The sequence below is a fragment of the Scyliorhinus canicula genome, chromosome 26 (genome assembly GCF_902713615.1).
Source record: "Scyliorhinus canicula chromosome 26, sScyCan1.1, whole genome shotgun sequence".
NCBI classification, from domain to species: Eukaryota; Metazoa; Chordata; class Chondrichthyes; order Carcharhiniformes; family Scyliorhinidae; genus Scyliorhinus; species Scyliorhinus canicula.
In genome coordinates, this window is record NC_052171.1 from 15,613,527 (window position 1) to 15,901,884 (window position 288,358).

Consider the following 288,358-nt stretch of genomic DNA (forward strand, 5'->3'; position numbering starts at 1 on the left):
GTTAAAACTTGAGAGAGGTCTGAATCTTTCACATGGTATCAATGCCAATTAGGCACATTAATTGGTGGGAGCGGGGGTGCTGTGTCCCTCGTTGTGGAACCACTGTGAAGCCATCAGGAAACGTGTTGCCCGCCAAAAGCAAAACACTTTGGCTGGAATTCTCTGGTCGTTGGGATTCATTTTTACCTGCTGCCTATGCACCCCTGCCAGTGGGCAGGGTTGGGCATTGACAAGCGACGGCGGATAGAATCGCACGGCGGAGGAACACGTTGCTGGGACACTAAATAATCCCACCTTTGGGCGCAATCTAACCCCCTGGGGACAGAATCCTGTAATGAGTGCGCTTAGCCAGGTCTTTCCTGGCACTTGCAGCAACGGGAAACACCATTCTATCTCCCGAGCCTCAGCGGCGAACTCCCTGTTGAGGCTGCACTCGGTCCCGTTTCACCCGCGCAGGGCACCCGGTCCCAATCCCCGGCGTGGCAAGCCGGGTAGATCCCGGAAAAGTGATCTCGCAGCCGTGCCACGCTGCCTTTCCGGTGTAACACAGCCGATAGATCGTGCCCTTTGTCTCCAACAGGTACTTGAAGAATGCCAATTGGGTGCGATATCAGCAGATATTAAATCTCTTGAAATGGCTCAGCACTTTCAGCAGAGGACTGGTATTTGGCAAACAGTGACACAGGTATGTGGCCGAGTGATACGCCGTCCAGTAATGTATTTAGACCTTGTTTCGAGGATGGCTGGACAATCGGATATCCAAAACATCTGATGCATTCTCCAGTGACCGATGAGAGCTACCATAAGCCTTGAGATTCTCTACCACCATTTGGTTTGATTTCATGGAAGAAGAAAGCACTGCTGCCACGTGGAGTGATTCTTAGAGCAAACATTTGCAGGATTAGAAAACATTTACCTTCAGATATCAGAGCCCTTGTGGAGCAAAGCATCCAAGGCACCTGGCAAGGTGTAGGACCGGGGCAAAAAAATTGACATCGAACCAAAGAAGAGGACATATCCCACGGTGGCAGCTGATGGAATTGAGATTCAATTTCCAAACCTCGAACCGAAAGTCAGTCTAAGTAATGGTGGCCCTGACAACTATCATCAATTGTCACAAAAGCCCATCTGGTTCGCTAATGTCCTTCAGGGAAGGAAATCTGCCGCCCTTACCCGGTCTGGCCCTTTTAGTTATTGGGTTGGAGGAGGCTGGAGACGCCAGGTGAACTCCTGGAGGAATTTGACCGAAAGGATGAGAATTTGATGCTTGAGGCATTGATGGACCAGGAACCAATATGGTCCACCGAGCATAAGGTTGAAAGGAAGGAGAGATTGAAACATGAGTGACGATGAGTGGAGCACTTCCCAGCATTGTGAGCAACTAATAAACACAGCTTTATTTAAAAACTCAGCTTGCTTTGAATGTCATTTTGTTCGGAATGGTTTGAGATGAGATGGTTTGAGCAAGATTTAGGATGTATAGGATGGGGAAGGAAACTGCAGTGGATGGGTACAATCGAAATGTGGAGCTTTTTCAAGGAACAGCTACTGCGTGTCCTTGATAAGTATGTACCTGGCAGGCAGGGAGGAAGTTGTCGAGCAAGGGAACCGTGGTTTACTAAGGAAGTTGAAGCACTTGTCAAGAGGAAGAAGAAGGTTTATGTTAAGATGGGACATGAAGGCTCAGTTAGGGCACTTGAGAGTTACAAGTTAGCCAGGAAGGACCTAAAGGGAGAGTTAAGAAGAGCGAGGAGAGGACACGAAAAGTCGTTGGCGGATAGGATTAAGGAAAACCCTAAGGCTTTCTATAGGTATATCAGGACCAAAAGAATGACTAGAGTAAGATTAGGGCCAATCAAGGATAGTAGTGGAAAATTGTGTGTGGAATCAGAGGAGATAGGGGAAGTGCTAAATGGATATTTTTCGTCAGTGTTTACACTGGAGAAAGACAATGTTGTTGAGGAGAATACTCAGGTTCAGTCGACCAGGCTAGATGGAATTGAGGTTCACAAGGAGGAGGTGTTAGCAATTTTGGAAAGTGTAAAAATAGATAAGTCCCCTGGGCCAGATGGGATTTATCCTGGGATCCTCTGGGAAGCTAAGGAGGAGATTGCAGAGCCTTTGTCCTTGATCTTTATGTCGTCTTTGTCGACAGGAATAGTGCCGGAAGACTGGAGGATAGCAAATGTTGTCCCCTTGTTCAAGAAGGGGAGTAGAGACAACCCTGGTAATTATAGACCTGTGAGCCTTACTTCGGTTGTGGGTAGAATGTTGGAAAAGGTTATAAGAGATAGTGTTTATAATCATCTTGAAAATAACAAGTTGATTAACGATAGTCAACACGGTTTTGTGAAGGGTAGGTCATGCCTCACAAACCTTATTGAGTTTTTTGAGAAGGTGACCAAACAGGTGGATGATGGCAAAGTGGTTGATGTGGTGTATATGGATTTCAGTAAGGCGTTTGATAAGGTTCCACACGGTAGGCTATTGCAGAAAATAAGGAAGTATGGGATTGAAGGTGATTTAGCGGTTTGGATCAGTATTTGGCTAGCTGAAAGAAGACAGAGGGTGGTGGTTGATGACCTGGAAGAGGGTGTAGAAGGATGGGTTAGTAAATTTGCAGATGACACGAAGGTTGGTGGAGTTGTGGATAGTGCTGAAGGATGTTATAGGATACAGAGGGACATAGATAAGCTGCAGAGCTGGGCTGAGAGGTGGCAGATGGAGTTTAATGCGGAAAAGTGTGAGGTGGTTCACTTTGGAAGGAGTAACAGAGTACTGGGTTAATGGCAAGATTCTTGGTAGTGTAGATGAACAGAGAGATCTCGGCATCCAGGTACATAAATCCCTGAAAGTTGCCACCCAGGTTAATAGGGCTGTTAAGAAGGCATATGGTGTGCTAGCCTTTATCAGTAGGGGGATTGAGTTTCGGAGCCACAAGGTCATGCTGCAGCTGTACATAACTCTGCAGCCGCTCCTGGAATACTGCGTGCAGTTCTGGTCACCACATTAGAGGAAGGATTTGGAAGCTTTGGAAAGGGTTCAGAGGAGATTAACGAGGATGTTGTCTGGTATGGAGGGAAGGTCTTACGAGGAAAGGCTCAGGGACTTGAGGTTGTTTTCGTTAGAGAGGAGAAGGCTGAGAGGTGACTTAATAGAGACATATAAGATAGTCAGAGGGTTAGATAGGGTGGACAGTGAGAGTCTCTTTCCTCGGATGGTGATGACCAACACGAGGGGACATAGCTTTAAATTGAGGGGTAGTAGATATAGGACAGATGTCAGAGGCAGTTTCTTTACTCAGAGAGTAGTAGGGGTGTGGAACGCCCTGCCTGCAACAGTAGTAGACTCGCCAAATTTAAGGGCATTTAAGTGGTCACTGGATAGACATATGGATGAAAATGGAATAGTGTAGGTCAGATAGGTTTCAGATGGTTTCACAGGTCGGCGCAACATCGAGGGCCGAAGGGCCCGTACTGCGCTGTAATGTTCTATATTCTATGAGGGAAATAATGTTTTACAGGTGCAATGCTGATGTCAGCGACAGTGTTACCTGACGGGCATCCAAGGGCACAGCATTAATGCAGGATTGCAGCTAAAATTGGTCTGCTCCCTCAGGTTTTATCCAATTTTTACTGCGTTTGTGATACCGTGAAATGATTAATCAATAAAATGAAAATAATTAACTGTTTCTATCTTTAAAAATCAATCGCGTTTCACACTGTTAACACCCACAATCAGATTGAAAATACAAACATTTAAAAAGATCGCTTTGAATATATGGACAGGGAGTGCAGTGTGGGTGGGCGGGGGGTGATCAGACACTTTGTCGGATGAAGCAGCAGGGAGACGTGGCTTGTGTCGCTGTTCTGCGGAGTGGGGCCTGATAGAATTGGCATCTACGCTCCACATATATCGGGGTGCCCTTGTTAAAGGATGCCTGATCGCACAGACAAAGTACAGGCCACCCCGCCTGCCACGGACATTGGGAACCCCGGCAGACAAGGGAAATACCCCCAACCCTTGAAGACATAAGACCATAAGACATAGGAGCAGAATTAGGCCACTCGGCCCATCGAGTCTGCTCCGCCATTCAATCATGGCTGATGTTTTTCTCATCCCCATTCTCCTGCCTTCTCCCAATAACCCCTGATCCCCTTATTAATCAAGAACCTCTCTATCTCTGTCTTAAAGACACTCAGTGATTTGGCCTCCACAGCCTTCTGCGGCAAAGAGTTCCACAGATTCACCACCCTCTGGGTGAAGAAATTTCTCCTAATCTCTGTTTTAAAGGATCGTCCCTTTAATCTGAGATGGTGCCCTCTGCTTCTAGTTTCTCCTACAAGAGGAAACAACCTACGTCCACTCTATCCAGGCCTCGCAGTATCTTGTAAGTTTTAATAAGATCCCCTCTCATCCTTCTAAACTCCAACGAGTACAGACCCAGAGTCCTCAAACATTCTGCAACCCCCCCACCTCACCAGTCAATGTTCGCATCTCCTCCGCGACACCAGACAAGCATCAGGGTGACCCGGCCCCCTCACCCCCACCATCAGAATGGGAACCGCTCCTCAGTGGGGTTTCCTAAAGGCCCTTCCCCCCTGGCCTCACCCCTGGCTTTGCCACCATGGGACTGCCAAGGAGGCTATACTCACCTCCTCGCCCCCGGTGTGGTCATCAGAACAAGTTTGTGTTTTTTTGGAAACCAGTATTGATTCCCACCACTGTGACACGAGGGGCACAGATAGTGTAGACAGAAATAAACTTTTAACCTTGGTGGATGAATCAGTGACCAGGGGGCATAGATTTAAGATAAAGGGCATGTTTAGGAGGAGGTTTAGAGGGGATGTGAGGAAAAATCTTTTCACCCAGAGGGTGGTGTGAGTCTGGAACTCACCGCCTGAAAGGGTGGTGGAGGCAGAGACCCTCATAACATTTAATGAATGCCAAGTCTTCCAAGGTTATGGGCCAAGTGCTGGAAAATGGAATTAGAATACTTGGGTGGTTGTTTTTGACCAGAGCAAATGTGATGGGCCGAAGGGCCTTTTCTGTGCTGTCGATCTCCACGACTCCATATTTGCTGCATCCCTAATTGATGATTCGCACATCAACATCCTTTGACGCGGTCAACCCACACCATCCTTCTCCAATGCCTCCACTCCTTTGTTAGGGCCCTATGCTCCGCTCTGTGGACAGACCCCCGTCCCTCTCCTTCGAGATACAGGACCAGCTCCCACATGTGCGCTGATGACACACAGGTCAATCGGTCACCCTCTCCTAACCCCTGCTCTGTCTCTGTGCTGTTGAACAGCTCTCCCACTTTCTCCCTCAGATGAGCCAGAATCTCCCTCAGTTAAACACCGGATAAAACTCCCCCAGAGGAGAGCTGGATAAATGGACGGATGCCGCGCATGCCCAAATAAAATTCTCAGGGTGAATGAAAAGGCACGTCATTTAGTTACCCCACACCTCTTGTCTATTTCGACCCTCTTAAAGATTATGATCACTGGATTTCATAAACTTTTCTCAGGCATAGAGGAGAAAGTGCAAAATTACAAATAGAAAGTGGCTTTACACCCTTGAGAAGGGAGAGGGTTGAGCTGCGAAGATAAGCCCGAGGTACCGGGGCCCACCATTGCTGTCCTTAAGGGGATTTACAATGCCTGTGTATTTTGGGTTGGAGCCCAACACGACAGAAGGGGATCAAATTAAACTTTTCACTGACGATGGGGACTGGCGGTGATGCCAGTTCTGACAAGTCGCTGGTAAAGGGGTCAGGCTATAGACAACAGAAGGACGTTCAACCCAACAGCTCAATGCCAGTATTGATGCTCCACAGGATACGCCCCTCCCCATCCTTCGGGAGCAAGTGGAGAAACCGCTGGGATCTTTAAAGAGCATTGTGAGAAAAGCTGTTGGTACGCTAAATCACAAAGAAATGCCAACGCGACATGAAAATGAAATGAAAAATGAAAATCGCTTATTGTCACGAGTAGGCTTCAAATGAAGTTAAAAGCCCCTAGTTGCCACATTCCGGTGCCTGTTCGGGGAGGCTGTTACGGGAATCGAACCATGCTGCTGACTTGCCTTGGTCTGCTTTCAAAGTGAGCTAAACAGCCCCTGTGAAAGAAACCATTGAGTGGTTAATGTCTGGAATGCACTGCCTACGAGTGTGCTGCCGGAGTGATGGTGCAGACACGATGGGCTGAATGGCCTCCTTCTGGTCTGTGATGATGTTGCGACTCTGGTGTGGGCGTTTTGACTGGTTACAGTAAAATATTTAAATTTATTGCAGTAAAATGTACTTTGATGCATCAACTCTTGTTAATTGCCGACTGGGGGCTTTTCACAGTAGTTTCATTGCAGTGTTAATGTAAGCCTACTTGTGACAACAATAAAGATTATTATTCTCTCTTTAACATTTACTCTTGTCCTCATCAAAACAGTTGCTTAATTGCAAACACAATACTTCAGGGAGCTGGGGGTAACTAATATGTCAACACATCGTGCAAGAGTACTCGAGGGACCATTTGATACTGTTTCTGGGGGGTAGGTGACATGGAATTTGGATGGCGGCTTGTGGTTAAGAACTTGGATATGTGTTCAACGTGGTAAAATCTCTAAATATGCTGTGTGTGTGTCTGCCTCCTGTCTATCACCTTACACACATTGACCAGTAGCTCTTGGTGAGCGATACTCCAATGGGTTGTGAATATCAGTAAATTGAGGTGACAAATACTGCCGATTGAGGCTCACAAATGATCAGAACGATGATAGACGTATTTTACCGGGAAATTGACAAGCACTGTGGTCAGCTTTTGGAGATGAGTCATGGCTGGCAATTTGATGAGAAAGGTGTTGACAGTTTTTTCCCCCCATTCATTGCATGTAGCCATCCGTCATCCGATACGACCGTCCAATGCATTTATTAAGTTTGGATTATATATGAGTGCTTTAAGAAGCTCGGGGACCTCCCTCCCGAGACAGGAGCCATCTGCAACAACTCTGAGGGAGAGAGAGAGAGAGAGAGAGGTGGCAATTTGTCACGAGTAATCAGGTGTTGCGGGTACTTGCTCAGGGGCCCTTGAGTTGGTGCAGAATCTCGCACCCTTGTTTTCGTCCACAATCAGTCATTTTTCTTTTGCAACACTGAAATGAAAATGAAATGAAAATCACCGATTGTCACGAGTAGGCTTCAATGAAGTTACTGTGAAAAGCCCCTAGTCGCCACATTCCGGCGCCTGTCCGGGGAGGCTGGTACGGGAATCGAACCGTGCGGCTGGCCTGCTTGGTCTGCTTTAAAAGCCAGTGATTTAGCTCAGTGAGCTAAACCAGCCCCTCTGTGCATTCTTAATACCCACGTGGTGGACACAAGTGGTCTTTGCCAGTCATAGAACATAGAACATAGAACAGTACAGCACAGAACAGGCCCTTCGGCCCTCGATGTTGTGCCGAGCAATTATCACCCTACTGAAACCCACGTATCCACCCTATACCCATAACCCAACAACCCCCCACTTAACCTTACTTTTTAGGACACTACGGGCAATTTAGCATGGCCAATCCACCTAATCCGCACATCTTTGGACTGTGGGAGGAAACCGGAGCACCCGGAGGAAACCCACGCACACACGGGGAGGACGTGCAGACTCCACACAGACAGTGACCCAGCCGGGAATCGAACCTGGGACCCTGTGTAGCCACCTAAGATGGACACTGGGCTAACAAAATGGAGAACTGCTAAGGCTGTAGGGAGAAAACAGTCTTAGCCAGGACAAGCAGTCTGCAAAGGCTAATTAGCATTCTGCACGTATCGAAACTAGTTTATGGCCAGGTGAAAGATCTCAACCAAAGGTGTAAATAGCAAAACGCTTTGCATAGTAATGAGGCGATCCAGATCTGGGCCCACACAATAGCAACATTTGAGTTTGAATGGATACTTTGAGTGGACGCCCAGACGAAACGGCACCAGAAGTATCCATCACAAAAGGCCCTAGAGACCGCCCCACCCATCGAGAAGAGACCCTCAGATTGGGGGATTTGTAAGGTATCGATTGGGAAATGACCCAATCGATACATGGCAGGTCGAGGCCCGCCCCGAAAAGGCACGGACATTGGGGGACCTATAAAGGTAAACCCCGCACATGGTTCTGTCTGTTTTTGCTCCGGCCTCGCTGTCTGTTGTTGCTCCGGCTTGCTGTTTTGACTCCGACTCCAGCCTCCAGATCCTGTCTTTCATCACCGGCCGTTGAGCACCAGCCATCGTTCAGTAAGTGCCAAAACGACGCTCGCTACGTGAACCCGGCATTGCTTATACATTATTCGACTATTAGAGAACAGAAGGTGCAGCCCAGAAAGGAACAAAGGCCTTGTCCCCTGACCTTGCTGGTTCCTACTTAGATAAGTATTTAGTCGTTTTATAGTAGAAATAAGTATTAGTCTTTAGCGTATGCATGCGTATTTATTATATTTGTATAATAAATATTAATCGTTTGAACTTACTAATCGGTGTATAGTTTTATTACTTTGAACCTGACCTTGAAATACTTGTGAGGTGTCTAAATATGGCACCTGGCGACTCCGAGCTGAAAATACACACACAGAGCTGTAGTAGTGTTAAGCAGACGGCCTTTAAACGGAGGCGTGTTAATACACTCCAATAAACGCGTAATACACTCAAGTAAAACATGCAACACCTGGAGCTGTGAAGCATTTATGCTAACCACCATGCTACCGTGCTGCCCCGTTTGTTAGCTCTCTCTTCCCCATGTTTTTTGCAGCTCATGAGAACTTTGTGGATCTTAGTAAATGGACATGAATGTCTGTAGAGTACACCCCCACCCCCACCCCTTGCCTCTCCTGCCGACTGCATATTTACGCACATTGGTTTTTCATGCTGCACAATGGTACATAATTCAAAAACTCGGAAGAGTTGCTGCCCACGGATTTTTTTTTCAATGCCGGAATCGCTAATCATTCATGTCACCTCGCTGTCATCAATACACGGCTCTGCAGCTGATAGATTTGCAGATCAAGGTTTCCAATCTGTTGGTGTTATTGATCAGGTCTGCATTCGCATCCATGTCGTGGCACAAGTCAATAAATTAGGATTTTTTGTTTGCCCCCTCGGCTGGGGAAGCAGAATGGATGGTGGAGCACTCTGGAAAATCCTCAGCTCGTACAAACAGCAAGGACAAGTGGGGGGAATCTGATTGGAATTTCTGATTCCTTTTCAGGCTCTGATTGTCTGAATGGAATGGGAATGTTCTCAGGTAAGGTTTGTAGTGATCCTCGCCTGAGTGTGTACAGAAGGGGCTGATGGGAAATGGAAGTACCACCAAGGGGCAGCACGGAGACATATAAGAGTGACGCCGAAGGCCCGCCCTCGCTCACTTTGGCTGGAGAGACAGGGGAGCAGGACAGGACGGAAGTTGAGCTCTGGGCTGCAAGTGGTTAAGCCTAGTTGCAGAGCATAGAAAAGCAGTATCTTTACAAGTGCCATTCTGTAAGTAAAAGCTAACGAAGTAATTTATTGTGGAGCACAATAAACCATCCTTCAACTGCTGAACGACTTCCAGCATTCTTTTAAGAAATATAACAAGGTTGAGGGCTGAACTTAAGGGACCATGACCGGGGAGCACTGAAACCATCTTTGATGCTGTTTAACGTCTGCTTCCTTGCGAGTTGGGCAGCAATGGCAAAAAGGAGGAAATTAATTGGCATTTCACTTCAAGAAAGCAGAGTCGGTCTGCCAGAGTGTGGTTTTATTTGGGGGCTGTTGCCAACCTTGCTTTGGAAGCAGATGCCACCATCCACAATCCACTCCAACCTACCACCACCCTGGGTCCCCACCAGCGCCACTCCCATTCTCACAGACTACAGGGGTACACAGTGGGGAAGCTGACTGGTGGTGATTTACCCTGAGGGTCACCACACCCCGGGAAAGGGGTGAGATTGAGAAGGCGGGGACCTTTGTGAATGACCTCAGCCAGCCCGGGAATTGAACCCATGCTGCTGGTCTCGCTCTGCATCGCGAACCAGCTGTCCAGCCAACTGAGCTAAACCGGCACTGTTTGTGCACCAGGATAAACAGGAGGTCATTCTTGCCAGCCCACCCCAAGCCAGGGTGTTTCACCACCCACACCTCTGAGATTGGACAACAAACCACCAGCACCACCACCCCGACCACTTTGGTGACCTCCTTCTCACTTTGATCTTCTCCCTCTACCCTCCATCACTGACCCCTTCCCCAGTCTCAACCTCTCTGACCTCAAAGCATTACCCTACTCCGTACTCCGCTCCACTGACACCTATGCTCCCTCGTGTCTTCCCGATAACCCTTGAGGGTTCGAAGACCCGCCAGTCCAGTTGGCAATGTTTGTCCATTTGATCAGGGCAGCAGACTTCACGTGTGTCAACTTTCTTTCAGCTGTGGCACGTGACATGAAAAACGCCTTGAAAATATCTCACTCCGAAAACTCTTCAACCAGCCTCTGTAGAAAAAGTTGTCAGCAAAGATGTTCATTAAGGTGTCAAATTGCTGAATCTAGCTGCTGATAAAGGCAAAGTGGTTCTGAGTAACTCTGCTTCAATCTATAAAAGCTGAACGCCCACAAGCAATTTACAATCCATTCAGCTTAACTGTCTCAGAAAGCCAGTGAATAGCTCCAGTGGGTCAGTTCAAGCAATGCGCAAGGGAGGGTTTTGAACCATCGCTTTTCCCTTCCATTGAGCAAGCAGTAAATTTTGTCATCAATTGAAACGGTGAAAGTTGGAAGGGTGGCGAGGCACCCTGATGATGTGCGGGTACGAAGAGGTGAGGAGGCCCCTTGCCCAGCGGATTGATTTTCCCAGCTCGCTGGACAAGTGTAACGCAGCAAGGACTGTTTGCTGCTGGTGCCCATTGAGCAGCTTGTCATGCCAGCGCTATCTTGCGAGGAGACTGTTGCGCACACAGGCAGCAGGCACAGTTGGTTGCTCTGTCAGAGAGGCTGCCATCCACGATGGCTGCGCTCCAATTTTAAATTTAATTGCTGCTTAACAAGCCAGCAGCCTCAAAGTTGTCGATGTCGGTGTGATGGTGCTGCTGCTCTGGCATTACCCATCTGGGCTTCGTTTCACAAAATAAAGAATGGTACTTTAGCTGTTCCAGGTCTTTGCCCCGCATGTGGGGGGGTTTAAATTAATTCAGCAGGGGCATGGGAACCTGGATTGTAGTTTTGGGGTACGGGAGATTGAGAGTATAGAGGTCAGGAGCACAGATTTGACTTTGCAGGAGGGTGCCAGTGTTCAGGTAGGTGGTTTGAAGTGTGTCTACTTCAATGCCAGGAGTATACGAAATAAGGTAGGGGAACTGGCAGCATGGGTTGGTACCTGGGACTTCGATGTTGTAGCCATTTCAGAGACATGGATAGAGCAGGGACAGGAATGGTTGTTGCAGGTTCCGGGGTTTAGGTGTTTTAGTAAGCTCAGAGAAGGGGGCAAAAGAGGGGGAGGTGTGGCGCTGCTAGTCAAGGACAGTATTACGGTGGCGGAAAGGATACTAGATGGGGACTCTTCTTCCGAGGTAGTATGGGCTGAGGTTAGAAACAGGAAAGGAGAGGTCACCCTGTTGGGAGTTTTCTATAGGCCACCTAATAGTTCTAGGGATGTAGAGGAAAGGATGGCGAAGATGATTCTGGAAAAGAGCGAAAGTAACAGGGTAGTTGTTATGGGAGACTTTAACTTTCCAAATATTGACTGGAAAAGATATAGTTCGAGTACATTAGATGGGTCGTTCTTTGTACAAAGTGTGCAGGAGGGTTTCCTGACACAATATGTTGACAGGCCAACAAGAGGCGAGGCCACATTGGATTTGGTTTTGGGTAATGAACCAGGCCAGGTGTTAGATCTGGAGGTAGGTGAGCACTTTGGAAACAGTGACCACAATTCGGTGACCTTTACGTTAGTGATGGAAAGGGATCAGTATACCCCGCAGGGCAAGAGTTATAGCTGGGGGAAGGGCAATTATGATGCCATTAGACATGACTTAGGTTGTGTAGGTTGGAGAAATAGGCTGCAAGGGTTGGGCACACTGGATATGTGGAGCTTGTTCAAGGAACAGCTATTGCATGTTCTTGATAAGTACGTACCAGTCAGGCAGGGAGGAAGGGGTCGAGCGAGGGAACCGTGGTTTACCAAAGAAGTGGAATCTCTTGTTAAGAGGAAGAAGGAGGCCTATGTGAAGATGAGGCGTGAAGTTTCAGTTGGGGCGCTTGATAGTTACAAGGAAGCGAGGAAGGATCTAAAGATCTAAAGAAGGATAAGACGAGCAAGGAGGGGACATGAGAAGTCTTTGGCAGGTAGGATCAAGGAAAACCCAAAAGCTTTCTATAGGTATGTCAGGAATAAAAGAATGACTAGGGTAAGAGTAGGGCCAGTCAAGGACAGTGGTGGGAAGTTGTGTGCGGAGGCTGAGGAGATAAGCGAGATACTAAATGAATACTTTTCGTCAGTATTCACTCAGGAAAAAGATAATGTTGTGGAGGAGAATGCTGAGACCCAGGCTATTAGAATAGATGGCATTGAGGTGTGTAGGGAAGAAGTGTTGGCAATTCTGGACAAGGTGAAAATAGATAAGTCCCCAGGGCCTGATGGGATTTATCCTAGGATTCTCTGGGAAGCCAGGGAAGAGATTGCTGAACCTTTGGCTTTGATTTTTATGTCATCATTGGCGACAGAAATAGTGCCAGAGGACTGGAGGATAGCAAATGTGGTCCCTTTGTTCAAGAAGGGGAGTAGAAATTTTGAGAAGGTGACTGAACAGGTAGACGAGGGTAGAGCAGTTGATGTGGTGTATATGGATTTCAGTAAAGCGTTTGATAAGGTTCCCCACGGTCTATTGCAGAAAATACGGAGGCTGGGGATTGAGGGTGATTTAGAGATGTGGATCAGAAATTGGCTAGTTGAAAGAAGACAGAGGGTGGTGGTTGATGGCAAATGTTCAGAATGGAGTTCAGTTACGAGTGGCGTACCACAAGGATCTGTTCTGGGGCCGTTGCTGTTTGTCATTTTTATAAATGACCTAGAGAAGGGCACAGAACTGGTATGGCCGCATTTGGAGTATTGGGTACAGTTCTGGTCGCCTCATTATAGGAAGGACGTGGAAGCTTTGGAACGGGTGCAGAGGAGATTTACCAGGATGTTGCCTGGTATGGAGGGAAAATCTTATGAGGAAAGGCTGATGGACTTGAGGTTGTTTTCGTTAGAGAGAAGAAGGTTAAGAGGTGACTTAATAGAGGCATACAAAATGATCAGAGGTTTAGATAGGGTGGACAGTGAGAGCCTTCTCCCGCGGATGGAGGTGGCTAGCACGAGGGAACATAGCCTTAAATTGAGGGGTAATAGATATAGGACAGACGTCAGAGGTAGGTTTTTTACGCAAAGAGTGGTGAGGCCGTGGAATGCCCTACCTGCAACAGTAGTGAACTCGCCAACATTGAGGGCATTTAAAAGTTTATTGGATAAGCATATGGATGATAAGGGCATAGTGTAGGTTAGATGGCCTTTAGTTTTTGACTTCCCATGTCGGTGCAACATCGAGGGCCGAAGGGCCTTTACTGCGCTGTATCGTTCTATGTTCTATGTTCTACGTGTGTGACCCCTGAACCGACAGTGACAGTGACGACTTGCTTCTGTTGAGTGAGGGACTGTCTGCAGCACCAATAGCCCCACTCTATTGCGGGAATTCAGGAAAAGGGAATGTCAATAGAGGATGCTGGAAATACTCAGCAGGCCTGGTGGCATCTGTGGAAGGAGGAATTGAGCTTTTCTCCGATATCTGGATGCATCGTATTGTAGGTGAATGCACAGCAAGATCCCAGAAACACCAGGCGAACGTGCATCGAGAGAGAATTGCTGCTCAGCTTACTGGGATAATGTGCTGCATGATCATTACCATCCAGCTGAAGAGCACACTAGAATTCAGGCCCTGGGACAACGCAGCATACACCCCCCCCCCCCCCCTCCCCCCGTTCTCCCCCTGTCTGCAAGAATTGTATATTGTACAATGGATGTTGGCAATATAACATCAGGATGAATGCAAGGTAAATCTCACTCCTGTCTGTGCTGGGAAAAGCCATCTGTTTTATCACACGCACAGAGAGAATACATGTCAACCTTTGTCCTTTAGTCCACCTGTTACGCTATTCAGAAACATTCTCCTCTTCCTTTTGGACTCTGCTTCGGTCAAGGCACTGGCTAAAATTGGTGTTTCACCAATAGGACCAAGAGGAGCCATTCGGCCCTTCAAACCTGCCCGCCATCCTTTATGATTGTGGCTGACCATCCAACTCAATATCATGATCCTGCCTCCCCCCCCCCCCCCCCCCCCCCCCCCCAATACCTTTGATTCCCATCGCCCCAAGTGCTAGACCCTAACTGCACCTGGAAACATGCCTCAACTTCATCCGCTCTCTGGCTGAAGAAATTCCTCCTCCTCTCTGTCCTGAACGGTCTATCCTGTTTCCTGTTGAGATATTCCGGAAAACCTGGCTGAAATTTGCAGCATCTTTGTGCGGGCATCCACACCAAAGTAAGATAAATTGGTGTTTACAAAAACAGGACATTTCATGATCTTGCGCTGATCCAAAGTCCTTTTCCAGCTAATTAAATGCCTCTGACGTGCAGTGACTGTTGTCATGTAGGAAATATGTCTGCTATTATCGTGCACAGCAAGCTCCCACAAAAAGCATATGACCAAATACTCTGTTTCAGTGATGCTGTATGTACCAGCATTAAGTAATTGACAGTTAAACCCATATATAGTCATGTGAAGCAACTGACAGTGACCGCTGTTGCTTATCTTGACATATTTCTTCTCATCGGGTACATTGTGCTGCACAAAGCTCTAAACAGAGCTTATCTCACTGCTCTATTTCCTCATGCTCTTGGCCATAATCTCAAGGGCCACATCACTAAAGCAGGTTTTCCTGTACACCGTAGGTTCTCCTGCCGATGAACGCGCTCTGGAGGCACATTATTTATGGCACTCATTTGCCTCTTACAAGCGTTTAATGGGTGATGCAGCAACACCATTGAAGGTTTCTTTCAGATTCCATTAATTGTGAATGCACGGCAGCTTCAATAACGGGCAGGTGAGCAAAGCTGAGTGTATCCCCCAAGCAATCTGGCGCGAAAGCTGGTGGTGAAAAAATGGACCCACCAGTTGATGCACTGGGTCAGTCACGCCTCTTGTGTCAGACTGTTTAAATGATGAGAATGACCCAACGCAGCGATCAATTTGTTTGTCCCTTCCCCCCTGGTGCCATTAGAAATGAGATAATGTGACTGGGTCAGGTGAGGTCTAAGAACCTGGGTATTGTGACATTTTGAGAAATGTTCAGAACTGTAATGTTAATGTTGCGTCTGAATCGGCCACGAGAGGAAGGCATACACAAAGCTACATAAAGCATTGATGCTAAGCCTTCTGGGAGGGTGTTGAGATGAAGGCGAGAGGCAGACTGTGGGAAAGATAGTGTGAGTGAGAGCAGATCATAGTTATTGGATTAGTTTAGAGATTAGTGATAGATGAGTGTCGAATGTATGATTATTGTCAATTGTTTATTATATAATTAAGTAGTTCCTGAGGGAGCGTTGCATTGTCGAAGGTGCCTTAATGTCAAATGAAAGGTTCAGCTGAGGCCTTGCCTAACAGTGGGAGTGGCTCAAATGGGGAAGCAGGGGGCCTTTGACCTTTTTTTTCATGAAGCATCATTTTATAAAAAAGATTAACTAATAATTCACCTCATTTCAATTGGTTGGACTTCACCCTGAGCTGTACTTGCAAACACAGTAGCCGTCGTACCTCAGAATAATTTACCTTTGGTGAAGTACTTTGTGGGAGATCTGATGAGGAGCTACACTAATGGTGATATTCACTTGGTTAAAAGTAAGGGGACAAGGAGCAAGATTCTTCTCTGTCAAACACTGGACTTAATTCTTTGGGCCTAAAAGATAACAAGAATAAATTAGTTAGCCGGAACAAAATCGATCTAAAAGACGAGTTCAATGAACTTGCAGGGCAACAGGGCTATAACAGGGCAGTGGGACTGGTTGGGTTGACTCCAGAGAGCCAGCATGGATTCTGTGGGCCAAATGGCCGGTAATGATTGAATGACTAATGACGTAATGTGAATGGTCTGATGAGTCTTGGTGTCATTCTGGTAAACCTATGTTGCATTCCCTCCAAGGCAACAAGCATTTCAAAGGTTTCCCTTGTAGTGATGCATGGACACATCAACGTATATAGTTGTCTATCAGTGCACATAGTTATCAGTACAACCTCCGACCAGCAGGTGGCAATAGAGATGCAACATGTGACTCGAGACGCCCTCCAGTTGGTAGTAAGTCGTACATGAAGATAGTCGCACTTCGAGTAGCTCCAGGAGAATTCATTGAATTCATTTCGTAGCCATCATCTGTATTATAGTTCGCTATTTTTCCCCGTATTTGTTAATAAATAATCTTTCTCATTATTCAACGACATGTTCTGTGTACATCATTACAATGGTTATATCACAGAACATAACAGCCCTGAACTAAGACCTACCCTCGATCGGAAAAATACCCCCCTTGTGGAAGGACATTGCTTCTGCCTTTTAGGCCAACTGGAGCTTCAGATTAAACCAATTGAATGAGATGGAACAGGAAATTTGGCCATAAATGTCAGCTGTCAAAATGAAAAATAGAAGCGATTTGCTTGAGGTGATCGGAGGCTCATTCTTGTTTTCCAACACCTGCTGTTACTTTGGAAATCCACAGGTGACTCTTAACTTTCCAGCTCGGGTTAATGCGAACCGCCTATATGTATTGAACAGTAATTTCGGACACACAATAATTGGGATTTTTTTTTCAATGACCCAATCTGGTGACCAAGTGTGAGTTGTAATAAACCTCTCAGATATATGAAATAAGCAGGTGTGGCCAAAGAATCTCAGTGTGCCAAATTTGTAGAGAAACGGGTGAAGCCTGTATGCTTTTTGTTGGACCTCAACTGAGCAATCTTTCATCTTGAAATGATAGGTTTTAGGGTTCTTGAGATTCCCCATGCTTTAATTCAGAAGCTGAAGTCAAAATCCCCATCAGTGATTTGTTGGTTGCATAAAATTCGGGTTGAATGCAAATAGGTGGGGGGGGCTACTGATTGTATAACAGCTGAAGCACATGTGAAGAGACATTTCGGGACACTGGTGATGGGCTGCTCAGTTAGTAGATACGTTTATGATATTTGCCTTTGCAAAGATGTCTAAAACCTAAGTAAAGATTGACGTCTGGTCTTGGTCTCCTCCTTCGCCAACTGGCCGTCAGACGTTTAAGACTTAATACCTGTCCCAGAGAACGATTTGACAATTTGATGGCACGTCCTGACGTCCAAGGCAGATCACACACGTCTCACACTCTTGACATGGTGTTGGGGCTGAGGGAGGTAGACTGTCGCTGTTATTGCATGCGTGCAAATTTTTCCAAGGAGGAAGTACATTCCCAGAGCTGCTGCGGGGTTACTTACCCGACACTACAAGGTCCATCTCTCTAACACTGAGACATTCATGGTATGTTGACGAGATTTAAAAATATTAACCTGTTGTTTACATTTCAGCTCACACAAATGCCCTTCCATGTTGCGCGAGGATTATTTTTGAACTGCAACTACAACAGAAAAATACAAAATATTTGGTGCCAGCAGCACTCCATGAACATCAAAGCAAGGGAAGACTGGTTAATTTAATCTTTGGAATATTAGTTGAGAAAGATATTGCCTGGCACAACATCAAACCTTCCCTGCTCCCTCTTCAAGTTCCGCAGTGAAAGAAGGAAAAACAGAAAACCTTGCGGTGATATCGTACCGTCCATGCCTCAAAGTGTTTGAGAGCCAATAACATGCTTCTGAAGTGCAGTTACTGTTGTAGTGCATGAAATGGGGCAGGGAATTTGCGCTGAGCAAGGTCTCACAAAAAACATTCAAGTAAAAGGCCAGGTAATGTCTTTGGGTTGTTGGTTGAGGGATACCTACCAGCCAGAACACCAGGGATAATTCTTTGCTTCTTTGCAGCAATATAGTGAGGTCTGAGAGAGCAGATGGGGCCTCGGTTTTTAATGAAGGCTTCCGACGGGGCAACACAGCACTTTCAGCCAAACTGTCGAGCTCAAAACCCTGGAGTGAGAGTGATGCTCGAAGAAGCAATGTTTCAGTTACGTGGGTGGATTGGCAAGGGGCTCTTGGGAGAAGAAAAGGTCAAGGGGGAGATTTGGTGAGAGATGCTCAAAATCATGCAGGGTCTGGACAAGACAGGGTCAGGAATGAGACGACCAAACTTTCCCACATGTTACTGCATCTGCCACACATGTGCCCACTCACCCAGCCTGACCAAATCACGCTGAAGCATCTCTGCATTGTCTCACCCTCCGACCCAGCTTTTTGTCATCTGCAAATTTGGAGATATTATATTTAGATCCCTCATCTAAATCATGAATATATATTGTGAATAGCTGGGGTTCTAGCACCAATCCCTGCGGTACCCCACTAGTCACTGCCAGCTATTTGAAAAAGACCTATTTACTCCGGCTCTTTGCTGTTTCCTATGCATCTCAATACACTACCCACCAATCCCATGCACTTTGTTTTACACGCTAATCTCATTATGATTGGGAGCCTTCTGAAAGTCAAAAAAAACACTGGCTCCCATCGTCAACTCCACCAGTTACATCCTCGAAGAATCCCAGTAGATTTGTCAAGCATGATTTCCCTTTTGTATATCCATGCTGGCTCTGTCCGATCCTGCCACTGTTTTCCAAGCGCTCCCTTATTAAATCTTTTGCAATGAGCTCGAACATTTTCCCCACTACCGACGTCAGGCTGACTGGTCTATAATCCCCTGTTCCCCCCCCCCTCCCCGCCCCATCTCACTTTTTAAATACTGGGGCTACATTCGCCACCCTCCAATCTGCAGGGACTCTTCCAGAGTCGGCAGAATCTTGGAGGATGACCACCGATGCGTCCACTATTTCTCAGCCCACAAAGGGAACGACCCGAAAGCAAACAAGATTCCGGGCTGTAGGAAAAACTCAGGAGGGACGGGACGAGCTGAGCTGCCCTGACGGAGAGCCGGCATTCCCACGACGGGCCGAATGGACACTGCCTCATTCTGCGCTGCAGCCATCCTTTAATTCTAAGAGCCAGAGTGGGCACACCGTGGAGATCTTCTGTGCCAAAGTCAGCCACTGGACAAGGCACTGAGATGGCAGCTTTGAAAGGGAAGAGGACGGAGGCTTTAAGGGCTGTGGAGAAAGAACAGGGTTGTAGGTCTCACCAGATAGTTCTACCCAAAGCCGGCACAGGTCGAATGGTCAAAACAGCCTCCTCCTGCTCGGGGCCCGGAGAATTGCCAGGGGGGCCATTGCCAACGTCCCCTGACTGGCACGGCGTGAACCCTGCCCCCGCCCGAAAACCGGCGCCGGAGAATTCGGTAGCCGGTGTTGGAGCGGCGGGGTGGGATTCACACTGCCCCCCCAGGTGATTCTCAGACCCGGCCGGGGGGGAGGGGGTCGGAGAATCCCGCCCCTAGTCTCCCCCGAAGGAGAGGTATCCAACTCCATCCACCCTATCAAGTCCCCCAAGGGTCTTGTTTGTTTCAATAAGAGTTAGAAAGAGACAGGAAGAAACTGCTCCCACTCCCAAAGGGATCAAGAACGAGAGAGGGCACAGATTTCAAGCAATTTACAAAAGAAGCAAATGTGATGTGAGAAAAAAACCTTTGCACACAACGGGTGGTCCGTATTGCGCTGCCTGGATGTGTGGTGGTGGTGGCAAGTTCAAGAGAGGGATTTGAACGAGTATTACTACTTGAATAACTGTGCGCAGGGTACGAGGAATTGGAGGGGTTTGATGCTCGTTTGGTGAGCCAGTGCAGACATGATCGGCCAAATGACCTCTTTCTGCATCAAAACAATTCTGCGACTCTGTAAAGATTCACCCTCACTCTTCTAAACTCCCATGGGTAGAGGCTCCACCTGTCCAAACTGTCCTTGGCAAATCCGCGACCTCTCCCACCTAGAAGGACAAGGGCAGCACCACCACGGGTGGTAGCACCAGCATTGCCAAATTCCGCAACCTACACACCAGTTTGGGCGGGATTTAACACGCAAAAAACCGAGTCCTGCTTTGGCTGCGTATAGCAGGGTCTTTCTTGGCGCCTGTAGTGCCGTGAACGACCCTGCCATCAAACGGGACTCTCATTTGTTCTGGATTGGGTTGGGAATTCCCAGTCAAGGCCGTACACTGACCAGCTCAGCTCGCCAGAGCAGGAAGAGACGGGGGCACCGATCTCTCTCTCCACCTCAGGCACCCCACCCCGGTCTCCGGACACCCCCATTGCTCCCTCCCTTCCCAGCACTGTGGGTGCTCCAACAGCACATAGACGTCAGCAGTTCAGGAAGGCGGCACGCCAACACCTTCTCGTGGGCAATAAATGCTGATCTAACCAGCAATGCCCACAACCCGTGAATAAAGAATTAAAACATTACCAAACTGCACCGCCGATCCCAGGGATCAGTCGCGTGAACCTTCTCTGAACTGTTTCTCTGACAAATATGTTGTTTCTTGTATAGGTGTGTACAGCACCCATGATGCAGCCTCACCGAACCGGCAAGGAAAAGCCTGTTTGGGGTATCCAAAACACATTTCCCACTTCTGTCCTTTCTATTGAAATCACGATCAACTCAATTATCTCCAACTCCAAACTTTCCCGGGACCTTGACCATAAATATGTTGCGTTGTCAAGATTGTAAACAGGACATGGGAACACTCTGTAAATCATTGATCGGACATTGCCATGGTTGGTTGGGCTTCAGAAGCCTATGGCAGGAAAGAACAGAAGGAGGCAAGGATTTTTACCATTTTCTGAGGCCCTGTGGCTGAATTAATTAGCATAGTGTGAGCCTTGGAGCCACTTGAGACCTTGGCACGGATCTCCGACCCCCCGCCGGGTCGGAGAATCCCCGGAGGGAGGCGCGAATCCTGCCCGATGCCGGCTGCCCTATTCTCCGGCGCCGTTTTGAGGGGACCGGTGGGATTCCCACCACGCTGGTTGGGGGCCGTTGACAGTGGCCCCTCCAGCGATTCTCCAGGCCCCGATGGGCCGAGTGGCCGTCCAGTTTTGGCCAGTCCCGCCGGGCGTGAATTACTCACCTCACGCACGTCGGGAACTGGCAGGTAACTGTGCTTGGGGGAGCGCTGGGGGATCCGAACCCCGGGAGGGCCTGGCCTGCGATCGGGGCTGACCGATCCTACGGGCAGGGTTGTTTCCGTGGGGGTCTTCTTTCCTCTGTGCCTGGCCCCTGTCAAGCTCCACCGTATTGCCCGGGGACTGGCGTGGAGAAGAGAACCTCCTGCACATGCACGGAAAAACGCCGGCCGGTCTGCGCATGCGTGGAAATACACCGGCCGTTCCGCGCATGCGCAAACTCACGCTGGCCCTTTGGCGACGGCTAGAGCGGTGGCAACCCCTCTGCCATCAACCTAGCCCATGAAAAGTTGGAGAATTGCTCACTTTCAGGGGCTGTTGACGCTGGAGTGGTTGGCGCTGGTTTTTCCACCGGCGTGGGGACTTAGTCCCCGGAAGGGAGAATCCCCCCTTATGTTGGTCTGAATGTCCTGTTTTCAATGGGGAACGTCTCATTCTATTGATAGCTTTGGGTCTGACATCTTTCCTTGGAAATGGTCTTTGAGGAGGTTTGATGAGTAGTTTCAGAGCAGAACTGCACCCAAGGTACAACTCCCATCAAGAAGGCCAAACTGGAAAAACCCTCCCACACTGGTCTTCAATGCCAATTCCAGCTGGACAAATGAATGGGAATGATTGGACTTGGAAAAACAAAGTACCTGGCCTCCAGCCCAACCTAACAGCTGCCCAATTTCAGCCTTCCAAGGAAAGAGTGGTCCCTCAACAGGTTCAGGACTGGCCATGGCCCCTGCTTGGCCAAAGTCCACAGATGGGGCATTAGTGTCTGTGGGAGGAGCAAACTATGCACCACAACACGGAAGAATATCCAATCCACAGACTGAGTGAACGCCTATCCGCACTCAACACAGCACAGCAGCACCCGGAGTAACTGCTTAGCTTAGTGACTTGGCATTCGTTAAATAAAATGGAACTAATCATAGAGCTTTCACTCCATTGTAAAGTCTGCTTATCCCAGGCACAAATATCCAGGGCCTTCTGTAACAATTTTAGCACACTTTTTAATGCTTTTATTTTTCTCATTCAGCAGGTACCTACGTGGAACACAAAAATAAATCAAAACTATATTCTGCAGCAGCAGTGGTCGCAATAAATAATGGTGACTGCACTCTCAACGCCCTTGTTTGGCTTTGAAGGCATGCTGAGTTTGTGAAAGTTGCCACGTAAATGCTACCTTGGCCCTAAATCCTCTGGTCCCACCCGCTGTGGGAAATGTTGCAGGCGTGACGGATACTCTGGCGGACCAACAAAAGGTCACTGACCGCGGAGGCGGGGAATTTCTATTTCCAGGGTGGGGCAGGACTGGAAAATCCCACCCTTTTTCTTTCCTCCATTGTGCATTGCCTCTCCCTCCACAATATTCCTTGTATTAATAATAATGATAATTATTATTATTGTCACAAGTAGGCTTACATTAACACTGCAATGAAGTTACTGTGAAAATGGTACACTGAGGGAGAATTCAGAATGTCCACTCAAGTAACAAACATGTCTTTTGGGACTTGTGGGAGGAAAGCGGAGCACCCGGAGGAAACCCACGCAGACACAGGGAGAACGTGCAGACTCCACACAGACAGTTACCCAAGGCGGATTCGAACCGGGTCCCTGGTGCTCTGAAACAACAGTGCACTGTTACCGTGCATATTCCACGTACAGGCAAGCAAATGGTATGTTAGTCTTTATTACAAAGGGACGTAGAATGGAAAAGTGAAGAACCTTTACTGCAGTGGACCGGGTGAGACCACACTTGGAGTACCATGCACAATTTTAGTCTCCTTAACCTCAGGAAGGATGGACCTGCCTTGGAGATGGTGGGGGTGGTTAGCGGGCGAAACAACAAAGACTCATCAGACTGATTCCTGGGAGACTGGGGTTGTCCTATGAGGAGAGACTGAGCAGATAAAGCCTATAATCGTAATATTGAAGAATGGGAGGTGATCTCATTGAAACCTATAAAATTCTGAGGAGGGCTTGATAGGGTAGATGCTGTAGATATTTCCCCTGGCTGAAGAGTCGACAACTCGGTGTGGGGGGGGGGGGGGGAGGTCACAGAGTAAGAGGAGAAATATCTTGAGGATCTTCGGAATTATTCAACTGATAGGACTGTGGATGCTCAGTCATTGAGTATGTCCAAAGCGGAGATACCAAGCAATGTGGGGATAGGGCAGGAATATGAACCATGACCAACGTGAATGGCACAGCAGGCTCGAAGGGCTAAATGGCCCTCCCCTGGTCCTGAATCTTCTGTTCTAATTCAAGTGAGGATTATGGACTATGAATTCTTCATTTTACCGTGTGCCGTTTTCAAACCTGACGGCACTCTTTGATTTTCCACGAAGGTCCCGGGAACGAGCCATTCCGGAGTTGGGAATGATGGGCGGGATGGTGGCTTGAAATATAGAAGGGCAGGGAATGGGAAGCTGCCTCAATGTGTGCAAGATGGAAAGCTTCGAACAACACACATTTTTGTTTCAGCAAAGCTCAAGTTCTGCCCGACCAGACGACTGTGTGAAGAGAAGGTTAGGCTGATAGGGTTTACATGAGGAAGGGTAGGAGGAAGCCCACATGGAGCAAAATGAATGAGTTGGAATAAATAGCCTGTTCCTGCGCACATATTCTGCCAAACTTCGATCCTGGAGGACTGTGAAATGGAATGTGGAGCCACGCTCAGAAGATCCACTGAATGGGATTCCAGAGGCGGGATTGTCCGAGCCTCCGTGGCGAAATCGCGATCGGCGCGGGGGCAGAGAATGGGTGTTGACATTGAAAAACCGGTGCGGTCCCCGGAGATTCACCGCAAACCGCACGCGGTCTCCGTAGCGCAGGTGGGGGGCCATTAACAGAGGCCCCCCCCCTCCCTCCCCGCACGATTCACCGAAGAAAACTGCCCGTGTTCCCGACGGCGTGGCGACTCAGCCCGCAGCTGCCCTCATGGGGGCATCCTTCACCGGGGAGGGTCTTGGGGACCACCAGGCTAGCGATACGGGGCCACCGATCCACTGGCACGGGGAGGGGGGACCTATATTTTTGGGGCCCGCTCTGCTGTGCACGTCCGCATGTCGCGAGGGGCAGCCGCCATGCGCATGCGTGCACTCAACTGGAAGTGTCGTGCCCCGTATTGACAGGCACAGGTACGTGGAGTACTCCCGAGCTCTGCTAGCCCCTTGAGGCAGGAGAATCACTCTGCACTTTCTTCTGGAAAGTCCAGAGTGAAACACCGGCGTGTGGACGCTGGATTGGGGTCATCGCCCAATTGTTGGAGAATCCCACCCGAGGTCTCTGAGGAGGATGCAACGCCATGCTGGTGTAATTTTCTCTACTGAGCTGCCGACAACAACTCAACGTTATATATTCCGTCCATCTGCTTCTTCAGCTACACCGCTCTACGTTGAAATCAAATCGGAAAATGCTGCGCGACGTGGCAAGTCTGTCAGAGTCCGTGGAGAGAGAGACAAGAGTTAACAATTCAAAGCCACATGACCCTTCAGCTTTTCATGTTTTAAATGTCCTTTACGTGAAAAGGGTTGTCCTCACACCCAGTCCCAAATTTGTCCTTCACCAGTTTCCACTGGTGGTCCCCCAACAAGCCAAGTTACCGCAGGTGCTGGCAAAGCGGAATAGAAACGCAGCAGGTCTGGCAGCATCTGCGGAGAGAGAGAGAGAGAGCAACGGAGTTGATTCTAACTCCATGCGAGAGAATGGGTGTCGAGTGAGATAAAATGCTGCCCCAGGTTTCAGGTCAGTGACCTACTGCCAGAACCAGAGATAACTGGGAGATGTCACAGGTTTCAAGCAAGCATGGAATCCCAGGGAAGGGATGAAAAGAACATAAGGCAAGGAGAGATTAAATGGCAAATGGAATGATGGGACAAGTGAAGGAAAAAAAGATGGAGGATGTGTAAATGGCAACAGATCAAGCCGTGCTGTAAGACACTTTGGGAACCTATTTATCTTTGTCTTAAAGATCCTCAGTGACTTGCCCCCCACAGCCTTCTGCGGCAAAGAGTTCCACAGATTCACCACCCTCTGGCTGAAGAAATTCCTCCTCATCTCTGTTTTAAAGGATCGTCCATTCAGTCTGAGGCTGTGGCCTCGGGTTCTCGTTTCTCCTACTGGTGGAAACATCCTCTCCACGTCCACTCTATCAAGGCCTCACAGTATTCTGTACCTTTCAATGAGATCCCCCCCTCATCCTTCTAAACTCCCACTGAGTCGTCAACCGTTCCTCATATGACAAGCTCTTCATTCCAGGGGATCATTCTTGTGAACCTTCTCTGGACCCTTTCGAAGGCCAGCACATCTTTTGTTAGATACAGGGCCCAAAACTGCTCACAATATTCCAAATGGGGCCTGACCAGAGCCTTATACAGCCTCAATTGTACATCCATGTTCTTGTATTCTAGCCCTCTCGACATGAATGCTAACATTGCATTTGCCTTAACTGCCGACTAAACCTGCACGTTAACGTTAAGAGAATCTTGAACTCGGACTCCCAAGACTTGTTTGTGCTTCTGATTTCCAAAGCTTTTTCCCATTTAGATAATAGTCTATGCCTCTTCTGTGTTACCTCGCACTTTTCCATCATTAAACCCTTCATTACTTGTATTACCATTCTCTTCTGCCTTGCACCATCATCCCTTTAGTCATTTAATCCCTCCTGCCCTCAGCCTCATGGCCTATCTATCTCTGTCTTCCCTCCAATCCATTCCCTGTATTGGCTCCTCCTCAAAAAACACAAATAACAGGGCAGCAAGGTGGCGCAGTGGTTAGCACTGGGACTGCGGCACAGAGGAACCGGGTTCGAATCCCGGCCCTAAGTCACTGTCCGTGTGGAGTTTGCACATTCTCCCCGTGTCTGCCTGGGTCTCGCTCCCACAATCCAAAGATGTGCAGGTTAGGTGGATTGTTCGTGCTAAATTGCCCCTTAATTAGAAAAAACTAATTGGGTACTCTAAATTTATTTTTAAAAAACACAAATAACTTGGCCCAGTTCTGCTGCAAAGCCACCGAGCTGAAACCCCAATCTGCTTGCCCCTTCACAGGCACAGTCAGTTCTGCTGAGTACATCCAGCACTTTCTGTTCATGTATTTGGTCTTTGTCAACAATCCCGAAACGTTGAAATTCCATTTCGGAAAGTAAATGCAAAAGATTTCAGAGACCAAACAAAAACACAGTTCTTTCCCGACAGGAGCAACACAGACGTCTGATCCAGCAATAAATTTCAGTAGATAATGGGCCTGGTGAACCAAATCTCATGTACTGTAACCATTCTCTGAAAACCTTCTCTTTAACACATCAGATAGCCCCTCTGTGTGGGAGGTGAACATGGGGAAAGAGCGGCCCTTGACAGTGCGGGGTGTGACATTGTTAATGGGTTAAAATCAAACCTTTGTCTGGTCTTACAAACTGTAAAATAGTTCAGTCGGAAAGCAATTTTGACACATGCAGAAATACCCAAACCAGGAGTCTTCGTCAGGCACCTTTAAAATGACACTGTCCACCATGATCAGATAAAATCTCCGATCCCCCACCCCCCCCGCATCATTACACTCAAGTTGACCACTTGCGCACTCGCAATGGACACATCGGATAGATGCGTCCTGGACAGGCTTGGCAATTTTCAGGGTATCCAACTTCATTGGCAACTCTCAAGATGTCCATCGAGCTTTTTAACCGAAATCGACGATATTCCAAACAACCCTCACCATTCCGACCCAAGAGTCCTTGCATCCTTTCATCTCCTGTCAATGGAGAAGTACAATTCGGGGAAAGCACGACCATTAAAATATTTGACCCATCCATTACAGTTTTTAGTTTATTTTCTTAAGAACATCATAAGCAGAGTCTTATATTTACATCATCAAATATCAAAGCACATAAAATCAGGAGAACGTCAGAACTCTGAAGTTTAGATGTTTGAGTTTCAATGGCCACAGGCTGTCCAGAGCTATATATTATTTTAAAAACTCATCAAGGGGCCACTTAAATGTTTGTCTCAATCCTTCTTTGTCTTTTTGTTCTTCCAGACTCGAACTGGTCGCCTCAAGGTCCATCACCTGCAAGAGGATATCGTTCTATGGTGAATGAGGTGCTTCGAGATGTATATTGGGAATAGCCGAGCGAGCCACTGTGCTAATGACGTTCCGACTCACACCCGGATCCACGTTGCCCGCCTCTGGTTCTTCCTGTAGAGGGGTCTCGTACCGCTTGTGTATGTGAAGAGTCTGATGTGCTTTGCAGTACCCAACCAGAGGCTGATCATAGTTGTAAAAGGCTGTGATGTTCATGGGCAGCGGAGTCTGTCAGGTGGAGAAAATAGAAGAGAATGTTAGAGTTATCGCAATTGACCTTCTGAGCAGAGATGAGGCCATGTTTGCAAAAGTAAGATGCTTCAAACGACTTCAGAGCAATGTCTATGAGCAAGGAAGGAGAGCCAGGGAATGATAGAGAGCAAAAGGGGCCCTTTTGGCTCCTAATCCCTGTGCCAGCTCTTTGGTGGAGCACCTCAAATCATCGCACTTCCCCGAGAAATATGCTATCGGGAACATCTACGGCATTCCGACAGCGTTTTGAATAAAGGAGGTATGTTGGTAGTAATGTGTTGATACAATGGCAAAATTCTGCAACCAGTTGGCACTAACCTAAACTGAGGAGAGAAGAGGATGAACAAATGGTCTTGAATTAACAATTTACAGTTGGTTAATGTCTCGCCAAGGGAGATTGATATTGCTGGAAAATTGAATTTTCTAAGTCGCAGTAGAGCATGCTAATGTTGAAATTGTGTTGCAATGGCATAACTAACAGAGTAGGCTCACCACTCCCAGAAGACAGAGGGTCCGATTTAATGGGGAAGTGATATGGGCCAGGGCTTAGAAAACTCCAAAGTATATCATGGAGTTCACATGACCTACAATTGTTTATAGATTTTGGTTATGAGGAACACAATGTTCTACTTTTCAAATGTTATTCAACAGAGGGCTTAAATACTTTTAAACAAAACAAAGTTTATTCTACAAATTCAGTTAACATTTTATGAACACCCACAATAAGCATTTTTCTCAACTACAAATACCCCACACAGCTACAGTACTCTATATTTAACCATTAATAACTTCCCTTGATTGCTTCACTCAAGTCACAACATCCATAAACCAGATAAAAACCCTTTTACCCAAAACAGTAGGTTTGACTGCTTTCCAGAAAAAAAGTTATCACTTTTAAATTATCAAGTGATCTGGACACCTTTTAAGATGCAGAGAAAGAGAGTTTCCAAGATCCTCAGAGTCTGAATACAGCAGCCAAAAGTCGAAACCGAAATCTAAACTCAGAACCACACAACAGCTTCCAGCTCAAAAACGAAAGTAAAAACCAGTTCCACAGCCCAGCTCCACCCACACAATGACATCACTCAAGATATGTGAGAACACACACATTTCTTAAAGGGACATTCCCCTGACAGGGAGAAACAGAGTCCCGTTTTGGGTTCGTGTAGCGAGGTATTTCAGCGCTTGCAGCGCCGAGAACGACCCCGCTATTAAACGGGACCCTTTCTTTTGGCCTCGGTTTCTCAATGCAGGAGGAGAAATTATGCCCCGATCCCTCTCTCTCCCCCCCCCCATGCCACGGCCTTCAGATCCCCCTCTCTGCCCCAACTTACCTATTAGGGGCCCTCAGGCACCCCCAACACCCCACCTCTTGAGGGGAAAACCAGAGTACCCGGGTGGCACTGCCAGGGTAACACCCTGCCCAGAGCCCAACCACCCGGAGGCTTCAATAGCCTCGGAACCCCCCCCCCCCTCCCCACGGGCCAGGTGCTGTTATGCCTGGTCCACCTTTATTTAGACTTGTACTAAACGCAGCCAAAGCGAAGTCTCTGAGGTGCGGGTGATCGATCCCAAGCCTCGGGAACATCGGGGGCGAACTGCTCGCTTAAATATGTAAATCTAGATCCCTCCCACTGAGGCCGTGATCCAGATCGTGCCGTTGATCTGGTGAGGCGTTCCGAGCATTGCAAACGGGAGATTTAACAGCCTTGTTGCATCACAGAGTTGGTCTCAGAGATGATAACCTGTAACTAGTGGCGTGCTCCAGGATGAGTTCTGGGGCCACAATTATTCACAATGTATATTATTGACTTGGACAAGTGAAGTGAATGCTATTGCCAAGTTTGCGGGTGACACAAGAATAGGTGGGAAGGTAGGTGGTGAGGATGACGCAGAGTGTTTACAGAGGGATACAGACAGATTAAGTGAGTGGGCAAAAACTTGGCAGCTGGAATATAATGTAGGAAAATGTTAAGTTATGCACTTTGGGAGAAAGAATAAAGGAGCTAAATATTATTGAAATGGAGAAAGATAGCAGAAAGCTGCAGCATAGAGGAATCTGGGGGCCCTCGGGCATAAATCACAAAAAGCAGGTTCAGCAGGTAATTGAGAAGGCAAGTGGAATATTGGCCCTTATTTCGAAAGGAATAGAGTACAAAAATGGGGAAATCTTGCTCAAACTATACAAGGCACAAGTTAGACTACACCCGGAATACTGGGAATAGTGTTCGTCAAGTAAAGGTATACTTGGATTGGAGATTGCCCAGAAAAGGTTCACTCGGTTGATCCTGGGTTTCGAAGTATTTTCTTGTGAGGAGAGGTTGAATAGGTTGGGCTGCATGCTCATTGGAGTACAGAAGAATGAGAGACGACCTTATTGGGACATAGAACATAGAACATAGAACGATACAGCTCAGTACAGGCCCTTCGGCCCACGATGTTGCACCGACATGGGAAGTCAAAAACTAAAGGCCATCTAACCTACACTATGCCATTATCATTCATATGCTTATCCAATAAACTTTTAAATGCCCTCAATGTTGGCGAGTTCACTACTGTTGCAGGTAGGGCATTCCACGGCCTCACCACTCTTTGCGTAAAAAACCTACCTCTGACGTCTGTCCTATATCTATTACCCCTCAATTTAAGGCTATGTCCCCTCGTGCTAGCCACCTCCATCCGCGGGAGAAGGCTCTCACTGTCCACCCTATCTAACCCTCTGATCATTTTGTATGTCTCTATTAAGTCACCTCTTAACCTTCTTCTCTCTAACGAAAACAACCTCAAGTCCATCAGCCTTTCCTCATAAGATTTTCCCTCCATACCAGGCAACATCCTGGTAAATCTCCTCTGCACCCGTTCCAAAGCTTCCACCTCCTTCCTATAATGAGGCGACCAGAACTGTACGCAATACTCCAAATGCGGCCGTACCAGAGTTTTGTACAGCTGCAACATGACCTCATGGCTCCGTAACTCAATCCCTCTACCAATAAAGGCCAACACACCATAAGCCTTCTTCACAACCCTATCAACCTGGGTGGCAACTTTCAGGGATCGATGTACATGGACACCGAGATCCCTCTGCTCATCCACACTGCTAAGAATTTTACCATTAGCCAAATATTCCGCATTCCTGTTATTCTTTACAAAGTGAATCACCTCACACTTCTCTACATTAAACTCCATTTGCCACCTCTTAGCCCAGCTCTGCAGCTTATCTATGTCCCTCTGTAACCTGCAACATCCTTCCACACTGTCTACAACTCCACCGACTTTAGTGTCGTCTTCAAATCTACTCACCCAACCTTCTGTGCCCTCCTCTAGGTCATTTATAAAAATGACAAACAGCAACGGCCCCAGAACAGATCCTTATGGTACGCCACTCGTAACTGAACTCCATTCTGAACATTTGCCATCAACCACCACCCTCTGTCTTCTTTCAACTAGCCAATTTCTGATCCACATCTCTAAATCACCCTCAATCCCCAGCCTCCGTATTTTCTGCAATAGACCGTGGGGAACCTTATCAAACGCTTTACTGAAATCCATATACACCACATCAACTGCTCTACCCTCGTCTACCTGTTCAGTCACCTTCTCAAAGAACTCGATAAGGTTTGTGAGGCATGACCTACCCTTCACAAAACCATGCTGACTATCCCTAATCATATTATTCCTATCTAGATGATTATAAATCGTATCTCTTATAATCCTCTCCAAGACTTTACCCACAACAGACGTGAGGCTCACCGGCCTATAGTTACTGGGGTTATCTCTACTCCCCTTCTTGAACAAAGGGACCACATTTGCTATCCTCCAGTCCTCTGGCACTATTCCTGTAGCCAATGATGACATAAAAATCAAAGCCAAAGGCTCAGCAATCTCTTCCCTGGCTTCCCAGAGAATCCTAGGATAAGTCCCATCAGGCCCCGGGGACTTATCTATTTTCACCTTGTCCAGAATTGCCAACACTTCTTCCCTACGCACCTCAATGCCATCTATTCTAATAGCCTGGGTCTCAGCATTCTCCTCCACAACATTATCTTTTTCCTGAGTGAATACTGACAAAAAGTATTCATTTAGTATCTCGCTTATCTCCTCAGCCTCCACACACAACTTCCCACCACTGTCCTTGACTGGCCCTACTCTTACCCTAGTCATTCTTTTATTCCTGAAGTGTTCTCCAGGGGTTTGATATGCTGAGAGGTTGTTTCCCTTTGTGGGACAGTCTCGGACCAGGGGACATAATCACAGACTAAGAGGTCACCCATTTAAGGCAGAGATGAGGAGGAATTTCTTCCCTCAGAGGGTAGTGAATCTGTGGAATTCATTGCTGCCGAGAGCTGTAGAGATTGGGTCGTTAAATACGTTCAATACACAATTATTGAAATTAATAAAGCATGAAGGAAGACTTGAATTTGTCTCGCAACTCCCACCATGCCTTCTGGATGCCCTGAAGCAAAGTACAGCTGCTGAAGTACTTTGTTGTCACTGCTGTATCGTAGGAACGGCGGCAGCCAATCTTTGCACAGAGATTCTCCCCCCCCCCCCCCCCCCCCCACTCCCCCCCCCCCCCCCCCCCCTCCATGTTATCCAATACCTATCCATCACTGTCGCTCCAGGCATGAAATGACAAGAAGAAAATTTTAGTGAAGGACGACAACAGGAATAGATAAAAAGAGGCCAGGTGGATAAGCATCAGCCCCCAACCATACCACTATGCTTCCTTCACCACAATGTGCTTGAGCTCTGATTGAAAAAATATTCAATTTTTAAATATCTCTCTCAGAATCACTGAATTACACTTCAATAACAATATACTCCTTCAGCGTAATCTGGCAATTAATGATGTTTTATGAGCTATTAATCTTTTATTGCTAATCTAAGCATTCATGTGTATCATCTAGTGTCTGTCATCTTTAATTAGACATGCCAACTGATTTTTCAATTAAAATCTAATTGACGTTTGAGTTTTAATTGCGTTTTTACTTTGCGTTCCAGTTTAACGATAGCAGGAAAAAAAGGACCAGACCTTGTCGTATTCAAAGACAGAACCCACATGATGTTAACCACTTTGGTGTTCTTACCGATCTCTTTTTTTTTAAAAGAGGAAGGCAATTTCCTCTGTCGCCTCGTCCACCTCTATCTCAGTAACCTGCTCCATCCTTACTAATCTCTGGGATTGTTCCTCCAGTTCTGGTCCCTTGGGCATCCCTGGTTTTAATTGCTTCACTTCTGGTGGCCGTGCCTTACGCCGGCAAGATCCTAAGCTCTGGAATTGCCTCCTGAAATCTCTCTGCTTGTCCACCTCGCTTTCCTCCCTGAGGAAGCCCCTCAAAACCTGCCTCTTCCCGACCGAGGTCATGGGTTATCTTCGTTGATGTCTCCTCATCTGGTCCGATGTCGAATTTTGTTGGATAATGGTCCTGTGAAGTGCTATGGGCGCCATGTAGAAGCAGGTCATTGTGGTTTGGCAGAAACAGGTCTTGTGCGTAAAGTGGGTGGTATTTAATCGACTGCTTGTTGTGTGTTCCTGTTCAGTATTCAGGTCTATTTCAGTCGGTACTGTTGGAACGGGAATTGGCAATTTGGATGGATGATAGTGTGTTTGCCTCTATTTTAAGGAGTTGGACTATGCCAAAGAATAGAAATTCCCACAGTGCAGAAGGAGGCCATTCGGCCCATCGAGTCTGCACCGACTCTCTGAAAGAGCACCCTACCCCTTACCCCACCGAAACTGCACATCTTTGGACACCAAGGGGCAATTTAGCGTGGCCAATCTGCCCAACCTGCACATCTTTGGACTGTGGTAGGAAACCGGAGCATCCAGAGGAAATCCAGGCAGACAAGGGGAGAAAGTGCAAATTCCACACAGTCACCCAAGGTCGGAATTAAACCGGGGCCCCATGCACTGTGAGGCAGCAGTGCTAACCACTGTGTTGCCCTGAAGAGAAGTCTTGTTGCATTAAATATGTAGCTTTGGTGAGGCCACAGCTGGATTACTTTGTGCCACTTCAACCGCCTCACCAAAGCAGAAGATATACTTGGCTTGAAAGAGAGGGGGGGTCGACGGAGTTTCACAAAATTGTCCCTGTGACGTTAGGATTATCAGATGAAGAGCGATGGACTGGAGTGGACCTACATTCCCTCGAGTTTAGGAGAGGGAGTGGTGCTCTCATTGAGGCAAAACATCCTTCGCACTGATCTTGTCGAGCTGTCCGAGAGGCCGTTTTTCCTGGTTTGAGGATCTTCAGCTCGCGGGTCATGGTCTCAGGATAAGCCATTTTGGGCAGAGATGAGGAAAAATGTCTTTACTCAGTGGTTTGTGAATCTCTGGAATTCTCTATCCCAGAGCTGGAGTCGTTGAATATATTATTTCGGCAATCAATACACTTTTGGATATTCAGGGAAATGGGGAACCGGGATTGGGTGGGTAAGTAGATTTGGTGGAGAAGATCCCTCATGGTCTTCTAATTGGCAGAGCAGAATCAAGGGCCTGTATTGTCTGCACCTCACACTTCTTATGCTCTCCTGTTTGGGGCAGCAGGGTAGCATGGTGGTAGCATACATGCTTCACAGCTCCAGGGTCCCAGGTTCGATTCCCGGCTGGGTCACTGTCTGTCCTCCCCCTGTGTGTGTGTGTTTCCTCCGGGTGCTCCGGTTTCCTCCCACAGTCCAAAGATGTGCGGGTTAGGTGGATTGGCCATGCTAAATTGCCCGTAGTGTCCTAATAAAAGTAAGGTTAATGGGGGGGTTGTTGGGTTACGGGTATAGGGTGGATATGTGGGTTTGAGTAGGGTGATCATGGCTCGGCACAACATTGAGGGCCGAAGGGCCTGTTCTGTGCTGTACTGTTCTATGTTCTATGTTCTGTTCCAAGTGTTTACATCGTGCTCTCTGAAATTATGTGATTGATTTGACTTCAATTACCACTTGTGTATGTCTTTCCTGCTCCAATGGCCCTTTGCTTGAAGTATGTCTCCGAACCTCCCACTTTATTCTAGGTAGCGCTAACATTGAGCAAACGCCCCTTTGGCAGTGATGAACCTTTCAGTGGATAACTATCTCTTCTGAAGAAGCGATATATTCAATCTGGTATGTTAACCTTGTTTGCCTCTGCACAGATTCTGCCAGACCTGCTGAGTATTTCCACGCTCTCTGCTTCCATCAGTGAGAATAACCTTTCATTATTTATTCCCCCAAACCCTTTCATCATTTTCAACACTGCATGAAATTCTCCTCTTAACTTTCTCTGCCGCAGAATCTGTGGGTTTTTCAAAATATCACTGCGAGCACATTCTCTGATCTCCGATTTCATCGCATCCCATCTAATTGGTCTTTTTCTGTACCTCAGATATCATAGAATCCCGACAGCGCAGAAGGAGGCCATTCAGCCCATCGTGTCTGCACTGACCCTCCGAAGGAACACCCCACGTCGGCCCAATTCCCCACCCCAATCCCTGTAACCTTGGGCATGGGCAAATTAGCATGGCTGAATCGCCTAACCTGCACATCTTTGGACTGTGGGAGGAAACCAGACCACCCGGAGGAAACCCACGCAGACAAGGAGAGAACATGTGAACTCCTGCACAGTCACCCAAGGCCGGAATTGATCCGGGGTTCCTGGCGTGTGATGCAGCAATGCTAACGATTGCGCCACAGTGAAGCTCTCTCTGAAGTAAGATTATTGCAATGGGCTATGATGCTTCAATATCTAACAATGAGGGAACAGAAAAATTGAGATGAAATAAAACTTGGAAGAAGGAAATAAAGTAGCAATAATTTCACTTGGAAGATAAGTGCTAAATGTTTCCTCTTTTCAAACCAGAATTGCTCCAACCAGGGGACAAGATCCTGCTTATTATCTCTGATGTTGTACAGCACGGCATGCTGGGACTGGAGTCTTACGGCCTTAGCAGGGTTCCGAGACTTGGCCACAAAGCTTCAAGTAGTCCAGCGTTGCTAGGCACATGGTGATAAGCCACTTTTACTTCCTGTGTCAGCAACATTCGCAGTACATTGCACGGCAGGACTGAAAAGGTTAGAGAGGCAGAAACATATACTTTTTTAATGGTTAAAAAAAGAAAATTTCCCATCAAGGGTCAATTTAGCGTGGCCAATCCAACTGCCCCGCACACCTTTGGGTTGTGGGGGTGAAACCCACGCAAACATGGGGAGAATGTGCAAACGTCACATGGACAGTGACCTGGGGCTGGGATCAAATCCGCGTCCTCAGCGCTGAGAGGCAGCAGTGCTAACCACTGTGTCGCCCTATTTTTAAATTTTAAGTAAATATTACTTTGATCCTTTTGGCATGGCTGTGGGATTTACAGTGCGCTCCATGGGACTTCTTGCTTCCCAATTGAAAAAAAGGTCAATGAATCACACCTGATCCTTGGAGACATGTGAATGTGATCTATCGGTGAAGACGCTCGATTTCAATTAGCCACCAGTCAGTACGTTAAGCTGAGTGTGACAGCACTCCAAAACCGGTCACATTCTCCGCAAGTGTATCTCAGTAATTGGTTCAGGAATAAAAGAAATGCTCGCTCAGGAATGTGGTGAACGCTGAAATAATTCAATTAAATAAAATCTCCCTGGAACATGTTTGAAACATTGCACAAAGGTAAATTTGAGCCAACAAATTGAGCAGAGCTTCGGGTAAATCCACCAGGAGAGCCTGCGACTTCAGGTCACTCATGCCAAGGGGCCGGTTTAGCTCAGTGGGCTAAACAGCTGGTTTGTGATGCACAACAAGGCCAGCAGCGCGGGTTCAATTCTCGTTAATGGCTGACCCGAACAGGCGCCGGAATGTGAGGACTAGGGGCTTTTCACAGTAACTTCATACTTGTGACAATAAAAGGTTATTATTATTATGATCCTGTTTTTGCAAGAACAGTGATGGGTAGAGTCGAACAAAGCTTGCTCAGTTCCTGCTTGGGCATCTGCAGGTGCACCGACCTCGGAGACGAGAAGAGCACCAGGAGGGAGAGACATGCGGTCCCTGCCGTCCTTGTAGTAAATCGTTCTTCAGTAAAGAGTCGCTAATCATCTGTGTTATGCTGATAGCTAGATTAGCCTCATATTGTCTTATTACTGTATGGGTTTTCACGTGGGTTTTCGTGCTGATATTAAATGTAAATATTCTAATTGCTAACACTCATCGGAGCGAGTGGGTGTCAGAAAGGTGCACACTTTTTTTCATCCTAATTTGAGTATTTTTTTCCCGAATCAAAACAAACAGGTTAAATTTTAAATACTCTAATTATCACTTATGTTCTGTTGTTAGTAATTAAAATGTTTCTCACAGTTTTGAGACACCCAGGTACCAGTTGAGAAAACACCGAATTCATACAGTGGTTGGTCACACCTGAAGCGTGCTGGGTTTGGGATTCTGCCCCCCCCCTTCCCCCTGTTATCCCCAGACAGGTGCCCTGCTCTTAACTGGAGACCCACTGGTGAGCTAACCCTCAGATGCCCCACCTGTAAGCTGTGGGAAACATCACACTTTCTTCCACACTCTGCCAATGACCCAAAGACCCTTTGTCAACAGTGACTCCAGATAAGGCTAGGAAATTAGGCTGGGTGGATTGGCCATGTTAAATTGCCCTTAGTGTCCAAAATTGCCCTTAGTGTTGGGTGGGGTTACTGGGTTTTGGGGATAGGGTGGAGGTGTGGGTCTTGGTAGGGTGCTCTTTCCAAGAGCCAGTGCAGACTCGATGGGCCGAAAGGCCTCCTTCTGCACTGTAAATTCTATGAAATTCTATGAAATAAGGACGCCTCCACCCACCAAACCTCAGCAACCTAACTCTGTGCTATCAAATTCCTTGGACCACGGAAGTGCAAGACTATCTGTATTAATGCCTTGGGTCTCCAGTTCCCCCTCCCCTCTATTGCTAAATGGCAGGTCACGCCCCCTCAGCTGGTTCATTCTGTTTTACTGCCTTGCTGCATTCTCCCAGTGCTTAACAATTCTATGGGATAATAGTTACATTTACAGATCAAGACATTTATGTAAGTAAAGTTAATCAATTAACATACAATAATTTATAATTCTTCCACAGGATAATGGACATTGTTGTGAAATTCGATCGCCAAAGTACCAGCAGAAATATACGAGAATATTATTCACTAAAAATAGAAATTAACTGTTTCAGTCAATTTAAATAACCAGGTCTGATATAAACAAGGCAACTTTTCTGAAATTATGAATTCTCCAATTCAGGGCATGAGGTCTACTCGTATAACTGGGACAGCAGTTGGGGTTTACAATGACGTGAGTCATGTGAGATCTGGAGATAAAATATCCTGTGCGGGTTAGGTGGATTGGCCATGCTAAATTGCCCGTAGTGTAAGGTTAATGGGGGGATTGTTGGGTTACGGGTATACGGGTTACGTGGGTTTAAGTAGGGTGATCATTGCTGGGCACAACATCGAGGGCCGAAGGGCCTGTTCTGTGCTGTACTGTTCTATGTTCTATGTTCTATGTTCTAAGATAGTCCCCTGATCCAATGAAATCCACTTGGAAAGTCAGGGGAGCTCAGTCTTTCAATGGTTCAGTGGGGAAGGGAACGCGCCATGGCCTCGTGTTAAAAACTATCATCCTTGATTTTAAATCTCTGCACAATCTCGCACTTCCCGGCAGGGTTAGCTGGTGAGATCTTCCAGTGGAGGGTGCGAACAAGGGAAAACCCTCACGGTAGCATGGTGGTTATCATCAATGCTTCACAGCTCCAGGGTCCCAGGTTCGATTCCCGGCTGGGTCACTGTCTGTGTGGAGTCTGCACGTCCTCCCCATGTGTGCGTGGGTTTCCTCCGGGTGCTCCGGTTTCCTCCCACAGTCCAAAGATGTGCGGGTTAGGTGGATTGGCCATGCTAAATTGCCCGTAGTGTAAGGTTAATGGGGGGATTGTTGGTTTACGGGTATACGGGTTACGTGGGTTTAAGTAGGGTGATCATTGATCGGCACAACATCGAGGGCCGAAGGGCCTGTTCTGTGCTGTACTGTTCTATGTTCTATGACTGGGGGGGGGGGGGGGGGGGGCGGCGCAAAATCTTGCCCTTTCAGTGTTGTTGACTTACAGGAAGCCTTGGAGCCTCTGACTAGGACCTCAAACACATGGGGGTTCATGCGATTGATAACTCTCCTGTGATGCGAGTTGGAAAGAACTCAGGCATGTGCGTGTTACTGTTGAAAGGATCATAATTGCCTGTTACGCTCTCAGCATCAAACAGCCTGCTGTAGTTTGGTAACTAGGCTTGTCTGTGATGGGTATGTCTGTGAAGGTGTTGCAATTGGGTCGCCACCTGCTCGGGCACTCAAAGAGTAGACACTCCTCCCTCTGAGTCAGAAGGCTGTGGAGTCAAGTCCCGCTTCGTGTACATGAGTGCACGAATCTAGGCTGACACTCAAATGCAACACTGAGGGAATGATGCGCTGCCATGATTTGGACGAGGCCCTGAACTCAGCATCCGTCTGTCTTGTAGGGCGGACCGAAAGAATGCTACTTCGAAGAAGGTGCAGCAGGGTCACCCCTCTTGCCCTGGCAAAAATGTAGCCCTCAATCAAATGAGACAACTTGTCTGCCCATCCTCACATTGCTGCTGTTTGTGGGAACTTGCTGTGTGTGTGAATTGGTTGTTGCGTTTCCTCCAACACAGTGGTAACGACCCTGGGAAATTACTTCATTGGCTGGAAAGTGCTTGGGTATGTCCTGAGGTCATGAAAGGCGCTTTGTCAATGCACGTCTTCCTTTCTGTTGCAACCCACCTGATTATATTCATCAGCAAGTACCTGAATGGGTATTTCGCCCGACATCAGTTTTGGTCATTTCGTCATTTATTTCATAGAACATAGAACATAGAACAGTACAGCACAGAACAGGCCCTTCGGCCCTCAATGTTGTGCCGAGCCATGATCACCCTACTCAAACCCACGTATCCACCCTATACCCGTAACCCAACAACCCCCCCCTTAACCTTACTTTTATTAGCACACTACGGGCAATTTATCATGGCCAATCCACCTAATCCGCACATCTTTGGACTGTGGGAGGAAACCGGAGCACCCGGAGGAAACCCACGCACACAGGGGGAGGACGTGCAGACTCCACACAGACAGTGACCCAGCCGGGAATCGAACCTGGGACCCTGGAGCTGTGAAGCATTTATGCTAACCACCATGCTACCCTGCTGCCCCTAATCATCTACGCCCCCGGTCCCCAACTGCGCAGGTGACCTAGCTATGAAGACCTTTACTGATTCTGCTGGATTCTTTACCAATCAGAATTCAGTCTTAGTTACTCTTAAGTTAGACTGAGTTAATATAAGTTGCCTGTTGTTAACTTTTGTCTCCACTGGGACCTGCCTGCGGTGAGAATGGTGAAGGAAGTAATTATTAACTTTGCACATCAAACACAGGGCAGCTAATTTGTCGAGATCTCGCAGCATTGATTGGGCTGTGATGTTTCAGGGAGCTGGAACCACTCCACCACAAGATGGAATTTCAACACATGTACAGAATAATATAAAAATACACAGGCTCAAGGAAAACATCAACCATGAAATCTCTCTTGACATCAAACGTGTTTATCAAACCAGGCAAATAATTGACTTCAGGCCACGACGCGAACACAGTGACCTGGTTATTGCTTGCATGTTAACTACTTAAACATTCCAGGCTGAAAAAAAATACCATTGGATGTCAGGGGAACTTTGCTGGCTGGCTGCCTTAACATCGATTCCCAGCAACTTTACAATTAACCGACTTGCCCTTGTCACAAAAAACAGAAATGTTGGGCGGGGTGGCAGAGCGGGGGGGGGGGGGGGGAGTGGAAATCTAATTCAGATAATTCTATTTCACGCCGTGAAGAATGATGGTTGTTTTGGGGCGAAGAATTGCACTGTTACTTGTGTGAACGTTACCCGGTGGGAGCTTACGTTACATAGGTTACACGCTGGAGAAACAGAATTGCAGTGGGGCACAAGGGGGCCATTTGGCCTATCGGCTGGGAGTTTTTTTGCTGCCTCCCCCCCCCCCGCCCCCCACCCCGCGCGAAAAGGTTTTTTCTCATGTCACATTTGCTTCTTTTGTCAATCACTTTAAATATGCGCCCTCTTGCTCTTTGGCCCTTTTTACAGTGGGAACAGTTTCTCCCCGTCTACTCTGTCCAGCCTCCTCATGATTTTGAACATCTCTATCAAATCTCCTCTTTGCCTTCTTCTCTCCAAGGAGAAACGTCCCAACCTCTGCAACCTATCCTCATAACTGAAGTTTCTCATCCCTAGAACCATTCTTCTGCACACTCTCTCCGAATCATTCACAGCCTTCCTGTCGTGGTGTTCAGAAGTGTGCGCAATATGCCAACTGAGGTCCAATTAGTGTCTCGTACAAGTCCAGCACATCCTCCTTGTGATCCCTAGAAAAGAGACTGCATTCCTGAAGGACAATGAGCTCTCTGGAAACAATCTGCAAGATGTGATATTTCCTGGACTTCACAGCAGAGCTTACTGCATTTGGAGCCGGTGATGTCCCCACCAGCAAGCGGCTCCACCAGCAAGCGGCCCTATTGTGTAGAGGAGGACGAGGGATAAGAGGTGCTAAATAAGGGCCATTCAGCTGGATGCGCCCAGGAGATAAATCGGTTAACAGCACAACACAACCGGTGAGTTGGAATTCCAGTGACTGGAAAGAAAAGGGGATACAAGGCCGTTCAAGGCAGGAGAACCAAGAGCGAGAGAGAGAGAGACAGAGAGACCAGGATCAACTCTCCAGTTAGACTTGATGAAGGAGACCCCTGCCCCAGGCCTGATGAACCTGAGGACAGATGGGTAACAGATGCGCGAGAAAAGGTTAAGTTTATGCAATGATGGTATTTCGCCAGTAAATAAAGCATCGTGATTGTCAAAACTGAAATTTGTGTCTTGGGGTAATTACCCGACACCACTGATGAACGCGTGGGACATGATTCCGGACACAGGCTCTGGGTCTACATGCCCTAATTAATAAAGCTCAGGATACTCCATGCTTTATCAATTGCTCTCTCCACCAGTCCACCTCCACCTTTAATGATCTTTGCACATATCCACCCAGCTCCCTCTGCTCCTGCACCCGTTTCAGAATTTAACCCCTTATTTTATATTGCCCACTTTCACCCAACCTGAGCCTTCTGCAGTCTTGCCTCAACTAAATCTATCCATGGTTTAACTCTCCACTGCATTCTCCCTCATAGGCAAATCCAGCCTCCCGTTAAGGGCAAGCATTGCGTGTGAAATAATGGATTGGAGAAGCGAGTTGCAAGCACAGACGACCGACAAATCAGGTGCTTCATTGTCCATCCTTGACTTACTTTATCACTTCAGAGGATAGGGAGGGGTGAACAATGTTTGAAGTGAAGCAAGCAAGTCTCTCTTGGAGTTTACCTGCTCCTCCACAAACTTTACCACTCCTCATTAAAGTACTTGAAAGGCTACAAGCTGTGGCACTTATGCAAAGAATTAGTGAGGCTAGTTCATTTTGATGTCAGTGATGAAGTAATTATTTTAATGACTGGCAAATAACCTCTCTGGCACTGAAAATCGATCTTTGCAAATTTAGAGAAATATTCCTTCAGATGGTGGTTATTGTTGACATTTAAAAAGAAATAACTGCTGATGTGTTTTTTTTTAAAACCTGCCTATTCTCTCTCTTAATCCCATCTTTCTAACCTTCTCTTTCCCATCTTTCTAACCTTCTCTTTCCCATCTTTCTAACCTTCTCTTTCCCATCTTCCGAACCTTCTTTTCATCTTACTTTCTGGACATGGTTTTACATCGACTTAAAAGTTCAAATTTATACCTTTCGGTTCCGACTCTCGGAGTGAGAATTCTTCAATCTCATTGGCTGAGGAAATATGCCGCTGCAGCATAAATTTTTCAAGTATTTTATTCCAACTTTCAGCATTTTAACATTTTACAAAACAGAGCAAAAACAATTGCACCCCCCAATGCAATAAACCCTGCGCCAATGCCCCCCCCCCCAAACCCCCAACAATTGATGGTAGCTAGCTCTCTGAAATGTGAAATAAACAAACCCCATCTCTTGCAGAACCCCTCAATTTCACCCTTCGGGCACGTTTCACTTTCTCAAGGTGTAAGAACTTAGTGAGATGCCCCCCCCCCTCCCCCCCCCCGCCCCTCCCCCGGCCACGCCCAGGCACAGGGTGGAGAAACTGACCTCCGTCCCAACAGAACCCGGCTGCGAACGATCAATGAGGTGCTGCTGCATTTAAACACACGACAGATCCCCCAGGAAGGAGCTGCCCTCATGAAACCGAGATTTCTTTTTCAAATGGACCTGCAATAATCAGTCACACTAATCGAGGAAGAAGGCCTTCCTGGTGCCCTGGCCAATATTTATCCATTGACAGATCTCACTCACTGCGGTTGACTGGTCGTTCTCACATTGCTGTTTATGGCAGCGAGCTGGGTAAAATCTGCTGTGGGGGTTTTATACATTACAGCAGCGACCAGGCTAACCAGTAGGTGAACATGGCTGTCAAGTGCATCGCGATGCCCCGAGGTTGTGGACAGTGTTGTATGAATGCAAATCTTTCCTTCACCTGCCTCTGCGGCTGAATGGCCCCTTTCTGGGGATTCAATGCAACCCAGTAAGCACGTCAACGCTCACTGTCCAGGAGGAACACGTGCGAAGTGAGTTTCGGACCGAGGAGCTGTCAGGAGAAAATAGGGACGCAATGAATCACGGACTTGAATTCTGTGTAGTTGGGAGGCTCCCTAAAAGAGCAGAGAATAATAAGTCATGCTAATAGGAAGAGTAGATAACATTTCAGTTGCTGGGTGCTGCACTTATAAGTTTGAAAGGTTACACTTTGCATTCATTTGTGCACCCACGGACTGAATTATTTTGATTGAGTGTGTGTAACTGTGGCTGGTTTCCAAGGCAACTAAAACACTGGTGCTGCTAATGTTGAATTGCTCATCAGCCAATTTATCTTTCGCTGAATCTCCACCCCCGCCTTTCTACCCCCCCCCCCCCCCCCCGGGACGGGTGAAAGCAGCCCAGGTTACCTTGCAGTGAATGCTGTGCTGTGGTTTGCCTGCATTCTATCTGCGTTTTGTTAATTGGCCTCCTTCAAGAAATGGGAGCAATTTCCTGAGATGCACAGGGCTGACACTGATGAATAGTGAATCAAGTGCCTTGTTCTCGTAAATATTGACCGTGTGTTGCCATCAAAGGCACTGCAAGAAGGGCACAACACCTTCGACCCTGCATTAATTTATTAATATCATCGAAGGAGATAATATTTCCTGACCTTGACTCCATAATGGACTTCTCACTGGCACGGTTTGCTGTTATTCAGATGATTCTCTCCATCCCTGACCTCCTGCCTGTTGAAAATTTGGTGGAAGTTGATATCCCTCCAAAATTGAAATTAAGGATACGTTTGTCTGAGTATTGCTGAAGAAAGACGCATGTTATCAAAACCTTCCATGTTGCAAGCACCATGACAATTCGCAAGAGCACGAGATGAATAGAGGACAACACTTTATTGCGGAGTGCAGGTTGGTTGGCAAGTTGGCTATGATTGGTTGAGACCTTACCATGGAGAATGCACCAGTTGATTGATAACTGATAGTTAACTCCCAAGCTTTGGTTTGATGAGATCGCTCTTTCCTTTCACCAACTCCTGTTTCAACCACAATTGAATTGCAAGTCCTGTTGCAAGCCCTGTTGCTCAGAAGGGAAGGGAGACGAGGAACAGAGCACTTGTCATTGGGGACTCCATAGTTAGAGGAACAGACAGGAGGTTCTGTGGGAACGAAAGAGACTCACGGTTGGTGTGTTGCCTCCCAGGTGCCAGGGTTCGTGATGTCTCTGATCGTGTTTTTGGGATCCTTAAGGGGGAGGGGGAGCAGCCCCAAGTCGTGGTCCACATAGGTACCAACAACATAGGTAGGAAGAGAGATGGGGATTTGAGTCAGAAATTCAGGGAGCTAGGGTGGAAGCTGAGAGCTAGAACAAACAGAGTTGTTATCTCTGGGTTGTTACCCGTTGCACGTGCTAGCGAAGTGAGAAATAAGGAGAGAGAGGAGTTGAGCACGTGGCTACAGGGATGGTGCAGGAGGGAGGGTTTTGGTTTCCTGAATAATTGGGGCTCATTCTGGGGTAGGTGGGACCTCTACAAACAGGATGGTCTTCACCTGAACCAGAGGGGTACCAATATCCTGGGGGGGAGATTTGCTAGTGCTCTTCGGGGGGTTTAAACTAATTCAGCAGGGGGATGGGAACCTAAATTGTAGTCCCAGTGTACAGGATGTTGAGAGTAGTGAGGTCAGGGATAGGGTTAAAAGTTCGAAAGAGGGCACCGGCAAGCAAGATGCTGGTATGAAGTGTGTCTACATCAATGCCAGGAGCATCCGGAATAAGGTGGGTGAGCTTGCAGCATGGGTTGGTACCTGGGATCTCGATGTTGTGGCGATTTCGGAGACATGGGTAGAGCAGGGACAGGAATAGTTGTTGCAGGTTCCAGGACTTAGATGTTTCTGTAAGAACAGAGAAGATGGTAAAAGAGGAGGGGGGGGGGGGTGGGTGTGGCATTGTTAATCAAGGAAAGTATTACGGCGGCAGAAAGGACGTTTGAGGACTCATCTACTGAGGTAGTATGGGCCGAGGTTAGGAACAGGTGAGGAGAGGTCATCCTGTTGGGAGTTGTCAATAGACCTCCAAATAGTTCCAGAGATGTAGAGGAAAGGATAGCAAAGATGATTCTCGACAGGAGCAAGAGTAACAGGGTAGTTGTTATGGGGGACTTTAACTTTCCAAATATTGACTGGAAATCCTATAGTTCGAGTACTATAGATGAGTCAGTTTTTGTGCAGTGTGTGCAGGAGGGTTTTCTGACACAGTATGTAGACAGGCCAACAAGGGGCGATGCCACATTGGATTTGCTACTGGGTAATGAACCCGGCCAGGTGTTAGATTTAGATGTAGGTGAGCACTTTGGTGATAGTGATCACAATTCGGTTATGTTTACTTTAGCGATGGGCAGGGATAGGTATATACCACAAGGCAAGAATTATAGCTGGGGGAAAGGCAATTATGATGCTATTCGGCAAGATTTAGGATGTATAGGATGGGGAAGGAAACTGCAGGGGATGGGTTCAATTGAAATGTGGAGATTTTTCAAGGAACAGCTACTGCGTGTTCTTGATAAGTATGTACCTGTCAGGCAGGGAGGAAGTTGTCGAGCAAGGGAACCGTGGTTTACTAAGGAAGTTGAAGCACTTGCCAAGAGGAAGAAGAAGGCTTATGTTAGGATGAGACATGAAGGCTCAGTTAGGGCACTTGAGAGTTACAAGTTAGCCAGGAAGGACCTAAAGGGAGAGTTAAGAAGAGCGAGGAGAGGACACGAAAAGTCATTGGCGGATAGGATCAAGGAAAACCCTAAGGCTTTCTATAGGTATAACAGGAACAAAAGAATGACTAGAGTAAGATTAGGGCCAATCAAGGATAGTAGTGGAAAGTTGTGTGTGGAATCAGAGGAGATAGGGGAAGCGTTAAATGGATATTTTTCATCAGTGTTTACACTGGAGAAAGACAATGTTGTCGAGGAGAATACTCAGGCACAGTCGACCAGGCTAGATGGGATTGAGGTTCACAAGGAGGAGGTGTTAGCAATTTTGGAAGGTGTAAAAATAGATAAGTCCCCTGGGCCAGATGGGATTTTCCTAGGATTCTCTGGGAAGCCAGGGAGGAGATTGCAGAGCCTTTGTCCTTGATCTTTATGTCGTCTTTGTTGACAGGAATAGTGCCGGAAGACTGGAGGATAGCAAATGTTGTCCCCTTGTTCAAGAAGGGGAGTAGAGACAACCCTAGTAATTATAGACCTGTGAGCCTTACTTCGGTTGTGGGTAAAATGTTGGAAAAGGTTATAAGAGATAGGGTTTATAATCATCTTGAAAAGAACAAGTTGATTAGCAATACTCAACACGGTTTTGTGAAGGGTAGGTCATGCCTCACAAACCTTATTGAGTTTTTTGAGAAGGTGACCAAACAGGTGGATGAGGGTAAAGTGGTTGATGTGGTGTATATGGATTTCAGTAAGGCGTTTGATAAGGTTCCCACGGTAGGCTATTGCAGAAAATACGGAAGTATGGGATTGAAGGTGATTTAGCGGTTTGGATCAGTAATTGGCTAGCTGAAAGAAGACAGAGAGTGGTGGTTGATGGCAAATGTTCATCCTGGAGTTCAGTTACTAGTGGTGTACCGCAAGGATCTGTTTTGGGGCCACTGCTGTTTGTCATTTTTATAAATGACCTGGAAGAGGGTGTAGAAGGATGGGTTAGTAAATTTGAAGATGACACGAATGTCGGTGGAGTTGTGGATAGTGCTGTAGGATGTTATAGGTTACAGAGGGACATAGATAAGCTGCAGAGCTGTGCTGAGAGGTGGCAGATGGAGTTTAATGCGGTAAAGTGTGAGGTGGTTCACTTTGGAAGGAGTAACAGGAATGCAGAGTACTGGGCTAATGGCAAGATTCTTGGTAGTGTAGATGAACAGAGAGATCTCGGCATCCAGGTACATAAATCCCTGAAAGTTGCCACCCAGGTTAATAGGGCTGTTAAGAAGGCATATGGTGTGCTTGCCTTTATCAGTAGGGGGATTGAGTTTCGGAGTCACAAGGTCATGCTGCAGCTGTACATAACTCTGGTGTGGCCGCACCTGGAGTACTGCGTGCAGTTCTGGTCACCACATTATAGGAAGGATGTGGAAGCTTTGGAAAGGGTTCAGAGGAGATTTACTAGGATGTTGCCTGGTATGGAGGGAAGGTCTTACGAGGAAAGGCTCAGGGACTTGAGGTTGTTTTCGTTAGAGAGGAGAAGGCTGAGGTGACTTAATAGAGACATATAAGATAGTCAGAGGGTTAGATAGGGTGGTCAGTGAGAGTCTCTTTCCTCAGATGGTGATGACCAACACGAGGGGACATAGCTTTAAATTGAGGGGTGGTAGATATCGGACAGATGTCAGAGGCAGTTTCTTTACTCAGAGAGTAGTAGGGTGTGGAATGCCCTGCCTGCAACAGTAGTAGACTCGCCAAATTTAAGGGCATTTAAGTGGTCAGTGGATAGACATATGAATAAAAATGGAATAGTGTAGGTCAGATATGCTTCAGATGGTTTCACGGGTCGGCGCAACATCGAGGGCCGAAGGGCCCGTACTGTGCTGTAATGTTCTATGTTCTATGTTCTAAGTGATTTGGACATTGGCTAAAACCGAGGGTCATCTCTGGCCCAGTTGGTTGACCTCTGAGTCAGGTGAGAGAGATAAAAACAAGTTTTACCAGTGGAAGAGCTCAAAGCCAAATTCTGCCGTCAATCTCTCTAAAGTCAGAAGGTTGCTCTAACCTCTTAGCTGACACGCCGATGCTGTACTGAGGGAATCCTGCACATTCCGGCGCCTGTTCGGGCAGGCTGTTACGGGAAGTATTAGGCACCCAAGTTCAACCTTCAGCCTTGCATGCGCTACTCCCATCTGACCCCACCCCACCTGGTGCCATGTGCCTGTTTGTTTACCTATCAGGTACCTTGCACGAAGAAATAAGCCCACACATGTGCACAAACACACACATGCATATAATGGGGTGCCTTTGGGAACAAAAAGCAGCAAGAAGTTTCTCGCAATTAACTATATACATTTTGCAATTAAAGCATGGGGGTCAACTGTTCCTTGGCGCATTCACCATGGCAATCCCCCGACCAATCATGGTTGACTTGCCTTTTTTGAAACTGAGATTATTGTCCCTTGGGACATTCTCCATGGCAGTATCTCCACCAATCAGAGCTCATTTGCTAAACACTCAGTACCCTTTCCTCATGCAGTGTAAATTGTTGTTGCTTTTGAAGTTTGGTATTCTTGCACCTGTCCCGTTGAGTGCAAGGTGAAAAGCTTCGACACAATGTCTCTTTTCATCCCCCCCCCCCCCCCCCCCAGTCGCCTTGTGTTGCTTAAAGTACAGTTACAAACTGCGCACTTTCAGGAACCAGCAGGACTGAAATTGCGAGCTTTGTTGATGCTGGTATTGTGCTCCCTTCTTGCACTTAGGCCCACAATTACGTGGGCGGGGGGGAGAGAAACAGGATGTTTTTGATTGTAAACCTTTATTTCACTTCCACCTGCCTGTGCACTTAGCAGCTGTGATGGGTGCAGCTCGCCAGGAAGCTGCATCCGATGCCTATTTTCTCAATGTTGTGAACTAACGTTTGCTTGTCCCTTTCACTTCCCAACCATGTCGGGTCAACAGCTAAGCAACCGTCGATGGGCTGACGGGCGGGAGAAGGGCGAGACAAACAGAGCAAAGAACAATGAACGCTGAAAATCATAAGTGCTGAACGTTAGGCAGGAACCTACAATGTGACCTGGCAGCTTTGTGTGCGGCGGGAGTGGTTGCAGGACCTGCCACTTGAGGAGAGCAAAGGTGGACCGAAGGAAGACCCCCATCTCCTCTGCCCACCGCCTAAATGGATTGTCTGCTATGTGTCCATCATCGTTTGTAGATGGAAGAACGCCAACAACAGTCTCCTGCAACCTTGGTCATCAATATGGCTCAGTGTATGTGAATGGCTGACCAGGAGTCTCTCCAACTCTTCCCGCCAAGCATTGGCATGTTTGGAAGCATTTGCGGGTTGACCCACACTCAACCTGTTTGACCTCGCTATTAAGGCACCATCCTCCTTGGCGATCAATTCCTGGGGTGGGACCCAAACCTGCAGCTTCTGTCTCAGGGTAGGGATGCTAACCACCGTGCCACACGACCTTAAAGCAGTCAACATGCGGAGAAAGAAAAAGAAAAATATCTTCATTTTCATGTCAGACCTTGCTCCAATTTGCGGAGCAAGCTTAAGATGATTTTAGATCTCTGGCAATGCATGCTGACCTTGCTGATACATCATGGCATGACACGGGTTACTGTGTTCAAAGCCTCGAGAAATCAGGTCCTCGCTTCAAACTTCCAAATGGTCAATCTGTTTGTCATGAAACACATCACGAAGCCCATTGTGCCATCTCCTTATCTCGAGTTTGACTGAGCAATCCTGTTTCACAACGTGCCAACAAAAGGCAGTCACTCGGCACCAATCGTGTATTATGCAGTACGTGTCCTGCGTCTCAGCAGACTTTAAACAACAACACTCCACTAAACCGTGCGTCAAGATATGAAGCCAAACAGCTCCCTGGGAATGAACCATTTCAACCATTTCATTATTTACAGCTGCAGCACAAGTTCACAAGCTGCGGGAACTTAAAGTCCATTTGGGCATGGGGTGGGGTGGGGTGGGGGTAGGGGGCACAGGAAAGGAAATCAGATCATCACTGGTCTTATCCATGGTGGAGCAGTTTTGAGGGGCCGTATGGCCTATTCCTGCTCCCAAATTTCAATGTTCGCTTACCCGAGGTTCTGTGCAAATGCACAACAAACTTACTTAATTTTTAAATAAATTTAGAGTATCCAATTCATTTTATTACAATTAAGGGGCAATTTAGTGTGGCCAATCCACCGAGCTTGCACATCTTTTGGGTTGTGGGGGCGAAACCCATGCAAACACGGAGTGAATGTGCAAACTCCACACGGACCACGACCCAGAATCGAACCTGGGACCTCGGCTCCGTGAGGCCGCAGTGCTAATCCACTGCGCCACCGTGCTGCCCAAACGTACCTCACCCTAACAAGGTTAGAGCAAGCAAACCAATTAGTTTTAACAAGAACGCAGGACACCACACCCCCCTACCCAACACTGGACCCCAGTTAGGGTCAGTTAATTCAACAGAGGCGAGGGAAGGAGTATCTTCTCAATTTGCCTGGCTCAACCTCACAGTCGTTGATGTGTTTACAAGTGAGGATAGAAAAAGTCTTGCATTTATGCCGCACCTTTCACAACACCGGGGTTCTCCGAAGCGCTTGACAGGCAACCAAGAAACGTGTGGGTTCACGGTTAGACACATCTGCAGCCAGCAAGATCCTGGGAGTGGTAGTAAACTAAGGACAACCTTGGCTCGCACACTGTTACGTTCTGGTGGGCTGCAATGATTGAGTCAGTCCACCGAAGAGCGTCCAGTTCGCGACTAGTTAAGATTTATTAAATTACAAAAACATGGATAGAAAACAATACTAATACTAGTAACGAACTGTAAACTGTTAACTAGAATACGAGAGCTAATACTAAACACAACTATCCACGACAACTCCTCATTCAGACTCCCCAAGATTGCAGTGTTGCGTGGTGTAGTTCTACTTCCACCTGCTGGTTGGAGGTCTAATATATTAACATACAGAATTGCTCAATAACACACGTCATCGGGGAATTGAATTCTGAGACATCAAATTCACAACTCGAGTCAAGAAGAAATAGAGCTGCTGCAACGCACAGATAATTCTCGCTGCAACCTCTGAACAGGAACACATTTTTCAATCAGACCACCACAACGTTTCAGAGGAGCTGGGGGTGATGATTGAGGGAAAATTGCTGGTGATCTGAAATTGCGTTCCTTGCCCGTCCCTGATTGCCGCCTCCTTAAACCGCTGCAGTCCATGTGGTGCAGCTGCACCCGCGGTGCTGTCAGGGAGAGGGTTCCAGGATTTGGACCCAGCGACAGTGAAGGAACGGAGTTGTTGATAAGGCCCCTAACCTCCAGGGCAGTGCACCTGGAATGCTGCCCCCAAGCTGTGCTGGGTAACCTCCAGCTTCTGGATAACTGTAGTGAGCTCGCCCAACCCCACTCAGGACCCGGCAACTACCTGACCCCCTTCAATAGCCCCCTCCCAACCTCTTGACTGCATTAACATTCCACCCCCCCCTCCAGCCCGGCACCACCCCACCTGCGACTGCACCCCCCCCCCCCGCCCCCACCAAAAAGTGCACATCCTTCCGTATTGCCCAACGCCCACTATCCACACCTCCTGACCCAGACTGCCCTCCGGCTCCACTGACCCCACCAGCTAACTTGGGCAGTACTCATCAGCCTTCAGGATATCCTGTAATATATTTATTAAGGATTGCAGTACTTAAAAATAACTCAGTCTTCTATTGGCAGAATCCTCACCTCTACCTCTTGGTGCTTGTGCAGGCACCAGAGATTGGAACACTACTGTGGACTCATTGGCCACTCCTGTTATTAGCTAGATTCCGGGGGGTCGAACAGGAAGGGAACAGTGGAGGGGGTCGATTATTGAGCAGGAGACCCAAACCTGCTTTCACGCCGGCCGGATTTCCCCGCTCAATTGTCCCTGCCCCCCTGCTCCCCCGCCAATGATGCCACAGGGATCCCGCTTGTCCACCTCTTTATATATTTATATCAGACATCTATGCTTGATTTCCCCCCCTCCCCCCATATTGGCACACCAACATGAATCACGAGAGGTCCCCTGTGACATGCACCCGGCGAACAGGCCCCAACAGAAGCGCTCAGTTAATTGCACCCCCAGGGTCATGCCTGTGCAGTAGCCTGGCACTGCCACCCCAGCAGCATGATGTTGTGGCACCCTCCCGCCCCCTTTTATTGACTGTGTGAAAAAATATGGAAAGGCCAGCAGTGCAGCCAGCGAACTAAACCCTGCTCTCAAGTCAGCTGAATTAAAACTTCAAAGCTTTTCTACCTTACAAGGCCCCAGTGGGAAAAGCAACTCCCACATGCGGATGCATTTTATTTATTCTTCACACCATTGCCCCCTGTGTGCACGATAGAAACACAGTTGGAACTTAACCAACCCCCACACACACAAACACCTTTGTCCGGCTTGAATCTAACTCTTAGGTTCTCCCCTTCTAGCAACAGAAACGTTAAATTAAACCCACTTAAAACTATACCTTATTTCGTGGGTTTCACCCCCACAACCCAAAGATGTGCAGGTTAGGTGGATGGGCCATGCTAAATTGCCCCTTAATTGGAAAAAAATAATTGGGTACTCTAAATTAAAAAAAAACTATACCTTATTTCTCACGTTTGGCAAAATAAATGACACCAACCTGTGCTGTCCTAACAACTCTGCAAAGGACACTGTTGCCCAGCAAACCTGCCTTGTCTCATGCTCAGCATCATCACCTTGCTCTGCCATGTGTAAGGCGATTGGTCAATAGCTATTTGGTCATGTTCTACAAATCGACCGTCGGCATCTTTCAATTAGAGAGAGTGACGATTGTTCATGCAGTTTAAGTAGCAGCACTCTGCATCAAGCATGGACAAGCGAAGAGGCAGGTCTCGAGTCTACCTCTGCTGGAATGGGGATTGGACCTTTCTGAAATGCCAGCCACCTCGGCAACCGAGCTAACTGACACCCCCCTCCCGCCCCTCCCCCCCACAAGTGCGATTGGTACGCGTAAATAAAAATGATTTATTTTACTGTCTCGGTCCGACCTCGCGCTTCTTTGCAGTTGAGTGGGAAGAATTTGCAAGGCTGCAGGGGAAAGAGCCGGGAGGAGTGGGCTGACTTGGATGGCTGTACCCCTTCAAGAAGGGGCTAAATGGCCTCTTCCTGCGCTGTACCAATCTGGCACTCCACGTGCAAAGACGACCTTGTTATTTTGAAAGGGAAAGCCGATTATGGACCTGGAACCCAAAATCTGCCAAGCGGTTAAAACCCATCGGTTTGCAATCTTTATCTCTCTCACGGTCTGTCGGATTATCTGATTTAGGGTAGTGACATGAAAAACGCAGGCAAGCCAGGGTGTTAACTAGACGTCATAGCCACACTCCAGACCGGATACGACCCATAATCAATGCCACAGGAGTTATTGACCATGTCTAATTGGGTCAATCAATGAAACAACCTGCCCGCCTATAGAGGATAGCGACGGAGAAAACTCTTCTATTGGGGGGGAGAGAGTCAGAGGACAGAGATAACTGACCAAAAAAGCCAGGAGGAAGGTGAGAATAAAATATTTTATGCAGCGAGTTGTTATGATCAGGAAAGCGAAAGGGGCAGTTTCCTCACCCAAAGGGCTGTGAATCCTTGAAATTCTCTGTCGCAGAGGGGCTGTGGATTCCCCTCCAGCATTGAGATTCGAGACTGAGATCAATAAATGTTTGGACATGAGGGAAACCAAGGGACACGAGGATAGTGCAGGAAGGTGGAATTGGGATAAAATATCCGCCTTGATCCTATTGAGCAGTGGAGTCGGCCAAAGGGGGGGGTCTCCTGGGCAAGTCCCACTCCTATTTCATCGGCTGTTATCGCCAACATATCGTTTTGTTACTTTCAAAGAACAAAGAACAATACAGCACGGGAACACGCCCTTCAGCCCTCCAAGCCTGTACTGGTCATGATACCAACCTTTGCCAAAACCCTCAGACATCCTTGTGCCATATCCTTCTATACCCAGCCTATCCATATGATTGCCAAGATGTCTTTTGAATGGCGTCAATATATCTGCTTCCACAACTTCTCCTGGCAATGCATTCCAGGCACTCATCACCCTCTGTGTAAAATAACTGCCTCACACGTCTCCTCTAAACTTTGCCCCACGGACCTTTAACATATGCCTCCTGGTGACAGACGTCTCCACCCTGGGAAAGAGTGCCTGCCCATCCACTATATCCCTGCCCCTCATAATCTTGTAGACCTCTATCAGGTCATCCCTCAACCTCTGTCTTTCTAATGAAAACAGTCTGAGTCTATTCAGCCTCTCCACATAGCTAACACCCTCCAGACCAGGCAACATCCTGGTAAACCTCCTCTCCAAAGCCTCCACATCCTTCTGGTAGTGTGGCGACCAGAATTATGCGCAATTTTCCAAGTGTGGCCTTACCAAGGCTCTATACAACTGCAGCATGACTTGCCAGTTTTTATACTTGATGCCCCATCCAATGAAGGCGAGCATTCCGTCTGTTTTCTTGACTACCTTGTGCACTTGTGTTGCCACCTTCAAAGATCTGTGAACCTGCACGCCCCGATCTCTCTGACTCTCTATATTCCTAAGAGTTTTACCATTTATGGTATATTTCCCCTCTTGGCCGAAGGTGTAACAAATAACCTGGTGCCCATGGTCACAAGGAACGTGAGTTAATTCCAGACTCCATTAGAATGAGGGCCACTGTGAGTGGGTAGTTGAAGACTGATCCTGATAAGATAATTAGAGTAAGCCACACTCTGCGCTCAGTCTCAAGTCATAGGACGGGATTCTCTGAGAATCGTGGTGCACCGGTCAACGGCAGCTGGCCCCCCCCCCCCCCCCCCCCCCGGCGATTATCAGGCCCGTGATGGACCGAGTGGCCACCCGTTTTTGGCGGGTCCTGCCGGCGTAAATCACAACAGGTCCTTACCGGCGGGACCTGGCTCCACGGCGGCCTGCAGAGCCCTCGGGGGATGGGAGGGGTGGGGGATCTGGCCCTGGGTGTTGCCCCCATGGTGGCCTGGCCCACGATCGGGGCCCACCAATCCGTGGACGGGCCTGTGCCTTGGGGGCACTCTTTCCCTCCGCACCAGCCGCTGTCAACCTCCGCCATGGCCGGTGCGGAGAAAAACTCCCCTGCGCATGTGCTGTGATGTGCGTGTGCTGGCACTCCTGCGTATGTGCCAACTCGTGCCGGCCGGCGGAGGCCCTTCGGCGGTGGTTGGCATGACGCCAAGCCCTTCTGCGCCAGCTGGCGTGGCACCAAACACTCTGGCAGAGGAGTCCGCACCTTTGGGGCTGCCTGATGCTGGAGTGGTTCACGCCACTCCTGGGCGCCGGAGAGGCCCGCCCCGCCGGGTCGGGGAGAATCCCGCCCATAGTCTTAGTACCAATAAGTGCAGGTGCTCTCTGAACTTGGCCAACGCTCTTGCATCAGAGGGACTCAAAGAGTGTTTCCACTCTGGAGCTTGGGACCTGGCAGGGCGAAGAATGACTGAGGCTATCGGGACCAGAGCAGAGCAGAGGCAACGTTGGCAAATCTGGCAGGAGTTCTAAAGACGCACAAGAAGGTGCATCTCAGTGGAAACTGCTGCAATGCAAAACCACTGCTTTGAAATTGCCCGGTGCAGCTTCACTTGCATGATGCAAAAAGGGCTCTGATAAGAAAATCAGCCGAATAGACTGCAATCCGGCCATGAAAACTTTCAGAAACACTGCTGAATTGGGCAATCAGTCTTCAACTACCCACTCACAGTGGCCATCATTCTAATGGAGTCTGGAATTAGCTCACATACATTTGTGACCATGGGAACCGGGTTATTTCTCCTTGTGGTGATTTCCAACATTTCATACGCCCTGCATTTTAGTTCAGTTTCAGGAATCGAGCAACACAATTAACAAGTTAACTGGTGGTGAGCTTTTAGTTTCTGGCTGAACACAAAGCCAGAGGGGGTTGCATTATGCTTGTGGATTCAAAGGAAAAAAATACCCCTGCTGCTTTTGGTGAAAACATGCTCCGATATACGACTGACAGACGTGATGGGGATAAAGTCCTGGACCAGGATTCTTGGGCGCAGGGTCATAGAATCATAGAATTTACAGTGCTGAAGGAGGCTATTTGGCCAATCGAGTCTGCGTCAGCACTTGGAAAGAGAACCCTACTCAAGCCCAAGCCTCAACCCTATCCCCGTAACTCCACTTAACCTTTTTGGACAGTAAGGGGCAATTTAGCATGGGAAACCACCTAACCCGCACATCTTTGGACTGTGGGAGGAAACCGGAGCATCCGGAGGAAACCCACGCAGACACGGGAAGAACGTGCAGACTCCGCACAGGCAGTGACCCAAATCGGGAACCCAACCTGGGACCCTGGAGCTGTGAAGCAACTGTGCTAACCACTGTGCTACCGTGCCACCCATGTGGATGTGGTTAGAGGACATCTAATTGAGCTGTTTTAGACTATTCTAAATTTCCAGCCAAGAGGCCATTAAGAACAACAAACCTGCTTTCTCTGCTTTGCCCGTTGACCTCCTCACTGGATGCAAATCCAACTCTCTTGACCCCCATTCATGTTGCTGAGATATGTGATGTGTCGGGGGTGCACGCCCTTTGCTCTCGCTTGTGGCCTCATCGCATCCACCCTTGTGATGCTCTGTTCACTGCCCCTGCCCTGGGGCAATCAATGTTGGGGCACTGACCCTCACGTCCCGGTCCAACATTGTCAGCTCAGCAGTTTCCTCTGCCCTTCACTCACCCAACACCATCTGAGCTGGCTTTTTCCCCGCTCCCCTCCTCAACATTGGTGGCAGTTTTGTTTGAGTCGGACTTCCTTCCTTCCCTCTGGAACTCCCTCCCCCAGCATGTCGTCGCCACCTGTCTCCCACAGTCCCTGTAAAGTGCTTCTCTTCACCTGCGTTTTCACCCACCCCCCTCCCCATCTCTCTTTGCCCTTTCTCCTCCACACTCAATGACCTGTCATTATCAACCAATCTCTGCAGCCTGTGTGAAAATAAAAAGTTGTTGGATGTGATGATTGCAGCTGTAAAGCAATTTCTAAAATGGTGGGTGTTGTCATCATGTTGCAGAGCCATGACATATAATTTAGCTAAAGTACATTTCAAAACTGACCTCGCAGTGCATTTCAAAATACATTATTGTAATTAAGCACTTGGGTTGACAGTAGCAGCTTTCAGGCATTCATGTTTTGGAGCAGTGAGTTTTCCGTCCTTTCAGTGTGGGATCATGGTTTTCTGAAGGTGAGAGGGGATGATTGTATGAGTGAGCATTTTTTAAGATTTGAAGAGAGGTCTGAAAGGCATACATGTGGCCCAGGAGACTCTCTGCCCACTTGTCCCTGAAGTTGCTTTCTGAAACGTATAACATCGTGCGAGGAGTTTATTGACAAGATGTTGCTCAAACAGAGTACAATGGTGAACTCCACCAAAAGCCCGCGGAACGCTCCCAGGACGCCATTGCATAACACGTGACATTACACCAGGAGTTACTTCGACACATATCACCCCTCCCTCTTTTACTCCTTTAGTGCCCCCGGCCGTTTTACTCAATCAACCGTGCACAGATCCAACACATTATGCCTTAGCTAACATCGTTATGTAACGGATACATATGTACATCAGTCGGACAGTCTCTTGGGGTGTGGGGGGGGGGGGGGGGGGGTCTGCCTCATTCTGGCAGAACACGATGTTCAGGAACTGGAGGTTCTAGGCGTGCCTTCCTGCGCACTGGTCAGTGTTACATCTGGTGCTGTCTCTGGTTGTGTGGATGATTCTCTCGTTACCGATTCCATAATTTTGGCATTTGTCGTCCTCAAGTTGGTCACGTCGCTGTCCGTATTCTCTGTGGTGAAAATATATGGTACAGATTCTGCACTCTCACTACATGCAGACAATAATTGGTGGGTGCTGACGCTAAATTCGCTCATCGTCAGTTTGTACAGTCTATGAATTTGAACCCGTTTTGGCTGGTCCATTGCTGGAGTCCATTTTTCACCTGCGGTGTACTTTCTCGCAAGAGCACTCTCCCCGCGGTCAAGGACTCTGCTTTTGGAATGTTGTTTCCTTCTGAGCACTTGCGTCTGAAGTTGTTGCCTGACTATCTTTGAAGTTGAAGGGAGTGACCTGTGCATAGCTTCCTTTTTGACATCAGTATAGCTGGTGAGCTTTGTGTTATTAAATGCGCAGTGCTTGTGTACGTCATTAGAAAGTTTAAGTAGAGAACCTTGATGCCTCAAAACCCTCACTGCATGCTTGGGCGATCGTACGAAATGTTCAGGTAAGCCGTTGGCATCTGACTGGTAGGGGGCAGATTGATATGGCGGATGCCACACTTCTTCAGGTAGTCCTCGAATTCACCGATCGCTCATGAGTTGTGCAGGTTGTCCGAATTTTGCAAAAGCCTTGTCAAAGCCTTTCTATGGTCTGTTCCGTAGTTGTCGATTTAATGATGGCAAAGTCCGGCCACATAGGATGTGTGTCAACCATGACCAAAACCATGTATCCTTCGACTCGTCCCGCACAATTGGCATGGATTGTTTGTCATGGCCTGGTAGGAAATTCCCATGGATGCAAATGTTGTAGGGGAGGTAGATTTCTCAACACCGTGCAGGATTGGCATGGTCCCACTGTCTCCTCCATTTGGCCATCCAACCTGGGCCACCAGAAATAGCTTCTCTCTGACTCCTTCATTCTAACTACACTGGGATGGCCCTCATGCAGCTGTTCCAGGATTCTACTTCATAGACACAGCAGAATAATTACTCCAATACCTCACAACAATGCTCCATTTAGTACTGTCAACTCAAGATGCCTTGAAAGATAGCTCTGGATTCTGTGCTCTTGTGTTAATGTCTTTTTGAATCATGTCCAACACCTTTTCCATCACTGATCTGTTTGAGTAAATTTCCGTCCCTGAGAAGATGTGAGCGGAACATTTCCTCCATGAGACGGATAGGAAAAGCCGTCGGAGTGTTCATCAGATTTGTGCTTATCCTTTTGTTTTGTTGATCTTGCAGTGGCAGTCTAGACAAATCGTCTGCGTCCGGGTGTTGTTCAGACCTACGGTGTTCAATGACATAATCTTGTGCCAACAGGATTAACGGCCAACGTTGTAATCGACTAGCAGCGAGCCCAAAGAGGGATGGAGGTCAGTCAATAGAATAAATTGGCGACCAAATAAATAATGGTGGAACCCTCGAATGCCTGAAATAATGCGGAGAGTTGACTTCTCAGGTTGAGCATAGTTGCACTCAGCGCTAGAACGTCCTGGAAGCAAATGTTATTGGTCGCTCTTCACCTGAAGGCATTATATGCAAGTCAACTGCTCCCACCCCATAGGGTAATGCACAGCAAGCCAGCTGCAGCTTCAGTTTTGAGTTGGAATGGACGAATATCTCTGATGCCTGTGATATGTTTTGACATTTTGGCACACATCCTCACAATCTTTAGTCCAGAGTCAAGCTTGTGTGTTGCAAAGCAACATTTTGCAATTTTCCTTGTTGCTAAGGAATTTAGAAGGTTGCGGGAAGGGGGGGCAATCTTATAGAAACATATAAAGTTATGAAGGGGATAGTTAGGATAGATGCAGGGAGGTTGTTTCCACTGGCCGGTGAAAGTAGAACTAGGGGGCAAGGCCTCAAAATAAGGGGAAGTAGATTTAGGACTGAGTTTAGGAGGAACTTCTTCACCCCAAGGGTTGTGAATCTATGGAATTCCCTGCCCAGTGAAGCAGTTGAGGCTCCTTCATTAAATGTTTTCAAGATAAAGATAGCTTTTTTGAAGAATAAAGGAATAAAGGGTTATAGTGTTCGGGTGGGAAAGTGGAGCTGAGTCCACAAAAGATCAGCCATGATCTCATTGAATGGTGGAGCAGGCTCAAAGGGCCAGATGGCCCACTCCTGCTCCGACTTCTTATGTACAGTATAAACCTTCCATTGTAATTTAATAATCCTAGAAATGACAACTGAGCCACGTTCTGTCGTCGTGGAGCATCCAGGATTTCAAACATTTTCTTGGGTTTTTCTGAAGATCGCCTTGGTCGATGATGTGTCCAAGGGAGTGAATTGATGATTTAAAAAATTCGCACTTCTCGTTCTTCACCACGATATTATGCAGTTTCCAAGTCCTTTACATGCTGGCCATCGTTTGAACCTGTGATCAAAATGACGTCCAGGTAGCATTGCACACTCGATGGTCCACTCAAGATCTGATCCATAGATCGTTGGAAGAGTGCCGGTGCTGATATCCCAAAGTAAGTCTATGATATCAAAACAGACCCTTTTGTGTTACTCTGGTCAAGAACAGTTGAGACTCAATAGCTATGTTCCTTTGCAGACAGGCTTGGGAGAGATCAATTTTGCCGAATTTCTGGCCGCCATGCAGGCCTGAAAAAAGAGTTTCGATAACTGGTGGAGGGTCCTGATCTGCACATAATACAGGGAAGATAGTTGTTTTGAAACCCGTGGATATATGCACTGAACCTGCTCCTTTGATTGATTTTGCCCAACCACTGGTGGTAACAGGCTCAACCATTCCTATCTTCAGCAACCTCTCAAGTTCTTCTTCCATTTTATATCGAATAGCATCGAGTAAGAAGCGCGCTTTCAAACACTCAATCCAATTTTCCTAAAGTCCTCCCTTAGTGGACAAAAGCAGCAACCACTTTGCACCACTTGCAGTCTGTGTTTAGCTGTGGCAGCCATTGCTTCGATATCCAGTTCCTTGTATTTTTAGCGTCCCATCCTGAGACGGTTACGATTCTTGGATTGTCGGGAATGTCTGTCCCTCTTCACACTCCCCCGACGGTGATTTGATTGCGACTCACTTTCACCCTGGAATGAGGCCTTGCATTTTTCAGCAGTTTGCTCTGTCTCACTTCAAACTGCAGTCAGCTGCAAGTTGAAAAATCATGGGTGGAATTCTCTGACCCCCCGGGCCTTTCCCACCGGCGTGGTTTAAACCACCTCTGGCACCGGCGGGATTGGCTGCGCAGGCGGGCTCCGGAGTCCTGGGAGGAGCGGGGGGGGGGGGGGCGATCTGACCCCAGGGGGTGCCCCCACGGTGGCCTGGCCCGTGATCAGGGCGCACTGATCGGCGGGCGGGCCTGTGCCGTGGGGGCACTCTTTTTCTTCACCATGGCGGGGGCGGATGAACCTCCTCCCCTGAGCATGCGCCGGTATGACGTCATGACGTCATCAGCCGCTGACGCTCCGGCGCATGCGTGGACTCCAGCCGACCGGCGAAGGCCTTTTGGCCCCGGCTGGCGGGGCGACAAACGCTGTTCGCGCCGGCCAGCGGAGCGGGAACCACTCCGGCGCGGGCCTAGCCCCTAAAGGTGCAGAGAATTCCGAATTCCGCACCTTTGGGGGTGGGGGGGGGGGGGGGGGCCGATGCCGGAGTGGTTCACGCCACTCCATCCCGCCGGGACGCCCTGCCCCGCCGGGTAGGGGAGAATCCCATCCCATATTTCCGAAATTAAAGGGGAATAAATAGCCTTGTGACGGTTAGTCGTCAACTCCATCAGGTTCTTTGTTGCTTTAAGGACTGCACCTTGATTTTAGGGTTTTTCAGTCCACTCAATTCAGGGCCAAGCATTTGACGCTCTAACTTGGCTGGGGCATCGCTCGCCTTCCCCAGAGGACAGGGTGTTTACTCAAACAATGAAGCGGATGAATATGTTAGTTTTGAATTGCTTTAGTAGCGAGCTGATGGGCTGAATGACCATCCCCTGCACTCCTAAATACTGGGTTGGCGTTTCCGCCTTGGACCTAATCAGTGATCGGGTTTGTGAATTGCCCCATTTGTTTTGGGTTGGGATTATTTTGGGCGAAGTGTGCTGAAGAGGCTAGCACCATCGAGCAGGCACGCTGCCCATCTCAATTTGACACAGAGCTTTTGCTTTGTGGCTAACAATCAGCATTCCGAGCACACAGCTTGCTTCCTCAACCACGGGGTCTTCCTTGTTTTTTTCAGTGGCAGTGAAAAGGCCCACCCTCGGCACATAACGGTGTTACCTGGCAAACTTTCAAGTCCTGTGCACACCTTGCGCTTTGCAGAATTCTTGCTTGGCCAATTTGTAAGTGGGGCAGAATCGATATGAGAACACGTGGACACACGGAAGGAGTAGACTGGCTTGGCCAGATGGCGGTTTCTATTTTAATGCCTGATATTCTCTTGAGATTAAAGCCGAGTGGTGATCGACTTGTTCGCCAATGAAGGCTGTTGAAAGAAAAAGACTCAGATTTATTTTGCGCTATTCGCAAGGGATGGGATGTCGTAAAATGCCTTCAGAGGCATCTGAAGGAGCAGAAGCGTGATGAAATACTTGCCTGGTTGAGTGCAGCTCCAAAAACATACAAAACATGGTACACCATCCAAGAAAAAGCAGCTGGCTGGATTGGCTGGATTATCGGTGCGTACCATCTACAAGATTAACTGCGGGAACTCGCCAAGGTTCCTTCTGCGGCACCTTCCAACTCTCAACCATTACTGAATGGAAGGGGTGTTGGGAATTCCCAACACTACAAACTACAAGCCCCGCACCATCTTTACTTGGAAATATATCGCCCATTCCTTCACTGTCACTGGGTCAAAATCCTGCAACTCCCTCCCTAACTGCACGGTGGGTGGACTTACTCTCCAGGACTACAGAGGTTCAGGAAGGCAGCTCACCACCACCTTCTCAAGTGCGTTTAGGGATAGGCAATAAATGCTGGCCTCACCAGCGATGCCCACATCCCGTAATAATGAGTTTTTAAAAAAAAACTGCTAACACTTTCAGAATCCTGTACGTTTCAACAGGATCACCTCTCATTCTTCGAAACGCGGAGAATGTCGGCCCAGTTTTCTCAGCCTTCCCATCAAATGTGGTGTCGGTCCCCATTAAGGGATATATATTGCATTGTGCGCGGTGTTGTGTTCGGAGTACAAAGTCTACAGCCGCAATGTTAAGCTGTCTTTTCTTTCTCCCGATAGAGTCTGCTGCTCGCTGTAATCTGTTTTTATTTAAGATTTCCAGCGTTTGTTGTTTTCCTTCCTGCCGAATTAAAAGACTCGCAAACATAGATTGTGTTCACCAGCTCCCAGTGTGACAAAATGCTTTATCCCTGGTGGCACTTGTGTTTTTAAATGAGAACAATTATTAATGTCCTGGGGATGATAAATAAGCTGGATCATTATCGCTGACGGCAACAAGAATCTGGGGAGATACTTGATTTCCACTTCAAAGGCCAGGCATTCTGTGCAGAAGCAGCAAGGCCTGCAGAGATGTCCCTGCAGAAGCTGTGAATCTCTGCGCCGAGTTGTATTTGGTTCTGTTGCTGAGAAAATTTGGAATTAAATAGATGCTTGAGGGAATTTGAGCTAAACTCGGCAACTTAACATCACCTCGACATGGTGCAAAGTGATTTCCAACTCAATGGAGTCTTTCCTGAAACCTGACCTCTTGCATTGTACATAGAATTGCTTTGTGTGTGTGTGTTTTTTATTTATTTCCAGTTTCAATTTCTCTCCTTCTTTTCCTGAAGGTGAAAGATATTGCTTTGTTATGGGACCACAGGCAAAATAATCTCTCCTCCGCAACACCCAATGAGCATTGTCCGCAACCCTGATGCCCATTATCGTGACACAGCTATTGCTCGACGAAGACAAGCTCATCTCATCCCCGACAGAGTCGGGCGAAAACCTTGGAGCTCTGTTTCGAGAGACTCAATAACATGCAGGGCGATGTATTTATGAACTCGTCCAAGGGGTGCTGTGTAACCTTTCAAAAATGTCATTTGACCCGCACTGAATCAAATCTATCACCACGTTGACTGATGATGCCGAAGAGCCAACATCCAAAAACATCAATGGGAAGAAAATTCATTGAAATATCCTTTGAAGATTCTATATTCTTGGATCTACCTGTTTCTGCTTTCTGCCTCGGCGTGTTGGTCATCTAGAGATCCCTTTGCTTTGTGGCTCTCCATTCACCCAGTACTTCCTTCTATCTGATCTCGCTCTCACCTCCGTCCCTTAACTTCTGCAATCTTTTCTGCTGCTCGCTTTACGTTAACCTTAACACGAAATATTGATACGCTTAAAGCGATATCGAACCCTGTGTCAGAGACAGCGTTGGCTTAAATGGAACCATCAATTCACTAGACACGTGCTTTAAGACATGAACAGTGGTTTTAATCTACTGATAACAGAGCCAGCCTGTTCCGCGTTGAACTCTCGATGAACTGAACGACTGGCTCTGAGCATTGGTATTTATACAGCAGTCCAGGAGGAGTCGTGGGCGGAGCCAAGGGTGGAGCCCTGTACAAACTCCTAAGCGTTCCCAGCGCTACTCCCCCTAGTGGTCGGACAACGCAACTGCGCTTACAAATGCATGGTCTCATGTATAATACAGTGTGAATTACGGAGTTACATTCACCACATGAAATGAAATGAAAATCGCTTATTGTCACGAGTAGGCTTCAATGAAGTTACTGTGAAAAGCCCCTAGTTGCCACATTCCGGAGCCTGTCCGGGGAGGCTGGTACGGGAATTCACCCCCTACAAAAAAATCAAGTCCGGCGGGGGTGGTGGTTCATAAATTGAGTCTGTCCGGTGGTCGGACTGTCTGCTGCGATCTGCAGAGCACCGGGGTTTCAGCCTCTTGCGGTGGCTGGACGGGTGTTGTGGGTTGGGGTACGATGGCGGAACTCCAGGGAAGATCTTGTCCGAGCTCCATACCCGTCTGGTTCGACTGGGGACGGAGGGCACTGGGGGTTAGCCGGTGCGGGCGCGCGGAACAGGTGGAGCGAGCTAGTGGGCTCAGTGGGCTCAGGAGTGCGAGAGGGCGGCTGGGTGGGGTGTAGGGTGAGGGGTGCATCTATAGTGATAGAGGGGATGCTGGACCCGGCGGGCGCAAGGTCCCGGAGGGATACGGTGTCCTGACGGCCGTCGGGGAACTCGACGAAGGCGTACTGGGGGTTGGAGTGAAGCAGGCGCACCTTCTCAACAAGGGTTTTGTGGGCCCTGACGTGCTTCCTCAGAAGTACAGGGCCCGGTGTCTTCAGCCATGCCAGGAGAGAGACCCCCGTGGTAGTGCCCCTGGAAAAAATGAAGAGTCTCTCGTGAGGGGTCTGATTGGTCGCTGTGCAGAAGAGGGGCCTAATAGCGTGGAGCGCGTCCGAGAGGACTTTCTGCCAATGGGAGACTTGGAGATTCCTGGACCGGAGGGTCAGTAGGACGGTCTTCCAGACCGTCGCATTCTCCCTCTCCACATGCCTGTTCCCTCTGGGGTTTGTAACTGGTAGTCCTGTTCGAGGCGATGCCCTTGTCGCTCATGAAGGACGCACCCCGGTCGCTGTGCGCGTAGCTGGGGAAACCAAAGGGTGAAGATGCTATGCAGGGCCCTAATGACTGTGTGGGAGGTCATGTCGGGGCACGGAATAGCAAATGGGAAGCGGGAGAACTCATCTATGACGGTTAAGAAGTAAACTTTCCTGTTAGTTGAGGGGAGTGGCCCTTTGAAATCGATCGCGAGGCGTTTAAAGGGCCTAGAAGCCTTGACCAGGTGGGCCCTGTCTGGTCTAAAAAAGTGCGGTTTGCACTCCGCACAGATCGGGCAATCTCTGGTGACGGCTTTTACCTCCTCAGTGGAGAAAGGCAGATTTCGGGCTTTGATGTAGTGGGCGAGCCGGGTGACCCCCGGGTGGCAGAGGTCGTTGTGGATGATTTTCAGGCGGTCGATCTGCGCGCTGGCGCACGTCCCGCGGGATAGGGCATCTGGGGGCTCGTTGAGCTTCTCTGGTCGATACTTAATATCATAGCTATAGGTGGAGAGTTCGATCCTCCACCGCAGGATTTTATCGTTTTTATTCTTGCCCCTTTGCGAGTTGTCAAACATGAAGGCAACCGATCTTTGGTCGGTGATGAGGGTGAACCTCCTACTTGCGAGGTAGTGTCTCCCAGTGACGGATAGCCTCCACAATGGCTTCTGCTTCTTTTTCGACTGCCGAGTGTCGGAGATCCAAAGCAGATAGGGTACGGGAGAAGAATGCGACTGGTCTCCCTGCCTGATTTAAAGTGGCTGCTAGAGCTACCTCTGAGGCGTCGCTCTCTACCTGAAAGGGGGTGGATTCATCCACCGCCCACATGGCGATGTCCTCCTTGATGCAGTTGAAGGCCTGGCGCGGAAATAGTGCGGCCTCAAAGAGCGGGCTTTGTCCGCATATTGAGGGACCCACTGGGCATAATACAAAAAGAATCCCAAGCACCGTTTGAGGGCCTTGGGACAATGAGGGAGAGGGAGTTCTAAGAGTCCGGTCCAGGTCGGGACCCAGGACTCCGTTTTCCACGACATAGCCCAGGATGGCCAGTCTGGTCATGCGGAAAATGCATTTCTCCTTGTTATAGTTGAGGTTTAGTTTCTGAGCCATCTGGAGAAAACGGTAGAGGTTAGCGTCGTGGTCCTGCTGGTCATAGCCGCAGATGGTAACGTTATCCAAGTACGGGAACGTGGCCCGCAGCCCGTACTGGTCCACCATTCAGTCCATTGCTCGTTGGAACACCGAAACCCCATTAGTGACGCCGAAGGGAACCCGGAGGAAATGGAAGAGGCGGCCATCGGCCTCGAATGCCGTGTAGTGGCGGTCCTCCGGGCGGATTGGGAGCTGGTGGTATGCAGACTTCAGATCCACCGTGGAAAAAAATCGATTCTGGGCGATCTGGTTAACCATGTCTGCAATCCTGGGGAGGGGGTACGCGTCGAGGAGCGTAAACCTATTAATGGTCTGACTATAGTCTACGACCATGCGGAATATTTCCCCAGTCTTGATGACCACCACCTGAGCTTTCCAGGGGCTGTTGCTGGCCTCTATGATCCCCTCACTGAGGAGCCTTTGGACCTCCGATCTGATGAACACCCTATCCTGCAGGCTGTACCGCCTGCTGCGAGTGGCTACGGGTTTACAGTCCGGGGTGAGGTTGCCAAAGAGAGGAGGGGGGAGATTCGCAACGTGGCTAGGCTGCAGATAGTGAGTGGGGGTAGGGGTCCGCCAAAACTGAGGGTGAGACTCTCGAGATTACACTGGAAATCAAGGTCTAATAAGAGTGGGGCGCAGAGTTCGGGCAGGACGTAGAGCTGGAATTTGGCATAGCTAGCGCCTTGGATTGTGAGCGTCGCGGCGGTGCACCCCTTGATCAGGACAGAGTGGGAGCCCGAAGCGAGGGAGATGGTTTGCCGCGTGTGGAAAACGGGGAGCGAACAGCGTCTTACCAGATCTGGGTGTATGAAGCTCTCAGTGCTCCCGGAGTCGAAAAGACACGGCGTGCTGTACCCATTAATTTGGACCATCGCCATCGAGTTTTGCAGATGCTTCGGGCGCGATTGGTCCAGAGTGACTGCGCTGAGTTGCGAGTCGTCAACGGCTCGATCAGCTGTCCTGGAGTGGCCCCGTGATGACTGCCCTCTGAGTTCGTAGTCGTCGAGGTGAGTTTCAGAGTTTGAAGGGGATGGATCCCAAGATGGCCGCCCCCATGAGTCGCACATGGCCGGCCGCATGGAGGAGGAGTGCCAAGATGGCCGCCCCCATGAGTCGCACATGGCCGGCCGCATGGAGGAGGAGTGCCAAGATGGCCGCCCCCATGAGTCGCTCATGGCCGGCCGCATGGAGGAGGATTGCCAAGATGGCCACCCCCATGAGTTGCACATGTCGGGTGGGGTCGGAGTCGGCATACAGGCTGCAGCATTTTGGGGCCTGCGGGCCTGTGAATTCAGGGAACGAGTGCTTTGAGCCGTGGGAGGGTTAGAGGCTGGGGCTTTCTTCGCCCGACACACTCTGGCATAGTGTCCTTTTCGCCCGCAGCTGCTGCAGGTCACGTTGCGGGCCGGGCAGTGCTGCCGCGAGTGCTGATCCTGGCCGCAAAAGTGGCAGGCTGGGGCAGCATTGTGGCTGGCTGGGGCAGCATTGTGGCTGGGCGGCCGCGTGGCACAGGCCAGGGGGAGTCGCTGGTCGGGGGCCCATGACGGGGTCGCGGGGTACGAGGTGAGGCTGCGGAAGGAGACCTCCATAGTGGTAGCAAGTTCAACAGTCGCTTCAAGATTTAGGGCCCCCTTTTCCAGCAGTCGTTGGCGCACGTAATTTGACCTAAGGCCCGCAACAAAGGCATCGTGTACAGCAAGTTCTCTATGTTCTGCCGCGGTAACCGCCTGGTAATTACAGTCACTAGATAAAGTTTTAAGATCTCTCAGGAATTCTGCGAGCGATTCCGTGGGCCACTGGCAGCGAGTAGTAAACACGTGTCGCGCGTAGACCCCATTTGCAGGCCTTACATAAATTTTTTTAATTTTTTTTTCTTTTTTTATAAATTTAGATTAGCCAATTATTTTTTCTAATTAAGGGGCAATTTAGCGTGGCCAATCCACCTACTCTGCACATTTTTGGGTTGTGGGGGCGAAACCCACGCAGACACGGGGAGAATGTGCAAACTCCACACAGACAGTGACCCAGAGCCGGGATCGAACCTGGGACCTCAGCGCCGTGAGGCGGTTGTGCTAACCACTAGGCCACCATGCTGCCCACATAAATTTTGTCGAGTAGCGCTAGGACTTCAGTATACGAACCGGGGCAGTTTAGTTGAGTAGAGATTCTGTGGCTCACCCTCACGTGCAGTAGGCTGTTTCTGCTCCTCTGTTGTTTCGGCTGTGCTTGCTTCCGTCAGGTAGGCTTTAAAACACCGCAGCCAATGAGAAAAAATGTCTTTTGCCTCTGCATCCTGTGGGTCGAGTTCCAGTCGCTCAGGCTTGACGGCTGATTCCATGATTGATCCTGACTGTTTCTTAAGTAGATTAAATTGATGGAACCATCAATTCACTAGATCCGTGCTTCAAGATATGAACAGTGGTTTTAATCTACTTATAACAGAGCCAGCCTGTTCCGCGTTGAACTCTCGATGAACTGAACGACTGGCTCTGAGCATTGGTATTTATACAGCAGTCCAGGGGGAGGAGTCATGGGCGGAGCCAAGGGTGGAGCCCTGTACAAACTCCTAAGCATTCCCAGCGCTACTCCCCCTAGTGGTCGGGCAACGCAACTGCGTCTACAAATGCATGATCTCATGTATATACAATAGTGTGAATTACGGAGTTACATTCACCACAGGCTTCAGGTTATGTTCCAGTACTTGATGCAGTGTTAACCCGTTAGCCTCTTGGTGGAAAACCCCAAAATGGCCACTGGCTAATCGTTCCTTCACTGCCGCTGGGTCAGAATCCTGGAACTCCATCCCTACTAACTGCCCTGTTGGTGCGCCCCCGCACCGCAGTTCAAGAAGACGGACCCCCACCTTCTCAAGGGCAATTCGGAATGGGCAATGTGGTGTCGGTCCCCTTTAAGGGTGATCCGTCAAGAGACTTGTGTGACTCGGGTAACCAATCAGGGACTAGGGTGGGGGATCAACGCAGCAAGCACGGGTTTGTCTATCAATTCAGACCTGGAAGCTGAGGCTGCAAGTCTCTGCATTAGAGTGATATGTAAGTAAACGTGGCAGTTGTTACTTCCCTAACTGGTGGATGGGAAATATTATCGGGAAAAAATTCCGGCCCAGCCAGTGATGGCTTCAGTCCCAATGAACTTGGGCATCACTAAGGCCGCACATCCCCAAGACAGGGGATACTTTCAAACTCACAATCACCCCACTTCATTTCTCATTCTCCTTTTCCAGAAGCATGGTTCCTGACTGGGGGAAATGCTCCCCCATGTCAGGCACTGTCAGTAGAGTGCGAAACAGAGTTCATATTTTGGATGGGTGACTGATGAAAGGTCACTGGCCTGGAATGCTAATCCTCTCTCCGCAGGTCCTGCCCGACCTGCTTTGCGTGTCCAACATTTCCTGTTTATGTTTTACATTTCTGGCGTCAGTGATACTTGGCTTTCATGCTCCGGGCAGTTCCGGGGGCATCAACTGCCCGCGCACGCTTCCTCAATCACCCCCATGTCACACTTCCTTGTGCGTAAGTCTGGACAAAGAGTTTTCGGCGGCTGTTCAAAAAGGGGAGGGCTGAAAATCATGCCTGATCCTGTCCGCACCCCTTCATTTCCCAGAAGAGGTCACTGGGAGTGGTCCAGAGTGGGAACATTGGCTGACTTTGCTGCTTTTTGAGCCAAGTCAGGCTGATCAATGGCAGCAGCAACCCAGCTGGGAGCAACATCGATGTTGGAATTATTCCTCTGCATTTAAGAGAACCAGGAGACTCTTGTGAGCAGATTTAACATTTTATGATTATTTGTGAGCATGTTATTTTCTTAATTGCTGTTAATAAATACAAAACCAACAGCTGGGATGTTAAAACTGCTCATATTAATGTTGTACCATAACATGACACATTAACACACTGGATGTGGAGTAATTCTGTTTTGCTGTTCCCAACTTGTTGAGTCTTTTTACGCTCACATGGAGCACAGAGGGTGGGTCGGGTGTTCCACATTCTGGGGCAGAAAGTGGGCCAAAGAGAATTATTTGTATTTTGGCGCCACCTTAGGTCCAGTCCTCCCTTCCTTCCTCATTCCACCCATCCTGTTGCTCTCTTGCTTTCCCCATGTTACATGGGGTTTGCCACAACGTGGGTTGAGCGCTCCTCCACATCATCCATCATTGTTTGGATTTGGCCGGTGGTTTTACAGCCCTTCCCGACGTTAACCCTCCCACCTCATTGATCAGGGTTGGCAATGGCACTGATGCACTTGCCTGCACCATCGGCTGGGTTTCAGCATCATATGCCCAATGGGCACATTTTCATTCAAATGCAGTGCGGAAAATGCAATGGCCAACGCAAGTCTTTGTTTTATTCACGATGACCGACAGTGCCCCAACTATTCCTCTGCTCTGTTAGACATGCATAATGAACCCTGACCTTTCGGTCAAAGATGAAATAAAATAGGTTGTGGAACAGAAAGAAAGAAGGACACACCTACATCGTGACTTTCATGACGTGAGGAGATCCTAGAGCTTTTTGCAGCGACTGAGGGACCATTGAAGTGGGAAAAACACCAGCCAATATGCACACAGCAAGCTCCTTCAAATGCCAACGCGATGATGGCCAGTTGATATTGGTTGAAGAATGAATAACAGTCAAGACACTGGCTTCTGCTCCTTTTCTAAATGCTAAACTGGGAACTTTCATGTCCACCCCAGCGGGCCGACTGCATCTCATTCGAAAGGCTGCGCCTCCGACAGTGCAGCACTCTCTCGGTACTGCCTTGGACTGCTTACCTGACTGGTCACAGAGTTGGTTGCAGAGTCCTTATCCATTTCCTCCCTGTCACCACACCTCAGGTGAGGGCCAAGGTTGAGAAGGTGGAGCCACCATGAATAACCTCACAGGAAGTCTTGTGGGGAAGGGAAATTCTGCATACGAGTTACTGTTAGAAATCAGCCTGGTTTCAAAACACACTCAACACCTGAGTCCAATTCTATCAAATAAAACATGACCTCATGCATACAGTGACCAGAACATTGCCACCAGGTTAACTTTTTTCAAAAATTATTTTGTGCCAGAATAAAAAAGGTTCAGCACGGTAGCATGGTGGTTAGCATAAATGCTTCACAGCTCTAGGGTCCCAGGTTCGATTCCCGTCTGGGTCACTGTCTGTGCGGAGTCTGCACGTCCTCCCCATGTGTGCGTGGGTTTCCTCCGGGTGCTCCGGTTTCCTCCCACAGTCCAAAGATGTGTGGGTTAGGTGGATTGGCCACGCTAAATTGCCCTTAGTGTCCTAAAAAATAAGGTTAATGGGGGGGTTGTTGGGTTACGGGTATAGGATGGATATGTTGGCTTGTAGGGTGATCATTGCTCGGCACAACATCGAGGGCCGAAGGGCCTGTTCTGTGCTGTACTGTTCTATGTTCTATGTTCCCTCCATCTGGATGTTCCTCGGTTGGTAGCACTCCCGCCCCAGCGTCACAAGGTTCTGGGTTCCAGTCCCAATCCAGCTCTCGGGCAGAAAAATGAAGGCTGACATTGCGGCCCTGCACCTCCCGAGATGCGTCTTTCAGGTGAGGGATTAAACCAATTTGCCTTTCCGGTTGGGTGTGAAAGATCCTGTGGCTGTATTTTGCAGAAGAGCAGGGGTGATACCCTCCTTGTCCTGCCCAATGCGTCACTCACCCTCACAGGAGCTGGTCATCTGGACATTCCCATGTTGCGGTTTGTGGGAGCTTGCTGTGCACAATTTGGCCTCTGCACTTCCTACATTGCAACAGTAACTGCATTTCATAATTATTTCTTTGGCTGTAAGGTGCATCTGATGGTCATCAAGAACCTTTTTTAACTGCAGACCTTCTTGTTTCTTTTTTTATTTCACCATCTCTCACAGTACATGTCCTGCAGAGATGTCTAAGATTGATTTGACTGAGAAGCAGTCTACACCTTAGAAGAAGCACACCAATAGCGTGGATTAATATCCTGCCGAGGGAAGTGTTGGCACAGTGGCCATCACTGGACGAGTAATCTAGAGACCCAGGGTAATGCAACTGGAACCCGCATTCGTATGCCACCACGGCAGATGGTGAAATGTGAATTAAATGAAGATCTCGTAATTAAAAGTCTAACGATGACCATGAAACCACTGCCGATTGTCGTTAAAAGCCCATCTGGTTCACTGATGTCCTTCAGGGAAGGAAATTTGCCACCGTTACTTGGTCTGGCCGTCACGCGACTCCACACCCAGGGCGATGTGGCTGACCACCGAATGGCCGAGCAAGCCACTCAGTTCAAGGGCAATTAGGGAAGGGCAGGCCAGTGATGCCCACCTCCCATGAACGAAAAACAAAACGTCGTCATTGTCGACATGATCTTAGCTGGTGTTGTATGCAGTTCTGAGTGCCATGCTTTCGGGGAGGATATGAATGCGCTGGAGTGGGTGCATAAGAGGTTCAAAAGGATGGTACAAGAGATGAATCATAGAATCTACAGTGCCATTCGGCCCATCATGTCTGCACTGGCTCTTGGAAAGAGCACCCTACCCAAGCCCACATCTCCACCCTATCCCCATTACCCAACACTAAGGGCAGTTTTGGACACTAAAGACAATTTAGCATGGCCAATCCACCTAACCCGCACGTCTTTGGACTGTGGGAGGAAACCGGAGCACCCAGAGGAAACCCATGCACACACGGGGAGAACATGCAGATTCCACATAAGACAGTGACCCAAGCTGGGAATTGAACCTGGGACCCTGGAGCTGTGAAGCAATTGTGCTAATCAATTGTGCTAACCAGGGGCTGGTTTAGCACAGGACTAAATCACTAGCTTTTAAAGCAGACCAAGGCAGGCCAGCAGCACGGTTCAATACCCGTATCAGCCTCCCCGAACAGGCGCCGGAATGTGGCGACTAGGGGCTTTTCACAGCAACTTCATTTGAAGGCTACTTGTGACAATAAGCGATTTTCATTTTCATTTTTAATTTCAAATTAGCCAGATGAGAAACTTGACTGAAGAGGATATAACAGGGCAGCACAGTAGCATGGTGTTTATCATAAATGCTTCACAGCTCCAGGGTCCCAGGTTCGATTCCCGGCTGGGTCACTGTCTGTGCGGAGTCTGCACGTCCTCCCCGTGTCTGCGTGGGTTTCCTCCGGGTCTCCGGTTTCCTCCCACAGTCCAAAGATGTGCGGGTTAGGTGGATTGGCCATGCTAAATTGCCCGTAGTGTCCTTAAAAAGTAAGGTTAAGGGAGGGGTTGTTGGGTTACTGGTATATGGTGGATACGTGGGTTTGAGTAGGGTGATCATTGCTCGGTACAACATCGAGGGCCGAAGGGCCTGTTCTGTGCTGTACTGTTCTATGTTCTATGTAATTGGAGAGGTTGGGACTGTTCTCCTGGGAGAAAAGAAGGCTGTGGGGAGAGTTGATGGACGTGTTCAAAATCATGAGGGGGGAGTGCCCGACAGATTAGACGGGGAGAAAGGATTGAGAGTGAGAGGGCACAGGTTCAAAGTGACTTGCAGGAGAAGCGAAACGTGACTCGAGAAAGAACCTTTGCACGCCGCGGGGTGGCTTGGCTCTGGAATGCACTGCCTGGAAGTGTGGCGGAAGGGCAGGTTCAAGCGAGGTGTTCAAGGGGGCGTGAGGTGAATAATCGAACAGGGCCGATGTGTAAGGGGACGGGGCAAAGGCGGGGGAATGGCACTGAGTCATGACACTCATAAGGGGAGCGGGCGCAGATAGGATGGGCCGAGTGGCCTCTTTCAGCACCGTAACAATCCTGTGAGCCTGAAATAAAATCAATATGAACCCGGGATTCAATTGCGAAACAAAACTCAAAGATAAAGCTTATTTAAATGACAATCGAGTTCACTGACACTATCTTGGTCAAAGCAAGATGATGTGTCGGTAATCTTTTTCCGTCTATTTATTTAGGGAAGGCAATGTACGGAATTCTGAATGCGAGCCCAGTCCATAAAATGTTAGATCAAGAGAAATGGGCGAGCGTGTCTCATAATCCCAGTTTTATCTCTTTCTCTCCGCCTTTGATTGAAGTGAGGACAAGAAGTTCATTAAAAAAAAAGATTCCTTCACAATTAATCAAAACTGCCAATCAAAGTAGAGTTCAGAGGCATGAAGTCAGGTTTCCTGCTTCAATTATCAACCTTTCACTCACAGTGGGCGAGAATCTTGCTCCACTGGAGGAATGGCCATTATAGATAATGTCTTGTCAGCTACTACCGGACAGCAGGTAGTTGATAGTGCAGTGATCAATATTAATTATATCCATCGCCCAGGTGGGCTTGATATCTGCTGCCATTTGCTCGTCCAGTCCTCCTCGCTTGTTACATGTCCGTCAGCTTAAACAATCAAACTATTTTGTCTTGATGTTTTCTCCCTTGTGTGCATTTTACCTGATCTTTGTCCACACAACCTCAACACTGAGAATCTGTCTGCAATGGAAAGACTGCATCGGTGTACATTTATCAAAGCTACTTCTGAACGCGAGGATGCTGGCACATTATAAATGCCTCAAAGAGATAGATATTGCAGAGGTTATTAGAAGATGAAATAGGACAGATTCCAGGCAGACACCCATCACATTATGCAGTGCTCTGCTAAATTTCTAATAGGCTTGGCATTGTGCAACTTGAAACCATACATCTCATTATTCCATTTCCATATTTTTCGATGAGGGGAAAATGGGACGATTTCCATTTTCAGCAAGTGGTGAAGCACGTCAGTGCTGCATAATGAACTGAAGAGTGAAAAGCTCCTCGAATCTGCCCCTGCAGTGGACCCGGGTTCTCCGGAAATAACCCGTTTTACCACTCAAAAGGTGCAAATGTGATGCCATTGTCGAGCTCTGCGCACATGTGCACGGGGTAGCACAGTGGCTAGTTGCTTCACAGCTCCAGGGTCCCAGGTTCGATTCCCGGCTTGGGTCACTGTCTGTGCGGAGTCTGCACGTTCTCCCCGTGTCTGCGTGGGTTTCCTCCGGGTGCTCTGGTTTCCTCCTACAGACCAAAGGCGTGCAGGTCAGGTGGATTGGCCAAGCCAAATTGCCCTTAGTGTCCAAAAAGGTGAGGTGGGGTTACAGGGATGGGGTGGAGGTGTGGGCTTAAGTGGGGTACTCGTTCCAAGAGTCGGTGCAGACTTGATGGGCTGAATGGCCTCCTTCTGCACTGTAAATTCTATGATTCTATGTTCACTCAAAACTTGGTTAGTATTGACTAATCACGCCTCATAGTGTTCAATTGAGAAAAGGAGCCTTTTACCCCATCAGCTAGGTGCCAAGAGCTAACTGGTAGATCTCCAAAGCACTTCGGCACTCTTTCAAATATTGTGAGGCTCTGAGGGATGTACAGCAACTGCACACTCGCACAAAGAAACTGTCTGGCCCAGCAAGCAATAGAACCGTTGTAGCTGACACCATGAGAAGTGAATGGTTACGTTTCTCATGCGCTGGTTTTCATTGGCGTTGCATTTAAATGGATGGTCAACTTGACCTCGTCAAGGGCACTCTTGAATGAGAAGCGGGTCATAGAGTCATTGGAGGTCCACAGCACAGAAAAGGCCCTTCGGCCCATCAAGTCTACGCCGCCGGTCAGAAACAACCACTTAAGTGTTCTTATCCCATTTTCCAGCACTTGGGGCTCAGAGCCTTGGCATCGCAAGTGCACATCTGAATAATTCTCAAATGTTATGAGGGTCTCTGCCTCCACCACCCTTTCAGGCAGCGAGTTCCAGGCTTCCGCCTCCCTCTGGGTGAAAAGGCTTCCCCTCCGTCCCCTCTAAACCTCCTGCCCCTTACCTTAAATCCATGATGCCCCCTGGTCATTGATCCCTCCACCAAGAGGAAAAGTTTCTTCCTGTCCACTCTGTCGATGTCCTTCATAATTTCATACATATGTCTCGAGGTTCAAAGACGCTTGTCATTGAATCACTGAGTTTGTGATGGTTGGCAAGAGTTCCATTCCAGGATTCGGCACAAGGAACTAATTTTGTCGTGTCTGATATGACAATTGGACATCTTACACCAACCTACTCGGAATGAGTGCAGTGTCATTAAATCTGGTGTTCCTGTGTTAATTTTAGCACTCACTGCAAATCAAGAAAAATTTTCTGATTTCATTATCCAGTTAAAAGTGATCTTACTCACAGCCTTGAACTTCATTCTGTTCAGCCTTCCTTCCGTAAGATGCTTGCAGGGGGGGGGAAAAAGAACCAATCTGCGCTTTCAAATGCTCGACGGTCTGTGACTGGGTTAGTAAAATGTAAAAGCTGTCTTCGATTTATTCAACATGTGTGCTGTTGTAAAAAAAACCCTTCAGATTATTTCAATAGTTTCCTCATAATACTCTGTTACTGTTCCATTTCTTGCTGCACGTATCTCATTCATCAAGATTACGTGCTCCCTATCCATGCTCCCTGTTGAAATGAAGGCAATCTGTCAGCCAACAAACCTTGTCTGCCAAACGTCTTTGAACTTCATGACCCACTTCCCGTTCTCCTTGCTGTTTCCCGAACTTTACTTTTCGAAGGGGAGGAGGCAGAGCAGTGAATCCCCAAAGAAAACACGTTTCTGAAATCAAGTCGGAGGGACCTTTGTTTAAATGTTCCTTTTGAAGATGAGCGATTTAAGAATCCACACGGCAAAGCATTTGGAAGCCGGGCCACTAATGGGGGGAATGGAACAAGATCTTACCCCTGACACAGGGATTCAGGCTTGCAACTGGATGTGCTGCTCTTAGTTAGTGTCTTGTGGCGATAATTTGGCAGGTTAAAGTTGTCCCAACATGTCCCCGGCCAGCCTACCTCCACAAACCTGACGTCATTCAAAACCTGGTCCACCCATTTCCTTTCCAGCAACAAAACTGTAGATTCTGTGATTCTATGCTTAGATGGTCTATTTGGCTGGCATGGACCAGTTTGGCCGAAGGGCCTGTCTCTGTAGATTCTATGGTATGATTCGATAAAAACCTGTTACCAATTACCCCTGGGTTTGCTGACCTACATTGCTTCACAGTCGAGTATTGCCTCAATTTTAAAATTAGCATGCTTGTTTTCAATCCATTACCAGTCTCTGGAATCCTCCCCACATTCCGCAGTGCTCTGAGATGTCTGCATTCCCTCATCTGGCCTTTGGGACAGCTCTGATTCTCATCGCTCCACCGTTTGCAAGCCCCGTCCTCACCTGCTTGTCCGCAACCTCCGGAATTTTCTCCTGAAACCTCCCTGCTGCTCTTTCCGCCATGATCAAAAGCTCTTTGACCAAACTGTTGCTCGCCTGCCCTCACACCTCCTTGTGTGTCTACGTTTCAAATTTTGCTTTTTTTTGTGCGTGCTGTTGTTGAGTAATTGAGCTGTGAGAACCAAGAAGATGATGGGTCATTTTCAACTCTTGGGCGTCACTGTTGTTGACCGGAGTGTTCCTGAAGCTCAGGTGGGGAAAATTCGGCCGGCAGGTCCCTGTCGGGCATGCTTACAATTGCTCATAGATGGGGCTGGATTCTCCGTTACTGGGATTATGGGCGCGATTCTCCGCAAATGCGGAGAGTCGTAAAGGCTGCCGTAAAACTGGCCGTGTTTCACGGCAGCCTCCGCGCCCCCTCCCGGGACCCGATTCTGCTCCCCGGTCGGGGCTAGCAGCGGGGCCCCGTGAACCACGGCATCACAGGCTTAGCGAACGCCACTAAGCCCGCGCGCCAAGGGTAACGGCGGCTGACGCGCACGATGACGTCAGCCGCGCATGCGCGGATTGGACGCTCCAACCCGCGCATGCGCGGATGACGTCATCACGCATATGCGTAAAACCCACGCATGCGCGGGCCGTCAGGCTCCTCAGCCGCCCCGCGGACTGATCCTGCGGGGCGGCGGAGGAACAAAGAGTGCGTGGGGTTCGGACCCGCTGCCCGCGATCGGTGCCCACTGATCGCGGGCCCATGCCACCCTTGGCATGGCCGTGGTGCGGCCGTGCCAATCGGTGCCATGGTTCTCCAGAACGGCACTTTGCGGCCGTTTTCACGAACGGTGAGAGCAGGTGTGTTGGAGTTCGTGAAAACGGCTGTAAAGGCCTGGGAACTCGGCCCATCGGATAGGGGATAATCGCTGCTCGCCGTAAAAAACGGCGAGCAGCGATTCATGTCGTGGGGCGGCCGTGGGGGGGGGGGGGGGGGGGAGAATAGCGGGAGGTCGGGAAAAATGTCGGGAAGGCCCCCCTGCTATTCTCCGACCCGTCGTGGAGGGCGGAGAATCGCGCCCTATGTCCCCATGCCGGCATAAAACTGTGGAGTTTCACGCCAGAAAAACTGGCGTGAAAGGGTCACAAATTCCTCGCCCTGTAGGGGGCTAGTAGGGACCCGACATAGATCTAGCAGCTTTTGCTGCAGATATGGGCCCCCGCACTTCCGGGTCAGATGCCGCACGCATACTCCCCGGCGGCGATTTTGGCGTCGGGGTGTGGGGAATCCAGCCCATGATGGCTCCCGATATGTTATTCTGTTGGAAGCTTGTATATGTGACCACATGGAAAGGTCAGGGCTTCACTGGAAATGAGTAGGAAACTCCTGTTAAATCATTAGGCTTTGATGTATTCTGTGCTGACAGAATAATTGAACAATTCTTTCTCAGTTTCCTTTGTGCATCAGACAGCAGGACGTCACCAGAAGCCAGATTTTAAAAAAAAAGAAAAGGTGGCACATTTCAACCAGTTAGGTGGTCAGACTAGCAAGTACAATGTAAGCCTAGATTCCGTAATGTGCCAACTAGCGAAGACGGTCCAACAGGAGAATCAGTGTGGAAAAGCCAGGCAATTCTCACAATTCAGTCTTCAACAAGTAATCTCTGCTGTCATTGACCCAGCCAATTAACGTCCAGAGGCAAAATTCCGAACAAGTGTTCCTCACCTCCCTAACATAATAAAAGAAAAGACCAAAAGGAGTCATCCAACCTCACCCCCATTATTCAACCTGCCCCCACCAAGTGATTCCCATCTCATGCGAGACGGGCTTCACAGGAATCATTGTGCTCCCTGAGATTTAATCATCTCAATCTCCACCTCTCCCTATAAAACCTTGAGTTCCATTATCAACCATTTATGCAGCCAGATAATCTTGGAAGAAGTTCATAAAAATAACATCAATGGCTTTTACTGGCAATCTGTTCAACTTGTCTGCGAACATCCCTTGAGCCTTGTTAAGCTTGAACCTATGTCCTCTAACTCGACACTCGCTGTTCAAGTTAGTTTCCTTGCAACTTTGTCTCTCGGCTCTGAAGGCCAGGTCAATACACCCACCCACCCACCCAGGCTTACTTTTGGCTTCTCGCTCTCTGTAAGTCTTTCATATTTGATCGAGTCCCGAAATTTTTTTTTTGCTCATTGAAGAATGTTGCTGAAGTGTAAAATGTTTCGTAGTCACAATCGAGTGACTGGAGGAAAACGAATGCTGCTGGGGGAACCTACACGTCCAAATCATCCGCCCTTCCAACATCCCTGCGCTCCACTAATGCTTTTTTGAGTTTGGATAACCTTTATTTATAGTGAATACAAAACATAGCCTCAAAATAAGGGGAAGTAGATTTAGAACTGAGTTTAGGAGGAACTTCTTCACCCAAAGGGTTGTGAATCTATGGAATTCCTTGCCCAGTGAAGCAGTTGAGGCTCCTTCATTACATGTTTTTAAGGTAAAGATAGATAGTTTTTTGAAGAATAAAGGGATTAAGGGTTATGGTGTTCGGGCCGGAAAGTGGAGCTGAGTCCACAAAAGATCAGCCATGATCTAATTGAATGGTGGAGCAGGCTCGAGGGGCCAGATGGCCTACTCCTGCTCCTAGTTCTTATGTTCTTATGTTCTTATGTTCTTATGAAAATGCGGCTTGGTGGAAACTGCATATATGCAGATGCAGGATCCGGTGCTGTGCAAACAAAAATAACATGACCAGGCAGCATGCTTTTTTTTTCAACTCAGCAAATGCTGAGGGTTAACTGTTCCCTGGTGCATTACCCATTGCAATGCCTCATCCAGAGTCCACTTGCCCATCAATAAAACATCCTTTTCTCATGCAGTGTAATTTTTTTTGTATCCTTTGAAATTTGTCATTCTGCGATTTTTGTCTTGAGGAGCGAAAGACGGAAAGCTTAGGAATGAGAGGTGGGATTCTCCACCCCGCCAGCCCCATTTTCCAGTGCGGCGCGTCCCCGCCGGCAGTGGGATTCTCCGTTCCCACAGTCGGCCAATGGGGTTTCCCATTGTTGGGCACCCCAAGACGTCGGGAAAGGCGCCGACGTGGATGTGCTGCCGGCGGGGCGGAGAATCCCGTTCCATGTCTCTTTTATCGGGAATACTAAATATTTGCACAGTCACAGCACCATCAGGAAGATGGTTTAGCAGCAGTGACATGGATTTGGGTCAACGCTGCCTCTTTAAAAAAAAATGCTGTGCATATATCAGCAGACCTTTCAATAATGCCTGTAACAATTTAATATAATTTTCTCAAAATAAAAGGACAACAAACAGGTTATTAAAAATATTAATATTGATATGTGCCCAAGCTTTCAGAAAAATCAGTCACCAACAAATATTTTGTGAAGGTCATTGTGGATAGTGTGATGAATGTCGGTATTTCAGATATATTGTGCTGTATGTATTTGGCGAAGTAAGGGTTAAGAGCCTGGTTTGTGTGTGTATGACTGTTGCAGTAGTGTTTTTAAAGAATCCTCGTTTGAAAGGTTTTGGGAGCCAGAGGTTCAATTGAGGCATCGTGAAAAACCTGGGCGAATGGAGTTTTGTTTGGATTAAGGGACTTTGCCTGTGGAGTTAATTAGATTTCAGCTTGCAGGTGATATAATTAATGGGTGAAGCTAAGGTACCAGGCATTTTGCAGAAGGGCGGTCTAGATCAGTTTTAGATTGGGATGTGAGCCGAGGTCAACATCTGCTCCCACTGCAGTTCAGTTAAAGATATGTCTGTGGACAGATTAGCAGTTCTTTCTTCCAAGCAGTTCAGAATGGTGTGTCTGCAAGATGATCTGAAACAAGCTGAGAAGCAGCTTATGAAGAAATACAGCCAGGGTTTCTGCATGGTTCTGACTGGATCCAGATCTTTACTTCACAAACTGTCTCAAAGAGCATCTCTGTCAAGCAAGTGTGCCTGGGTCACCGAAGATCTTTGCAAAATTCTGTATTATGTCTTAGGACTGAGACACAAATGCGTTGCAGTGTCGACATAATAAATTACTGCTAGGCTAATGGAATTGAATCACGTTTAATCTAATCAAATCAAAGATGGCTTGGATGGGCAAATTCTGCTCGTCGCTGTGCTCACTGGAGATGTGCACCAGAGAGATGGGTCCACAATGGCATTAGCAATCTCCAAACTTAGCTCTCTTTGAGAATGTTAGCTTCTCCCTTGGGAGTAAAGGTTCTCTTTAAGTAACATTAAAAGTTACTTATGGTCTCGATCACTCCCGATCTCTGTAACCTTCACAACCCCGGGACCTCTGCGCTCCCACCACTTGTGAAATTGCTTCTATGAAATACTCGGCATCGCTGTCTTCCCCCCCGCCACTCTCTCCTTCCTCGTTTAAATTGCTCCTCAAACATAGCTCTTTGAATGTGCTTTTGGCCATCCGCGTCAATATTGTAAAAAATGTGGCTCATTCTAACCTTTTGTCTGAAAGCACCTTGGGGAATTATGCTCTGCAGGAAGCTCAACACAAATGCAAACAGAGTCTCATGACTTCCTTTTCAATACAAAAGTGGAAGCCTTTTCCCAAATGAAAATCAAGAGGCCCTTCTATCCATTGAATCATGATGTCTCACACGACTGGGAATGCTAACCATCAGGGAAAGTGGCGAATGTTAGCGAAAAGTTAGGAAATTCTTGCCATATTTCCCCCGGGGATTTGCCAGTCCACAGACCCTGATGTGGCAGAGAAAGGGCAGCACGGTAGCATTGTGGATAACACAAGTGCTTCACAGCTCCAGGGTCCCAGGTTCGATTCTGGCTTGGGTCACTCTCTGTGCGGAGTCTGCACATTCTCCCCGTGTGTGCGTGGGTTTCCTCCGGGTGCTCCGGTTTCCTCCCACAGTCCAAAGATGTGCAGGTTAGGTGGATTGGCCATGATAAATTGGCCTTAGTGTCCAAAATTGCCCTTAGTGTTGGGTGGGGTTACTGGGTTATGGGTATAGGGTGGAGGTGTTGACCTTGGGTAGGGTGCTCTTTCCAAGAGCCGGTGCGGACTCAATGGGCCGAATGGCCTCCTTCTGCACTGTAAAATTCTATGACAATTCAATGGGTGCATTCAGCCCATCAGACCTCCTCCTCTGAAAGATGGAGACCTACTAAACCTTCACTCCTCCCCCCAGTACCAATCAAAATGCCAAATGTCTTGAGTGTCATGTGAGGGAAGCACAGTACCTGTCGTACATTGGGTCCATCACGGACAACGGAGGGCTGCCACGGAAAGAGCTTTCCTCTGGTAGAAACACTGCCAGAATTGGCTGTTGCAACGGTAAGGCCTGCTGAGGTTTCTGTATTCCATTGTGCAGTGAACTATCGGGAAAATGTTTTAAAATCCCCACTTAACATTAACCTTCAATGAAGTTAAATATTAGCCTGAGCAAGCGTCAAAGTAACCATTAAAAATTCAGAAGGTTTGCTTCAGTGTGTGACCCATTGAGTTAAGGCATCTATAGCACAGGGGTTCTCTCAAGAGACGTCCTTCACAGAATTTTTACTTCAATTCTTTTTTTTTAACATGGCATGAGGTTATTATTGGGACTTGAACATAATGTTAAATTATGTAACATCCAAACAAAGAGAAAGAAAATTGATTTGCCTGTATGTCATGACTTATCATGTGGCTCCAGAACAATACAAAGCACTTGATGTGGAATGAATTTTTTCACTGACTTTTGTGCCTGCAAACACAGCAACCAATTTGGGTTTGGGGCAATTGGGCAGCAGCAGACAGGAATGATTGATCAGCTCCTACACGGGTAGTGGGTGCCGCTTTGTTTTTCCTGTGGGCTGGCGTGTGGTAGGTCCTGTGTTGCACAAGGTGTATTGTGTTGGACAGGCTGGATTGTTGAGTAGGGTCCATACCTGTCAGGCACAGTGGATGTAAAAGTCTGCGTGATGTCTGGTGCGGTGAAACTCTAGGTGTTTTGCAAACAGGATCGGCGCTTGCTCAAAGATTTGCCGGGGCTCAAGTGTCCAACTTAAGAACCTGGTAGTTTCCCGAGCTGAACTTTTGATCGCAGACTGTTAAACTCAACACTGCCAGGAGGAATTCAATTTTTCTTGCCACTGACTGGGTGTAGGAGTCACTGACAAGAACAGCATTTGTTTCCCGTCCCTAATTGCCCATGTGAAGCTGGGTGGTGAGCTGTCTTCTTCAACCCCTGCAGTCTGTGTGGCGTAGCACCCACAGTGCTCCTGGGAAGGAATCAATCTTCACATCCCATCTGTCACAAAGTGTTTGGCCCTTGGGGTGGAATTTAAAATCATTTTTCAGAAAGAAAAAATACATAGGATGCGGTGTGATGTCGCCATAAAGCAAAAGTCCTTGAAGACTCAGATTGGTTTTTGTTGAAGAAAGGCTGCCCACACAGAAAGCTTGGGAACAATTCACTCTTGAGTTTCATAAATGTTCAAGATTCGATGGGTGTCACGGCAAACGTTCTCCCTTCGATGGATTATTGTCACGTGTACTGAGGTACAGTGAAAAGTATTTTTCTGTGAGCAGCTCAACAGATCATTAAGTACAGGAAATGAAAAGGAAATAAAAGAAAATACATAATAGGTACCAGAAGGTACACAATGTAACTACATAAGCACTGCATCGGATGAAGCATACAGGGGTAGTGTTAATGAGGTCAGCCCATAATAGGGTCGTTTAGGAGTCTAGTGACAGTGGGAAAGAAGCTGTTTTTTAGTCTGTTGTTGCGTGTTCTCAGACTTTTGTATCTCCTGCCCGATGGAAGAAGTTGGAAGAGTGAGTAAGCTGGGTGGGAGGGGTCTTTGATTATGCTGCCCGCTTTCCCCAGGCAGCGGGAGGGGAATGTGATCAAAACCTGATGAACCAGTTGGTCACCTCATTGATGCATGTGGGATGCTGAGGAACATAGGAACAGGATGGGGATTTTAAATTCCACAATTGGGGCAGCAGGGTAGCATGGTGGTTAGCATAAATGCTTCACAGCTCCAGGGTCCCAGGTTCGATTCCCGGCTGGGTCACTGTCTGTGTGGAGTCTGCACGTCCTCCCCCTGTGTGCGAGGGTTTCCTCCGGGTGCTCCGGTTTCCTCCCACAGTCCAAAGATGTGCGGGTTAGGTGGATTGGCCATGTTAAATTGCCCGTAGTGTCCTAATAAAAGTAAGGTTAAGGGGGGGTTGTTGGGTTACGGGTATAGGGTGGATACGTGGGTTTGAGTAGGGTGATCATGGCTCGGCACAACATTGAGGGCCGAAGGGCCTGTTCTGTGCTGTACTGTTCTATGTTCTAGGAGTAGGCCATTCAGCCCATTGAGCCTGCTGCACCATTCAATACGATGATGGCTGATTGGATGTTCCAGTGCCTTTCGCACACACTGTCCCCGTAATCCTTAATGTTATCAGAAATTTATCAATCTCTACCTTTAAATATACTCAGTAACTGAGCTTCCTCTGGGATGGAGAATTCCAAAGATTCACAACCCTCTGTGCAAATAAATTTTTCCTCATCTCGGTCTGAAGTGGCATCTGCTTTATTTACGAATTGCATAGACTCCACAACCAAGGTAAACATCTGAACTGCTTCTCCCCTGTCTATTCCTTTAAGTATTTTGTAGGTTTCAACGAGGTTCCCTCAGAAACTACAAAGAATACAAGGCCAATTTGCCCAATTGATAAGGCAGTCCCTCCACCCCCTGGACGAGTCTGGAGAACCTTCATTGCACTCCCTCTATGGCAGTAATATCCTTACGTAGGAAAGGGGACCAGAACTGCACCCAGTACTCCACATGCAGTCGAACCAGCAATTGAAGCAAGACCTGACGACTCCTCCTGTCCTCAAATCCTCTTGCGATAAAGGCTAACATCCCATTAGCCTTCTGGATAGCTGGCTGCGCCTGCATGTTAGCCTTCAGTGAATAATGGACAAGGACACCCAGGTCCCTTTGTGCATCTACGCTTTCTAATTTCTTATTGTTTTGGAAATGGCCTGCATGTCTATCCCATTACAACGCAGTTGGCTGCTGCATTTCTCCATGCAACCGAGAAATCAATACATTTCAAAAATGATGCACTATGAATGGCACTCTGAAAGCACCTTTACTGCAACAGGTCCACATGCAAGGTGTACAGCCCATGCTACCTGAGGAACTTTTGAAACCCATGCTAAGCAATGTAATTGTTACGCACTGCTTTTGGCCCATTGTTCTGAAATATTTCTGTTTACTTTATCAAGTGAGCTTCCATTAAATGGAAGAGATGCCACAATTTGGTGCGGAGGTGGGGGGTTGGGGGGGGGGGGGGGGGGAGGGGGGGTGGTGCTCGGTGTATCTCAATGGATTGAAGAAAGTTAATTCAATTTAGGGATTCATAAAACCTCAATAAACAGGAGCCAACTGAGCTGTTAGTGTTTTATATTCATTAGTTGAATCTCTAAATTGATTAATTGCTGCAACACAGTGCATGTTGCTCAGCACCAATTTAATATGGAGTGCGAATGCTTGTTGCATATAATTTGAGTGGGAACCAGCACTTGGATTTTATTGTTAAAATTGATGCAAGGGTCAGCTTGGCCTGGGTGGCAACATTATTGTCAGCATAATTTGCAAGCTCAAAGAGCCACACCAGGACTGGAACTTAGCCTGTCCTGCCCGGACAGTACTGAAGGGCTGCAGTATTATCAGGATTAGCAACTAAGGTACCTTGTCTGCCTCTGTCATTAATTTCTGTTGGGGGGCGGGTTTAGCTCAGTTGACCAGACAGCTGGTTCGTCGTGCAGAGTGAGGCCAGCAGCGCGCGGGTCAATCTGTGGAACACTTCGCCGCAGAAGGCTGTGGAGGCCAAATCCGTAATTGTCTTTAAGGCAGAGATAGATAGGTTCTTGATTTAGAAGAGGATCAAGGGTTATGGGGAGAAGGCGGGAGAATGGGGATGAGAAAAATATCAGCAATGATTGAATGGCGGAGCAGACCCGATGGGCCGGAAGACCTAATTCTGCTCCGTTGTCTTACGGCCTTAATTCCGGTACTGGCCGGGGTAATTCACGAAGCCTTCTCAACCTTGCCCTCGCCCGAGGTGTGGTGATCCTCAGGTTAAATTACCAGCAGTCAGCTCTCCCCCTCAAAGGGGAAAGCAGCTTATGGTTGTCTGGGACCGTGGCGACTTTGCTGCCGTTGTTTAGTTTGGGTGGTGTTTGCTTTCAGATGGAGCCATGTTGAAGAGCAAATGGGCTCTTCTCATGTTATGGCCCCGTTCTTCAAGGGAAACGATTAAAACTGGATTAACTGCACATTCATTGCTGTGCTTTGGATGGTTGCACCAACTCTCCACAATTCCCTTCAGAACGAATTGGCTTTGCACAGCAGTTTTGCAGTGTTTAATTCTGACGTTGCGTGGATGTTAAGTGTACAAAACCTCCCTTTTCGACCGCTTTCCCTGTCGGGTATCACTTGAAGATGGGACGCTTATTCATTGACTGAGTGGGGAGTCTGTCACTCAGCCAAGATGAAGCTTCAAGCCTCATGCTCGGTTGAAGTTGGTGACGTGCGTCTTTGAGTTTTAAAAGCTTTTCGATGCGTAGGGAAGATTGAAGGAGTTTAGATGCTTAAAGATAGACCTTGACTTTGATGAAGCATGGATACTCGTCACCCATTCAACATTTGCAGGTGTTAACTAAACTAAAAAGATTAGTACTGATAGAAAAATTACATACACACAGGAATATATTGCGAGGGCACAAAGTGATCGTGAGCACAGGCTACCCCTTTGAAGAAGCCAGGTGAGAGGCATTAAAGAGAGAGTCAGGTCGATGTGGATATTCTGGCGGTACGACTTCAAAGAATGGGGGAGGGAGTTCTCCACGAGATAGTATTTGTGGTCCAAACCAGCATCATTAAAACCGGATTATCTGGTCAGTGTTTTGGTGCTGTTTATATGGGATCATGCTGTGCGCAAATTGGAATTTCCTCCGTCACAACAGTGACCACACTTCAGAAGTACTCAATTGCCTTCAGTGGGGCCAGAAGGTCCCGCCCAAATTCTTGTCCCTCTCTGAAATCCCTGGAGAGGTTTTTTTAAAAAGAAGGGTATGTGAAGATGGGGCCCATCTTAGCCTGGACTGTTTTATCCCACAGAGTAAAGATATCGTCCAGCCTGCCAATTTGCAGACACGTTGCGAATGAGGCAATGGTTCATTCAGGAGATTGCTTGCCGAAGCGTCGGCTAATTTCCAATTCAACCCGCAGCTTTCCCTTAATTGCAGCAATTGAAACATTTCTCTTTTCCATTAATATCAACAATTTAGGCTATTCTGCAAAGAAAATGTCCTGGCTCGTTTCATTTGTGGGACTTCACTGAATTTGCTCGAATTATGCTCTGCGTAACAACTTATTTTTGATACTATTGGAAGCGAGCTCCTGGCTCCTTTGTCAATTCTGTTGTTGGTCAGACCAGCCTTTGTCTGACCAATCCTGACCAATTACGGGATTACTGCCCATCCCGTAATTGTCCATGATAAGATGATGGTGAGCCTGCCGCTGGAGTCCCTGCATTGTCGGCACACCGACAGGGCGCTGTTGGGGAGGGGTTTCTAGGATTTTCGCCCAGTGACGGCGAAGGAACGGCGCTACAGTTCCAAGTCGGTGTGGTGTGCAACTTGGAGGGGAACTTGCAGGCGGTCGGGTTCCCATGCCTCTGCTGCCCTTGTTCTTGCAGGTGGTAGAGGTTGTGAGTCGGGAATGTCCTGTCGAAGGAGCCTTGATAAGTCCCCCTCCCCCCCAAACAGGGATTCTCTCACAACCACGATCGTTGGGGTAACTACAGGAGGAGATCTTTACCTTTATTCTCAGCTCCGCCACAACAGGGCGTGCTGAGGAATGGGCTGAGCAGTAGCCAAGTCTTCAACGCCCAGAAATGTTCATAAAATATGGGGGAAATTGAGCTGATTGCTAGAAGGATTCTGTAATATGAAAAGTAAAAAAGTATCTCTCAGGCAGGACTTGCATTTGAAGGAGCCTCGCAAAGTTCCTCAATTTATTTTGGACTGCAATGATTCCTGCTGTGTCGGAAAATGTGCCCAGCTAAAGACGACAACCAAGAAGGCAAAACCCAAAGGTGTGCAGGTTAGGTGGATTGGCCATGCTAAATCATCCCTTCGTGTCCAAAGATGTGCAGGTTAACTGGTAGGGAGTGGGCCGAGATAGGGCGCTCTTTCGGAGGGTCGGTGCAGACTTGATGGGCTGAATGGCCTACTTCTGCACTGTAGGGGTTCTATGATTAGGTGCCACATGAAACATCTGGCTCAGCCCCATCCAAAGTATGTAGCATGCACTGGACTGGGCGACAGATCTTGATTCTGAGCTCAAATTCCAAGTATGATTATAATCCACAAACATCTGACCCCAAAGCCAGCAGTGCTTTGAACTAAGATCTACTACCAGACGTGGTGTATTGAAAGGGAGTTTGGGAGAGGTCACTGCCGTAGGACCTCTTTCCATGCCATCGCCTTTGGAGGATCTTGTGAAGACACAGCTGGTGTACCTCTCCAGTATTTTGAGCCCGCTGTAGGTTGCCCAAGTGTTTGAAGTACATCAGGGCATGGGGAATCACTCCTGACACAAAAAACCAACCCTGCTGGCCGGGATGCCTTCTTTTTTGTATGCCTGACACCAGATCTCTAAAGATACTGCTCTACTTGGAAACAGTTGTGGGAGGAGATCCCGGGAGGATGGAAGAAGCACTTTAGGGATGCCCTCAAAGCCCAAACATCTCCACTGAATCATGGGTGTTCCTGGCTCGTGACCGACCAAAGAAGAGGTGGCTCACACGGGAATATCATTGAGGGACTTCATGGGGAACAAGTTAAGGCATCGGAGGGCGTGTGGCAGAGTCTGCAGGTCACGCACCAGTCTTATCAACCATCTCAGAAACTGAATTAAAAAGCCAATTCCTCGGAACTGCCTGAGAAGAAGGAATTCAAAGGGACAATTACCTGCAGTAAATAATACTCGAGGGCTAGAATAAAAATTGTTGAGTACACATCAGTGCTTGCTTTTGTTGAAAGGAACACAATTCTGCTGGGGAACAAATGATGCAAATTCATCTTCACCATAAAACTTACATTTTTTGTGAATATATTTGCTCCCGATTTAGAATAATTGTAATTCTCAATTCCGCCTGGCACTCGCTCCTCAGTGCAATTTAAATGGTAATTCCTAGTGGTGCATCTTCATGCAATAATTAACAAATTATGCATATAAATGTGTTGCTTATGTAAAAAGTGTGTTGCTTATCCACAAATTAATGGTGTTCACAGTATTTATGATGCAGATTTGAAGAAAAGAAGTGTAAAAATCTTATTTGTTTGTCGCCAGGTAAAACAATTATTGACACCTTGCTTCCTTCAAAATCCCGTGCACATTTATCCCCAGGTAGGTGCAGATGATGAAAGTCTTGATCCCTTTGACATTGTGCTTTCTCAAATGCTGCTCCTGCTGCCTCTCTCCACATCTAATTGTTCCAAAAGCAAGTTGAGTCTTCTGGCTTCAAACCAGCCTCGCTGGCAACCCACTCCACCAGTTGACAACCATCCCTTTAATGCACAATTTCTCACTTGGTCTTCATAACCCTGACCCTGTGCCCTCATGCCCTAATGCCCTCGTGTTGCCGGACGTGTTGCTTCAGAATGGCCTTCTCTGTGCAATTCATTGACTCGTATTCTTTTTACAATTCCTTTCTGTCCCTTTGGAGACATCTCTGACTACCGCCGAGGAGCCCCTTTGATCGTCACACCAGTGTGTTGCTGCCTGCAACAACTTTGGATGGGCTTGATGTAGCACGAAAGTTGGCGCTCCAATCATGCACCAAACACTCTGATTTTGAGTGGACATCTGAAAATTTTGAACAGCAGTGAATCTTCTCAACTAAATTAGATTTTTTGTTCAATGCATCTACTTCAACTAATTCCCAAATACCTCGCGTGATACTTAAAATCATATTTGGCATGGGTTAGCATGACAGCATAAGCCAGTCCATGAATAGCCTTGAGGGTGTACTTTAATGCCTATTATTGCCCAATGCCACTTACCCACCCTGACACCACATTATCTCATGAAGATTCTAACGTTGTTCTCATCATTGTGCCGGACTGGGGGTCGTTTTGTGCTGGGAACCTGTGCCCATTAAGAGGTGGTTTGAGATTGCACAAAGCAATTTCATGTTGGACTCTCAAACCTAGGACCCCTGGGGCTCTGCTGGCAGAACAGAGTATGACCGCAGTTGGACGTGTGGAGCTCCACGTTCGATTGGCTTGACACCCATAAAGATATATCAGTCTGCTTGATCCACATTATATGGCCATGAGAAATGTCCCATTTTAGAAGCTCACCTGGTGACCGTTTTAAAGCTTGTTGTCATTTTTTGAAAGCCAAATTTAGAGTACCCAATTCATTTTTTCAAATTGGGGAAAATTAGCGTGGCCAATCCACCTACCCTGCACATCTTTTGGATTGTGGGGGCAAAACCCACGCAAACACAGCGAAAATGTGCAAACTTCCCATGGACAGGGGCAGCGGGGTAGCATGGTGGTTAGCATAAATGCTTCACAGCTCCAGGGTCCCAGGTTCGATTCCCGGCTGGGTCACTGTCTGTGTGGAGTCTGCACGTCCTCCCCCTGTGTGCGTGGGTTTCCTCCGGGTGCTCCGGTTTCCTCCCACAGTCCAAAGATGTGCAGGTTAGGTGGATTGGCCATACTAAATTGCCCGTAGTGTCCTAATAAAAGTAGGGTTAAGGGGGAGGTTGTTGGGTTACGGGTATAGGGTGGATACGTGGGTTTGAGTAGGGTGATCATGGCTCGGCACAACATTGAGGGCCGAAGGGCCTGTTCTGTGCTGTACTGTTCTATGTTCTATGTACAGTGACCCAGAGCCAGAATCGACATCCGATTACACTTCCAAAAGTGCTTCATCGGCTGAGTAGCGCTTTGGGATGACGCCCTGACGAAGGGCGACTGATTTCTGTTGATCACTTCTGCTGATCTATTTCGATTGATCACTTTGATCGAGCGGAGGAGGCACCAACCCGCCAGGCCACACAGCCTCTCCTGGGTGGCAGGGTACATTGGAACACTGCAGGGACCAAACATGCACGCAACGGCCCATTGAGCCTGGATGTTACATCCTGTCTGGCGCTGTCCTTGGTGGAAGGCACCCTGGGGTGTCAAATGTGGCAACCCTCATTGCTTGAGCATGTCCATTTTGGTCAGTTATTGAACCAGGGTTGGAAAATACCACATTGCCACCTGCCAGCAGTCTCTGGGCCTCTTCCCATTTTATTATTGCCTGCCGCTTATTATTTTGCCTTCCCGATCTTGGCAAGCTTTGCAGGTCCATATTACCTGAAATGTACAGAATAGAAACAGGCCACTTGGTCCATCTGGTCCATGTTGGTATTTAAGCTTCACGCAAGCAACCACCTCACTTTAGTTCATCTGACACGCTGTTGCTTTAAAATATTTGCTCCTGTATGCAATTGCTTCGATTTTAGGTGGGTGCATCCTTTTAAGTTTGAGCCACGGGGCACCTTCGCCTGACAGGTATTTGTAAAATCAGTGAAAATGCCCAACAGCAAAGGAAAGCAATCAACAAAAGGGGAGGAAGGGCTGCTGAGTGAGTTGACGGGGGCTGGTTTGGGTGCTTTATGTGTGCGTGTGGTGGTAGGGTAAGGGTCTTCACTGAGTCCTCTGCCACCAGGGACAATGGAGAGTTTGGCTGCAACCCACGCGAGTACTTTTATAAAAGAAAAAACACAGGCACGGGTTGATAAGTGGCAAGGAACATTCACAATCCATGCACAGGGCTATGAATATCTGCAGTGCAACAAATAATCTCACCAACATCCATAAACATCCTTGTGGAGTCACCATTGACCAGAACCCTCACTGGTCAAACAACATGAAAACTATGGCTACAAGAGCAGGGCAGAGGTTGGCAATTCCACCGTGAGTAGCTCATCTCCTAACTCCACAAAGTCTGTCCACCATCTGCAAGTCACAGGAAGGACTATCATGGAATACTCTTTGATGCACGATCAATGACTACTAAAGCGAGGTTGTAGTCCATCTGAAGGCTTTAATAAGCTAGATGTTCCCCCCCCCCCCAGCAGCTCAGGTACAGAAAGAAAGCTGCTGGGGCGGCACAGGCTCTTATACCCCGCCTTGCAGGGCGGAGCTACCATACAGGCTCGACCAATGGAAAGCATACATTATCTACCAATGGTGTTCCAGCATTACTAGGTACCGTAATACCTCTACACAGACTACCACTCTCTTCACCTCCCTGGATGTGTGGAGCTCCAACAGCACTCAAGAAGCTTGACACCAAGAAGGACAAATCAGCCTGCTTGATCTGTAGCGCAGCCACCACCTTGAAACATTCACTCCCTCGTCCACTTGTCAGCGATGCTCTCGTCTCTCCCCCCACCCCCTCCAAAAAAAAAATGGTCCAAATAAATCAGCAATAATACTGGGAATCGGACATGCTGGCAATATACATCTGGCAAGTCAGATGGCATCTGCAAGCAGAAACTGAGGGACTTCGGAAGGTGCAACACTGAGTTGGGAGGTAGAACTAAACCTTACCGCGTACCATTTCTACTTTGTGGGGAAGGGGAGGCGACATTAAAATCCGAGTCGAAGTGACACCGGGGTGGCGCTGTACCTGACCGTTTCCAGAGCTGAAAAGGTTTCTCCAGCTCTCAAACGCAAGCTCGTAAATCGAGAACATATAATCGTCAGCGTTCAAGCATGCGGCAAATGTCCTTTGGTCTCAGCCCCGTAAGGAATGGGCAAACACCAGCCATCTCCAGAAAGGGGGCTGAATGGCCTCCCTCTGTGCTGTGTTATCCTGTGATCCTGATGTGCCATTGCAACCGGAAAAAGTTATCACATGCCACCGAGTGGTTCCATTTGCTGCGCCTATTTCTGCTCTTGCACGGTCTCTTTCCCTCAATGTTTAGGTCCTCTCCCACGAGTGCCATCCTTTGGCCTTCCGGTATGAAGTTTCCATGTTCACCCGCTTGTCTTAGGTGAGCAGCTACAGTTTAAAAAGCATTAGACGGAGGGCAGCTCCGGTTTAATTTATGTGCGCCGATTCATGTTTTCAATGAAAGCTGGATGCCCATGAAGCTTGACTGCTGTTTAATTAATGATGATGCTGGGATTGACGGCCACTTGCTGCAACAAAATGTGCCTGCATCGGCTTGATCGCAGAATCAGAGGACTGACGCAGCGCACAAGCCGGCTGCTCATGCCTGCTCTCTGAATGAGCAACTCACCCAGTGCCGTTCCCCCACCTTCTCCCCACAACCCTGCACATTTCAGGTCACAGCCTAATTCCCTTTGGAATTCATCAACTGAACCCGCTTCCACAACACTCTCAGACGGAGCATCCCAGACCCCAACAACTAGACCCAAACAACTCGCTGTGTCGGAACTTTTCTCTTTATATCACTTTCGCTTCTTTGACTAACTACTCTCCATCCGTGCCCTCTCGCTCTCCCATCCTTTCGCCAAAGGCAACAGTTGCTCCCTGTCCACTCAGTCCGCACCCTTTGTGATTTTCAATACCTCTGTCAAATCTCCTCCCAACCTCTCTTTTCTCCGAGGAAAACTGTCTTAACTTCTCCAGTCTATCTTCAGAACTGAAGTTCCTCATCCTGGGAACCATTCTCGTGAATATTTTCTGCGCCCTCTCCTATGGCATTCCTGAAAATGAGGCGCCCAGAACTGTAAGCAGAACTCCAGCTGAAGGCGAACAAATTACTTCTACAAGTTCAACATAACCTCCTTGCTCTCGTACTCTCTGTTCCTATTAATAAAGCCCAGGATATACCCTGTGCTTTATTAACTGCTCCTTCAACCTGTCCTGCCACCTTCAATGATTTATGCATATATATATATATATATATACCCATCCTAAATATGTACATAGTCTCCGACCTTGACAGTTCCTATATGCACAACCCAATTTATCATATCCTCTCGCCCACCATTTCCATTCTTGGCAATGCCTTGTCTTCAGAATCCGACCCGCAAATTATTTAGTTTTCAAAAAAATAAGATGAGTTTAAAGACAAGGTGTTGAGGTGTGAAGTTTGGATCAGAGTTATCTGTGATGACTGGGAGATGTTAGGAAATAGGATCAAAGATGCAGTGAGGGGTTAATGGCCTGAGGGTAAAATTGCTAGCGCTGGGTCAGAGGTACACGCCCACACCTGGCCTTGGTTATCTTGTCCCATTCAAACTGAGACTCGTTAACGGAATAAACAGGATACCCTTGTTCAGCCGAGGTGATTCACTCAAGGTCGGTTGTCCTCCGGGACACTCTTGTCTGACGAGCCATTAGACCATTACAGAGTCTGATGGCCTCTTTTGTCTGTAAATTGGGGGTGAGTTGCATATTCATAACATAGCCTGGCTTTTTTGTGTCGACGGGAGTGGGTAATCAAAAGTCCAGACAGCAATGATAAGTTCAAGTAAGGACTCGGCTGGACAGAACCATCTTTGAGGGGCTGGGTGGAGCTCAGAGAGATAAATTAATCCTGCTCAAACAGGCGGGAGCAGAAGGTTTTGGAGAGCGATCGGGAGAGGCCATGAAAAACACTGCCACAAAGAGGCTTTCGGACAGGGTCTGAAAGAGCATCATCACCAGCAAGATTGTGTTTTGTCGTGCAAGTATCAATCTTGCCTCTTTGTGTAACTGGAGTTGAGAGCTGTATATTAATTTTACGTGCTGTATAATGGGAAATCGTCTGTTACGGTTAAGAGATACATGTAAGCTGTTCTTGTTAGGTGCAAAGTTTAAATACTGTTTTCCTTTTGTTACATTAAAGGTTTGTCTGTGAAAATAACCAATCCCAATTTCTCATGCAACCACTCCTGGAGTGACTCGGTCTTTCTACGCCGTCTTAAAAATGTAAAAAAAACTTTATTATTATCTCTCTCGTGCGCTTATCAAGCTTCACTTTAATGAATCTGTACAATCCACCCCCCCCCCCCCCCCCCCGCCCCAAACACTCCCTGAGTTTTGAGATCGGTGCACTATCATCTACTGCTGCTGCCTTGACCTCCTCCACCCCCTTTAACCTGCCAAGATCTCGTCTGATTCTGGCTTCTCACAATTCCTCAGTTTGCATCGCTCCATCTCCGGGAGCTATGCCTTCCACTGAGCCTTTATTTCTGGGGGTTTCTCCCAAAGCACCCCATCCTATCATCTAGCGTCCGCTCGAATTTCCATTAGCACTGCATCGTGCACATCTTAAAAGGAACTTGGCTGGTGCGTAGACTGCTTGCTGGCTGCGTGGCACATTCCGGATGGCTGCCCGCCTGCGTAGTTTGAGGGAGCATTGTCTTCTACCCTTTGTCCCCTGCTTTAAGACGTCCCTTAAAACCTTAATTCTTGACCAAGCCTCCAGTCACCTGTCCTAATCTCTCCCTGTGTGACTCGGTGTGACTTTCTATTTGACCGTGCCCCTGTAAAGTGCCTCGGAACGTTTTATCATGGTGAAGATGCTGAATAACACCAAGTTATTGTCTCAACCTCAGCGGGCCCTACTTCACGTGTGGAATACCAGAGTTTTGTTATATCCGGAACCTGCTGTGGAGCAGAGGATGTACTCTCAGGGCTCAGCAATATTCGCACCACACGTTGTGATTTCAAACTTTCAGTTATGATGCAATAACCCCATAATGGAATCTCCCCATAATTTCTGGACAGCTCTGGTCTGTGCCTCTCATGGGCAGGGGGAGTCTCTTCTAAAGCGAACTTGTCAACGACAGCCCCAGTCAGCGCACAGGATTGGCTTTGTGAGTAATTGATTTGGGGATGGGGGCTGCTGCATTCTGCTGTCAGATTGTGGTTCCGCTTTTACTTGGACCCAATGGATTTGAATTTTGAAGGATGTGTCATATTTCATTGTGTCACAGGCCTCTGGACCAGGCAGCAGCTTGGCAAGGGAATGCCCAAGCCTTTGTGAATGGCTGAAGGTTGTAATGCTGTTGCAGTTCTCATGCGATGTAAGTCGGACTGGTTTCCCCGTTGACTCCTGTCAGGATTTTATCACATTGACTGGACGGCATGGGAGCACAGTGGTTAGCACCGTTGCTTCACAGCTCCAGGGTCCCAGGTTTGATTCCCGGCTTGGGTCACTGTCTGTGCAGAGTCTGCATGATCCCCCTGTGTCTGCGTGGGTTTCCTCCCTCACTCCAAAGGTGTGCAGGTTAAGTGGATTGGTCATGCTAAATTGCCTCTTAGTGTCCAAAACTGTAAGGTGGGGATAGGGCGGAAGTGTGTGGTGCTTTTTCTAAGCGTCAGCGCAGACTTGATGGGCCGAATGGCCTCCTTCTGCACTGTAAATTCTATGTCTATACCACTCTCTGGCACACCGAGAAAGGGTGTCAGGCCTGGGCAGTCGTTGAGATTTGCAATCGATTGTTGTGCTTTGGAAGCAGCCCCGACCATATGCTTCAAGAGGGAACTGGAAGAAATACCAGAAGTTGCCCAATCTGCACGGTCGTGGGGAAAGGGTGGGGGAAATGGGACAATCGGATAGCTCATCACACAGAGGTGGCACGGTTCCTTCTGCATCATCCTGTGATCCTCCGATCATAGACTTACATTGCACACAGTGCAAGGCACACGGTATCGGAGTCTGCTTTTGAGGGATGCAAAATGTGACATTTCTTCTGGAAGCTGGGCGTTCTTCGCAGAAGTATTTTTTTTTAAATGCAGTTGGCTGGGACATGTCCAAATGTGATTAATGATACCTTGCTTTGCACACGTTGGAATTATTGCTTTGCCAGCAATTCATCTTTAAAAGATGGAGCGTTCTAACAGAACCCAGGTCTGTAAATACCAGGGATCAAAATAAGTGGGAAAAGGAGAGCTTTTCAAGCCATCCACTGTTGTTGGGGGAAGGGGAGCAATGAAGGGGAAAGACATTAGTGATCCGTTGTTGAGCGTTTCCACCTCGGTCCTTTGAGAGAGATGTGTGTCGCCGCCGCAGGTAAGTGATAGAACACTCTTCACTCATCAGAAATCGCCCGGGATTTACAGCTCGCCCCGTCTTGTCCCTTTGGAGGTTATGGCAGGATTAAAGTTTCTGCCATCCAGATTCGCCTGCTGGCCAAAACGTTGGATGCAAACGTGACAGGACGTGTAGCGAAACCGTTGGCTTCAGCTGAGAAAACCACCACGCAGATTTGACAGTGTATCTCAGCTGTCCAGGTGAACTGATACCCAACTCAGCTAGAAAGAGGGTGAGTCACCTGAGGAAGGAGCTGCGCTCCGAAAGCTAGTGATTCCGAACAAACTTTAACCTGGCGTTGTAAGACTTCTTACTGTGCCCGCCCCAGTCCAATGCCGGCATCTCCACATCAAAAATACATGTGGAGGAGAAAACAGCCAGGCGCACAGCACTCCCTCAGCACCCTACCACCGGAGAGTCGACCCAAACCTGCGCTCACGTCCCTGGTCTAGTGGGACTTGAACCCACACAGCCTTCTGACCCAGAGCAGGGAGTGCCGCAAAACGCCCCTTTGAGCATCAACCGGGCTTGGTAGTAAAACGCATGTTATCCACCCCCGCCCCCCCCCCCCCCCCCCCCCACCCCAACACACCCATGAGGTGCAGACCAACAATTAAGAGTGCACTCAATAGTTTACAAATAATAAGCCGGCAGACAGGATTACTGCAGCTTTAACTGCTGTTATCTCACAGTTCCGGTTGATTCATAATGTTAATCGCAAAGGCTAAGTGCTGTCAGCCAGATTGTTAAATATTATATGCTTGAATACTTCGGATGAATATATTTCCTGAATGAGCTTCCACAGCAGAATCACTTATGTGCCCATCAATGGTCTGTCGACGGGTTAGTGGACTGGTGCTTTTACCGTGATCCCTCCGACAACATGATCGAATATGCCTCCACCACACTCTCAGGCAGTGCGTCCCAGTGACTGACAAATATTTCCCTCTTGTTGTCTTTGGATCTTGGTCACTAAAGTCCGTTATCCCTGGAACTGCTCTTGTAAATCTAAGCCTATAAACTCCCTGAAGAGCGGTGACCAGAATTGGCCACAATCCTCCTGTTGAGGCCCAGCCACTGTCTGATCAAGGTTTGTCATGCTTTCCTTCCTTTTGTCCTCTACGGCCAGGATCTTCAAGTGCTCCGGAAGGTCAATGGACTTTTTGCCTGTTTGCCAGGCTTTCCATCTCGTCTGCGGTGGATCACCCGGAAAATCCCAGCCGAGATCTCTGTTCATAACGCCCATTTCAACCATAATGGCAGGGCAGGTCCCAGGAGCCATGGGGAAAATTCCTGCGCCTGCTTTTCGTGGAAAGACAGAAGGAGGAAGAGAAGGCAATGGACACGGTGGTCTTTGACAGAACTCAGTAAGAAGTCTTACAACACCAGGTTAAAGTCCAACAGGTTTGTTTCAAACACGAGCTTTCGGAGCACGGCTCCTTCTTCAGGTGAATGGAAAGGCTTGTGAATAAGCCATTTTGACAGAACTGTAAATGGATTTGAACGTGGAGGTGGGAATTTCAAATTCAGGGTGTTGCCAGGTTGGGAGCCAATGTAAGGCAAGGGTGACAGGTGACAGCTCAGCACCATCTTCACAAGGACAATTATGGATGAGCAATAAAATCTGGCCTTGCCAATGACACCCATATCCTAAGAATGACTGCATGAAATAAGAAGCTCCCACTACGCATCTCAGGTGACCCTCCCTTCTCTTTGGTTTCCAAAGCAAGCAGGATACTGTCCACTTGCCTGGATGAGTGCAGTTCCAACAACGCTCAAGAAGGTCGGTACCATCCAGGACAAAGCAGCCCGCTTGATTGGCACCCCATCAGAGGCCGACTTCAATGAAACACACAGTGCTGCAGTGTGGGGCCCTGGCCCCGGAGAGGCAACTGTCGTGATGGGAACACCATGGGAACACCAATCAGGGCCTTTGCAGCTCTATATGTGCTGACAGGCTTATTCAAATTTCTTGAGCCTACCAGCAGCTTCACAGAAGAACATCGAGCCCTGATTGGTGGACTCCCCTTTAGAGCGGGTGAAGAGTTTGCCAGACGTTGAGAGGTGGTGGAGCATTCAGAGAAGTTCTGACAAACACCTCCTAAATTGGTATAAAGTTTCTGAATGTTCATTGAGGAATGGTGCAAAGCAGCAGCCAGGTTTCTGGCATTCAGTCTGGCGTGAAGCCTGAGGCCTAACTGAGGTCTTCCACCTAACATCAGGGTGCGATCCTGCAAAGCCTTCAGCGAGGCAAGGAGGAGGCACTAGCCCTGGCGTTGGCCAATAGCCATCGAGGGGAATGGCAGGGCGACTCTCGATCTCCAGTACACGGCTGAGGAGGGCAACCAATCCAAAAGAACAGAGGCCACCAGGCCCGATAGACAGCAGCAACAGCAGCCAGCCAGAAATATATGGGGTTATCGAAGGTTGAGACTCAAGGATCGGCTACCCGAGCGAGAGGCGAGAGGTGAGCAGAGCAGCAGTCGGAAGGTGCGAAGAAGGCCAGGCAAGTGTTGGGGTCATGTCTCGGGGAATCGGGGAGCAGTGGCAAGCGGGAGCGGGGTGACTCAACCAGAGGCAGCCAGGCAGGACTGAGCAATCTGTCAAGCAGTGATTTTGGGTTTCTGTGCCTTGCAAGGTGTGAGCTGAGAATGGGTGGGTCAGGAGGGCATTGACATCATTCGGGGTGGGGCTCGATGACATTGTGGGCAGGGGCCTGATGTCATTGGGGGTGGCCCGCCACATCACCAGGGGCAGGACACGGCGTGGGGCCCTCCGCAAATAGGGAGAGCGCAGGGTCCCCCAAAGTGTAAATCTGCCTCTGCATCCTATCCTCAAGTATTCACTCCCTCCACCACTGACACACCGTAGCAGCAATGTGTGTCATCTACGAGATGCACTGCAGGAACTCAGCAACACTCCTTAGGCAGCACCTTCCAAGCCCAAGACCGCTACCATCTAGAAGGACAAGAACAGCAGATACCTGATTCCCCTCCAAGCCACTCATCATCCTGACTTGGAAATTTATCGCCGTTCCTTCGCTGTCGCTGGGTCAAAATGCTGGACCCACCTCCCAAACAGCACTGTGGATGTACCCACAGCACATGGGCTGCAGCGGTTCAAGAAGGCAGCTCACCACCACCTTTTCAAGGGCAACTCGGGATGGCGCAGGCAGCAACGCCTACATTCCATGAATGAGTGTAAAAACAATCAGTGACTTCAACTCCCGTGACAGAGGAAAATCGCATCAAATCAGAACCTTGAGAGAAGGATTTAACAAAAAGAAAGTGTGGAGTGACAGAGTGAGAAGCACCAATCTTCAGCTGCATTTGTGAAAAAGGAATTTGCCGGAACCTAGCTTTGGAAAACAGCGACTGCGGATGTGCAGCGACATGAATTAATTTGCATGCGACGCTGAAGGGAAGGCTCCTGCGCATGGTTTCAGCAGCACAGCCAGGTGCAAAACCCAACATTTTGATCCTTGATTGCAGAAGCGATCGTCACAAAATAAGCCTGGAAACTACCATCCGCTTAATGCCAATGTACGAATTAAAGGCTATTAAAATACGTGCTGCCTCAATGCCGATGCAACCCAAAGAGCCTCTGACTTTTATCTTCAACAGCAATAGAATGTATCAATACACTGATGAGCTGAAGGTATTATTCTTGGTGCAAAAATGACAGAAGTCATATTTATCACTGCGGGGGATAATGGAGGAAAAGAAGACTATTTTGTCTTGTTAAACCACTGGATCTGATCTCAAACAGCAGGGTAACGACTGAATATTAGTTTCACAGACAATGATTTTTAATTCCACACATCTTTGTTAGTCAAAGCGACTGGATTGCACAGCAGCAATCATGATGTGCTGGGAACCCAGTGCTCTGTGATGGGAATGGATGAGGCTCACAACTTGAGGAAATTACTGCTGTTCATGAGGTGCTAATGTGGCATTGTTACTGAATCTCTCCTTGTACGTATCTCAATATTTACATGTCTCGCTTTCCCCCCCCCCCCCCCCCCCCCCCCCCCCCAAATCCCCCTCCTGGAGGAATCATTTTTATTCCAGGAGGGCCACTCTCAAGTCATTGGCCACTCCGGTGCACTGGGGGACAGGCCTTGCCCGACCAGGTAAGGCTCACCCACCCAACTCCTCCCCTGTCCGCTGAGTCCCCACAATTGTCCGTAATGCACCCTAAACTCTTCTTACAAATGATGTGGAGATGCGTTTGACTGGAGTGAGCACAGTCAGAAGTCTTACAACACCAGGTTAAAGTCCAACAGGTTTGTTTCAAACACGAGCTTTCGGAGCACTGCTCCGAATTCACCTGAGGAATTCGATGAATTCTGAGGTGAATTCACCTGAGGAAGGAGCAGTGCTCCGAAAGCTCGTGTTTGAAACAAACCTGTTGGACTTTAACCTGGTGTTGTAAGACTTCTGACTCTTCTTACAAAGGAACAGCTCTGCCTTGTCCCCACTCATCTTGTGAAAGGTCTGGGTCCCTTGCTGGAGTGCAGTTCCATTGCACGCCCTCTTCCATTGCGCACTCTCTTCCAATGCACGCTCTCTTCCATTGCGCACTCTGTTCCATTGCGCACTCTCTTCCATTGCGCGCTCTCTTCCACAGGGACCTTATCTCAGTGACCATGTTTTTTGAAAGTGAGCAACAACAGTCAAACGATATGAGGGTTGGGCAGAAAAGTGGAGTTGTGCTGAAAGATCCGCCATGAGCCTAATGAATAGCAGACAATTCTTGAGGGGCCGAATGGTCTCCTCCTGATCCTCATGCTTATACTCATTTGTCAAACCCAATCCTCACATGACATTATCGGTATTCGGAATGAATGATGGCATATTTTTTTGGCTCCTGAGTTCAGGGGGGTGTCTATCTCCTTTTATTACTGGGAGCGAACAAACCAAATACAGAGAGGTCAGGAACACACAATCCACCTGCTCCCAGTGAAATGTAAAAATGAAAATCGCTTATTGTCACAAGTAGGCTTCAAATGAAGTTGCTGTGAAAAGCCCCTAGTCGCCACATTCCGGCGCCTGTTCGGGGAGGCTGGTACGGGAATTGAACCGTGCTGCTGGCCTGCCTTTGTCTGCTTTAAAAGCCAGCTCTTTAGCCCAGTGTGCTAAACCAGTGGCTCTCTATTGAACCACAATGTGACTTTAACCACAGGCCCATCTACTTAGTGTTGGTTCTTCCTTATCGGAATATCTCACGATTCTGAATCGCCAACAATAGTTGAAACACAAGGCGGAATTTCTACCTGCTCGTCGCTTTTTAAAAATTCCTATCATAGAACACTACAGCGCAGTACGGGCCCTTCGGCCCTCGATGTTGCGCTGACCTGTGAAACCATCTGAAGCCTATCTGACCTACACTATTCCATTTTCATCCATATGTCTATCCAGTGACCACTTAAATGCCCTTAAAGTTGGCGAATCTACTATTGTTGCAGGCAGGGCGTTCCACACCCCTACTACTCTCTGAGTAAAGAAACTGCCTCTGACATCTGTCCTATATCTATCACCCCTCAATTTAAAGCTATGTCCCCTCGTGTTGGTCATCACCATCCGAGGAAAAAGACTCTCACTAACTAGACCCGATCTAACCCTCTGACTATCTTATATGTCTCTATTAAGTCACCTCTCAGCCTTCTCCTCTCTAACGAAAACAACCTCAAGTCCCTGAGCCTTTCCTCGTAAGACCTTCCCTCCATACCAGGCAACATCCTAGTAAATCTCCTCTGAACCCTTTCCAAAGCTTCCACATCCTTCCTATAATGTGGTGACCAGAACTGCACGCAGTACTCCAGGTGTGGCCGCACCAGAGTTATGTACAGCTGCAGCATGACCTTGTGGCTCAGAAACTCAATCCCCCTGCTGATAAAGGCTAGCACACCATATGCCTTCTTAACAGCCCTATTAACCTGGGTGGGAACTTTCAGGGATTTATGTACCTGGATGCCGAGATCTCTCTATTCATCTATACTACCAAGAATCTTGCCATTAGCCCAGTACTCTGCATTCCTGTTACCCCTTCCAAAGTGAACCACCTCACACTTTACCGCATTAAACTCCATCTGCCACCTCTCAGCCCAGCTCTGCAGCTTATCTATGTCCCTCTGTATTCTATAACATCCTTCAGCACTATCCACAACTCCACCGACCTTCGTGTCATCGGCAAATTTACTAACCCATCCTTCTACACCCTCTTCCAGGTCATTTATAATGTTTGAATAATACTGCCTAATGAACATACAGTGCTTCTGTAATCTGTAAAATTAGGAAAAATACAAATACAAAAATACAATTGTTGAAACAAGAAAAATAAACTCCAGGTGGGACGCATTAGGAAGGACGCTGAGCACTAAAATGCTGCTATGATAAAGTGTTTACAGTAATGGGACTATTATTCACCGTGGCTTTTGCTTATGATGATGCCAGTGGCAAGTTGGGAAATAAAAGTCTCCATATTTGAATCAAATTACCACAATTCCAAATTGGAGACAATATTTAAAGATCCACAACTTGAGCTAATTTTACACTGAGTATACAGCAGAGGAATGCCCAACCAACCAACCCACGGACATTGATATCCCACCGGCACATCCCACCCATTCTTCCTCTTGTACCCATCAGCGTTACCCTCTATTGCCAGCCTGGTCAGCAGCATGTTTAGGGGCTGGTTTAGCTCACTGGGCTAAATCACTGGCTTTTTAAAGCAGACCAAGCAGGCCAGCAGCACGGTTTGATTCCCGTACCAGCCTCCCCGGACAGGCGCCGGAATGTGGCGACTAGGGGCTTTTCACAGTAACTTCATTGAAGCCTACTCGTGACAATAAGCAATTTTCATGTGCATCGTATGAGAGAATGTTTTAATAAACAGACGCCATTGAGTGAGAAGGTTTACGGGTGCAAGCCTCACTCCAGGACCTGAACATACAATTTAGACTGAAGGTCCCATGTGTCGTGTCTTAGTCAGAACCTTTGACGATGCAGAGCAGGTTCAAGATGGACATGGAAGATCCCACAGTATTATTCAAACAGAGCAAATAACCCTCGGGGTGTGCTGGCCAACATTCAACCACCATTACCGAAGCAGATCAACCCACTCATCACCTCCTCGACCTTTTCCTGAGGGGGGGGGGGGTCTTAAAAATCTAATTCACGTTGCAACCACAATAACTCCACTTCAAAATAATTCATTACATGATGCGTTGTGAGTGGTCCCAGAGGCGTGGACAAGCTGCAAAAGTGAATGCAAGTCATGGTTTTCCAACATTTTTCTTGGGGGACAGTTTTTCTTTTCAACATTGCGCAACGCACGGTGGTTCTCTTTGTGGAATAAGGAAGGAAACTGTGGACGCTGAAAAACAAATCTGAAATAAAAATGTATAACTGAGTCGGCGCCTGAAAGACAGGGGCATGTCATGTCACATCTGAGTCATTTGCCCGATTCTTTCTTACAGCTTGCCTTCTTTATTGTGCCCGTTCCTATCTGCATGTAGCTCTTTCTCTCAAGTAAGTTCTATCCTGCATTTACCAGTGCCCACTTCCTTTCGTTGCTGGAGCTTATTTTGAGAAGGAGGACATTCGGTCCATCTGCCGGTCCTTTGGCAGATCCATTCCCAGAGCTCTGCGAGTTTGATTTTTGTTTTTGCTTCCCCTCAAGTGTTTAGCCAATGCAATTGCGAACGCTACTTATTTACTGGTGCTGCCTGTGCACTCTTGGGCTAGTCACCTGGACAGTCACGTTTGCAAATCATGCAGCGATTATGCCACTGCAGTTTGGAGTAACTGCTGAAAGCACACCGTCCTGTCTGGTAGGAAGATCAGCAGAGAAAGGGAGGAATTCAGGCATGGATGTTTCTGTATTTGGGTTTAGATATATATATATGTGTATAAAATATACATATTTAAGTACAGTCAGAAACATAATTTGAAATATTTTCAACATGCGCTCTCAAGTCCATTGCTTGAAATTCAATTAAAAAATTAGGTAGAGTATTTTTAATCTTTAGAGTTGAGAGATGCAAATGAGTTTCTTTGTCAACAAGTTTCTTGATTAACAATCGCAGCTTAATTGCATGCGAGACTGTCCCCCCTCTGTGATAAAATTGGAGAGAATAAATATTTCATTCAATAGCATTAGAACAGTTAAGCTTTATTGTCACATGCTGTGTTGATTCTGCACATTCATAATATTTTATTATCCCCTGTCCTATTTATCGAATGCTAAAAGGGCTCCTCGGAGCTATTCACGCCATCCAGATACAATAATTCCATAAATTTAGTCCTTCGCGGATCATAAATTGTTCCTTTATTCCTGACCGCGGGGGTTCCTGAGTGGATGAAGGGTCAGATTTTGCGAGGGGGAGTAGTGGTGAGGTGAAATCAGACAGCAACTTTTAGTGCGTTGGAGCAGAAGCCCCTTGAGCCTGTTACGTCGTTCAGTGAGATGGTGGCTGGTCTGCATCTCAACGTCATCCATCTGCCTGGATTCTAGATCCTTTTATACCCCAAGGTTCCCAAAACACATATCGATCAGGGAAGTAGTTACACCAAAGACTGGAGATAGATGGGTAACTGTAAGAGGGACTGGGAAGAAGCAGTCAGTGCAGGGACCCCCTGCGGTCGTTCCCCTGAGTAACAAGTATACCGTTTTGGATACTTGTGGGGGGGACGACTTACCAGGGGTAAGCCATGGGGTACGGGCCTCTGGCACGGAGTCTGTCCCTGTTGCTCAGAAGGGAAGGGGGGAAAGGAGTAGAACATTAGTAATTGGGGACTCAATAGTCAGGGGCACAGATAGGAGATTTTGTGGGAGCGAGAGAGACTCATGTTTGGTATGTTGCCTCCCAGGTGCAAGGGTACGTGATGTCTCGGATCGTGTTTTCCGGGTCCTTAAGGGGGAGGGGGAGCAGCCCCAAGTCGTAGTCCACATTAGCACTAACGACATAGGTAGGAAAGGGGACAAGGATGTCAGGCAGGCCTTTAGGGAGCTAGGATGGAAGCTCAGAGCGAGAACAAACAGAGTTGTTATCTCTGGGTTGTTGCCCGTGCCACGTGATAGTGAGATGAGGAATAGGGAGAGAGAGCAATTAAACACGTGGCTACAGGGATGGTGCAGGCGGGAGGGATTCAGATTTCTGGATAACTGGGGCTCTTTCTGGGGAAGGTGGGACCTCTATAGACAGGATGGTCTACATCTGAACCTGAGGGGCACCAATATCCTGGGGGGGAGATTTGTTAGTGCTCTTTGGGGGGGTTTAAACTAATTCAGCAGGGGCATGGGAACCTGGATTGTAGTTTTGGGGTGCGAGAGATTGAGAGTATAGAGGTCAGGAGCACAGATTTGACTTCGCAGGAGGGTGCCAGTGTTCAGGTAGGTGGTTTCAAGTGTGTCTACTTCAATGCCAGGAGTATACGAAATAAGGTAGGGGAACTGGCAGCATGGGTTGGTACCTGGGACTTCGATGTTGTGGCCATTTCAGAGACATGGATAGAGCAGGGACAGGAATGGTTGTTGCAGGTTCCGGGGTTTAGGTGTTTTAGTGAGCTCAGAGAAGGGGGCAAAAGAGGGGGGGGTGTGGCGCTGCTAGTCAAGGACAGTATTACGGTGGCGGAAAGGATGCTAGATGGGGACTCTTCTTCTGAGGTAGTATGGGCTGAGGTTAGAAACAGGAAAGGAGAGGTCACCCTATTGGGAGTTTTCTATAGGCCACCTAATAGTTCTATGGATGTAGAGGAAAGGATGGCGAAGATGATTCTGGAAAAGAGCGAAAGTAACAGGGTAGTTGTTATGGGAGACTTTAACTTTCCAAATATTGACTGGAAAAGATATAGTTCGAGTACATTAGAGCATAGAACATAGAACATAGAACAGTACAGCACAGAACAGGCCCTTCGGCCCTCAATGTTGTGCCGAGCCATGATCACCCTACTCAAACCCACGTATCCACCCTATACCCGTAACCCAACAACCCCCCCTTAACCTTACTTTTATTAGGACACTACGGGCAATTTAGCATGGCCAATCCACCTAACCCGCACATCTTTGGACTGTGGGAGGAAACCGGAGCACCCGGAGGAAACCCACGCACACACGGGGAGGACGTGCAGACTCCACACAGACAGTGACCCAGCCGGGAATCGAACCTGGGACCCTGGAGCTGTGAAGCATTTATGCTAACCACCCTGCTACCCTGCTGCCCCAGATGGGTCATTCTTTGTACAATGTGTGCAGGAGGGTTTCCTGACACAATATGTTGACAGGCCAACAAGAGGCGAGGCCACATTGGATTTGGTTTTGGGTAATGAACCAGGCCAGGTGTTAGATCTGGAGGTAGGTGAGCACTTTGGAAACAGTGACCACAATTCAGTGACCTTTACGTTAGTGATGGAAAGGGATAAGTATACCCCGCAGGGCAAGAGTTATAGCTGGGGGAAGGGCAATTATGATGCCATTAGACATGACTTAGGATGTGTTGGTTGGAGAAGTAGGCTGTAAGGGTTGGGCACACTGGATATGTGGAGCTTGTTCAAGGAACAGCTATTGCATGTTCTTGATAAGTACGTACCAGTCAGGCAGGGAGCAAGGGGTTGAGCGAGGGAACCGTGGTTTACCAAAGAAGTGGAATCTCTTGTTAAGAGGAAGAAGGAGGCCTATGTGAAGATGAGGCGTGAAGTTTCAGTTGGGGCGCTTGATAGTTACAAGGAAGCGAGGAAGGATCTAAAGAGAGAGCTGAGACGAGCAAGGAGGGGACTTGAGAAGTCTTTGGCTGGTAGGATCAAGGAAAACCCAAAAGCTTTCTATAGGTATGTCAGGAATAAAAGAATGACTAGGGTAAGAGTAGGGCCAGTCAAGGACAGTGGTGGGAAGTTGTGTGTGGAGGCTGAGGAGATAAGCGAGATACTAAATGAATACTTTTCGTCAGTATTCACTCAAGAAAAAGATAATATTGTGGAGGAGAATGCTGAGACCCAGGCTATTAGAATAGATGGCATTGAGGTGTGTAGGGAAGAAGTGTTGGCAATTCTGGACAAGGTGAAAATAGATAAGTCCCCGGGGCCGGATGGGATTTATCCTAGGATTCTCAGGGAAGCCAGGGAAGAGATTGCTGAGCCTTTGGCTTTGATTTTTAGGTCATCATTGGCTACAGGAATAATGCCAGAGGACTGGAGGATAGCAAATGTGGTCCCTTTGTTCAAGAAGGGGAGTAGAGATAACCTCGGTAACTATAGGCCGGTGAGCCTAACGTCTGTGGTGGGTAAAGTCTTGGAGAGGATTATAAAAGATACGATTTATAATCATCTAGATAGGAATAATATGATTAGGGACAGTCAGCATGGTTTTGTGAAGGGTAGGTCATGCCTCACAAACCTTATCGAGTTCTTTGAGAAGGTGACTGAACAGGTAGACGAGGGTAGAGCAGTTGATGTGGTGTATATGGATTTCAGTAAAGCGTTTGATAAGGTTCCCCACGGTCGGCTATTGCAGAAAATACGGAGGCTGGGGATTGAGGGTGATTTAGAGATGTGGATCAGAAATTGGCTAGTTGAAAGAAGACAGAGAGTGGTGGTTGATGGGAAATGTTCAGAATGGAGTTCAGTTACGAGTGGCGTACCACAAGGATCTGTTCTGGGGCCGTTGCTGTTTGTCATTTTTATAAATGACCTAGAGGAGGGCGCAGAAGGATGGGTGAGTAAATTTGCAGATGACACTAAAATCGGTGGAGTTGTAGACAGTGCGGAAGGATGTTGCAGGTTACAGAGGGACATAGATAAGCTGCAGAGCTGGGCTGAGAGGTGGCAAATGGAGTTTAATGTGGAGAAGTGTGAGGTGATTCACTTTGGAAAGAATAACAGGAATGCGGAATATTTGGCTAATGGTAAAATTCTTGGTAGTGTGGATGAGCAGAGGGATCTCGGTGTCCATGTACATAGATCCCTGAAAGTTGCCACCCAGGTTGATAGGGTTGTGAAGAAGGCCTATGGTGTATTGGCCTTTATTGGTAGAGGGATTGAGTTCCGGAGCCATGAGGTCATGTTGCAGTTGTACAAAACTCTAGTACGGCCGCATTTGGAGTATTGCGTACAGTTCTGGTCGCCTCATTATAGGAAGGACGTGGAAGCTTTGGAACGGGTGCAGAGGAGATTTACCAGGATGTTGCCTGGTATGGAGGGAAAATCTTATGAGGAAAGGCTGATGGACTTGAGGTTGTTTTCGTTAGAGAGAAGAAGGTTAAGAGGTGACTTAATAGAGGCATACAAAATGATCAGAGGGTTAGATAGGGTGGACAGCGAGAGCCTTCTCCCGCGGATGGAGGTGGCTAGCACGAGGGGACATAGCCTTAAATTGAGGGGTAATAGATATAGGACAGAGGTCAGAGGTGGGTTTTTTACGCAAAGAGTGGTGAGGCCGTGGAATGCCCTACCTGCAAAAGTAGTGAACTCGCCAACATTGACGGCATTTAAAAATTTATTGGATAAGCATAAGGATGATAAGGGCATAGTTTAGGTTAGATGGCCTTTAGATTTTTTCCATGTCGGTGCAACATCGAGGGCCGAAGGGCCTGTACTGCGCTGTATTGTTCTATGTTCTATGTTCTATGTTCTATCTCAGATGTAACATCACACAAGCAAAATGAGTCTCCAACCGAGATGGGATATACTTGCACGGGAGGCGTTCAGAGGAGATTCAAGAGGTTGATTCATGGAGGGGATGAAGGAGTTGTCTTGTGAAGAGATGTTGAGCAGGTTGGGCTCATGCCCATTGGATTTCAGGGGACTGAGACGTCACCCGATTGAAAAGTGTACGATTCTCGGGGTGGCGGGCGGGGGGGGGGGCTTGACGGTACAGTTACTGAGAGGATGTTTCCCCTAGGGTGGAATCTAAAACCCGCAAGCACAATTTCAAAATGTGTGGTTTCACGTTTAAGGTGCAGATGTGGGGGGTGGGGGGGTGGGGGGGGGATTCTGCTCAGAGAGTAGCTGATCTTTGGAAGATCCTGCTGCAGATAGCAGTGGAAATTGGGTCACTGGATATATGCAAGGCTGAGTCAGGCAGACTTTTGATTGACATCGGAGTCTAGGGTTATGGGGTTAGGCAATTAAGGCAACGGTTCGATCAGGCATGATCTCATTGAATGGTCTTAAGACCTTAAGACATCAGAGCAGAATTCGGCCATTCAGTTCATCCAGTCTGCTCTGCCCTTCAATCATGGCTGATATGTTTCTCATCCCCGTTTCCTGCCTTCTCCCCACAACCCCATATCATGTTTATATCATGCTCTTTAAATGCACCGGGGAACCGGATGGCCACTCTGCTAATTCAAGAGCGTGTGGAAATGGGCAGATAGGTATTCCAGGCACCACGTTGATGGTGGACCATTACCTGCAGGTCCCCACTGATTTCAAGGCACCACGAATGACCAAGGAAGAAACGAGAGTCCACATTCTTGACCGTCAAGCTTGTGCTGAGCTGCCTTCTTGAGCCGCTGCAGTTTTGTACTGAAGGGACTCGCACAGTGCTATTGGGAAGGATCTTCCAGAATTTCTATCCACCAAACCTAAAGGAACAGTGACATATTTCCAAGTTAAGGTGTGTGAATTGGAGGGGGACCTGCGGCCGGGGTGTCCGACATCCGGCTAACCTTGCCCTTCGAGGTGAAGGTTTGGAAGGTGCTGTCGAAAGTAACTCGACGAGTTGTCGCGGTGCATCTTATCGATGACACCCGTTGCAGAAATGTAGGTGGTGGAGGGAGTGAATGAAGGCTTGAGTTGGGGAGTGGGGTGCCACTCAAGCAAGCTGACTTCATCTTGGAAGTTGATGGGCTTCTCGAGTGTTGTTGCTGGATAGTGCCCTTAACACAGCAAAAGTTTCCAAGGTGCCTCACTGCAATGCTGCCAGGACAGGCATGGTATCTTGAAAGAGGAAAGAGAGGTTGAAATTTAAAGATGTTTCGGGGGGGTGTTCAAGAACATGAAGACCTTGGCAACTGAAGGAACGGCCGACAGTGCAGGAGAAATGAAAAAACAGGTCAGAATTGGAGGAACGCAGCTATCCTGGAAGGTTACAGGGCGCGAACCACTCTCGTGTTGGATCACCCGGAAGTTGTGTAATCCTCCGCACGTCCGGAGGCTAGGCCGGCGCCAAGGGCTAGGCTGGCGCCGGAAGGGTTGGCGCCACGCAGAACTGCTGGCATGTTATGGTACTGCGCATGCGCAGAACCGCCGGTGTCTTTTGGAGCATGTGCAGAACTGCCGCATGTTCCTGCACATGCACAGGGGGGTTCCTCTCCGCGCCATGGCTGAGGTCTATAGAGGCCGGCGCGGAGGGAAAGAGTGCCCCCACGGCACAATGCCCCCCGCAGATCAGTGGGCCCTGATCGCGAGCCAGACCACCATGGACCCCCCCCCCCCCCCCCACCGGGCCTGATCCCCCTGTGCCTCCCCGAGGACCCCGTTAGATGGCCGACAAACTACATCCCGACGTGATGGACCATGTCCATTTCACACTGGCGGGACTGGCCGAAAATGGGCGGCTGCTCAGCCCATCGGGGCCCGAAGATTTGCCAGGGGGGGCGCTGCGAATGGCCCCCGACCGGCGCGGGGTAAACCCCGCCCCTGTCTGAAAACCGGCGCCAGAGAATACAGCAGCCGGCATCGGAGTGGCGGGGTGGGATTCACGCCACCCCCTGGGAATTCTCCCACCCGGCGGGGGGGTCGGAGAATTCCACCCAAAATTCGCCATGAATTGCCAGGGTTGGGCAACGTCCAGAAATGCACCATTTTCTTCTCAATAAAGCCTTAAAAAATATTCCTTGATGGATTGAAGGGTGCCAACTTGACGCGTTTTGATAACGGCAACTGAAAACGGCATTTACAATTAGTGTCGTTTCACCAGCTGTCAGTCTCAAATGGCTGAAAAATGCGCAAAGCTGTTTTCCAATTAGAATGGGGGACAGAAGTGACTGCCTCGCTAAATGAAAGGGAAAAATGCATTCAAAAACTTTCAAAACATGTCAGTAACAATATCCTTGAATTCACAAGGGTGTTTGGGAGCTACCTGAAAGGGCGATTGAGCGGGTGCAGCGAGTGAAACCTCCCAGAGGCTTTGATTGTGGGCCTGAGGCTAGCTTTCTGGGGGCAAGGCCTGCTTCAGTCAATGTTTTAAAAAAAATAGCCAAAATGATGGCGGAAACTTGAATTGCGCTGAATGTAACTTAAATTTGCATTTAACCTTCTTTTACTTTTAAAGTCTTGAAAAGAGCTGTGCCAACACCAGCCCAAAGGATTTCCTGTCGCACCGGGGCACATTTTGCCAACCAACCCCCGCGGTGTGGTTTCCCGGCGGCTGAGATGGCCCGCCAGCGGGATTTACTGTTTACCCTGCCGTCGTCAATGGAAGTTCCCGGTGACTGCCCCCCCATCCCCGTCGCTGGGGAGCCCGTGCGCCGGCCTGGGACTGGAGTATCATGCCGTTGGATCGCGCCCAAGACCTCGACGTGAAGAGGTAACATTGAATCCCCTCCACCCACAAAAACAGGCGCAACTGGGGGAGGCTCGCAAATAATAATAATAATAATAATTGCTTATTGTCACAAGTAGGCTTCAATGAAGTTACTGTGAAAAGTCCCTCGTTGCCACATTCCGGCGCCTGTTCGGGGAGGTCGGTACAGGAATTGAACCCGCGCTGCTGGCATTGTTCTGCACCACAAGCCAGCTCTTTAGCCCACTGTGCTAAACCAGCCCCTGTGGGGTGTTGTGGGGTGGAATCCAGTTTGGCCGAAGGACTTGGTTGACGATGTAAAACAGTGATGGGTCACCGAGGCAAGAGCGGCCCTCCTTTACCCCAGTGGGCTGCAAGACCGACACCAGGCTGGTCCGCTAATTCTGATCCTTGAATAAGATTGGATACATTTCACTCACGCCGAATATTTCACAAGTTATAGGAAATGCTAAATCACTAAAGAAAGGTCGTCAACTTCAAGTGGTAAAAACAAAATAAACATTTAGGTTTGATTGGATAAAATAGGAGCGCTCGGATCGCAGTCAATGGTGTGTGCAGCCAGCAAGCAGCTCACTTCACCACCTGCCCTGTCTGGGTGACTCAGCCAAACACGTGTGAGAAAAGCTACAAGGATGGAAACCAGCGGGTTGTGGCCGCAGATCGCCCACCACTGATGTAGAGGATTGTATAAATCTGGGAATCTCAGACTAAATAGCGACTATTTCAAGTGTATTCATGATAAAAACTGGTTTAATTGTTTGTACTCAAAATAGTATAATAATCAACAAACAGAGAGCGCTGGAAAAACCCAGCAGGTCTGACTGTCTGTGGAGAGAGAGAGAAAGAGAGAGACAGAGTTAACGTTTCGAGTCTGCATTTTGCTGGCTTTTTTCAAGCACCTGGAGACATCTTGAGGTTGCAAAAGGCACGATAATTGTGAGTTTGCCTGTCTCTTTGGAAATGTTACTGGTTTTGTGCGCAGGTTGCACAGCTCTCTGGGGACCGTTTCCAGAGGTGACACCAGACCCATTCGTCAGGAATGTGTGTGGCAAGGTGAGAAAGGCCAAGTTGTGAGCGCCAGGTCAAGGTTCTGAGTGAGCTTTGGCCAATGTGGGTGACTTGTTGAAGAGGGGGAAACGTGCTGTATATTTTGAAGTGATTAACCCACAGATTAGGATTTTGGCAGTATCGAGGCTTATTTGAGGGGGGGGGGGAGAGAAGGGGTGCAGTCTGCGGACTGGAAAATGAGAGGCTTCAGAACTGGAGGAGAAAAGCTTTAGTCATGGATAGGATCTTGTGGAGGCGTCAGGGTTGAGGGAAGATTCGATGAGACATGGCAGCACAGTGGTTAGTATTGATGTTTCACAGCGCCAGGATCCCAGGTTCGATTCCCGGCTTGGGTCGCTGTCTGTGCGGAGACTGCACGTTCTCCCTGTGCCTGTGTCTGTGTGGGTTTCCTCCGGGTGCTCCGGTTTCCTCCCACAAGTCCCGAAAGAGGTGCTGTTGGGTGAGTTGGACATTCTGAATTCTCCCTCAGTATACCCGGACAGGCGGCAGTGTGTGGCGACGAGGGGATTTTCGCAGTAACTTCATTGCAGTGTTAATGTAAGCCTACTTGTGACAATAAAGATTATGAAAATTTGATCGAGACCAAGCCACAGGCACATAAGCAGTGGCGGGAGGGGAGCTGGAGAGGATGGCTTTCATTTCTGCAGCGTTTAGCCCCAGGGGAATTTTGGCTCTGTCTGCTCGCTCTTCGCATTGGAACAGACAATCGTCGAGCTAGGTGCTGCATCTTGAACAGGCTTTTGCAGTCAGGCATCCATCAAGCATCCGTCTGTTGACACAGTAATCATCTTGCCACAGGCACCTCATTTCAATTGAATTAATTTGTTCAATCTCCACCCTTTGTGCAGATGTTGACAAGGAATGTAAATATATTTTTTTTTACTGGAAGTCAAGGGTTGTGTAATTGTCCTTTCTTCCCAGCACAAAAAAAATAGACAGCAATTACACCATACATCCTCATAATTTGTGTCTGTTTTACATAAAGCAGTGCGTCTTGCAACGCTCTGCATTCATTTGTCCCCATCATATCAGACTAACGCACATGAAACATCCTCCAACTGACATGTACATAAAAAGGTGTCAGCCCATTGACTGCATAATGATACAGCCTTTCTCCCCAGCAATGAATTTAATAGGTACTTTTATTGTTTGAAACACGGAAATCCAGTTTATTTATTCCAGCAAACTGTTTTGTATTTCCTTCCAAGTTGTTAAAGGGCGTGGCGGAATTCATTTAACTTGTACCTTTTACGCTTCTGCACGTATTTTGCCCGAGTCGTTTTGACAATTTGTGACAACAGAGAACATTGGAAGACCTGTTGCATCAACATTGTTTCATCAGTCAGGTTGGGGGGAGGTGGGGGGAGAGAACGAGTTCAGGTAAAAATGATACCTCTTAAAAGGGTGACGCCGTATTGCCTTCATTTCCATGTAGGATACAAATATATATATAATATATTCATGGGATGTGGGAATCACCAGCTAAACCAGCATTTATTGCCCATCCCTAATTGCCCATTAAGAAGGTGGTGGTGAGCCACCTTCTTGAACCCTTGCAGCCCATGTGGTGTAGGCACACCCACAATGCTGTTAGGGTGGGTGTTTTGACCCAGCGACAGTAAAGGCACGGCAATATATTTCCAAGTCATGAAGGTATATGACTTGAAGGGCGACCTCTGGGTGGCGGTGTTTCCTGTGCACCAGCTGCCTTTGTCCTTCCAGGTGGTAAGTCGCGGGTTTGGAAGGTGCTCTCGAAGGAGCTTTCGCGACTGGCTGCAGTGCATCCTGCTGATGGCACACACCGTTGTCACTGCGCGTCGGTGGGTGACGCTGGAGGGAGTGAATGCCTGAAGTCAGAAGGGCTGCTTTGTCCTGGATGATGTCAAGCATCCTGAGTGTTGGGGGAACTGCACTCATCCAGGCAAGTAGAGAGTATTCCACCACTTGTCAATGATGGACACTCTTTGGGGCGTTACTTGCTGCAGTATCCCTCGCCTCTGGCTTTCGAAGCCACCGTATTTATGTGACTGGGCCAGTTTCTGATCAATGGCAATCCTCAGGATGTTGATGGTTGAGTTTCAGCGACGGTAATACATTTGAATATCAAAGAAAGATGGTTGGATTCTCTCTTGTTGGAGAGATCGGTGTCTGGCTCTTGAGCGGCCTAAATGTTACTTGCCACCTATCAGCCCAAACCTGAATGTTGCCCAGGTATTGCTGCACCTTGACGTGAACCGCTTCTGTGTATGATACACTCACCCTCATATCCCAGGGACATGTGGAAGGGTGAGAAAGCACAATGTTCTGTTGTATATCCAGGTTTCACCCCAGTGTGTGTGTGACTGCCCATTCAGCAGGAATTGCTTTTCAGCCAAATCAGTGGGGCGAACAGGTGCGCGATGGTATCTCATCGCCAAATGAAAATGAGAACAACATTTTCAACCTGAATCAGACATGACTGGAAATCGAGAGAAGAGATGAGACTAAATTAAAATTCTTGCGCTAACACATGGTCCTAGGCAAATTGCAACTTGGGAGAATGAGATTGCGCGTTAAAATTAAATAACAAAGACCCCGTTATCCTTCAGTCTCCAGGACTTGACGGTTTATCAGCAACAACATGCGTTTGTACAACGCCTTGGATGTAATATGAGGGGAAACATGGCAACGCGCCTCAGAGGAGCGTTATCGAACACAAATTGTCACCGGGCATGAGGAGATAATGAAAGTGTTTCAAAGAAGGAGAGGCATGGAAAGAGGGAGAGGGATTTCGGGAGGGAATTCCAGAGTCGAAGGCTGGCATCGGCGTCAGTGGCACAGCGATTACACGGGGCACAGTGCCGCTCAGGGTGCCAGAGGGGATCGCAAAGGGTTGCTGGAAATTACAGAGGGGGATTGATTGGGGGGGGGGATGTGAGAAGCCCGGGGGTGCAGCTGTAAACGCTCAGCAGGCAAGCCTGATCTCTTGATTCCCATCAAGAACTTGGTGCTTCCACAAGGCGCAAGGGCGAGGAATCCACACCCCTGATATCCCTCAGCAGCCATCTGTTTGTGATAACCTGTGGAGGTGAGGGCATTGTGAGCCATAGCATTCATTTGCCGGTCACCCACAAAGTGGAATCAAAGTTGTCCATTTGGCCCACCATGCCTGTGTCAGCCCCATAAAAAAGGTTTTCCAATTCGTCTTCGGACTTCCCCGTCACGCTTCAAATTTTCCATTTCAGTGATGAATCCAGTTCCCTTTTGGAAGCTGCTTTGGATTTTCTCCCCCAGTCACCGTGTTCCGGATCGCGACACTCGCCTGTGTGCACATGTAAAAAAAGAGATTTTCCGCACCCAAACCCCCGCTGATTGTTTATCCCCCAATTACTTTCCAGTCACAGAGAGTTTGAAATTGTCCCAAATGGAATGAAGTCGGCACTGCTTAAAACAACCAGGTTTGATAGGGATAGAGTTGACCCCTCCTGACCTTTTTGGTCACCAAGGGGCAATTTATCATGGCCAATCCACCTAACCTGCACGTCTTTGGACTGTGGGAGGAAACCGGAGCAGCCGGAGGAAACCCACGGAGACACGGGGAGAACGTGGAGGCTCCGCGCAGACAGTGACCCAGCGGGGAATCGAACCTGGGACCCTGGCGCTGTGAAGCCACAGTGCTATCCACTTGTGCTACCGTGCTGCCCTGCTTCTGATGAAAAGGTAGAATTGTTAAAGGCAGCACATTAGATATAGCAGGCCTCATCTGGAGATTTGGATTGTCCATGTTATATGATTGTTCATGCAAGTTGAGATGAGGATAATGCGCGTGGCTTCAATCTGAAGCTTATTGAAAGGGCCCGGAGGCAGTGGTAATGAGCACAAAGCTGAAACTTGAGCTGGGATGCATCATTATTTGATGCCTAATAGGCACAGGAAGTCTGATTAAATGTCTCTTACAGAACCTGACAATCGGGTAAGAACATAGAACATAGAATTTTTACAGTGCAGAAGGGGGCCATTCGGCCCATCGAGTCTGCACCGGCTCTTGGAAAGAGCACCCTACCCAAGGTCAACACCTCCACCCTATCCCCAGAACCCAGTAACCCCACCCAACACTCAGGGCAATTTTGGACACTAAGGGCAATTTAGCATGGCCAATCCACCTAACCTGCACATCTTTGGACTGTGGGAGGAAACACGGAGCACCCGGAGGAAACCCACGCACACACGGGGAGGATGTGCAGACTCCGCACAGACAGTGACCCAAGCCGGAATCGAACCAGGGACCCTGGCGCTGTGCAGTGCAGAAGAAGGCCATTCGGCCCATCGAGTCTGCACTGACCCACCCAAGCCCTCATTTCCACCTTATCGCCATAACCCACTAACCTTTCCTGACCTTTCTGGACACTTAAGGGCCAATTGATCATGGCCAATCCACTTAACTTGCATGTCTTTGGACTGTGGGAGGAAACCGGAGCACCCGGAGGAAACCCACACAGACACGGGGAGAACGTGCAGACTCTGCACAGACAGTGAGCCAGCGGGGAATCGAACCTGGACCCTGGCGCTGTGAAGCCACAGTGCTAGCCACTTGTGCTACCGTGCTGCCCGGTGTCAGCTGTGGCTCAACTGGCAACACTCTTCCCTGAAGCAGCAGGTTGAGGGTTCGCGACCCACTCAGGAAATTTGAGCACAAATTCTTGGCTGCCCCCTCCACTCCCAGTCTTGAGGGAGTGCTTGTGCTGGCTGAGATGCCGCCTTTCGGGTGTTGTGCCAAGCTGATGTCCCGCCCGCCCTCTTCGATGATGGAGGCAGAAGATTCCATGGCACCGTTCTGAGGAGCCTCTGAGCAAAGAACAGTACAGCACAGTTTCGTTCTCATCAGAATGGCAATTTCCAGAGGTCCAGAGCAAGATGCAGACTGGAATCTAATCACGTGGTCACGTTGTTTATACACGACAGTAACAGGTACACTACAATGACTGACATGGTGGAATCTAATTGAAAAGTTTGGATGTTCTGTCTGTGAAATAACTGGCACCGAGAATGAGTTGCAGATGGCAATCTAATTAAGGGATTTAGATTGTTTGTTTGTAGTATAATGGACACTTGGGAGTGGGCTACAAGCTGGAAATTAACTGAAAGGTTCATATGGTTTGTGTAGAGAATGGCTGGAATTCATGCACAAGGAACAGGAGTATGCCATACAGTTCCCTCAAAACTGTCCTCCTATTCAATGTGATGGGATGATGTGCAACCACTTCTCTCCCCTCCCCCCAGCTCCCCCCCCCCCCCCCCCCCCCCCCGCCCTCCCCCACAAATCCCTTGATTCCATTAGGGTCTCCAAAAATGTATCGATCTCAGTCTTAAATATTCTCAACGACTTGGCACCCTCAGGCCCCCTGGGCTGGAGATTCAAAACTCTTTTAGTGAAGCGATCTCGTTCCAAATCGGCCCTGAATGCCGACTTGTATCCTGAGACTGTGTCCATTAATTCTATTAGTATCAGGATCAAACGAGCGCGGTGGTTCGTAAATTTGATTTCAGGTGACCCACCTTAACAAAATGGTTCATCTATGTCACCCAATAATTTGCAGGCTGTTCACCAGAGGTCCAGGTACTCTGTTCGTAGTGAGTATTAGTGCTGCTCAGTTTTGCTGTGGACTCAGTGGAGCAGCTAATGTTCTCTCTGGCAGATTCAGACTTGAGGTCCTGGCCAGTAGGTTTATCATAGAATCCCGACGTTACAGAAGGAGGCTATTCAGCCCATCAAATCTGCACCGACCCTCTGAAAGAGCCCCCTACCTCGGCCCAGTCCCCCACCCTGCCCCCGTAACCTGGGTGCCCTTGTGCACCCGTTGCTGATGCATGCAGGTGCAGCAGGCGGTAAAGAAGGCATGTTGGGTTTTATTGCAAGAGGTTTGCAGGGGTGTGTTGCTGCAATTCGGGAGAATGATCCGTGGGTTACGTGCAGCTTGTCCTGACATGTTTAGCACAGAAAGAGTGTGAATCAACTGGCTAGAAAGGGGAAGTGAATTTGCACCAATTGCACCGACAGAGCATGCTGACCTGTTTATTGCTATGCGAGGTTACTCTGTACTGCAGAGAGAATCTGTATTTCATTCAACCAGAGAAAACAGGTCAGGGGATCTTTGCAAGATCAATTTTTGCGACCCATTCTTCAACACCCTGCAAACCCCCACTTTGAAAACCCCTCAACTACAGGATCAGAACAGCCGACTGCTGTTCCTATGTTTCCCAGTAAAGTTCGGACACAATTTAATCGCTGATCTAAGACTAATATTAATCTTTCAAGCCTATTTGCCTCCCTCTTGCTTCTCCAGGAGCTGCTTGGATGTAACTGGCGGTAAAGTGGTTAGGCCGTGTGGCTGACTTCCCCTATCAGGCAGGCTGAGGGCAGGCACACCACTCGCCGACCACCCTTTTGCTGCCTTGGGCGCCGAAAACACGGCTCTTGACTCTGGGTTGGAAGGCATGGTGATTCCACTGGCTCTGGGTTCCCTTTGACATGGCACACGGAACGATGAGGTACCAGTGAAACACAGAGACAGCACCGTACCTGGACGGGTCACGGCTGGAGTCTGGATGATATTTAATTCAGAATGAAGCTGGCTCATAATTCGGGAAAGTATTCAGCAAGCGGGGACAGTTTTTGCTGCCTCTGCAGTGGACCTGGGAGATAGGGTTTTACGCTGAGACCTTCAGAGACTAATATTGGTGTATGAGCTTCAAGTTCAGGGATATTAGTGCTGGAAAATTGAATAATTTTTATTTCAATGTGACCACTGAGCGCATGTAAAGTGCTCAATGTGCAGGACCAAGGAAGACATTTGTAACCCTCAATTACGACGCGAGAGCGAGGTCGGTAATCAAAAGGCTTTAATCTACAGAGAACTGAACAGCATCCGAGAGAAGTGTGCTCACCACATGGAGCCTTATCCTATATACCGTTTCCTGGGGGCGTAGCCAGAGGCGGAGTCCCCCAGGGTTCCAAGCGTCTTAAAGGGGCAAGGTATTAAAGGTCAGGTACCGTTTACAGCAGTTATTAATACTGTTCATCACACCTTGGTAATCAACAAAAAAAATCACAAGAAAATTGCACGGTTTTATGGTAGCCAGCTGAAGATGTTTGCGCATCCAATTTGGCAGAGCTCCAAAAGGGCTATTTGCTAAGTTACGATTTGTGCATCATGTCTGCCGCAGAAAAGAAGGAAAGGGCTGGCATTTATGTTGCGTCTTTGTAAAATCTTTGACAAACAAATCAGGGCCCTGAAGTACAATTAATTAGTTTGAAGTTCAGCAATTGCACTGAGGCAAACGGCGCGATGGTTTCCACATGCAGCTTGATCCGGGTAGAACACCTTTGAGGAGACCATCAATGCACAAGACACGTGCTTTAAGATATGAACAGTGGTTTTAATCTACTTACAACAGAGCCAGCCTGTAACACGATGAACCCTGGGTGAACTAGTCGGCTGGCTCTGGGCATCGATCTTTATACAGCAGTCCAGGGGGAGGAGCCGTGGGCGGAGCTATGGGTGGAGCCCTGTACAAACTCCTATGCATTCCCTGTGCTACTCCCTCTAGTGGTCGGGCAACGCAACTGCGCTTACAATAATATGGTATATATATTACAGTGTGAATTACATTCACCACAACCTTGTTCTCCTGACACCCTTAAGATATCGACCTCAATCACCAGAATGGGCAGACGGCTCCTTGGTTTAGCCCCTCACCTGAGACAATGCACCCCCCACGGTGCACCCCCCCCCCCCTCCACCGTTCCCGACAATGCTGCAATTGCGCCAGATCAGGGACTCGAGGAAGGGGGGTAATCACTGGAAGTGAGCCACACAGCTGCAGGACTGAGGAATTCATTATCCCGAAAGCGAGGCGTGAGAGGCTTGCTCGCATTAGCACCTGAGATGCGGCTGAAGCCTTTTTAAAAAAAAATTTTTTTTTTAGAGTATCCAATTTTTTTGTTTTTAGGATCAAGGAGAAATTTAGCGTGGCCGGTCCACCTGACCTGCACACCTACGGGTTGTGGGGCTGAGACCCACGCAGACACGATGAGAATGCTGCAAGCTCCACACGGACAGTGACCTGGGACTGGGATCGAACCCAGGGTCCTCGCCGCCCTGAGGTAGCGGTGCTAGCCACTGGGCCACGCAGGTGAAACCTTTAACCCGCCTCCAGCAACCAGGTGCAAAGTATATTCTCATGATTTTCAAGCATGCGTTTGTGGCGATGGTGGCTAGGTGTGATTGGAAAGAGGGACGGGAGGAGAGGGTGGCATGGCAGGTCGAATAGGGTTGGCACTAGTCAGTCTTCCATGGCATTGCTCGTGGCTGGTGTGAGCTGAGAAAGACAAAGAGAGTCTTATGGTGGGGCACTGAATGTCCATTACCAATGGTGCCATCAGCCTCGCTCCGTAACCAGTTAGAGAAAGGATGAGGAACTGGAAACCAAAGAACCATAATCGTACCGAAGTCGGTTCACAAGAAGACAGGAGCAAATTGGAAGGAAAACAACTTATAATTCTATTTCAGAACTGTCAAGAGCTGCCCCCTCCATGAGTTTGGTCCTGTCCGTCTCTGGCTGGCAGTCGGATGGATTTAGAGAACAGATGGGATAACTTGGTTTAACTTAGAATTTAACCTAAATTCCTCAATCATCGCCATTTGAAATAAATCTCATTGGTCCACATTGCTTCAGTGGAATAACTTTTCTTCAATTAATTTACAGGATGTGGGCATCGCTGGCTAGGTCAGCATTTGTTGTCCTTCCCAACTTATTCTTGGGAAAGGGGGTGGTGAGCCGCCTTCTTCAGTCACTGAAGTCCATCTGGTGTAGGTACACCCACAGTGCTGTTTGGGAGAGATTTCCAGATTTTGACCCACTGACAGGAGAAGATTGGCGATGTAATTCCAAGTCAGGGTGGAGTGTGGCTTGGCGGGGAGCTTCCAGGTGATGGGGTTCCAAAGCATCCGCGGCCTTGGCTGTCGAGGGTGGCAGAGGCCGCGGGTTTGGGAGCTGCTGTCGAAGGAGCCTTCCCGAGTTGCTGCAGTGCACCTTGTAGATACTGCACACTGCTGCAGCTGTGCATCAGCATGAAGGGAGTGAATGTTTACCATGGAGCCAACAGGCAGGCTGCTTTGTCCTGGATGGTGTCGAGCTTCTTGAGTGCAGCAGCAGGGTAGCATGGTGGTTAGCTTAAATGCTTCACAGCTCCAGGGTCCCAGGTTCGATTCCCGGCTGGGTCACTGTCTGTGTGGAGTCTGCACGTCCTCCCCCTGTGTGCGTGGGTTTCCTCCGGGTGCTCCGGTTTCCTCCCACAGTCCAAAGATGTGCGGGTTAGGTGGATTGGCCATGCTAAATTGCCCGTAGTGTCCTAATAAAAGTAGGGTTAAAGGGGGGGTTGTTGGGTTGCGGGTATGGGGTGGATACGTGGGTTTGAGTAGGGTGATCATGGCTTGGCACAACATTGAGGGCCGAAGGGCCTGTTCTGTGCTGTACTGTTCTATGTTCTATGCTTTTGGAGCTGCACTCATCCAGGCAAGGAGAATATCCCATCACACTCCTGACAGCATCGGTGGAGAGAGAGGGAGCTCACGTTTCAGGTCTGGCTGACTCTTTGTGAAAGCCCAAAGTCGCCTGGCCTGTCTGTGGGACAGCTTCCCCCGATTTTGGAACAGAGCCCCAGAGATTAGCAATCGGGATTTTACTGGGTTGACAGGCTGGGATGTGCCATTGTCGTTTCCGGTGTCCACGTTGATGCCAGGGGTCGACCCAGTTTCAATCCTTTTAGATTTCACAGTGGTTTAGAACAAATAACAAAGAAAAGTACAGCACAGGAACAGGCCCTTCGGCCCTCCAAACCCGCGCCGACCATGCTGCCCGTCTAAACTAAAATCCTCTACACTTCCTGGGTCCGTATCCCTCTATTCCCATCCTATTCATGTATTTGCCAAGGTGCCCCCTTCAACGTCACTATCGTCCCTGCTTCCACCACCTCCTCTGGCAGCAAGTTCCAGACACCCACTACCCTCTGTGCTAAAAACCTGCCTCGTACATCTCCTCTAAATCTTGCCCCTCGCACATTAAACCTATGCCCCCTAGTAATTGACCCCTCTACCCTGGGAACAAGCCTCTGACTATCCACTCTGTCTATGCCCCTCATAATGTTGTCGACCTCTATCAGGTCGCCCCTCAACCTCCGTTGTTCCAGTGAGGACAAATCGAGTTTATTCAGCCTCTCCTCATAGCTAATGCCCTCCATAATGTCCTCCAAGGGGCTGGTTTAGCCCAGGGCTAAATCGTTGGCTTTGAAAACAGACCAAGGCAGGCCAGCAGCACGGTTCAATTCCCGTACCAGCCTCCCCGGACAGGCGCCGGAATGTGGCGATTAGGGGCTTTTCACAGTAACTTAATTTGAAGCCTACACGTGACAATAAGCGATTTTCATTTTCACCAAGCAACATCCTGGTAAATCTCTTCTGCACCCTCTCTAAAGCCTCCACATCCTTCTGGTAGTGTGGCGATGAGAATTGAACACACATATATAGTGTGGCCTAACTAAGGTTCTACAGCTGCAACATGACTTGCCAATTCTTATAATCAATGCCCCGGCCAATGAAGGCAAGCATGCCGTATGCCTTCTTGACTACCTTCTCCACCTGTGTTGCCCCTTTTAGTGACCTGTGGACCTGTACACCTAGATCTCTCTGACTTTCAATACTCTTGAGGGTTCCACCATTCACTGTATATTCCCTACCTGCATTAGACCTTCCAAAATGCATTACCTCACATTTGTCTGGATTAAACTCCATCTGCCATCTCTCTGCCCAAGTCTCCAAATGATCTAAATCCTGCTGTATCCTCTGACGGTCCTCATCGCTATCCGCAATTCCACCAACCTTTGTGTCGTCTGCAAACTTACTAATCAGACCAGTTACATTTTCCTCCAAATCATTTATATATACTACGAACAGCAAAGGTCCCAGCACTGATCCCTGCGGAACACCACTAGTCACAGCCCTCCAATCAGAAAAGCACCCTTCCATTGCTACTCTCTGCCTTCTATGACCTAGCCAGTTTTGTATCCATCTTGCCAGCTCACCCCTGATCCCGTGTGACTTCACCTTTTGTACCAGTCTACCATGAGGGACCTTGTCAAAGGCCTTACTGAAGTCCATATAGACAACATCCACTGCCCTACCTGCATCAATCATCTTTGTGACCTCTTCGAAAAACTCTATCAAGTTAATGAGACATGACCTCCCCTTCACAAAACCATGCTGCCTCTCGCTAATACATCCATTTGCTTCCAAATGGGAGTAGATCCTGTCTCGAAGAATTCTCTCCAGTGATTTCTTTACCGCTGACGTAAGGCTCACCGGCCTGTAGTTCCCTGGATTATCCTGGCTATCCCTCTTAAACAAAGGAACAACATTGGCTATTCTCCAGTCCTCTGGGACATCACCTGAAGACAGTGAGGATCCAAAGATTTCTGTCAAGGCCTCAGCAATTTCCTCTCTAGCTTCCTTCAGTATTCTGGGATAGATCCCATCAGGCCTTGGGGACTTTTCTACCTTAATATTTTTCAAGACGCCCAACACCTCGTCTTTTTGGATCTCAAGTGACCCAAGCTATCTACACATCCTTCTCCAGACTCAACATCCACCAATTCCTTCTCTTTGTTGAATACTGTATTCATTTAGTACCTCGCCCATTTCCTCTGGCTCCACACATAGATTCCCTTGCCTATCCATCAGTGGGCCAACCCTTTCCCTGGCTACCCTCTTGCTTTTTATATACGTGTAGAAAGCCTTGGGATTTTCCTTAACCCTATCTGCCAATGACTTTTCGTGACCCCCTTCTAGCCCTCCTGACTCCTTGCTCAAGTTCCTTCCTGCGTTCCTTACATTCCACACAGGCTTTGTCTGTTCGCAACCTTCTAGCCCTGACAAATGCCTCCTTTTTCTTTTTGATGAGGCCTACCATATCTCTCATCATCCAAAGTTCCTGAAATTTGCCGTATTTATCCTTCTTTCGCACAGGAACATGCCGGTCCTGACTTCCTTTCAACTGACATTTGAAAGTCTCCCACATGTCAAATGTTGATTTATAGAACATAGAACATAGAACATAGAACAGTACAGCACAGAACAGGCCCTTCGGCCCTCGATGTTGTGCCGAGCAATGATCACCCTACTTAAACCCACGTAACCCGTATACCCGGTAACCCAACAATCCCCCCATTAACCTTACACTAAGGGCCATTTAGCATGGCCAATCCACCTACCCCGCACATCTTTGGACTGTGGGAGGAAACCGGAGCACCCGGAGGAAACCCACACACAAACGGGGAGGACGTGCAGACTCCACACAGACAGTGACCCAGCCGGGAATCGAACCTGGGACCACTGGAGCTGTGAAGCATTGATGCTAACCACTATGCTACCGTGAGGCCCACCACTATGCTACCGTGAGGCCCACATCCTCAAACATCCGCCCCCAATCTAGGTTCTTCAGTTCCTGCCTAATATTGTTATGATTAGCCTTCCCCCAATTTAGCACATTTATCCTAGGACCACTCTTCTCCTTGTCCACCAGCACTTTAAAACTTACTAAATTGTGGTCACTGTTCCCGAAATGCTCCCCTACTGAAACTTCTACCACCTGGCCGGGCTCATTCCCCAATACCAGGTCCCGTAAAGCCCCTTCCCAAGTTGGACTATCTATATATTATTTTAAGAAGCACTCCTGGATTGTCCTTACAAACTCTGCCCCGTCTAAGCCCCTAGCACTAAGTGAGTCCCAGTCAATATTGGGGATGTTGAAGTCTCCCATCACAACAACCCTGTTGTTTTCACTCGTTTCCAAAATCTGTCTACCTATCTGCTCTTCTATCTCCCGCTGGCTGTTGGGAGGCCTGTAGTAAACCCTCAACATTGTGACTGCACCCTTCTTATTCCTGATCTCTACCCATATAGCCTCGCTACCGTCTTGAGGTGTCCTCCCGTAGTACAGCTGTGATATTCTCCCTAACCAGTTGCGCAACTCCTCCACCCCTTTTACATCCCCCTCTATCCCGCCTGAAACATCTAAATCGTGGAACGTTTAGCTGCCAATCCTGTCCTTCCCTCAACCAGGTCTCTGTAATAGCAACAACATCATAGTTCCAAGTACTAATCCTAGCTCTAAGTTCATCTGCCTTACCCGTAATACTTCTTGCTTTATGCACTTCAGGCCACCAGACCTGCTGTTTTCAGCAACATCCCCCTGTCTGCTCTTCCTCAGAGCCATACTGGCCCTATTCCCTAGTTCTCCCTCAATCCTTTCATCTTCTGACCTATTGCACCGATACCCACCCCTCTACCATACTAGTTTAAACCCTCCCGTGTGACACAAGCAAACCTCGCGGCCAGGATATTTAGTGGCCTGCTCAGCCATTTCAGAGAGCGCTTCGGAGTCAACCACATTTCTGTGGGTCTGAGTTACAGGTAGAACAGACCAGTTAAGGTTGGCAGGGCTCAGTAGAGTCTGTACTAACAAGGGAGTCATCTGTTGTTGGGGGAAGATGGAAATGTGGAGTTTTGGCCATAATCAGATCAGTCATGATCTTATTGAACGGCGGAGCAGGCTCGAGGGGCAGAATGGTCTGAATTCATATGTCCGTTCTGTTATGGGCCAGGATTCAGAGAAGCCCAAAGTGTATCATGGAGTTCACCTGACCCACAACTTTTAAGAGATTTATGGTTATGGGGAGCACATGGGCCTACGGTATAGGTGCGATGCACCAGAGATCTACAGTACTTTTAAATTAAAAGAATGTTTATTTATGAAACCACTTAACACACAGTAAACATCTTAACAACTATCAACACCAATCCTCCCCACAGATACAATATTTTATAAGTAAACCTTAATCTTTCCTTATTAACATCCATAAGACAAAAGACCCTTTTTACAGAAAGACATCAGGTTTAAATTCTCTACTGAGATCAGTTATCACTTTTACACTAGCAAGTGATTTGAAGACATTCCTTTCAGGCAGAAAGAAATCAGAATTACACCTGGTTTTTCTGGATGCAGCTTCCAACCTGCAAAACAAAACATACCCTATCGCTGCAAGTCCAAAGCGAAAGTAAAAACAGACAGACAGCCCAGCTGCATCCACACTCCGACATCACTGATGGACACGTATTTCTTCAAGGTACAGTCACAACAGCTATTTTTAGAAACACCTATTTCTTTAAGGTACTCTCACATGACAGTATGTCCATCCACTGCTGAGACCCTCATGCATTGCTTTCGAGACTTAGTTGGAGACTGGACTATGCCAACGCACTCTGGGATGTCCCCTCACATTCTGTCAACTTGAGGTCACCTGAAGGTCGGCTGCCCACGTCTGAATTGGCACCGAGTCCCGTGTTCGCTGACTTAGATTGGCTCCCGGCCAGGGCAGCACCTTGATCTTCAGGTTCTCCCCCTAGATTTCAGATCTCTCCGTGACCTTGCCCCCCCCCCCCCCCCCCCCCATCTGTGCCATCTCCTTCGCTCCCACGACCCTCGGAGATATCCACGCTCCTTTAAATCTGGCCTCTTGCACATTCAGAATCACAACGGCCCCACCACTCATGGTGAAGCCTTCAGTTGCCCCGGTCCCAAGCTTCGGGTTCCCTGCCTGCCCCTCTCTCGGCCTCAACCAACTCCCGTTCCCCTTTCCAGAAACCTCTTGTGGCTCACTGAGCTGATAGCTCCTTCTCTGGCTGTGCTGTGTTGTTTTAAATTGCTCTTCTGAAGCATTTTGGGATGTTTAATTGTGTCCAAGATACCAAGAAAATGTAAGTTGTTTTTCTTGTGCACAAAGGCATTGATATATTTCTGAATGATGTCTTCGGGAACTGTAAAAATGATAGTATGCTTTGACCCTCCATTTTTTCCTCCAAGTTCAATGTGAGATTATTTTTAGCATTTCTTTCTGACAAGCACCATGAACATGGAAATTGTGGGGCTGTTCGTTGAAGTAGCTTGATTAACAATTCCTGCCCATGCATCTTTCCTCAGTTTGTGTTTCTCCCTGCACTTTTAAAAAAAAAATTAGCTGTGTCACATTTAAAGCAGAAGATACTTGTGCAAACACGTTACCAAGGCAACGCTTGGCATTGTTTTCAAGCTCCTGCAACGAGCCTGAAATCAGTCAGTTATTCACCACAGGTTGCCAGACTCCCAACATCAACCAGCCTTTGAAGGGATGGATGCGGGGCCATGTGGGGGTAGAGCCTAGTTTGGACATTGTTACCCGGTTGATTTGGTCAGCTGAATTTTGGAAAAGTGGAATGTGTTCCCTGTTCACGAGATGGCCTCTCCTGGCCTTGCTTTCCTTGTGTGCTCGGCCCCGAATTGGCTGGAACCGGAAGGTTCTGTGCGCACCCCTTGGCGTTGGATAAGGGAAAGGACAAAGACCACAAGTGGGAACCAGAACACGGGGCCCATGGGCTTCAGACGGTCTCTCACAGATCCAGCGGGGTATTCGGAAGAAACGTTTTTAGCCGGAGGGAGTGGTGAGAATGTGGAACTCACGACCACAGTGAGTGGTTAACGGCAAGCTTGATGAGAACACAAAGGAGAAAGGAGGAGGAGGAGACAATGTGATGGGGTGAGACGGAGAGTGTTGGATTGGTGGCTCATGTCAAGTATAGACACTGCCATGGACCTGTTGGGCAAAACAGATGGCTTCTGTGTAGCAAAAATCCTGTAATACTGTGCATCCTAAAGAAGAAGCACTCGGACAACACCCTAAGATGGCCTCATTCCATGGAACCAACCTCTATCCTTACTGACTGGACCAATAGCTACATCCCTAGCTAACTCCCTGTTACCTCAATGAAGACTTTGCTCATGTAATAAAGAAAGCTAATATTGGCCTGTCTTCTCTACTCTGTCACCTTCATCTTTCTCATTGAATCAAATCGAATTTACAGTGCAGAAGGGGGCCGTTCAGCCCATCAAGTCTACACCAGCCCCTGAAAGAGCACCCTCACTAAACCCACACCTCCACCCTATCCCTGTAACCCAGCAACAAAACCTAGCCTTTGGACACTACAGGGCAATTTGGCGTGACCAATCCACCTAACCCGCACATCGTTGGACTGTGGGAGGAAACTGGAGCACCCGAAGGAAACCCACGCACACACGGAGAGAACTTGCAGACTATGCGCAGACACTGACCCAAGCCGGGAATCTACCCCAGGTTCCTGGCACCATGAAGCAACAATGCTACCCACTGCCCACTCAAGCTTTTGGTGCCCCTAACGAGAGGCGACATGGTCACTCTGTATGAGAAATTTGAAGAACCTCCTAACATCAGTGGTATTTTCCAGTGGTCTTCGTCTCATTGCCTGATGTGAAGTAACAGCCCAGGTTTATTCCACCTGTGCCACCTGTGCAGAGAAAGTTGCAACTCAGTGAATGGAAAAGACTCACAGGACGGGAAACATAGAACATAGCCTGAAGGTATTTCTTGAGCAATTGATAATTAAGCATCTGAACATTTCAAAAGAGAGCATGTGTGGCATGTTTAACATACTGAAACATCCCAAGGAGCCTGACAGTGGAGTAATCAGATAAACATTGACACCAATCCAACAAATGAGCTTGATCAGGAGAAATTCTCCTGACACTTCGACGTCCAGTCGTTGGTGTTGAAGAATACATCAATAACACCAGCTTTGATTCACGTTGCACCCTGAACGGGAGAGTTATCGAGCAAAATTTCATAAATAATATGGACACACAACCGAGCTAACTCTTCCTTTGAAAAATAAAATGTTTGATCATCTACAGCGGAATTGTCTGTCCAGACCAACTTTGAAACAGAGAAAGCTGAAAATACTCAGCAGGGCCAGGCTGCATGCATGGAGAGAGAAACAGAGCGAACCCTTCAAGTGGGTGACCTCTCACCGGAGCCTTGCACCGACCTGAAATGTTAGCTCTTTATCTTCCCGGAGATTAACCCACATTCAGCATAATGGTTTCTCCACATTCTGCGTCTCCCAATTGTGGCCAAAATGCCACCCAAGAGGGCGTCCTGCAAAGGATGCTGGGAAATTTAGCCAAGTAAAGGACAAGCAGGCTGCAGTTTAAATAAACATTGGTGAGCAAGTTGCAGCCTAGACATCGCAGTACACAGGAAAAAGGCCACCTTCAGGTCATCCCAAGGACAACAGACGTACACTGTCAATCTCAAATGTCTGCCAGACATAACGGCTCCTATATTACTTATTTGGAAGGGCCTACGTACCCCTAACACCTACAGACATGGCAGTTTAGTGCACACCCCGAGATCGGTGTGGTGGCCCCTGATTGGACTCGCTCAATCAGGGCGATCGAGCCCCGATCAACTTCTAAATGGCTTGCTGCATTTTATTGCCCCGCATTTTACAGCCATACAAATCTACCCCTGGCGTGATTGAATAATTCTCTGCTCTTGGAAAAGTTCTGCAGTCTAGCCAGATGACTGAAGTCCCTCACCTCTGATTAGAAAATAGCAAATGCAAAACCTCTATTCAAGAAAGGAGGGAGACCGAAGGCACGAAACCCACAGGCCAATTGGCTTAATAGCTGTCACAGGAAAACTGCTGGAATCTATGACTAAGGAGGTTATGGTGGAGCAGTCAGAAAATCTGAATCTGGCAGAGTCAACATGGTTTTGTGAAAAGGAAATCATGTTTGACTAATTCACTGGAATTCTTTGAGGAAGTAACAAGCCACATGGATGAAGGGGAGCCTGTGGATGTACTGTACCTGAATTTCCAGAATGCATTTGGCAAGGTGCCACGTTAAAGGTTGCTGCCAAAATAAGAACTCATGGCATTGGGAATAACATTAGCATGGATAGCGGATTGGTTATCGAACAGGAAGCCGAGAGTAGGCATAAGTGGGCCAGACACAACGGCTCCTATATTTCGGGTTGGCAAGATGTGACTTAACACCGGAAATAGGTGCAGCGTTAGGCCATTCAGCCCTTCGATCCCCGCTATGCCATTCAGTGAGATTTTCTACTTCAACACCATTTTTCTACCCGATCCCCATATCCCTTAATGTTTTTAATATAAGGAAATTGATTGATATGGGTCTTGAACACCCTCAGTGACTGCGTCTCCAAAGCCCTTTGGGGCAGAAAATTCCAAAGATTCACCATCTTCTGAGTGAGGAAATTCCTCTCCACCTGAGTCCTACATTGCCCGCCCTCCCACTCTGAGACTGCTCCCCCTGGTTCTAGACCCTGCCACCCCCGCCCCACAGCCAGGGGAACCATCCTTCCTCCCCTGCCTGTAAGAATTATGTCGGTTTGAATGAGATTCGTTCCTCCAAACATCAGAGGATTAAAGCCCAGTCTGATTAATATTTCCTCCGAGGACAATCCTTCCATCCCAGGGATTCATTTTGTGAACCTCTGTTGCACTTCCTCTCGGCAAGTATATCTTTCCTTCGGGAAGGAGACCAAAGCAAGAGTTGTGCAGTGTGTTGGTGAGACCACATCTGGAGTGCTGTGTACAGTTTTGGTCCTCTTATTTAAGAAAGGGTGAAAATGCATTTGAAGTGCTTCAGAGAAGGTTCGCTCGACTGAAATAAAATGAAAATTGCTTATTGTCACGAGTAGGCTTCAATGAAGTTACTGTGAAAAGCCCCTAGTCTCCACATTCCGGCGCCTGTTTGGGGAGGCTGGTACGGGAATTGAACCATGCTGCTGGTCTGCCTTGGTCTGCTTTAAAAGCCAGCGATTTAGCCCAGTATGCTAAACCAGTCCCTGATAGTTGGGGGTGGGGGTTTTATCGTTTGCGAAAAGGTTGGACAGGCTGGGTAAAGGCTCTCGAGAGGGCTTGACAGCGCGGACCTGAGAGGATGTTCACTCTTGTGGGGGAGACTGGAACAAGGGGGAGAAGCACAGTTTAAAAAATAAGGCGTCTCCCATTTAATACAGAGATGAGACGCATTGTCATTCTCTGACAGGCTCGTGAGTCTTTGTAAATCTCCTCCTTGGGGAATGGTGGAGGCAGAGCCATTGAATCCTATTAAGGCAGGGGTAGACAGATTCTCCACCAACCAGGGAGTCAATGGTTATTGTAAAGAGGAAGCGGAATGTGGATTTGAAGCCGCGATCCGATCAGCCATGACCTTAACGAATGGTGGAGCAGTCTTGAGGGGCCAGATGGCCCACTCCTGTTCCTGATTCGTGTGAAGCATTACAGTAAATGTTTATGCACCCTTGACGAGGTCAACATATTCTTTCTGAAAAGGTCCATGTGTTAACTTAAGTTAACTCTCAGGTTTTGGACTCTGCCGGGAGGACTAGCATTTATTGCCATTCTGTAGCTGCCCCTGTTTAGGTGGAGCCGAGTAGCTTGCCAGGCCTCGACAGAGAGCAAGCTGAGTCAACCACATTGGTGTAGGACTGGGTATCAGTTATGGGCCAGGCCAAGCAAGGCCAGCAGGCCGCCTTCCCCAAGGGGCTTGTGAAAGCCAGTTGGAGAAAAGGTGGACTTACTGTGCCCCGCACACAAACAGCTTGTCCCAAGGCACTTTACAGCCAATGGGGTGCTTTTGAAGAGCAGCCATTGTTGGAATCTATGGGACGTAGCAGCCAGACAGATACAGTTAAGACCCCAGAGCTGCGGTGAGATAGATGACCAAGTGATCTACTTTCTTCCTGCAGTCATGGTTGCGAGATAGCTATTGGCTAGTCGGCTGTGGAGAGCTCACCTAATTTTTGAAACAGTGGTCTGAGGGTAATTGGTGCCTGTGGAACCAGAGAAGTTCCACAAAATCGTGGGGAATAATAGTTGGGAAAAGATCCAGAGCATGAATTCTGGCAGCCTTTCAATATTAACCGACTACTAAGAGGAATACTAATGCAGTGCTCCGCACTTAAATGTTAATTTTCACCTATTGCCATTCTTTGCATGATATTACACAGGAACGAAGCCAAACTCCCAATATGATAAATCATTCCATTATGGAGTCTATTGTGATAACTTAGATGTTCTTTCATGTTGATATAATTTACTAGTTCAGACGAGCTGAAGCACATTGTCAGACCTGATTTGTATGGATGTGTCCAATGTTAAAACAATAGCAGCACTTCTGTTTAGCTCGCTCTGCCAAGATGAGAAATAGTACCCTTTTCCACAGGGACTGCCACTGGCTTGCAAATACTAATCATCTGGCCCAGTATCTGGCAAGCGCAGGCTCCTGACCACGTTCCCAGTTGATCATTTTCCATTGTCCTTTGGTTCTGTTGATGCAGAGAGCCATTCTGTACGCTTGTCCTTCACAGGGTAAAACCCCAAGTACTGAGCAGCAATAGACTGTGAGGACATGTTGGGTGGGGTGGGGGTATGTGGGGGTGTGCTCCTCATTGATACTACATGTCCACGCTTGAACAATACCCAACCAAATTGGGAATAGAGTTGCCAAATCTGGTTGGACGTATTCCTGGAGATTTCACCATTTCTCCCCAAAACAGTCTTCTGTTCCAACTCCGTAATTTTACAAACAGAAGTATTAAAATAAAATAACTAAATGACACTTCCTTCAATGCTCTAATTGTTTTTTTTCTTGGGTTTGGGTCTTGATTGGGATTCGTTCAGGCTCTGCCTGCTGGTTACCTGAAGATTCCCTTCTCCCCCTCAGCTTTGGAGTTCCTGAGTTGCTGATCTGGCTGAGTCTACCTCATCCGGGTCTCCCCCTTCATGAAGCCTGTCCTCTGCCACAGCTTGAAAAACCTGCCTCCAGCCGAGATCAGACGTCCTCTCCTGCACAACTTCAGCTGGCACCATTCCCCGCACCTTCTCCCTGTTAACTCTGCACATTTTTCCATTTCAAATAATAATCCAATTCCCTCCTGAATGCTTCGATTGAACCTGCTTCCACCACCTGCTCAGGCTGTGCATTCCACATCCTAACCACTTGCTGCCTGAAAAAGTTTATCTTTGTGTCACCGTTGCTTATTTTGCCAGTTACCTTAAACCTGTGCCCTCTCGCTCTCAATCCTTCCACCAATGAAACAGTTCTTCCCTCTCTGTTCTCTCCAGATCCCTCAGGATATTGAACACCTCCATGGAATCTCCTCACAACTTCTCAACGTCTTCTTCACCAAGGCTTCTCCCGCTTCTCCAATCTATGATGTAACTTTGACAAAGAGTCATCCAGACTCGAAACTTTAGCTCCCTTTTCTCTCCACACATGCTGTCAGACCTGCTGAGATTGTCCAGTATTTTCTGTTTCGTTTCTGGCACCCGCAGTAATTTGCTTTTACAATGTAATTTAAGTTCCTCATCACTCGCACCATAATCGTGGATCTTCTCTGCACCTTCTCCAATGCCTTTGCATCTTTCCCAAAGTTTGGCACCCAGAACTGGATGCAGTACTCCAGTTCAGGTTGACCCAGTGCTTTATGTGAGGTTCATCACCTCTGGGCGCAGGTGTATCCACCTGCCCTCCACAAGCACCTTCGGACAGCGGTGAAGAGAGGCACCTCTTCGCCCTCCCAAAGTGCAAGCTGCTGTCAGGGGAACAGTTTTGGCCTACTTGACAAATTGGACTCACCCAATGTCTGTGTGAAGCGGGTACACCAAGTCTACTGCAGAATTGGGTGTCGAAGTAATCAGTTTTCACATCGCTTTCCGGCATTTTTAGAAAACTAAACTCCTCGGGCCCATTTTGCTGAAGCGAAGCATCTCACCAGTCAGGCTGCAACTGCGGGTTCTGTCCTTTTTTGGAGGGCCAAGGGAGAGGCGGTTGGTGCAGAGAAAGACCCCATGGCTGACTGCTAATGCTGGAGAATGGATTTTTGAGTTTAGGCTCCATAAAGAGGCCTGAGAAGGAAAATTCAAACAAAGTTTAATCTAATGACAAAAACAAGGGCCTGAACGTGGCTTACCGTCCGAAGATCCCAACCGGGACTACCGATCACGCCCGTCCCAGTCTGGGCTGGCTTTTATGAGGCGATTTCTACGAGCCTCAGCTGATTGATCTCTGCCCACTGGGGTAGAGGGGGGGGGGGGGGGGGGGGCGGGGGCGGGGAGCTCTTATTCCATGAGCCCCATGGGGAAGTAAATTGGGGTGTCATCCCGGGTCTCAGGGTTATTACAGGCTAGAAAAAGTTGGGATTCAGAGTTCAAAGCAATGCACAGCACAGCTGGAAATGTAACTCGGGTCTACTGTTACTTATTCTGCCACTCCAGCATCCCCAATTTTCATCCCTTCCCCGCTGACAGCCTTGCCTTCAGCTGCCTGGCACATAGCTCGAGGATTCCCTCCTGAAACCTCTCTGCTTCACTACCTCTCTCTCTCCTCCTTCAAGATGCTCCTCAACACGCGTCCCTTGCTGATATAACAATGGTGTGACATCACATGATTGGGTAACAAGAGATCTGGGTGGAGCAGATGTTCCAACCTCGTGCAGGGTCCCGATGGTAGCTGTAACTAAAGAGTAATGGTTTAGACAAACTGTAGTCTCAAGAATCTTACTTGGGGAGAGTAGGCAGACCACAAAGAGCCCCGTCAAGATCCCAAGAACATGACAATAAGCATATTTGATCGAACCTCTGGTCATCTGTACTCGTATCCCTTTATGTAGCTTGGTGTTGAACATTGTTTGACAACTTGAACAAAGAATAATATAGCACAGGAACAGGCCCTTTGGCCCTCCAAGCCTGTACTGGTCATGCATCCCTCTATGCCCATCCTACCCATGTGAAAAAAAAAAAATGAAAATCACTTATTGTACGAGTAGGCTTCAATGAAGTTACTGTGAAAAGCCCCTAGTCGCCACATTCCGGCGCCTGTCCGGGGAGGCTGGTACGGGAATCGAACCGTGCTGCTGGGCGGCTTGGTCTGCTTTAAAAGCCAGCGATTTAGCTGTGTGAGCTAAACCAGCCCCTAGTTGTGATTGTCGAGATGCCTTTTGAACACCATTAATGTATCTGCTTCCACAACCTCCTCTGGCAACTTGTTCCAGGCGCTCACCACCCTCTGTGCAAAAACACCTGCCTCATACATCTGCTCTAAACTTTGCCCTACGGACCTTAAACCTATGTCCCCTGGTGACTGACCCCCTCCACCTTGGGAAAGAGTGCCTGCCCATCCACTCTATCCATGCCTCTCATAATCTTGCAGACTTCTATCAGGTCACCCCTCAACCTCTGTTGTTTCAATGAAAACAATCTGAGTCTATTCAACCTCTCCGCGTAGCTAACACCCTCCAGACCAGGCAACGTGCTAGTAAACATCCTCTGCACCCTCTCTAAAGCCTCCACATCCTTCTGGTAGTGTGGCGACCAGAATTGTGCGCAATATTCCAAGTGCGGCAAGGTTCTATACAACTGCAGCATGACTTGCCAGTTTTTATACTCGATGCCCCATCCAATGAAGGCAAGCATTCCGTATGCTTTCTTGACTACCTTGTCCACGTGTTGCCACCTTCGAAGATCTGTGCACCTGCACGCCCAGATCTCTCTGACTCTCTATATTCCTAAGAGTTTTACCATTTACGGTATATTTCCCCTCGATGTTAGACCGACCGAGACTTCACTGAGACCTCACTTCACTGAGAAATGCCTTTGGACTTGGATGATGTGTAAGGCACTGGATAAATACTTACTGATGTTGTTGTGCATTATGATGTCTCAGATTGTTGGAAAAGAAACTTGCATTTGTGTAGCAGTCACTGCTGTGGTGTAGGTGAATATTTGGGGAAATTTGTGCACAGTAACTTCAGTGTGTTGCGTAATCGGTTTAGCTATTTTTGGAGGTATTGGTCGGGGAACAATCTTGGCCATCGTGTCGACAGCACCATCTGCTTCTGGTCCGTGCAGGATTGCCACAAGACAAGTGTCTGCGGTGCATCAAGCCCTAAACTGTTTACATTGATGAAATGTTGTCGAAACTGCCGAGTTAATTTCCCCAGCACTGCCAACGACAAGGCAGGCAGCTCTGGGGGCGCAGTCGTTTGAATGCTGAAACTCTGACTTGCTGGGGGACACCCGCTGCCCGCGGGCGAAGGTCTCGTCAGGCCGCTGCTCCAGCTTAAAGGCACACAACAACTGCTGTGGGGGCTGGGTTGGCAGCAGTGGCACTGCTGTGAGCTAAGTGCGACTAGCAAACAGCTCAAATAACTTGAATTCGTGCCATCGTAAGAGGAGGAGATGCATGAGTGGAAAAGGAGACAAAGGTGGCGCATTAAACGACCTCCTAAAAAACAGCAAACAGCTGAAGAGAATTCGTGTGATCGCAAAGTTCCGATGCACATTACCTCAATTTACAAAATTTTATGTTTAATTAGATGCTTAAAGGGATGTTTTCAAAGGATTTGTGACGTGGCAAAGCCATCTGTGACTCGCAAATTGGCACAAATTACCCCAGTGATGTTTTTTTTTAATAGCCTGCCATCTATTTTCAAGGTCACAAAGGAGCAATGAGATGACTGTGAGGGAGGTGGAGGGGTTGGTGGTGTTGTGTGGGTGGCAGAACATCATTTGAGTGACACAAGACATCAAATTACGGTGCTTGGGGGAATTGCGGGGAGCACCAGTCCGACTGGTGGGTTTCCGCAGTCCGTTATGTGCTGTGTGTTATCCTGGCATCAACCAGACCCCAATTCTTCTGGCAACACAGGCGGCTAAGTGGCCACATAATAATCACGGGAGCCTCTCTTTCTCTCTGTCTGATCTCCAGGCTGACTCTTCCTGTACAGAGGGCCCCCGAGGTGGGGAAGACAGGAGGAGAGATTGGGTAAATGGTTGATTGAGGGTGTGACGAGCTGCCTGGTTTCGAATGCTTGGGTACCGATATGATATGGCTATTTGTCCCTCCCACATTGGTGCTGGTGTGTCTCCTCTAATGGGCAATACTTAATGCCAGATAGCGATGGATAGCAAATGCCAGCCATGCCATCAACTCTGACATCCCTTGAAGGAATTAAATAAAACTCTTCAACTTCTGGATGTTAAGTTGGTGATTCATTTGGGATGAGTTACTCTCTGGCACTCTGTGCAAATCTCCTTGTTGAATTTATGCTGCAGTATGTTCCAAAACCCTTCGAGCTCAGTGCCAAATGTCTTTTCACTTGGAGAGGGCCTCTTGAGTACTTGGCCTCAGTTATGAAGGAATGATTCCCAGTTTTCATCCATGATTAATAGCGTATCTTCCCCCCCCCCCCCCCCAAACAAAGCTGATCCAAGATACAGTTGTCTGTCTTGGTTGGTGGATGTCAGAGCATTCACCATTTCAAACAGATGGTATTTGTGAAGGGCGTTTTTTGCTGGATTCAGTGCGTCTTTTGCAAGAGAGGAGCTAATTTTCGCAGGTTCCTCTTCCAGAAAGATCACCGTAAGAAATCTTACACCAGGTTAAAGTCCAACAGGTTTATTTGGGACCACTAGCTTTATCATCATGTGACACGGTGTCAACTTTTGTTCGATAATGCTCCTGCAAAATGCCTTCAGATACTTGCGACATTAAAGGCCCTAAGTAAATGCAAGTTGTTGATCACAACACTATCTCGCTTCGCACAAACAGAGTGGCCATTTAGATAAGGGCACACAAGTGTCTTGGGGTCGATTCCTGTGAAAACATGACCACGGTTGAGTGAGAAGCCTCGCGGTAGGGGAAAATTGGGAGAAAGGTGCTTTTGAAATGATGAGTGTTATTTTTAGGCCATACATTGTTCTTCGAAGCAGCTTTTTAGTCAAAACTTTGTTCATTGGGATTCCCAGACTGATGAGATGAGAACCTCTGACTCTGCACAGTGTGACAAACTGACCTGGGCCAAAATAAGTCCTCCGCTCCCGAACAGACTTCAACAAATGTATTGTCACTGTCCGATGCCAATGCTTATGTAGTTACATTGCATATCTTGTGTTGCCCTATTATGTATTTTCTTGTATTTTCCTGAATTTTGTTTCATTCCCTTTTCTTCCCATGTACTGAATGATCTGTTGAACTGCTCGCAGAAAAATACTTTTCACTGTACCTCGGTACACGTGACAATAAACAAATCCAATCCAATGTAGGCCTAAGTGGCATTTGCTGCAAACTGCAGGCATTGGGCAAGTCTCGCTGTGATTTAACAGAATGGGCAGGTGGGACATATTCAAGGCTAATAAGTAAACTCCTGGTTTCCACTTGGAAAGTGGAGGAAAACTGGGGCCTTCACCAGACGCCCCCCCCCCCCCCCCCCCCCCCCGCCCACAACCCGCAATATTCTACTGAGAACTCAAATCCCCAAGTGGAAAAGGTCAACCCTCTGCCCACCACCTACCCTCCCACCCTCCTGGTGGGAGTCACCCATCAACATACAAATGATCCCAAACTGTAGCACAAACAAGAGACAGATCTTCTCCCCCCAACCTGCAGGGTCTCTTCGTCCCTCTTGTTAGCTTCACATTGCCGGTGCGAGATGGGTTCTCTTCCCAAGTAAACAAGAGCCAATGCTTCACGGGCAGCATGGTAGCATTGTGGATAGCACAAATGCTTCACAGCTCCAGGGTCCCAGGTTCGATTCCGGCTTGGGTCACTGTCTGTGCGGAGTCTGCACTTCCTCCCCCATGTGTGCGTGGGTTTCCTCCGGGTGCTCCGGTTTCCTCCCACAGTCCAAAGATGTGCAGGTTAGGTGGATTGGCCATGATAAATTGCCCTTAGTGTCCAAATTTGCCCTTAGTGTTGGGTGGGGTTGCTGGGTTGTGGGGATAGGGTGGAGGAGTTGACCTTGGGTAGGGTGCTCTTTCCGGGAGCCAGTGCGGACTCGATGGGCTGAATGGCCTCCTTCTGTACTGTAAATTCTATGATAATCACCAGGGATCTGCATTGGGGAAACTGCGGCGCTGAAAAAATGTTTCACTTCACAAGACTCCACGGCCCAATTCCCCAGGGAATGTGTGACTGTATTTTCCCAGAAGGTTAAAAAGCAGTGAAACAGGATAATAAGAATACTGGTTTGAACTGGTCCCATGAACTTTCAAATAGAACACGAGTAAAACGGGGAAATAAGGATACTGGTCCCATTGTGGGCAGTTTTTGGGTGCTGTCAGACGAGGAATGGGGGTCACTTGCCAAGCTTGCTTCCTTGCCCTTTCCCTCATTCTCCATCCTCTGGTCTTCCCACCACCCTCCTTTAGCTCACCTTCCTTGACCTATCCCGGCTTCCTCTTCCTCTGGAAGGATAAGAGGGGGATCTGGTCGGGGTACATAAGGCGGTGGATTTAGAACGGAGCTGAGGGTGGTGAATTTGTGGAATTCGCTGCCCCATAGTGCAGTGGAATCAGAGTCATTAAATGTTTTCAAGAAGGAGATAGATATATTTCTGATTTTTGAAATGGGTTAGAAGGGATCTGGGGAACAGCGGGGTAGGTGGATTTGAGACCATAGAATCATAGAATTTACAGTGCTGAAGGAGGCCATTCGGCCCATCGAGTCTGCACCGGCCCTTGGAAAGAGCACCCTACCCAAGCCCACACCTCCACCCTATCTTCAAAACCTAGTAACCCCACTTAACCTTTTTTTGGACACAAAGGGCAATTTAGCCTGGCGAATCCACCTAACACGCACATCTTTGGACTGTGGGAGGAAACCGGAGCACCCAGAGGAAACCCACGCACACACGGGGAGAACGTGCAGACTCCACACAGACAGTGACCCAAGCTGGGAATCGAACCTGGGACCCTGGAGCTGTGAAGCAACTGTGCAAAACACTATGCTTCCTGATCAGGAAAAGATCAGTAATAATCTGATTGAAGGGCTGAAGTGGCTCCTTCCGCTCCTAATTCCTGTGTTCCTCTGATCCAGTCCACCTCTCAAACCCCTGCCACTCGGCCCATCTCCTGTGATTTGGGCCAGTGTTCTCACCACCTTGGAATTGGGCCAGGCTGGAAGCCTGAGTTTGTTTATGTTGATAATAATCATTGTCTATACATTGAAGTACTGTAACAGAGAAAAGTACCAATAGAACCTAAAACAGAATTTAAGGTTGTATCGATTCAGCCTGAGCATTTATTAGAAGACCCAAGAGCGCTATTAAGTTCTGGTCATCCCTCAGTTGCATTAAGAGAGATAAAAAGAAGCAACAACTGGTATTTACGTAGCTACTTTCATGACTTCATGATATCCCAGAGCACTTTACAGCCAATTAAGCCCTTCTTGAAATGTAGTCAGTGTTGTAATGTGGAGTATGTGCCAGCAAATAGCCGCTGAAATAAAAGAGCGGATGAATTCTTTGAGTCATATACGTTGAAGGATAAGTAACAGCCAGGGCACTGAGGAGGACTCCCCTGCTTGTCTTCCAGGTTGTGATTCACGACCCGCTACGTCCACGTTACGAGGGTACAGAGGGCCTGGGTTTAACGTCAGCATCTCTGGCAATGCAGCACTCTGCCAAGGCTGTGCTAGGATAGTCAGCCTGTATTATGTGGCCTGGCCTCTGGAGTGGGATTTGGAACCCCCTCACCCTATCTGCAGCAAGAGAGCGCACACTCTGGGGAAGTGCTAAATTGACTCATCACTGTCTGGACCAGCACTTGGGGTTAATGAGCGATGGGAAGGCGGGGGTTGGGGGGTGGGGGCTGTGGGCATTGTTGGAATGGTGCTGGGGTGCTTGTGTCCTCCTCCTCTATTCACTCCTATTGGGAAGTGCAGTCGTGTCGGTGTCCGGTGAGAACAGAAACTGGCTCAGCTATGATGTGCCTCTCTTGGTTGACCAGCCTCTGGCCCAGGAACAGTTGGTGTCAGGAGGGGAAGGCATTTTTGAAAAGAATTTTCTGAATCAGTGTTGAAACCTTTCGGCAATGTTTCAGGACTCAGTAAACGTGACAGTTAGATTGCAATCTGCATTCCTCCTCCATCTGGCACCGTGCCCCAAGAGGGCATTGGTGACCATGGCCCTCCATCGAGAGTTGGTCTGTGATTGTGCTTGGCCGAGTACTGCAGTGGTTTGCCGTTGCCTTCTGCAGTATGGCTGACCAGGGGAAACTCTCCCGCTCTTACTGCCTGCCGCCAGGCGTGTTGGAAGGATTTGCAGGTCGACGACCAACCCGTCAGGCCACGCTCCCATGACCGTTAAGTCTTGGAGTGGGGCCTAAACTACTGGGCTGGAGGGAGGGACGCGACCCGCTGTGCCACAAGGCCACCCCACCATCTGTCCGACCCATGTCAGGAAAAAGGAAATGAGCTTCCTTGCGAAGGCTGAAGCAGAGTTTCAGTGCAAGCCCATTCGCTTGAAGATCAGGGCAACTGGTTGAGATGGGGAGTTACGTTCCGCATAGCAGTCAGCGAGTCCTCATCTTCAATTGTTGATGCTGCAGCTTCTGACTCTCATTGGTAAAGGAGTCAATCTTGTTGGGGGAAAGTGTCCATTCATCGCCTTCCATTTCATCTCCAGCTTTTACCTGCCATCGAAAACTTAAAACTAAACTTGCCACTGTTGCCATGTGACGAAAGCTACCAGGACGGGAGGGAAACTGGATGGGTGGTAGGCGACAAGGACTACACCGCTCACCATGACCAAGAGCCATGGATAATTGGGGAGACTCTGTTTTCACACTCGATTTACAAATAATTATCCAGGGCTTGACATATTAAGTAGGGAAGGTTTTGCCCGGCTGAAGATTTGATCTGTGCACTTTCACAGTTTGATAATGGGACGGTGGGGGGGGGGGGGGGGGGGGGGGAGAGAGATTAACAGCAGCTTGTTGAGTGAGTCTTGAACAATAGTGTGGATTATTTGCAAGCCACAACTGGGAATCTGAGACAGGATTACTTGGAGGCTCCTTCACTGAAACCAGATCTAATTTAAAATAAAAACTTGCTGAATTCTTAATTATCTCCACTGAAACGTGCAGCAGGTTGCCATACCTTTAATTTCTTTTGAAGCTCTCCTCTGCACATGCAGTGCCAAGCTGCATGTTCCCCTAGATTTCCCCAGAGAGCGCTCATCACTTTGAGTTTTTTGGCAATGGGGAAGGTTGCCTCCTTGACTGGGGTAAATGAGTGCCCCAAGAGTAGAAAGGTTTGACAGCTGTTGGCTGACCCAACCTGGGCACTGTTTCAAACAGTGAACAAAAATATTGCAATGTAAGGAAGAAGGTCATGGTGAGCATAATTAAACCAAATCTGAAAGATAATTTTCTGTTAATTATTTCCTTATGATAATGATTTTCCAAAGATCTGCCCCTATCCCCAGACTGTGACCCTTAGTTCTTGATTTTCCAACCAGGGAAACAGGCACTTGGCATCCATCCAGGCAAGCTGCCCTTGTCCTTCAAGTTGGTAGACGTCATGAGTTTGGAAGATGCTGTTGAAGCAGCCTTGGCAAGTTGCTGTAGGACATCTTGTAGGTGGCACACACGGCGTGCCATGTGCACCCCTGATGTAGGGAATGAATGTTGAAGTTGGTGGAAGGGGTGCCAATCAAGCGGGATGCTTTGTCCTTGATGGTGTTGAGTTCCTTGAGTGTTGTTGGAGCTGCACTCATCCAGGCAAGTGGAGAGTATTCCATTACACTCTCGACTTGTGCCTTGTCGATGGTGGACAGGCTTTGAGGGGGTCAATAGGTGAGTTAATCTCTGGGAAATTCCCAGCCGCTGACCTGATCTTGCAGCCACAGTATTGGTCCAGCACAGTTTCTGGTCAGTGGTAACCCTGAGGATGTTGATAGGCGGGGATTCAGCAACTGTAATACCATTGAATGTCAAGGGGAGACATCTCATAGCGACAATTCTCCAGCCCTAGCAACATTCTAGTAAATATTCTCTGCACGCTCTGCAGAACAATTATGTCCTTCTTGTAATGTGGTGACCAGAACTGCACACAATACTCCAGTTGTGGCCTCACCAGTGTCTTATACAGTTCCATCATTATATCGCTACTTTGTACGTCTGCCAATGGGGGGAGGGAGAAGCATTCAATATGCCTTCTTTACAACCTTATCTACTTGCACTGCTATCCTTAGGGACCTGTGCACTTGCACACCAAGATCTCTCATTTCATCTACCTTTCTCAGTATATTCCTGTTTACTGTGTAGCCCTTTCACTTTTTGACCTCCAAAATGTATTTATTACCTCGCACTTATCAGTGTTGAACTCCATCTGTGGCTTTCCTGCCCACTCCGCCAAATGATCTGTACCATTTTGGAGCTTACAGCGACACCATCAATGACACGGCTAATTTTTGTGCCATCTGCAAATTTCCCAATCGTATCCCACGCACGTTCCAGTCCAAATCGTTAATATATACAACAAACAGCAAGGGTGCCAATACCGAGCCCTGCGGAACACCACTTGAAGCAGCTTTCCATTGACAATGGCAGCCATCAACCATTCCCCTTTGTTTCCTATAACTGAGCCAATATTATTTTGAATGGCGGGGCAGGCTCGATGGGCTGAATGGTCTACTCCTGTTCCGATGACTGCACCTTGACATAATTGATTATGTGTGAACCACATGTCGATGTTTCTGAGAGCTGTGAGAAGGATCTTTCTTTTCTAACTAACCCAAAATGCTGATGCAAATCTGTTCACAGCCCTGGGAGCTATTTCTGGCTATCCGCTCATGTCGAGGCACGTATTTCAGAAAAACAAGCTCGAGCCAAAAATGGAAGAAAAACGTTGCGGATGTTGGAATGTGGAACAAAAACAGAGGATGCTGGATAAACTCAGCAGGTCTGGCAGCATCTCCAGGCAGAGAAAACAGAGTTAACGTTTCAAGTCCATGTGACTCTTCTACAGAAATAAAGAGAGGGACAAATGTGTTGGGTTATGTCCTGTAGAAGAGGGGGGGGGGGGGGGGGGGGGTGGAATAGCTGAAGGTCAGTAATTAGTGGGAGGTAGGAGAGATGCCACAAAGGTGTCGCAAAAGTTAAGAACAAGTGACAGGTGGCCCAGTGGGGGATGGGGAGGGAGGTTTTTTTTTGCACAGGAACGAAAAATGTTTGGGATATTAAAAAAAAAAGTTAAGCTGGAGGAGAAAGGTCACAGTCTAAAGTTGTTGAACTCAATGAGGGCTGTAACGGTCTGAATCGGAAGATGGGGTGTTGCTTCCCCTTCCCGTTTTTCCCTCGCTTTAGTTCCTGTAGAAGAGTCATACGGACTTCAAACGTCAACTCTCAAATTGAAAATACGTCACCTAGACCAGAACATGGACGTGCTGGCCTGCATTGCAGTGGAGCATTATGAGGAGATTCGTAATGAGGAAGGATCACAATTATGCAGCCTTGAACAGGCCTACTGGATGGATTTCTCACCCTGCTTTGCAGCCATTGAAGTGCTGTTAAAGTGTAATCACTGTTGGAATGGAGCAAAATGCAGCAGCCAATTAGCACACAGGAAGCTCCCGCCACCAGCAAAGATCACCAGTTAATCTCGTTTTTTCTTTGTGACGTCGACTGAGGGATAAATGTTTGCCAGGATAACTCCCCTGCTCTTCTCTGTCAGAGTGCAATGGGATCTTTCACATCTAACGGGCCAGGTACTTAGGGTCTTGAGTCAACGTCCCATCTGAAAGGCAGAACCTCCAGACAGTGCAGCGTTCCTTCAGCATCGTGCCTGAGTGTCGGCCCGGATTTTCCGTGCTCAAGCCCTGGAGTGGGAGAAAGCCGGAACCTTCCGACTCAGAGGCAAGAGTGGTCCCAGCTGGCTGAGGGAGTCACCTCACAACAACAGCAAGAACAGCAGGCAGTCACAGCAGGCATGCACAGCAGGCAGTCACAGCAGGCAGTCACAGCAGGCAGTCACAGCAGGCATGCACAGCAGGCATGCACAGCAGGCAGGCACAGCAGGCAGTCACAGCAGGCAGTCACAGCAGGCAGTCACAGCAGGCATGCACAGCAGGCAGTCACAGCAGGCAGTCACAGCAGGCAGTCACAGCAGGCATGCAAAGCAGGCAGGCACAGCAGGCAGGCACAGCAGGCATGCACAGCAGGCAGGCACAGCAGGCAGTCACAGCAGGCAGTCACAGCAGGCATGCACAGCAGGCAGTCACAGCAGGCAGTCACAGCAGGCAGTCACAGCAGGCAGTCACAGCAGGCAGTCACAGCAGGCAGTCACAGCAGGCATGCACAGCAGGCAGGCACAGCAGGCAGTCACAGCAGGCAGTGACAGCAGGCATGCACAGCAGGCAGTCACAGCAGGCAGTCACAGCAGGCAGTCACAGCAGGCAGTCACAGCTGGGCTCAAGGAGGTGGAACTGACGTGGAGGCTTTGGTTTAAGGTGGGGAAAGGTTTGGCAAGTAGCCCTTTACTTGTACTATATTCTAGCTCGGCGAAGTTCATTGAGAAACTGTTTATTTAAACAATTTACCCTGTTCCCGTCACAAAGGTTCTGTTTTGCTCTCCTGGAATCTCTTGGTCGCCTGAAGCGTGGGTTTCCTCCGGGTGCTCCGGTTTCCTCCCACAGTCCAAAGATGTGCGGGTTAGGTGGATTGGCCATGATAAATTGCCCTTAGTGTCCAAAATTGCCCTTAGTGTTGGGTGGGGTTACTGAATTATGGGGATAGGGTGGAGGTGTTGACCTTGGGTAGGGTGCTCTTTCCAAGAGCCGGTGCAGACTCGATGGGCCGAATGGCCTCCTTCTGCACTGTAAATTCTATGTTCTATGTTCTATGACCCTGACATCATGCTTACATCATCATTAACATCATTGTTCAATGAACGTGAGCCATTAACCTTTTGCTCTTCAGGGAAGAGTCACAGAAATTGATCGCCCTTTGTCAGTGACTCCTGGGGGAAACTGTCTTTGAGTTCACTGTCGGAAATATTCATCATTTTAAAATGGCCCCTGCTCATTCACGGATGGTCACAGACTCTCAGGTTGTTGAGTTGAAAGGAGGGCACAATGGCAAGGGATTAATATTGCACACCTTGAAAGTCACAGGAATGTGAGGTGCATTGTCACTACGATTGCAGGGCAGAGGTCTGGTTGTTATTGCAACTCTCTGCAGACCAGGTAACACTTCAGTCAGACTCCTCTTCCTGTGTCTGAACTTGCTCAATTCCTCCCCCTCTGTCTTCCCTTGGCAGCTAATTCCGTTAGGATAGACCTGTTCTCTCAAATACTACTTGCTGCAGCGCACATGAAAGAATTGGCATGGATGTCACATCTTTCACAACCTCAGGACGCTACAGATCTGTTCAAGTGCAGCCACTGCGTTGTGATAATGGAAATATGGCAGTTCATTCGCAAGGTTTTGCAAGCCACGGTGTTACAGAGACCAGATTAAAATTGGCCGGGACACAAAGGTTACGTCCCCTATCCTGTGTTGAATAATGCCACTGGATCGTCCATGTCCCCCCCCCCCCCCCCGCTGTGAGGGCAGATGGAACCTTGGTTCACAATCTAATCCAAACTTGCAACCCTCCAGGGCTCTCTCAGTCCTGCATCGAAGTGTCAGCCTAGATTTGTTGAGGCACAAGGGGATGTGGCTTCAACTGTGTTCCAATTGAGCCAAGGCTGACACTTCCACCATTCCCCATCGCTGCGTGCTTCACAAACAGTCAGTGGGACTTTGTGGAGGAAGCTTTGCTTTGTTTCTAACCTCTCCTGCAACCTGACCCAGAGATGCTTGCAAACACAATGTTAAAAAACTTCAGGACGTATTTAACATTAATCGTAGCTGATCTGGCATTGCTTAACGCAGATAGGGTAATGTCTGAAACACCCCCAGAAGCTACCGCTGCGATCTATCGGCCAAGTTGCACCCAGAAGGCAGCGAGGCGTGGCCGTAAGATTCTGGCAGATCCCACCTCCGGGATCTACCTGGCTCGTCACACTTTGCGGGATCTAACGCGATCTCGCGAGGCATCGCGATGCGCGGTGTAACTATTTTGCAAATCTGCGTATCACATTGAGACAACTAATATACTCTCCCATGACCTACCCGAGGTGTTGGGATCTAACCCCTTCGCCTCATAGACGTCGGGCGAGCGCCATTCAGTGCTGGTCTCCACAAACGGGGACCAGACTGAACGACACACGTGGGGGTCTCCGAGGACTTCGGGGGGCCCCAGGTACTTGCCCTCTGGGAATGATGGCATCCTGGCGCTGACATCCTGTCACCCTGGCAGTGCCACCTGGGTGCCAGCCTGGAATTTCAAAGGTGTCTAGGTGGCACTGTTGGCTGGCAGGGGCACTGCCAGGGTGCCAGGCTGGTACTGGTGTCAAGCTAGCATATTACCTGCGCCAGGTATTGGGCCCAGAGTGTGCGGTGCATGTGAGGTGGGGACCCCGGGGAGGTTGGGGGGGCCCCACCAAGGACCCCCTGATCGGAGTTGGGGCTTTGGGGGGCTTGGGGGTCACATCGGAAGGTGGGGAGGTCCCAATCTCCTCTAGCACTGAGGAGTTCTGGCGAGCTGAGCTCCTAGGTGTAAGGAACGGGACTAAGTACGGCCTCGACGGGGAGTTCCCCACTCAGACCCCGACAGACAGTGTGGTGTTTCTCAGCTCTGCGAGCACCGGGAAACATCCGGCTAGACGCACTAGTCAGGGGACTTCTTCCAACCTGGTTAGATCACGCCTTCCATCTCCACAGCCTTAAAGATCACATGAAAGGGTTGACTGAATGTGTTCAAGTCACCCTGAATGCTTCATAAATGCATTGAATCCCACTGCTTCAGCAATGTTACCATCCAAGAAAATCCAGCAGCAATTTTCAGCTGTACTTTGTAATTCCCTGAAGAGCAAGTTCCTATTCTTGGGGATGGTAGACACAAATGAATGATTCTCCATGGCTCTCGACATTTTCACTTTTAGTATTGGAAACCTGAATGCTCAATGTGTAGGATACTGCAGTTCAAAGTTGATGCACCCCGTTCTCACCTCTGGAACCAGGTTTACCATCCGGCCGAGATCGGATGTCCCCTTGCTAGTGGCGTAAGGCTGAGCAAAGAAAAGTCAGGTCGACAAGTTGCCAAGGAAGCCCGTTGAAGTCCAATGGGCTTCAGGAGATAATTGGATAAATGACTAGAGTGTGAAGGGTTTGCGACATGGCGAGAATGTAGGTAGGTCATTGGCAGAACAGGTCGACCGCTGTTTGGGCCGAATGGCCTCTTCCTGTCTCTGAAAGTTATGTTTTTCCACCCTTAGTGAATTGGGCGTTCACGGGTTCAGGCCAGCTGGCCAAGCCGAAACCATGACTTTCTTTATTGCCAGAGTTGCGTGACTTTGTTCAGTAACGCAGCTCTCCTCACCACACACCCAGTGTCCCACCTCTCCCCCCTATTCCTACAGACTGATTAAACCAGTGAACTGATAAACAAATTAACCAGTTGACAGCCCCCCAAAGGGGCACTATAATAAAAGCAAAACTTGAAAGGAAATTTGCAGGGACAGAAATAGAGTCCTGTTTCATAATTTCCTACATTGACGAGAGATTCCGCCAGAGGCTTCTAGCGAGATTCGTCTGCCCCGTCGCGTCACCAAGGCGAGGCCGGTAAATCGCACCCACAGACTCGGTTAGAACACTTTTCCGTGCGTCAATGAAACACAAGAACTAACAGCCCCTGAAATGGCTGGCCATGATGGTAACTGCGACAGTGCAGCACACCCTCAGGCACGCCAGCCTGAACATTGTGTTCGAGCAGCTGGAGTGGGGCTTGAACTCACAACCTTCTGATCTAGAGGCTCGTGTGTTACCAGCTCAGCGATGGTACACAGCTAATATGAATGATTTCACAGATTTGTGTGTTAACCTTGAGCGGGGGCCATTCTAAACTTCTCTCTTTCATTCCAATTTTAGTTTATGTGGTGCTGAAGCTGCAACGTCCCTTATTTATATGTGCTCTGAACACTCAATGAAATAATGCCCTTCTCAAATGTATCCAAACAATATAAGTAACATAACATTCAGTGTCATTTTGGGCCGGATTCGTGGGGTGATTCCCGCCAGTGTTTGGGCGCAATCCAGACCTGTATTCACGAACACTTAGTAATTCCTTCGGAACTTGGGGAGTTTCTCACTGAAATATCTCACACCTTTTTTTCTGCAGTGGCGAACTAAAGTTGCCGGTGAGACTGGCTCCTCAGAGATCGGGGCGCCATTTTCAGAGGGTTCCCAGATCTCCAAATGTGGTTTAAGGATACCGCGCACACCCCAACCCACAGACCTCGCATCCCCCACAGACACGGGCAACACCCTCAACCCTGGAGCGGGAACTTCCAACCCACATTAAAATTCCACGTGGCACCCCCTCCCCCACACACACAGGCATTGTGGGTGACCCGGCCCCACACCCATCCATCCCTGTGGGCATCAGGCCATCGCCCCCCCCCCCCCACCCCCCCTCATCCTCAAAGTGAGCATTCCCCATTATGGGGTCGCTGAGGGCTCCCCACCTTTAAGGCCCCCCCCCCCTCTTTCAGCACCAACCCCCTTCATCGTCCCCTTCATCCACTCCTTCATGGGTGTGGTCCTGCCCTTTGGCATCCTGGCACCTTGGCAGTGCTAGGGTGGCAGGCGCTGCCCTGCCCTGTCCTCGAGCATCCAGAGACTCCAAAGGCTTTTTAAAATAATAATCTTTATTATAGTCACAGGTATGCTTACATTAACACTGCAAGAAGTTACTGTGAAAAGCCGCTAGTCGCCACATTCCGGCGTATGTTCGGGTACAAGGAGGGAGAATTCAGAATGTCCATTTCACCTAACAGCACATCTTTCAGGATTAATGGATGAAACCGGAGCACCCGGAGGAAACCCACGCAGACACGAGGCAAACGTGCAGACTCCGCACAGACAGCCACCCGAGCCGGGGATCGGACCCGGGACCTTAGAGCTGTGAAGCAACAGTGCTAACCACTGTGCAACTGAGCCCCCCCCCCCCCCCAGGTGTGGCCATCCTGTCTGGAGCCCAGTAGTAATCCCTACCGGAGTTAGGCCTGGCTGGTGTGGCCGGGAATGCCAGGAGACTGCGGCCTCGAACTGCTGGCGCCGATTTGAAGGAGTCGAATGATTAATTTAAATATGATGATCTGGATCAGGGCCAGTGGGGACGTGATCCCATTCGCAGGTGGGGCACATCGCGCATGGCTCGGCCCTCGGTGCGAAACCCGCTTTTGCCCGTCGTGGCGAGATCTTTGCCGGATGCAACGCAGTGAGAAATGGCATCCATTGAGAGTGTTTTCCTCGAGAACCCATTTGTTGTTTACTAGATTTAGAAATGCAGTATCTTCACAGTGCAAAGCAAAATTAAGATGAAAATAAGTTCCATTTTCCAGTTACCATAAGACCATAAGACATAGGAGCAGAACTAGGCCACTCGGCCCATCGAGTCTGCTCCGCCATTCAATCATAGCTGATATTTTCTCATCCCCATTCTCCTGCCTTCTCCCCATGACCAATGCCTCCACAATTTCCTCAGCTATCTCTTTTAGGACCCTGGGGTGTAGTCCATCTGGCCCAGCTGGCTTAGCCACCTTCAGACCTTTCAGTTTCCCCAGAACCACCTTCTTAATAATGGTCACTGCACTCACCTCTGCCCCCTGGTTCTCCTGGAGCTCTGGCATCCCACTGTTGCCTTCCACCGTGAAGACTGATGCAAAGTAACTATTTCAGTTCATCTGCCATTTCTTTGTTTCCTATCATTACTTCTCCAGCCACAATTTCCAGTGATCCGATGTCTATTATTGCCTCTCTCTTACCTTTTACATATTGAAAAAAACTCTTCCTATCTTCCTTTATATTACTGGCTAGCTTGCACTCATACTTCATCTTCTCCCCCCTTATTGCTTTTTTAGTTGTCCTCTGCTCGCTTTTAAAGGCTTCTCAATCCTCTGGCTTCCGACTAACCCTCGCCTTGGAAATATATTGCTGGGTTAAAATCCTGGGTACTACCTCCCCCCCCCCCCCCCCCCCCTCCCCCTCTCTCCAGACAACAGCATTGCGGGTGAAGGTGGATTCACACCAGATGGGTTGCAGGGGTTCAAGAAGGTGGCTCACCACCTTCTCGAGGACAATGAGGGATGGATGATAAACGGCAGCCGGGAGCGGGGGGGTGGGGAGGGGAGAGAAAAAATTATCTGTCACCTCAGATCAATATCCGAAGCAGTGGAAAATCCAGGACTCGGTGAAGGGAAGTGGGGATAAGTTCAAATGGAGGGGGTTGCAGAGAGATGATGGGCCGAACGTTTTCTCGTCTGGTCTGCAAACATCCCACTGTGACGCCAAGTGACCAGAGATTAAATGTGCTGGACGGAAATACTGCCTGCACCTCGGGCACGTCACGCAGGGAGACTGCATAAAACCGTGCAGAGCTTGATTGATGCGCACATTGCAATGATTATAAATCAGAATTAAAGAAATTTGAAACCCGCACATCAATAATCCAATTAAATTACTCTCCATGAATTTAATATTGATGGATGTTGAAGAATCTAAAAACATTACCAGGCCGCCAGGGCAAGAGAGCAAACGGATAATGGACACTAAGGCAATACTGCAGCACTGTTATAGACTGGTAGCTCCAGCTTCACAGATCAGTGCAGCAGGCATCATCTCTGGCTAGGGGGAAAAAACATTGTTTCCCTTCATCCTGAAACAGAGCAGAAAATAGTGACTTTGGCACTGACCTTCCTGCGCGGTGGGTTTCTCAATTTTGTGTTTGTATTATGCCCAAGCATTTTGGAATATCAATTAGCTTTTTTTTTTCAAGGGAGACCATAAAAGCTGGCATGATTTATGTTTCGCCAGATGGCTTGGGTGTTCTGTTAGTTTTGTTGCCTCTGACTCCGATGAAGAAGGAATTAGAAGCTTCCACTGCCTGTAATTGAGGCGAGAGCGCATCAAGCACAAGTCACAAGTGGCCGGATCCACTTGCCATTTCTGAAGCAGGGGAAAAGCACTTTGCCCTTGATCTGACAGAATCCGAATTATTAGCCCAACTGCGCAGCCCGAGCACGAGTGCATTCACACGGCAACAGCGGCCTGCATTTGTCTGGCACCATCAGCAATCGTAAAGCAGCCCAAGGCACTTAATGGGAGCAACATCAGATACAATCAACATACAGCCAAAGGAGGGAGTTTTGGGGAGTGTGTGTTATGCGAGTAATGTGTGGACTAGTAATCCAGAAATAAGACCACAAGACATAAGGGCAAAATTGCGCCATTCGGCCCTTCTAGTCTGCTCTGCCATTCAATCATGGCTGATATGTTTCACATCCCCATTCTCCTGCCTCCTCCCCATAACCCCTGATGGCCTTATTAATCAAGAACCTAACTAACACTGTCTGAAAGACACTCAGTGACTTGGTCTCCACAGTCTTCTGCGGCAAAGAGTTCCACAGATTCATCACCCTCTGGCTGAAGAAATTCCTTCTCATCTCTGTTTGAAAGGATCGTCCCTTCAGTCTGAGGCTGTGTCCTCTGGTTCTCGATTCACCTACTGGTGGAAACATCCTCTCCATGCCCACTCTATCAAGGCCTCTCTGTATTCTGTAAGTTTTAATTAGATCCTCACTCATCCTTCTAAACGCCAAAGAGTACAGACCTAGTGTCCTCAAGTGTCCCTTGTATGACAAGTCCTTCATTCCTGGCGATCATTCTTGTGAATCTCCACTGGACCGTTTCCAAGGCCAGGACATCCTTCGTTATATATGGGGCCCAAAGCTGCTCTCAAAACTCCAAATGGGCTCTGACCAGAGCCTTCCTTATATAGCCTCAGTTACATCCCTGTTCTTGTATTCTAGCCCTCTTGACATGAATGCTAACATTGCATTTGCCTTCTTAACTGCCGACTGAACCTGCACATTAACCTCAAGAGAATCGTGAACAAGGACTCCTAAGTCCCTTTGTGCTTCTGATTTCCGAAGCCTTTTCTCATTTAGAAAATAGTCCATGCCTCTCTTAGAACATAGAACATGGAACATTACAGCGCCATACAGGCCCTTCAGCCCTCTATGTTGCGCCGACCTGTGAAACCACTCTAAAGCCCATCTACACTATTCCCTTATCGTCCATATGTCTATCCAATGACCATTTGAATGCCCTTAGTGTTGGCGAGTCCACTACTGTTGCAGGCAGGGCATTCCACGCCCTTACTACTCTCTGAGTAAAGAACCTATCTCTGACATCTGTCCTATATCTATCTCCCCTCAATTTAAAGCTATGTCCCCTCATGCTAGCCATCACCATCCAAGGAAAAAGGCTCTCGCTGTCCACCCTATCTAATCCTCTGATCATCTTGTATGCCTGAATTAAGTCACCTCTTAACCTTCTTCTTTCTAACGAAAACAGCCTCAAGTCCCTCAGCCTTTCCTCATAAGATCTTCCCTCCATACCAGGTAACATCCTGGTAAACCTCCTCTGCACCCTTTCCAATGCTTCCACATCCTTCCGATAATGCGGCGACCAGAACTGCACGCAATACTCCAAATGCGGCCGCACCAGAGTTTTGTATAGCTGCAACATGACCTCATGGCTCTGAAACTCAATCCCTCTACCAATAAAAGCTAACACACCGTACGCCTTCTTAACAACCCTAAAAACCTGGGTGGCAACTTTCAGCGATCTATATACATGGACACCGAGATCTCTCTGCTCATCCACACTACCAAGAATCTTCCCATTAGCTCAGTACTCTGTCTTCCTGTTACTCCTTCCTGCCTTAAACTCCATTTGCCACCTCTCAGCCCAGCTCTGCAGCTTATCTATATCCCTCTGTAACCTGCAACATCCTTCCGCACTGTCCACAACTCCACCGACTTTAGTGTCATCTGCAAATGTACTCACCCATCCTTCTATGCCCTCCTCCAGGTCATTTATAAAAATGACAAACAGCAGTGGCCCCAAAACAGATCCTTGTGGTACACCACTGGTAACTGAACTCCAGGTTGAACATTTCCCATCAACCACCACCCTCTGTTTTCTTACAGCTAGCCAATTACTGACCCAAACTGCTAAATCACCCTGAATCCCATGCCACCGTATTTGCTGCAATAGCCTACCGTGGGGAACCTTATCAAACGCTTTACTGAAATCCATATACATTACATCAACTGCTTTAACCTCGTCCACCTGTTTGGTCACCTCCTCAAAGAACTCAATAAGGTTTGTGAGGCACGGCCTACCCTTCACAAAACCGTGTTGACTATCCCTAATCAAATTATTCCTTTCCAGATGATTATACATCCTATCTCTTATAAACCTTTCCAAGACTTTGCCCACAACAAAAGTAAGGCTCACTGGTCTCTAGTTACCAGGGTTGTCTCTACTCCCCTTCTTGAACTACTCCCCTTCTTGAACAAGGGGACAACATTTGCTATCCTCCAGTCTTCTGGCACTATTCCTGTAGACAATGACGACATAAAGATAAAAGCCAAAGGCTCAGCAATCGCCTCCCTAGCTTCCCAGAGAATCCTAGGATAAATCCCATCCGGCCCAGAGGACTTATCTATTTTCACACTTTCCAGAATTGCTAACACCTCCTCCTTAAGAAACTCAAGCCCTTCTAGTCTAGTAGCCTGTATCTCAGTATTCTCCTTAACAACATTGTCTTTTTCCTGCGTGAATACTGACGAAAAATATTCATTTAGCACCTCTCCTATCTCCTCGGACTCCACGCACAACTTCCCACTACCGTCCTTGACTGGCCCTACTCTTATCCTAGTCATTCTTTTATTCCTGACATACCTATAGAAAGCTTTAGGGTTATCCTTGATCCTACCTGCCAAAGACTTCTCGTGTCCCCTCCTAGCTCTTTGCTCTCTCTTTAGGACCTTCCTTGCTAACTTGTAACTCTCGGGCACCCTAACTGAACCTTTACATAAGCCTCCTTCTTCCTCTTGACAAGTGATTCAACTACTTTAGTTAACCACGGTTCCCTCGCTCGACCACTTCCTCCCTGCCTGACAGGTACATACTTATCAAGGACACGTAGTAGCTGTTCCTTGAACGAGCTCCACATTTCAATTGTGCCCATCCCCTGCAGTTTCCTTCCCCATCCTATGCATCCTAGGTCTTGCCTCATCGCATCATAATTGCCTTTCCCCCAGCTATAACTCTTGCCTTGCGGTATATACCTATCCCTTTCCATCGCGAAAGTAAACGTAACTGAATTGTGGTCACGATTATCAAAGTGCTCACCTACCTCCAAATCTGGCACCTGTCCTGGTTCATTACCCAGTGCCAAATCCAATATGGCCTCGCCTTTTGTTGGCCTATCTACATACTGTGTCAGGAAACCCTCTTGCACACATTGGACAAAAATGGACCCATCTAAAGTACTCGATCTAGAGCGTTTCCAGTCAATATTTGGAAAGTTAAAGTTCTTCCGACCAAAGTGCATAACCTCAAACTTTTCCACATTGTATTCCATCTGCCAATTCTTTGCGCACTCTCTGGCCCTGGGGGACATGGGTTCAAATCCCACCACGGCAGCTGGTGGAATTTAAATTCAATTGATAAAACTTGGGATTGGGTAAAGTCACTCTCAGTGATGGAGATCTCTGATTGTCTTCAAATCCCATTTGGTTAACTCACTTAATAAGACCATGAGACATAGGAGCAGAATTAGACCATCCGACCAATCACTTCTGCTCCGCCATTCAATCATGGCTGATATTTTTCTCATCCCCATTCTCCTTCATAACCCCAGATCCCCTTATTGATCAAAAACCCATCTATTAATGTCCTTTGGGGAAGGAAATCAGCCAGTCCTTCCCAAGTCTGGCCTGCATATGACTCCAGACCCACAGCATTGCGGTTGGCTCTCAGCTGTCCCTCTGATGAGGCCTGGCAAACCACTCAGTTCAAGGGAAAATTGGTGATGAGCCACAAATGCTGACCTTGTCAGTGACGCTTGGGAGAGGGTGGGAGAGACGGAATGGGGTGTGCTGTGTCAGAGAGAGAGAAGACGAGATTGGGGTAGGAGAGAGAGGTTGTACGAGATGGTGGGAGGGAAAGGAGGAGATGAGGGGATCTGTGATTTTCCCCAAATTTTTAAAAACGCATTTAACCACTTTGTCCAAGGCTTTGGTCATATCCACTAATATTAATAATGCACTGATAACTTACCCACCCTAAATGTTTGACTTTTGAAAGTTTGAGTGGGGGAGTGCGGAGGACAGAAGAAAAGTCAGAAATTGCTCGGCAGGGAGATAACTTCTGCGATCCCGGGGTTGTGGGAGGTGGGGGCTGGTGGCGGTGCAGTGGGGGAGGAGGGTGGGTGAGCACGGCTGGGGGAGGGGGTGGGCGTGCGCAGTCCTGGGCAGGGTTGTGCTGCTTGAGTTGCAGGTTATAAAGAAAGCATTAACATACCTAATCAAAACAGGGTCCTATTTTCTAAGGTAGCTCAGTTTTTTGATTTTTGAAGCTCGTGCAATTCAGAAAAATGGAAAATAAATTCCATGATAATTTTTGGTGTCTAAATGCTTGAATGATCACCAATGGGGAAATTGACGGCATTTATGTCACCCTGATATATATATAATGTAAATTATTGGCGAATGATTGCTTTCGAGTGCAATTGATGTTAAAGTACAGCTAAATGATTGCTCTTGAGCATCACTGATATCAAAGGAGTGCAAATGAATGCTGTTGAATGCAGATTATATCACACTTTACAAGGAGGGGCATTTAGTCTCATCCAAGGGCAGAGGCGGAGGAACACAGAACATTGTAGGGATGTTAGAAGTCACAGGGGCAAGGAAGGGGGTGAGGTCCATCAGGAATTTTAAAGACAAATGTTGGAATTTTAAATCGGTGGCATTGGAGGACCGGCAGCCAATTGAGCGGGACTTGGCATGAGATGGGAGACGTGTAACGGGCTGAAGTTTGCGGATGTTGGGAGGTGATGAGAGAGAGATGGGATCGTTGATGAGAGTGTCAGCAGCAGACGGGTTATGGGAGCAGCGGGGAAGGACGACTTGCTCGGTGGTAAAAAATAGACAGCATTGGTGATGGGGAGGAGAGGAATAATTTGTGCAGTTCATGGTACAGTATGAAGATGAGCATGGCGCATGGTCTGAATATTAACATTTTTAAACCACTGGCGTATTTAAGAGATACTGTCTGAAAATGTGCGGATTTTGCATGCCGACATTAGTATAATTGTGCAATTTACATTTTCGCATCCAAAGACTCAGTGGGTTTGAATGAAATTCCATTTCCCACTGCTTTAACTACCACGTTAAAGAGCATAAATGATAATAATTTTTTAAAAAGCACTGCCATATTATTTTCAACAGGCAAAACCTGGAATTGGGAATGAAGTAATTCACAGACCAAAATTCACACTGTGCCATTTCAAGTCTAACATTCCTGTGTTTCTTGCCCAGGAGAGCTTTCTGAGAAGATGCACATTTTAGTTCCACCTCTCCTTAGGGCACAGCTGGGAGGAGGTACAGAACTAATTGGTTTCCTGACTGAAAGAATAAAGTCTTCTTTGGTCATTGGCAGAGGCAGCATTTATTGAAAACTGACAAACAGGACACTGGAGTAAATGATATCAAAACCTGTACTTTTTTTTGTGTTTTTTTAGAAATTTAGAGTACCCAATTCAGTTTTTCCATTAAGGGGCAATTTAGCGTGGCCAATCCACCTAGCCTGCACATTTTTGGGTTGTGGGGGCAAAACCCACGCAAACACAGGGAGAATGTGCAAACTCCACACAGACAGTGACCCAGAGCCAGGATCGAACCTGGGACCTCAGCGCCGTGAGACAGCAGGGCTAACCCACTGCACCACTGTGCTGCCCTAAAACCTGTACTTCTGATGGAATTGTCTCTTGCCTGGTTCGTACCCCCAATGATTGCAACAACGCCTTTGTAACTTGTATTGATAATTCAGTCAAGCAGGAGTGGGATTTCCCCCTGATGAGATGTTGTTTACTCTTGGAGAACCTTCTGCACAATACAACGGATACCTAAAATTCTCAATTGTTGAATTTTTCCCTCCTTTTAGTTTCTGTTGTTGTGTTTCTCTGCAGTCTCTCTGTCTCATACTATCCGTGCCTGCCCATCTCTCCCTATTTCTCTTACGTCTGTTTCTCACTGTCTCTCTCTATCTGCCTCTCCACTACTCTTTTTCTCTTGCCCCTTGTCAACTGTCTATCTCCCTGTTTCTCCACTGCCTCTGTCTTTCCATTCCGACTCCATCTGCTTTTGACCCTTGCTGCCTTCCCTAATTTTCCTTCCCCTCTCTTGATCACCCTTGTTTCTCTTCTGTCTCGTTTTGCCCCTGCCTCAATCTTCTTGTTTTGTCCCGCTAAAACGGCTCTCTGCTGCCAATTCGTGGTTCCTCCCCGTTCTGTTCTCTTGCTCGTCGTCCTGTCTGGCTTTCTCTGGTGTCTGGTCCCTTTCTGGGGGTAATTGGCTGATAGGGGCGCATGACCTGGAAAAAGTTGGTGGAGGGGGGGATGGGGCGGTGGCTTCACCCGAGCCAGAGTGGGCTTTTGACTCGGATCGATCCCAGACTGGCAGCCACAAAGCTGCGCGACTCTGTACGGTTATGGGATGCATTTTCCAGTCCTCAAGCCGCGGGATACTCTGCTCCCGCCTCTTGTCAATGGGATTTCCCATTGACGAACCTGGGGAAAGGGGTGTGCTGCCGGTGGGACACAAGGCCGGTTAGTGCATTGTCAGCAAACGCGAGTCGTTTTTTTTTTGGCTGGGGGGGGGGGGGGGGGGGGAGTTTAAGGAGCAAATTCCAGAAATCGTGGCCTGTGCCGCTGAAAGTGGTTGACATACGAGGGCCGACGTGGAGGAATGATTTTTGTTTTGCTTCCATTTATTGTTACATGTACTGAAGTACAGTGAAAAGTATTTTTCTGCGGCCAAGGGAACGGACACAGTACGTAGAGAGTAGACAAAAAAAAGGAACAAGCGACAGAGCATATTGACAAATGGTGCATCGACAAACAGTGATTGGCTACAGTGCGGAACAAGGGGCCAAACAAAGCAAATCCATGAGCAAGAGCAGCATAGGGCGTCGTGAATAGTGTTCTTATAGGGAACAGATCAATCCGAGGGACAGTCGTTGGGGAGTCTAGTAACTGTGGGGAGGAAGCTGTTCCTATGTCTGCATGTGCGGGTCTTCAGAATTCTGGATCTTCTGCCTAGGGGCAGAATGCAAAGCCTGGGTGGGGGTGGAGGGGAGGGGGGGGGTGTCTCTGATAATGCTGTCTGCCTTCCTGAAGGAGGCAGCAGGAGATGTGGACAGAATCAATGCGCGGGTGGCAAGCTGAGTGAAAAGGATTTTGCAGACCTTTTGGCGGTGCCAGTGTCCGGGGAAGAGCAAGGCCCTGAAGGAATTTAAACACAAATATTTGGACTCTGCTCGTAGTTTATTAGTTGCTCCATCAACAGGGCAAGTTGTGAGCCATGCGCCTGCCAAATTGTGATTGAGAGAATCGCTGCTGCATCAGACAGGCCTGGCATAGATTCCTGACTCACAACTGGGGGGGTTTCTAAGGTTATCAAGGAAGAAGCAATTTTCCAGCAGCCGCTTCTCAGTTACGAGGCAGGCAATCTGCTTGGAGCTCATTTATCATAACTCCGCGTTTGAAGAATTCGGCCTGAAAGATGAGCCGCTCTGTTAAAAGGTTGATGATCAGACTTTCAATGAGTTTTAAGAAAAACATTTCTACTGCAGTTACTGCTGAGTGTAATTGTGCACACTGACTGGTGCAAATAAAAAAATAATACTCCACAAGTAGGTCTTTCTTCCCCAAAGGCATTTGCATGATCTTATTTTCAATGGTTAAATTGATTGCTCATTGTTTAAATACCAAGTTATGATGGTGATATGAAGGACCGGCTGGGTGGAATATAAACTGGCTGTTATCTTCAGTTGCTGTACCTATCAGTCAAGGATAAAAGCGAAGGAGTTTCACCAGGAGGAGCATTATCAGATCAAGGCTGACACTTAACCAGGTGAAGCTCGGTCAGAGAAGCAGGGGAAAGACAACTAGTCGAGATCCCGTGGGGTCAATCATTGGGGGCCCCGGTTTCCTCCCACAAGTCCTGAAAGACGTGCTTGTCAGGTGAATTGGACCTTCTGAATTCTCCCTCTGTGTACCCGAATGTGGCGACTAGGGGCTTTTCACAGTAACTTCATTGCAGTGTTAATGTAAGCCTACTTATGACAATAATAAAGATTATTCTTATTATTAAGTGAGGAACTCTCCCGGTGGCCCACGGTGCATTTCTCCCTCAAACCAACGCTGCCAACGACAGATAAAGTGGCGTCTGCGGTTTGTGGTATCTTGGTGTGGGATAAACCTGACAGGCAGGATGATAATCCACTGCATTATGCAAGTGGTTTTTTTTTACTCCTTCGCTCGGACCTACCTCCTCATCATTGATTTAATTATTACTTACTTGAGTACAATATTGGATGCCCCACTTGAGATCCAGTCGGATCCGGGCTCCAATTCCATGTCCTGAATATTCTAGGAAGTCGTGGGTATTTGACACTCCAGGTAGCAAACACATACATTCCTGGTGAAGTTGGACACCACCTGAAGAGAGGAGCAGCAAGGAGAGCTGACGAGGTTGCCTGCCCACCTCATTTTTTGAGCACAATGCGAGACACGCCAGGCTGCACCACTTTGGCAGTACACACTGGGGGTGTGGAAGAGGACACTCACGTAAGGGGAGGCTGACTTGGGTCACGAAAGGCTGGCCCGGGGTCGGGAGGAGGTGAACTAAATGCTGGAGCAGCAACTAACAGAGAGCCCAGCACTGGTAGCTGGAGCTTCCCAGGAGTGCTGGTTCCCAAGCTGTGATGGGTTCCACAAGGCTCTACCATGGCTTCTGCAAGGTTGATGCAGTGAGCAGAGCCAACTCCTGTCCAATTTTCCACTGAAAGACAGCATAGAGGTAATAGGGCCTACGTTCCAAAGATATATCTACTGAAGGGGTATGGGCAGGCTCGCTTGGCCGCCTGCACTAAGGACATCTCTGCCTTTGTGACTCTGGATGAGTTATACCAGTGTTGCCTTCTGCCATTGGGACCCAGCAATGTCCCAGCCACCTTTCAAAGGCTGGTTGATGTTGAATTGTGCTGTGTACCTCGATAACCTCGGAATGGTGTCACAGTGGTCAGCTGTCTCACTTCCGGGTTCACTTCCGGCCTTGGGTGACTGTCCGTGTGGAGTTTGTACGTCCTCCCCGTGTCTGCGTGGGTTTCCTCCGGGTGCTCCGCTTTCCTCCCACAGTCCGCAGATGTGCGGGTGATGTGTTTTGGCCATGCTAAATTGCCCCTCAGTGCCCAGGTTAGCTTTTGGGGTTACAGGGATAGGGCGAGATGGATGGGGGAGTGGACATGGATAGGGTGCTCCTTTGAAGGGTCGGTGCAGACTCAAGGTATGGTTCTCTTCGGGGGGGTGGGGGGGGGGGGGGGGGTAGTGTGGGGGATGGAGGTTGCAAGATTGCTGAATTTTCACTTCCATTCTGTTTGTCATTTTTATAAATGACCTGGAGGAGGGCGGAGAAGGATGGGTGAGTAAATTTGCAGATGACACTAAAGTCGGTGGAGTTGTGGACAGTGCGGAAAAATGTTACAAGTTACAGAGGGACATCGATAAGCTGCAACGCTGGACTGAGAGTTGGCAAATGGAGTTCAATGCAGAAAAGTGTGAGGTGATTCATTTTGGAAGGAGTAACAGGAAGACAGAGTACTGGGCTAATGGTAAGATTCTTGGTAGTGTGGATGAGCAGAGCGATCTCGGTGTCCATGTACATAGATCCCTGAAAGTTGCCACCCAGGTTGATAGGGTTGTTAAGAAGGCGTACGGTGCGTTAGCTTTTATTGGTAGAGGGATTGAGTTTCGGAGCCATGAGGTCATGTTGCAGCTGCACAAAACTCTGGTGCGGCCGCATTTGGAGTATTGCGTGCAATTCTGGTCGCCGGATTACAGGAAGGATGTGGAAGCATTGCAAAGGGTGAAGAAGGTTAAGAGGTGACTTAATAGAGGCATACAAGATGATCAGAGGATTAGATAGGGTGGACAGTGAGAGCCTTTTTCCTCGGATGGTGATGTCTAGCACGAGGGGACATAGCTTTAAATTGAGGGGAGATAGATATAGGACAGATGTTAGAGGTAGGTTCTTTACTCAGAGAGTAGTAAGGGCGTGGAATGCCCTGCCTGCAACAGTAGTGGACTCGCCAACACTAAGGGCATTCAAATGTCATTGGATAGACATATGGACGATAAGGGAATAGTGTAGATGGGCTTTAGAGTGGTTTCACAGGTCGGCGCAACATTGAGGGCCGAAGGGCCTGTACTGCACTGTAATGTTCTATGTTCTATGTTCTATTCACATCACGGATTGCACTCACCTTAATGAACCTTAACAGAGCACACTGGTAAATATTCATCAACCTCCATCAAGTTTACAGCGCCATTCAGGCAGCCAGTGGGTGGATGAAATGCAAGGGAGCTCCAAGTTCTAATAAGGAGGTGATTCCAAACTCTGACATGATTGCAAGCAGTGCAAAATATCACTTTACCCTGAGGGTCATTGTAATCTTTCCAGCTGCCGGCTTTCTCTCTCGTGCACAGACACACTGGTGCTCCTCTGCGAAAGAACTTCGAGACTACAGCTCCAACTTGCCAAGGTGCTGGTGCTCCATCTTAAACCCTGCATGGGGCATTCAGATACTTGATGAATAAGGGTGAGCAAAAGCCACCTTATTTTAGCCAGCCCTTCTAGCCTCCTTTTGGCTTTCAATTGTTCTGTTCAAAGAACTCCCAAATATGAAGAGTTCACAAAAGCCTCCCCTCAGCTTCCGAATGGAAGAATCTTGAATGGGTCGAAATCTTTCCGCTTCCACTCTCTCGACCTTAGGTCGAGCGCAAATTCTCGGTCAAGAGATTCCTCTTAAAACCAGAACTAAATTTGTCTCTCACGGGTTTGAACCTACGCCTCGCCACCCCATCCCCCACCCCTCCCCCCGCCTCCCATCCCCACCCAGCCCTGTCCCCTGACCAAACAATACCTTGTGAGGTTGTGTTCCACGTTTTCTTCTCTAGATCTTTGACACCCCCCCACCCTGTGCTGTGCCATCCCGAGGCGGTCCCCTCCGTCCTATGTTGCCTCTTTTGTGCCTCTCCAGCCCTATGTCCTCTCCCCCCCCCCCCCCCCCCCGTTGCACATTCCTGCGGTTCCTCCTTGTCTCTCTTTCTTTTCCCTCAAGAGGACGTTTTTAGACTTTGCGAGTGCGTTGCTCGGAACCAGAGGCGGGTGGGAGAATCGCCGGGAGTCAGCGAGAATCCCGCCCCCTGCTGACCTCCCAATTCTCCCGCCCCCCCCAAAAACAGGCCCTGTGAGTCGTGCCGCCCGCCTCGGAGAATGGCGGGGTCCAGCGCGACTCAATGGACGCCGGGGCCGTCCGAATTCTCCGGCCTGCGATGGGCTGAAGTCCCGCCCGCCTGTAGCCGGTCCTGCCGGCATGAATCAGGGTAGGTCCCTTACCGGCGGGACCTGGTGGCGCGGACGGGCTCCGGGGTTCCTGGGGGGTCGCGTGGGATCTTGCCCCGGGAGGTGCCCCCTTGGTGCCCGCGGTCAGGGCCCACTGAACCCTCCCGCGCATGCATCAACTCGCGCCGGCCGGCGGAAGCCCTTCTCCCGCCGGCCGGTGCGGCGCCAACTCCGGGGCGGGCCTAGCCCTTGAAGGTGCTTAGGATTCCCCACCTTTGGGGCGGCCCGACGCCGGAGTGGTTCACGCCACTCCGTCCCGCCGGGACCCCCCGCCATGCCGGGTATGGGAGAATCCCGCCCCTGATGAGTCAGCCGGCAAACACATGAATTGGTTCGCCCCAAGGTCAGTGCTGCATTTGGCTGTCCAGCTGAACCTGTTGCCAGCGACTTGGTGCACAACACGATACAAGGTTTTTATAATTGCTAATATAATCTTTATTATTGTCACAAGTACATTAACACTGCAGTGAAGTCACTGTAAAAAGTCCCTAGTCGCCACATTCTGGTGCCTGTTTGGGTACACAGAGGGAAAATTCAGAATGTCCATTCACCCAACAAGCTAGTCTTTCGGGACTTTTGACGGTGGTACACAGGGCCTCGCAGCTCAATAGAGGCATTTTGTTTTGTTCTGCGTGCCGGTGCTGAGATTGCCTGAGAAGAGGTGACCCACGCTAGACTGCCATTGGCTGTTTTACGCTCGGCAGATCAACGGAGGGACACATGGGCAACAGCAGACACCACCGCCTCCAGGTTGGACTCTCAGTCATGTGCTGTCCTGACTGGCAAACACATTGGCTTCCCTCTGCGGACATTGGTCAAATTTTGGAACTCTCGACCTGACAGCACTCCAAGGGAGTACAATGAATGCTGACCTTGCCAAAAACACTCATCTCCTGTGAATGAATTGGCGAGGGGGGAGGGGGGTGAGGAGTGGGTGGGGTGGGTGGTGTTGATTTGACCATGGCAAAAGGAAGCCCAGGCAGGTGGCCATGAGCAAGGGTTACCGCTTTCAGAGGAGGCGAGCTTCAGTACAAACAAACGGTCAGAATTAAATACATGTACCAGCCTCCCATACCAGCCTCCCCGAACAGCCGCTGGAATGTGGTGACGAGTGGCTTTTCACAGTAACTTCATTTGAAGCCTACTTGAGACAATAAGCGATTTTCACATGTAACTGCAGGAGTACAGTCCATGATGACTCACTGTTCTTATGTAACCGAGCTGATTAATCGACATCAGGAGCCCATGGCAAATTTCCGATCTCCTCGCTCCCTCTGTGAACACTAACTTTCCCTCACATCATCGCCTCCTTTACAATTACTGAGCCGCACAGTGTTGATGAAGTCACATCATTGTGTTCTTAAATGAGACTCGAAAGTGTTGTCAGCCGAGCTGAGGTTCATTAAAGCCTTTGCTGCCTTCAATTGCATTGTTTAACAATGCAGCAACATCTTCATTTCCCCAGCTATAATCATAATTGAAAGCTGGATGGATCACTCTGTTTGTTTTCTCCTCCTGATCCACCACCCTTGCCAACCCCCACTAATCCTCCCCCACCCTGGCCTCAGCCGCATTCTCCCCTTCAAACTTCTGAATCACAAGAGGGAAGAAATGAATGATGCGACTGGTTGACACAGATGGAGATGGAATTCTTCCAAACGTGTGCATCGACCCCTCATCCACAGTGAAGGTGTTGAACTAATCAGACTGTTCATCCACACTGCCCGTTTTCTCCAACTGCAAAGATCTCTCTTAATTCCCCTGCTTGCCTCCTTGCGTCACTGAGAAATGCACAAAGGTAATTCGGAAACAAGTGAATGGGATGCGAGAGAAATTTCGGTTGCTTCTGACATCGTATTTTAACCTTCAAGTATATCTTCATGCTCTGCAACTCTGGGTAAGTTGGCCATTCCTTGAGGGGTGTCCAGTGCAGGCAGTTTCCTGACAGCGAAACGACGAGTCTGGAATTATCAGTGGTGCAGGGATCTGGGGTGTATACCAGGGATAGAGGGGTGTCTATCAGTGAAATATGGGTACAGCGTGTCTATAAGTGAAATATGGATGTAGGATATCTATCAGTGATATATGGGTGTAGGATATCTATCAGTTATATATGGGTGTAGGATATCTATCAGTGATATATGGGGGCAGGATATATATCAGTGATATGTGTGTAGGATAGCTATCAGTGATATATGGGTGTAGGATATCTATCAGTGATATATGGGGGCAGGATATATATCAGTGATATGTGTGTAGGATAGCTATCAGTGATATAAGGGTGTAGGATATTGTAGAAGTCAGGTATTTTAAATACACTTAATATAGGTTAAAAAAAAGCTGTTTAAAGCATAAATATTAATTCCCAGTTTTAAAATGAAAGAAACATACAATTTCCAAACTCAGTCATGAGTTTGGAAAACACAGAACCACTGATAAAAACATCACATTTTTTCAAGGACAGGGGCTGAATCTCATGGCAATGAGGTGGAAGCATTAAAGGCTTCATTGTTCTGATTTCAGGCCACTTGTGATAACAGCCTGAACCACATTCCATAACGTATGCAAGCCGAAACATTTTAGACTGTGTCAAAAAACAGTTCAATTATATTTTCAGAATTATAGTATGATGAGATGACATAACGTCTCCATTGTTGCAGATAAGCAACAATTGGAAGTAACGTTACATCGTGAAGATGGACGGCTTGTTATCAAATCAAATGTGTTTTGAGTATAAACTTAAACCAATTAGGATTATATTGGGGTGTGATCGGATCGCTTAAGACAGATATGAAATAGTATATCCATGGATGATTTAAAATACCTGACTTCTACAGATATGTAACAGTGAAATGTGGGTGCATGAGGGTATGAGTAATATATGGGTGTAGGATATCTATCAGTGATATCTGGGGGCAGGATATCTATCAGTGATATATGGGTGCAAGGTGTCAGTAATATATGGGGAAAGGATATCTATCAGTGAAATATTGGTGCAGCATATCTATCAGTGAAATATGGGGGCAGGGTATCAGTAATATATAAGTATAGGATATCTATCAGTGAAATATGGGTGCAGGGTATCTATCAGTGATATATGGTTGCAAGGTATCAGTAATATATGTGTATAGGATATCCATCAGTGAAATATGGGTGTAGGGTATCAGTAATATATGTGTGTAGGATATCTATCTGTGGGGCAGCACGGTAGCATTATGGATAGCACAATCGCTTCACAGCTCCAGGGTCCCAGGTTCGATTCCGGCTTGGGTCACTGTCTGTGTGGAGTCTGCACGCCCTCCCCCTGTGTGCGTGGGTTTCCTCCGGGTGCTCCGGTTTCCTCCCACAGTCCAAAGATGTGCGGGTTAGGTGGATTGGCCATGCTAAATTGCCCGTAGTGTCCTAATAAAAGTAAGGTTAAGGTGGGGGGGTTGTTCGGCTACGGGTATAGGGTGGATACGTGGGTTTGAGTAGGGTGATCATGGCGCGGCACAACATTGAGGGCCGAAGGGCCTGTTCTGTGCTGTACTGTTCTATCTATCTATCTATATCTGGGTGCAGGGTATCTATCTGTGAAATATAGGTGCAAGGTATCAGTGATATGTGGGTGTAGGATATCTATCAGTGATATATTGGTGTAGGATATGTGAAATATAGGTGCAGGGTATCAGTGATATATGGGTGTAGGATATCTATCAGTGATATATTGGTGTAGGATATCTATCTGTGAAATATAGGTGCAGGGTATCAGTGATATGTGGGTGTAGGATATCTATCAGTGATATATTGGTGTAGGATACCTATCTGTGAAATATAGGTGCAGGGTATCAGTGATATATGGATGTAGGATATCTATCAGTGATTTATGGGTGTAGGATATCTATCAGTGATATATGGACGTAGGATATCTATCATTGATATATGGATGTAGGATATCTATCAGTGATATATGGACGTAGGATATCTACCTCACGGTAGCATGGTGGTTAGCATCAATGCTTCACAGCTCCAGGGTCCCAGGTTCGATTCCCGGCTGGGTCACTGTCTGCACGTCCTCCCCGTGTGTGCGTGGGTTTCCTCCGGGTGCTCCGGTTTCCTCCCACAGTCCAAAGATGTGCGGGTTAGGTGTATTGGCCATGCTAAATTGGCCGTAGTGTAAGGTTAATGGGGGGATTGTTGGGTTATGGGTATACGGGTTACGTGGGTTTAAGTAGGGTGATCATTGCTCGGCACAACATCGAGGGCCGAAGGGCCTGTTCTGTGCTGTACTGTTCTATGTTCCATATGGATGTAGGATATCTGGGTGTAGGATATCTATCCGTGATATATGGGTGTAGGCTATCTATCAGTGATGGATGGGTGTAGGATATCTATCAGTGATATATTGGTGTAGGATATCTATCTGTGAAATATAGGTGCAGGGTATCAGTGATATGTGGGTGTAGGATATCTATCAGTGATATATTGGTGTAGGATACCTATCTGTGAAATATAGGTGCAGGGTATCAGTGATGTATGGATGTAGGATATCTATCAGTGATTTATGGGTGTAGGATATCTATCAGTGATATATGGACGTGAGATATCTATCAGTGATATATGGATGTAGGATATCTATCAGTGATATATGGACGTAGGATATCTACCTCACGGTAGCATGGTGGTTAGCACCAATGCTTCACAGCTCCAGGGTCCCAGGTTCGATTCCCGGCTGGGTCACTGTCTGTGTGGAGTCTGCACGTCCTCCCCGTGTGTGCGTGGGTTTCCTCCGGGTGCTCCGGTTTCCTCCCACAGTCCAAAGATGTGCGGGTTAGGTGGATTGGCCATGCTAAATTGCCCGTAGTGTAAGGTTAATGGGGGGGGATTGTTGGGTTACGGGTATACGGGTTACGTGGGTTTAAGTAGGGTGATCATTGCTCGGCACAACATCGAGGGCCGAAGGGCCTGTTCTGTGCTGTACTGTTCTATGTTCTATATGGATGTAGGATATCTACCAGTGATTTATGGGTGTAGGATATCTATCTGTGATATATGGGTGTAGGCTATCTATCAGTGATGGATGGGTGTAGGATATCTATCAGTGATATATGGGTGTAGGATATCTATCTGTGATATATGGGTGTAGGATATCTCTCAGTGATGGATCGGTGTAGGATATCTATCTGTGATATATGGGTGTAGTATATCTATCAGTGATATATGGATGTAGGATATCTATCTGTGATATATGGGTGTAGTATATCTATCAGTGATATCTGGGTGTAGGATATCTGTCAGTGATTTATGGGTGTAGTATATCTATCAGTGATATATGGATGTAGGATATCTATCAGTGATATATGGATGTAGTAGATCTATCAGTGATATATGGGTGTAGGATATCTATCAGTGATATATGGGTGTAGGATATCTATTTGTGATATATGGGTGTAGGATACCTATCAGTGATATATGGGTGTAGGATATCCCTCAGTGATGGATGGGTGTAGGATATAGAACATAGAACAGTACAGCACAGAACAGGCCCTTCAGCCCTCGATGTTGTGCCGAGCAATGATCACCCTACTCAAACCCACATATCTACCCTATACCCGTAACCCAACAACCCCCCCCCAACTTTACTTTTTATGACACTACGGGCAATTTAGCATGGCCAATCCACCTAACCCGCACATCTTTGGACTGTGGGAGGAAACCGGAGCACCCGGAGGAAACCCACGCACACACGGGGATGACGTGCAGACTCCGCACAGACAGTGACACAGCCGGGAACCGAACCTGGGACCCTGGAGCTGTGAAGCATTTATGCTAACCACCATGCTACCGTGCTGCCCCTAATCTATCAGTGATATATGGATGTAGGATTTCTATCAGTGATATATGGATGTAGGATATCTATCTGTGATATATGGATGTAGGATATCTATCTGTGATATATGGATGTAGGATATCTATCAGTGATTTATGGGTGTATTACATCTATCAGTGATATATGGATGTAGGATATCTATCAGTGATATATCGATGTAGGATATCTATCTGTGATATATGGGTGTAGTATATCTCTGAGTGATGGATGGGTGTAGGATATAGAACATAGAACATAGAACAGTACAGCACAGAACAGGCCCTTCGGCCCTCGATGTTGTGCCGAGCAATAATCACCCTACTCAAACCCACATATCTACCCTATACCCGTAACCCAACAACCCCCCCCCCCCCAACCTTACTTTTTAGGACACTACGGGCAATTTAGCATGGCCAATCCACCTAACCCGCACATCTTTGGACTGTGGGAGGAAACCGGAGCACCCGGAGGAAACTCACGCGCACACGGGGAGGACGTGCAGACTCCACACAGACAGTGACCCAGCCGGGAATCGAACCTGGGACCCTGGAGCTGTTGAGCATTTATGCTAACCACCATGCTACCGTGCTGCCCCTAATCTATCAGTGATATATGGGTGTAGGATATCTATCAGTGATATATGGATGTAGGATATCTATCAGTGATATATGGATGTAGGATATCTATCTGTGATATATGGATGTAGGATATCTATCAGTGATTTATGGGTGTAGTATATCTATCAGTGATATATGGATGTAGGATATCTATTTGTGATATATGGGTGTAGTATATCTATCAGTGATATATGGATGTAGGATATCTATCTGATATATGGATGTAGGATATCTATCTGTGATATATGGGTGTAGTAGATCTATCAGTGATATATGGATGTAGGATATCTACAGTGATATATGAGTGTAGGATATCTATCAGTGATTTATGGGTGCAGTATATCTATTAGTGATGGATGAGTGTAGGATATCTATCTGTGATATATGGATGTAGGATATCTATCTGTGATATATGGGTGTAGGATATCTATTAGTGATGGATGAGTGTAGGATATCTATCTGTGATATATGGGTGTAGGATATCTATCTGTGATATATGGGTGTAGGATATCTATCAGTGATTTATGGGTGTGAGGTATCTATCAGTATTACCAGCATGTGAGGTGGTATCTCACAGTGAAATAGGGGCGTAGGATATCTGTTATGATGATCACGAAGGACACGGTGGGGAGGGGGGGGGGGGGGGGGGGGGGGGGGACTGCTAAATGATTTGCCAGTGGAGTTCATGGAATGCGACTTTCCCACAGCAGGAGTTTAAAACCCGCCGCTTCGACCCAGACCAGTGTTCCCACTGATTCTCAGGCTGGGATGCAAGCACTGCAGTTCTTTTTGATGTTCGAATAAACAGGATTTTTTTACGGAGCCTGGCCTTTGCAGAGTTATACAGTATCTTACAGTAATGTAGGGGTCTGTTGGTCTTGTCGGGCATTGGAACATGTATTGGGGACATGGCGGGTGGTGGGATCATACACAAAGTGGAGAGGGACACAGGACCAGGCACAAAATAACTCTGATCAGTAAACCAGTGGAAGGAGATGGGATGGTGTGCGAGAGATCCTAACAGTAAATCCAGAGGGTTAGCAGGGGATGGAGGGCAGGGCATTGTATTAAAGGATAGAGTCAAATTAATGAACTTGCGCCAGGTTGGTGAGGTGCATAGGGCTTGGAAAGGCCACTGATCATCGATGGAAAATGAATGTAAAGGGAATGCAAGTTTGCGGGGATGGTGCCAGGTCAGCATAGCTGGGGAAGGGGGAGTGATCTCTGAAATTACCAGCTGGCCGGCTGGTGGGAGGGAGGATCCTGCTGCAGGCGGGGGTGTGCCACACCAGAGGACGGGTGTTGTGGGGGATCGGAGAATCCTGCCCCATGTCTTTTTAGAAACAATATTCTCCATGTCTCTGGTGATATCTCTAGGCCTCATCACAGGGCTCTTAAAAGTGAGATATTGACAGTCAGTGACCTCTTGAACCAGGGAGAGCATCATTGGCTAGCCTAAACATACCCTCACATGACAACCGCACGCACATGGCAGGATTTTGAACAGCAATGGAGAGCAGTGGCCTTCTGCTTAATTTTCCTCAATCCAGGGTAACTGAGACCTCTGCCAGCAGATCTATTTCTATTCCCAGCTGATTGCAGTGCCTTCAATGATGACTAGGCCTTGAATTCGACATTGTGCCTGTGCTGTGCTGCATTTACACACTGGGCCACCATGGGCTCACATTTCTCCTTTGCCAATGCAACTTGGCTTGAACCACATTCCAACCACTTTCAGATCCAGGTGTGAGGTGCGGGAGCCCTTGTCAGCTTGGGTGGGATAGAAGGTTAACCCAAGCACCCTTTGGGTTTTGGGGGGGGGGGGGGGGGGAGAGGGTGGAGGGGGCAGAGCTATCATTCAGATGTTCAAGACGACTGAACTTTTGTGCAGAATGCAAGTCTTCCTGTAGATGAAGGAACATGCAAGAAAAATGGAGGGAATGCTGTTGGGGCTGTACAGATGTCGAATGCATTAAGAGCATCTAAACAGATTGACTGTGCTTTTGATAGCATCGGCGAAATGTGTTGGCCGATGGCGGAAAGCCCTGGTGAAAGGTTGTCCCTAATTTTCTGACCCCCATCCTCTGAAGGCATTGACTCCTCACTGGGGTACATCGCCACCAGTCGGCTGATAAACCCATGCATGTGGCTGATCTTCAAGTTCAATTACCACCAATCAGCTCTTCCCCTCAAAGGTCATCTGGGACAGTGAGGACCTTGCCTCACTTTACTCACACAGTTTGTATTATTTTATTCAGAAAGGTTGTTGAGGCGAACCCCGACAGATAGATGGAGTTAAGAAACAGATCAGCCTTGGCAGAATGGGCTCAAGGGGCTGAATAGCCAACCCCTGGTTCCACCTGTCTATCCTCCACTCATTGAGAAACCGCCTCGCTTTAAACATGAGACAATGCTGTAGTTTCACTCATGGGTTCTGATCGGTTTAGTTGGCAGACACGTGATTCCACATCGACCCTGTTTGCTGTGAATCCAGCAGTAAGTCACGTCCCACCTCCAAACACACCAGCTGACAGGGTACTGCCAACAGACTCTGGAGAACCCAATGCCCCATATGGTTTAATACCTTGCTGGGCAGTGCTTTTGCACAACGGACCAATGGGAAGGGTTTATTGAACGGGATTTTATGAAGGAACACACCGACTGAACAGGTTAATTCTGCATTTCTGGGGCGACGGTGGCGTCGTGATATTTTAACTGGGCAAGTAATCCAGAGGCCCAGACTACTCTGGGGTCCCAGGTTCAAATCCCGCCACTGCAGATAGTGAAATTTGAATTCATTGATAAAAAATCTGGAATTAAAATTCTAGTGGCGACCATGAAACCCGTTGTCAATTGTCGTAAAAATCCATCTGGTTCACTGATGTCCTTTAGGGAAGGAAGTCTGCCGTCCTCAGCCGGTCTGTCCTGCATGTGCCCCCAGACCCACAACAATGTGGTTGACTCTTAACTGCCCCCTCAAGGGCAATTCGGGATGGACAATAAATGCTGGCACAGCCTGCGACGCCCACGTCCCATGTACGAATAGAAAAGAAAGATAGCAGAGCAACCTTCGGCAAAAGTACATTTCACGTCAATAATTGTTTTTGCTCATTTCCGAAGTGTTGCAAGGTGAGCGATCTCCTGTAAGGCTTTAATAAGGCTGTGCTAATTCTCTGAACATGGAGCGTTCAAACCAATTAAAACCTTTTCACAATCACTTAAAGACTGGCTGTTATCCCAAGTGAGGGAGGCAGGGAGAAAGAAATGTGCATCATGTCGTTTTATGTTATTGATGCCTTTGCATGACGGTGCGCGAAAAGCGTTTTTGCTCACGCAGAATTGCAGTCCTCATTTTAGAATAATGTGGACAACCTGATAGTGGAGAAGCATAGGATCTCAATCATATCTGTGCCTGGAGACAGCCGAGTGTGATTTGTCAGCGAGCCAGTGACTGACAGTTTGTTACTGAATGTAACTGCAGCATATCAGTTCTCTGTGCACACGGGTCCCCAGCCATTCCTTCCCCACTTTTGGAACGTTTTTTCAATATGCTGCTCTCATTAAATTGGATCTCTTTGGTTTACAGGCAATAAAAGAATTGAGAGAAGAATTATTCTCTGCTTGTTTGTCTGGAATGCAGTCAATATTTGTGCTGAGTGCATTTAATGGCTTAATTGAATTGGGTGTGTAGACTTGGCCCTCCTTGCTGCGATGGTGGGGGGGGGGGGGGGGGTGGGGGGGGGGGGGGGGGGAGCAGGGGGCAGTTGATCTTTTGGAAGTGCACTTCATTATAACGTTTGATGCAATTTGAAAAATAATCCTATTTATTTTATTTGTTCTGGGGATGTGGGCTGGGTTGACCTTTACTGTCCATTCCTGATTTCCATTGAACTGGGTGGCTTTCCCGGAACTTGCGGAGTCACCAAGTTGCCCTAGGTTTGGAGTCACATGTAGGCCAGACCAGGTAAGGACGGCAGAATTCCTTCCCTGAAGGACATGAGTAAACCAGATGGGTTTATGTGACGCTCGACAATGTTTTCCCGATCGTTTGATTGTGAGATTGTGCCCGCATGTGAATATATGAAGCTTCTGGGAAGCGTAAGTATGTTACGAGCCTGATTGATCATGTCAAATTGGTTGCGACTACAATTCTTAACACACTTGGGATTATGCAGCAAGTACTGTTCAATTGCAGGACCAGATCTAAAGTTAGACGGTATGGGCTCGGTTAAATAAAACAAATTTGAACATGTTTGGCATGATGTTACCTGCCGGCTTTTGGGGGTAATCCAGAACAGTATCCACCTACACTTAGTCATTTTTCTGGGCCTTGGGGAGTTTCTCCCCGATCCAGCCCACACTTAGAAATGTTTTCAGCAGTGGGGAGTTAAATCTGCTGGTGGGAACATAGAACATAGAACATAGAACATAGAACATAGAACAATACAGCGCAGTACAGGCCCTTCGGCCCTCGATGTTGCACCGACATGGAAAAAAACTAAAGGCCATCTAACCTACACTATGCCATTATCATCCATATGCTTATCCAATAAACTTTTAAATGCCCTCAATGTTGGCGAGTTCACTACTGTTGCAGGTAGGGCATTCCATGGCCTCACCACTCTTTGCGTAAAAAACCCACCTCTGACCTCTGTCCTATATCTATTACCCCTCAATTTAAGGCTATGTCCCCTCGTGCTAGCCACCCCCATCCGCGGGAGAAGGCTCTCGCTGTCCACCCTATCTAACCCTCTGATCATTTTGTATGCCTCTATTAAGTCACCTCTTAACCTTCTTCTCTCTAACGAAAACAACCTCAAGTCCATCAGCCTTTCCTCATAAGATTTTCTCTCCATACCAGGCAACATCCTGGTAAATCTCCTCTGCACCCGTTCCAAAGCTTCCACGTCCTTCCTATAATGAGGCGACCAGAACTGTACGCAATACTCCAAATGCAGCCATGACCTCATGGCTCCGGAACTCAATCCCTCTACCAATAAAGGCCAACACACCATAGGCCTTCTTCACAACCCTATCAACCTGGGTGGCAACTTTCAGAGATCTATGTACATGGACACCGATGAGGTGACTGGCCGGCAATTGGTGCCCACCGATCGTCGGGCTGGCGTCTCTAAGGCACTCTTTTCCCTCCGCCACCCCGCAAGATCAAGCCGCCATGTCTTGTGGGGCAACGGAGGTGAAGACGCCAACCGCGCATGCACGGGTTGGAGCCAGCCAACCTGCGCATGTGCAGCTGACGTCACTTAGGCGCCGCTGGCCGCATCATTCTCGGCGTGCCGCTTTGACGCAAGCGTCAAGGCCCGGCGCCCGAGATTCGCGCACCGCCACTCCTAGCCCCCCCCCCCCCCGGGGGGGAGGGGGGGAGAATAGGGGGTGAGGAGCGGCCTCCGACGCCGGAGTGAAACACTCCGGATTTCACTCCGGCCTCGACTGTTTCTCTCCGTTTCGGAGAATCGCGCCCCCTGTGTGTCAAAACTCTTGTGCTGTTCTGCCACTTCACATAATCCGTTATGAGGTTCTCAAGCCAGCCTTGAATGTGTGACGGGACAAGCTTGGGCCAATTGCAGCTCTAACTGGACGCAAACTGCTCCCCTATCATCCCATAAGCTTTCCTGCCGCGTTGCGTCATTTTTTATAAATTGAGTTGTACCAATTCTATTGTGAACCCATCTGCCTTCACAGAATACCACATCAAGTTTCAGCCTCACTTCCAATCAACATTGCTCTCATGCAACCAGAAATGTCTATCGCAGTACATCTTAAATGCTCGTGATTTTGCATTTTGTTTTTTAAGTTTCTGAGTGCAGAGATGTGGCATTGAGTTCCATGCATGTCTTATTATGGGGTTAATAATGGGGGTGAAATTCTGCAGCTATCAGATTCGTTGCACCATCCAGTTCTGCATGGACTGCATTGACTATGAACTGAAATATCCTTGAACTGACGAATTGAAATAGCTGCCAACTGTGCTCTGTATATTTTACAAAAACGTTCTGAAGAAAATACAAAAGGTTTGCATTTGTTCGAATGGTAGCACAGAACTTGGGAATTATTGCAAAAAAAAGAGAGTCATGCTGGCAAAGATTGTCTGTCCTCTTGCATTCGTCAGGGGGGACAGATCCGAGAATGCCAAATGTCAAAGGGGACAACAATTTATACTGCATGAGAATAAGTGTGTTGAATCTGATGGGTTGGCAGGTCGACTGATTGGTCAAGGCATTGCCATGGAGAATGGACAAAGGAACTGCTAACTCCCCCCTCCCCCATTTTTGTTTAATCTAAGCTAGGCCCAATGACTGGGTATGTTCCTTTTTGCTTGCGGAGGGCAGGTTCCTGCATATGAATATATGGAGCTTCTTCTAGTTAACGTAAATAAGCCAGGTTTCAGCGTACTGATCTTAATCAACCAGCCCATGTTTGAGAGACTTGGCAAACTCAGAAGACAGCTCACCGCAACCTTCTCAAGGGCAATTAGGGATGCGCAATAAATGCTGACCCAGCCAGTGATGCCCACATCCCGCAAATTGATTTTTAAAAAAAAATTTGGCCATGATTCAACCACCTCGTGGTCCACAGCACGGAGCAGGGGGCGATAGGTGAATCGCGGGAGAGGTCCCAAACCGGGCCTGGCGCTGGGCGCTTGAGCCGATGGCGAGTCACCTGACTCACCCACAGGCGCCTGACACGATCTGGATTACGCCCTCGCTGGTTGCGACTGAGATAAGCTCTTTTAAATATGGGCGGCCACCTTGACGCCGCTTTCACCGCTGCCCGGGAGTCACCGGTCACATGTGAGGGATTAACCAGGCACCCATTAGTACTGGACTCCACTTGTGAGGCCATTTGGGGGTCAGGGAGGCCACTGGAGCACCCCCCCCCCCCCTCCACCTCCACCTGCGGGGACAAGGCAGGCAGTATCCTGGCAATGTCCCTGACACCTCGTTATCATGACAGCGGCAAGTGGGCACCAGGGTAATGTGCCAACCTTGCACTGCCAGGATGTGTGGTTGACACTGACAGGCTGGCAGTGCCAAAGGTCAGGGCCTGAGGCGGCCATGGCCATGAAATTGGGGCGGGGGTGATGGGGGGAGGGTATGAAGGGTGAAGGTGTGATGGGGTTATGAAGGGGCTTCATAAAGGTTGGGGTGGTGAAGGGGATCCCATAGTAGGGTATCCTCATTTGGCGGGGTATTGCCCTTGTCTTTGGTGGGTGGCATTGTCCATGGGTGGGAGGTGTGGGAGCTCACTAGGAGATCAGGGCACCCTATCAAAATGGCACACCGATCTGTGTGGAGCCAAGATGGAGTTTAATGTGGAGAAGTGTGAGGTGATTCACTTTGGAAAGAATAACAGGAATGCGGAATATTTGGCTAATGGTAAAATTCTTGGTAGTGTGGATAGTGACATAGCCTTAAATTGAGGGGTAATAGATATAGGACAGAGGTCAGAGGTGGGTTTTTTACGCAAAGAGTGGTGAGGCCGTGGAATGCCCTACCTGCAACAGTAGTGAACACGCCAACATTGAGGGCATTTAAAAGTTTATTGGATAAGCATATGGATGATAAAGGCATAGTGTAGGTTAGATGGCCTTTAGATTTTTTCCATGTCGGTGCAACATCGAGGGCCGAAGGGCCTGTACTGCGCTGTATCGTTCTATGAGCGCGCCCGTGGTGCTCGATCCTCCCTCTGACCCCCACAGGCCCCACACTTACCTGTTGCACACTGTTCACACCGGCAACAACCAGGTGTGGTTGGCACCGGCGTGAACCGGTCGGGTTCGTCAGGCCGCTCGGCCCATCCGGGCCGGAGAATCGGCGGTCGCATGCCCAGTCATTGGGCCTTGTTTGGGGGGGGGGGGGGGGGGGGAGAATCGCGGGGTGTGCCAGGGCGGCGTGGCGTGATTCGCCCGGCTCTCCCGCAATTCTCCCACCCGGCGTGGGGAGCGGAGTATCGCGGCCAGGGTGTTTGTTTCCTTGCCTTCCATGAGCTGCCCCAATATAGTCAGACAAGTACAAGTGAAGGCAAGGCTAAGTTATTCATTGATGATGTCAAGGGTTGTATTTCTATTTGGGGTAATGAACCGAGGAATTGGATGCAATATCCTAAGGTGATCCAGGGATGGTATCTGATATGTGTGCAAGGTCATACTTGGGGAAACAGGATCATTGTTTTGATGGGGTTTCAGTTGATAATGCTCTTATCAATGTAGTTTTTAAAAAAACGTGTTTATGGGATGCTGGCGGCATTGCCCATTCCTGATTGCCCTTGAGAAGGTGGCGATGAACTGCTTTCTTGACCCGCTGCAGTCCAAGGTCATGTGGATACACCCACAACCGTGTGGGTATTTTACAGTTGGAAAATTCAGAATGTGTCTCTACCCTGCATTAATGGCACTCGTCAAAGGATTGAAGAACTCAGAGGATCATTGTGCAGAACCACCACCCCCGCTCCCACTCCCCCCAACCCCGCCGCCCCGGGATCCAGGATGGTCCTGAGGCACAGGTCCCAAGTCTTTGGAACTGTTTGCCGTCTCCCAAAGAGGCAGCCAACAACGGCGACACCTGAAACTCCAGTCTGTCAAACCCCAACTTCTGATCACAACCCTGGTGCACAACGCCTGCCTTCAGCCCAGTTGAAAGGATTCTTTGTTGCCAGAACCCATGTTCTGTGATTTTTGTACTTCTGATCAAACCTCAAGAGTTTCTTTTTGTGTCTTTTGAATTCTGCAACAATTGACATGTTCTTTTGAGGTGAAAGATTCAATGCGAATTACACATTGGGCATGATGTCAAGTTCATGGTCATCATGATTCATCAGGCCACAAGTCAGGTGACTCATTTAGACTTAGACATAGAATTTACAGTGCCTAAGGAGGCCATTCGGCCCATCGGGTCTGCACCAGCAGACTCTGCACAGACGGTGGCCCAAGCGGGAATCGAACCTGGGAGCCTGGCGCTGTGAAGCCATAGTGCTAACCACTATGCTACCGTGCTGCCCTCTGTTTTGCGCTGGTGTGCACCAATTTAGTGAGGGTTTTATTGTTGTTTGAAGTTGTCAATTTAAATGCTTTAAACATTGACTCCCTTTACCCAGAGAGTGGTGAGCCTGTGGAATTCGTTACCACAGGAAGTAGTTGAGGCCAAAACATTGTAGATTTTTTCAATGAGTAGTTCGATATAGCACTGAGGGTAAAGGGGATCAAAGGATATGGGCAGAAAGCGGGATTAGGTTGTTGACTTGGATGATCAACCACGATCATTATGAATGGCGGAGCAGGCTCGAAGGGCCGAATGGCCTCCTTCTCCTATTTTCTATGTTTCTATCAGCTTCATTATGTATCACTGAAATCATTGATTACAATCTGAGTGCTACTTTGGGCGTTGGCACAAACACATTTGTTCAGGGTTGGTTCAACACGGTGAAGGACGTTGAGGCCTCATGGGGCATGGGGATTGACCAAAATTACATCAAGGTTGAGACATGTTCTGTGTAAGAATAGCCTCCGAGAATTGTGGCCAATCAGTTTGGCCTAGTGTGAGCTTGGTCGGAGTTTCTAATAAATGGGATATAATTTTACGAGGCACGTTATCCGAAATAATTTGGGCCGTTGGAATGAGAGATCCTACTTAGAAAATAGTTCGGAAGGAAAAAAAGTGACAATTAATGAGAGGAATTCTTTCTTTTCAGAAAGTTGTCACTCTCTGGAGGTAACGCCAAGGCTCGGTGAGTAGAATGTTCAATTGAAATTGTGTCCAGTCACGGGGGGGGGGGGGGGGGGGGGTACAGTACTGTACTGTACAGTAGCACAGATGGTTGAGGAGTTTACTTAATCAAGGTGCTGGAAACCTTTTCACGGATTTGACAGCTAAACCCAGGGACCATCTGCTCTGGTGGGGAGTCAGGAAGGATAAATGTGAGAGGGCCAGGTCTTTCAGAACGGAATTCAGGATGTGCCTTGTCACAGACGAGAGGCACAGCAGCAAGCTGGAGTTTCCTCCCCCAAATGTCAACGGAGGCAAGGGCTTTTGAGATCTCAATCACTGGATGAAGACGAGATCAACGTGCCAAGTGATATGAAGCTGAGGTACAGATCAGGGGGAGCTGAACTATTTGTCAGAGGAGTCTCGAGAGGCGGATTGGCAAAATCCTGTTAACGATGTGAAGCTGAAGACAGATTGGAATCTGTCAGCGAATACAGCATCAGCAGGGAACATCTGGCCCTGTGTACACCATGGGAGGTGGGGGGGGGGGGGGGGGGGGGGCGGGCGGAGGAACACAAAATCATTCACATCCCTAGGTAATACCCACAGAGTATTCTCACAAGGTACTCCAAATGCAAGTGACAGGCCTGTCGCCATGAGCACTATATCATATCGGCGTCCGACTGTTATGTTGCCTCCAGGCACAAGTGAAGATTGGAAGGGGAGGAAGATATTCGAGAATCGCATTGCTGCCAAGTTCAAATTTCACCCAGCGCCCTGAAGGAGGATCCCAGTGATGAAACTGTGATATGCTCATCAACGACGAGTGTCATACCGGGTTGGGGGGGGGGGGGGGGGGGTCAGCTCACTCGGCTGGCCAGGGGCCGATCAATTTGTTGTCAACACCGTCGACCTGATGTTCTCTCCCTTCATTTGAAAAGCAGACACTGAGCTTGGCCTTGCTCAGTGCCCTGAAAGTGATTGGGGGGATCAGTATCTGCTTGTTGACTAGTTTTTGTCATTTTCTGTTGATGGCGTGCCAGGTACTGGTGTAGACAACAGTGCGTGGCAAGCTCCAGATCTGATCATAGGAGTTCAACTGAGCTGCAGCTACAAAATCATTCAATATCAGAGATAAACAGTTTCAATTCACAACGCATTCCTTTGCAGATTACGAACCAACAACAGTCTGTGTGTGTGTGTACATATCTACATGTTGCAGAATAACAACCACTTCGTACTTTAGAGGCAATGACTGTCCTTGGAAGTAAAATGAAGCAAAAGCGTTCCTGTGTATATTCTGGAGTACAGCAGCACCCACCCCCATGTCCCCGTCTACCTGGTGTAAAACAGCAGTCCCCGTGTACATGGTGCAGAACAGCCCCATGGACATGGTACAGAACAGCCCAATGTACATGGTGTAGAACAACAGCCCTATGTACATGGTGCAGAACAACAGCCCCGTGTACATGGTGTGCAACAGCAGCCCCATGTACATGTTGTACAACATCAGCCCCATGTACATGGTGCAGAACAGCCCCGTGTACATGGTGTGCAACAGCAGCCCCATGTACATGTTGTACAACATCAGCCCCATGTACATGGTGCAGAACAGCCCCATGTACATGATGCAGAACAACAGCCCCGTGTACATGGTGCAGAACAACAGTCCCGTGTACATGGTGTAGAACAACAGCCCCCGTGTACATGGTGCAGAACAACAGCCCCGTGTACATGGTGCAGAACAACAGCCCCATGCACATGGTGCAGAACAGCAGCCCCGTGTACATGGTGTAGAACAACAGCCCCCGTGTACATGATGCAGAACAACAGCCCCCGTGTACATGGTGCAGAACAACACCCTGTGTACATGATAGAGAACAGATAAATATCAGAAATTAGAATGTGAAGCCCGCTGTAGTTAATGAGTAAAGACATTGAACAATCAGCTCTTCATGTTCTAAATACCCATTTAATATATAGAAATGGAAATAAAATCCTATTGGATAAGTGACATATAAAATTAAGTTATTTGTCAGGGTACATTCACACAAGATTGTCCATAGGTCCTTCTGAATGTAACATGTCTCTTTGCTTCCATTAACTGAGGGGAGATGGATTGCCTGACTAAAATAGATTTACTTGATTACATTTATAGGGAAATAGTAATGGGAAGTGAAAACAGCCTATCCCACAAGCATACTAAATGAGATCTGTTCAATCATTTACTTTTGCAGATGGAGAGTATTTGCTGAGCCAAAGCCCTGATTTCAGTTCCACTTTACATACTATTTATCTACCCCAGGTTTTCTCAGCCATTACTGTCCTCCTGTAACGCCTGCTTATACTACTGTATTTTGTGCCTTGCCTTTCCCCATGAGTCTCAATGAGGGTACACAGGTAGAGGGTACACAGAGGCTCCCTTTACACAGAAGGTAGTGGGTGCCTGGAACTCGCTGTCGGAGGAGGTGGTGGAAGCAGGGATGATAGTGACATTTAAGGGGCATCTTGACAAATACATGAATAGGACGAAAATAGAGGAATACGGACCCAGGAAGTGTAGAAGATTTTAGTTTAGATGGGCAGCATGGTCGGCACAGGCTTGGAGGGCCGAAGGGCCTGTTCCTGTGCTGTACCTTTCTTTGTTCTTTGAGTGAGTGATCACATCTCAAAACTACTTGATTGGGGGCTGGGGGGGCTGGGGGGCATCACGGTGGTGCAGTGGTTAGCACTGCTACCTCACACCGCCGAGGACCCGGGTTCGATCCCGGCCCCGGGTCACCGTCCTTGTGGAGTTTGCACATCCTCTCCGTCCCTTTTCGCACTTTTCCAGGAGAGAAGCGGGCACTTTTCCAGGAGACACATCCGGAGTGAGACTCATACAGAGTGAGAGATTTAAACTTGGTAATTTGGTGCAGTGAGGTAATTCGGTGCAGAGTGTAAGGAGGTGCTTTTTTACCCTGGTAAGTGACTGGTAAGTAGTCTCTCCTTTTCTTTTCATTGTCTAATTTATTTATTTTTATTTTGAAATTGTAGTTGTTTAAGTTTACCAAGGGTTTAAGACATGGCAGGAGATCCCAGACCCGTGTCATGCTCCTCGTGTGCGATGTGGGAGCTCAGGGACACGTCCACTGTCCCTGGCTCCTTCACGTGCAAGAGGTGTGTTTAGTTGCAGCTCTTGTTAGACCGCTTGACGGCTCTGGAGCTGCGGATGGACTCACTTTGGAGCATCCGCGATGCTGAGGAGGTCGTGGATAGCACGTTTAGCGAGTTGGTCACACCGCAGGTGAAGGTTACTGAGGGAGATAGAAAATGGGTGACCAAAAGAAAGAGCAAGAGTAGGAAGGCAGTGCAGGTGTCCCCTGCGGTCATCTCCCTGCAAAACAGATATACCGCTTTGGATACTGTTGAGGGAGATGGCTCACCAGGGGAAGGCAGCAGCAGCCAGGTTCATGGCACAGTGGCTGGCTCTGCTGCACAGCAGGGCAGGAAGAAAAATGGCAGGGCTATAGTGATAGGGGACTCGATCATAAGGGGAATAGACAGGCGGTTCTGTGGACGCAATCGAGACTCCAGGATGGTATGTTGCCTCCCTGGTGCAAGGGTCAAGGATGTCTCGGAGCGGCTGCAGGACATTCTGGGGGGGGGGGGGGAGGGTGAACAGCCAGCTGTCGTGGTGCACATAGGCACCAACGATATAGGTAAAAAACGGGATGAGGTCCTACAAGCGGAATTCAGGGAGTTAGGAGTTAAACTAAAAAGTAGGACCTCAAAGGTAGTAATCTCAGGATTGCTACCAGTGCCACGAGCTAGTCAGAGTAGGAATGTCAGGATAGATAGGATGAATGCGTGGCTCGAGAGATGGTGCAAGAGGGAGGGATTCAAATTCCTGGGGCATTGGGACCGGTTCTGGGGGAGGTGGGACCAGTACAAACCGGACGGTCTGCACTTGGGCAGGACTGGAACCGATGTCCTAGGGGGGGTGTTTGCTAGAGCTGTTGGGGAGGGTTTAAACTAATGTGGCAGGGGGATGGGAACCAATGCTGGAAGTTGGAAGGTAGCAAAACAGGGACAGAAACAAAAGGAAGTAAGGGGAAAAGTGCAAGGCAGAGAAGACATAGTCAGAAATCCATAAGGGCGACAGTACAAGGTACAGTGACTGAGGGGAGCACAGTGAATAGGCCCAGGTATAACAAAAGGAATAAAACTGGAGATGTTAAGATTCAAAACAGAGGTAAAAAAACCAACATAAGTGTACTTTACCTGAATGCTCGTAGTATTCGGAATAAAGTAAATGAGTTGGTGGCACAAATCATCGTAAATGACTATGATTTAGTGGCCATTACTGAAACTTGGTTAAAGGATGGTCACGACTGGGAGTTAAATATCCGAGGGTATCAAACTATTCGGAAGGACAGAGTGGATGGTAAGGGAGGTGGTGTTGCTCTGTTATTTAAGGATGACATCCAGGCAATAGTAAGGGATGACATCGGTGCTATGGAGGATAAGGTTGAATCCATTTGGGTGGAAATCAGGAATAGTAAGGCGAAAAAGTCACTGATAGGAGTTGTCTATCCGCCACCAAATAGTAATGATATGATGGGGCAGGCAATAAACAAAGAAATAACTGATGCATGTAGAAATGGTACAGCAGTTATCATGGGGGATTTTAATCTACATGTCGATTGGTTTAACCAGGTCGGTCAAGGCAACCGTGAGGAGGAGTTTATAGAATGTATCCGCGATAGTTTCCTAGAACAGTATGTAATGGAACCTACGAGGGAACAAGCGGTCCTAGATCTTGTCCTGTGTAATGAGACAGGATTGATTCATGATCTCATAGTTAGGGATCCTCTCGGAAGGAGCGATCACAATATGGTGGAATTTAAAATACAGATGGAGGGTGAGAAAGTAAAATCAAATACTAGTGTTTTGTGTTTAAACAAAGGAGATTACAAGGGGATGAGAGAAGAACTAGCTAAGGTAGACTGGGAGCTAAGACTTTATGGTGGAACAGTTGAGGAACAGTAGAGAACCTTCCAAGCGATTTTTCACAGTGCTCAGCAAAGGTTTATACCAACAAAAAGGAAGGACGGAAGAAAGAGGGAAAATCGACCGTGGATATCTAAGGAAATAAGGGAGAGTATCAAATTGAAGGAAAAAGCATATAAAGTGGCAAAGATTGCTGGGAGATTAGAGGACTGGGAAATCTTTAGGGGGCAACAGAAAGCTACTAAAAAAGCTATAAAGAAGAGTAAGATAGAGTATGAGAGTAAACTTGCTCAGAATATAAAAACAGACAGTAAAAGTTTTTACAAATATATAAGACAAAAAAGAGTGGCTAAGGTAAATATTGGTCCTTTAGAGGATGAGAAGGGAGTTTTAATAATGGGAAATGAGGAAATGGCTGAGGAACTGAACAGGTTTTTTGGGTCGGTCTTCACAGTGGAAGACACAAATAACATGCCAGCGACTGATAGAAATGAGGCTATGACAGGTGAGGACCTTGAGAGGATTGTTATCACTAAGGAGGGAGTGATGGGCAAGCTAATGGGGCTAAAGGTAGACAAGTCTCCTGGCCCTGATGGAATGCATCCCAGAGTGCTAAAAGAGATGGCTAGGGAAATTGCAGATGCACTAGTGATAATTTACCGAAATTCACTAGACTCTGGGGTGGTCCCGGTGGATTGGAAATTAGCAAACGTGACGCTACTGTTTAAAAAAGGAGGTAGGCAGAAAGCAGGAAATTATAGGCCAGTGAGTTTAACTTCGGTAATAGGGAAGATGCTGGAATCTATCATCAAGGAAAAAATTGCGAGGCATCTGGATAGAAATTGTCCCATTGGGCAGACGCAGCATGGGTTCGTTAAAGGCAGGTCATGCCTAACTAATTTAGTGGAATTTTTTGAGGACATTACCAGTGCAGTAGATAACGGGGAGCCGATGGATGTGGTATATCTGGATTTCCAGAAAGCCTTTGACAAGGTGCCACACAAAAGGTTGCTGCATAAGATAAAGATGCATGGCATTAAGGGTAAAGTAGTAGCATGGATAGAGGGTTGGTTAATTAATAGAAAGCAAAGAGTTGGGATAAATGGGTGTTTCTCTGGTTGGCAATCAGTAGCTAGTGGTGTCCCTCAGGGATCCGTGTTGGGCCCACAATTGTTCACAATTTACATTGATGATTTGGAGTTGGGGACCAAGGGCAATGTGTCCAAGTTTGCAGATGACACTAAGATGAGTGGTAAAGCGAAAAGTGCAGAGGATACTGGAAGTCTACAGAGGGATTTGGATAGGTTAAGTGAATGGGCTCGGGTCTGGCAGATGGAATACAATGTTGACAAATGTGAGGTTATACATTTTGGTAGGAATAACAGCAAACGGGATTATTATTTAAACGATAAAATATTAAAGCATGCCGCTGTTCAGAGAGACTTGGGTGTGCTAGTGCATGAGTCACAGAAGGTTGGTTTACAAGTGCAACAGGTGATTAAGAAGGCAAATGGAATTTTGTCCTTCATTGCTAGAGGGATGGAGTTTAAGACTAGGGAGGTTATGTTGCAATTGTATAAGGTGTTGGTGCGGCCACACCTGGAGTATTGTGTTCAGTTTTGGTCTCCTTACTTGAGAAAGGACGTACTGGCGCTGGAGGGTGTGCAGAGGAGATTCACTAGGTTAATCCCAGAGCTGAAGGGATTGGATTATGAGGAGAGGTTGAGTAGACTGGGACTGTACTCGTTGGAATTTAGAAGAATGAGGGGGGATCTTATAGAAACATTTAAAATTATGAAGGGAATAGATAGGATAGATGCGGGCAGGTTGTTTCCACTGGCGGGTGACAGCAGAACTAGGGGACATAGCCTCAAAATAAGGGGAAGTAGATTTAGGACTGAGTTTAGGAGGAACTTCTTCACCCAAAGGGTTGTGAATCTATGGAATTCCTTGCCCAGTGAAGCAGTTGAGGCTCCTTCATTACATGTTTTTAAGGTAAAGATAGATAGTTTTTTGAAGAATAAAGGGATTAAGGGTTATGGTGTTCGGGCCGGAAAGTGGAGCTGAGTCCACAAAAGATCAGCCATGATCTAATTGAATGGCGGAGCAGGCTTGAGGGGCCAGATGGCCTACTCCTGCTCCTAGTTCTTATGTTCTTATGTCCCCCCCCCCGCCCCTCTCCCCGAAAGCTCGGAACCCATTCAGATGGCTGGCAGCTCAACATGCCACCTGGAGCGGCGATCATTGCTGAAGCAGGCATGGAGGGGGGCCAGACAACCTACAGTGGGTGGGGGAAAAATTCCAGGGGGGATACGGGTGGAGTCAGCCATGGGTTGCGGTCGTACCTGCCTGTTGGCCCATTATTTTGCTTTGAAACTTTCCCTCTCCCACCCCAGCCCCCCCCCCCCCCCCCCCCCCCCCCCCCCCCCCAAACCCACCTTCTCAAACCCCTTCTCCACATTCACCTCCCTCCTGGCCACATTTCAGGGAGTGGCCCCACTGTTGACACAGAACTTGCACCCATCTAATGTAAAGTGTGCTCTTGACCCTGTGCAGTTTATAATCAACCGTATTGATGGCAAATGTTTTTTTCATTGACTAAAAAGAAACCCTGAAAAGAAAGATGGGAAATGGATCGGGGTGGCCGCTTGCACTTTGACCTCTGGGGCCAGGGATCAAATCCAGACCAGACCGATGAGACAAGACTTGAGAGAGAGTCCTGAATGAAATGAATTTGTAGCCAGCACAGCTAAACCCCAATGCCAGTCTGTAGCAAGAGACTGCCCAGAATTACTCTCCCCCTTACCCCCTCTGCCATCCAAAATCTTTTGCAATCAATCTGCGCGTTTAACTCTTTAGGATCTTGTTCGTGGGGAACTTGGATTTTTCAACTTCACAAAGGTGAACCCTAATCTGGGCCATGAAGTGAGGAATGGAAGCTGCTCTGCTTGAGCTGGGTGCACCGCTGGCATGGAATCTGCACAATGAACCTTGTCAATTGACCTCCAACTGAACCTAATTCGCACACCTGCAGCACTCCATTTCCAAAGGGATCAATCCTTTCTCTAATTTCAGAACACCTGGCTTGAATCATCCGAGGTAAATTTACTTCCAGTCTTTTCCCCTTTGGACCCAGCTCCTTTCTCCTCCCGCCCGTGTAGGTTGTACACTCACTCAACCTCGCCCCTCAAAATGCCTTCTCTCAATTGGAAGTGTTTCCACCTGCAGTCAAGGGGGCGGGACCTGCATCGACCTGGTTTCGTTGGATGTCGAACAGGCACGATTTCGAGGTCAGGAAAGAAGCTATCGCAAGGTGACGCCGGGAAATGTTCACCTCTTATGTTCTGAAGCCCAGTGGGAAATCTCTCTCAACATTGCCATGAAATATTCGTGAGTTTTCAGAATGTGACAATATTACTGTGATCTGCTGATGAGTGCTAAATGGCTCATTTTTATTTTGCCTCTTCCCTGCTCAATAGCAAGACCCCTGTCGGTCTTTTTCAAACATATTTTCTATTTGCATGTTGCTTTCCCCTGATTGCTTCCTGATTATTCTATCTGGCGTGGAGCTTGGGAGAGGGGAACCTCGGCATACTAACAACAGCAAAGCTCGTTTGCGGCGACAAAGACGTTTATGTTGAAGAGGGGAGGGGAGGGGAGGGGAGGAAAGGCCGACTTGCTAAAGACCATTTTGCTAAAGACCATTTTATGCGGGAGCATGGACTGCGTTTAGTCACAAGAGCTCTTTGTACAAACACAAGGAATAATGTGTACAAATAATGGTTCGATATGCAGAGCTGCTCCCGATTCTGGCACAGCTAATCGTGAAGCAGAATACTATCGCAGGGGAGGTGGTGTGCAATTAACTAAGGTGCTCAATATTTGAACAGCGTACTGATGGGAAATTTGTTGCTCTTCTGTTGACGTTCAGTAAATATTGGAATAATTCAGGGCATTGAATAAACGTGATTTTTTTTTTGTTGAAATGCCTCCCGACAGACATTCCAACTTTGAATCTCACTTGGCAAAATAATCAGTGGCCTTCCTTGCCTGTTCTTGGGTTATTCTTCTGACCAGTCGTTCTGCAGCTTTCTCCCACCTCGCCATAACTCACGAGCGAACCTCATCAATAGGGGCTTTTGAAAGGCTTTTGGGCCGTGAGAGAGGACCCTGGCTTGAGTCTGTACTTGAGTGAGGACCGGGACTCGTGAACCTGTCAAGCCTCCACAGAACATGGAATTGAATGGGTTGCTTTGGCGTGGCGAGGGGTTGTTCTGAAGGGCGGAGGTTGTGCTTTGAGCAGGGCTCTGGAAGCAACGGGCAGCTGAATGGGAAAGTGACAGGGGCATTGTCAGCTTTCTGTTGGCGAACGTCAAAAAGTGAGTCGACTGCACAACGTCCCATGGCGTTGCTCTGGAGTTGGCCGGAATGCATTTGAGCTGCTGCAGTGGCATTGTGACCATCTACCCCTTCAAAGCTCCTGCCCAAGTTCATATGAAGGTCAAAGCTGGGATAATTGTTGATTGACTGATACATATAAATTACAGGCCCTCTGGGAGGGATCTGGGAGGGAAAGCGACCAGTGGGAAATTATCACTTTTTCAGTTATTTTTCCCATTTTCAGATTTGATGCCTGAAGTGTACTGGATGTACACTAACTACAAGTACGCTAGCATTCAGCAAAGTCCGCTAACACTGAGAATGTACACTAACTCCAACCACACTGAGGATATGCACCAATTACTGAGCCCACACTATTGTAGATGGAGTAACAAAAAGATAATTGAACAATCACATTTTCTTTAACAAGCATGTATTGGCAAAATACATTTTTTGTCCAGTTCACTTATAGGCATAAACAAGAAGCACAGAACATTGACCAATTTAAAGGTTAAACAAAATTGAGATTATATTTGGCTATTTTTCACTTCATTTTGCATTAGGGAGACACCTTAGGAGCCCCCCAGGCCCATAATCTGTTGACCGATCAACTCAAACGACCTCCTTCTTAGCACAGTCCTCAATCCCATCCCTTAGAAAATATCTATCAATGTACTTCTGGGAAAAGAATCTGACCAGCTGCAACTCTGGCTGTATGCCCTCTGTAATGGGTAGTCATCCATATACACGTACGGTCACACATCAAGCAGCACACACACTGGGGATAGGCAACAAATACAGCCGTGTTGGCATCCTGAAGTTCTGAGATACTGCTCCTTGGCCCTCTTCAATAGCTCTCCGGAATATTACACCTTTTGGGTGAAAACTTCCACCTGACTCCTCTTTGATAAGTTGTCCCTTCCACCACATGAGCCCCATTGCCAGAATAATTTTACCTTGAATTAACTTCATCACCATCTTTTCAAAGAAAACATGTTGAACGTTTTGCGAGGTTAGAATGGCCCCATAGCAGTGCAATTGCCTCTTGACTGCCCTCTGAAACTGGTCCAGAAGGCCACTCAGCCTATCAAACTGCCATGGAAGAGAATAAGGGGCAGGGGCAGCGGTCCCATCGGAATGCCGTCACCTGCATATACTCCTCCCAGCCACACCCACTTTGACTTGGTGCTCATTTGGCCTTCCTCAGCTGCCACTTGGTGAAAACCCTGGAACTCCCACCCACCAATAGCCTGATGGGGGTACCTGTGCCACGTGGATGGCCGTGTTCTCAAGGGCCAGTAGGTTCGGGCATTAAATGGGGGCCTTGCGAGCAACAAGCACGCCTCGTGAAAGAATTAAAAATAAACTATTTACCTTCTCTTGTGTAAGTGAGAAAGTTGTGGAATCAAATCTCACTCCAGGGCTTAAATAGGTTGACACTTGACTGCTGTACTAAGGGACTGGAGGAGTCGCTGACTTTCAGATGAGATTTAATCAATAATTAAAATGTTTTCTTTGCTGGAACTTGGGTGGCACTGACCAAGCCAACAGCCCCCTTGCCCATTATTTATGCTCCATTTCACCCTCTCCTTTAATGTGAATATTCAGACGTGTTCAAAAGATCTTGTGGCACAAACCAGAGATCAGGATGTTGTCCAGATACCTTGGCCGATATTGTTCCTCCAGTTAATTATTCAAAATTCCTCTTTTGGGTGGTGGGCCACACTAGCAAAGGCACATTTATTGGTCATGGTGAGTACCCCTGAAGAGCACCTCAGTGTTGGTGCTCCCACAACAGTGCTGGACTGCTCCTCACACCCAAAACAGGTAAACTACCCTTTCAGCTTGTTGGCTGTTGTTTGGTGGGGCAATGTACACAGATTGATTGCTGTTCAACCGTGGAGGGCATTGCCAGACAAAATTGATTATATCCAGACTTAAAACCCACAGACCTTATCTATAACAGGTCACTGGATAAGAAAGCAAGAGGTGGGACGCTGACTCACTTGCCCCCCTTCCTAGCTCGGCCAGGCTACTTATAATATCCGCTGTTGCTTCTAGCTGTGAACCTTTGCATCAACCAAGGAAGAGAACCAAGGCCCTTCTGGTCTGCTGGATTCTGTGTTACACCAGGTGGTGCTGCTAAGCCACCGGGGAGACATGCACTGCTATTTTTTGTTACTGTGAACCATTGAATATGTGAGTTGATATCGAACCAACACAGATGCACGTACACAACTGAATAGCACAGGGTCCCTACATCCAGTCAATGTCTTCCATCAGTACAGCTGGTCAGTGAAGCGCCCGAGGATGGAACCAGTGTCACAACAATGCAGAAGTAGGGGGTCCAACCCAACAATTAAATGAGGACTAGCTACAACAGTAAAATGATTGATACATTTGGCTCATCAAATTGGATTTGAACAGGCACATTGGCTATCTTTTCAAAAAATGTATTATTTTGATGCAGATTTGGCAAGTAGTCAGCCTGCATGAAAATGATAGTTAAGTTGGCGCAGCCACTCAAAGAGGCATATTTGCTGGGGGCCCTCCCAGTAGGGCCCAAAGGCCACATCCCATCCTGGGGGGAGAAGGTTGGCGTTTGTGAAGGGAGGACGTTCAGAACCCCCATGGCCACGTCTGGAGGAGATGGTTGGCGCATCCAAAAGATTATTTCTCACTTGACTCCTGCTCAAAACCATTGGATTTGTAGCCATGATGTGGAGATGCCGGCGTTGGACTGGGGTGAGCACAGTAAGAATTCTTACAACACCAGGTTAAAGCCCAGCAGGTTTGTTTCAAATCACTAGCTTTTGGAGCGCTGCTCCTTCCTCACCTGATGAAGTGCTCCGAAAGCTACTGATTTGAAATAAACTTGTTGGACTTTAACCTGGTGTTGTAAGACTTCTTATTGGACTGGTGACCTGGAGAAAATATTCATTTGAAATCACCTCTGCTGACGGCTGTCCACCTCCCCCCCCCCCCACCCCCACCACCAGTTACCCATCATTGGGGCTACACAGCAAACCAAAAATGTGTGGATGTTGCAATGTGCTGCACACGTGTGAAAGGACATTGGCACCTTGCGTGCTCCTCCAGACTTACTCTCCCAAGCTGCCCACACCCCCCCCCCAATCTGGTGCAGGATAGGGGGGCACCCTTACCCCGACCCGACCCCCCCCCCCCCCCCCCCAAGGCACATACCCCGTACCTCACATTCCCGAGAGACGGGCCGGGTGTAGGTGCAAGCCGCGGTGCCGTTGACCAACACGTCCACTGTCTCCGAGTTGCTGGGCTTGTAGTCCACGTAGAACTCCTGCAGCGGGGAGCCCAGCTGCCGCTCGCCCGGGTGCTCTTTCCGCCGCCGCCGCCGCCGGCGCCTCCCCCGCCGCCCCATCAGGGAACTCTGCTGGAGCTGCTTGACGCTGGCCGGGTACCGCTTCCACGACACATAGATGACCAGCAGGATCATGGCGACGGAGAGGAAGAGGGCCACGCTGCCCGCGATGATCTTGTGCAGGGAGACGGGCTCCAGCTCCTCCTCGGCTCCCTCCGCCGACTGGTTGGCGGGCTGCGCGCTGGCGGCGGGCAGCAAGATCGCGCCCGAGGGCGCGGCGGAGGAGGAGAAGGGCGCAGCGGCGGTGTCGGTCTGCTGGGTGGTCCGGGGGCCAGGGGGGCTGCTGGAGATGCTGCTGGTGGCGGGGGTCCCCTCCCTTCCCGCCCCGCTGCAGATCCGGTGAGCCTCCACCGCCTCCATCACGTTCTCGCCCTGCAGGGGCTTGGGGCCGGCACAGATCATGGCGCTCTGCCGGTAGCCCTGGAAGCTCTTGAGCCAGCCCACCAGCGGGCAGATGTTGCGGTTGCACTCCCAGATGTTGGAGGAGAGGCTGACGGTGGTGAGGGAGGCCCAGGAGCTGAGGATCTCCTGGCTGACGGTGGTGAGCTTGTTGGAGTCGAGGTGCAGGCTGTGCAGGTTGGGCAGGCAGCGAAAGACGCCGGGCACCATGGCCTGGATCTCGTTGCCGGACAGGTCGAGCTTGTGCAGCGAGCTCCACGTCCACGACATGCCCTGGCTGAACACCCTGATGCGGTTCCACTGCAGGTAGAGGGTGCGCAGGCTGGCCAGCCGCGGGAAGTGAGCCAGGTTGACCTTGGAGAACTGGTTATGCTCCAGGTGGAGCTCGGTCAGCTTTGCCAGGCCGGCGAAGACGTTGCGGGCCAGGCTGCGGAGCCGGTTGTAGCCCAGGTCGAGGAACTCCAAGTTGCGGCAGTCCTGGAAGAGGCGTACGGGGATGGCCCGCAGTGAGTTGGACCTGAGGTGCAGGCTCTGCAGCTTGCGGAGCCCCCGGAACTGCTGGCCCTGCAGGGCGTGCATCTTGTTGTAGGACAGGTCCAGGTTGCGGAGGTTGGGCAGAGGGTGGAAGGTGGCGTTGGGCAGCCGGGTAATGCGGTTGGAGCTGAGGATCAACTCCTTGAGGCGCCGGATGCCGCGGAAAGCGCCCTGCTCCACCGTCTGCACGTAGTTGTGGTCCAGGTAGAGCCAGGTGAGCTGGTGGAGGCCGGAGAACTGGTCGGGCCGCAGCCACCGCAGGCTGTTGTAGCGCAGCGACAGACCCAGCGAGCCGGCAGAGATGTTGGGCGGGATTTGCTGCAAGGCCTGCGACTCGCAGTAGACGATCTTGCCGTCGCAGCGACAGGTCCTGGGGCACACTCTCTCAGCACTGGACAGCACCAACATCAACAGGGCGGGCAGCGAGACCAACGTGGCGGCCAGGTGTTTCAGAGAATAGAAACCTGGAGGAGGGGAGCAGGTGGTTGGAGGGGAGAGGAGGAGGTGGTTGGAGGGGAGGGGAGGAGGTGGTTTGGGTTGGGGAGGAGGTGGTGGGAGGGGAGGAGGTGGTTTGGAGGGGAGGAGGTGGTTGGAGGGGAGGGGAGGAGGTGGTTTGGGTTGGGGGAGGAGGTGGTTGGAGGGGAGGGGAGGAGGTGGTTTGGAGGGGAGGAGGTGGTTTGGGTTGGGGGAGGAGGTGGTTGGAGGGGAGGAGGTGGTTTGGAGAGGAGGTGGTTGGAGGGGAGGAGAGGAGGTGGTTTGGGTTGGGGAGGAGGTGGTTGGAGGGGAGGAGGTGGTTTGGAGGGGAGGAGGTGGTTTGGAGAGGAGGTGGTTGGAGGGGAGGGGAGGAGGTGGTTTGGGTTGGGGAGGAGGTGGTTTGGGTTGGGGAGGAGGTGGTGGGAGGGGAGGAGGTGGTGGGAGGGGAGGAGGTGGTTTGGAGGGGAGGGGAGGAGGTGGTTTGGGTTGGGGAGGAGGTGGTTTGGAGGGGAGGAGGTGGTTTGGAGAGGAGGTGGTTGGAGGGGAGGGGAGGAGGTGGTTTGGGTTGGGGAGGAGGTGGTTGGAGGGGAGGGGAGGGGAGGAGGTGGTTTGGGTTGGGGGAAGAGGTGGTTTGGAGGGGAGGAGGTGGTTTGGAGAGGAGGTGGTTGGAGGGGAGGGGAGGAGGTGGTTTGGGTTGGGGAGGAGGTGGTTGGAGGGGAGGGGAGGAGGTGGTTTGGGTTGGGGAGGAGGTTGTTGGAGGGGAGGGGAGGAGGTGGTTTGAAGAGGAGGTGGTTGGAGGGGAGGGGAGGAGGTGGTTTGGGTTGGGGAGGAGGTGGTTGGAGGGGAGGGGAGGGGAGGAGGTGGTTTGGGTTGGGGGAGGAGGTGGTTTGGGTTGGGGGAGGAGGTGGTTTGGAGGGGAGGAGGTGGTTTGGAGAGGAGGTGGTTGGAGGGGAGGGGAGGAGGTGGTTTGGGTTGGGGGAGGAGGTGGTTGGAGGGGAGGGGAGGAGGTGGTTGGAGGGGAGGGGAGGAGGTGGTTTGGGTTGGGGAGGAGGTGGTTGGAGGGGAGGAGAGGAGGTGGTTGGAGGGGAGGGGAGGAGGTGGTTTGGAGGGGAGGAGGTGGTTTGGAGAGGAGGCGGTTGGAGGGGAGGGGAGGAGGTGGTTTGGGTTGGGGAGGAGGTGGTTTGGAGGGGAGGAGAGGAGGTGGTTTGGAGAGGAGGTGGTTGGAGGGGAGGGGATGGTTTGGGTTGGGGGAGGAGGTGGTTTGGAGGGGAGGAGGTGGTGTTGGGGGAGGGGGTTGGGAGGGTGGTGAGGGGTGGGGGGAGAGAATAAAAAGAACAATTAGATAGTAAAACATGGAGCCTTCATCAGAAAGTTACAAAGATAATAATAATCACAAGTAGGCTTCAAATGAAGTTACTCTGAAAAGCCCCTAGTTCGGGGAGGCCGGTTCGGGAATTGAACCCGCGCTGCTGCCTTGCTTGGTATTACAAGCCAGCTGTTTAGCCCACTGTGCTAAACCAACCCCAGAACGATTGCATTGTTTTCAGAGGCAGAGAGAGAGAAAGGGGAGGGAGGGATGTGTTGGGGGTCATATTTACTTGGTGAAGACACCCTCTTGATTTGCACCGTTTCCATCTGAGCCTCGGATGCAAGGAAAGGTCTTGGACTGAATCCCTGACAGGTAGCACCCCCCCCCCCCCCCCCCCCCGCTGCTTTCTGTCTCTCTCTTCATCAACCCCCCCCCCCCCCCCCCCCCCCCCTCCCTCCCCCCAGTAACATGATCTACAGTGAGCATTCTTCACTACTCTGGCCCCACCAAACCCCCCGAGCTGGGGTGGGTGGGAGGCTGAACGAAAGTCTTGGAAACAAAACAAAACAAAAAAAATCTCACTCACCCATCCTTCTGTCGGCGTGTCCACACTTCGCTTCCCGATCTTGATCTTGTCCCTGTAGCTCTAGGATCCGGGTTGCATCACTGTTGCCTCACTGCTTGGAGCGTCGGGGCTTGTAGGAATACATGGGGAAGATTTGAGGTCCCTCTCTTCTCTCCCCCCACCCCCCCACCCCACCCCCCCACCCCAACCTCCTCCCTCCCCCCCACCCACCCACCCACCCCTCTCCCCTCCACCTCCCCGGCAGAGACGGATAGCCAGCTCTCTCCAAAGCGCTCTTGTACACTCCGAACGCCCGCTCTAAGGCTGCCATGAAAGAGCGTCGGGGTATGGGCAAGGCAAGCGGTGCCAGCGGGCTAATAACGTGAGCGCAAGCGGTCCCCTCTCCTCCGGCTCCCTGGCCCGGAGCCGCCGGCTGCCCATGGCTGTGACGGTGCGGGAGGGAGGGTAGGGGGTGGGGAGGGTTTTTTTTTAGAAAAACCAAAAGAGGCAGAGCCGGTGAGGCTGCTTGGCGTTCACTCTTCAACCTCGGTCAACTGTGGTTCCAACCCCCCCCCCCCCCCCCCCCCCCCCCCCCTCCTCCAGCCCCTTTCCCATCCCCACCCACCTCCTTTGCTCGTCTGCCTCTCCCCTTCTCTCTCTCTCTCTCTCTGTCTCTCACTCCTTCCCTCCCTTCTCAGGAACAGCACTGTGCATGCAACTTCATCACCAGAAACACACACACACACACTCTCTGTGTCTCTGTCTCTCTCTCTCTCTCTCGAATCCTCTTTCCAATCTTAGCGCGTTGCCGGTCGTACTCTGGGAGCCCTGACGCGCCTTTCTAATGTTGTAACGCGCATTGTCTCCCTCCCTCCTCTGTGAATTTCACACAGATGTGCACCCTGCATTAACCCTCCTGTGTGTGTGTGTGTGTCTTAAATGCAGCACATCTCTCCCCCCCCCCCCCCCCCCCGCCCATCTTTATTTTTGCTAACAAGATAAGGGGAGTGGGAGGGAGGTGGGTGGAAAGCAACAGTCTTTGACGGGGTTGGGGTGGTGGTGGGGGGCGGGGGGGTTGCTGAATTCTCTTGCCCTCCCCAGTGCTGAAAACGCGGCGGGCAGAATTATTCCAGCTTGCTGCATTATGACATGACCGATTTTTAAAAACAAAACAACATTTTTTAAAAAAATGCCTGGCTCACCATTCCAGATCATTCCATTTCCTCCACAACCTTAGGAGTATCATCAGTCCAATTGCAGCACCCTATTTTTTCCATCCACCCCCCTCCACCCCTCTTGTTTTTGCTGGACAGGTCAGGAGGGAGGGTGTGTATGTGTGTGTTTGGGGGGGGGGGGTAGTGGATGATGGTCCCCTAGTCTTTGCCAAGTTGCCCCCGACCCAGATGACAATTTGCATTTTGCGAGCCGGGAGAAGATTGATATTCAGAGAAAGCTCGCCGCGGGGGGAGGCTTGGGGGGGGGGGGGGGGGGGTGTTGAGCTGTGCCCAAAATTAGAGAAACCGTAGCCTTGTTTATTCCCTTACCCACCCCGGTTCCAGTTTTCCCTTGTGAATCACCTCGACGACACACCACAAGAAAGGCACAGCCTGTCCATCATTCCACCGCCAACTCCCCACCCCACCACCGCCACCACCTTTTGAAGAGGAAATCACACCGTTTCATTTTTCCTCATGCTGAAACTTTTTTTTTAAAAAAGTATTTATTTAAACCTGCCCCGAAAGCATTCCATTCGAATCATTTGCTTGGAATCATTTTAACTGCGATTTCGGTGTAATTCAATTTAGTTCCTATCTTAATCCATTCTGCCTTCTGCAAGGAGATACATATGTATGTTTAACTGTATCATATAGTTTCATGATCGCTGCGTGTTGTGTGCAGCGGAGCTGATTTATTTTCGGTGCGAAATCACAAATGGTGATTATTTTTGTGTTTTCAATTACTTTCCTGCCTCTTGACCAGTCTCCTTCCTTCCTGTGCAAATTGATCTTCAAGATAAATGAATCCCTGACCCCACACAGTCATGTCCATTTTTCTCAACCGTGACAGGTAATGACACTGGCTAGGTAAATAAGCGGTGTGTTTATATTCGATTATCAGCACAGTGGTTAGCACTGTTGCCTCACGGCGGCAGGGAACCGGGGGCCTTGGAGTGTGGAGTTCGCCCCTTCTCCCCGGGTCTGCGTGGGTTTTCTCCAGGTGCTCCGGTTTCCTCCCACAGTCCAAAGGTGTCCAGGTTAGGTGGATCCGTCATGCTAAAATCTCCCCCTTTAGTCTCGTGGTCAACGAACGGGGCTGTCGCAATTGGGTGGGGTAGGGAGACGAGGGTAAAGTGCTCTTTCGGAGGGTGGGTGCAGACTCGATGGGCCAAATGGCCTCCTTCTGCACTGTAGGGATTCTATGAACTCAGGAAATTCGGGCATGTGTAGGATTGCATGGGTCGGACAGACGGACGACCTAACAATGTTTCGGATGATCCTCGGGCAACATGTCTTTGATGTACCCTGTCCTTTCCCTCCATATTCAGTGTTGTTCCTTCTTGGTGTGAGACCACCAGAAACCACGAGAAAGCTTAGCCAAGAGAAACCTTCCCCTGCCTTCTCTTCCACTGAGAACCATGGAATGTTGTCAGTACTTCCATCCTGATCAAAGGAGTGAATGAATGTGGTGATGAGGCAGCTGGGCGCACTTTTGGGGTGCAGCAACTTTCACCGAAATTCGAGGCCCACTCTACTCTTTCAGTCAAACATAACAGACCCCATGGCACCAATCTGAAAAGATTCCTCCCAGCGTCCTGGCCAAAATCTATCCCTTGAACAACACCACAAAAACAGATTATCTGGGTAATTATCAGGCTGATATTCATGGGACGAAAGGGAAAATGCTGGAAAATCTCAGCAAGTCTAGCAGCATCTGTAAGGAGAGAAAAGAGCAAACATTTAGCTCTTTTCTCTCCCTACAAATGCTGCCAGACTTGCTGAGATTTTCCAGCATTTTCCCTTTCGTTTCAGATTCCAGCATCCGTAGTAATTTGCTTTTATATGATATTCATGGGAGCTGTCCACGTACAAGGGGCTCAGTGAGCCCAGTTGGCTGGACGGTCGGTTTGTGAGGTGGAGCCACGCCAACGGTGCGGGTTCACTTCCTGTGCTGACCACCGAGGTTATCCATGAATGACCTCGCCCCTCGCCTGAGGTGCGGTGAACCTCAGGTTAAATCGCCATCAGTCAGCTCTCCCCTTCAAAGGGGGGTCACCTGGGAATATGATGACTTTACCATGTGCAGATGAGCAGCCACATCTCCCCCACTGGATGGGCGACTATACCTCAAGTTCAGTACTTTGGGACTTTCTGCGGTTGTGAAATGTACTGAATAAATGTGTGTCTTGGCTTTTTTTTTAACTTCTGTTTTGGAGTCTGCAATGCTGTAAAATGGCAAAGGGCATCATTGACTCTTGGTTTGCATCAGGGACTTTTCTCGATGGGGAATAGCAAGGGAATACATTGAGGATGTGAATAAATGAATCAATGGGGTATTCAAACTGCCCTGAGGAAAAAAGAACAAAAAAGAATGTCATGGGACTGGAGGCTTCAGGGGCATTGCGACCAGTGGTGCCTCCCTAGATTTAACGCACTGGCAGAGAGATTTTCAGCCCGCGTTAGCCATCAGCGAGAATGGCAACATGGGTGCAAAGTACAACGAGAATCGGGAAACGCGGTACCGATTTTCCAGGCTCCTCAACGGTGATCTAACAAGAACCTTGCCACAGAAGCTTGTGAATCTCATTTAAATACATAAGCATCCTATGAGTGAGCCCTCCCGCTGGTTTCCCCCCCCCCACCCCCCTCACTGAATATTGAAATAGGCACCCATGCAACTTTACGCCGGAGCACTTTGCAACAGCTGTGTAAAAACCAGAACCTGGTGACCTCACCTACAAAGGGGATATTGGAGGTGAGCGCTCGGGTCTGCCGGATAAGTGCAGCCGGTGGTGGGAGTCACTCGAGGGGGCTTAGGAGTCCTTGGTGGCTGTGAGCGTTTAGGTTTAAAGGGGTCTGGTGGCTGGTTTGCAGGCAGCGTGACTCCCGTGTCCTCCTTGCTGGACCTGTGGCAATATCACTGCTGACCAATTGCCAGCTGGAACGTGGGTGGGAGCAGGTGAATCCACAGGGTCAGCAAAGGGGGCAACAGTAAAGTCCCTGGGTGGGGTCCCATGAGATGCCATGCTACATGGGCACAGTGGGGAAGGGGAAACTAGTTACTTAATTAGCTCCCTGATCCTTCCTTGACGAGTCAATTGTGCCAATTCAGTCAGCATTGCAATGCATGAGTATGCCACTGATTGGCGCCTAATATTTTCCCTTTCAAGGACTTTCCCTTCACTTTGTCCCTCAGTTATTTGATTTAGTTTACTTGGTGATTAGTGTTGATCAAAATAATTGGAAGCCCAGCCTCAAGCATTGAACTCCGAAGCTAACATTCACATCTCCATAATAGAGAGGTAACACAGATGTGGCCCGCAATGCAATGCATTATGGTGAAGGTGTTCATCAGTCACCCGGTTCAGGAGATGACGGGTGGCAGTGTCTCATTCCCCTGCCCGTGAGGGATTCAAATCCATTGAATGCACTCAACTGCCCCAATCCTCATCCATAGAAGGGCCATGCCACCTGCTGAGGCGATCAAGGGTTGAAGCATTTCAAGCGGGCGGCACTGTAGCAGTGGTTAGCACAGTTGCTTCACAGCTCCTGGGTCCCAGCTTCAATTCCCGGCTTGGGTTACTGTCTGTGCGGAGTCTGCACGTTGTTCCCATGTCTGAGTGGGTTTCCTCCGGGTGCTCCGGTTTCCTCCCACAGTCCAAAGATGTGCAGGTTAGGTGGATTGGCCATGATAAGTTGCCCTTCATGTCCAAAAAAGGTTAGCTGGGGTTACTGGGTTACGGGGATAAGGTGGAAGCATGGGCTTGGGTAGGGTACTCTTTCCAAGAGCCGGTGCAGACTCGATGGGCCGAATGGCCTCCTTCTGCACTGTAAATTTCATGATTTAATTCAGGTGGAGTTGAGAGGGGTAACTGTGGTGAAGTGGCTATTGTGTGACAGGGGAGGGGATGAGGATCAGTGGAAAGGTGCTCACATATGGGGATGCACATGGGTGGATGTCCTGGATCCTGAAATAGCTGAGGGTCAGGACACCACCTCATTCACTTTGATGATCTCTTCCTTTCAGTTTATGATTCTGGAGAATTATGGAGCCGGTTGAACTCGCAATTCTTTTGATTGATGTCAAGCAGCAGCAGTGACATCAATATGCCCCTGCAAGCGGCCATGGCCAGTGCCCTGCAGAGGAGGGGGAGACAGAGCCTGCTGACCTCCCGGGAGCAGGGTGGTTATGGGCCAGGGTTTAGAGAACCCCAAAGTGGATCATGGAGTTCACCTGACCCACGACTTTAACTAGATTGTGGTCATGGGGTGCACACGGCCCACTCTACAGGTGTGGCGCAGCAGAAATCTAAAAGTACTTTTTAAAGCAAAATGTTTATTCTATGAACTCAAGTTAACCTTTTTAAAACATACAGTGAACACCTTAGCGACCATCAATTCAAATACAACCCCCAAAGAATACAACACTCGAAGTAACCTTTAAACTTTCCTTTTAACATCCATAAGACAAAAATAACCCTTTGTACAGAAAGACATCAGGTTTAACTTCACTACTGAGAACAGTTACCACGTTGAAATCACTAAATGGACATTCATAAGCTTGCAGAGATTCATACTCATCTTGCTGCGACTGCAACGTCTCCAAAACTAAACACACCCCGTAACTGCAAGCCCAAAACGAAAGTAAAAGCTGGCAGGCAGCCTAGCTCCACCCACACTCTGACATCACTGCAGCAATAAGCACCCATTTCTTAAAGGTACACCCACTACAGCTATTCTATAAAAAACACCCATTTCTTAAAGATACTCTCACATGACAAGGGCCTAGGTAGAGCCGAGGAGGAAATGCACCTAGACACCAGTATACCACCATCAAAATTCCTCGCTCCAGATGTCAAAAGTCCAGTGCTGGAGAAGATTGCATCTGTACCAGGAGGTGGTGGACCACCTTTTCCAGGTGATGCAAGAATTGACACCACATGGACTGGGAGGTCATCCATTGCCTGTGGTCTTGAAAGCCACTGCAACTCTGAGCTTCTATGCTGGTGGCGTGGTTCAGGGCCGCACGGGTGACCTGAGCAGCATCTCCCAGTCTGCCATGCACAAGTGCGTAAAGGAAGTGACTGACGCACTGTTTGTGAGTGCTCACATGTACAGCAACTTGGACCAGGGCCAGGCAAGCCAGGACGCCAGGGCCATGGGCTTTTCCTGCATCGCAGGCATGCCCCAAGTGCAGGATGTCATTGACTGCACCCACATGGCTCTGCGTTCTCATGGGGGCATGGGACGCCATTTGTGAACCGCAAGGGATACCTCTCATTCAATATCCAGATCGTCTTTGACCGTGTGATATGCATTATGCAGGTGTGTGCCTGTTTCCCGGTGAGCATCCGTAGTAGCTACACCTTGGGACGCTCACAGATCCCAGCCGTTTTTGAGGGTGAGCAGTGGCTAGAGAGATAGCTCCTCGGGGACAAAGGTTACCCATTCAGGAAGTGCTGATGACACCAGTGCGGAGGCCACAGACACCCACTGAGACTTGTGATATTGAACCTCATGCGTCAACGTGTGAGGTGGTCTGCAGTTCCGGTGCCTGGACCGATCGGGGGTGGGGGGGCTACCAATATCACCCCCAGAGGGTATACTGCGGTGGTCTGCTCAACCTGGTACTGCAATGGGGCGGGCAGCTGGACCACGAGGATGTGGAGGAGAGCCACATATCCTCGGATAAGGAAGATGTCGAGGAGGGCGGCAAGAGGAAACCTCAGAGGAGGCGGAGAAAGGACCTTAGGCGATGGCCAGGGGCTGCTTGGGGCGCAGGGCTAGAGATGCCCTCATAGCCTCTCGGTTTGGGACGACCAGGACTACGGTGTCAGGACCCACTCACACCATATAGACTGACATTGTTCCACTACTGTGGTGCCTGCTGGAGGTCATCTGATGTACGACATTCAGTTGGCTTCCCTCACTGACTGCAGGGAAGAAGAAGCTCCTGGCATGCACGCTTAATTTGTATTTTTCGAGATCTGTTCACTTTCTGAGCAGTGGACAACGAATAGAGCGTTAAAAAAGCACAAAGATGTGCTTGTGTCATCGTGACGTGTTCACAGAATCATCTGGAATGTACAGTGCAGAAGGAGGCCATTCGGTCCATCGAGTCTACACAGGCCCTTGAAAGGGCACCCTATCGCAGCCCAGAACTCCACCCTATCCCCCGTGACTCCCCCCCCCCCCCCCCCCCCCCACCTAACCTTTGTACATTAATGTACATCATGGCCAATCCACCTAACCTGCATATCATCTTTGGACAGTGGGAGGAAACCGGAGCACCCGGAGGAAACCCACGCAGACAGGGGGAGAATGTGCAATCTCCATACAGACAGTCACCCAAGGCTGGAATTGAACCGGCTGCCGCCATGCCACCCCGTGTTCTCTTTGAAATTGAAGCAGGTCTTTTTTGGTGGATGGCATCTCGTGACGTCTTGATTGGATCGACCGGGAATGTCACCTCTTCCCTTCCGCAATCCTTCTGAGATTTCCTTTCAATCCAGCCTTCCATCCCTGCTATCTTGCCATGTGACAGTAAGGGCCATACTCAGCTACACTTTGCGATGAATCGTTACTCACTTGGAAAATATGGGAACAATGGAAAGTCGGCACCAGCAGTTAGTTTACAGTCATTAGCACACCCACCCATGATGATACTATTGACCTGCCAATCTCAAGCCACTGATCAAAAACATTTGCATTTAAAACACCACTTTGCTGCCAGAGATTATCTTTGCCTCGTCTATTTTTGGACAAAGGCTTGCTGTGAAAGACGCACGGTTTCACTGAAGCTCCTGAGCTTTCTTCAGTCGAGTTAATTTTCGGGTCGAGACTGACCATTGCTTGGGCATGTCCCAGGCAAGTGTTGTCCTGTCTCAAAGGTTGCAGACAGTGCATTCTGCTGCCGGGCATGGGAAACATCATTGGCTGCTGGAGTGGAAACCCCAGGTGTTACATGTTGGGTATCGAGAGAACATTTTAAAAAATGGTAGCGTCCTTCACAGCCTCAGGCTGTGCCAAAGTACTCTGCAGCCAATGAGGTACTTTTGAAGTTACTGTTGAAAATGTGACAGCCAGTTGAATTGATTTGATTTGTGTACAGTGAAAAGGATTGTTCTGCGTACAGTGCAGACAGATCATTCCATACATGAAAAAACATAGGACATACGACAAATACACAATGTAAATACGTAGATACAGACATCGGGTGAAGCGTACGGAGTGCAGTACTACTCAATAGAGAACATGTGTGGAGAGATCAGTTCAGGCGATAAGGGGGAGTCTGGTAATCGCGGGGAAGAAACTGTTTTTGCACCTGTCAGTGCGTGTTCTCAGACTTTTTTACCTCCTGCCCGATAGAAGAGGTTGGAAGGGAGAATAACCCGGGTGGGAGGGGTCTTTGATTCTGCTGCCCGCTTCTCCCAAGGCAGCGGGAGGTGTAGACAGAGTCAGTGCATGGGAGGCCGGTTTGCATGATGGACTGGGCTGTGTTCACGACTCTCTGTCGTTTCTTACTGTCTTGGGCTGAGCAGTTGCCATACCAGGCTGTGATTTAGCCAGACAGGACGCTGGATAGTTTGTGCACAATGAGGCCCAACAAACAGTAACAATTTAATGATCAGATAATCTGTTTAAACTATGCTTGTTGAAGGGTAAATATTGGCTTGTGCAGTTGGCAAAACCCCCCCTGCTGTTAATTGAATAGCGTCACTGGTTCTTTTACCTAGAGGACAGACTAGGACAAAGTTTAACCCCTTGTCTGAAAGGCAGCACAGAACTTTCTCAGTAAGACGCCAGCATTGATTAGGCACTCCTAATTGAAATGGGTCCACACGTTCGTCAGAGAGAGGAGCAGATTCTGCCCATTTCTCCCATCAAGTCTGCTCCACCATTCGTTCATGGCTGGCTTCGTGGTTTGACCCCATTACTTGTTGAATCGAAGGGGGGAGGCCACAAGAGGTGAAGGATGATGAGGAGCGTTATCCCGACTGCTCACATCATCGACGGGGAGGTTTCATGGTCAGAACTGTCAGACTCGAGAGAGAGAGAGAGTCATGAGAATGGCTCCAGCAGTGAGGGATAACAGTCACCTGGACTGGAGCGACTCGGGTTTGTTCTCGCTGGAGCAGCGATTTGATGGAGATGTTTAAAATTATGGAGGGTTTAGAATTTTTTTGCTGGACCACCTCATGGGGAGAAAAACTCCATGGACCGCTTATGTGGGGCAGAGACCCACTGTACAACCCCACTGTAAAAAAAATACATCAGAATTAATGGGAAGAATGATGATCCCATTTCCCATGGCGGAGCAGGCTCGAAGCTCCGGTCTATTCTGGCACACTCAAGGAGATTGTATATACTTCATTCCTCTTCAGTTATTTCCTGTAATAAATTTAGGTGCATTAATATTTTTAAATTACATATCATAAGTACATTTATTCAGGCAAGAAACAAAGCTTGCACATTTTTACATCACCAACGTTCCTCCTGCAAGGAAACACATTTATTTGAAGAAGCAATCTTCTGGGAAAATAATACCAATCTGACATCCAACACAGCCAAACAAGATTGACAATAAGACGCATTTTTGCTGAGATAGATTGTTGCTGCTCGCGCTCAGGACGACGGGTGGCATGGGTCTCGTTGCACTGTGTCACCCGAGTGGCGAGGTGAGAGTGCCCGCCCCCCCCCCCCTCCCCCCCCCCAGGGGGGTCTCCCACGGACCGGACGGTGAGAACCACTGGTTTCAGCGGGCAATGAGGCTGAACTGCTTACAATCAGGGAGGGTCGGATCATCAACGGGCTCAGGGTGACTGATGGCGTGTTCTTATAGTTTGGATTGCTCCGAGAGATCAATTCCATCACAGATTCCCTGCAGTGCAGAAGGAGGCCATTCAGCCCATTGAGCCTGCACCGACCCTCTGAAGGAGCCTCCAAGCTCGACTGGAATTGAACCCAGATCCCTGGTGCTGCGAGGCAGCAGTGTTAACCACTGTGCTACAGTGCCGGCCCTCCCCCAAATTTTCATTTGGAAAATTGGGATTGGTTAAAAACTTTTTTTATTTAAAAAAAACATTTAAAAAAAAACTTGTGTACCCAATTAATTTTTTTCCAATTAAGGGGCAATTTAGCGTGGCCAACCCACCTGACCGGCACACCTTTGGGCTGTGGGGGTGAGACCCAGGCAGACACGGGAAGAATGTGCAAAGTCCATATGGACAGGGACCCAGGGCCAGGATTCGAACCCGGGTCCATGGTGGTGTGAGGCAGCAGTGCTAACCAGTACGACACGTGCCGCCCTGTGATTGGTTGAATACTTGAAGAAGAAATATCTGCAAGAAGAAATATGTGCAGGAGTAGAATAAGCTGCGATGCCCTTTCTGAAGAGCTGGGTACTGTAACACACATTGCCGATTTAAAATTGAAGATGCGGAGAACGGAGGGGGCGGTGGGGGAACTGACAGCGGGGAAGAAAAATAGCATAGAACATAGAACAGTACAGCACAGAACAGGCCCTTCGGCCCTCGATGTTGTGCCGAGCAATGATCACCCTACTCAAACCCACGTATCCACCCTATACCCGTAACCCAACAACCCCCCCCTTAACCTTACTTATTTAGGACACTACGGGCAATTTAGCATGGCCAATCCACCTAACCCGCACATCTTTGGACTGTGGGAGGAAACTGGAGCACCCGGAGGAAACCCACGCACACACGGGGAGGACGTGCAGACTCCACACAGACAGTGACCCAGCCGGGAATCGAACCTGGGACCCTGGAGCTGTAAAGCATTTATGCTAACCACCATGCTACCGTGCTGCCCCTAATGATTTTCAGCAACTTTTCTTTTTTTTTGGCCTGCTGAAACACTTCCTCGGGACTGGCGCTTCCAAAACCCACGAACCATCACTCCCCACGTTCCCTCAGCCGCGCAATTTGCATCACCCTCCCTTGGCTCGAGTATCAATTATTAATAATCGGGTCACAGCCAGGGGAAGGGGCGGGGAACAATATAATTGAATTTACAGTGCAGAAGGAAGCCATTCAACATATCGAGTCTGCACTGTCCCTTGGAAAGAGCACCCTACTTAAGCCCACACCGCCACCCTATCCCCGTAACCTAACCTTTTGGACACTAAGGGGCAATTTAGCGTGGCCAATCCAGCTAACCTGCACATCTTGGACTGTGGGTGGAAACCAGAGAACCCAGAGGATACACAGGCAGACACTGGAGAACATGCAGACTCCGCACAGACAGTCACCCATGGTCGGAATTTAATCCGGGTCCCTGGAGCTGTGAAGCAGCAGTGCTAGCCAGTGTGCTACCCTGCCGCCCCAAGGGGAATGTGAGGAGTGGGATAGAAGAACCCTCGGTTGTAGCTTTTATCCCGCACCAGGCTGAGATTGGGCACGTTCGAGCTACAGAATGGGTTTGGCTTTTTTTTTTACAAATTTCACTTTGGCCTGTCATTAAAATGGACGAGGCTCTCGGACGTGAAAATAAATGTCTAAGGGCAGGATTCCCCAGCCGCGTCCGCCCACCGACCAGAGAATCCCCTCCCAGGTCAATGGTCTTTTTCACTGTCTGCGTCTCACCCGTGTCTTTCTTCTCGTCCTCTCTTCCCAAGTGGCAGGCCAGCGTTTGGGCCTGGGTCACTTCCGGTGGTCGGTAGCGACATGGACTGCGGGCAGGCACCAGGCTGTAGCTTGCTGGTGCCTGAGACAAAGCAACGCCGGGCCGCACAGGATGGGTGAAAAATAACGGGGTCCGGCCTCTTTAAATGGATCCAGCACCAATTCAGAAAATGCATTTAGCGTTGAATTGAAGAGGTGATTTTAATCTTGGTTCCCCCCCCAAGTATTGATTCTACTTCATGGCCTTATGCAGACACGACTAGTTAATTTTGAAGATGACAGGTCTGCCACACACATGAGCAAGTCCCTCCCTATTTCAGATTTTTATTGTATTTTGTTTTACATCGTACAGAATGCGTACATATTTATAGAAATGACTGCAACAAAGACAATAAATATCTGTGAATATTACCTGGTGTTTTTTCAAACTGGTATGAACTCGAGGAATGTTTCCTAATGCGCAAATCTTTTTCAAATTTATAAAGAGCTCAGTGAGCATCTCTGCATAATCGCGCTGTATCCACAGGCATGTCGTGTGGGAGGAATGATAAACGAAGAGCATGCGCAGCGTTGGATAACGGTTCCTCTCTCTCTCTCACTCTCCCAATTCTTCCTGCTGCTTTCCCCAGGAGCTCTGCCGTGTGCTGCAGCTGCCCTCCGTGCACTTTGGTGATGGAGAGGCAGGACATAGTCGGGTAATGGCACAGATTGGAGAGGTTGGAGCTGTTCTCTTTGGAGAGAAGACGGCTGAGAGGAGATTTGACGGAGGTGCTCACAGTCATGAGGTGGCCCGGCGCAGCAGACGGGGGATAAACTGCCCCCACTGGTAAAAGGGTCGAGGACGAGAGGGCCCCAGATTCAAGGTGATTCGTGAAAGAAGCAGACGCGACGTGAGAAGAAACCTCTTCACACAACGAGTGGTTGGGGTCTGGAATGCACGGCCTGGATGTGTGGTGGAGGCAGGTTCAATCGAGGCATTCAAGAGGGCATTAGATAATTATTGGAATAGAAATACTGTACGGGGGTATGGGGGGGGTGGGGGGGGGAAAGGCAGGGGAATGGTTCTCCTTTGGGGAGCCGGTGGAGACACGATGGAACAATGGCCTCTTGCACCGGAACACGCCTAGATGGACTGGCCATGATAAATTGCGTCTTTCTGTCCAAAGATATACAGGTTGGGTGGATTGTCATGATCAATGTGCAGGGTTACAGGGATAGGGCAGGGTAGTGGGCCTAGATAGAGTGAGTGCCCCTTTGGAGGGTCAGTAAACACTCGATGGGCCAAATTGCCTCCTTCTGCACTGCAGCGATTCAATGGAATCCTGTGATTCCACGTGAATTGAACCAGTTCTGGTCGTCGTCCTAAACTCACGTTGAATTGGGCGGGAATGAGGTGGGGGATGGGGTGCTGCGGGCGTTGGTGGAGCGGGCTGTGCATGACAGGGCAAGAAAGGGCAAGGTCGGGTGAGGCAGGCAGTTGCAGGTGAGTGATTGTGGCCACTGACCACGAGCAGCCTCCTTGGCTCATGGACCCTTGGGACACCTTTGGGACCTTCACTTGGGTCAGTTGACAGCATTCTCACCTCCACACCAGGAGATAGTGAGCGGCTCCAGCACAGAATGGAGGCTTCTCCTCCAGTACAGAAAGAAAGGAGGAAGCCAGCTTTGTGTAACATATCTCAGGATGTTGCAAAGCACTTGACGGCCAATGAAGTACTTTGTAAAGCGGGGGAAACACAACAACCAATTTGAACACAGCAAACTCTGAGAAACATCAGTGTGACAATAGACAGATAATCTTAATTAGTGATGTTGGTTGATGGACGATTATTGACCAGGGACACTGCGTGGGGTTCACCGTTCGAATTGTGGCATGGGAGCATTCATGGTCATCTGATGGGGCAGGTGGAGCCTCCCTTCAACATAACATCTGAAAGATGCCACGTCCAGCAGAGCAGCGCTCCCTCAGGGTTGCCTGGGATTTTGCATTCAATTTCTTTTCTCGACATAACTGTGGAATGTTAGACAATTCTTGGGAAGCAGTGATACATTGAGGCTTTACTGACCAGGGGAACATTACAGAATTTACAGTGCAGAAGGAGGCCATTGTTGAGACCCTGCTGTGCCCACAACAGTTGCTACATTTGCACTCAAAGTTCATGTTTCTATGAGATGTAATCTGATAGTTTGAAAATGCAGTCTCTCTTTCTGCTTTGAAAGGCTTTTGAATACAGCAGAGAAGTGACTCCATAATCACTGGTGGCCTCCGACAGCAGTCTTCAACGCAACACACACACATCCTGTCTATAATATTGAATACCTGTGCATCTTGAACTGTTTGACTGATTATAAGTAAGAATCCAGATTTGGGATACATTGAAGAAACGTTGCTTATCTGTATCTCTGCCGTCACCTTTCCTGAGGGCAAGGTTCCCACGATCCGGCTTGGCTTGTCGTGCCGAGCAGCTGGTCATTGCAAGATGGGTGAATCAGAATCATGACAGAAATAGTGGCATCAACGCGCTTCAAGCAATTGTGTTCTCAAGCTGCACAGAATGCACAAGTGTTTCTATTCTTTGTAGGTGCTTGAAGTGGCACTTTGCCATTGCCCGTGAGTCAGAGTGTTTTCTGCATTTGTCCTTCATCGCTCCCACTCCACTCCCCACTCTCCCAATTTTTCTTTTCTTGGGGATGTACTGACGTGGCTCACCTATCTTTTAGGCAATGCATGCTGGGTAGGCGTTCCACCATATTTTCACCCATCGACTGGTACAGTTGACAAGCTCGCAACCGGAGCCGGGAATCAAGACTGATGCTCCTCCTCCAATCCTCAACCACGACCAATTTGAGGGTCTGGCGGTCACTTCAATAATCTACAATCTTCATTAGTGTCACAAGTAGGCTTCAAATGAAGTGACTGTGAAAATCCCCCAGTCGCCACATTCCGGCGCCTGTTCGGGTACACAGAGGGAGAGTTCAGAATGTCCAGTTCACCTGACGAGCACGTCTTTCCGGACTTGTGGGAGGAAACCGGAGCACCCGGCGGAAACCCACGCAGACACGGGGAGAACGTGCAGACTCTGCACAGATAGTGACCCAAGCCAGGAATCGAACCTGGGACCCTGGCGCTGTGGAGCAACAGTGCTAGCCACTGTGCCACCGTGCCGTCCGTGTGTGCTGTCATGACCCACGACTCGGGGGTCTTGGAATCAAAGAGCCAGAGTCACAGAAAGAGGCCCTTCGGCCCATCGGGTCATTCAGTGTCGTACAAGCAAGCATAGTGAAAGCACTGAGCCTGAACTAATTCCTGTATTATATGCACCTTGTTCTTGCAGTAGGTTAGTAATGTGTGTATATAGTTAACCTACTAAAGATTGCACAGATTTCAGTCACTTGCCGACACGTACTTGGTGCATACATGGCTTTTTCCTCTGACCTCCATTTTAAACTTCACGACGGCCCTGTTTATTTTACAATAGTTAAGTCGCCCAAGGTGTAGGTCTCTGTCCTCTGAGTGGCGAAACAGAAAAGAGATTGCCCTCTGCTGCTGCTGCATGTTCCACGGTTCACTGTTAACTCGCGTGGCTCTGATGTGCTCATGTATTTGCTTTGTTTGGCCCCTTGTTCCGCACTGTAACCAATCACAGTTTGTCGATGTACCATTTGTCAATGTACTCTGTTGGTTATTCCTTTTGTCTACTCTGTACGTACTGTGGTACGTTCCCTCGGTCGCAGAAAAATACTTTTCACTGTACTTTGGTCCATGTGACAGTAAGTAAAATCAAATCAAAATCCAGCTAGTATTTCTTGATGTAACACCATGGGATAATAACGTTATATTACTCTCTCACTCTCTCCCTGTCTCTTTCTCTCTCTCTCTCGGTGTCTCCAAATCCAAATGAAGAATAGAGGGCGGAATTCTCCGCTCCCCACGCGGCCTGGGAGAATCGTGGGAGGGCCTCCCGACATTTTTTACCCCCCCCCCCCCCCCCGCGCACCCACGATTCTCCCCCCCACCTCGGAAAAATCGCCGCTCGCCGTTTTTCACAGCGAACGGCGATTCTCCGAGCCCGATGGGCCGAGCGGCCGACCCTTCACGCTCATTTCACCACGGCAGCAACCACACCTGGTCGCTGCATTCGTGAAACGGGCGCCGGATGCCCGTTTGGGGCATCTAGGGGCCCGATTTGGACGGGAGCACCGCGACTGTGCTCCGGAGGGGACAAGCCCACGATTGGTGCCCACGGATTATCGGGCCAGCGTCCAAAATGGACGCACTCGTTCCCCTCTGCCGCCCGGCAAGATGAACTGCCCCGTTTTGCCGGGCGGCGGTGGAGAAAGACGGCACCGTGCATGCGCGGGTTCATGCCTCTGCGCGGTGATGTCATCCGCGCATGCTCGGGTTGGAACCGGCAACCCGCGCATGCGTGGATGACATCATGAAAAGCGGCATTTGCGCGTCATTTCTGGCGGCCGAGGTCGCGGCCGGGAACGACGGGGGTCCGCTCCTAACCCCCCGGGTGGGGGTGAATTAAGGCGATTTTTGGCCTTAGCGGAGAATACCGCCCAGAAACTGAGAAGGTTTTGTTCTTAAACAAGGTGATCTCAGCACATCAATCTTGAATGATGTTATTTTTATTTTATAAATCCTTCCCATCTGGTGCCTGTTAAGCTGTATAATTCAGAATCTGAACAGCATCAAGAGCTGCTTTACTTATTTTTCTACATTTGAGCAAAGATTTCAACACTGGGGTGACCTCAGTGTGCTTGGAGCTTTCTTCATGTGTTTTTAAGCGGTGTGCTGATTTGTAAGAATCCCTGTGACTTGGTTTGAGAACCGACGGTTCCTTATTCCTAGCCGCACAGTACAGAAGCAGGATTTAAGCTGCACACGAGCTTCCACCTGATCGATTTGCTTCATTGACCCCAATCAACACATTCTTCCACTCTTTTCTTCCTCACATTGTTGTTGTTTCTCCTCCTCGTCTGTTCCCGCACCGAGGTCCGTTCTCCTCGAACTGATCGTTCCTTCCGCCTGTCGCCCAGTGGCTGTGTGGCTTGAGGGAAGCCACTCGAGCATGGCTGACCGGGGAACTCTCGCACTCTTTGTCCCTCAAGGATTTTCTCATCAATACATCCGCATAATTTGGTTCAAACACCTTTTAAAAATAGAATCCCTGCAGTGCGGGAGGGTGCCATTCGGTCCATCGAGTCAGCACCGACCCTCTGAAAGAGCATCCTGCCCAGGCCCATTCTCCCACCATATTGATTGAGTCATGTCTGACGTATTGAGCGCCTCTAGTTTTGGGGACAGTAGCCAAATTCTAACTCCCTCAGAACCTGAGACAGAAATAAAATTGGGTGCAATTTTGTTTTCCCTACGTTGACCCGAATGAATGAATGTCTTCATAATTATTAAGGCCGCAGCTAAACCGTGTCTCAGTCTTCTATTTTTCCAGAAAGGAGCTCCAGACAGTTGATCATTTCCTGATAGTTGTACCGTCTCAGATCTGATGAATCACCACACACAATTTCTGCACCTTCTCTCATACTTTTGCACACCTTTTATATTATGGAGACCAGAAATCTGCACAGGGTGCTCGAAACCAAGTTCTATAACTGGGCTGTTATCAGATTCTATTGCTCCAGATATGAACCCAGGTGGTATTGTTTTGGTGACTTTGCATATGTATGTTTTCTGTTGAAATTTGACACAATGACGCCTCTGCTGTACCTTTCCCGGCTCTTTTGAGAATCCATCCAGGTATAAGGCGCGATTCAGCGACCTCGTTGTCCCTGGCGCGGTCCCGGGCGTAATGGGGGGAATCGCGCGTGAACCCCAAATCCGAGTCGGGTCGTTTCCGTGTCACCCAATGCGCTCCGCCTGGTGCGATCTGGGTCTCACCCTTGCTGGATGAGCTCCAGCTCTGAATATTGTAATGAGACTTATAGCTCATTAACTATCTAGACGTCGGATTCACCTGGGACTCCACGGCCATGCCGGGGAGATTTTGCCAGAACAAATATGGACCAGGTGTAACGACACTTCACGGTGTGTCCCAGGCCATTGTAGACCCCCCCAGGTAGTCGGCGACGGGGCAAGGTGACATCTTAGCACTCCCCCTTGGTACCCAGGCACCTTGACACTGCTAGCCTGGCACTGCCAGGGGGCACTGCCAGGCAGCCAGAGGCAGGGGCAACCAGGTGCCAGGTTGACACTGCCAGTGGTCAGGCCCGGTGGTGGGGGCCTTGCCAGGTATGGGGGGAGTGCTCGGGGAGGGTTCCCAGGGGGCCTCCCCAAGGTTGGGGGAGTGAGGAGGGGGTCACAAAACAGTGGGGGCCTGAGGTGGGAGACCAGGGCTGCCAGACAAAATGCCACCCCAAACATGGTCACCAGCAGGTAATCTCTCCAAGGGTGGCCTCAGCGAGAGCAATCTCCTCGAGGCAAAGAAACCCAGCACAGTGCCGTTGGATAGCAGGATGTATATCGACGCTGTGTCGTTTCGTCATTCCTCCTTGCCTTTTTTTAATTGTGCGTCTTCTTTCCTCACCTCTTTGTATTTCGATTGGTCACCCCTTTGCTCTGTTGCCTATGGATTTGACGCATGCCTTTGCCTTCAGTTTAAATTTTCCGCCTATCTCTCTTTTTTCCTGAGGGTGGGATTTTCCAGCTGCGCCATTGGTTGCCTGCAGCGGGAGCGGAAGATCCCGTTGGTGGGAAGGGCTGGAAAATCCCGCCCAAGTTGCCTTATGGCTGGATCGTTAACATCATCTTGTTCTTGAGTCAAACCTATTGATCAGAACGGCTCAGTTTGAAAACAATCACCCACCCATGGCATCGTCCCGCCCTCCCCATTTCTTTACCTCCTCCAAGCCCCACAAGCCGCTGAGATTTCGACACTCCTCTGCTTATGGCCCCTCAAGTGTTCTTGATTTTAATCGGAAGACCGGCCATGCCTTCAGCTGCCTCAGTCCTGAAAACATCTCCCCCAAAAAACATTGACCTCTCTCTCTCTCCCCCCCTGCCCCCTTCAACACGCTCCTTAAAATCTACACCTTTGACCAATCTTCAGGTCCTGGCCACTGGTCCTAATATCTCGGTATTGATGTCAATCATCTGCTTCCAGACCGCTTTATGCTTCTTTCGTTCTGACCTTTTGGTCTGACCTTCTCCCCTATTGCTTTTATCTTCCAGCATCCCGTTATTTCCACCAGATATGATTTGCCTTCACCAAAATGTTGAACATGGTGGCAAGAAATGAACTGCAGAAACGGCATAATAATAATAATCTTTATTGTCACAAGTAGGCATACATTAACAATGAAGCAATGAAGTTAATGTGAAAAGCCCCGAGTCGCCACCTTCCAGCGCCTGTTCAGGTCCACAGGGAGAATTCCGAATGTCCAATTCACCTAACCTGCACATCTTTGGACTGTGGGAGGAAACTGGAGCACCCGGAGGAAACCCACGCAGACACGGGGAGAACGTGCAGACTCCGCACAGGCAGTGACCCAAGCCGGGAATCGAACCTGGAGCTGTGAAGCAACAATGCTAACCACTATTCTACCTTGCTGCACTCCAGGGGATGTGGAGGAAAACCAGGAGAGTGTAACGAATTGGATAGCCTTTTCTTTCCCCCCAAGGCTCTGGTGCAATTAAATGGGATGAATGTCCTCCTCCTGAGCTGTGAGATTGAAAAATGAAAATGAAATGAAAATGGCTTATTGTCACGAGTAGTCTTCAATGAAGTTACTGTGAAAAGCCCCTAGTCGCCACATTCCGGCGCCTGTCCGGGGAGGCTGGTACGGGAATCGAACCGTGCTGCTGGCCTGCTTGGTCTGCTTTAAAAGCCAGCGATTTAGCCTGGTGAGCTAAACCAGCCCCTTTTGTTTCCTTCCTGCGTACGTTCACCCTGCCCCCTCACTGATAAGATGTGTGTCGCCATGCTGTGTAAAATAAGCTTTCCTATCCATTTGCGGATCCGCACCATAATCCTCGGGTTTCCCGATGAAGATATCTGTACTCTGACCGAGTCTGTCCATTCATCCATTGTTTGTGTGCTTTGTCTATTTTCCTCCCTGCAGTGATTTCATTAAGTTCCACTCCATTGACATCGAGAACTGGGAACAATGGTCAGGTCTCAGAATATCACGGTATTGATCCGTGCCACTTTAGTGCATCTCTCCTATCACTGACCGAGGAGGCACTGTATAACGGTCTGCCCCCAGACTCCTGCAGGTCAGGCAGTTTGAAAACAAGATACACACATTATCAGGACAGCAGCAAAAGACACTGTTCCGCAGATGGCATTTTCTCCAATTCTCCTTGTTTCACAATGGCGGGGGGTGATGGACTTTGGCATCTCACCTCAAGCAATCGTGCATTTCCCACTCCACGAAGGAGAGAGGATGCAGGGGAGATTTACTGGAATAGTACCGGGTGTGATTGACTTCAGCAGTGTGTGGTGAGACCAGAGGAAGCTGGGATTCCTTGGAGCGGAGAAGGTTAAGTGGACAATTGACAGAGGCATCTTGAGGTCATAAATGGCATGGCTCGATTAAGACATGAGGAATTGACCCCTGACGGCAGGAGGGTTGGCGTCAAGGTGGTGCCGAGGTGAAAAAGGCGGGGGCGGTGAGGACACAATCGAGTGGGATTTGGGCTGCACTGTCTCAGAAGGTGGTGAGAGCAAGCCTACATGGAATGGCTGCAATACAGGAGAAGGCCATTTGGTTTGTCTTGTCCATGCTAGATAGCTACAAGAGCAACTCCACTAGCCTCACTCACCCGCCCTTTCTCTGTGCTCTTGAACCAAACTCGCACGCCCATGGACACAATATTCCAGTCCAGGCCAAAACAATGTTTTACAAATCTGTGTCATACCGTCTCTGCTTTTGCACTTTTATGTTTCTATTCATAAAGCTGAGAATTCCCGGTGTTCGTGAAGGGAGGCACGGTAGCACAGTGGTTAGCACTGTTACTTCACAGCGCGAGGGTCCCAGGTTCGACTCCCGGCTTAGGTCACTGCCTGTGCGGAGTCTGCATGTTCTCCCCGTCTCTGCGCGGATTTCCTCCGGGTGCTCCGGTTTCCTCCCACAAGTCCCGAAAGACGTGCTGTTAGATGAATTGGACATTCTGATTTCTCCCTCATTCGACCCGAACAGGCACTGGGGTGTGGCGACTAGGGGCGTTTCACAGTAACTTCATTGCAGTGTTAATGTAAGCATACTTACGACAATAAAGATTATTATTATTATTATTAATCATCTGGGGCCACCACATTTCCAAGTTGTGCGCCACCCGATTCACCGAGTCATCTTCAAAAGAGAATTGGATGAACGATTGAAGGGAAAACATTTGCAGGCATATTGGCAAAGAGCAAGGGCGAGCACGATGGGCTGAACGGTTTCCTTCTGCGACGTATCATTCGATGGTTCCATAACTGAACCGCATCTTCCTGTCCCAGTGCTGTCGCCAGGAATTAATTTGAAGAATCATTTGTACGGTCTGGAACTCTGATTCCTTGGCATCTCATGGTGGATGTACTGCAGTCCCGTCCCTTCAGAGACTGCCATTAAAAACCCAAAGCTGGGCCCAGCCCGTGTTCCCAACCCATCCAGGCTCCCCATTGCCCCCCCCCCCCCCCCCTTTGAAGAGGCTGGAAATGATCATGAGAAATAACCCATTGTTGTTGATCTTCACAAAGATAGTCATGAATACCTCTCAAATCATGACCCACTGCCGTGGTAACGCATCGAGGGGACGCCTCATCTTTTGCCACTCACCCGAGTAACTGAAACAAGGCCCTCTTTATTCTGCACTCCTACCCGTTAGAGCCCTTGACACAAACAACTGGATTTAAGATTCTGTAATTCATTCACGCTCTGAAGTAGTTAAACTCCTGAACAATGAACAGCCTTAAAACAAAGAGCCCCATTTCACAAGGGCCCCTTTGAGCCTTCTGTGTGGTGCTTCCTTGTTGAGCTCGAGTTTTGGATCAGTAATACCAGCACTCCGCATCTATGTTGTAGCTTGCTCAGTTGCACATTTGTTCCCCATGATTCACCATCCATTCAAATTATTCCTCTGCTAAAAGAAAAAAAAAGGACCCACTCGGAGAGACATTTAATTCAAAGTCAATAACTGGTTTCCCAGATAAAGAAATCTGTAATTGTATTAAATTGGTTCCAAGAACGCGGCGAGGAAAACGAGGCGCGAGCAGCTCTTATTGGACATTTTGTGCTGGCCTGTCTCTGTTATAACACATCGGCAGCTCACGTCAAATGAACATGTCTGTATCACAGCGCATTAACATTCCAGCACCATCCACTGCTGGTCTCGTTCATCACAAGAACTAACTCAGTCTCACGGCAGGTTTTGCTCTGCTCCAAACTCTGCGTCTCCTCCTCCCCGCTGATTTATTCACGGTGCTTAGAGCCGAATGCTCCACCCTTCGGACGCAAGCTCCCGCACTTCAAATCTCGAAGTTCGCCAGACAGAAATGATGTTTTCTTTCTGTCAATGTCGCAGTTTCCCTTCTGCCCTTCCTCGGAGGCTTTGACTTTTGACGGAAGGGCACGTTTCCCCAGTTGCCTGCTTTCACCCTCGCACTTCAGAGAAGAGGCTGAACGATGACCCACGGCGCTGTTGTTTTTACAATCAGTGGGTTCCAAAACTCTCCTCGCCGGCCTTCAATCTTCTCTCCACAAACTTGAAGCCATCCAAAGTTCGGCTGTTCATATCGTAGCTCGTCCCCTGTGCTCACTGATGTACACTTAGTGTCTCCCCCTCGCCGCTCTGCCAGTACCTCGATTTTAAAATTCCCAACCTTGATTTAACATTTCTCCATGGCCTCGTGCCCCCTTCCCACCTCTCTCGCATCCTCTGTCGTTACAACCCTGTGCGATCTCCGGGCCCCACCCGTTCTGACCACCAGTGCGTCCCGAATTTACATAGAATTTACAGTGCAGAAGGAGGCCATTCGGCCCATCGAGTCTGCACCAGCTCTTGGAAAGAGCACCCTGCCCCCTACCCAAGGTCAACACCTCCACCCTATCCCCATAACTCAGTAACCCCACCCAACACTAAGGGCAATTTTGGACACCAAGGGGCAATTTATCATGGTCAATCCACCTAACCTGCACATCTTTGGACTGTGGGAGGAAACCGGAGCACCCGGAGGAAACCCACGCACACACGGGGAGGATGTGCAGACTCCGCACAGACAGTGACCCAAGCCGGAATCTAACCTGGGACCCTGGAGCTGTGAAGCGATTGTGCTATCCACAATGCCACCGTACTGCCCTGAATTTGAATGGGTCCACCCCAGCCTTCAGCTGCACTGGCCCTTGTGGCGTTCTTTGTGTTTATTATTTCAGAATGGTTGGCGTAGTGTTCACAAAGACCACTAAATAGCTTAAACTGAAACAAAACTATGATTTTATTTACTCTACTAAACTGGGATTTGGCACTTCGTCCTTAAGAACACAGAATTGATCAGTAACATCTAACTACACACATCTATTAATAATCTCACGACTGGGATAAACTATAATCTAACCTTACTCACACTAGCTGCTCTTATGACCTTCAATAGCTACCTCCTGCCTATACTCCTCCCCAAAGGTCTAGTATCACTGCCTTATATAGTTGTATCTGTAGCTCCCTCTGGTGGCTATTCTCGACACTACATTAACCCTTGCAATGCTGATCATGATGATAATACCACAGCCCTGAACTCTGGCGTTGCCTCCTTCAATGAACAAGGAAGGCAGCAGTAGGAATGGCGGGATTTATTTTAACTGAACATAGAGTCTGCCCAGGGCAGTAATGATGCACACATCGCAGTCCCCCGTTGGGACAACCAACGTGCCGATCCCTGCTCGGGCCGGCTTCTATCCTGGGTTTTACGAGCCCCAGCTGAGTGGGCCTCCGCCCATTATCGGGTAAGCTGGTACTCCCACGGGCCCCACAGTTATGACACCTCCCTCAGCCTCTCCACCTCTCTTTGGTCCTTTTGTACACTCCTTGAAACCTCCCTCTTTGTTCGGCCTTTCAGTTATCTGTCTGAACATTTCCTTGAGATATGGCCAGCTGTCAGATTCTTTTGATAATGTTCAGGCGAGAGTCCTGGATGGTTTTTCTTCATTTGAGGTGCAATATAAATGCAGCTTGTTGTTGTTGGACCTGTGGTCGTGGCAAAGCAAAGTATTGGAATCACTGGTGCTCATGTCCGGAGTGATGATTAAGGGGGGAGATGGTGTTCGTCTTGTAACCTCCTTCTGCACTATATGTTCTATGTAACACAAAGAGTTGAATTTTAATGCAAACAGCGCAGGTCAGCAGTGATCCGTAGGGGTGATAATGAGAGCTACAGGATGGCATACCATTGTCCGTTTTGGCAGAGGAAATTGGACTTTGGTGTCTCTGGGCTCAAAGGACAATGATGAGCCAGTGATTCTGTGATTGGTGTCCATCCTTAGCTCCTTCTGTGAAGCATGAGTGTGCGTGTGAGAGAGAGTAGAACAGCAGCGAGGGCAGGATTGGGCTTGACTCCGGTTGGATTGCCGTCCCCCTCCCACTCTCCCCACTGCACTCGGGCCACGCCACTTGCAGGTCATACAATCACAGAATTTACAGTGTAGAAGGAGGCCATTCGGCCCATCGAGTCTGCACTGGCCCTTGGAAAGAGCATCCTACTCCAGCCCATGCCTCCACCCCCATCCCAGTAACCCCACCTAACCATTTGGACACGAAGGGGAAATTTATCGTGGCCAATCCACCTAACCGGCGCATCTTTGGACCGTGGGAGGAAACCGGAGCACCCGGAGGAAACCCACGCACACACGGGGAGGACGTGCAGACTCCACACAGACAGTGACCCAGCCGGGAATCGAACCTGGGATCCTGGCACTGTGAAGCAACAGTGCTAACCACAGTGGCACTGTGCCGGCCCATGCTGCTGCTGCCTTGGGCTTCAAATCTAATCCGTTGGACAGGGAAACGGAAGGACAGATGGCAACAGAGTACCGAGAGGAGGCCGTTTAAGCCCTCGGGTCTTCCCCATCTGCAACCATCGCAGATGGCCACCTGCAAAGGACCATGGGAATTATGGCCAACCCAGGACTCAGACACACTCAGAGCTGGTGTGTGTATTTGCAACCAGATAGCTAGATGCGATCGAAACCCCCACTCGTTTGCATTCCAATGGTCCATTTCCCCAGAACAAAAGGACTGTACTCAGGTAACCGATACAGATGCAGACTAACTGGCGCCACTGCCTTTGCTAAGAAAGCCCAAACAGCCACGGTCAATGACTGCTCAGGACACGCCCAGCCATCAAGGCACCCGCCCCTGTATTGGCCAGAATTGAAGGCAGTGATCGAAACCTGTCGAATTATTGGGTCCAAAGCTAAAGACCGCCCCAAAGAGCCAGAGCGGTAAAAAGAAACACAGCCATGTGCTTGGTCTCTCTTGGCCCCGGCCTACGCATTAACCAAGTGTAGCATTACGACCAGAAGACAAGTTCAAGACCAACGATCACTACCAGACAGATGAGCCCAGCAGAAACAAAGCCACTTCTTTGACCCAGCCACGCAACATTCGAACAAAGGCCTTGTTCATGTGCAAAGAGCCGGTTGCCCTGAAGTTAAGTATAGGTTATTGTAGTTGTCAGGTGCAGTTTAATTTGTAGTGTCTTATATTGAATGTCAAAGAAATCCTTGTGTGTAAATAAACTATCTTTGAACTTGAACTGACTAACTGGTTGTTTGGTCTTTGATCGATATCCGGTAAAGCCTTCTGGTGGTATCATTTGATACCTGGCGACTCTGAAAAGCAATATTATCATTAATAACTGCCATATCTCGTTAATTTGGCAACATTAATGGTGCCGATTGGCAACATTATTGATGACGCTGGTGGGATAGTATTCCACTCATTAAAAAGAGCAACATTATTAATTTGCAACCTTACTCCGGTGCCGAAAGTGCAACACATCAATCAGTGAGAGCATGATGTGTGAGCAAACTCTATATAACCATCTTTGCCCACCTGTCCCATCACACATTTGGTGAACAAAAATATTCCAATATGAAACTTTAATAATATAACAGTCTTTATTGTCACAAGTTCAGGAAGGAAGATGTGTTGCGCGTTTTGAAAAACTTGAGGATAGACAAGTCCCCCGGGCCTGACGGAATATATCCAAGGATTCTATGGGAAGCAAGAAATGAAATTGCAGAGCCGTTGGCAATGATCTTTTCGTCCTCGCTGTCAACAGGGGTGGTACCAGAGGATTGGAGAGTGGCGAATGTCGTGCCCCTGTTCAAAAAAGGGAATAGGGATAACCCTGGGAATTACAGGCCAGTTAGTCTTACTTCGGTGGTAGGCAAAGTAATGGAAAGGGTACTGAGGGATAGGATTTCTGAGTATCTGGAAAGGCATTGCTTGATTAGGGATAGTCAGCACGGATTTGTGAGGGGTAGGTCTTGCCTTACAAGTCTTATTGACTTCTTTGAGGAGGTGACCAAGCATGTGGATGAAGGTAAAGCAGTGGATGTAGTGTACATGGATTTTAGTAAGGCATTTGATAAGGTTCCCCATGGTAGGCTTATGCAGAAAGTAAAGAGGCATGGGATAGTGGGAAATTTGGCCAGTTGGATAACAAACTGGCTAACCGATAGAAGACAGAGAGTGGTGGTGGATGGCAAATATTCAGCCTGGAGCCCAGTTATCAGTGGCGTACCGCAGGGATCAGTTCTGGGTCCTCTGCTGTTTGTGATTTTCATTAACGACTTGGATGAGGGAGTTGAAGGGTGGGTCAGTAAATTTGCAGATGATACGAAGATTGGTGGAGTTGTGGATAGTGAGGAGGGCTTTTGTCGGCTTCAAAGAGACATAGATAGAATGCAGAGCTGGGCTGAGAAGTGGCAGATGGAGTTTAACCCTGACAAGTGTGAGGTTGTCCATTTTGGAAGGACAAATATGAATGCGGAATACAGGGTTAATGGTAGGGTTCTTGGCAATGTGGAGGAGCAGAGAGATCTTGGGGTCTATGTTCATAGATCTTTGAAAGTTGCCACTCAAGTGGATAGAGCTGTGAAGAAGGCCTATGGTGTGCTAACATTCATTAGCAGAGGGGTTGAATTTAAGAGCCGTGAGGTGATGATGCAGCTGTACAAAACCTTGGTCGGGCCACATTTGGGGTACTGTGTGCAGTTCTGGTCACCTCATTTTAGGAAGGATGTGGAAGCTTTGGAAAAGGTGCAAAGGAGATTTACCAGGATGTTGCCTGGAATGGAGAGTAGGTCATACGAGGAAAGGTTGAGGGTGCTAGGCCTTTTCTCATTAGAACAGAGAAGGATGAGGGGCGACTTGATAGAGGTTTATAAGATCATTAGGGGAATAGATAGAGTAGACAGTCAGAGACTTTTTCCCCAGGTGGAACACACCATTACAAGGGGCCATAAATTTAAGATAAATGGTGGAAGATATAGAGGGGATGTCAGAGGTAGGTTCTTTACCCAGAGAGTAGTGGGGGCATGGAATGCACTGCCTGTGGTAGTAGTTGAGTCGGAAAATTTATGGACCTTCAAGCGGCTATTGGATAGGTACTTGGATTAGGGTAGAATAAGGGAGTGTAGGTTAACTTCTTAAGGGCAGCACGGTAGCATTGTGGATAGCACAATTGCTTCACAGCTCCAGGGTCCCAAGTTCGATTTCGACTTGGGTCGCTGTCTGTGTGGAGTCTGCACCTCCTCCCCGTGTCTGCGTGGGTTTCCTCCGGGTACTCCGGTTTCCTCCCACAGTCCAAAGATGCGCAGGTTGGGTGGATTGGCCATGAAAAATTGTCCAAAATTCTATGATTAACCTAGGACAAAAATTTGGCGCAACATCGTGGGCCGAAGGGCCTGTTCTGTGCTGTATTTCTCTATCTCTATATCTAAGTAGGCTTACATTCACACTGCAATGAAGTTACTGTGAAAAGCCCCCAGTCGCCACATTCTGGCGCCTGTTCGGGTACACAGAGGGGGAATTTAGAATGTCCAGTTCACCCAACAGCTTGTCTTTCGGGACTTGCAGGAGGAAACCGGAGCACCCGGAGGAAACCCACGCAGACACGGGGAGAACGTGCAGACTCCGCATAGGCAGTGACCCAAGCCGGGAATTGAACCTGGGACCCTGGAGCTATGAAGTCATAGTGCTAGCCACTGTGCTACTGTGCTGCCCTTTAACATCATCAATTGCCGTTTTTGGGCAAGTGTTCCTAACCTGTACCAGCCTTTGTATGTAGAAATGTTTAGAACTACAATATGTTTCTTGAACGGCTGACTAGAATTCTTCAGATCTATCCATTTATCAGATCGAAACTCCCCAACCAGCCACAATAGTCCCTCACTATTGACCCTGTCAGTCCCCCAGAATACCTTGAAATATTTCGATCAAATCAGTCATCAATTAAATTACCTCGTGCAACTTGAACTACAACACGAGAGTCAGCACCTTCCTGAAAGTTGGATGGAAAGTACTATAAAATCAGAAGGAGCCCTTTGGGAAAAACCTTGCTGTTCTTGCCTCATGCCTGTAGCCATTGTATGAAATAAAAACACCTCACTAATTTGGTTACATCTATAGCTGTGCTGCTTTGCGTCTATTCATCATTGTTCCTTGCACCTGAAATTTATTAGGAGAATAAATCTCGCCAGGTTGCCTCCACAGCACAATCCGGGCACCCTTATTAAACAGCCTGTTCGTACCTGCGTGCGTCTTCGCAATTCTGATTTTTTTTTACTGTATCAACTGGTTGGTTAAACATGGCTCAAGGTGCGGCTGAATGGGTTAAAATGCTGTTTCGACCACTCAGTCTTTGCATCAGTGCTTCGCAAAATGACAATGAACCATCCAAATAGGATGGGACATGTTAGCAAGGCAAACCTGGACAGTATTTATAAACTGCAAGGTGGCGTATTTTTATGTCTCCGGTAATCCATGGCTCTGGATCGATTATCTCCTGAAACCTGGGTCCCAATTCTACCCTTCTCGTTCCAAGAATGTGGACTAAGTTCTCTTTCAGAACAATTTGCACATTAGTGGCTGTCATCAGTGAAAGTGACCGTGAGGCAGTCGGATTGTCATTAAAATTAGTCAGCTGATTGACTCATGTCCTCCGGGGAAGGAAACCGACCGTCCTTACCTGCAAAGTGCTTGAATCTTATCTGCCTTCTGCAGCGTCTTAACACAGGGCTGGACGCAGGGTCCACTGGGGCCCACATTCCAAAAATAAGGAATAAAGTAACGGGATGAATGATGGATTGAAAATACTTACCCAAGTGAGTCACAGAATTTGCAGGGCAGAAGGAGGCCATTCGGCCCATCGAGTCTGCACCGGTACCTGGAAAGAGCACCCTACTTAAGCCCACACCTCCACCCTATCCCCCTAACCCAGCAACCCCTACCTCACCTTTTTGGACACCAAGGGCAATTTAGCATGGCCAATTCACCTAACCTGCACATCCTCTGGACTGTGGGAGGAAACCCACACAGGGAGAAAGTGCAGACTCCGCACAGACAGTGACCCGGGGCTGGAAATCGAACCTGGGACCCCTGAGCTGTGAAGCAACGGTGCTAACCACGGATAACTTCTGCCACCCTCTCTGAATTAGTGCCAACTGGAAGAATGATCCGAGTGGCCCACCCCGGCAAAAAGACCCCAGGTTTGATTGTCGACCTGCTTTCTCTCGGCTCTGACACCGAGGGGATCATCACCCCTATCATTCCGTCGTGCCGCTAACAACTTCAGACCATCACAAATGAATCCACCCGACTCCATTCAGTAACATTAGCCCGCAATGTTTTGGGTTTAGCTGAGAGGGCTGATGGGGTTCCGGTTCCAATGTCTTATCGGAAAGGAGAACCAGAGTTGGTCGGGTTCATGGCTGAAGCGGAATGAGTTGACTGTCAAGTTCATTGTGCTCCATGAATTGTGAGGTTGACCTGATGGGGGCAAAGAAAATAAAGAGAACCACCTTCCCTGAAGCTGGCTGTGGATTGAACTCAATTGGGGTGTGATCTTCTGGCCCCATTGCGACGAACCATTTAAATCTCCGTTGACAGAGGTAGGACCGGAGGATCGTGCAGAGCCGGAGGGTCTGGAAAATCCCCCCCTCAATATGTTGATTAAATTTACACTGTGCAGTGAAACCCACTGGTGTTTTCCAGACGTCGAACGTGCGCCACAACCAACCAAGCCAGTCTTCTTGCTTGAGCTGCCGGTAATTTGGTGAAAACATCTTCGACTCGGGGAAAGGTTAACATTTGTGCCGTGAAAGGGCAGCAAATTCTTCCGGGACCCAGGTTGTCTTCAACTTGGGATACAGGTTGCGAAACGTAATGGAGTGGGTAAGTGGTGCCATTATCCAATTGGGCATTCCTGCGACTCCATCAATAATCCTCGCTTGTACTGATGATCATTGCCTTGATTCACCAGGGATGGAATGGGCCTTCTCTGAGATGGTCCAGGAAGACCTGAAGACCATCTCGTGCATCGTGTGATGGCGGCCCTCAATTCCTTCACCTCCAGCTCCCTCCAGTCCCGTCACTGAACAGTCTTGGCAACCTCATGCCCAGGCCAGGAAGGATGTGGACCAGCAAGGGGTAGCCGACTGATTCCCTTCCCCCACAGGGCACCTGGCCTCCCTAAACCTGAGGCTGTGCAGCAAAGGAAAAAAGGCCATGAATTGCTCCTGGTTTGAGTCGTGCGCAGCCAACAAGCAACCCCAGTGTAAGAGTGGAGGTAAAGAAGGAAGGCAAACCCCGTGTCAGAATGAGAGGACTCCATCTAAAAATTGAACAGCCTGGAACCACTTGGCAACGGACGTCAAAGATTGTGGGTCCAACCTGGAGACTTGAGCGCAAAATCAAAGATGACCTCCCGCTGTTTTCTTGGAGGTGCATTCTTTAAGAAGAGGCCTAGAACAGATGGCCCTATCTTGTGCTTAAGCAGATGGCTCTATCTGCTCTCTCAGGTGAGTGTAAGAGATGCCATGCAGGGGAGCCACAAGCTCTCCCCAGTGTCCTGGGCCAATATTTGTTCCGCAACCCAACACCAAAATGGTGGATTTTCTGGCGTTGCCGTTAGTGGTTGCTCATGGTCCTAAGTAAGAAGTCCACATGGCTGCCTGTAAACGAAGTAGCCACAGCACTGAGGCGAGGCGATCAGTTTGAAAGGAGGACAGGGCACTGGAAGTTGCACACGAAGGTTCCCATAATAGCACTTTAAATGTAAATTTGTGCCATGGTGTTGAGCAACCTTTAAAAGAAGCAAACGTGTCAACCTAACTTTGCGTTGAAAAAATAAATTGTCAAACCGTTGGCAGCAGATTGTGTGATCCGAATCATGCCAGAGAACTCCCTGAGTGCGCGAATGAGCAGCAGGTGAAGACTCTGCTGTGCCCTTGTGCGCCCACACCTCACCCCTCCCCACTGCTTGTCCTTGTGCCACGTGAGCGACCTCTGCGTTTCCACCACCTTCTCTCTGATCAGGTTGGGGGACTTGAGAAGTAGCTAATTTCCTGATGTTGCTGTAAAGGGGCATGGCAAACAGATGTTCCCCGACCTGCCATGTGGCAATCACTGGCTGCATGATTGGAAAGATTGCACAGTGATGGTGATGGACATGTCATGGTTATCTGCGAGAGGTGGGGAGTGGGGTGTGCCCGCTGCAGTTACACTCCCAGCCCAACTCAACGTGCGGCAAAGATATGAGCGGATGGTGACCATGTTCATTGTCCTGCCAACGCTACCGCCCTCACAGATGCAGCTCAGGCGCGATGAATGGCTCATACTACTCCTCATTATCTGTCCCCCTCCCCCAGACACACTCCTTCCTGTTCAGTGTCCACCAACAATGCCTTCCGTCCTTGCGCCTGTCGAACCTCTGCCCAGTTCGGCAGACCTCGCCTCCCCCTCTGCTTCATGCTTCAGCGGAACGCTGCCCAGGAGGCAGTGCGAGGGAAGGAAGACGAAGGGTTCTGTGGGTTGCGGTATGCGAGGAGCAGGTGTCAGCCGTTTGGAATCAGCAAAAAAAAAAATACGGACCTGTCAAATTCATCAGCTGTCCATTCTGCTAATGCATCTCCCATGGCAACAGACTGGGAAGCCTTCGGGTTCTGACTGGAGGTAATAAATCTCATCTTGAAACCATCTCACCACCCCCTCACTCGACAAGGACTGATTTAATCGGGCAACTCATTTCCAATTCAAGCCTTCCTTTTCAAAATAAAACTGTTGGAGGGAGAGAGAGATGGGAAGCTTTTGAGTTTTTTTTAGCCAGGTACCTGTAATAGGACAAAACAGCCCCCTTGATTGGCACCCCATCCGCCACTTTCCACACGCGCTCCCTCCAGCCCTGACGCACAGTGGCAGCCGTGCTTGCCGTCTGTAAGGGGTGCTGCAGCAACTCGCCGAGCCTCCTCCAACAGCGCCTTCCAAACCCACGGCCTCGACCGCCGAGGAGGACAATGGCAGCTCCTGCAGGGGAACACAGCCACGCCAGCCTGCCGTGGGACTGTGGGCGCAATTCTTCACCTCCACACGCCGGGTTGGAGAATCGCTGGGATGCTGGGAAAGTCCTGCCATGTCGCCCCGGCACCCGCACATGATTCCCCCCCCCCCCCCCCCCCCCCCCCCCTCACTCAAACCAGCGCGGCGAGATTTACGGCCGGCTGCTCGGAGAATCGCCGCTCGTCGTTTGTAACGGGTGAGCGGCGATTCTCCGGCCCGGATGGGCCGAGCGGCCTGCCCAACACGACAGGTTCCCGCTGGCGCCGTCCACACCTGGTCGGTGCTGGCGGGAACAGCATGGGAACGCTGGGGGGGCGGCGGCCTGTGGGGGGGGGTATCCAGCACCAGAAGGGGGGAAGGGGTGGAGGGGGCGCTCAAAAGGGGTCTTTTCCACTGATCGGCAGGCCGGCCTCTCTGAAGGAGGAACTCCTTTCCTCCACCGCCCCGCATGATCAATCCGAGATTTCTTGCGGGGCGCCCGCGGGGAGGACGGCAACCGCGCATGCGTCCGTGAAGGCCCGGTGCGCGTAATTGACGCGGCGCCGCTCCTAGCCCCCCCCCCGGAGAATAGGGGGCGAGGAGCGGCCTCCGACGCCGGAGTGAAACACTCTGGTTTTCACTCCGGCGTCGGGACTGAGTCTCCCAATGGGAGAATCTCGTCCCTGTATCTTCGCCGTTTCTGTGTCAGAATCCTGGAACTCTCTTCCGAGGATAGAGTGGGTGTATCCCCCACCACATGGACTGCGGCGGTTCGAGCAGGTTGCTCCCCACCACCTCCTTCAGGCCAATGAAGGTTGGGCACAAAAGGCTATCCTGGCCAGTGATGCTCAAACTGAATGAATAAATAAACACAGAAATAGGATGTGGGGTTGAGAATTTACAACCAAAGTTGGCTTATGTTGGCTGACCTGGTCAGCTGATTATATTTTACCTTCAGTGACAAGGGTCCTCTGCCATTCTTCTGTACTCTTGGCATTTTGGCCACCTTGTTCACATTTTTCAGGAACATTCACTCTCGTTGTTCAGACCCCAGCAGCTGGTCTTGTTATCACTCCACCTCATCCCTATTTTCAACTACAGGGTTTCTCATGGCGAGGGAAACTGGGAGTGGGTGAAATGGGGTGAATCCATGCGTGAAGTATTTTTGCAGATACTTCTTGTGGGTCAGGTGAAAGAGAAAGTGTTTACAACCCAGGAACAGGGTAGTAAACACTAAAACCTTTGGGCAGCACGGTAGCATGGTGGTTAGCATAAATGCTTCACAGCTCCAGGGTCCCAGGTTCGATTCCCGGCTGGGTCACTGTGTGGAGTCTGCACGTCCTCCCCCTGTGTGCGTGGGTTTCCTCCGGGTGCTCCGGTTTCCTCCCACAGTCCAAAGATGTGCGGGTTAGGTGGATTGGCCATGCTAAATTGCCCGTAGTGTCCTTAATAAGTAAGGTTAAGGGGGGGGGGGTTGTTGGGTTACGGGTATAGGGTGGATACGTGGGTTTGAGTAGGGTGATCATTGCTCGGCACAACATCGAGGGCCGAAGGGCCTGTTCTGTGCTGTACTGTTCTATGTAACCCCTCTCCAATACAAAGCTAGTCCCGGGAATGGTGACCCACCATGGCCCACCTTCCCATGCCTGCAATCAGGGCTCCAGCTTACTTACCGATACCATAATTTTCTCTTTTGCTTGTGGTGTCGAGAGTACCTATCTCTTATATGCCCCATTTCAAGAACCAAGTCTGTGCAGAAAGGGAAAATGCTGGAAAATCTCAGCAAGTCTGGCAGCATCTGGAGGGAGAGAAAAGAGCTAATGTTTCGAGTCCGATGACTCTTTGTCAAAGCTGGTCCCGGATGCACAAAGTCTGTGCATCTTTGTCCCTTACTCACTCTGACTTACTCACACTCTCCTCCTGCCTCACCCCACTCCTTCCCCATATTGCTCGTGTGGCATGAGGCATTGTTATGAGAAAGTCCACATTTAATTTACTCTGTACCTTCCCTCAGTGTGCTTTCTGGGAACACTATAAATGAAACTTTACTCTCCATCCAAGCTGTGCTGAAACTTGTCCTGGGAGTGTTTGATACACTTGTGCATCCATCACTTAAAATTTTTTTTTAAATAAATAAATTTAGAGTTCCCAATTATTATTTTTTGTCCAATTTAGCAGCAATTTAGCGTGGCCAATCCACCTAACCTGCACATCGTTTGGGTTGTGGGGTGGAACCCATGCAGACACGGGGAGAATGTGCAAACTCCACACGGACAGTGACCCAGGGCCGGGATTCGAACCTGGGTCCTCAGTGTCGCAGTCCCAGTGCTAACCACTGTGCCGCCATGCTGCTCTATCACTCGCTCAAATAAGTTGCCTTATTGAAACATGATTCTTTGAGATTGGATTTATTTCATGCAGGATTGATTCTATTATTCTATTGCATTATATATGAAAATATTACCCCCCCCCCAGTTTTCCTACTTGTGCCCGATTTTTTTATTTTTATGTAATAAATTTCATTCTCTGAGGTTCGTACTTTTAGTGACAGCATTGTTGGTTGGATTGTAGCAGAAGCGAGGAACTTATTTGCCTTAGCTTAACAGTAGAGCAGGTTTTCTGAGCGTGGCATTTAGGTTTTGTGACCAAGTGAGTGGTCCCTCTCTTTAGAATCCCTACCGTGCTGAAGGAGGGCATTCGGCCAATCGAGTCTGCACTGACCCTCTGAAAGAACACCCTACCTCAGCCCACACCCCCACACTGTCCCTGCATCCCAGTAACCCCAATTAACCTTTTGGACACTCGGGCAATTTGTCACGGCCAATCTTTGGACTGTGGCAGGAAACAGAAGCACCTGGAGGACACGGGCAGAACGTGCAAACTCCACACAGACAGACACCTGAGGTCTGAATCGCACCTTGGTTTCTCCCTTAGTGTCACTCGTCCGAGGGGGGCAGGGGAGGAACAGCAGCAGCATTCACTTCATGACGGTGCAACAAAGTCTCAAGGCACTTCGTTGAAGGGACGGCAAGCTGGCATCAGGGAGGAAGCTGAGGGAATGGACACTTGCAGCGAGCTTCCGCTGATCTGCCGGGCTGAACGGCCTACTTTTGTACCTCGACGACTCAGCAATTTTGTGGCTGACGGCGTGACCAATTTGAAAGCAACCAAGGGAAAGGGTACACCAGAGTTTATGGGCATTGTGTTTGAGGGTGGGGCTGTGTGAGAGGATGATCTGCAACAGTCCAGAGTTAAAAGGGCCTTTGGATTAGGTGGAATTGACTCCCAGGCCTCCACCAACCTCGCTCCTTCAATTCATTCAGCGTATGGAACAGCATCTCAAGTTGATGTTCAATCCAGCGCTGTCTGTCAGAAATGATCAACCTTCTGATTTATTCTTTACTCTTTAATGGGACTTGGATGTCACTGCCTTCATCTGTTGTCGATCGCTAATTACTCTTCAGCTGAGTGGCTTCTGGTCCGGTGAAGAATCTGCAGTCATATGTCGTCCCAGCTGGGTAAAGGGACCTCCTGAGTGAGCCAGGTGTGTTTCGGACAACAATCAATGACAATTGCCAGTGGTCACCATGACCGATACCGGATTTTTCATTCCCAATTGATTGAATTGGATTTAAATTCCACCAGCTGCCGTTGTGGGATTCGAATTCTGTGCCCACAGGGCATCAGCCTGGGCTTCTGGATGACCAGACCACTGACACTGTCCACCACCACCACCAGGCCACCGTTTCTTGCAGGACACGGTAGCATGGTGGTTAGCATCAATGCTTCACAGCTCCAGGGTCCCAGGTTCGATTCCCGGCTGGGTCACTGTCTGTGTGGAGTCTGCACGTCCTCCCCGTGTGTGCGTGGGTTTCCTCCGGGTGCTCCGGTTTCCTCCCACAGTCCAAAGATGTGCGGGTTAGGTGGATTGGCCATGCTAAATTGCCCGTAGTGTAAGGTTAATGGGGGGATTGTTGGGTTACGGGTATACGGGTTACGTGGGTTTAAGTGGGGTGATCATTGCTCGGCACAACATCGAGGGCCGAAGGGCCTGTTCTGTGCTGTACTGTTCTATGTTCTATGACACCTGTGTGGAACTGCATGCCTCAACCCTCCCCGAACCCCTCGGGCATTACCAAGGTCACCCATTACTTTTCCACCATCGTTTAAAAGTTTTGGCTGGGTTTTGTCCAGTTGAAACCTCTGTTTTATGACAATACTCCCTTCAAACATGAGCGAGACTTGACAAAGGGGAAGTTGCCATGGCAATAAGCTTCAGTGCCAGTTAGGATTGTGCGTATCTTTGTGTTCAGCAACAACCTGGCACCCCTGTGGACATCATTTAAACATGACCATATTGATATTCCGTTTGAATTTTTTTCCCCATAGCTTGTATAAACCCTCAGCAATCGGTGCGTATATTCTGATTCGGTAGCGCTGACTGATACTTGGAGAGGGGGTGGATAGAAAGAAAATAATTCAAACCTGCTCTTTTTATAACGTTGAAACTGTTCGATGTTGTCACAAGAATGCTATGAGGGGCTGACGTTTTTGTTGCCCGGCCGCGTTTTGTTTTTGTCGATCATGAAGTGTTGTTCCTTGATGGCTCAGGCAGTTTATTTTGAGGAACTGACTCGCACAATAATTTTGGGGCCTTTGCTGCATTTGTCGCTTGCAGTTGGCTAGGCTGTCAGGCGGCGGGGGCGGGGGGAGGGGGGTGCTGGAGGGAGGGGTGGGGGGGTTGGTTCAATTGGTCTCAGTGTTGCCAAGCGATACAGCCCTGATGCGAGTGCTTACCTCGGTTCATTGAAAGGGCTACCTACTGAATCCAACACCACTGCCCTTTCCTCATAGCCCTGTGCTCTCTTCAAGAACTGTTAAACATTGCGGCAGGTGTGGATTAGTTTGTTTTGTGGCGACGATCAGATGTAAATGTTGCAATTTCTATGAGAACTCGGTTTGCGGATAGGTAGTAAAGTTGTCATTCGAACCGGCTTGTATACCTGTTCCAAAAGAGAGAGAGAGAGAGCAAGGGAGCACAGCTTTTAGCCTGTTTCCCCTTCTGAAAACCTTTTGCTGATCTGTCTGTCGTCTCTGTAGCCTGGCCTGTTATACTTCACCCATTGTGTAATGGGGTTTGGGGTGGGTCTCTCTGTGGCAGCCATTTTTTCAATATCCAGCGCTTTCATAGAATCATAGAATTTACAGTGCAGAAGGAGGCCATTTGTCCCATCGAGTCTGTACCGGCTCTTGGAATGTGCACCCTACCCAAGCCCACACCTCCACCCTATCTCCATAACCCAGTAACCCCACCCAACACTAAGGGCAATTTTGGACACTAAGGGCAATTTATCATGGCCAATCCACCGAACCTGCACATCTTTGGACTGTGGGAGGAAACCGGAGCACCCGGAGGAAACCCACGCACACACGGGGAGAACATGCAGACTCCGCACAGACAGTGACCCAAGCCGGGAATCGAACCTGGGACCCTGGAGCTGTGAAGCAATTGTGCTAACCACTGTGCTATCCTGCTGCCCTGTCCTTAGACGCTGACAGGCCTCTGAATTGTAGAAAATGTGTCTCTCTTCACACTCCCCTGAGGCTGACTTCTTTGCGTTTCACCTTCACCTTAAAAGGTGACCTTGCATTTTGAAGTAGTTTATTCTGTTTCATTTCAAATTGCAAAATTTCCAGTCAGTCGAAAGTTGAAAAGTCATATTTCTATTTTTAAAAAGGGGGCATAGCTTTGTGACAAATTCTGTTTAGACTATTACTGCTGAATATGCTTCCATTACCCTTTAGTGCATTCGATATCACAGCAACTCATTGTTTAAAAGTATTTCCCCCGGCCTCCCAGATACGTTTGTCAATCACCTGAGAACAGTGTCCTCCAGTTCCTGGCCCTTGCGTTACTGGAAGTGGTTCCACCGTGCTTAATCTATCAAAACAATTAGTGGTTTTGACCACCTCTTTTAAACCCCTCCATGATCGAATTTCCTGCTCCAAGAAAGTAATCCCAACTTGCCCAGTCTCTCCACATAACTAAAATCTCTCGTTTCGGGAACCTAGAAATGTTCTTCTGTACAGTCCCTGCCAAGGCTTGGCACCCTGCCGAGGATGTGACAACCAGAACTGAAATTGAAACTCCAGCTGAGGCATAACGAGTGTTTTTTTTCTCAGAGCTAACACTGGGGGAAGGTCTTGTGGCTCGGTGGACGGCCTGGCGACTTTCTGGGTTCAAATCCCACGTCGGGACTCGATGGCCGCAGAAGGTGCATTTGCAACGTGGAAAAACAGGTTGATTCTCAGCCTGCAGATCCTTCTAATCTGCCTGACAGCGGCTGGTGAGAGCGGGAGTGTTTCCCGGTCGGCCATACTTGCAGAAGGCAACGGCGAACCGCTGAAAGTCCCATCACATCCAACACCATGAGAGGGCATGGTGCCTGAAGGAGGGGGAGGAGGAAGCACTGATTGATTGATTGATTTGATTTATTGTCACATGTACCGAAGTACAGTGTGAAGGGGGGGTTCAGCGATGATACCTCTTAAAACTGAACAGTTAGCATGCCACTAGAGTAGTTTTTTACGTCAGTTACTTTATTAAGAATTGAGATGAATTATAGGAAAAGTACCGAGTAATCATTATGAACCATTAAACATGTATTTTTGGACATAGCAGTAATAAGTAATCAATAGTGAAACAATCCAGGGTGCTGGTTCTGTTGTTCTGTTTCTCACAAACAATCAGCACAGGATGCTGAGAGTGTACATAGCTGTCAGCATGAAGATCCTGGCATCAATAATGGGTTGCTTGCAATTCTATTGGGTGACGTTTAAACATTGCTTGCGATTCTATTGGATAAGTTTAAACACAGCAACTTCAGGGATTGGATCGCGTCTGACCAGGGAAGGGCTAATGATTTTTGAAAGTTGTATATGTGCTGAGTTTGTGTCTTTGTTCTGTAGAAGGATCTTGGCAGCTATCCAGGTCTTATCTGTCATGTACATGAATGCAAGCTTGGGGAAAATAAAAACCGTCTTCAGATTGTTGATGTGTCTGCTGCTTTTTGTACTGAGTTGAGTCACAGGAAAAAAAAGCCCACATGGAAGCCGACTCAGTACACAGGCCTTGAAACCGCTCCTACACAGTGAAAAGTATTTTTCTGCGGCCAAGGAAATGAACACAGTACATGCGTAGTAGACAAAAAAAAGAATAATCGACAGAGTACATTGACAAATGGTACATCGACAAACAGTGATTGGTTACAGTGTGGAACAAGGGGCCAAACAAGCAAACACAGTTTGGGGATTTGGGAAGCTGAACTCAGCAACATCTGTGTTCCCCATCAACCTGTACTGTAGATTGATGCTGAAAAAAGTCTTGTTGAAATGATGGAAGATGAAATGCAAGTTATGCGGTGCACACAGCAACCACTGTGCCTCGGTTTGAGCATCATCTGTGGACCTGTTTGTCACGCCCGTGCTTCTGAATCACAGCAACCCAGGTTCAGGTCCCACTCCAGGAATTAATATAAACCCAGGCTGAGACCCCTGGGGCACTGTCGAAGGTTCCATCTTCCAGTTCTGTCTGCTCACCCAGGTGGACATAAAAGACCCCCTCGCCCAGCCGGGAGGAAGCGTCCTGGCAAATATTTATCCCTCAACCGACTTGGCAAGAACAGACTATCCAGTCCTGATCGCGCCACTGTGTGTGTGTGTGTGTGGGATCTTGCTGTGCTCGAATCGGCCACCGCCATGGCTTCGAAAGTGCCTCGTTGGCCGTCAAGCGCTTTGCGACATCTGATGGGCCTGAAAGCCGCCACATAATAATAATCTTTATTAGTGCCATAAGTAGGCTAACATTAACACTGCAATGAATTTACTGTGGAAATCAGCAGAGGTCTGTCTTTTCTCACTGCAGAAGGTGGTTGGTTGCAAATTGCTTGTGCACTCTTATAATATTTGCGTGCATCCACCGGTTCCATTTCCCCCTCACCCCCATCCCCACCCCCGGTTCGCATCTGGTATTTAAACAGGTCCGCTGAAAATCTGCATGATGCCATTCTTAAGGCCCTTATTATTAAATATCTGAAGGTGCTTTAATAATAAATGTTCCTGTTGCAAGGATATCTCCTACGGTTTTCACTCCAGCGATGAAAAGCATCGGGCCCTGGATTATTTTTCTCGGCTATGAATTAGAGTTCACACACAGCGTGGCAATGTGTTGAGTGGTATAGGCGGCAAAATGTTAATTACGCTGAGCTATCATGTTAATTTTCACTGCAGTTAATTACTGTATCGCAACCCTGGCCTGTGTAATCATGAGCAGCACCGGTGCAACTATTTAATAATTCCTTGACTTTCTTGAAGTCTACCGGACTGGGCTCCATCTCCGATGTGCAGGTTAGATGGATTGGCCATGATAGAAATTGCCCTTAGTGTCCAAAAAAAGGTTAGGTGGGGTTACTGCGCGACGGGGATAGGGGTGGCGGTGTGGGCTATCCAAGGGCTGGTGCAGACTTGATGGGCTGAATGGCCTCCTTCTGCACTGTAAATTCCATGATTCTGCAACTGTGCAAATCCTGAGCTTCATGTTATTAACTCCAATTTTGGAACTGCTACGAGATCCTGTGTTGAAAATCAGTGTTGGTTGCATCACATCCCGTTTGCTTCTTCTGCACATCACTTTAAATCTGCGCCCTCTCCTTCTTCATCCTTTTGCGAGCGGGAACAGTCTTCCCCTTGACTACTCTGTCCGGCCCTCCCATCTTCTCCTCCCCCCACCCCCACCCCGCCCTCACCAGACCCTTCCCCTCTCCAAGGACAACATTCCCAATCCCTGATATATCCAACGCAGAATCGAGGGAACACCTCTTCCCAACCAGGGAATGTTCACCAACAATAGTCACCCTTCCTTTGTGTAGGGCATTTCACATGCAACTTGGTAAAACATGGCGGGATATTCCACGCAACCGGCCCTGTGTTTTGCGACAGCGGCAGGCGGTGGGATCTCCTGCCGATCTTGATGTTTTGCATTGTTTGTTTTATGTTAAAAAAACAAATAAAAATATTCCCAAAATACAAGTTCCCGCCCGAGACAATAGGATTGGCATGTCAGAGTGGAAAAACATAACACGCTCAGTGGCTCTGAGCTGAGCAATAGAGGGAATGCTCACTGCTGAGTCATTTCAGGGGAGGTTTCTTTGGGTCCAAACGTGCAAATACTTGCTGCAAATGAAGAGTACGAGGCCTGAGAAACGACAGACTAGAGCAGAAAACTTTGGGAGGACAGGCAATTTCCCAACAATCTCTTTTTGAAATATTGTTGTAATATTTTTAAGATCCACTTGAGATACAGACTTTGGGAGCGATTTAGCGAGCGGGTCCTGCCGAAATCGGGGCGGGACGTGGCCGCTAGATCCCGGGGGAGACCTCCCCCCAGGATTCCCGGCGGCCGTTTGGCCTCACAAGATCTACCCCACTCACCTCTGCCGACGCCGGATCTGTCGGCTTCACTGTGGGGACCCCAGCCGGGCAGTGATTACAGCTGGTGCCACAAACTGGGACCAGGCGGTCCAACACTTTTGGAGGGGGGAGGAGCGTGGGGGGGGGGGGGGGGGGTTCCCAAGCAATCGGAGGCCCCCGGGCGGTCGGCCTCCAGGCAGGGTGGCACCTTGACAGTGCTGGTAACACCCTGGCACTCCCTGGTATCTGGAATGGGATGCCCCAAGAGGAAACCGCAGAGATGAGACACCAGAGGGAGACTGGCCCTCTTGCATCTTTGTTTTATTCGGCCCCCCAGGAGAAGAGGGGGGGAGAAGGTTGGGATGGAGAAAAATATACTCCAAAGAGAAAAAGAGTGTCTTATCACCTTTATGCTTTAATGTTATTATAATCATTGCTTCATAACGGCGCAGTGAACTAGTACAATCAATATTCAAGCAAAATTCAATCTTCTTCCCTTCATTAATTAAGCCCTGCCTCAGGTTACAGGCACAGCTGCGTGAACATTCAATAATATTCAGTCTTTGGCCCTGTGGGGCATTTCTTGGTGCTTGGGAGTCTACACCATGCGAGGTATTAGGAGCAGGCTGTAGCATCTTGTAGCCTTTCCCTGCATGGTCTGTTTGTAACACTCATTGTCGAGCCTCCCATGTCCCTTGCCTCCCAGTTGTACAGCAGCATCACAGCAACCAATTTATCTTTGCAGTCCCGTGAAAAGGAAATGTAACTCTGGGATATTCGGGTGAATCCCTGCTCCACGCTGTGCTGAGTGCAGCCCAGGTACGATTTGATTGCTGTTCTGTTGTTCCCTCATGGTAAATCCGGCGCCCAGTCCTTCGTCACACCTGGACCTCACCAAGTAAGTTGGATCAGTATCCTACTGAGAAGGATGGATGAAAAATATGGAGATAGTCATTTTGCTGTTTGACAGTTCTACTCACTGGAAAGTTCTGGGAAAAAAACACCAGCTGTCTTTAATGTGTGTGGAAAAAAAACAAAATTTGCATTTATCCAACGATTCTGAAGAGCTCAGCGAAGAGACAAAATGCTTCACAACCACTGAAGTGTTTTTAAGTATAGTCACTGTTGGAATGTAGAAAACACGACAGCCAGTTTGCACACTGTGATCTCCCACAAATGGCAATAAAGTGACCGGCGCTCATTTCAGGCCAAGTCGAGGGTCCCGTTCACAGGATGATTGAATGGCAGATCAGGCGGGATGGGGGAGGGGGGGGGGGGTGGGGGGGGTGTTGCAGCTGTGGCACAGCGGCGTGGTCGCTGGACGAGTTATTCAGAGACCCAGGGTGAAGCTCCCGTGACCTGGGATCGAATTCAGCGGGATAAATCTTCGATTCAACATCGAGAGGTGACCACACAACCATTGTCAACTGTCGTAAAAACCCGTCTGGCTCGCGAATTCCTTTCGGGAAGGTTGATCTGGGTCTGGCCTACACGTGACTCCACAATGTGGTGACTCTTACATGCCCTCTGAAATGGCCTAGCCTTCTGTGTGGGCAGTAAATGCTTGCCCAGCCAGCGACGGCCACAACCCACGAATGGACTAAATAAAAGAGCCCCTGCTCTTCCTGTGCAGTCCGCTCAGAGGATCAGCACGTGTGTGATGGACAATCCCGATAATTGATCATTCCAAGTCCATTTCCTTTATTTACAAAGACCTCACTGCAGCACCCAAGGACAAAAGGTCACCTAATTATGACAACGGTAAGGTTACGACTCTGAGGAGAGGCAGCTTCCCCAACACTCATCCAAGAATTTCACAGAAACCAAAAAGCAAGTTGTTTTGTTTCGTGAGACTTTGTTAAACAGATGGCAATTTAGAATCAAGTTCCATCGAGGGTTCAGAAAGTAATTCTATCTACTTCTGCCCTGCCTGACTGACTGCCCAGATATACTCCATAATGGACATACATTTTTTTTCAAAGCACACAGCCAGACAGTACAAGGGAAATCTCTTGCTCACCCCCAGTAAACATAACTCATCTGCTACACTGCATGTATGGAAACATTGTGTAGCGATAATGTGACTTGTCCAACTCTCCCCCAAGCCCCCGGAAAATAGTTTACTCTTCTGCAGCTGTCCTATCTTTGGTGCTTATATCGATTTTGGAGGCAATAATAGCTATTAAGGGGCGGGTTTCTCCAACCCCCTGGGGTCAATCCCACCCCCGCCGTGTCCCGGCGGGATTGGCGGCGCGGGCGGGCTCCGGGGTCCTGGGGGGGGGGGGGGGGGGGGGGGGGGGGGGCGATCTGACCCGGGGGATGCCCCCATGGTGGCCTAGCCCGCAATCGGGGCTCACCGATTGGCGGTCGGGCCTGTGCCGTGGGGGCACTCTTTTTCTTCCGCCTTCGCCATGGTGGGACCCCCTCCCCTGCGCATGTGCCGGTATGACATCAGCAGTATAATGGAATTACGCCGGCCGGTTAAGTACTTTTGGCCCCGGCTGACGTGGCGCCAAAGGCCGTTCACGCCAGCCGGCGGAGTGGGAACCACTCCGGCGCGGGCCTAGCCCCTCAATGTGAGGGCTTGGCCCCTAAAGGTGCGGAGATTTCAGGAGGCCTGACCTAGAGTGCTAAAGCCAGCTTCAGCAATCTCACTATAGTGGTTGAGATCAGCTAACACCACATACACTTTTTTGAATGGCTTGGAACTGCAATGAACAATACAGGGAGCCCCTTAACATCGCCCCGCCGGGTAGGGGAGAATCCCGGCCAAAATCCTGGACCAGATCCTAACGTTTGCTAGGGTTTCGGATAGAAATCCCAATATTTCATTTAACTTCTAAAACTGTGAGGAAAGGATAATTCCTTCCAGGAGTGATTCCACGCATAAATGAAGCACTATCTCCTATTGCTATCTTTTTTATCCCCACTCAAGCAAAACCCATCTCCAGTCAAAATCCACATTTAACTATAGTTAACAGGCGCAAGGTTACTGGTGGACACTTGAATCAAGACCCTTTTAAAAGACTGATTGGAGAGAGAGAAATCTGGTCAGGAAACAACCTGAAGACTACTGTTTAACATGTCAGTGTTTGGCAACACTACTGTTTAACATGTCAGTGTTTGGCAACACTACCGTTTCACATGCCAGTGTTTGGCAAAACTACTGTTTAACATGCCAGTGTTTGGCAAAACTACCGTTTAACATGCCAGTGTTTGGCAAAAAATGCCCATCCTGTTCGCAGTCAAATATTTAACTGCTTTGAGAGAAGCTGCTGGTTTGTTTACATCCAAATCTTTAACTGAACTCCTTCACCTGACTACTTCAGCCCTTGGCTCCTGCCGTTACCAACATGGCCTTCCCACGATGCTCCGCCCCCGATGGGTCGAGTTCCCGACTGTGTGGTCGGAGCGGTCGGGTACCCACGTGGAGGCTGTGGACTGCGCCCAGCACCACCACACTCGGCCACGAGCCGTGTCGCTGGCCAGGGTGGTTTCCACAAGGGCTGGGGGATTGGTGGTGGGGTGTCCAGTGGGTGACCTGTTGATTCATTGATGGCGGTTAAGGTCCGCGCATGGACGCCGCATGTTGGACTCCGTCACCACTGCAGGTCATCGCTGTGCACATGCACGGCCACGGATCCGGCCATTCTCCACCCGTTTTCGGCGTGGGAGCCGGGAGTTTCACCTGGCGCTGCTGCTACCCCTCACCGGTCCCGGAATCGGTGAGGGTTCAGCGCCGATCTTGGCATCATAAAACACCCGCGAATATAGCTCAATGTCTATAGTTATCTACTCCCCAAGGAACCTTCTTTATATAAACAAAATTCCATTAGCCCTCACTTTCACTGAGCTTTAACTTTCCCATTTGTAGGCATAAAATCTGGCAGTCTTTCAAAACACGATTTTTGAAAACATCATTGCTACAGTCACATACTAACCTCAGTTGAGGACTCTGGGTCTGTACTCATTGGAGTTTAGAAGGATGAGGGGGGGTATCTTATTGAAACTTACAGGGTACTGCGAGGCCTGGATAGTGTGGACGTGGAGAGGATGTTTCCACTTGTAGGAAAAACTAGAAACAGAGGACACAATCTCAGACTGAAGGGACGATCCTTTAAAACGAGATGAGGAGGAATTTCCTCAGCCAGGGGCCTGTGAATCTGTGGAACACTTTGCTGCAGAAGGCTGTGGAGGCCAATTCACTGAGTGTCTTTAAGACAGAAATAGATAGGGTCTTGATCAATAAGAGGATCAGGGGTTATGGGAAGAAGGCAGGAGAATGGGGATGAGAGAAATATCAGCCATGATTGAATGGCGGAGCCGACTTGATGGGCCGAGTGGTCTAATACTGCTCCTATGTCTAATGATCTTATGGTCTTACGGCTGTGGGGAGCGAACTGAAGAGATTTGCCACATGGTTCAAGGGACGGGGGACTGCAGTCACGTGAGTAGAGTGGAGAACCTGGGGTTGGTGTCCGGAAAGCAGGGAAGGTGAAGGAGGTTTTTGAAAATGTTTCCAGACGCTGCAGGTTCAGTTCACCAGCAAACATGGATCTGCAATGATTGGCAAAAGATGGAATTCGAAGGAACTTCCTTCTCCAGCAAATGGTCGGGATTCAGAAAGCGTTGCCTGATAATGTGGTGGAAACAGATCCAGTCAGAGTCTTCAGAGGGTAATTGGATGAATACTTGAGGAAGATATGGAGAGAGAACTGTAGAGTGGAGCTGACCGGATTGCTTTTCGAAGGAGCCAACGCAGAATCGGCGGGCTGAATGGCTTCCTTCTGTGGTGTACTCTGAGACTGAGGAGGTCTTGTGATGTAGCAGGTTGTGCCCCTGCTTCTGAGACAGAAGATCCAGTTTTGAGGCCAAGCCCGCCAAGTAGTGGCCAAGGATGGTGCGTCCAGAGTCATCTGCAAATCCTTTCAACACATACCAGTAGCTGATGGTCAGAAAAGGAGAGATTCCATGCGAGCTGTGTGATGAAAAGCCTGTTGGGACGATGTCTAAGGTCATGCGGCCTGCTCGTCCTATCAGGGACAGAGTTGAGAATTCACTGGGATGTGTTGGGATTTGTCCCAGCAGTTGGACCCTTGAGCTGAGTAGGGAAAACCATTTTCAGCATTCCCTAAACCGTTGTTTACAATTGCAGTCAGTTGTTGTGTCTTCTCAGTCAACTGGTGGAGCCAATTCTTGAAGTTATTACAAACATAATGTTAGGGTCATCTACCATCACTACCCATAACTTACTGAAAATAGAGGTTTGTTGTCAAAACCTTTTGTCTCGCAAGACATCAACCTATCCTTTGGTGCTGATCCATTCACAACTTGACTCTGATTGGCCAAGGTGTTGCTGTGGCAAAATCAGCGGGAAGGCTGCCAAAATGCCTGGAGTATTCCAAAAATGTGCAAGGCTTGATCATGTCCCTTTTGTTTGCAGAGAGCAGGTCCCTGCGTATGAACATATGTCACTCCTAGCCAGCATAAATGAGCCAAGTGAGGAGCTCGACTGGTTGTCTTAAATTGATAGTCGGCGTAGCCATTCGTGCGCTCAGGATTATTCAGCAAGTGCTGCCCCGGTCGCGGAATCGCATCCAACAGGGGGCTTTCTGTTTCTGAGTTTTGCAAGTGTGGGTGTTTGAGTACTGTTTGTACTCTGTCTATTGGGAACATCAAAAGGAACATGCTGGATGATTCAATCATGTCCTACAGTTGCGGTATTTCGGGATGATTGCTGAACTAATTTCAAGGACATTCTTCTGAATGCTATTTTGTTGAAGGCATTAGCAGTGACACTTGTATTTTGTGAGCTTCTGCTAAATAACAGGACTAAAATTTAAAATCTTGTATGGGTACATACTTTCTGAGCACAAATCTAAGTACCTTTTATACCCAACCAACACTTAGCATTGTAAATTGCTGTGTCAATATCTCCCATTAGATTTTGCGATTTCATCTGTGAAGAGTTTTGGATTTTCATCATTGTTGGGCACCCTGAAGTAAGTTTCTGATGTTTGTATCCCAGCAATGTTGTCATGTTACATGTCACCGAAGGATAGCCGACACTTTGCTCCATGTCGTCACCCGGAAATGCGGGTGAGCATTTCTTAGCTCAGGTCAGATCAGGCTCTCTTCTGCCCAGTGGACGTTAAGCATCTCATGGTACTAACTGCATTGGGGGTGGTGGTGGGGGGGGGGGGGGTGTGTGCAGGGAATTGCCCGTGTTGGGCAATGATCCTCCTTTCAACCGAGACTAGGAGAAAACCGATTGACATCGAGCCCGTCTTATTTCTGTGGGATCTTGCTGTGCGTAAATCAGGCGGTTGTTTCCCCAGGTGTTAAAATGGCTCTGCCGCTCATCAGGTCATGGGGCGAGGTTTTCCGCCCGACCCGTCCTTGGCTGGCGGGAGACTGTCAAGCACAGATTCTTCACAGAGAGAGGCCCTTCGGCCCATTAAGTCTGTGCCGGCCATCGAGCACCGACCGATTCTCATCCCATTTTCCAGCGCTTGGTCCATAGCCTTGTTTGCTGCGGCGTTTCAGGTGCTTATCGAAATGCTGGTTAAATGTTGTGAGGGTTCTTGCCTCCACCACCCTCTCAGGCAGAGTTCCAGACTCCCACCAGACTCTGGGTGAAAATGCTTTTTCTCAAATCGCCTCTGGAGATCCTGACTCTTACCCTAAATCTGTGGTTCCTGGTTATTGATCCCTCCACGAAGCGGAAACATTTATTCCTATCCACTCTTCCGATGCCCCTCAGGGTTTTGCACACCTCAATCAGGTCACCCTTCAGCCCCCGGAGTAACTAATTGGACGCAAAGCGTTTTTCAGACATTGGGAATACCTGGCAAGCTGCTGTATAAATATTAGTTGAGAGACAGTATTGCCAGTCACGTGGAGTCCAATCAGGCTCTGGGATGATTCTTAATAATGATGCCGCTCGATCATAGAAGCCTGTTGCCAAGTGTTTCGAAATGGAGCCATACTGAGATAAATGTGGTTTGGACCCCCACACTTAATCCCCCACATGATCCCCCTCACTTAATGTTCGTACCTCGCTGACATGCTTATGTGAAGGTATGAAACAGTCAAGGGGATCCTCCCCAGGGGTGCAAAGGTACATATCCCCCCCCCCCCCCCCCCGGGGTGCGGCGAGAGAGAGAGAGGGACATGCCCAGGTGTGCCCTGGCACTGCCCCTTGGCAAAGGTTGGCATTGTCCCTTGGGGCAGTACCAACGGAAAAAACCTCTGGGAAGCCTAACACTGAGGCCTTTGAAACGGGTGACTTGGCAGTGACCGGGGGGGGGGGGGGGGGGGGGGGGACGACAATTAAGGGACGATCATGAAGGCAAGAGGGCAGGGAGCAGGCAGTCTGCTGGGGGGGGGGGGGGGCAATGCCAGCGATACTGCCGCAGTGGTCATTGACCGTTTGGTGGGAGTGGGGAAGAGCCCACAGTGATTGTTCCTCGGGGGGGGGGAGGGTTCCGAAGACTTTGTGGGGTGTGCTACTGGGCGAAGATTTAACTCCCTGCTGATCACGCCGTCCTTTAAAGATTCTGCGATCGCCGATGCCAAAATTCTGTTCGCCGATTGGCCGGAGAATCGCCGTTTATGCTGGAATCGGGGCGGTGCCGTTTTTACGATGTCCCCCTCCCGCGAGAGTGCGCTGCACGGCGGAAGGACGGCCTCAGGGCTTCACCTGAGGCCCTCCCCCGATGCTCCGTCCCCGATTGGCTGAGTCCCCGACAGCGCGGGACACGTTTGCTCACACGGTCTGGGAAACTCTTGCAGACTGAGTGCAGCGCCGCCACAATTGCACGGGGTGGGGGGAGGGGAGGGGAGGGGGGGAGCCGTTCCGCTGGCAGAGGGGGCTTCGGTAGGACTGGGGGCACTGGTGGGGAATGGGTCCGGGGGGGGGGGGGGTGGCGAGGCTGGCTACAGGGGACAGTTTTTTGGCAGGCCGGGTATGCACGCGGCCGGAGCCATGTTGCGTGGCGCGGCCACCACAGGTCACCGCCGTGCACATGCGCAGCCACGGACCCAGCCATTCTCCGGCCGTATCCGCAGGTAAAGCCTGCGCTGCGTGGCTGCTCGCCCCCCCCCCCCCCCCCCCCCCCCCCCCCCCCCAGCGGACAGAGGATCTGTGTCGGGGCGGCGTCGTCGTAAGACCAGACAGATCCTCCGGACATAGCCGCAGGATTGGCGAATTCAGCCCCATAGTCTCCCTCATTCCTCCCCCCCCCCCTTTTCTTCCTGACTAGAGTTTTTATTTTCTCCAGCTATCTCCCAGTACCTCCTTTCTGATAAGAAATTTTATAGCTTTCGGCCATGACTACCTCCTGCCTCAGTTCGTCTGCTTTCCACCGTGCCCCTGTGGAAGCACCTTGAGATGCTTTACCCTGCTGAAGGCGCCACATAAATGCAGCTTGCTGTTGTTCTGACGCCAACCCACCGCGTTTTACTGCTTCCCAATTGCACGCCATCAATTTTGTGTGCTGCCTGCTTTTATTTCACTGCGCATAATGCACTTAATGATTAAAAACGCAGCGTCGGAATAAGCTGAACAGTGTAATGAACTGCAAGGGCCAATTGTAAATCTTTTTTTAATACTTATTGGAAGGAGTAATTTCATCGAAGGTTTAAAATTCCCAGAGGTAATGCACACAAATGGATCAAGCTGCTGACTAACTGCACTGGTTGGTGTTGCTGATGGATTCTTTGGGGGCCAGAATTTTTGCTTGCAATGTTCAGGCCCTGGGAGGGCGTGAAATGAGGTCCCGGAGTTGTCGCGCACCAGTGAGGCAAGGCGGCCTGTACGGTTAAACATCAACCTCCAAGCAGCCGGGCGTGGTGAGCAACCAGCCAGCCTTGGCGCTGAAATATTGTGGTCCGAAGGTGAACAGCTTGGTCTGGTGTTGGTGGGGACACTCTCCTTCACACCAGATGCTGAACTGAGCCATCATGGAATCTCCACAGTGCAGAAAGGGGCCATTCGGCCCATCGGGTCTGCACCGACCCTCCGAAGGAGCACTCTACCCAGGTCCCCCCAGCCCTGCCCACCCTGTCCTATTTCTGTAACCCGGAAACTAACCCGCACATCTTTGGACTGTGGGAGGAAACCGGAGCACCCGGAAGAAACCCACGCAGACACGGGGAGAATGTGCAAATTCCAAACTAGGCTGGAATCGAACCCAGGTCACTGGTGCTGAAAGGCAGCAGTGCTAACCACTGCGCCGCCCATTATCTGCTGTTTCATGAGGAAGAGAAAATAGTTCTCTGGGTGTTCTTGCCAATACTGTTTCCTCCACTAATTCCAGCGTGAAACAAATTTGCTGATCATCTCCACATTCATTGCACATGATTTGCTTTAAACTATGTCCCAGGTCAATATTCTGTCCAAATTTGTGACGTGATAAAGTGCCACAGAAATGTAAGTCTTTATCTTTCATGTATTAAACTGCATTCCCTTCAAGACCCTCCAAGGGCAGCACGGTGGCACAGTGGGTTCACAGTGCCAGGGTCCCAGGTTCGATTACTGGCTTGGGTGGGCACCGATCGCGGGCCAGTCCCCTCCCGAGCACGGCCGTGGTGCTCGATCCCCTCTCCGCCCCCCACAGGCCCCAAACTTACCTATGTTCACGCCGACAGCGACCAGGTGTGGTTGCCGCCGGCGTGAACAGGTCGGGAACGTCAGGCCGCTCGGCCCATCCGGGCCGGAGAATTGCCGGTCGCCGTGAAAAAGGGCGAGCGGTGATTCCGCGACACGCCATTTTGGGGGGGATGGGAGAATCGCGGGGGGTACCAGGGTGGTGTGTCGTGATTCGCCCGGCCCTCCCGCGATTCTCCCACCCGGCATGTGAAGCGGAGAATCGCGCCCCTCAGGCTTCGAGTCCAGATGACTCGATGGCAAAGGGTCACCTGGACTCGAAACGTCAGCTCTTTTCTCTCCCTACAGATGTTGCCAGACCTGCTGCGATTTTCCAGCATTTTCTCTTTGCTAAGTGTGGAACTTGACAGACACCCGTGTGCTACAGCGGAGTGGGGGGAGGGGGAGGGGATGCCATTTCATTGAAAGGCATGAATGCCACCAGAAACCAAGAAAAAAAGGCCGGGTTGTCTTTCAACTTCGGGAAATTGGAAATGATGGTTGGACGGTAAGAGCCACAGCGGACCGAGGTCAGAAATCGGCTCCGGCCAGGCCATTTTGCCAGCTCCCAGTTCATCAGGAAGAGCCAGGGAAGTATGAAGATTGAGGTACCAGGTGATAATGGCGGTCAACTTGCCCACCTGCCTCACTCGGCATCAATCTTGGAAGGCAACCGGTTCAAATCGCACAGCAGCTGGGGAACTGAACAACTCGAAGACTCTAAATCCTCCCACCAGCACCCAAACCGGGCCAGATTTTCACCTCAGTGTTTTTAACAATAAGCTTGCAATGTCTTTGATTGGAATTGTGCAAGCAGCTGAAAATGGCAAGGTTATTGCTCTTTCAAGCAAAGCTCTCAACTTATCAAGTCGTGAATACCCAGTGGCCTCAGCAGTGACGGTGAACAAAATTAGGATTCATGTGATTGGCATTGTGAAAGCTGCCACACAAGACCGGGGGGAGGAGGGAGGGGGCGGTGGAACATAATCTTCCCAAGTCAAGTACCGTTCTTTCATTTGAAACTCGCACAAAGTTCAAAATGAATTCTTCCCCTGCATTGTGAGCCGTTGACCTTTCAGGGGAAGAAATGTACTGGTAATGCTTTTAAAAAAGGAATTAAATCCATTTCACAATTTTGCAGTGCCAGAGTTGCTTTTCACCCATCAGTTCTTCACAACGAGTTGAATGGCTGTGGTAGTATGACTAGGGGTATTGCGGTACCTGTGAGTGTGAGCTGCCATTGGTGCAGAGGACTCACTGCCCATTGGCCCAAGTATCGTGTTCTCTGTATTCTTATTGGCCAAGAAGAAGGTAGCTCCGCCTACAAGGCGGGGTATAAGAACCCGTGTTCCCCAGCAGCCAGGCCATTTCTGTACGTCTGCTGCTGAGCTCACTTCTTGCTGATTAAAGCCTTTCGTTTCGGACTTCACCTACGTTTCGTTTCATTTTATTTCATTGATTGTGCATCAATGGCCCCACTCTTACCAACCATCATCACCGCCCAAGCAACAAACTGTGTCTTCCTTCAATTTCTCTCTTGTCTCTCCCCCTGTTTCCCCACCCCATGCCCCCTCTAGGGTGATCCTATCTGTGAGATCTCCCTTGACCTCATTTCCATTAAATTGGTCACCAGCAAACTTCCTTTTTCTCGGCACCAGGTAAATTAATATCTTCAGTAGTTTCCTCTTAGAAGGCACCGTGCTCTCTCTTTTTCAAAACTGGAGCCTTCGCTTCCCGCCTCAAAACAAGATAACCTTGAACCCTCTGTCCTTGCAAGCTACCGCCTCATCTCCAACCGCCCTTTCCCCTCACCAAGGCCTCTGAAGAGGGGGGGGGGGGGTCATTGCTCCATAAATCAACACTGATCTTTCCTGTCACTTCTGTTTGAACCCTTTCATTCAGCTTTTGGCCTCTGCAATGAAACCTTCTGCACCAAAGTCACAAATGATGACGTGTAGAGCACTGAGTTAATAGTTACTTCAATGAGACTGCAATGGTAATAATATCTTCAGGTGGCTGCTCTGTGATTTCAGCTCTGTTGCTTTGCCAATTAGCCAGAAGCCTAAATTGGTCTACTTGAGGAAAGAGACCCATGAGTCAGAAAATGGGTTGGGGTAGTCCCCTGACTGCCTCACAGGTAGAGGTTATCGCCCAGAGTGTAACTAAACCGCAGGTCAGACCGTTGCAGTTTTGATTTCTCAACAACTGGAATTGACCTCCGCACCTTTGAGGAGGGCGATACATTGGCAAAGGTCCCCCTTCTCGATCCCTGGACCCAGGCACAGTTTTTTGAAAAGCGGGATCGGACTTGGGTCTTGGAAGACTGGGGGCTGGATTCACCGGAGCTTTACTCTGGAGATTCCTGGGAACAAGTACAACTAATTCACAGCCCTGCAGGGGGCGAGCAGGGACCCGGAGTACTCCGCACAGCTTTAGCTGCGGATAAGGGCCGGTGCACAGAGTCCCCACATGCTCACGGCAGTGGCCTCTAGCGGCCACGCCGAGTCCCATGGCGGACTCAGACCACGGAGGCAGACGCAAAAATTAGTGCTCCCCCGATCGGCCGCGCGCCGAGGATCTGACCGTGCGGATCTATAATAATAATATTATAATAATCGCTTATTGTCACGAGTAGGCTTCAATGAAGTTACTGTGAAAAGCCCCGAATCGCCACATTCCGGCGTCTATTCGGGGAGACCGGTACGGGAATTGAACCCGCGCTGCTGGTCTTGTTCTGCAATACAAGCCAGCTGTTTATCCCCCTGTGCTAAACCAGCCCCACGATCTCAACCCCGGCCACCTATAAGGCTCTCCCTGGTGTCTGATTCCCCCCCCCTCCCCCCCGCCCCTCGCCAGGGCGGCCGCGGACTGAATCCGTAGCCGCCACAATAGCATCCCGACCGGCAATGCCAGGCTAGTTGGAAGCCGTTGGGAACTTGGCCGGTCGGGAGCGCAGGATCGCTGGGCTGGCCTCTGGCAATGGGGCCCCCCAGCCGTGCGGCGTACTCCGCGATGATGCTGATTCCTGGGTGCTGGAGAACCGCCGGACCGGCGCCGGGTCCGATTTTGGTGTGAAATTGGATTCTCCGCCCCCGCACCGAGCGCGATTTTGGTGTGGGGCTGTGGAGATTCCAGCTCTCAGTCATCCGCTGGATGGCCTGCCAACCAACACTGACTACATGGGGAGCAATCAGTCAGCCCGGGAAGGCGCTGGATGGCCTGCCAACCAACGCTGACTACATGGGGAGCGATCAGTCAGCCCAGGAAGGCGCTGGATGGCCTGCCAACCAACGCTAACTACATGGGGAGCGATCAGTCAGCCCGGGAAGGTGCTGGATGGCCTGCCAACCAACGCTGACTACATGGGGAGCGATCAGTCAGCCCGGGAAGGTGCTGGATGGCCTGCCAACCAACGCTGACTGCATGGGGAGCGATCAGCCAGCCCGGGAATACACTGGAGGACAGTTCGGACTGGTGAAACTGTATCCCAGCAAAAGTTAGTTGGATGGAGTTTCTGCGAAGTTGAGCTGGTGTTTTATTTCCCCTCGGTACGGTTTGTACAAAATCAGCCAAGCCAGCTCAAAAGACCAAGCAATCTCCAAGCACCAATTGCCCCCAGGGCAAATTGAGTTCCTGTGATCTTTTGGGCTCGAGGTCAATCCTGCTTGTGCCCCCAAGATGAATCAATCAATAGCCATTGCAAGTTTCTACTGTGCCACCCTTCAAGCAGACCCGAAGAATAGAGCCTGTTTTTATGCACGAGAGCTCTAATTGGCACTTTTAAACCTTTTCAATATTATTTTTAATTGACAAAGACGCTGACTGGTGCACACAGTGAAACGAGTAAGTGGTCCTGTATGGTATTTAAATGTCATTTTCATTTATTTGAAAGTGGGTTACTCACCCAATTTGAATTTGACACTGATTGAAAATCTGTACCTTTTGTGGCAAACCCATCTTCAGCTGATTTAAGCTGTAGCAGATCACCATTCAGAAATATGCCGAGGGATTTTTAAGAAATATATATATATATATATACGCAGTTTCTTTCTGAGATCTTTGCCCGATGTTACGCTGCTGCATGTGAAAAGTTTGAACGTAAATGTGATAGTCTCAGTTCGGAAAATAATAATAAACATCATCTTCATCATTGTCCCAAGTCAGCTTACATTGACACTGCAATGAAGTTACTGTGAAAATCCCCTAGTCGCCACATTCCGGCGCCAGTTCGGGTACACGGAGGTAGAATTCAGAATGTCCAATTCACCCAACAAGCACGTCTTTCTTGATTTGTGGGAGGAAACCGGAGCCCTCGGAGGAAACCCGCGCACACACGGGGAGAACGCGCAGACAGTGACCCAAGTGGGAATCGAACCCGGGACCCTGGCATCATGTGCTACGGTGCGTCATTGGCGTCTTGACTGTTAGTCGCACCAGCCCTCCCAAACTGAAAACCTAATCTCGGTCCAGAGTGGAGGGAAATTCTGTATTTTTTTTTAAAGCGCAGTTTTTAAAATTCTGCAGCTGGTTAATGTGCAAAAGGTCAACTGACACGTCCAAAGGACCTGGGATGAAGGATTTGTGCATTTGCTTGTACATACTAATGAGGTGTAATGAGAATCAAAGCATGGAGAATATTCTGTACACCGGGGAGAATGGTCCAAGGTTCATTAGAACAGCAGCTCTCAGAAAATGTTATTCTGACAGCGGTACTAAGTTAAAGTTTTAACACTTGTGCCTTGTTAATTTAAAAAACAGAAACCTCTGCAGTTAAATATAATGATCAAGAGCACTTTATGGGCAGTTCATGGAGCAGCAACACCAGATGTACAGGCCACGAAAGATTCCTGGCCATTGTGGAATTGGTCGATCTTAGCCAAGAGCAACGTAGAGGTGCTGTAATTGGGATCAGTGACCCTCGGCCAAAGAGCGAAAATTCCCAATCACGATCCCTGTGCAGTGAATCGACTGGAGAATGCATATACCTGGATATCGAGTGAGGTCAGGGCCAGCAAGTGGTGTGCCCCGGCCTCCATGTCAAATAGCCGTCTGCCATTTATCACCTAAGCTGACGCATGATGTGTGGCCACTTGGGGAAGGAAGTAGATGACGGCCCATGTTTTGGGAAATTAACTTCAGCGAGGGCCAGTCTCCAAAATTGGCATGAAAAAAATCAGAGAGACTTTGCACTCATCAATATGTTCAGAAAAAAGAGGCAATCTTTGCTGTGTTGCAACAATGACTTGCACCTCAGAAGTCCTTCACTGGGTGGAAAGCACTTGGAAACATTTTTGAGGCGCTGTACGAATGTAAGTCTTCTCATTGTTAAAGATGTATAGATGGACCAGTGATGGAGGGGACGAATGTGGAGTTCATTGGCAAAGGAACCAAACAAGCAAACTCCTCTCCCTGGATGGTATCTGCAGTAACGTGCCTTTAAGTGATTGCAGCATGTCGTCACTAGAATGGAAGTGTGTCACGCAATCAGGCTTTAGTTTCACTTTTGCTTTGAAGCAGAGCACACACAGACAAGGGTGGCACGGGGGTCAGCACCCCTGCCTCGTTGTGCCAGGGGCCCGGGTTTGATTCCGGCCTTGGATGACTGTGTGTGGAGTTTGCATGCTCTCCCTGTGTCTGTGTGAGTTTCCTTCAGGTGCTCCGGTTTCCTCCCAGTCTAAAGATGTGCAGGCTAGGTGGGGTTATGGGGTTATGGGGATAGGGCCGTGGAGTGGGCCTAGGTAGGGTGCTCTTTAAGGGGGGGGGGGAGTTGGTGCAGACACAATGGGCTGAATGGCCTCCTTCTGCTCTGCAGGGATTTCATGGATCTCTGCAGCTCTTTGAGCTTCCTGTCTCTGTATATATGTTACCACATACCCAGTCTCAGTAAGTGAACCCATGTGTTTACCCAATTTGTATCACTATAAAAACACAACAGTATTGAGCTACTTGACTGTTGGTGGTTCCAGCTGTGACTCACTGTCTCTGAGTCAGAAAGTTGTGGGTTCAAGTCTCACTCCAGAAACACAAACGTTTGGTGGATACAGCAAATGCAGCAATGAGGGAGTGCATGGGAACATTGTACGTAAGCCAAATAACATACGGGACTAGGCCATTTAGACCATCGAGTCTGCTCCTCCATTTAATGTGATTGTGGCTGATTGACCAATTCAGTGCCTTTTTCCCACACTGTCCACATATCCCTTTCTGTCTTTCATATTTAGAAATCTCTCAATTTCTGCTTTAAGCAGAGATAATAGAAAGGCAAATTGTTATCTGAATAGAAAGCAGATTCAAAATGCGTCTGGGCAGAGGGATCTGGGCGTCTTTGTTCATGAATCACAGAAAGTCGGTATTCAGGTACAGCATGTCATTAAAAAGGCAAATGGAATGTTCGCATTTATTACAAAACTAGAGTACAGAAGTAGAGAAATGTTGTTGCAATTGTATAGGATGTTGGTGAGACCACATCTGTAGTATTGTGTCCAGTTTTGGTCTCCGTATTTGAGGAAGGATGTTGTGGCATTGGAGACAGTTCAGAGGAGGTTTACCAGATTGATGAAAGGGTTGATGTATGAGGTGAGATGAAAACAGTTTGGGCTTATACTCCCTGGAGTTTAGAAGGATGAGAGGGGATCTGATCGAGGTGTATAAAATACTAAAATGGTTTGATAAAGTAAATGTGGACCTAATGTTCCCCCTTGTGGGGTAATCTAGAATGAGAGGTCATGGATTTAGGTTGAGAGGCGGTAAATTTAAAACTGAGATGAGGAGGGAACTACTATCGCCATCTAAGATGGCCACCTGCAAAGGACCATGGAAATTACAGCCAGCCCAGGACTCAGACAGATGGAGAGCCTACGTGTATCTGAAATCACAGGTAACCAGACCTGATCGAAACCCCCGCTTGTTTGCTTTTCAATGGCCCATTTTTGCAGGACAATAGAACTCCAATCAAGCAACCGGTACAGCCACAGACTGATCGGCGCCACCTCCTTTACTCAGAAAGCCCAACTGCCAAGGTCAATGACCGCTATATTGGCCAAAATCGAAGACAGTGATCAGAGCCCTGTTGAACAATTGGGTCCAAGGGTAAGGACCGCCCCAAAGAGCAAGAAATCCCAGAGGTATAAAAGAGAACACAGCCATATGTTCTGTCTCTTCTGGATCTGGCCTGTGCCAGCTCAATTGCAGCAGGAACAGCCAGCTAAGTTCAAGACCAACGATCACTATCTGACGGATGAGCCCAGCAAAGACAGAGCCACTTTCTTCGAACCAGCCAAGTGAAATTCAGATAAAGGCCTTATCCATTTGCACAGTGCCGGTCGCCCTGAAGTTAGGTATAAGTTATTGTATCTGATAGGTGTAGTTTAATTCGTAGTAGATATTGTGTTTGCATGTCGAGGTAACTCTTGTGTATGTAAATACACCATCTTTTGAACTAACTAACTGGTTGTGTGGTCAATTGACCGAAATAAGGGAAGGTTTGTGGTTCACCACCATTATTAATAGAGCAACACTACTTCTCGCAGAGGGTGGTAAATTTGTGGAACTCGCTGTCCCATAATGTGGTGGAATCGGAGTCATTAAATGGTTTCAAGAAGGAGATAGATATATTTTAGATAGAAAAAGGGATATAGGGAACGGGTGGGGAGGTGGATTTGAGACTAGGAAGAGATCAGGCATGATCTGATTGAATGGCAGAGCAGACTCGAGGGACTGAATTGCCTATTTCTGCTGCTGATTCCATGTTCCTCAGCTTACTGAGCTTCCGTTGCCGTCTGATGTAGAGAACTGCAAAGATTCACAATCCTCTACATAAAAACCTTTCACCTCATCAAGTTCCTAAGTGGCTTTCCCCTTATTGTGAAATTGTGCCCCCAGTTGGGATGCCTAAAACCATCTTGTACCTGCATGCACCCTGTCTATCTCTTTAAGCATTTTGTCGGTCTCAATGAGATCGCCTCATTCTTCAAAACTCGAGAGAATACAGGCCCAGTTCCCCAATCACTTGTCCCGAAAGATGTAATTTGGACATTCTGAATTCTCCCACCGTGTACCCGAACAGGCGCCGGAGTGTGGTGACTGGGGGATTTTCACAGTAACGTCATTGCAGTGTTAATGTAAGCCTACTTGTGACAATAAGAAAGATTATTATTATTATCTTCATTGGGCAGACCCGCTATCCCGGGAAGAAGTCTAATGAGCTTTTGTTGCCCTCCCTCAAGGACAATGATATCCTTCCAAAGGTAAGGTGACCAAAACTGGAACAGAATGCTGCACTAATAGGCTTTCTGTTTCTCAGATGGAAATTAAACTGAGGCTTTATCTCCCTCTCAGGTGGGCACAAAACGTCCTGTGACGGGTTCCTAAAAAGAACTGGAGGAGGTTTCCCTGGTGCGCCAGTGAATATTTATCCCCAACAAACTCAAGTGAAAGAGAAAATCTATCACCATTGCATTGCTGTTTTTGGGGGATCTTGCTGAATCTGAATTGGCTGTCACGTTTGCTACATTGCGTATTTTACATTTGCTACATTGCGTATTTTACAGGCGTTAGGAAAGAGCATGTTCTTTCTCCTCCCTTCGCCGTGGCTACACACGCCAAGGCAAGTCGCGAATGTCCCATCACGCTCCTGCCTTGAAACTTATGGGTGGTGGACAGGGTTCGAGGTAGCGAGGCACGAGACTCTTGTGCAACATTTTGAATGACGGAAGGAGAGCCTTTGGCCTGCGTGTGTCTTTGCGATTCTCCTGTGCTGAACGTTTGGCAATGTTCCTGTACCGTATACCATGGGATATTTACTCAAATGATCAAACCTGTTAATTGCTCAGCAGTTGGCGGTGGAGACGTACCACGAGGCCAAGGCCTATCAGGTTGGATTTAGCTCACTGAGAAGGGATGGATGAGCTTTTTAATCAGCTGAACCAGCAGCAAGCTCAGGTGTACCTGAGCCGAGGGGAGAACACTTGTGTTCCTCCCTCCCCCGTCTCCACTTGCAATTGCATCGGAAGTTTAGAGATCATGAGTCCTGAGTTTTAGGGAGATTAATCCTGAGACAGTTATCTCCCAGTACACTCAGGGAAGGAGAGAGAGAGTGAGAGAGAGCCAAGCTGTGAGATCGAGTCAATGATCTGATACCAGTTAATGCAGAAACCCACGGAGCTCAGCAGATAAATAAGGGTAATGAATTCCAGTTGACATTGCCTGAACAAGGGTGCTCTGATGAAGAAATCAACCAACTAAATCACAACTGCGTCCATTTACTCTGCGATACATCAATCCCTTAACTGCTGCTGGTGTGTTGGCTAGTGAAATATTATTGAGCATGTACAGGTGCCAAGGAGGAAGTCTATTCTGCACTGTATCATCGATAGGTAAGGATTCATTGATGTTCTGCTTGCCGGCCCCTATGTTGATTGGAACTGAACTCTCCTGATGAATGAGGTTGGGCGTATTGCCTTAATGGAAGAACAGAGATTGTAATGTTAGATTAATCTTCAGCAGCCTTCATGGTGACATTGAGAAATTCTACACAGGCCTCCATCCACTCAGAAGCTATGGTGGGCGTGTGTTTGCTCCCCCCCCTTTACAAAACGAAATAGCAAACAGATTCCACATGACGGCTGCAGCTGATTGAATTCGAGCCTTTGACAGTTGGGTCAAGACAGTTGGGACGGTGCCGGAGCACAGTGGTTAGCACTGTTGCTTCACAGCGCCAGGGTCCCAGGTTCGATTCCTTGCTTGGGTCACTGCCTGTGCGGAGTTTCCACGTTCTCCCCGTGTCTGCGTGGGTTTCCTCCGGGTGCTCCGGTTTCCTCCCACAAGTCCCGAAAGACGCATTTGTTAGGTGAATTAGGCATTCTGAATTCTCCCTCTGTGTACCCGAACAGGTGGCAGAATGTGGCGACTAGGGGCTTTTCACAGTAACTTCATTGCAGTGTTAATGTAAGCCTACTTGGAACAATAATAAAGATTATTATTATTAATATTAACGAATTCCATGGGGACTTGATGGGAACGTTATCAGACAGACTTTGACACTGCATCGCCTGAAGAGATGTTTGAACAGGTGACCAAAGGTGGGTCAGAGAGGTTGGTTTCAAGAAAAGTCCCAAAGGAGGGGAGAGGGGTGGAGAGGCTCTGGAAGGGGATTTCACGGCTGAAGGGCTGGACATCTGAAGGCACAGCCGCCACGGGCAGGGCTGAAGCAAGTGGGAGGGGGTCGCCCAGGAGGCCCAGGTTGGAAGAACGCTGGGATGTCGGAAGGTTGTGGGGCTGGCGGAAGGCCGCGGAAATGTGAGGACTGGAGGCCATGTGGGGAGGTTTGAACCCAAGATTGAGAAATTTAAAATCGAGGCGCTGGTGAACCAGGTGCGAGGGCCGGTGGGCACAAGGGGGTAATGGGGCAAACGGGACTGGGCGTGAGTTTGAATATGAGCAGCAGAGTATGGATGAACTCCTTTATTCGAAGCAGAAAACCAGGACAACATCCTGTGTTGCTTTGCCAAAGTGTTTTGGACTCAGCTCTGTGATTCCACTGACAGGTGTGGACAAGTATATAATTATAGGCTTCATGCTGTCAATGTGACTATTAGCAAGTCCCTTCCAGCTTTCTGACAAGACTGGCATTTGTAATACCCATACAGCGGGAGGAATTACGCAGCCGAGATGGGAACGGTGAAAGAGCTGCTAGAACGCTTGGTGGGCCAGCGAATAGAATGCAGGTCAGTACCGCAGAGCTGAACGGTTCCCCTTTGGAGAGGTGAAGACTGCACGGGGCTCGGATGGAGCCATTCTAAATAATGAGGTTCAAGGATGTGGGTCAGTCAGTGACAACAGGACAAGGGGACTTGCGTCCAACTGAAGGGTGGTTTCAAAATAGTGTTACCGCCCCAGCTGGTGGTGTAACCGGACGGGAAGAACCCAGAATGGGCTCAAAAGACTGTAACTTGCTTTTATTTAGAAACTATGAAGGAAAAGAGTCACAGGACTGCCGATCAGTTACAACAACAAGAAAAGAACATTTATTAAACATGGAAAAATTGGATTATAATACATTAATCCTTTACCAGCCCCCTCAGCTTAACAAATACACACAGATTTAAAGATTAACATGGATTAGAAAGTACACCTCAACATACAATGGCCTCATTAACAGAAAAAGTCCTTGTTAAGCACACAAGGTGACTGTGGTCAAATACACACTCTCCACTCTGAACCCAAGTTGGTGTCTGTGGATTTATGCTCAGAGTCCCCCACCTTCCCCTCCCCCAGATGATTATCACGTGAGAGTTTTCAAACTCCAGTCCCAAAGACATGCTTTAAAATCTTGTCTCAGAACGATGCTCTCCCTTACCGATTCGCAAACCGAAATCCAGACCAGGTTTGCCAAATGACACTTTCAAACAAAGCACCCTCTCCACTTTTAGCAGCGATTCCAGTCCAGAATCTGATGCCACCCCCTTTCAGGTTTCCTTTGTCTCCACTGCTTTTGCACAAATGCCAAGATCCAGCCACCGATTTCCATAGTTATTTCAACTCACGTTCCACAGGCTGTGCTAAAATCTCGCAAACATGAAAATCACTTCAGACACCTTTCAGCCTTCTTCTCAGCTGTGATGTCTTCACTGAACAGTCTTCACTGAACAGTGCTTCGTTCTAGTACCTTTAAACTCAGGATCCTTGGAAATTTCTCTTCATTTCCCTAGCTTCCTTCACTAGCTGCTCTTCAGATCTCTGCACCTGTTTTTTTTAACCATTACTCCATGGTATGGCTTTTCTTCTGGCAAAGTTGAGCTCGACATTGCACCTTCAGCCTTCTGGAACTGAAGAGCTTCTCTACCTTAGAAGGGCCCGGTTGCTGGTTTATTTGTTCTTCACACAGGAGAATCACAGTTGGAACTTAACCAACCCCCACTAATGCAAACACTTTTGTCCAGCATGAACCTAACTATGGGTTTCACCCTCCCAGACACAGAAACATCAAATTAAACACACTTAAAACTATACCTAATTTCCAACGTTTACCAATACAAATATAATTTCCTTAAAACTACCCTCATTTTCCTAACAGTAGGACATGAGAAAACATAATTTTGCTGTTCTATATTTGAGACAATGGGCCAAGATAGGTTGTAGAAATAAACCGTGGTCAAATTCGATCAGCAGGCTGCAAAGAAGCACTTTACCAGCTATGACTGCTCGGGTAGCAGAAGAGTTGACATCGCTTCCATCTATTTCAAACAAAAACAGAAAATACTGGGCAATCTTAGCAGGTCCGGCAGCATCTGTGGAGGTAAAGTGGAGCAGACGTTTGAAAATGAAAAAAATGAAATGAAAATCGCTTATTGTCACAAGTAGGCCTCAAATGAAGTTGCTGTGAAAAGCCCCTAGTCGTCACATTCCGGCGCCTGTTCAGGGAGGCCGATACGGGAATTGAACTCGTGCTGCTGGCCTACCTTGGTCTGCTTTAAAAGCCAGTTATTTAGCCCTGTGCTGAACCAGCCCCTATGTTTCGAGCCGGGATAACTCTTTGTCAAAGCCCATTAAAGTCACCCACGTTAGCTCCCTTCTCTTTCCACAGATGCTGTCAGACCTGCTTAGATTTTCCAGTGTTTTCAGTTTTTGTTTCAGACTCCAGCATCCACAGTCATTCGCTTTTTGCTTCCGCCTATTTGTTCACGAGATGTGGTTTTCATTGGCAAGACTGGCATATGTTGCCTGTCCCAAATTGATGTGGAGAGGGTGATGCCGAGCCGCCTTTTTTGAGTGGCTGAGGTCCTTGGAGTTTTGTTGCACAGTGGTATGTGGGGAAGTTCCAGCACTTTGATCCAGTCATAGTCAAGGAGCAGCAGTATATTTCCAGGTCAGGGTGGCGTGTGGCCTGGAGGGGCACTTGCAGGTGGTCATGTTGCCAAGTTCCGGTTGAAAAACCTCGGCGAATTGCTGCAGTGCGTCTCACAGATGGCAGCCACAGCTGTGCCCATTCCCGGCTTTGAGGGTTTTCCGTGAACCAGATAAAATAATGGGTGGGAATCCCGGGAATCCCGCCCACACTGTCTCCCCCCCGCCCGCATTTGAGTCTGAAAATATTCTGAAGGCAACCTCACTGACCTGAAAGCTAAAATGATAAATCTCTCAGAGCAGACATCCCTTTTCCTAAGCCATGCACAAGACTGCAAATTTGCTGAAGTATGTTGACAGCTCCAGGCAGTGCTTCCACTTGACCTCCCAAAAAAAATACCATTCCGCAATTGCGTAAGTTGCTGCTGTTCCGGCTCCCACAAAACTGATGCCGAGCGCACGAACATCGTGTGTTTGAGACAGGTGAGGCTGCCTCCAGCATCTCGTGCAGGTGGCAGAGCATTTCAGCCATCGCTCTCGCACCTGTCGGGGTTGCAAACGGCCCGTTTACGCTTCTTCGCAACACGGAAGTGGGAGCTCGCCCCAGTTGGCAACGGCAAGCCGGGATGGAAGTTCACCCGGGATGGTGGGGCAGGGTGGCCCCTGTTTCCAACTGCCGCCCGCCTAATAATCCACTAACTTAAGGAGCGATTACTAACAGGCGGCTTTGCTTTCGAATCACAGAACTGCAGGAAGTTACAGTACAGCAGGTGGCCATTTGGCCCAACGTGCTTGGTGGTAGGCTCCCTGGAAAGCACCCATGCTTAGCCACGTAAACCCTCTCCCCAGCTTTTTTTTTTGTCAGTGACCCTGCTAAGTTCCTCATTCACAATTCCCTTTGGTTTTTCTTGTCGTGCACCAGCTGGTACTGCTCCCTACACCAGAGTCCTAAAATAGAATGTCAAAACCTTGCGAAGAAAGGTGAATCATATTTATGTGTACATGCTCCAGATTTGAAATGTGCAATTAGACAGTGAAAGAAACCTTAAACTGTCAGCTGCATTATTCCTTGAATTCTTGTTTCTTGTCATGACACGCTTTACCTTTGAAAAGTTACTGAAACATTTGAGCCAAAGGGACACATTTACCTCAAGGCCTTGTAGTTTGAATGGATAACTTATACAGTGCGGTTTCTTTTGTGGGGAAGAATGGGCCTCAAATTGTTAGCAGCATTCACATTAGCTATTCACTTTACGTCAATGCAAGGGAGTATTTTCTTTGGAGAGGTTTTTAAATCGGCCCAGGCTCTCAATCCCTTTGTCCAAATGGCATAGACTCAAGCTATGTGTTTGTCCATGTGTTTCCAAGAAGGGGCATGGTTAAAGCCATCAAACCATTCCCTTCCTCGTCCACGGAATTGGGTCGTGGGATAGTTGCCGCATTTCCGGTGGTTGGGGAGGGAGGGTGGGGTGGGGTGTTCACAGACACACCCATTAACTTTACAATTTATTGTTTCATGGATATAAAGGCCAGAATTCATTGTCCATTCTGAGTTGCCCTTGAACTCAGTGGCTTGCTCGGCCATTCCAGGGGGCAGTTGAGAGTCTATCGTGTTACTGTGGATCTGGAGTTACATGTCAGCCAGACCGGATAAGGATTTCCCTTCCCCAAAGGACTTCAGTGAGCCAGCTGGCCTTTTGCAACGTACAGTGATGGTTGTCACGGTCACCATCCCGAGAATTGGCTTCACTTCCAGATTCTCACCAACCAAATTTAAATTCCATAATTTTTCCTGGTGGGATTTGGACCATGTTCTCAAAGCGACTCTGGATTACGTCTCCAGTGACATTATCACTGCTACTGACTCCCACGAATGATGTCCTCATCTCACGCCCGCCAGCCCACCCGCACTCCCTTCCAACGGGGACCACTTCGGAGCGATCTGGAGTGGGATCTTCAGGTGATATTCCCTCCCTTGGATGGTGAAGCCAACTTAAGCACCATTATTCCTGTCATGTCTTGAGAGCAGCCTCCATACCACAGCCAGGAGATTGGAGTGAAGGTGGAGAGGAAAACTGACGAGCCCTTGAACCGAACGTGACTTACGAACCTCAAGGAATGCAGGAGTTGGGGGATTGTGTAGTGTTGATGTTGTTCTCTCTTTGAGAAATGACCCTTCCTCTGAAAGGGTTAGAATTTCTATTTTAATGATCTGTAAATAGTGTATTCGTTTCCCAACCTTGTGCTGTGGAAACGTTTTTTGCCAGTTGACATTGAGCCATGGATCATGTGCCAAATCTCTCTAATTGGCTGAATGGACAAAGGCTATTCATCTGGGCTGTCGACTTATGCATTCGTGCTTAAGGCATGAATTCTGATGGGAATGTTTGAACACAGGCAGAAAAAAATATTTATCTACTTCTCTCCTTGTCACACAGTGAGTTTTGCTCGTTCACTTTGTCGCAACAACGAGCAAACTAGCAACAGCCCACCACCACCGGGCACGGAGGATGCAAGACGATCTGTTGCTGTCGAATGATGTCCCAAAACGCGCGCAAGAGACGGGCTGACATCCAGATTGAACTGTTGTGCTCGATTGGTGACCTTCCCCAACCGGATTCGATCACTACCTTCCGCATCATTCTGGGCACTGTGGTCGCAATTTCCCAACTTGCACGTCTCAAGCGAACTCTCCCAACCGTGTCAAAGTAGAGGGCAGGGCCACCATCGCCCTCTTGTTGCCCTCCGAATCCTGACCTGGACACCATTCCGCTGCCATCGTTGGCTTGGAACTTGCGCCTCATCACAGTCACCAACACAACGGGAGCCACACTGGTTCACGTCTTGCTTCTCTGTGCAACTGGGGACGGGCAATAAATATAACCTTACCAGCACCACTGGGATCCCAAGACAAATATAAAATGTAATGAGAAAATTTATATTCACATCAGCCTAATCTACCGAACGTGACATTTAATTAGTTATCTCATATCATCTATCCAGTATTTTGCCCTCAGGGGTTTTTAATAAAGCTGTTTTCTTTTTTTTTTTTTGGTGCTGTGTTGAATTAAGTATTTCAACTGAAGCTTTAATTTCCTATCGTGCCCTGCCACCCACCCCCCCCCCCCTCCCTCCCTCACCGCCCCCCCACCCACAGCCACTCTGATTGTCAAAATTGGAAAGCAGAGTGCAGGACTCCACGAAGCGACAGAGGTAGGTTGGAATGAATTGAGCTGCAGTCAGCTCGGTATGAGAAATGGCACCGCATGAGGAGCAGTCATGAGTCACAGGCTGAAATCTAATCGGGGAGTTCAGATTCTTTTACACATCGGCTGTCAGACATCATTGAACGGAGCACAGGCTGCAATCTAACCGAGTGGCCCGGATAATTTACACCCAGAATAACGGATGTCTGATTTATTGGCGGAATAATGAACGCCTGGGAATTAATTGCTGGCGGACCCTTCAACCGTGGGGAACGCCTGGGATTTATCTGCGGAACCCATGGGTATCTGCAAACGATTAACAGGCTGGAAAGTAATTGAGGGTTTTGGGTGGAACGATGGATATCTGGGAGTGAGTTATGGACTGGAATCGAATCGAAGGGTTTACACAGAGAACGCTGAAGGCCCAACATTGACTTACAGATGGTTTGTGGTGATACTGAAAGAAGAGGGAGCTTCAGAAAACAATGCTGATAAGAAAGGGTGGAGAAGGGAGCACATCTTGACTTGGCACAATTAAACTTTTGAAATCAGTGTTCCCCCCCGCCCCCCCTATTGTCTTCAATTTCCATGTACTGAGATCTTCTCACTGGCCCGTGGTGACTCTTGTTTCCCGCTCTCCCTTACTATACCGCTCAATGGGATGGTGGCGGATCCGTGACTTCAAGTCCATCTTCCCACACCACAACCTAGTCCCTCTTCCCATTGTCTCTGAACACCTGCCAATCACTTGTCCTGAAACGTGCTCGGCAGGCGACTGAAGGTGCAGAGGTCTCTGGAAGAGAGAATTCTCAACCCTGTAGGTGAAGAAATGGTCTCTTGTGCATCGCCTGTCGGTGTGAAGCACCCCCTCCAGCTCTGAGAGAGTTTTGATGGACAATCCTGATCTGAAATTCTTGATCCCGTATTGATGCTTGTTCACCATTTAATTGGTGCAGCTTTTGCTATTGTTTGCCCCATTTCCCCTCGGGTTCAAAGGCATCGCTCGGGTTGCTCTTCGTGCTCTGTGTCTTCCCAGTCTGTTGAAATTAAGATTCATCTCCTCCCCTTGACTTAAACGTTTGCAGTGATTCATAAATGTGAAACGTCCCCACTTCCCTTCCGTCTGCAATCTGCAGGCCTTAAAAATCTCAAACTGGGCAGTTAAATTGCGGGGTACGGGTCCCAGATGCACCGGATCAATTCCTGAGATGAGGGGATGGTCCTATGAGGAAAGATTGGTTACACTCGATGTATGTTCCTTGGCATTCAGAAGATTGCGAGGCGATCACGTTGAAACACGTTCAATCGTTAAGTCCCTTGCTCAGGTGGATGCTGGATGGCGTGGGCTTCCCCTTGGCTGGAGGGTGAAGAATTCGGGGCCAAGGTCAGAGAATGGAGGGGTTGGTCATTCCGGGCTGAGGTGAGGAAAATTGGTCCACCCACAGGGTTGGGAACCTTCGAATCCTCTCGTGTGTGTTCAGTGACCGAGCGGACTTCAAGAGGGAGACTGATAGATTTTGGGAGACCAAGGGAACCAGGGATAGGCTGGTGGCGTGGGGAGGTGGACTCAATGTCACTGATCAGGCGTGATCCCGTTGAATGGCGGCCCATTCGAAGGGCCGAATGGCCAACTCTTGCTCTCATTTCTTCCATTTTTATGCTCGTTGGGATTGGAGTCACTCAACAACCCGTGCAGACTGGGCCAGGGTAACAGGCTTTCTCCCCTGCGTGGCATGGCTCTTTTTGTCAGGACATTTGTGACAGAATGACGGGTCACTTTTGTACTGATGCCGGCTGGATCTGTTCAACTAAATTCGCAGTCCCAAACTTCCTCGGTGGGCTTTGCGCGAGACTGGATTTAACGTGCGTGAGTTAAAAATCCGACCTGCCGCAGTGGCGATTGTAATAAGTGTAAAGAACATCTTAAACCTACACGCAGCAGCTCTGAAAGCCAGCCTCTAGGTCTGACGATCTGCACTGTTGGAAATATCCTGCGGGAGTCTCCATCGGCGGGATCCTCCACCCCACCGGCACCCACGTCCGCGCGTTTCCCAGCGGCGTGGGATGGCCCTCAATGGGAAACCCCATTGGCCGGCTGTGGGAACGGAGAATCCCGCTGCCGGCTGGGGGGGTGCGCCGCGCCGGGAAATGGGGCTGCGGGACAGAGAATCCCGCCCCGTCATCTTCTGAATGAGATGCACTGGTCCCTGCTGCTCCCCCGGGTGGAAATGCAAGACGTCCCTCAGCACTGTTTCGAAGAAGAGCGAAGGGTTCCTCTCTGGAGGGCTGGCCAATATTTATCCCTCAATCGACGTCACTAAACGCTGATTCTCTGGTCGCTTTCACATTGTTTTTCATGGGGGCTTGCTGTGTGCAGATTGGTTGCTGTTTTTGCCACATGAAGACAACTTCAGAAGCATTTAATTTGCCATAGAGCACGTTGGGGGTGTCCTCAGGTTGTGGAAAAATGCAGCACGAATCCAAGTCTTCCTTCATGAACCAGAAGGTTGAACTTGTTGCTGGGTCGGAGATATGGCCAATTCGAGCTTCACAAAACGAACTGCAGACATTTGCAGAAACTGCGGACGCCTTCTGTTGCTCACTTTGGCAGATCCAAGTACAAGATTGTGATCTTGCTTCACGCCCCCACCAACATTTTTCGCCAAGGCCAGCAGCAAGGGAAATATGGTTGGACCACGGTCAACAAAGTTGCGTGTACCGTTCCTGGAGAAAAGGACCGATTAAAGTAATGACTTCAAGGAGTGGCTTTTAAATTGATGAAACTCTGAAGCTAAAGTAAAGGCAATAAATCTACTCCCTGTTACGTTTATGCTTGAGGGGTGCCTCCTGCAGCAAACTCCTGTTCATTGCACGAACTGCTGGGAGAAGCCACCAAAGTGTAACATAGTCAGCTACTGGGCTGATGCACCTTAACTCTTCACTCCAAGTTCAATCTCGAGAGCACACATTGCCTAATTGCATAAATAAAGGCAGGAAGTCCTGTCATTACAGAGTCCATCCCATCACATCTGAAAAACATAAGATTCTGACAAAGACCCTGCCGATGATGACCTCCCCCCGCTGGGGCCCCAGGCGAGCAACACAAATAACCATTGACATCGAGGGGACCGAAAGATGTTGCTGGCAGCCAATGGCAGGCCGCCGGAGGAAAACCCACCCCGACGGGGACCTGGTATACCCCAGTAAGTGTTCTCTGCAAGGTAGCTGGAGGGATGTAGTCAATTATTGTGACGCTGTTTTTTCTGAAGTTCCAAATGCTGGAGCTGGATTCTCCGTTTTTGGGACTAAGTCCCCACCCCGTCATGAAAACTGTGATCTTTTACACGAGGAAAACTGGCATCAACAGGCCACAGATTCACCGTCTTGCAGGGGGCTAGCAGCAAGCCGGCGTAAAGCTCGCTGCCGATACGGCCCCCAGCACTTCCGGGTCAGAGGCCGCTACAACCCCTAGCCCTTCCGGGTCAGAGGCCGATACGGCCCCCAGCACTTCCGGTCAGAGGCCGCTACGACCCCTAGCCCTTCCGGGTCAGAGGCCGCACATGCGCACGGCAGCGGCCTCCAGCGCCGTGCTCCATGGCGGAGCCTAAACCGCCAAAGTAGTGCCCCGCATCTGCCACTCGCGCGCTCCGGACTGCCCGCCCACATTGCCCGTCCTTCCCGTCGATCGGCCCTGCCCTGACTATGGCAGCCCTGGACTGAGTCTGCAGCTGCCTCGCAAGGTTCCCACCCCACCAGTACGTCGATTTTCGGGTGGCGGAGAATTTAAAAACCAGCACCGCTCCTGATCTCGACACCAAAACCGATTCTCCGCCACATCGCCAAACGCAATTTGGGCGTCGGGGGGGGGAGAATCCAGCCCCTGGTTTCTCCCTCAGTTGGCCAGAGCTGGAGTTAACACACACAACTCCTTCAGGCCTCCCTTCAGACCTTACAATTCGCATTCAGACCTTACATAGAACATAGAACATAGAACAGTACAGCACAGAACAGGCCCTTCGGCCCTCGATGTTGTGCCGAGCAATGATCACCCTACTTAAACCCACGTAACCCGTATACCCGTAACCCAACAATCCCCCCATTAACCTTACACTACGGGCAATTTAGCATGGCCACAATTGTTGATCAGCTCCATCTCCTCTCCTACTTGGAGCAGTTGGTGACCCCTGAAAATCACCCTGCACGTTTAACACACAACAAGCTCCACAGGATCGAGAGTTTGATGTGGAAATTTGTGCTCTCCCATCCGCTCACCTGAATTCTTGTAAGAGCGAATTGCAATGTGGAATCCTGGCACACATCTTGGTTTCTTTTGTCGCGCTTTACTGGGTCAACCCAGTCTCCATCACAAGAGTGATCATTCTCTGTCAAAGCTAACGGCCCTGCAGTTGCGATGGACGATCTTCAGCGCAACCTTGAACAATGGGAGGGCTTTAACTTAACAACGCCTTTCTGCGCTATTCCCATATTCCTTAATTCTCTTTCATAGCCACAGATCTATTGGTCTGAGCCTTAAATCTACTCCACGGCTGAGTATTCACAGCGATTTGGAGTGGACAATGGCAAACATTCTTCAACGAATGAAGACATTTCTCCTCATCCCACTCCGAAAAGTACCAGTCAAAAGTGTGGTGGAATACTCTCTCCTTGCTGGATGAGTGCCACTCCAGCAACACTTGAGAAGCTTGACACCACTAGTCCATTTGATCGGCGCCCCTTCCACAAGCATGGACTCCCTCCACCATCGACGTACAGCGGCAGCCGTGCGTACCATCTACAAGAGCACTGCAACACCTCTACTAATGCTCCACAGGCAGAACACTCCAAACCCGCGACCACTATTGCCCAGAATGACAAGGGCAGCAGATTCATGGGAACACTGCCACCTGGAAGTTCCCATCCGAGTCACTCCGAATCCTGACTTGGAAATATATCACTGTTGCTGGGTCGAAACCCCGGTAATCATAAGTTCATAAGGTATAGGAGCAGAATTAGGCCATTCTGCCCATCAAGTCTGTTTCACCATTCGATCATGACTGATCTCATCTTGGCCTTAACTCCACCACCCTGCCCATTCTCTATAACCCTTCAACCCACGACCAATTAAAAATCTGTCTGACTCCTCCTTAAATTTACTCACTGTCCCAGCATCCACTGCACTCTGGTGTAGCAAATTCCACACATTCACAACCCTTTGGGAGAAGTAGTTTCTCCTCAACTCGGTTTTAAATTTGCCACCTCTTATCCGAAGACTATGACTTTTCGTTCTAGGATGCTCCACAAGAGGGAGCATCTTCTCCACGTCTACATTATCCACACCTTTTATCATCTTGGACACCTCAATTTGACCCCCCCCCCCCCACCGTCCATTGTTCTGAACTCCAGAGTGTATGTGCCTCAACTGTTCGGGATGGATTCTCGCCATGTGTGAGGTGAGTAATTTACACCGGCAGGACTGGGCAAAACCTGACGGCCACTCGGCCCATCGGGGCCGGAGAGTAAGGAAGCTGTCATCGGGGATGTGGGGCGGGATTCACGCCTCATCCCGGGGATTCTCCGAACCGGAGCAGGGTCGGAGAATCCCGGCCTTCATCTCTGGAATCAACCTCCTCTGAACTGCCTCCAATGCCACTGCATATTTCCTCAAATAAGGGGACCAGAACTGTGCCCAATATTCCACGTGCGGTCTCATCAATTCCTTGTATAGTTACAACATTTTCTTAGCTTTATACTCTATTCCTTGAGCTATAACTGCTAACACTCCATTCACTTTCTTTATTACCTGCTGAACTGCCATGCTCGTTTTCTGTGACTCATGCACAAGGACACCCTGATCCCTCTGGAACGGAGCTCCCTGAAGTCTCTCCCCATTTAGATAGTCGCCTCAGCCATTTTTCCGATCAAAACGCATGTCCACACACTTGTCCACGTTAAATCCTTCCCTAACAGTGCAGTGGTGTACCTACACCACTTGGACTACAGTGGTTCAACAATACAGTTCACCATCATCTTCTTAAAAGGCAGTGGGGGTAACTGGACAGTGGCCAACGAGCAGGAATCCCAGATGACTTTCTTCCCCCAGTCCACAGGTCTCTGAGATTGATTGCAGTGCCCCATTATTGGTTTACGTGAGATTGGTTGACTTAACCTAGTGCAGGGATCAATGGAAAGCGTGCTACCAATGAATCCATTGCTGGCGCGTGATGACATTCATTGAAGTTATTGTATACCCATGTATTTGGAAGTGGTAAAGTTAATTGGCCACCGAACCTATACCTTTTTTCTTATCCATTTTCCCATCTTATCTCTGTCCTTTTTACAGAAATGTGTCAAATTGTCTATCTTGAATCTATCACCCTGTCCACCTCCCTGCTAACATTTTCCACAACTCCATTGCCTTTGACCAAAGAATTTCCACTCGACTTCCCTTGGGATTCCTCAGTCCTTGTACAAAGCCGCTTCTGCACACCTAGCCTGCTGGATCTGTCCAAATCCCCCATCTTGTCTTGACACTAACAGATATTGATATGTTGCCGCGTTTAGAACAGGACTTCATGATGAGTTTGACATTGAACTGAGGCAATAGAAGAGAAGCGAAGACTGACTTAAGAACTAGATTATGAACACAAGAGCATGTCTCCAAATGACTGAGATTGATGATGGTACGCCTGTTGGCTGCTTGATGGACTGGGACCACAGGAATGACTGACTGATAGAAACAGAGAGCACATTTGGCAGGTTCCACTTAATGACTGACAGGCTCGAAGAACGTGGACGATGGATGTTTAAGCAGCTAACAGTCCAAGACCAGGAACATGGCTGGAGGAACATCAGGGTTTGTGCTTGGCATATCTGTGTGCATGTGTGAGTCTGTCTGCATCTATCAGGAACCTGCATCTCCAGAAGCATTGACAGTCTCTCCATAGTGACATTTGCCTGAAAAGGCTAGACATTTCTGATACCTAGCTGAGTTGATATTGCCTCCGTCCCACAAGTAAAATCGAAACTAACCACCACAGAGAGCAATTTGTTTCTGCGGGGAAAGCCAAAGCATTGTTAGAAAAGTAATGGCGAACTTGAAGATTCAGGCAAATTGCTCACTCCGATGAAAGGTTTAAATACCAATCAATTCGACCTCCAGATTGGAACTTGGGAATAAGATTAAAAGTCTGATATAAATTTAACATGTTACATTTTGGGTTATAAAGGCACCAGATGAGGGCAATACTGTATAAATGCAGCATCAGTTACCAGGAAGACCATTGCAAGAAATACTTTGAATGCTCCTTTGGCACAACAGTAGTTTGAAGCTGACTTGTAATGTAATGGTTGTGATTTCTTTCACCTTCAGTGAGAGTTGGTGCACTCAGGATTAACGCAGCAGTTTACAAAGTATAAGTAAGAGCGACATTCCCCATTATTGCCTTTGGACCATCAGCATCGTTCATTCCTCATTCTGTGTGTTCCCACGTGGGTTTAACCTGTTGCGCCCAACGTCCCTCTTGGTCCAATGACTCTGGGAGTGTCCCACACCTTTGAGCCTATACCCCATGAATTATCCAATCAAATATCTTCCATCCCGCCCGTTATATTACCTGATGTAGTATATATATTACTTTCTTGAACCAGCCGAGTTGTTGAAATGAGTAATAGTCTTCTTTTAAATATAAACTCATTTATTGAGTAATATAAATAAATATTGTCAGTTCTTTTACTTAATACTCAACTAGCAAAATAAAGAAACAATTGTAGAGATAAGTAATTAAATTATGCAATACAACGCTTTGATAACAAGTAACTTCTTCTATCTCTCTAGCTTTCCTATGTCTGTTTTCTCTGCCCTCCTGATACACACTCCTTCAGAAAGAGCGGGGAAGCTATTTCTATAGGTCCTGATCGTGAGACATCTAGTGTTCAATTGCCTGTCCGAGCATTTCATAGATTGATCATGTGTATTGATATTCAGAGATCACTACACCGCCCTTCACCTATCTGGTCAGAGGCTTGGCGGGTTCTGCCTCCAGGAAAAAGGTTTTGGTCCACCGTGATCTGCTTTTAATACCTTTGCACAAGACATATTTGTTTCCCCGATGATGTTGTAGCCCAAGACTTTTAGGGGTGAATAAACCTCAAGAAAAGCCGTGAAGAAAAACGTCTCACTGATATTATTTCAGCAGTTTACAGAGTGTTCCTGAATTCAGAAAAGAGAACCCCCTGCCCGCAATGCTCATTGCTCATGATCAAAAATTGTTCATGCAATACCAATGCCAATTCTGATGTCCCCAGAACTGTGAATCACAAAGGGTCCAAAGCAGCGTGATTTTTTTGTTTTGTTTCGGAAAGAAACCTCTCGCAGGAAAGTTGAATACCATTTCACTCCTGTGATGTTTAAAGTCCAAAAATAACGTCAGCTTGCATTTGTGTAACGCCTTTAATATCGTGAGCCATCCCAGATGTACTACAGAAGCGCTGTCAAACCAGATTTGACACCCGTCGCCTATTGGGAGGGGGGTGGCAAGCAGCGTTTTCAATCAGGCTGGAATTTGAAAACCAAGGGCGGGGTTCTCCCTTTGGGGGACTAAGTCCCCACACCCGTCGGAAAAAGGGCGAGAGTCACTCGAACGTTCAGGGTGCTCTGGCTGCCGGCGGGGCCCTGCTGGGCAGACCGTGGACAGACCGTGCGGCCGGGCATGGGCACGGCAGCCACAAGCGGATCCGCGCATGTCCGCGGCGACCCACATCGGCGCAGGCGATGGCCACATGCCGGAGCCGCGCAGAGGTCGCTCCAGGATCACTATGGTCCGCCGATCGGTGGCCCCCAATCGCGGCTGCCCGAGTCGAGGCGCCCCCGGTGTCCGACCCCCACGCCCGCCCCACCCCCCCACCATAACACCCACATCAGCCGCGACTCTGAGCTCCCGCCGGGTGGAACCACATTAGAACCATGCCAGCAGGACTCGGCGGGCACTCGGCCCGTTGAGGGCAGAGAATCGCCGGGGGGGGGGGGGGGCCTTTCCCAACAGCATGTTTCTCTGCGGCGCGCCGTTTCCAGGCAGCGGGATTCTCTGCTCCCGCTGCTTGTCAATGGGATTGCCCATTGAAGCCACCCCACGCTGCCGGGAAACCCGTGGGAGGGGGGTGAGCTGCCGGAGGGACCAGAGAATTCAGCCGCCAACAAACAGCCAGAGAGTTCCAACCCTGGCTTGCTGGCAGCTTCTCCAACTTAACTTTGTTCAGTTTGGTAGACCTGCAGTCCCATGCTCATGGCCAGACCGTCATTCCTTCGCGGGACAGAACGGAGAGTGCGCCACATGGAAAAAAGAAAACCAAGCAACCAACTTGAAAACTGGTTTATTATGGTTTGACAGGGTAGACATACACACAGGCACGAATGGCCGCACGGGGGTGCGATATGGAGTCAGCGGGGCGATGGCGGGGTTTGGAAACAAGGAAGAGAATTTTTTTAAATTTGAGACACGGCTCAACCCGGAGACAATGGGGATGGCCGGGACACTAGGCGCGTTGATTGTGAACGAAGACAATAACCTCTCGCCAGCAAAGAAAGCTGCTGTGTCTGAGTTTTAACTTCACCAACAGGCATGCATCCCATCCACTCAACAACATCGTAATCTTGTTCATAAACAGTGCACGCAGGGCAGCACGGTGGCACAATGGTTAGCATTGCTGCCTGACGACGCTGAGGTCCCAGGTTCGATCCCGGCTCTGGGTCACTGTCTGTGTGGTGTTTGCACATTCTCCCCGTGTCTGCGTGGGTTTCGCCCCCACAACCCAAAATTGTGCAGGTTAGGTGGATTGGCCACGCTAAATTGCCCCTTAATAGGAAAAAATGAATTGGGTATTCTAAATTTAAAAAAATAAAGAAATAAACAGTGCACGTAGGGGCCTCTGTATTTCTGAGTGACCATCCAAATGCTCCTCTCCCCCCCCCCCTCCCCCCCCCCCCCTCCCCCCCCCCCCCCCCCCCACCGCCCATAACCCCACAACTTATAACATTGTGCTTTGGCTTAAGATCCAACTTGCCAGGATTGTGTCCCACCCAGTAAGACAGGCCATGCCTCCCAGGTCTACCTTGTGTGAAACTGCCGATTGTACCAGATCGGGAATATCCTCATTTTGAATGGGCACAAATTTACAACGTTTATGCTCAAGATGTGTTTACATCACTGAGGAGCTCGGTCATGAAGCTCGTCAATGTTTCAGCGTCGAACTTTTAAGGCATTTCAAGTGATTTTCAATCAGGTCAATTACAGGTGGAGGAGTGGATACCTTACCTTTTTGTAAGAACCCCAGTTTCAGCTGCATTCCGTAGCAAGGCAGCAGATTGAAGACATCAAGGAATAGTCTTTTTATGGAACAACTGAAGAAAATAAACCATTGCATCCTGCTCTGCCGGCCAATTGTGTTCATGGAATGATTGGATTGGATTTGTTTGTTGTCACATGTACCAAGGTACAGTGAAAAGTATTTTTCTGTGAGCAGCTCAAACAGATCAGTTAGTACATAAACATAAAATAAAATAAGAAGAAAATACATAATAAGGCAACACCAGGTCTACAGTGTAAATACATAGACACCGGCATCGGGTGAAGCATACAGGGTTGCAGTGTTAATGAGGTCAGTCCACAAGAGGGTCTTTTAGGAGTCTGGTAACAGCGGCGAAGAAGCTGTTTTTGAATCTGTTCGTGTGTGTTCTCAGACTTCTGTATCTTCTACCCGATGGAAGAAGTTGGAAGAGAGAATAAGCCAGGGGTGAGGGGTCTTTGAATATGCTGCCCGCTTTCACCGGGCAGCGGGAGGTGTTGATGGAATCAATGGATGGGAGGCAGGTTCGTGTGATGGACTGGGCTGTGTTCGCGACTCTCCGAAATATCTTGCGGTCTTGGGCCAAGCAATTGCCATACCAGGCTGTGCTGCAGCCCGATAGGATGCTTTCTATGGTGCATCGGTAATAGTTGGTAAGAGTCAGTCTGGACATGCCATTATGGAAATGCATTTTGGCAGAAACTTGAACTGCAATCTCTGCAGCGTAATTTCAGGTGCAGTTGGCTTCCTCTTGTGGAAGTTTTTCCAAGTGGTGGGGTATGCAACTGAGGGCCCGCGTTAAATTGCTGCCAGTCTGTACCCGGTTATCGACTAAAGCATGTGGATCATTTCCATATCTGGGCAAGGGGGTTGGGTGTGAGGTGGGGGGGGAGGGGGGGGGTGCGATTCATGAACATAGCCCAAAAAAAGCAGGCGGCGCTGTGGATGTCACGCACCACGTGTGTGCAAACCATTTCCCCAGTCTCCAGGTATGTCCGAATGACAGGCCAAAGTAATCTGAAAGCAACACTATACAGCTATAGTTCGAGGGCAGCATGGTGGCGCAGTGGTTAGCACTACTGCATCACGGCACCGAGGTCCCAGGTTTGATCCCGGCCCCAGGTCACTGTCCGTGTGGAGTTTGCACTTTCTCCCCGTTCCTGCGTGGGTTACACACCCACAACCCAAAGATGTGCAGGGTAAGTGGATCACTAAATTGCCCCTTAATTGGGGAAAAATTAATTGGGTACTCTAAATTTAAAAAAAAGGTGCAGTCCTGCATTTGCCTTCCCTGACATAGTTGTCCAGATGCCATTAACATGAACAAACATATAAAACCTGACCACCACTTTCTCTCAATGATGCCCACTTCTTATTATTTACCTGCTCCACACATTGTATGGTCCTGATCGGCTCGAAATGTGGCACAACGGTTTGAATGTTCTATTTATATCGTAAATATCTCTTGTCGTTGGGAGGATAAATCTCTCAACAGTAAGCCTCGGCGTAATTGGCTTTGGACAGGATACAAAATCAGCAAGGCAAAAACAGAATATATACAATAATTATTTCTTTCCGCATGGCTGAGATAGAACATTGGTGCGGCAGCCTGTGATCTGTGTGCTCCCGAATCACAGACTTGAGGCTGAGAGAGTTCGCCCTGCGGAAACGCCGAGTGCTCCAAACATCAGCACTGACAGTTCATCCGGGAAAATTACATCTCACACCCTGCGAATCAGCAGCTGGGAAAGACTATTCGACTGGAGTATGAAGCAGCAAGCAGAGGGTTTCCGCACCAAATGGCAGAGGGGCTCAGAAGAGGTGCCAATGGCTGGAAGCTAACGGCTGGCTGGCCCTGCGGGAAGGGGTTTATGTGCAGGGATCCAGCTGAGGGTTTGAGGTGGTTCCTGTGTCGGACAGTGGTTACTCTGGAGCGAGCCATCAACTGGAGTCAAAATCATTGCTTTACATTGCGGGGGGTGGGGGGGGGGCACTGGTGGGGGTGGGGGGCACTGGTGGGGGGGGCACTGGTGGGGGTGGGGGGGCACTGGTGGGGGTGGGGGGGCACTGGTGAGGGGGCACTGGTGGGGGTGGGGGGGCACTGGTGAGGGTGGGGGGGCACTAGTGGGGGTGGGGGGGGCACTGGTGGGGGGGGCACTGGTGAGGGTGGGAGGGGGGCAGTGGTGGGGGTGGGGGGGGCACTGGTGAGGGTGGGGGGGCACTAGTGGGGGTGGGGGGGCACTGGTGGGGGGGGCACTGGTGAGGGTGGGAGGGGGGCAGTGGTGGGGGTGGGGGGGGCACTGGTGAGGGTGGGAGGGGGGCACTGGTGGGGGTGGGGGGGGCACTGGTGGGGGTGGCCCGGGTGTGGCGAGCCTGGCCAAAGGGGGGGGTCAGTATTTGGCGGGCCGGGACTGCGGGCGGCCAGTGCCATGTTGCACGGCGCAGCCACTGCAGGCCGGCGGTATGCGTGGCCACTCGGCTATTATCCGGATGCTCTACGCTGCGTGCCTGCTGGCCCCCGTCAGACGGGGGATCGGGGGCCGTTTTGTTTCGTTTTTTCGGTCGTCAAACCTCGGAAGGAGGGAGGAACCCAAGCTGATTTGTTCTCCTGTTTAACTTCGGACCTCTGTAGCTTGGGGTATCGGGCCATTTTAGATCAATACCTCAGTGCCATTTTTTTTTCCAGCTGTTGGTAGCCCAGTCTCAGCTCTGAGTTAGCTTCAAAGTCTGACTCCAGAGACTTGAGCACGAAAAGTTAAGTTGAGGAACACTGAAACATGGCTGACTCCAGAGACTGTACCTTGAAGGAGGCCGCTCTGCATCAAGCCAGTTGGAAGAATTTGAAGGGGGAAAGCCAACCTGTCTGAACATGTTTCGAGCGCATCTTCCATGCCGCACTTTTCCTTCTTCAGTCTCACTCAGTGCAACCATTGGCCAGGGCATTGAGTATAAGAATTGGCAAGTCATGTTGCAGCTTTATAGAACCTTAGTTAGGCCACACTTGGAGTATAGTGTTCAATTCTGGTCGCTACACTACCAGAAGGATATGGAGACTTTGGAGAGGGTGCAGAAGAGGTTTACCAGGATGTTGCCTGGTATGGAAGGCATTAGCTATGAGGAGAGGTTGAATAAACGTGGTTTGTTCTCACTGGAACGACGGAGGTTGAGGGGGCAACCTGATGGAGGTCTACAAAATTATGAGGGGCAAAGACAGGGTGGATACTCAGAGACTTTTTCCTAGGGTAGAGGGGTCAATTACTAGGGGGCATAGGTTTAAGATGCGAGGGGCAAGGTTTAGAAGAAATGTACAAGGCAAGTTTTTTACACAGAGGGTAGTGGGTGCCTGGAACTCGCTCCGGAGGATGTGGTAGAAGCAGGGACGATAGTGATGTTTAAGGGGCAAATACATGAATAGGATGGGAATAAAGGGATACGGACCCCGGAAGTGTAGAAGATTTTAGTTTAGACGGGCAGCATGGTCGGCGCAGGCTTGGAGGGCCTGATCCTATGCTGTACTTTGTTCACTTTAGGGTAGTTTCCAAATTCTCCAAGTGCCCCTGTTCACTCGAACCGGGGGTGAGTGCGTCATCTAAATAACAGAGCACTCCACTCAAACCACTTGGAATTTGATCCATGGATCTTTGAAAAAGAGCAGGCGCAGATGTTATTCCAAAAGGAAGTCTTCTGTCATGAAACTGACCCTTGTGCGTCACTGGGATGAGTAGAGGCTATGATTCGGTGTCACATTCATCTGCAGATACGCCTGTGAAAGATCAATGTTTGTGAATTTCTGTCCTCCAGGAAGTCCAGCAAACAAATCGTCAATCAGCAGCAGTCGATAATGATCTGTGTGCAAAGATCCTGTTTGTACTAAACTTTATTGTTCTTCAACTTTGGGCCTAATGGTGTGTGGTGCGGTTCTAGCTCTGAGACATTTGGGTGTGCTGTCATGCTTGATTTTTAGGTGCAGCTCAACTCCAGTCACAGAGAAGTTGTTGCAAGTTGCTCCTTGAATCCACAAATTGATTGTTTCCCACTTCAGCCTAATCCTAGCCAACCATGCTCTTGCCAAATGGGGCAGGAACGTTTCCACGGCCAATGTGAATGGGCACCTTCACCGCCTGTCCTTTTGTTCTACTTTCACCACAATGCATCCTTTTAATGGTCCAACCTCTTCAGTGTACATCCGTAGGGTCACATTTGACGGTATTAAAGGGAGATGCCTCAGCATTTGATGACATATTGTCTCAGGGATTAGCGATATTGCTGCAATCGTATCCACTCTGATCTTCAGGTTTTGGGTGTGCTCAAAAATGTTGTTGATCGCAGGCATTGACAAGACACCCAGCTGAAGCAGTCGCTTGGTTTCACTGTCTTTGGAGTGAGGTAGTTCCACTAATTTGTAGACACCACTCGACTGTTATAATGTTCTTCTTGCACAATCTTGGAAATTTCCTGAGCCCAACACGCCTTGGCAATATGGCCCTTCTGGCCCACAGTTCTTGCATGATTCACTTCAGAATTCCCTCGCGGTGTCCAACCTGTGTACAACGGGACATGGTTGCTTCTTTGCAGCCCTGTCCCTTGAAGTAGCCATTTTGTGGATCTCAATTCCAGTGCCTACCTGCAAAGCGTCTCTCACATCATTCCACAGAAGCTTTCAGAGTTGAATCAATTGCAGTTTGCTCTGAATTGCTTCGCTGAATAACCCACAAACTAGCCTGTCGCGAAGAGTGTTATCAAGTGCTGTAGCAAATTCACAATATCCAGGTAATCTTCTGAAAGACACTGCCAAGATGTAAAATACTTTTGCTTTCTCCCTGATGACGCTGATAGAACCAAAACCTTTATGCGATCAACAACGGTTCAGGAGAACAATGTCCCTCTCGGATTTTCATTAATTCACTGAAGGACTTCCTTCCTGGATTTGCCGGGTGAACAAGGTTCTGTTACATTACGGCCAACTGAGCTAAGAAATATTGTGACCTGATGAGTGTCTGATTAGCTACTAAAAAACAATTGGAATCTTTGTTCATATGAATTCCATGTTTCATAATCCTCATCAAACGGCTTGCATGGCGCCTGTTTTCCCGCCATTTCTTTTGGATCCCGGACTTCTTTCCGACTGCGTTGGAAAGTATGGCACCAACAATCCCTTGAACAAGCAACGAGGAAACCTTTCCCTCTTTGCCTGAGTGTTCGAATAGTCTACCCAGTAGTGTCCCGTGCAGATCCCCATTCCCCCGCAGCCCACGCAGCTCCGCCACGTGTGTGGCCACTGCTGCCCAGTCCCCACTCCAGTCTTCTCCGACTGTTGGTCTTCTTACTCACAGCTGCTGTCGTAAACTTCTGCCGAACCTTCACGTCGACGGCAGTGCTTCTCCCAATGCCTGCGTGTGTGTGTGTGCGCGCGCCCGGCACCAAGAATCATCCCTCGCTCCCGATGCCGTCCCACAATGAGCCGACGAAAATCTTTCCCCCGATCGTTCTGCCTCTATTCTCGTCGCCAGTTTCACCTCCTGGTATATTTCTTTATTGCCACAAAGAGAAAATGAATGGAGGAGCCCAAACATGACCAGAGGTTCATTCAGAGTGTTGCTGAAACAGTCAAACTGGTCATCTGCTTGAACCCCGAGCAAACACACTGCTGGTGTTGCTGCACATCACGTGATGCTAAACCAGCAAGAATATATTCGCAGATACATAACTGCAAACAAGAGCGTGTCCTAGGGTTGTGATGGGCACTGTATCAATGCAGATCTGCCTACCTTTGCCGTTTAGTACATTTCTCTGCGCGTTTGGTTCCTTCATCGCCCCACTATTCCCAACGGTTTATCCCGCACCGTCATCCTTTTTGTCATTTGATCCCCCCCCCCCCCCCCCCCCCCGGCCCCGCCTTCCGCCCTGTCACAGACCTTCCCTTCTGTGTTCCTTCCTCTTGATTCCTTCTTTCCCTGCCTCTCTCCACTGCGTTACACTGTCAGTGTTTTCCCAGCTCTGACTCAACAAGCCCGTCGACCTGGAGTGATCTCCAACTCAAAACGCTGAGGGCCTCCAACGTTTTCTGTGCTCACTTCGGGCTCCCAGAATCCTCACCGTTTTACTTCCCCCTTGGCAACGTAGAAAGGGCGGAAATCAAAGGCGAAGGCCAGAGTCCGGCTTGACTCCCATACCCCTGTGATTCGCACGCCGCTGACATAATAATCACCGACCGTCGTCCAATTTTCCAATTTAAACTTGTCAGGAAGTCCCTTATCCCTCTGCCTTTGGAAAGACGAGCCAGTGAGCTGTGCATGGGATTACGCAGTATGATTCTGAAACTGGCATTTTTTTTCAAACCAAAGAAAAAAGATTCACTTGGAGACCGTTGTCAGGGCGACTCACCACACTTGAGTGTTCATTAGAATTTTGCAGCTGCCCTTGACAATGCGTCCAAATTTTGGAATCATATTAACCTTGCTGATCTCAGCTCTGCAGGCTGGCTCCTTGCTTACATTTAAGCATGAGCGCTCCGTCAGCAAACCATCTCGCTGTACTCTGAGGTTGAACGGCGTTCGTTAGAGCGATTCATTTCATCGCATTCTTGGCCGGAGGCCAGGGATTGTCGGCGTGCCCCCCCCCCCCCCCCCCCCCACCCCCTCACCCCCACCAGTTGAACTTGGTGACACTTTGGTGCGTTGCCGATAGAGTGCAGCATTGTCAGTAGAGTCGGTTGCAGTGTTGCAATATGCCCCTGAAGTGACAGCAGCATGCCGTCACCGAAAGGGAAGTGTGTCACGGTGTCCAATCCCGGCTTCTCTTCGGCCTATGAGCGGAACACAGCACACACAGCCCTGCCGCTGATGTCTTCCAGGTGAAAAGCCGCGTGTAACTGTTCTTGCGCACCTCGTCTTAACAAGTGAACCCACGACATGTTTACCCAATCCCTTCGGAGCGATTGGTATCATTCTAAAAGCACAACATCTGGGTCGGTCGGCATTGCAAGGGAAATCCTGTCCAGCTGTTTGCGCGGACGTTAAATATCTTGTGGTTCCATTCACTGAAGAATTTCAGGGTCTCCCAGTGTGTGGGTGGCCCACATTCCACTCACAGCCAGCTTGTCGCATAGCGATCTGAGGCTCAGCTGCAGAGTAGCTGCGAGGCTTGCACGCGCAGCAACAGTCACTGCACCTCGAGGCGATTTGACGTGCGTGAACCAATTTCAAACTATTCTGAGACAATTGATAAATCTTACTTATTCGTCATGTTCCCCTCAGGTGGTTGGAGGGCGGGGCGAGGGTGGCGGCGCGGTTAGGGTGGCGGTCATCTTGTCATCTGCACCAGGTTGCGAAGCATGCCGGGTTTACATCTGCGTATGGCAGCCAGAAGGTTGTGGGTTCTGGACCTAGTGGAGGTGGCATGGTGTTGGGGGGTCGGAGGTACGAATTTTAGGACTCAGGGCTTCGTCAGCTGAGGTCATGGCCGCCAATGGCAGAGCTCTTTGGGACATTCTGCAACATTAAAATGTGTGGCCTCCTTCTCTCGTTTTCATCAGGAGCTTTCATCCACCCCTGACTTTCTTCCCTTTGCCCATGCACTTCATATGTCTGAGAGCAGTAAGAAGTCTGACAACACCAGGTTAAAGTCCAACAGGTTTGTTTCAAACACGAGCTTTCAGAGCGCAGCTCCTTTCTCAGACCTGAGGAAGGAGCTGCGCTCCGAAAGCTCGTGTTTGAAACAAACCTGTCGGACTTTAACCTGGTGTTGTAAGACTTCTTACTGTGCTCACCCCAGTCCAACTCCGGCATCTCCACATTATGTCTGAGACGGCAGTGAAGAGAGCCAACTCCACGAAAACTATCCGTGCCGTTCTTCGCCTGAGTGAATAATAAGGGTCAGAAGTTAGGTAGAGAGGTGTCGCTTGCATCCAGGTGTCACTGAACTGGGTGGAAACATTTGGTCCTTGAAATTGGTGCCAGAGTCTGTGGTCAGATGGTCAAAGTTCTGAATCCAACAACTGGAGTCACAGCAAATTCAATTGTACTGCAGAGATCATCTGTAACAGGGAATTCACTGACTGTAAATGCAGCGGGTATGGAGTGATGCCACTCCAGCTGCAGAAGGATGGGGTGGGGACACATTAACCAAGCTGTACCCGTCTGAGGCGGGCGTTGGTACAGTTATGGCTACGGCAGTCCGGTCGCTGAGAGCCGTGACCGCCCTTGGGATAGAACGGGAAAGGACGAAAGAAATTGTTCCAGGGATGCGGAATTAAGTCCCGAGGAACAGTCAAGGCCCTTAGGTTTATTTTCTTCGGGAAAGAGCTGAATATCAAAGTGACCTGATTGATGTTTCCTCTATTCAGAGGCGAATTGACAGAAGTGATCTGAGCGTGTTTTTCGCACAGGGGACAGGGTGAAGAAGGACCTGCAACTAGACAGCCTCTCCAACAGCTTCACGCACACCGAATGTGCTGACTATTGATTTGAGAGCAAATCTCGCATTTAATCTGTCTTCACAGAGATGGCTGAGGAAGGATTGAGGCTTAACCCACAGTTCTCTGATCGAAGTGCCCCCAACCAAAGGCAAGTTGCCGCACAAGTTAGGGTGCTGTGGCTTGGCAGGTTTGTCCAGCTCTATATGGGGGTTGGAAGGCTGCTGAAGAGGGCTGTGTTCGAGACAACTGATGGCATCGTTGGGAAGCTTGAGTCAACTTCCAAGTCTCTGTTATTGATCGCAGGCTTCACTTCATGGCTTCTTCCCTGAATCCCGAGGTTCTTGCTCTGCTGTTCAACTGCCTCTCCCAAACTGACAACTGGATGGTTGAAAATTGAGCTGTACATGTCCAAGCGAACTGGAATTGACACCAATACCATGGTTCCCAGGCTCATGTCCCACCTCCTGACCTGTGACGGAAGGCAAGAACTCTGATAGATTTTGACCACATTGAAGTCATTCCAGAATTGCCACTCTATGAAGATCTTCATAACCTGTGAAAAATGCAACTCAAATCACGCCTCCAGGGTCCAACCTCCCTTGAAAGCAGTGGTCCGCACACACCAGGATTTTGATCCTCAGGCGAGGACATCCCACCTCCTCCAGATTGGGAGCCAGTCGGTGTAGGCTAGCAAGTGCAGGGCACTGGGTGAACATCAATGGGGAAGGATTGGAGTTCTGGTTGAGCGGACCCTTGGGAAGGAGCAGAGGGCTGGATATTGGGTCGCAGGAAAATCCCTTTTAGGTACGAGGTGCTCTGTAATGCCACACTCACGCCACACACAGTGGTCCCTGTAAAAGGAGGAGAATGCAGAGAGCAACAATGCAACAGCAAACATGGAGGATGAGTTGGCATGTGCATCACTTGTTGTGAGATTGTAAACCTGTGAATAGAGGAGAGATTTGTGCTTTGTCTCTATCAAGTGCACCAAGCAAAGCCTCAATTATAAACCCTGGCCAATTCTTGACGTTGAGCAGGGGGCATGAGCCTGAATCTTCGCAATGGTTAAGTTATGGATTTAGCAACCTCGAAGGCCGGATCCAGAGCCACATGTTCAAATCCCATCAGGGCAACTGGGAAATTTAATTAATTAAATCAATCTGGAAAACAAAGCTGGTATCCGGAATGGTGGCCTTGAAGTTACAGGAAGGTAATCTGAGGCGGCCCTTGCCTGGTCGGGGCTGCGTGTGACTCCAGACTCGTAGTCCTGTGGTTGACTCCTAACTGGCTGCCTGAAATCGCCTGACCAGCCACTCAACTTGCATTCAAGAAGTAGTCCCATCATCACCTTCTGAACTGAAGGCCACAAAGGCTGTCCAGAATAGTCACATCCACATCCAATGAAGAAAATAAATTCTGGAAATTGCGGTGATAGGCCGATGAGATATATCAGAGTCGGATGGTAAGCAAACCTCCAACCAGCAGGTGGCGGTACAGACACACCATGCGGTCTTCAGACCAAGGTCACGTGACCCGGGACCCACATATACAGGGAGACACATCGGGCCAACTTCAGAAGAAGATAGAGAGGGTAATAAGACGTACATGTAATGGGTCAGTGCTCGGTGTCAGTTCCAGAGGAGTAGCAAGACTCCATGATAACGTGTTCTGTATCAGATTACCATCTTACCGCACGAGACTCAATAAAAGGATCCTGGTTTGGACCTATCGAAGTGACTGGCGAGTTACTTCACAAAGTAAATGGGACCAAACACATCGGAAATCAGGTTCGAGAGGGTTTGACCTGCAGACTTCTCTTGAATCCAGTTGACCGACCACCCACCCATTGTAGAGTGGAAGCTGCAGAGGTTCTAGTTTGTAGCACTGAGTGCGCTGCCTTTATGGATCGAGTGATCGACGAATAGAGTGCTTGGGAGCGTTCTCCCAACCGACTGTGTTACGTTTCACACCGAGCAACGGCTCACCTCATCGCCACTTTAGCAGAGCGGTCCCAACCTGGCTTCTCTTGAGGTCTGGGGAGTTTGGCTTCTGAAATCGGTGCTGGTCTGGGCTGAGTTACCACCTTGCGCCCACTGCCAAGCCATAAACTTCCCTCTCCTTTATCCACATTTTGCAGCTGCACATCCTCCTGCTCCCCCCCCCACCCCCAAGCGCAGATTGACTTGTATCCCTTTCGACAACTGTGCTGATTTTTCTTTTGCAGTCACAGCTCCGGAATGCGGAGGAAGGAATACCATGGGAATCCAGGTTTGATTGGCAAGATTCTGAAAAATAGACTTCTTGTGTTCATCTGAGACCCGTGGCACACTGCCAGTTCATTCCCCCGCATAGTTATCCTACCAAAGGTTCAATTGCTGCTGTACGATTTGACATGTATTAAGCTACGCATGACATACAAAATCATGTATAATCCTACTTTATTGCAAGTGCTGAGGGTCAAACAAGCCAGCGTACTTTATTGCAGTTGTTCTTTGTAACACAGCGAGCTATTCCTCAGCGAATAAAATATCTGATGATTTTAAAAGCAGAGTCATGATGGTCTTTTCGAATCACATTAGATATCAGTACTTCCAGCATGATGTATAATCTGCCTGGCAGCTGAGCTGGCCTCAGCTTGGGTAATTTAAATATGATTCTTTAACAAGTTTAGTTGGTTAGGGGTTGGCCTGGCAGATATTTCACAATGGGAGCGAATCTCAAAGGCATGTCAAATACTTAGACATTTACTGAACCTGGTGTTACAATTACGAAGTTTATATAAGATTATTATGTTTTGGGACTTTATCTTCAAACATAGGGGAAATGAAAGAGGATCATGTGACCAGTCTGCCTGGCAGTGAGACTGGGTGGTTTGGTTAATGAACATCAAAGGAAAGATAAAATTGTTTTACCGAGAAGATGGTGCGCGGTATTTATGCTAGGAGACAAGGACAGCAGCCTCTGAGTGTACCATGAGTAGACTTTGAGTCGTCTGAAGTCCCAGAAAGGTGTCGTTGGTTTCGGGTCATACCCAGTCTCGCTGCATTGGTCCATTTACTTCGAAGATGAGAGGGAATTAAAGAAAGCTAATTAGCCTTACTTTCACAATGCAAGGTTAATGTGTTTCATATTGCCCTGGGCAAGAGGAAACCATTTCTGAGGTCAGGTTTCAGGCTTCTCTGCAAATCAAAGAATAGATCATAGTCAGACAACAACTGGTGTGGCCTACCATGAATTGAGAAGCAAAGAACCAGAGAGTGAGCGAGCCAGTCCTGCACATAAAGCAGAGAAAGTTCTGACCACCCAAAATGTAGGTGGAAATGTATGCTCAGACTGAAGAGACCAGGGGCTGGATTCTCCGTTTGGGAGACTAAGTCCCCACGACGGCGTGAAAACAGTGGTGTTTTACGCCACCAAATCCCTTCTCCGGGTGGGGGGTGGGGCTAGCAGAGAGGGAGCGTGGAGCTCCCGGCTCTCGCTGCTGATACGCCCTGGGGCATTGCCGGGTCCGTGGCCGCGCCGTGCTTCATGGCGGACTCAGCCCGGGAACCTGGATTGCAAAAATAGTGTCCCGCCCGCCACTTCGGCCGCTCGAGCGCATGGGTCAGCCACCCCACAGTGCCCTGCCCTGAATGAAGCCCCCTCTGCCCGCGGATCGAGCCTTCCCCAACTGTGGCGGCGCCAGACCGAGTCCACAGCCACCATGCTAAGTCCCATGAAAGTCCCACTCCACCGGGAACTCGGATGGTCAGCGATGGAGCATCGTGGGGTGGGCCACAGGCGATGGCCTGAGGCCGTGGATACAGCGTGCGGCTTACCTCTTTCAGGGGATGGAGCATCGCGAAAGCGGCGCCGCCTTCGCTTTTAGCCTCATCGGGGATTCTCCGCCCCTTTGCCAGACGCGATTTCGGCATCGGGAATTGGAGAATCCAGCCCCAGGTTTCTGAGCCTTTAAAGGAGGCTGGAAGATTTTCACAGCTTGGGATAGCGGCA

The 288,358-nt window shown here is 48.9% G+C and overlaps 1 protein-coding gene and 1 non-coding gene across 2 annotated transcripts; both read right to left on the reverse strand.

Annotated features, from left to right (window-relative positions):
* Positions 1-27,073: 27,073 nt before the first annotated feature.
* LOC119957441 (leucine-rich repeat transmembrane neuronal protein 4-like) lies at positions 27,074-198,211 on the reverse strand. Its single transcript, XM_038785513.1, has 3 exons — positions 198,059-198,211; positions 194,571-196,153; positions 27,074-27,575 (listed from the first exon to the last, which is right to left on the reverse strand). The coding sequence occupies exons 1-3, from the start codon at positions 198,060-198,062 to the stop codon at positions 27,351-27,353; spliced, it is 1,812 nt and encodes a 603-aa protein (XP_038641441.1). The 5' UTR covers positions 198,063-198,211; the 3' UTR covers positions 27,074-27,350.
* LOC119957617 lies at positions 151,043-151,146 on the reverse strand. The gene has a single exon (XR_005458845.1). It is a non-coding gene; the product is annotated as a U6 spliceosomal RNA (small nuclear RNA).
* Positions 198,212-288,358: the final 90,147 nt, after the last annotated feature.

Excerpts from the sequence above, each read along its gene's own strand:
- LOC119957441 (XM_038785513.1), bottom strand. Across the intron at positions 27,576-194,570 it reads CCGTCTCTCGGGAATGTGAG|ACTCCGCTGCCCATGAACAT; the intron begins GTACGGGGTATG and ends TCCACCTGACAG.